The following is a 265000-nucleotide window of genomic DNA, read 5'->3' as shown; positions in this document are numbered from 1 at the left end:
GAACTGAGAAATACACACAATATACAGCCATGGCAGACCCAAGAATCCGGCAAATCAAGATTAAAACTGGCATCGTTAAAAGGTGAGATTTGCTTTTCATCCCAGTTGGAGAAGAATTACTATCTCGTGTAAGCCAACTGCACACAATAGCCACGTTAAGCTAACTGTAGGGAGCTAACTAGCTTAGCCTAGACGGCTGGAAGACGATTTGTCCGTTAGGTTCTCTGGTGCTTTCGGCCTACGACCAGTACGCAGTTATTTTTTGTTTTTATAGTGGTAGATACACTTCCCTATACCTAACTGTCTGTGCCATAACACAAGCACGCTTTAAACGCAAAGATGGTTATGTACTATACATAAAAATGTTGTCTTTTGCAGTGGTAGCTAACGTTGATAAAACTGTTAGCTGTTAGCTTGCACATGGTAAAAACATGTCTTGTATTTCGCTTGTCTATGAGGCGACGCTGCTGCTTTGTTTCTCAAACTTCATGTATGCTTATGGAAGAAGTCTCTCGAAACACAGGACCTAAACGTTTTTATTATGATGTGTTATTTTCTTAAATGGATAGAGATTGAAACATAGCTAGCTACAATTCTCCACACAAACAACTGCGAACACTGGCTAACATAAGATGAAACTGCTGTTTTTAAACCAAGCATTTTTAAAGTGTTTTGTTTTTTATCTACATAAAACAACACTGTTTTCCACCCATTCTCAGCTTTTGTGGGACATATGTGGAGATGTAGGAAATGTCTGCAGTCAGATGACACTGCACCCTTACTGCTACTGTTAGGATGGACTTTTGACATCACATTTATATTAGGCCTACAGGTTTACTGTGACTATGCACATCATAATGTCACTCAGTTAATGAGGTTTTATCGGATTTTATTTCCCAAACTGTTGGTCATAATTTACCTGGGTTGAAAATACAATTTTTCAAATCTTTTTTCAGTTTTTTAACCTCTTTTTCCTCTGAGGCATTAAATATTGAGTATCTGGTTAGTTATTATGTATATATTTGTTGTTTATATTTCATGTTTCTAATTTATATAACTCTTTCTCACTTTTGTATACATCTATAAGACCAGCTTAGGTAAACTTGTTACTAATTGTCCTTAATTAAGCTGTCAGATTCATTAACATGCTGTATCAACATGTGTTGCAAGTTTAATCCGACATTTTTAAAATTGGCATAAATCTAAAGACAGCTTTCAACTTAACTGCGTTTTAACAGTGGTTTAGTTTAGTAGTTTAATAAGTTTTTATTTATTGATACTTGTACACATGCTTTGCGATGCCATTAAGTTACAGTTTGATTTAAAACATTTCCAAGAAGCATGGGAAATTGATTTATTAGAAGAAGCACATGCACAATACAGCAAGCTTAAAATATTGTATGTGTAGTGGCAGGAGGAAAGTGATTTGATTAATTAAACTAATTCATAGAAAAGAAGTGGTTAAAAGTCTGCAAATGTGGCGTTAAACCAGATTCTACCCTGATTGAATAAATGGACTGAAGAAAGCTGTTATCCAAGTGAAAGTTAGCTGTGATAGACATGTAGTTACACTTTTTATTTGACTCTGCCTTTTTCTCAATGCAAATGTGGAGTTTGCAGTAAAAGCATGTTACATTTAAAAATCTCTCATCTCTCTCTTTTCCTATAGGAGCACTGTGTGATGTTCAATTAATCTTTCTACTTGGCTTTAAGCTGCATGTTCAGATTAAGACAGACATTACAAACTCTTTGCAAACACCCTGGCAAATTTTACAACTTGAAAGTTCACTGGGAAAAATAATAAACTGGTTTGTAGACGTAGTTTTTAAGATGTGAACAATATGTTTTCAATGTCAGGATACCAGTAGAGTTCGATCATCTTGGGATAATGATCTTAACAAAATAAAGTAATGGGATCTTACATGTTTCTCTCAATATCCTGATGTTGAATCAAAAGGAAAAGCAAAGAAGGATCAGTATGCTGATCATTTTTTTGCCCAACAATACGGCCACTGTTATACAAGTTTGAATTTGAGGAAAAACAGAGCAATAGTAAAAGATGGCAAAGGTTTTTTAAATGAGGTTTTCTCTAGGACTTTCTTAGCGGAGGTGGAAACGCTGCTAAATACTATAGTCATTGAGTATTTGCTTTAGCTGCTCTAGAAACATCTGATTGACCTGCAGGAATCAAGTCATTTATTAAACTGAATAAGTAAAATAATATTTCTAATTGTAATGCTTTACCTTCCTACATTGTTATTTATAATATATCTATTTAAAAAAATAATTGTTATAACCTTTATTGTCCTGTTTTTCCCTCTCACTCTGTTGCTGCTTTAAACTCCTGAATTTCCCCACAACGGATAAATAAAGTTCCATCTTATCTGATATCAAAAACAGATTAGCCAAAGTCAAACACGAAGACCAAAATACTCCAAATGCGTTGCCTACGCCTTATGTTCAATATTTTAACCTGTTTATGCCCCACTCTGTCTCCATTCACTGTTATTCCCTGTTTGTATAATTTCTAGCTGATGATGGATGTAGCCTTAGGAATTGCTGTTTTAATTTTGTGTCTCCGACATAATGGAGTGTTTCGGTACAAGAGAATAATGAATTGTAATTTCAAATCTGTAGCATAATGCATTTGTTTTGTTTTGTACATGACATCTAGGTCCAAACATAAGCCTTTCGATGTAAGACTTCTAAAACTCATCATCCAGTTTAAGACAGCCTAAGCCTATTAATAGGGTTGGCATCCATTCGGAGCTAAATGTGTGCAATGTGTCCAGATTTACCATGCTGGAATATGAAATACTAGATATAATGAGGTGTGGTGGGATAATGTGCTTGGTAGAGTAGTCTGTGTGATGGACTGAGACTATCTCTCGTCGATCAGATCTCTAAGTCCCTCCTGTCAGTGGTGATAGTGTAATGTGCTATTGATTGTGTTTTGATGAGGGTCAGATTACTAACAGGCTCCCTGAGGTGCTGATGATGATGCTGGCTGGATTTCCCATAGAGGGAAAGTGTTCTTCATCAAAACCACTATACTGATCAAGTTAAGAATATCGTTTGATCCTGGAGACATTACATCTTACACCCTCTCCAAAACCTTGAAATGTTCCCTTAATCAAGCAGGTTGGTTAAAACGCACAGACTCATTGCTTTCTGTGTCTTTCTCCTGTCTCTCCTTCCCTTCTCCTCTCCCCTTGTTCCCTCCCTCATCTCTTTATATATATTGGAGTTTAGAGGAAACCTGCCTGCTCTTTTAGCCAGGCCTATTTCCAGTGGCTCCTGCACATTCCAGTCAGTGCCTTTTCTGCCCTAGCGAGGCGGATACCCTTAATAAAATGACAACAGTAATTTGCCTTTGTCATTCCGGTCCCAGCACAGACTACACCGTGGCTCAAAAATACAGTGCTAGAGGAGGCGGCCGAATGTGTGTGTCGGCTGGCTCTAATTCCCTTTTTTTCTATTTTCCACAGAGCTGCCTTTTCCATTAAGCCTGAGGTGGCAGGTCTATTTAAAACCAGCCACGACCCCACCCCTCATTCACACAGCGCTCCAAGTCTGGGAGAAATAAGAAATTAACATCAGGACTGGAAGGGGAGGAATGGACATTTTGTTATTAGACTGTCCTTCAGTTTTATTCAAATTATTCCAGCCTTCCTTCCTCCATCTTTCCCCTCTCTTTGCCTCCTTCTTTGACTCTAAACAGGGGACATCACTCACTCTGCATCTAGCATGAGAGGGGAAGGCAGGAGGCTGCGATTGCATATGGTGCCTGTTTAAAAGCTTCTTGATGGAACCGTATTAGAATGAGTGGTAATTGATGTAAAATATGACAGAGTGCTGTTGGCTTCCTTGGCTAAGCAAGGAGCGGTGCAACATGGAGGGAAGGGTCTCCAGTAATGTAACTGATTAATGAAGGATCACTCACTTACGCACACGCAGCTGATTCTATGAAAAATTAAATTTGTGTTGTCATTCCCGACAAGCAGACGCAGCCGGAAAAAGACTATTAGCTGGGAATCATTATCAATAGCGAAATTTTCAAACTCCATTATGCCAATCAGTGCCGGAATCTGTTTAATAGATTTAGTTCCATTTGGCCCGTAATTGATAAATAATCAAAATTTATCAATGTACTCAAGCCCATTTTCACTAACAATTAAGGAAAAGAGGCCCATTTACCACCTGAGTTGGTCCAAATTAGGGACTAAATTGATGATCAATTAATCTCTAAAAAGGACTAGTTGTGTGTGGGTGTCTGTAACTGTGTTGTGGAGGCAATAGAAGTAGATAAAAGAAGTCAGAAAAGGACAAAGTGTGAGCTAGAAGACATCATAAAGTTACCAGGAACACCAAAAGTCTGTTGTATTTATGTGGCTGCTGCATCTTTACTAGTATGTGAAATGTTTGGATACAATACTATCAAAGTTGAAGCTTGATGTTTCTTAAGACTTGAAAATGAAGACCTTTACCTGATCATTTATATATTTCAGTATTGAAATTATTTTAACCGTGTCACTGCAGAGTCTCACTTCAAATATTGTGGAAGAGAGAGAATGGAATTAGATTATAAATGGAAATAAATTATGGAATTGAACAGCATACAAGGGACTATGTCAATTTAAGTTTCTGTGAGGCTCTGAATTAATGTGAAATTAGCAAAGCACACAGTTGTCCGTGTTATATAATTCACTGTTATCCTCTTGTACTTCATCATGCTCATTTTTGTTATAGGAATCAATGACGTGCAGATATAATATATTCATTAGATTATAGATCAGATTAGACTGAACCACTGATTGGTTGACCCCCAGAAAATGAACCCTTTAATTCAACATTTCCTCAATCGTCAACTTTAAAGGATCTGCAAGTCAAATTCAGGCACAGACAGTAACTAAATAACCCATGTATATGATATATTGATATTTGGATAGAAGATTTTATCATACTGAATAACTGATTAGTTGAGCTGTAAAAAATTACCCTTTTAATTCAGTTTGAAGATGTTCACAGTGGTCAACTTTAGAGGAGGATAACTGCAAGTCCAATTCACACTTACATAAGAAGAGACACAGTTAAGACTAAATAACCCATTCATATGGTATCAAAATGGCTGAAATGTCCACATTTGAGAGGCTAAAAATATACTTTTCCTCCATGTTTGCTAGTATAACGAATTAACAACCAATCAATTATCAAAATAGTCAGCAATTTTTTTTTTTTCTTCTGTCGATTCTCTGCATCCTATTCCAAGTGTCTTTAGATGAACGTGTTCATTTTCATATCAAAGCATATTGTAAGGCTGCTCTCCTCCTGGCTACCAGCACCCGGTGTATCAGTGAGTGATGTTGTTATTGAGGTGTGTGTCTTCCCGTCCTGCGGGAGATGATCTCACTGTCCCCTCAGTCAGAGAACCGTAGCACAGAATGAGGATAGATGGACCCGCCTGAAACAGATGACCATCACAACACGTCTTTTTCATGCTTCGGCCTTTATTACCTGTCTGGGAGTCTGTGCATTTATGTTTCCTCTCTAAAGAAACAACACTCTGTCACTGGCTTTAACTGTGAACTGTCTTTTCCTCCCTTCCTGTCCTTGGTGTCTGCAGGCTGGCAAAGGAGGAGATTTCCTACAAAAAGGAGATGAAGCAGCAGGAGGAGAAGGTGGAGCGCATGAAAGCAGAGGCAGGATGTGAATATGTCCTCAAGAAACAGGTATGTTTGAACAATATGTGTCTTAATTTAAAAACATTCCATTATCCATCAGTAGTTTATATATAGAGTAAGTAAGTGGAGGGGTTTTGCTCTCCCAGAGTTAGAGTGATTTCTGATTTGAGTTGCCCCTCATTCATGTAATGAGGTCAGTCCGCTGTGATAATGAAGAATTAGGTTTTGAGAGGAGAATCATTAGTGATTTTGTAATTTGGCTGATGCATATGTAATTATATCATGTTACTTTAGAGGAGTTTGATAATTACTGACACATGCTGGTAATTCAGTATCCCTACTCCTCCCTCCATTCTCTCTCACTCTGCCTCCCTTTTTTGCTGTGCATTGGATATGAAAATGTGTATGCAGTTGCTAGCTTTATGTAGAATCATCTTTCTTTTAATACAGTATATAGCCATATAGCATCCTGGCTTCAAGGATTGCTATGGCTGGTGGTTCTCTGTTTATCACTTTGGTGCAGACAGGAACATCTCAACACCTGTTTGATGGATAATTAAGATCCCGTCATGGTGTATTTAGCCTAGATTGGACGAAGATACTTCACACTGTTTATGAAAATGCTCATCGTATAGGGTGTCTCTGAAGCCAAGATCCTTTGTTTTACTTTTACACAACACTTTAGGCATATCTCCAAAGAGAGATAAAGAAAACACAAAAACCACATTATTGTTGAAAGAATGGCTTAATGATACTGGGAAAAAAGACAACTGGGATACTTGGCTTCTGTAATAAAACAAAGACAGTTATTTTCACCAGATGACAAAAACATACCTGTTTTTGGTCAACATCATCCTTTATTTTATATTCAATATTTCCGTACACAGTTTTTTGTTTACTCGCTCATTTTCAGGTTTTGGCCTACAACTTCAGTGGCTTCTTTGGTAAAATAGCCTTAAAAATGAACAACAGAGCGAATTTTCAGTGAAAAAGTAGCTGGAACGACTTGTTTGACTTAATTTGCCTTACCTGCCATTGCACCCTTTGCAATGTGACTTATTTGCATGCACACATCGCAATCACTATGGAATGTTATATCTTGCAGCCTTACTTGTCAATAAATATCCCCAAAACACTGAATAAATGCAATAGCAAAAATATGCAAACATGGTTCACAGATACAGCTCCACAGTGTCCTAGTCAATTCTTGTTCCAGGCAGGGAGGAACCGCAGAGCGGGCAGCGCTTCTGATTATGTTTACTGGTAACATTAAAATTCTGTGTGTGCTTTTGTTTTGTTTGTTCATTCATAGCGCGGTGGCTGGGGCTGAGCAGCGGGCTTGGCCGGTGTTAAACGGGGAGATTGGGAGGCCAGATGGATTATGGTTGGAGATGAGAGGTCTGAGGCAGGATGGATTAGAGGTTTTTATTTTAATGGAATCAATACACTGTAAGTGTCATCTTTATCCAGCACTGATGGGATCATTCCACTGCAGCGGAAGGGCACCGTGACTTTTCTCTGTTTCTGCACTCCTCTGCTTTGTCTGGCTCACCTTGTCACATGTAGACGGCAAACAGCTCGAATAGTTGTCTTGGTCTTTCAGTGTAGTCTGTGTATGAGTTCATCTGCCTGCCTGTTAGTGTGCACAGCCGTGTAATGTACATGTGTGTAACTGCTTCCATGTTTTGACTTTGCAGCTCGACAGAGGGCTAGGTGAGGAAGCATCTGTCATGAGTGAGTGTGTCTGACAGCGTTAGCCAACTCTTCTCTGCTCTTTAGGGTGCCAGACGGGGGAATTCCACATTATCCGCGGCTGTGAAAGTTCCCCAGGCTGTAACACAGTTTCCCTCCAGGCGTAGTAATACCTCTTTACGCCTGATCACAGCTCCTAGGCCCAGGGTTTCTTCATTTATCCAGGTGTGCAGTCAGATCGAGGTGCTCTCCCCTGCTGCCCAACTCCCTGCCCGATCGATAACTCAATAACATATCTCATACCGCCGCCTTGTTTGGAGATGTTCACCGCGGCAGAGTGTGTCCTGCATGGGACTGTCGGGAACAAGGGGATGAATATGCCTGTACATGGCTGTTTGAATAAATGTTATTTATTTGGAAAATACTTGCTCTATGATGTGAGAAATGATAACCGCAGCAGTGGAGGGGGTAAGTCCATTAAACAAGATGGTGAGAAGTGTCTCTGTGTGGTTTCAGGTGGAGGTGTTGCAGGAGGCCAGAATGATGATCCCAGACTGCCACCGTCGCCTGACCATAGCACACTCAGATCTGCAGCAGTTATTAGTAAGTGTAAAAACCTTTTTTCCATCTCACAACGGGACAAAACTGTATTGATGAAACTCTCAATCTATTTATTTTGTTGCTTGTTACTGGAACTAATTTGTAACCTTGTTGAAACTACATCGTTTAATTGTGAGATATTGTAGACACATGACAACAAAAACTATTTATTATTTAAGCTCAGCTTGCGTTTCACACGGAATGAAATTATCCCTCAAGCAGCATTGTGGTTCCTATTTTGTATCTGAGAGTAACTTCACATAGCTGTTCTAAAGTAGGTATTAAACGTTAGAAATAAATGAAAAGCAAATAAACTATTATGTTGGTCAGTAGGTGGTATAATATCTAAAAACAAGCTGACAGATGCTATTCTATAAAACAGTTGTTGTAGATAACTTCGCAATCAATTTCCTTATTAGACACCGAGCCAAAAAATAGAGTAATGTAAAAGTTTCTGATATAGTCATTAACCTCTTCTGTCTGCTGTTTAGTGTCGGATCAGTAATGTATTATTACTTTATCACTTACATTTTTGGTAGGCTACAGGGAGTTTCCTAGAAAAAATATAGTATGAAAGCAACGCTGATGTCACTTCCGGCCCAAAGTCCGGCCCCGCCCACTTTCTTGCAATTATAATGCATTATGTTTTTTCTTTACTTCCTAAGAAATGATCTAATTCAGAAATCACACTTTCGTCCCCCCACAGACCCACCAGAGATCCACCTCCTATTTATTCTCCATAAAAACAAAGCTCATTCTGCCGTCTGACAGTATAGTCGATAATTTTCATACTTTGAGTATTTATTCCGTTTTTGAAAAACAGAAATATTGTTTTCTGGCATCACTTTAAAATGTTACGGTAAAAATCTGCATTTTGGTCTGAGGGCGACAGTAAGAGGGCCAGCACCCCTGTTACCCGGATTAGATAAAACCCTGGGCTATGCTCCTTGTGTGTGAAAATGTTAAATTAGGTTTTAAAAAAACCTTAGTAGTTATTGTGTATGTGCACTGGTGTGTTAACGTACACCTCAACAGGAGATATCACAAAGTTCAAGTAAAATTTTAACTATTTCTGAAAAAAGCCTTTTTTCCTAAGGAATATTTTGAATATGCTCAATTGCTACATGTTACACCAATTAAAAAGCTATTTTGGTTTATCCTTTCAACCACACTGTGTCTAATCCCTGCAGGATTTAGTTGATATGGTGAGAAGCAAACATAAGCATGCATGTGTCAGGGTCATCTCAATTAATGCCGAGCAACAGGCAGCTGCTGACTGTGAGCTTCTCACATGAGACGGATGGTAGGCAGAGGGAGCTAACCCAGAATTAGCAACATGTCCTCTTCACCTACCATTTATTCTGCCTTCTTTCTACCTTTAAGACAGACATGCACATATACACACGCTCATTCATTAGCAGCGCTGTCACTGGGGTGACCAACACAGGAACTCACACACACTTGATTAAAAGACAGGGACACTATAGCTCCGTTAGCAGCTAAATATAGATCATGGTGAAATGAAGAAGGAAATATGACATCTTGCAAGTTACCACAAATTCACTTCTTTTTTCAAATGTTTTTCATAAAAATATTCAAACGTTTAAGAGTTATTATTCATAAGTGACTGTAATTCCTCACTTTTGGGTGTAGGAGATGGCAGTATTGTTCTAAAATGGTTTGTGTGTGTCTTGTGTCTCTTTCTTTCTTTCTTTCTTTCTTTCCAGGAAGCTGAAGAGGATTTGTGTGAATCAGAGGAGTACAAAGAGGCCAGGAACATGTTGGACTCAGTGGAGCTTGAAGGATGATTTCTGATGTGTTTCTGTACTCACTGCGAGATTCACTTGCTTTAAATGTTCATTCCTTTCATCAGGCCCTGTTTGGAAAGCGTGGAGGAGAGCTGAATCCATTCAGGGTCTCTGTTCTTGATGTAATTATTTCTACTGTTTACTGTTAACGTGCCACCACATTTGATCCCACATGAACACGATAAAACATTTATAACACCACACTACTGGAACGTCATACTGATTCACAATCTAGACTTCAAACACATCATTTAATCCTCACATGTGTTTGTTATTTCTGCAGTTCTAACGATATGTTTCAAGGGTGTGGGTTCACTGGAATGATTTGAAGTACTCGACTACTGTAAAAATCAGTAGTCAATTTGCAGATCACGTTTTATGAAGTTAACCTGAATACTTTTCAGATATATTTTGCATTCCTTTTATATGTATGCGAGTTGTTTGAGCTTGCAGGACCTGCAAGATCTAACCTCTGATCATGATGCATCCCTGAATACTAACCAAAGCAGCAAGTAGCTATTAAGTTTCATCCTTTTGATTAATCCTTTGGTTTACTAATGTCAGAAAAAAGTAAAAAATACTCTACACAAGTTTCCTCCTCTTTGCGAAACGCATATATATATGACTTACAATGATAAACAGCTGATGAGCAGCAAACGATCATATTTGCGAACAAAACAGTGAATGTTTGGCCTTTTTTTTATTGATTTTCAAAATGGTTTGGAATGTAATTTTCTTTCAATCTACTAATCGATGAATAAACTGATGGTTTGAGAATTGGTGGATCAAATTGCACAGTATATTATCCTTTTAAGAGCAGTGGAATTGATTGTGTCTTGATGTTTATACAATAAGAAGCACTTCCTCAGTGAAAAGACAAATGTTGGTTATGGCCCTGAATGACAAAGCAGCCTGTCTGCAGTTACATCTATTATCCAAATGGCCTTAAAATAACGACACCTTGTATTAAGGGCTGAGAGAGTCCTTCCTAAATAGTCATAGTAATAAATGAACTCAATTGGCAGACAAATTAAGGTTACATTTGACTTGATCCTTATTTTACAGATTTCGATAATTATCGGGATCACCCCAAAGTCTCATTACCGCCCTAATGAGGCGCTGCTACCGCGTGACATCTACCCCGCTCCATCTCGTTAAGGAAATCGCTCTTCAATGCTGATTATTTTATTTGGAGGTATAATTATATTTCTTTCGGATAAATCACGGCCCTAATCGAGTCCGTGCAGAGGGCAGCGGCGCTAATTGAGGCATGAGATGCGGCGGCGGGGTGCTACATCTGGGTGTGTGTGGTGTGTGTGACCGGAGGACCCGCAGGCTGCTGGCTAAGAACGCGTTCACATCTTACACTGAAATAAATAACAAAGTGTGTTTCAAATCCTGCACTTTGCTGAGTAAACGTCTCTGAGTATTGTCTACGGAATGCACCTTAAATAAAAGCCTTGAATAGGCAGTGGAATAGCCCATTTTTAAGGAGTTATTATAAAATGTACTGTATGTATGCACTTGAAAGCAGCATTTGAATGGTGTATCTCTTTGGGAGGTGGGGAAAAACTAAAGTACTTGTGGATTGTTACATTTGACTCTTTTTTTCATAAAACTGACGACTTTTTTTATGTAGGATAAAAAAAATAAAAATGAAAAGCAGGTACGGACTAATGTTGCCCGGGCAATGGCCCGTTTGCCCTTTTTGGCTGACCTGCCCTTCTGGAGAGAGCAAGAGTTTTTTATTTTTTCTGTTGTGGCTGAATCAACACGAGAAGCCCACAATTAGTATTGTAGCGTCTCGCTGCGGGAAACACCTTGTCAGCGCTGTCATCTGCCCTCAGTCACGTGACTTTGTTTACAATCTGACAGCTGAGAGTAAAGGAAAGCCCTCGGAGTCCGGCCTCATAAGGCTAAGGTGATCATACCAAATGCCTGCCTGGCTTTGGTGGCCAATCCCCGGGTCAATCTGTCCCCGGAAATGTCTCCGTTTTCAAATATGCTTTAAAAACATATAGCAAGGTCAAATAAAATCATAACAACGTTTATGTTTCAATGCCGTGCAGGTAAGGTTTTATTGTTTATCTTCTATATCGCTAAGTGTGTGATTACACATTTGACGTATTATAGCTATATATAATATTTATTACCTCTAGTGGTCGGATTTTGGAAAATTGATTTTGAGTTTTCTCATGGCAGTGAGAGTATAGGGGACAAACCAGGGGACTCATTAAGATACCTTACCGTTACTGCGCTCATCAAAGCTGAAAATAATCAAAACAAGGCTGAGAAATCTATGTGGTCAAGAGCGTCTGTCTGATCGTTTCCTACTGGCTGTAGAAAGAGAGGTCCCTGTTGAAATGGTCCCCAACAGGAGGCTTCTTCTCTAACACTTTGAGCTCAACTGAGTGTCACTACAATGAAAGTGCTGTGTTTTTATTTTTCGAAATTTTCAAAAGATCTTGTGTTTTTTTTCAGGGGGTGGGGGAGGCCCTTTTTCCAGTTTAGAGCAATATCCCCTCCAAATGTCTGTGCACGTCCCTGATGAAAAGCCTTACATTGTCTTTGAGTGGACTACAAGATACAATTGCAGAACAAACCCGAGTTTTATTATTTCAAAACTCAACTAAAATGCAGACTATTAATTCAATTAATACTGCTTAGCTCATTTGTACATTACTTATTTCTCAAACATGTCTGCTTTGTTTTAAGATTACCTGCCTTATCTGTGATCATTATGAAAACGACATGCCCTGTAAAATGAGCACTAAATGAAGGAATAGGCCTGTATATAACCTAAGGGCAAGTTTAGCTGCCTTTTAAAAAAAAACTAATTAACTACAGCATTATACCACCATGCAGAACTATTTTAAATTAAATTCCTATTTCAAATGCTACTCAGGGTTGGTAAAAGTACACGTTTGCATCAAATGTCATACTCAAATGTACAATGGTTGATTTCATACTAACATATGCATGAATGTTTCTGCTATTAAAGGAGATGTCTATAGTTTTTATCACCAAGCAATTTAAAGAAAAAAAAAAGTTTTAATTCATTTTTTGTAAAATAAAAGTATGAAATAGCAAGAAATGGAAATATTCATGTAAAGTAGCATCACAAAGTACTTTTGGTACAGTTTTGAGGTATGACTACATTAGGTAGTCTTTCTTCGTCTTGATGTCACCTTATACTGCTAATCTACTACAGTTAAAAGATAAACATTGGTTACTTTGCAGAGGAACATTAGAACAATTTAGAATAACCATATGAAATGGTCTACTAAGTGGTATATTTAAAATTGCTGCTTGCATGTTTAAATAGGCTATAACAATTTCTGGATAGCTGTTGTAAATGCACTTTTACTTTCAAACTGTATGCTAATTATTTTACGTTTCTTTATTTTTACTTAAGTACTTTTAAAAAATCTTGATCCTCATTACACTATAGAGAAGCCTTTTTTGTTGTTTAAGTTTATTGATATTGATAAAACAGGCTGTAACTGCTGGATATTGACCAAAAACTAGCTACATATTTTGTGGTGACAACGGTAGGAAGTTAGTCTCTCTGAAGTTTGTCCCCATGTGAAAGTTTGTCCGCTGCTGCAGGACGCTGAGCTGCTTCGGCTGCAGCATCAGAGGCAGCTGCTCTCCTCCTCTTCAACACAGAAACGTATTACTCCTAATCCCCCAGACTGTCACCAAATCAGCTGCATGAAACAAGAATCTCATTTGTTAAACTGGGGCTTGTGCAGATGGAAGATCGATTGTTTTTCTCCTCAGAAATCTCTAATTGAGTGAATACAGACTGCAAAGGCGGATCAAAGAGAGGAAAGGCGAAAAGAATCACACGGGCCTTGTGCCTGTACTGTAACCAGGAGGTCACAGGTTCGAGCCCCGCCTGCCGCCAACCCAACTGTGAGTCCATCAGAAGTACAACCCTCATGGATCTGAAGGTATAACCTCAGAGGTATAACACACACAGCAAGGATCACACTTTATGTTGGTTTATGCTGTTTTCATTAAAAGTCACTCCTCATCTCCACAACGCGTGAAAATGTCTACTTTCCGCTCAGATGCACCGCATTAACCTGCAGGGGGGAATTTGTTTGTCTATTTTTATTTATGCCATGGATAAGATTGATGTGAGCATGTTAGAGGAGAGATGTAGCTAACTGTGTGTGCTCATTGTTTACCCTAATTACAGCCTTATCAACTCAGCAAAACCAAGACCTTACACACACTCTCTCTCTCTCTCTCTCACACACACACACACACACACACACACACACACACACACACACACACACACACACACACACACACACACACACACACACACACACACACACACACACACACAAGGGAGAGATAATTCTGCACCATGTTTTATTCTTGCCAACTATGGAAAATACTTTATCAAACTGAAAATTAGGCCACATTAAAAACCAATAATATCATTATTTTTGATACAAAAAAAGTGCATTAAATAAATGATTGTTTTATTATACACGTTTTCTGAACAAAGCATGAAATATCACAATATTCACTCTTAACAAACTAAATAGCATACATTTTATTAAAGGCAACCATCACAAGCTTATTTTTTTCTTATTCACTATGAAAAAAACAATCTTTAATGCTTTTGAGTATCAAACGAAATGTTTAAATTATCATGCAAGATAACATTTATTTTATGAGTGTTTTGGTCCTTACTTAGCAAGTATCTCATATTTTCCTGATATCATGATCCCCCCTCTCACTCTCTCGTTGTTTAAGGTTAAATATGGCCTGATGCCTCGACAGGAGTCATTCACTTGTGTTTGTACAGCTATAAAAGCACTGAGCTATTGAAAAGTCGTAAAATGAAGCGCGCAATCCATCATCCCTCAATGAAATAATTTTTTAATCATCCATAGGCTTTCAGCGCACCAAGGAGAGCTGTAAAAGAGTAACATACCCTGAGAAAAACACCTTTAATTTTGTACATAAATACAAAACAAATAGCGATACTTTTGCGTAAAATAGACAAACGCATAATATATGCTGGTTATATCCTGAAAAATATAAAACACTTTTTTTTGTTTAAACCCAGATTCAAACCAATTAAATTCTACCTTAAAGTCCAGCTTCTAAAATATTAGTCTTGATAAAGGAAAAGAAGAGAAATATCTCCAATTGGCGCATTTTATTCTCTTCATCCATGGAAGAAGACTCAGCCAGAAGAAACGGAGAGACGAAACCTGCTCCACATTTGCGCATTTCATTCTTTTCTTCCTTGGAGAAAGTAAGCAAACAGCAGCGCAGAGAGACGAAACCTGCTCCACACCTCGATGCGTCCGAAACAGACTCCCGCACAGGACTCCTATCCATGTCGCCACCAGATTGCAGAGAAATAAAAGATGCACAGAGGCGAGTGGAGCCTGGATGGATAAAGAAAAGAAGCCCTCGGGTTCACGCTCGGACGCCTCCTTTGTGCCACTTTTTCAGCACACAATAAATAAACGTGCCCCCTCACAAAATGTCCCGACATCTGTCTCAAGCATGTCTGATTTTTTGTCCCTAAATATCTGGCAGAAATGGTGTGTGTGACAAAATAGCTGTTGAGCTAATTGAGTCAAATGTTGGTTTATTCAGGAAATCCTTTTTTGAAGAACTTTTAACGTCTCATGGAGAGTAAATAACCCCTAATTTAGACAGATTGTGAGAGATTAGGAATAAAGGCCTCCTCCACACATGATTATGTGTTTTCACATCTATCTATTCAGGTGTCAGCTTCCTCACAACCTTTGTGCTGTATCAACTGTTTCCCTTTTATCAAAGGCTCATTCACAGCTCATGTTGAACTCCCTCCACTTTCCGCCGAATTAATTCGCTCACACATCATTTATAGCAAGTTCCTCCCTTCTTGACAGTCGGGCCTAAATACTAGTAAATTACCACTAATTCACTGATCTGATATTTGTGATAGATTAGGCACTAATTGCATAAATGCCTAATGGCCTTGAAAATGAGTCCTGGTTAGAATTATATAAAGTTTGTTGTTTGGCTGACTGGGAAATCAAGGATATTTGAAGAGGTTCACTTGGTCTTCTAGAGGCATTTAGTGTCGTAAAAATACCATAAAAAAAGGAGATAAAAATAAATGCAGCTCCATATTATATACTCCATATTCAAGGTGTAACACATTATCCATATTGTGGGATCTGTTAATGCGGCCATGTGCTTCCACCTCATATTATAACTCCTATTCTTGCACTATAAAAACACAACAGCATGCACAATTAAACAAATATTGTGGTGATCCAACATTTCTTGAACGGGTCGAAGCACTCACAGATATTAAATCAAGTTATTTTATTGGATGTAATTTGGATGAGAAATCAAAGCCAATTACAGGAATGAGGAGGAATGAACTTGTGGATGTGAGAGGATGGGGGAGAAAGGAGGAGGAGGGTGAGGGGGTGATGGGGGTCTCTGGCTAAAGCTGACATACCTCAGGCTTCAGCTCTGATTGGTCCTCGTTTGGAGAAGCTCATGGGTTCATTCCGTCGTTAAGCGCCTCCCCATTTCTCTAAACTACATTATAATGCAACGAACCTCCCTTTTAACCACAAACCGAATTTGCTTTCATTTAGACTATATATATTTCTTAAATAGGTTAAAGTCATAGAGATTTTTTTGGAATAGCACTTCGCCCTGGAGCGGTGCGCAATGCTATCTCATGCCGACCTCCTGGATGCTCGCCTCGGTGAGTTATCATCGCCAAACTCCGGTCTTCAACTCTACTGTAAGCTGGAGGAACTTCTAATCTTAAATCAAGCTCTGAAAATTGTCAATTTGCTTCTTATATTATCTTAATGTGACTGGAGTGATCTAAACTCGCTTAATTCATTGGAAAAGTAATTATTATTATTATTATATTACCGCGTAATTTGATTTAACAATTTCCTATATCGCTTTGATCGAATTGAATTAAGAGTATTTAAGGAGCAGATTGTAATGTGCATGCTGTAGTTGTTTCTGTCAAAGAGCAGCACGCATTGCTCTTTTAATTTCTGTGTTTTAAATCTCAGCTAATGATAGCTAATGCATGTGCATCATTTTCTACTGCAGCAAACATTCTTGATTTCTCTTTTGCCTTGTGTGCACTATTTTTCTAACATGTCCTTTTCTCTCCTAGCCCAAATGTTTACTGTGCCAATCTCACCAGCTGTGGTTGTCTATGCAGGGATGAAGGATGCCGCTGCGGAGCTCCTGGGTCACAGGGAGGCTTTGAAGTGCAGGCTCGGCGGAGGAGGGGGACCTGACCCGGGACACTCAGGGGAGCTTGGCCCGGGCCCGGAAGGCGTGGAAGGGTCCACGATGCTCCCCGGTGATGATATCAGCAGTGGCGGGGGATCCAACACGGTGCAGGTTAACAGCAAAGAGCAGGAGAAACAGCAGCAGAACAACAACAACTCCAATCAGTCCGGAGGCGGGCAGAGCCAGAGCCAGAGTCAGAAACAGAAGCGGCACCGGACCCGCTTCACCCCGGCGCAACTCAACGAGCTGGAGAGGAGCTTCGCCAAAACGCACTACCCGGACATCTTCATGCGGGAGGAGCTGGCTCTTAGGATCGGCCTGACGGAGTCCAGAGTGCAGGTACGAAGGCTGGGAGTGAAGAGGAGAGATGAACCAAAGCTAGACACAAGTCCTGAAGAGATTAAAAAACAGGGACTGGTGCTATTTGACATTTAAAATGTAGGATAAAGCTAAAGCAGCATACAAATAATACTCTGCGACTCAAAGATGAAGTCACAATACAGTACATATCCAAATAAAATCCATTCCAACAGAAGCCTTTCAATTACACATTTTGTGACTTCTGAAATTCTAAATAGGATTTCTCAAAAACATTTTGAAAGTCTTTTCACTGAACATTTGTAGAGTTTTTCAAATGACGTTGAATATTCGAAATGCAGCGTCGACAGTTAGTCATTGCATATAAATAATCAGAGTGAAATAGCTTTAACGAAGTTGCAATTTATTTTTTTCATGCTGTATTACATTTTTTGTTGATGGCTTTATATGCTGCATTATTTAGGATAAGTTGAGGACAAACGTAGATTTTTATTTTCAGTAGCTTCCAATGAAATAATAATATACAGAAGGACGAACAAATAAAAATAAAAAGAAATATTGAACATTATTTTAATGTAAATATATCCCAATTGAACGAAATTATATTTTGTCTGGTCATTATATGAAGACATCTTTTTTTCTAATGCAAGCTTTAATACGTGAGCAGTCACTAAGTATTAGAATACACGGTGTGTGTTGCAAGTGCATATACTTTTTAGGGATTTAAAAGGCAAACACTATGTACATGTGTTTGTTCCATACGCACCTTGCACACACTCGAAATGACAGCCACTCGTTACATGTTAGTTTCGTTACAACAAAGCCTGCTATCATCCTCTCACATCAGATCTGAGACTTTAAATAAAAACTAATATTTGACGATGAGATTTAACCAAACGTCCTGTCGCAGCATTTGTTTTGCAGACATGTTATAACCTCTAAATGCTGCTTCATTCAGAATGCTCCCACATGTTTTGTACCCTACAGAGAACCAAATGATAATTGCATCTTTAGCCTATTACACTCCTTTAATCGCCTTCAGATAAAACTGACATTAACCTTTTAACAAACCTGCTGTGAAAGCTTGACTAAACACTGGGTTTTTTATATCTCAATAATGTCCTCAGTCACTTTCAGTCTGCACAAATACTTCATAAAATATCCACCACATTAGGAATTATAGCGCCACCGCCTTATTAACTATCAATGGTAAATGCACTTGGGGCGCTCACATGTGAAATAATGCCCTATAATAATCATTATTATTATTGAAAGGGTCAATTCAGTTTCTATAGCCTATTTCCATAAAATAAGAATTAGTGAAATGAGCTATGATGATAGCGCTGGAATAAAGGAGCAGATGCAGAGTCTGTCACTGCTCTCTGCGTCTTAATGCCGCTGAGGGTGCACTCTGTCTTTTTTTAAACGGAATGAGAAATTGCATTTTCTTTCCTCTGAAGTGTAATGCATTTCAGGTCGGATTTCATGGCTGGCTACACCGGGGGAAGAGAGTGAGATTGTCCCGTTCTTATTACTGCGCCTCCACTTTCTCAAGCAAATCTTCACATTAATCATAGAGGATTGCGCGTACAACCAAACCTAGGAGCTCAAGGAAAAGTGTGTTTGTCATAGCAATAACATTATCTTTATTATCCGAATGTGTGCTTTGCAATGGCTCCTCCCGAAGACGTAAAACATTATTTAAAAATGAGTACAGTTCAAAATATTTTAGGCAATTTGGCACCGAAATAAAATCATAAACATAATATCTCCATCTCTGAAAAGTCGAGATAATTACGCATATAAATATGAAACGAAATACCATTAAGGCACGGTGAGAAAAATAGTTCCTTAATTTCTAAAATCTTGCTAATGCTTTGTAGTAAAATCAAATAATTAAAATATTACTTTTAACTACTATATTCACGAGTTGTGAATACAACAATATAAAGAACTGAGATGACATGAGAAGAAGGAAAAAAACAGTTCCCTAAGTATAAAGTGTCAATATTTGTTATTCAATATAAAGGTCTAATAGGCTATAACATACATTGAGATGAAACCACAGTTTGATATTTTATAGGCGTGTTCGGGATCAAGATTAAAGAATAATAAAAATAAATGTAATCTATTTTTATTTATTATTTGGAGACTTTTTTGCACAAATCTGAACAAATGTAATGCGCATTTTTAAAAGCTGATAAGATCCTGTAAAGATAAATCAGTGTTTTTCTGCTACAGATTTATTGTTGGTGCTTCGCATTATCATCATAATAACACACTGATGTCATAACCTTTTTATGTGCACTTTCAGCTCTGATAACATGACCTGTCGGTGCTCCTGCAGCCATTATACCTCTGCTCTTCCTAACTCATCTCCTGTCTGTCCGCAGGTCTGGTTTCAGAACCGACGCGCCAAGTGGAAGAAGCGCAAGAAGACCACCAATGTGTTCCGGTCTCCGGGGACTCTGCTGCCGCACCACGGCCTGTCCCAGTTCAATTCAGCGGCAGCAGCAGCAGCGGCCATGGGCGACAGTCTCTGCTCCTTCCACGCCAACGACACCCGCTGGGCCACGGCAGGGATGCCGGGAGTATCTCAACTGCAGCTCCCGCCGTCTCTGGGCCGCCAGCAGGCCATGGCGCAGTCCCTGTCTCAGTGTAGCCTCGGTGCAGGGCCGCCACCCAACTCCATGGGTCTGTCCAACATGTCAAACGGCTCCGGGCTTCAGTCACACTTATACCAACCCACTTTCCCCGGGATGGTACCTGCGTCCCTCTCGGGCCCGAACAACATGAGCCACTCGCCTCAACTGTGCACGTCCCCGGACAGTGAGGTCTGGAGAGGGACAAGCATCGCGTCGCTGCGCCGCAAAGCGCTGGAGCACACAGTTTCCATGAGTTTTACCTAGACGAGAGCTTTTTCTTTACTCACAGATTTCTTCTTAAATTCGTATTCATACAATCCGATGCACCGGGAGACATACAAACAGGATTCTTGTTCAAATAAAAAAAATCGCTGAACACAACATGTTTTCCCCTCCCAAATCCACATAACAGGAAGCTATTTATCCGGCCTGTTGGTCTTTATCAAGCATATGACTGGTTCTATTTTAAGATATAATTTATTATTTCGCATGTAGCCTATGACAACTATTTATTTGTCTATTTAAATAACTTATTTGCTCTGTATGTATTTATTTATTTACTTATTTATTTGGCACATGCAGCCCTGGCCTTCAGGGCTTTTATTGACATTTGCTTTGTGACTGACTTTTGAAGACACCTTCTATGGATACTTTTAAATCAAAACCAAGATATGGATCCCTTTTCCACCCGCTGCACAGCATGCACCTCTGAGAGGCCAAAGGGATGCACAGTGGACTGCAGAAACAAGTCACCTGGAGGTTTTTAAGAACATGAGAGATTCACCTGAAGAAGGAAGAGCGATTTGACAGGAATCAGGACATCATGGAGGACTTGACTGCATGTCCAAGGCAAAAAAAATAAGGGACAAATCTATAAACTAAAACTTGGAAACTGACTTAACTATAATCTGTTATATAGGATGTTTTGTGTAGCGGAAGCACTATTGTTCCCATTTGGTCAGTTTGTGATAAATTATGTTTCCAAAATTATGTCTGTGCTTATCAAATTCTGACTTTCTTAAATGTTTAAAACCACTTTGTTTCATGGACATGTTTATATCAATTAAGTGTAAATGATCAAATAAAAATCATTTTCAATTATGTCACACCATGAATCAACCCTCCTTTTTTAATGCAGAATCAGAGGACACTGCCATTACTGTCCAGCAAAAAAAACCTCCAAAACCTCAACTTGTAATATTCTTTGAGACAATGCACCTATGAAGGTATTTATATCATTTATTGATCTCTAGAAGTACAAGAATTTTTTTGAACCTCATAAAGGCGCTCTTATGTCTCATTTAAATCTCTTGGTCCGACATTATGTGTCAGATCAGTGATCTCCTCTACAAACAACAAATGAAGACATGAAAAACACTTCCACAACAAAATTGGGCCAATAGGGCCAAAACGGATTTTACATAAAAAGTTAAATGTGTGCTGAAATAGTGTTTTGTTCTGCAGGACTTTGGTCAGTAGCCTAATGGAAATCTCTGGGAAGTTGAGGACAGTAACTGTCAGGGTTTGGGAAACAGGACCCAAGTGCAGTAAATCAAGGGGAAGCAGGTAAGGGTCCAAACAAAAAGCGAGCTTTATTCAAAAGCTGTTGATGAAAACACGAAGCAAGGGGAACACAGGACATGAAAAACACTTAGCTTCAGACATGAAGGGCGACAGGAACAGGCAGGTATCTTGGACAAGATCAGGGAAGAAATGACGACCGGACAACAGACGAAAGGGAAACAGGGACTAAATACACATGGGTCATCACAAGACAAGAGACAGCTGGAAGGGGGTGGGGGGAAACAGAGGGGCAACAGGTGAGCACAATGACACAATCAGGCACAGGAGGGAAACGCAGACAGGAAGTGAAGCTTAACGTGAAACAAGAGGGAAAACATTTCAAAATAAAACACACAACACAAAGACACGACAGACACGAAACAAGGATCATGACAGTAACCACTAGATTAATAGTTATTAAGTATAGCACATTTATGCTAAATACATTTACATTTCAAAATGAAATACAGTTTTTTTGTTGTATTACACTACATTTATATGTTGACTGCTTTGCTTTAATTAAAATAATAGCAGTTTAATAAAAATAAAAAGTATAGCTACAACACAACTTACTTTATAATGCTGCTTGGCAATATACTAAGTTATTTTACAGTACAAAATCATTCATAATGTTATTTTTGTCTAAGTTTAGAGTTTCTATGATAATACTTTTATATACTTTTGAGTCCTCCACCTCTGCCCCCGGTTTCAGGGTGCTTAATGGCCCTGATTGAACAGCAATTATATGTTCCATGTGTCGGCTCTTGAATACAGTATTGCTGTATGGAATCTCACCAATGATATGAGGACCAGATGTTCTTATCCATACAGAACTAAGAAAGCAAGAAAATGAAGTCATGCATTTCTTTTTTATGTGGACAAAGGTTTTCCAATAGTAGCTGGATGGCCGTACGTCATCAAGGAGCAACTCCACACAAAAGGCTCAATTCCCTTTTAATTATTGAGGCAAGATCAGATGTGTCCAACTCAATCTTAGTAAGGACCAACTTGACAAATTAGCTAAGGACCCAAAGATGTTATTTTTCATTTTATTATCTTTTAACGAGAAAATACAACAAAAATCCAGAAACAAAGCAATTTCAGCAGAGTGTTACTGTTCAATCAGCTGCTTCTCATGCCATATGTCACACATGAAGTAAATAAAGAAAGAATCCCCTTTTTATAACAAAAAGAAGGGGTAAGATTTTGTTTCTCTTGTTTCCTGAATTGTTGATAATTGTGGGACCCCTCAGATTTATAGGGACGATGTTGAATACACTTTTGCTTGTTAATATTAAATCATCCTTTAAAATAACACCATTTTTTTTCATGTGCTCTTGAGTACGCTGTGTAGTTCTTTCATGATGTCTGGATTATAATCACATACGAATCAGGGGACGGGGAAGCACACAGAGATTTTTGCAGTCTAGCGACAGATGTGAAATAATATAACATAAATGTAATAATTTGTTTCACTATCACCCAGGTTAATTAGTTTGTGGAAATGGGTAACCTATTTCTCATTGGGTAATTTGTCACACACTGACGAGGTAGCCAATCAGTGACCCTGCTGTTGGTGGGATCATTTCTCCCAGAATGCTGTGCAGCGAGTGTGTCGTGGAAAATGTGAGAGCAAGCCAATGTTTACCTCATATTTATTCCACACAAATAAATGAAATCAGTCAATAAACCATCCAAGTGTGAATATGGCTCTCTCTGTCCCGGATTATGAATGAGAGCTCATTAATTTTCCTGTGTGTGTGTGTGTGTGTGTGTGTGTGTGTGTGTGTGTGTGTGTGTGTGTGTGTGTGTGTGTGTGTGTGTGTGTGTGTGTGTGTGTGTGTGTGTGTGTGTGTGTGTATGTTTCTATTGTGTGTTGTGTGTTATAATATGTTCATATGGTTGTTGTGTTTATGTCCACATGTTTATAACTGTCTGAAAAGAGGAAGTTTGAATGGAATAATTTAAATGACTATTTATGTAGCATTACCAAAATAAGGATTCAAAAGGTCAACATTTTAGCCAAATGTCAAAAATATTTTGACATTTTGAAAAACACGATATTTGCTTTCTTGGCAAAACAAATATAGAAAGCACAAATAGCTATAACATTACATTTCAGCCTATTTCGTTCTTTTGTTGACAGAGCCAGGCTAGCTAGTATCCACAATTGCAAGTATTTATGCTAAGCTAAGCTAAGCTCACCTGCTTAACGAATAAGCATGAAGGAAGCTTTCATCCAGCTTTCGGTAAGCAAGCAAATAAGCCTATTTCCCAAAAATGTTGAACCTTATCTTTGAAGAAAAGGGTGTTTTAGATAGGGGAGAAAAATCTTTAGCCTTTATTTAGTGCAAACAAATATTAGAAAGTTTAGCTGAGGCTTCAGCAGTCAAAATCAGCCATAGCATTGGGTATCTTAAGACAACTTCTTTGTTGCACAAAAGTATCTTTGTTATCATTCTCACAGTAAAAAGGTGAGCATACTTGGCCATTTTAGGTCATTTTTTGCTTTCAGCAAAAGCTAGTTGTGATGTCTGCACGCTAACTAGGAAGCTAAATCCAGCTGCCAGTTATCTTAGCTTAGCATTCAGGAATCTCATCAGGATCTGTGTTGGGACATAAAGCAACCATAAACTGTTTAAATGTACATATAGACATGTGTGTGTTGCTTCAAGAGAACCTTTAAACAAAATGTGAATATTCAAATACAAAGTTGCAACGCTGAATTGATCTGAACCTGTCTTTTTTCTGTCCTTAAATCAACCAATAATGTAAAAAATATGATCTCTGAGAGCAGTTTGGGCCAAACATCCTATCATTCACTGTCTAAAAAAGTAAATATCTGGGGTTTTTGGGGGTAGAGGTATGTTGGCAGCATCATATCCACGTTATGGATCCAAATTCATGAGAAGTTTAATTTTATTTGACAGGCAGAGTCTAGTAGTGTCTTGGTGATTGTTATGCCAGATGGCAGCGAGAAAATCCCATTTGAATGTTTTATTAATTTTCGTTAAACTGGATAGGTTCGCCGATGCTGTCTTTGTGCTCTCACTGACGAGGCTGACTGACATCTCGCTGCTCCCTCCATTTGTCATTGTTTGAAAAGGTCTTAATTGTATTACATGCAAATGAAGAGATTTGATTTTTGTCCATTATCTATTCATAAGAGAAAATGAACAGAACATAAGTGGGTCACCAAATGAGGGAGGGAGGGTGAGAGAAGGAGGGGAGAGAGGGAGACAGTGATGACAGAGGAAGATGATACACAGGAGAGGAAGATGATACAGAGGGAAACAGGAATGGCAGCTTTACATTACTAAGCTCTATATCTTCTAACTTTTGGTGTTGCACAAAAAAAAATCCTCATGTGCAAAGCATGTCTCTGTATGAGTGTGTGTAATAGGTCAAGGCTGATAATTAACCTTTGATGACTGAAACACAGCAATTACAGTCATACTCATGTGACAAATCAAAGTGACAAGCTTGAATGCACTCAGCCATCCTCCCTGGTCATCTTTAGACCATCACCCTCTGAATTATAAGCCATATATATTTTAATCAGATCCACATGCACTTTGTTTTAATAAGGTCCTATGGCACATGTCTCACCAAACAGGTTAAGTTAAAACAACACGTTTTCATTTAAACTACTTCCTCCTAAAGTTATTTTGAAAACTGTTGGCGATGTAGAAAGTGGGAAAAATGTTTATGAAATAGCTGTGGAGTTTTGAAATGTAATTTTTTTGTTGCAAAAGAAAGACAAATCTATCCAAATCCATTGTATCACAGTGGAGGCAGGTGTTCCAAAACCTGCAAATAAAATATGTAAAAATCTAATTGCATGGCTAATATCAATGAATGTGGGAATAATTTTGGATATTTGACTGCTCCTTTAAAGGATAGGAAAATACTTGTTCTTGTCCCAGTTCATTGGCATAATAGCATCTTTCCTACAATAGGATAAGGGCGAAAAGGCTGGTTTTCCTAACCCAACAATTGTACAAGATTGCCTACCTTTTCCCAGAATGTGTTTTCCTGGTGCAAAGATGGGATTTTATACTAAAAATGCTGAAACTGTGGCAAATACGTTGTCATTTTGTGTAACTTTGTATATTTCTGTAAGCTTTTTCATCTAGGATGGTGTCGCTTCATTGCCAATATGGAAAAGAGGAACAATTGGGGCAACCAATAACTGTCTGGGCATGTGAGTATTACATTATGATATACAGTATCTTACAAAACCTGATGAGGAATTCATATTTCTAAAGAAACAGGAATTATAGAGGAATACTTTTTATTGGACTTTTAAAGGTGCTCCCTTGCCTGTTTAGGTTCTGAGTGCAGATCCCATGCAGGGCAGAGTCCACGCTAAAGCAGAATACAGTGAAAACCTGATGAAGGGGGACAGTGAAGTGTGTTGGTCAAGAATGAGACTCTCTCTTCTACAAGACCCCTCAGAACAGCGAGGGAGCGAACCCAATATTGAATAGTGTTGTTGGCCCATTGTTAAATTACAGCTTAATTCCTTTTCCATCATCATAACCATTTGTTTTCCTTACAAGGCGGAGATAGGGGGATGAGATCCGGCACTGTAAGCAGAGGGAGAGGGAGAGGGAGAGGGCAGACTTTTTCTTTGATTTGACTCTGGTCTTTAGTTTTGGTGGCCATCGCATCATCACTCCCCCTCTCAGCTGATTCCTGCCATTGGTCATATTTGACACCTGGTCCACACCAGGCCAAGGCAGCTTTTCCTCCCATTTCTCCCCAGTGAACTCCTGAATCTCTGCTTTACCTCCATCTCTGTGCCCGCCTATTTTTTTATACACTGTTTTCTCTAATCTTCTCCCTTTTAGTGTGTTTTTGTAAAACAATCCTTGCCCTACCTCATATTTAGGTGCTTTTTCTAGCCTTTTAGTCTGTTTCTATGTCAGTTGGTATACCACATTTGTCCTGAATTACTTCTACAACTGCTGAATGGATTGCCTTTTGATTTGGTGCAAAACGTCACTGTACTCAAAGGACGAATCATAACGATTTTGTCGACTCTGAAATATTTAAACATCTGTCGGTACATATTTTGTACAATGCATGGTTACAAGATGTGCTCCTTCTGCCTTTTGCTCACATCATGAGGTTGACATTTGAGTTTAGAGTGGTTTGATAATGTCAGTTTTATTGTTGATATGTAAATCACATTTCCCAATTAATGTTGTGCATTCCCATTCATCTCAGCTTAATAACAGCAGGTTAACTATCTTTTTATGAGCATATTATCAGGCTGACATTAGCATTACGCTGAAAGTAGCACTGTAGTAGTACAGCCTCATAAAGCGGCTGCCTTGGATCACATTCTCACATCTTTTGCATCCATTATTCAAAACCTTAGAGTCTACATATTTGACCTATTCATCCAGATATCTGACAGATAGTTAAACAAACACAGCATCACCCATCCCCAAATCTAAAACCCATTCACTCCATATCAGCCGATCCCACTCCCTAAGCCTCCTCCTTTCTCTAGCTGCCCTTGAGCTTTTCTATTACCGCATGGAAAGCACCTCGCAGCCCCTGACAAGCGCGGCGGATCGACACTAAATCAGAAATCAGTGCCAGCCGCAGATCTGAGCCACCATGAAGGTCACAGGCCCTACACTGCGTGTCGTCTCAATCGGGGGAGCAGGAGTAGACACAGCTAGGGTGATGTGTGACTGTATGAGTGTGTGTGTCTGGCATGTGTGTGTATCTTTGTGTTAACAGGGGAGACACCGAGAGGATGAGGAGAATGGAGAATAGATGAGGAGGATATGGAGGGAAAGCAGGTCAACATTGATGCAGAAGTCATGGGATGTAGGAGAGAAATAAGGGGCACTAAAAACAAGTTTAGACAGAGAGGTCAAAACCATTAAAATCATAAAAGAAAATCAATCAAATGTTGTCTTATAAAATCTAGATAAATGTTAAAACCTTTGAAACAAATACAGTTTTTTTCTTGGGTATTGGGGGTTTGAAGCTTCCTCTGATCTCATGGGATTGTTACACACTGCCATCTAGTTGTACAATGGAGAATGACATTCCAAAATGTGTGCTTTTAACTTCTCTTGGTTGTTTAAATTTCTGATGGCAGAATAATGTATCAGCAGTTTAACATTAAAAGGCTGTTTTTACATTTATAAAAAATAAAAGTATTCATATAAAGTAATTTTAACTGTGGTTTGGCTAATAATACTGATGGAGCATAAAATCAAAATGTCCAGTTCTACCCTCTGATTGAGCTCTTTTTTCTCACACATAACAGTTTTTATATTTTGCATAACCTATCATTTTAATTGTATAATCTAAAACGGTTATTCTGTACATATTTGCCACACATCTAATTTCCTTCCTCGTGTTTATTGTGTGCACCAAAAACCAACGTACATTTTTGCAGGTAAAATCCTACTTAGACCTGGAAATGTACTCCAATTATTCATTATTCAATTATTGAAATGTATGTGAATATTTTGTATAATACGTTTATATTTTTTTGTTGAAAACCCCAAATATAAATACAAACAGTGTCTACATATTTTCATGTTACTCTGGCCGTGTATGTTTAAGGCAAACACGTATATAGCAATAAATAAAATGTATTGGTAAAGAAGTATCAGTATTTATAGATACTCAGTATTATAGAATGGTGTTTGTCCTACAAAGGCTTCCGTAGGTTTAGTCACATGAATGATTTGTTTTTGTCGTGACAGAATCAGCAAGTTAACACGTAGCTAGCAGAGACTACTACTACTACTACTACTGCAACAACGGTATTTACTGGTTAAAATATCAGGTCATCAAAACATAGATCTTAAAAGCTTCCCACAAGAGCGACAAATCGGACATACATCAGGCGGAAGCCTCTCTGGTTTCTGCTTACCCTAATGAGTGGTGAGATGCAATGCACGCACCTGTAGTGTTTGTTGTGCTTTCAGTTACACGGTTGTCTTATATCGACTCTTCTGTGTCATTCAGGTAACGGTAACCGAACAAAACGATGCTTCGGTGGATTCTTGGTGGTCGAGAAGCTCAGGGTTCATTGGAGGTAAGATGTAACGGTAGCCGTGAAGCTAATGCTATGCTAATTGTTTGGTCTACGTTTCCTTTCGTTTTTTACATCACTGTGAAGTTATTTTGAGGTTGGATATCTGACAGTCATCCACTGCAGTCTGTTTACTGTTTTAAAACAAAGTATAGCCTTTTCAATACAAAACTGCTGAATTTTGAGAACACATTTGACATAATTATTGTCTGCTGAGTTAATAAACTTTTCTTTCGCACTTTATAGGCGGTTTCTTCAAGTGGTCTCTGAAAAGTCACATGATAAATCTGATGAAATAAATATCAATAGTGGAAAGTAGAGAAAACAATGCGCTGCAGCACAAATCACTACCTTTACCTGCTATGCCACTTTGCTGTAAGAAATGTTAAATTCCCCACTGTGGGACTAATAAAGGATTTCTGATTCTGATAACTCAAACGTAAGAATGTTAATGTCTCTTCGGTGGAACAACTGCAAGACATCTGAAACATGACATGGGGCCCCAAGGGAACACACTTTATTGGCACCAAACCAGAAACATGAAACCACAGCTTTAACAATGCATTGTTTTTAATTACGAAACATATTGTGTTAAGGTAAAATCTTAATATGACAAGTAAACAAAGCTGTCATATAAATATAGAGCAGTAACAAGTACAACATTTCCCCATTCTAAATGCAATTGAGTACAAGTATACAAATGGAAATACTTAAAGTCCCTGCATTCACTCTCTCAGAAAGTCCACTGTCTAACTCTGCAGCTCAGCCTGTTTGTCTCACTACTTTCCCTCTTATGTCTGCAGAAAGGCTCCGTGTTGTGCATCGGAGAGGAACAGCCCAAAAACTGGTTCACTGAGCTGCAGGTGCTGAAAGGACATTTTGACATTGTTCGATTTCTGGTGCAGATTGATGACTTCAGGTAAGCAGACCACAACCCCCCCTCCATCCTCTTTTTTTCTCTCTCTCTTTCTAACCTCTCTCCTCTCTACCCTTGGCTGGCCTCTATCCCTCTGTGATTGACAGGAGATCCTCACCTACAGAAAACTTACAGAGCATGACAAGAGCCCAATCATCACCACTATGTGATTGTGTGTGCACAGTACAGTATACAAAAAACCCTTTAATGCTATCCGTACACACATGCACGCACACATCTAAAGGTTTTGCACCTGATCTCGCCTCCACTGCTTTGTGGAAGCATGCTGCACACATTACGGTAGAGTGGGTCTGCATAAGTGGTCAGATTGGGATTTATAACAGAACTAAGTGTGTGTGTGTGTCAGGAGGTGGGGGCTGCTTCACGCCTGGTCTCCTCCAGTAATAACCTCCTCCTATGGGTCTCGTCCTCTCCGCACACAGGTCCTCAGTCGGGGGCAAAGGGCAGAACATTCTCTCCAGATTGCTTTTGAAGTCCGAAAATGTATCCTCGACAGTTCCTCTCTTCTCATTTTATCTCTTTTTTTATCCGGTCATCCTGTCTGTTGATTTTGGGAACAGGTATTGTGGATGCTTGAGGGTCAGAGGGCAAGTGAAGGTGGAAAGCCCCAGGACAGATGTTTTTTTAAGATTCCTTGAGAGGAGATGGAGCTACAGGAAATGATTCCTCACACAGATAGAGATTAACTTGGTGTGTTTGGCTACGTTTAGGATGAGGCCTGCCAGGTGCACTGAATTATTTTCGTCACAACCCACAACTAATTTTTGTCAACTCAAACCGTTCATCTTATGTTTTGCAGATGTGCCTCAGCTGGCGATGATGGCCTTGTTTTGGTGTGGAATGTCGAGGTAATAGGCTGCAAGTTGATTATTTCAGTGCGTTATGGAACTGTACACAACACAGTGGCACTAATTGTTCTTTCTTTCCTCTTCTTCCTGACTGTTAGACTGGAGAAAGACTGCAGGAGCTGAGGGGCCACTCCCAGCAAATAACAGCCATAAACACCTTCACCTGTAATGATGGAGACATGTCGCACATCTCGCTCATCACAGCGTCCTCTGACCGAAGTCTCAGTGTATCCTCAAACTGAAAGACAGAGCAAACAGTACTTTTAAACACATACTAAAATCATTCGTAATTTATTCTCTTGTTTTATAATTAAAACTGTATTTTCCTTAACCTGAGTTTTCAGCTGTGGGACCCGGACACAGGCAACAGGGTTCAGACCATTTCAGATCTTCAGTCTTCTGTAAAGGTAACATGGAGAGCTGGCTTTATTTAACCAACGACTTGACATAATGCTATTAATGTTACATTTAAATAAGAAGTATTTGCTTAGTCAAATGTAACATTAATATTCTTAGCTGAAGTAGTTGGTCCTTTTCTTACTTCTATATTGTACCATTCTGCTTTGTGCACTTCACTGTTCCATGTTACATTTTTTTTTTACCATTACTTCCTAACAAGAACGTGTCTAAAAAGCACTTTTTTCCATGAAAATCTAGAAAGATAAAGATTTATATTAGTTTTGAAGGAAGCTTACATATTTTCTACCAACCAGTAAACTCCATACATACTGTTATAGAATAGCACATTTTGGTCTTGTTGTTTGATATTCTATTAAATTAAGTCTTTGTTAAATTAAGTTTTTTTTGGCCAGAAAAGTAACATACTAATTAAAATGTTGTGACACTTTTTTTCTCTTCTGCCAGTTATGATTCAAGATACAAGTGGTTATTGCATCCCCTGATCACACATTAAGGTTAATTACAGCATCTCAAGGCTAATTATATGAATTATTTTCATTGCTGAGTAATTTTGTTTGTGTGTCCATGTCAAAATAAAAACCACACGTGCTGATCCTTGTGTGTGTCTCTCAGTGTCTGCTGGTACTGGAGCGGCAGTGTGTGTTTGTGTCCGGCGGGGGGGAGCTGTGTGTGTGGAACAAAGACTTCCAGCTGCAGTGTCACCGACCCAACCACAGCGACACCGGTGAGGAGAAACAAAAGGAAAATAACTGTCACAATAAACCTCTCACGTGAGATTGTTGCACCAACTAAGCGCCCCCCCAACACTGCTGTTTGCACACACTGATTTATGTTGTCATTTTGGGGTGTTTTACTTATCATTCTGCAGGAATAACTGCTTTGATAGAGCTGCCCAAGAACTGCATAGCAGCGGCCATGGATAAAGAGATAGGTAAGAGACAGAGTTTTATGAAAATAATGCTAAATATGTGCAAATAGAGAAAAACTACAGCTTTAATTCGGAGCCAATATTGTTGATATCAAACAATCATACAAACTTTATTTGTATAGCACTTTTAATACACTAAAGATAATTCCAAGTGCTACCAAACCAAAAACAATAAACAAAAATAAAACAATATTCATGAACAGACCAAGTTTGTGATTTACCCAAAAAACTTCAGTCAATAAACCCAGCACAGAATACAAAATACATGTACCAATGCATTTTGTTTTTTGCAGTGATCTACAGGCTGACGGTCTCTACAGATTCTTCCATATCGGTGGCTGAGGTCCGCTGTCTCTCCGACCACCAGGACAGAATCCGAGCTCTTATTAACGTCAATGGTTCGTTATTTCACTTAAAATCTGACTTGTTGTTGAAAATCCAATCAGCTTTCAAGAGAATGAGAAACTGCATGTTACACCCTGTAGCTTTATATGACTTTAGCTCTGCTTCTTCCCCAGATGGGCTCTTTGCGAGTGGCTCCCATGCGGGCGAGCTGATCTTATGGGATGCGATTGAATGGAACATCACGGCCTATGAGCACATCCTGTGGGAGGAGTCACAAGCCTGCACTCAGGCCGAAATACGATTGACTGCTCCCAAACCCAGTGAGATGTCAATACAGCATCTGACCACCAATGGAAGGGTGAGGAAGACGGGGTGTATTCATTGTGTATCATTCAACATTTTTGGTATTTTGTTTTGCTATTGTGCTACATGAATAAAGTTGTGTGTGTGTGCTTTGTAGCACATCCTCGCCGCGGTGGGCAGCGGTCTGTATGTGTACAGCATTCTGACCAAGGCTGTGGTGGCCTACAGGAAGGTGGCACACGACTCTAATGTTCTACACACCATGCTGTTATCGGACAGGTCAGATATCTGTTCCTGTCTCTAACCGCTTCAAGATGGGATAAAAAATGAAACATGATTCATTTAAAAAGGACATTTCGTTGTGGAAAATGTTTTATTCTGCAAAACATTTTTCTCCATGCACGTATAATAAAACCTCTTGGCTTTGGAGAGTTTAACCAGAGATGATCTTTTGAGCTTTTTACAACTGTGGCCCGTTAAAAGTATGCTTTTCTTATATTATACTTCTTAAATATATGTGTAAAGATATATTACACAGGTGTATTCATGTATTAATAAGACCACTTTTCAAATATATCCAATCAATTAAAGTTTAAAAAATGTTCGAACAAATCTTAATTGATACAAAATGTATAAAAGCTTGAAATATACTCTTCATATTTCCCCCTGTTTTAAGGAATGAGCTGCCAACAGTTTTTGTAACAAAATAAATGAAACCCTATAGAGAGCTGTGATGTAGGCTGTTCAAGTATCAAGAATACTTACATTTACATTACTACTTACATTTGATTGATTTGATAACTTATAGCTGAAATGATGTGGCAATATACTCCACTGCTGGTGAGGGGCCAAGCCCATCGTATGTTATTCTGTATGTGGCCCTCAGTGAAAAAAGTTTGGACACCCCTGACATACAAGAAGCAAAGATGATAGAAAGAAACATTAAGAGTTTGCGAAAAGCAAAAGACTAAGGAACAATGCATATCTGTGATTACACTCTCTAGGATTGTCATTGATTAGACTAAAAGTTGTTGTTGACACTGTCTCTGTTTCAGCGAGCTGATGTCCTGCTCTGAAGACGGCAGTGTGAGGATGTGGGAGATCCAGGACCTGCCTCTGTCCGCTGAACCCGCCTCTTCAGGTGACACACACAACAGGGCATACACACAAACAGACATTTTGTCTGATGTGACACTGCTGATAGGATGCCAAGTCATTCACATATTCAGACATATCAAGAAGAAGGCCATCGTCCCATTTCCTCTTCTGGATATTCCACTTTAACTGAATTCTGTTCCCAGTGATGGATTACAGAGGTATGAATCCAGAAGTTCAATGAGGGGAAATTGCCTGCACTCAATTCTTGTGTGTGTAACCGAGTCTCTTGATGTTGGGGTGGAGGTGCAGTAATGCACTCCAGATGGGGTATTGTATATATCAAAGGAGAGTTACTGTAGCACTCAGAGGTGTGTTTTCTCCTTAAGTGCTCTGAAGTAGAGTGTGTGTGTGTGTGTAGCTGCTAGCAGTCGGTGAGAGCTTTAGAGATCCTGAATAGATCTTGTTGGAGAGTACTTCATATTCATTTTTATTGTTTGTCTTTATCACTTATTTTATGTCTCCAGGAAACCAGAGATCAACATGTCCAACCAAGTGTATTAGCCATAATCGAGGCAATTTGGAAGGGTCCAAAAACATTTAGTTTATAATGCAGAGCTGCCAACATACACGATTTTGGCGTAGCAGATACGATTTCCAGGCCCTAATTACGCCGCTACGCTTGACTTGAATATCCTACGCATTACCCAACAAATCGAAAAATGAATCGTGTAGCTGGCAGCCTCGTGCCTGTGTTGACATCCAACCAGCCCTAAAGCTCACATATAAGCCGTGTGAAAAAGGCCCTCTCACTTGGACTGTTCCGTTTCCCCCCCTTTAGTTTGGATTAGTCCATGTAATGGTTTGGCCCAATATCTAACGTCTCCGTAGTTGGTGACGAGGGCTGTGAGTTCCTGCTGCTGTATTTCCAGTTTACCTGTGTTAGTGTGCGTCCATTAAGATGTAAGTACTGTTAAGTTGATATGTGTTTTGTATTGACTGTGTTATAAGAATGTATGATGTATGTAGGAGAAGTTGAGAGTTTGCAGCTGCAAGAGCTAACTAACCATGCGCTCATTTCTGCAAGTCATGCTAACCTCATTCTGCCAAATGGGCACTATTTAAATATCCCTGAGTTGGAATTTGACATGAAGAATCTTAATATTTACCCTGTTGGTTATGTGTGATATTAAGTTAAGAAATCTAGCTGTAATAATGAATAGTTCCATGAACATGTGCCTGCTACATTTTCTCATAGAAGCTACTGTGGCTACAGCCATTGCCTTATGTTGGAGTGCCATCTAGTGGCCAAGTTTGTATTGCAGAAGATTGCAAGTTGAGTTGATCTGTTAGCCATGCAATGTTAGTAATACTTATTATTGTATCCTTATTTCAGAAACCACACACACACACACACACACAAGCAAATGCATGTAAAGAAAGTTTAATAAAGAAAGAAAGAAGATAACAACGTGATTTACTGTCACTCAATGGTGGATTGGCATCTGGAACATTAGTTTATAATAGACGACGGACAAAGTCATCCAGTCTATTTTTCAAGCCGTTTTATGATCCGTCCCTTGCGTTGACAAAGAGCCAATAGGATCGGCTGTACTTCTTTTTTGTAATACCCTCACTACTGTTACCAGGATGCTATGCTGTTTTGGCTCCCGCTGTTGATGAAGAATTCTATTCATGTAGACCAGTGCCGTGCGGTGAGCTCGTAGCTGGCTTTCAGAGTCAGATATGTGAAAAATATGTGAAGTCAATAGAGTTTATTAAAACATAATTCAATTGGCAGCTTGCACATTGACTACTGGTTGTTTTTCATATTTTATCTCAGCATTCTTCACACACACCTATGATAGGTACAACGAGTTGGCAGTTGGTAGCTAGAGAACTCGTGTTAATAACTGGTAGGCTAATATATTATTTCATGCGAAGATGCACAGGCACCCTGAGGATTTTTACCTTTACCCATTGAAATACAATGAGTTAAATCGGGGAAACTATAACATCAGCTCGATAACTAGCTATCATTACATGCGAATTGAACGCTTCCATTTAAATCGTTTAGGTTATTTAAGTCTCTTGAGCTAGCTAGCATAGCAACTAGATAACTATAGCAACCAAAAAACACAACTTTAGCTGCACAGTTTAATTTCTCAAACTCAGCTCACCAATACATTAAAAAAAAGATCGTTGGGTTCAAAGTGATCACAACGACGTTGTATGATGTTAAATGGATGACAGACATTAAACAATCCCCTCGGAAACACTCGGATATCAATGTAATCTTGGCTAATAATTAAACGTACTGGTGGCTTTCCATTCGTCTGCATTTGCATTGTTGTATTTTGTGGCAGATTCATCGGGGTAAATCATTATGGTTACATACTGTTACATATATATATCGGGGTAAAATCCATCAAGCATCTTTGTAACACAGCAGGGAGGCATTATACAGGAGGGAATATTTCCTCACTTGCATCTTTGTTACAGAGCAGGGAGGCATTATACAGGAGGTGCTAATTTCTCACTAGCTCCGCTTTGTGAGGGATTGCTCAATCTGACGTGAGGCGCCGCTCTTTGCCTTACCCCGCTTGTCTCCTCTGCTCAGGTCACGAGCAAATTCAGCTATTTTGGTTATAAAATTATTTAAGATCATTGGAATCATACAAAAATTACATTTATAGCACAGATAAGTAGAACATATTAATATCTGGGTTTTTTTCATTATATAATTTAACATATGTGTTGTGTTTTTATTATCTTAATTTCTAATGGACCAATGATAATTCGTGAATACACTATGCCCGCGAAATCGCGGAGCGAGCTGTCAGTTGAAGTCTATCAAAAATGGATGGTGAACGTACTTGTCCTCCGCTGAAAAAGCGGCGAATTTCTGAACAGCGCTTCAAGCTAGAATATAACGCAGAATGGCCGACCATCACCCGGTCGAGGCTGGACGACTTCCACGCTTACTGTATGTTGTGTAAGACAGATTTTAGCGTGAGGCATGGGGGCCGACACGACGTTGAAAAGCACATCAGGACTGCTAAACACACGTCATACAAGGCGGCAGTGGAAGCTACAAGGCCCATCGCGGGCTTCTTTACGGTTGACAGTGACACCAGTGTCATAAATGCCGAAGTGCTCGCTGTGGACTTTCTGGTGGAACACAACATCCCGATCGCGGTGGCCGACCACATCGGGCCACTGGTGAAAAAGATGTTTCCGGACTCGAAAATCGCTGGTAAGGCTCAAATGACAAATAGCCTCAATTCATCTCAAGCATTCATAGGCATAGATTTATATCTGTATACTGTCACAATACACTCTACAATCTGTACAGACTATATAAAACAGTTACAGTACTGCCCTGGTTGATAATCTGATTTAAATCTTGCAAATTAATCATTGCTAATTTATAGCCTACTGATACTGTATCATTCTAATAAACATTTTTCATTTTATGTAAAGGTGAAAAAAAAATAGCCTAGGCCAACTTACTCTACAGAGGATTAATATCATGATTGTAATTCTGCAATTCTGTGTAATCTAGAGTATAATCATGATAATACAATGCAATATTTTTGTGATTGCAATTGCAGGAAAGTATGGGTCTGGTCGCACAAAGAGCAGCGCCATTGTTGGAGCTCTTGCCAAGGAGGATGCGTCTGTGATCACGGAGGCAATGAGGACAGCTCCATACTCCCTAGCCACGGATGGGAGCACTGACTATGGAGACTGTAAGCTGTATCCTCTTGTTGTGAAGTACTTTGATCGAGGACTTGGGCGTGTTCTGACAGTACTCCTATCTTTGCCAGAGTGTCATGAGGCATCTACTGGGCAGAACATATTCAAACTCATTGACAATGAACTTGAGAAACGTAGCATATCCTGGGACAACTGCATGAGTTTTGGGGCAGATAATGCCATGGTGATGCAGGGACTCAAAGCTGGCACGGCAGGCTACATCAACAAAAAAAACAGTGCAGTATATGTGCTGGGATGCCCGTGCCATCTAATTCATCTAGCTGCAGAAAAAGCTGCTGCTCAGCTTCCAGTGTCCATTGAAGAGCTGCTGGTGGACATATACTTCTACCTAGACAAATCCAGCAAGAGGAAACAGGGACTGAAGAAATTTCAGGATCTGTGTGGAGTGGAAATGAGAAAGATTGTTAAACATGTAAGTACGAGGTGGCTCTCTTTAGATAAATGCATCGCCAGGAGTCAGAACAGTCTGGGCACAGCAGCAAGGACAAGACCACGCAGAGCAGCAGCAAGGACAAGACCACGCAGAGCAGCAGCAAGGACAAGACCACGCAGAGCAGCAGCAAGGACAAGTCCACCCACAGTGTTAGCAAGGACACATCAACCCACAGTAGCGGCAGCAAGGACAATTCTCAGTTTGATTTGGCAGGCTATCTCTTTCGCCAACAAAACCTAGCCAAATTCTGTCAGGGAAAGAAAACACCAGCAGCTGCAACCACACAGCCCAAGACTGCAACGGCAAAGCCCAACACATCTAGCGCTGCACCCACTCGGCCCAAGACATCTAGCACTGCACCCACTCAGCCCAAGACATCTAGCACTGCACCCACTCAGCCCAAGACATCTAGCGCTGCACACACTCAGCCCAAGACATCTACCACTACACCCACTCAGCCCAAAACATCTAGCACTGCACCCACTCAGCCCAAGACATCTAGCACTGCACCCACTCAGCCCAATACATCTAGCACTGGAGCCACTCAGCCCAAGACAGGGGCACAACAGAGAGTGCAGAGGGCATGTCAACATCTGCAGGACCCAACATTCCATCTTTACTGCTACTTTCTAAGTGCGGTCCTGCCGATATTTGATGAGGCCAACACTCTGCTGCAGCTAGACAAACCCTGCATACAAATACTACACAGGACTTTGACCACACAGCTGAAGAATCTCTTGAACCGATTTGTGAAGCCTCAGGTGATCAATGCAGCTGCTAAGGTTCACCAGGTACCATTCAGGGAACCAAGCAACCAGAAGAGCAATGAGACCTTGTTCATTGGGCAAAACACCAGAGACTTCATAAGAGATCACCCTGAGCTTGAGGAGCTGCAGCTTGCCCAGGTCTTCAGCGCTGTGCGGGCATTCTACATGAAGGCTGTTGAGTACATGGTGAAGAAGTTTCCCTATGATGACCCAGTGATAAGGAATGCTTCTGTGGCTGACATGTCTGCACGGGACAGCGCAGACTTCAATTCTGTGAGGTACTTCACAGGCAGATTCCCCTGCTTGAAGATGAGTGCTGAGGAGATGGACAAGCTTGAGGGTCAATTCATGACCTACCAAACCGATGCTCTGCCAGAAAGCATCACCAGCTGTGACAGACCAGACACACAGTGGCACCTGATGAGTCAGCTGAAGGATGGAAATGGCCATCTCAAGTACCCTTTACTCTGCAAGGTAATGCTGGCTATCCTCTGCATCTTCCATTCCAATGCAGACTGCGAACGCATCTTCAGTCTTGTCACAAAAAACAGAACGGAGTTCAGACCTAGTATGGGAATGGAGACCCTGAGTAACCTCATTACCCACAAACAATTCATGGTGGCAAAGGGGTCTGTCTGCTACAAGCAGGCGTACTCCAAGACAACTCTTGCCAAGGCCAAGTCAGCAACCTATGACCATCTAAAGTGAGAGGTTGATGAGATGGTCATGTCACAGCCAAAGGTTCCCTTGAGTTGAACTCTGTTCTAAAAAAAGGCTGTGTAAAGGTTTTTCATGTGTTATTGTTCAGTATTGTTTCATGATGAATTCTGTTCGGTTGATAAAAATATTTTTTTGGGTATGTTGGTGTTTAATTCTGTGCAACAGTACAGGGAAAAGGAGAAATTATACACGAAAAACATGTCCTAATATGACCTAGATTGCATCTCAGAGCATGTAAAGTCTCTGGCTTCTGATAAGATAAGATAACTTTTATTAATCCTGTAAGGGAATTGCACATGTTATAGCAGCAGGGTGATAGGAAAAGGAATAGGGAACTATATATACATACAATTTACAATAAAATAATAACAGTTGAATACAAAAGATAAATAGAAATAAGTAAAGTAAAAATGAAATAAGGGGGCATTCAGGGGGCTTCGGCGGACCTCGGACCCCCGGCTTTGAAAAAAAATTTGCCTCGCTCCGCTCGGCTTGCTACTATTTTCGAAAACACAATGTTGGCAGCTCTGATAATGAGAAAGAAAAGCAAGATAACGTCTCATTTTAGAGGCTGTAACTATTATTGGAATTCATTTGTTAATAAAAAATGACTGAAATTATTAATCAGTTATCGAAATAATTGCTTCTCATCTTGATATTCAAATGGTAGTTGCAGGTTGAGAATTTAGAGGGTAAAAAACCCCCAGATATTTATCTCAGGAGACTGAAAGAGAATTCATATTAGACTTTCATTAATCAGGTGGATGCTGGATGTGTAAATAATCAAATGTTTCCTTACGTAAGTTCACCATACTACATTTAAGTTTGTTCAAACACGTGTGAGTCAGACACTAAACGTATTTGATCCAGTGTATGTATAACAATGTTGATTATACAATGTTTGAGCCTGTTTCAGCTGCAGACATCTGATTGATTTTAAAGCCAATCCTACTTAGCTTGTATCTCTGTGAATATACAGAAAAACAGTCTGCACAAGATATATAACACATTTTTTATTGTCTTCTCCTCTGTTCTTTACCCCAGGATTCTTTGGCATGTGGACTTTCGGCCGGTCGAACAAACCGAGCGCTCCTCCGTTAAAGAAGGTCGCGGACGTCCCGAACATCAGGATGCTGGAGCTGACGGGGGATCTCATTGGACACTCAGGAGCAGTCCAGGTACGATATTTCTGATTTCCAAACTTATGAACTACTATAGAACATTGAAACAAAAGTGCTTTACCAATGCTGTGCCTGTGTCAGATGTTTGTGAGCTTTAGGGAGAACGGTCTGGTCACCTGCTCCACCGACCACCTGTTGATTCTGTGGAAGAACGGAGAGAGGCAGTCCCAGCTCCGCAGCCTGGCGCTTTTCCAGAAACTGGAGGAGAATGAAGGACTCTGACCTTTAACCCTTGCACTGCTGCCTTGATATGTAAAGCTTTCCAGTGATGTTGTCATTGTAATGTACTGTTTTTACTGTTGTTTGCTTTGAATGATCATGCCATGTTTGTTGTTTGCACCTTAAATTCAAGTATTTAACTTAAATTAAAAAAAACAATCTCATTATTTGTATTTCCAGTCTGTGTCCAAGCACTATAAGGCTCAGCATTTATATTGTTGGCTTCTGCTTTCTGAAGTTCTCCTTTTGGGAAAAAAAAATGCTTATTTGCTTCCTGAGAGAGTTAGATGGGTGAATCGTGTAAATATCTGTGCCCTCAATATGAAGCTGCAGCCAGTTAGCTTAGCATAAAGATGGAAATAGGGAAACGATTATCTACCATAAACTCTAAAATTCATTAAATAACATTGCATGTACTTCACATACTCCCAGTGAGTCCTGAATTTGTAACGTTCATGCTTCAGTTGAAACAAAACCAACCCATGATGTGGTAGTTAGTTAAATTTAGAGGTGTTTGTAATTATTTTTAAACTGTGGAAAGATCAAGGCTAGCTGTTTCTCCCTGATTCCAGCTAGTTTTTTTGACAACTTTATTCATCTCCTGGCTGTAGCCTTGTTTTTGTCTATTTGGTGGACAGATATGAGAATGCTAATAAGTGTATTTCCCAAAATGTCAAAACTTTTCCTTTAAATTTCTGTCATTCATGTCACAACTTGATATTTAAAGAATGCTTTAATCGCCTCTCACAATACATTTTGGTGTTTGACAGAGAACATCAAAATAAGACATCATAATCCAGAGAGCAAACTTAATTAAACTTTTTAAACAAACAAGGTAGATTTGAAGTTGATCCGATGGAAAGCTTTTTTTTCACAACTATGCGTGAGGCAGTAACATCTTAAACACACATTACAGTTCTCATGGCCAGTAATCTGTCTTTGAAAAATAATTGGTTATGTATATAACGTGGCCACCTAATTGTTGTTCTGTTTATAAATGATAGAAAACTACACAGGATTGGCACGCAGCCGGCCATCGGTGTCAGAGATGGAAGAGAGAGGAAAAAGAAATCACTGTTCGTGATGAAGGCTTATCATTTCATAACGAGCAGTTACACAATCTGTCTGAGCCTCTGCAGACTCAGAGGCGTCATCTCATCTAACCGATACCATCAAACTCCAGTCACTGCTGCTCACAGGAAAGGCATGTAAATCTGAAATATTTAAATCGTCTTTGTGTATAGAAATCTTCATTATCAACTAGCAAAAATATCTTCATGTCATGAAACATTCAGAGCTGGAGCCACATTTCAAGTCTGAGATTTTGGAAATCACCCCTGTGACACATAACCGCCCAAAAAAAAGTGAAAAATGAAACCATATAGTGGGTGAGTATTTACAAGAACAGCAGGTACATTAGGTAATTTTACAGTGTATTGCAACAATAGCAGACCTAAAACACAGAAACATGACAAGATTAAGGCTTTGATTAAGACCTTGGTCATCAATAAAATCACTCTATTCTGAATAGTGGACTCTACAGAGGGAACTGAAACGAGAACTCTAAAAGCAACAGTGGAATTCACATCTGATCCAACTTCCCCTGATTCAACCTCATAGTCGTACAACAAAAGGATAAAATGTGAGGACCATTGTGACAGAACCATTAACACTGACTCACAAAACTGTAGCACAGACCATTAAGCAACATATTGGTCATTTTTTTATTCTTAAGTATCTAAAACATGTATGGCTTCTTTTTTAATTTTTTTTAAGAGAATTGGAAATATTGCAACTAAAAGTACTTCTGTTTGCGCGAAAATTATAAAATAATAAGGCACCAGTATATAACTTTATGTGCCTTTAGTTAATACTTAATGAGCATTTCTTGGAATGAAACTTGGGACTAGAGTGGGTAATAAAATATCACCAAAGCAGCTCAGATGGTTTATGGATATCTGCAGATTAATTACTATGTGATGTCTAACCCAATTGTTATATGTTAATTATGTAAATCACGTTAAAAGAAAAGTGATCTGAAAGTTACACAGAAGCATAAACTCAGAGGTAATTCTAGTTAAATGTTAATATATTAAAGCAAAATCACTGTATTTTCTAGTCAAAGTGGGGTAATAATGTGTCTAACATGACTTTCACAGATCTAATATTACTAGTGCAATTCCCCCATGTAGCCACTAGAGGGCAGACACTTGCTGCACATCACGATCTGAAGGTGTTGTTTCTCTGAAATTAAATTATCTGAAAATCATGTGCAGGAAAGATTTCTCCCCATATGACTGCAAGGTGAGGATTTCTAGAAACAGGAAAAGCGGTTCAACAGAAACCATGTGAGAGCGGGAGAAGATTAGCATGAGGGTCGATCTGCAGCTGCTGTTTACAGGCTGGATCCAAACACGATGTGGAGCCTGTTCATCTGTGAGGTCACAGAGGTCGAACACAGCTACTCACCACTTTGACGTTGCATGGCCTCTACAGGATTTGTATATGTCGTACAGTACAACATTCAGGGTTCACATGTAAAGGTTATTCTTGTTCAGATTTTTCCTTTTTATGTGGGTGTCTACAGTTGGTGTCACAAAGCTATGTATGTAACAAATTATATTTTTATATCACAGCTAAATTAAGCAGCTCTGATACAGTGCAATTATTTTCCTGTATTTGATCTTATCTGACTTCTTCCACAGTGCACAAAGGACAATGATACCGTAATGAAGCTACATGATCTTTAAACCAAGAAAATAATCTCAAACGCAGCAGCCCTTCTTCTATGGCAGCTCGGTATACGGGGCTGGACATTTAGAAAACGTGTACTCCTCCTCTGATTGGACCCTGGTAATTGGCTAACTATAGTTTCTGATACTTTATCATTACAGTTTTTGGTCCCAGACACAAGTCAGAGTGTCTCTCATACTGTAGACAGGATCACAGCTCATAGTAATGGATCATTCCAGATGAGCACCTTCACAAGTTGGCATTTTGAGACAAGGAACAAGCTTTCACTTCAGTGCCTCTAGCTTTGGTCACCATCTTATTCAGCAATAGACAGACGTATAGTGAAAAGATTAGGAAATGAAAAGGTAAAAACTGTGAAAAGCAAGAGGACGCTCCAAATGGAATAGTCTTGATAAGCTAAAGTGCAGGTTTGTGGTGTGTTACACTGTATGGTACAGATTGTCAGGTGAGCTGCGGGGCACACCGTTTCATGGAGGTGTGTTTAAGAGTAGTTAGTCGACAGGGCCCTCAAATGACAACCTGTTCTCCACTGGAAGAACCCCAGCTCAACCAAGAACCACGAGAAGGAAAAGAGGCTGTGATTTGAGATCAAAACAGCGTCTCAGTGTCCGTCATGTCGACTCTCAGGGTCCCGAATGCCCAGCTTCGGGGCCATGAACATTTCCCCGTTGAATCACAGCAGAAGAGACTAATTGTTCCAGCTGCGTTCGCTTTCCTGCCCTGCCCGGAGGGATGGATGAGCTGAGGCGACGAGGACTCCGTCAAGAAGCAGGAGGCGGGCGCAGGCTCTTACACTTCATCTCGTCCAAGCCCTTCCAGTAATTGTAATTCTCCGACAGATGCTCCATGAGACCAGGCAGGCTGGCGAAGGCTGAGGGGAGAAACAGAGAAATTAAGATGGTTAAGTTTGTCTTATTTCCAAGTCCGTCCTTAGCAGTACTTACAGTATATAAGCACATTCACATTAAACTATTTCAGTTTTTAATCATTCTTCCTGTTCATTCTAGCCTTTAAGATATCCCTTCTTTTAAGAGATGGAAACAGTGTTGGTTCTTTGTGTGTGTAAAATTCATCCAGAGTTAACTTGAGGCTTTAGCAGTCTGGGTTTACTCTTGTATTATGAATAATATCCCTCCACTGTGGCTCAGCCAGAAATGTCTGGGGAAAAGAAATGTGTAGGCCTGATTATAGTTTAGTATGCACATTAGAAAATTACTTGTTTAAGCAATAAAGTATATGTTTCTGAAATGTAAAAAAAGAGGAAAAGTGCTCTGAGGTCCATGATGACATCTTAAAATACATTGTTTTGTTTCAAATATCAACATTAGTTTAAAATGTTGTTTAAACTCAGAGTCAGCAAATCCTCAAATTGAAGAAGTTGCAACTACCCCTTGAACCTAGCTTAAATTCATATTTATTTTAAAAGGCTGCTGATTAATTTGGTTTAGAACGGCCTTAATAAATGACCTACTTGTTAAGGCTCAAGATGACTCACTTTAGAAAGATTCCACTTGATTTGACTGACTGACTCATATTAACTCTGCTGAACTGCTTTTTCTTTTCTGTAAATTCTAATCACATGTCTTGCATAAACTGCAGGAAAAAACAAATAACTCTTCCAGTGGCTTTTAGTCTTTAAACATCACTTTAAAAAAGTGTTTCATTTAGGGGTTTGTGAAAAGAAAAATGGTTTCGGTAATCGAGGACAAAAAACTTAGAGACACACCTGCTGTCAGACATGAGCTCAGGAAGATGTGTGTGTTTGGTTCATGTGTATTTGCTAATGTTTTAAACACTGTTCGATGTTGCTCCCACATTAAAGGACCCATGGGAAAAAGGATCACCCTTCCTTTCTCTGTGTGCTGTTTACTTCCTCATTTCGTGACCCCAAAGCGACCCTGGTGAATTGAAAGCGGCTGCTGCATGTGTTTTAGTGTTTATTCATAAGTGAAATTGTTGTCTTCCCTCCCTTAACCAAGTGATCATGAACCCCCATACCCTCTTCTATTTTCCCATCTCCCCCTCCCCTGACAGCCTCGCAGTTTTTCTCCGTCCCACTGGCATTTGGGAACTTTCCGTGACATCAGAGCTGCATTGACAGTAAACAAGTTCCCTCTTGGGGAGACTAAATAAAAGGAAATTCAGTGGGAATGAGAGGCTTAAAGTACCATGATGTCTCTTCCCCCTTCTCTTGACTCTTTCTCATCCCTTTCCTGTGATTTCCTACCCTGCAATCTGCCAAAAAGAGAATTCCTTGGAGGCAGAAATGGAGGGCCGGAGTGAGGATCTAGATTTATGAGGCTCTGTTTTATCGTGATAGTCTGACGTTTTGTTTCATTCATATCATTTCAATAAATGAACAAATCAGAAATGCGGGCAATGATTCAGAGGTCTGCAATAAGGCTGGTTTTGTGAAATAGAAAGATAATTAAAAGAAAACAAAAAACGAAATGATCGACGTTGTATCGACATACTACAACATGACTATTTCTGATATTTTTCGACATACTTTATTATCAGTTTTTTCAAAATACTATACTATGACCTTTTTTCAGATATTTTTCAACTTTCTATTACTTTTTACAAGATACAATACTAGGACTTCACTCCGACATACTTCACTACAGTATGTTGCTTTTTTCTCGACATACTGTACTATGACTTTATTCTGACATACTATCCTATGTTGTTTCCTCGTCATACTGTACTATACTATTACTTTTTTTCTGATACCTTTTAACTTACTTTTTTTTGGGTTTAATACTACTAAATATGCACACACAGGCTAATATTGCTCTTACCGTCCCAGGCGTCAAACATATCAGTGATGAAGTAATCCATGAAGGAGATCTGAGATTTGGGCACACTGCAGGTGTTCCTGTCAAACACCGGCATCACCACCGGCAGCCCCTGTCTCTTCTCCTCATCTGTCTGCACCACACACACACACACACACACACACACAGACACACAGACACAGACACACACACACACACACACACACACACACACACACACACACACACACACACACACACACACACACACACACACACACACACACACACACACACAGACAAGTTAAATCTGCAGTTTGGAATGTGAGTGGCCGCATAACAGATTTTACAATGTAAGACGAAAATAATAAAACACATTACAGATGAACTCTTTACAGATACAGCTCTCAGCTTTTGAATGCATTGTTCTATTAAGTTTTATATTTGACCTTATTTATTTTATATCTAAAGTATATCGAATGTTGCACTGTTGGAGGACCCTTAAAGTTAATATTATGGTTGCCAACTTCTGTGCGTTAGCTGTTCCGCATTTGACAATAAAACCTTTGAATCCTCCAGTCCTTAAATTAGTGTTACCTGTGCAAAATACTCCTCAGAGATGCGTCCGGCCCACTCAATGCAGAGCTCCAGCGGTCTGCATGGGTTTGCCACATCTGCACACTTGATCAACATCCTCTTTATCAGCAGACGGTTCTCCGGAGAGTTCCTGATGTTGGCCTGACCCTCGCAGTCGCTGTTCAGACTCTGCACACACGGACAATACATATATTAATACATGTTTGCTAATACACTATGCATTTTTAATAACATTGGTTTTACATCATACTATAATATGTTTTAATATTTTTTATGCTATACTATGACTTTCTATGTTCTCTCTATATTCATTTCTGATGATTTTTGGGTTCATACTATCCAAATACTTTTTTAAAATGACCTTTATATGATTTTATTATATTTTAATAGCATACAAAACGATGACATTTAAGACAAAACATCTCAAACTATAACATGACTTATTTCATTATTTTTGTACAAACTATTATATTTTGGTTCCCTCCTAACTATTTAAACAAGTCTTTATATGCATTAACACCGTAACCATTAGTAAACTTTACCGTGTAACAATGCAAAGCCATAAAGTGATAAAGCATTCTCTCTATAGTAAGCAAAAATATAAGAGTTCTCTGTACTGGCGTTTCTTGGACATAGTTAAGTTTAAAATGAAACAAACTCAGCACACTTACACTCGTGCTGGTCTCTTCTATGGCAGCCATTGGCTTGTTGATGCTGTTGACAAACTTGCTGACGTGCTCAAAGTGTCGAGTCATCTCTGTGGCCAGCACCATGTCGATGATTGCCTGTCGCAGTGTTCGAAACTGATTCCTGTCGGCAGTGGAGGGATAAAGTCAGGATCTGGATCCGTCTGATACTAACACATGGATTAACCTGGCAGTACCGACCTGTCTATGTTCTTGAAGATGTTGCTCTTGCTGTCTCTGATGGTGAGCTGGAAGGCGAGGGCGGCGTGGTGGCTCTCCAGCACCGCCGTGTCGTTGTAGAGGATGGCCAGCTCGCTGCCTGCGTTACACAGGAAGGAATTGGTCCGGCCCGGGTGGTCCACATCGTGAACCGTGGCCGCTATCAGTGCCGCCACCTCATCCAGCTGGTCCAGACTGTTCTGAAGAAAACAGCAGAGACACAGAGGGGTGTCACATACACTGCTACTGACCAGAGCCTAGTTTCAATGCTGCAGTGTTAATAGATCAATCTGTATGATGGATTATCAGAAAGAAAGAAAATAACTACGTATTGATTTAGAGACTTGCATATATCATACCCTGATTTTATTCAGATCACTTCTACCTCTTTTCAAAACAAGCAACCACAAGTGGAACTTAGCCTAGTTACTTTTGCTCGTTTTAGGGCCACGACGTGGTGTGATTCCCTCTTCGATGTGTTTAATTTGCTTTGTAAGGGAAGTGAAGTTAATTTAATCTGTTTTGCAAAGAAAGCCCTTTTACTGGGTTATAAAAATGGAAAGAAGCCACAAGATGAGCACCATAAGAGGGACCCCTCTTATATATAAGAATCGGAGAGATCTTTATAAATAAACAGTATATCTGTGGTTACAGGTCCTCATCATTATTAATCTCTGTCCCTTGACATAAACATTCGAAGCTATGAAATGCATGACATGTTAAACAGCATTAGCAGAATGAATAAGAGGTGTGTCTTCTATTACATACAATAATTAGTATAGCAGTAGCTCTGCTACCTGACAGCTGTGAACATATAAAACATTTCTTTGTCAGTTAACCCAAAATCAGATGTTCTTCTAACCTTGACCCTCTCTTTACGGAGGAAGTAGGCCGTAGCGTGCAGCACGTCTGCGGCGTGGGTGGAGTTGTGGTAGGAGTTGGAGGAGTGGTAGCTGGCCTCCATCAGCTGCAACCAGGAGCGCAGCGTGGCCTCCGAGCAGCTCAGGAACTCACACACCCCGAAACTGGTGAAGATCTTCAGCCCGAGGTAAGTCAGCGGTCTGCAGAGTCACACAAAACACTTTACACAGTGCTCACGTCATGCGCTTTTTTGCTTCATCATGGTATCTTATCTACTTTTAGTAGATAAGAGTACATGTTTTTATTTATTATGAGCGAAAATTCTATCTATACACGTAATCACTTGGATCATTGAGTGATTGAGATTTGATTTGTGATCAATACCCTTCAAGAGAGTATCAATCTTTGCTTTAAACCCGCAGCAGATAGTAAATAAGGTTATTTTCCCAAATCTTGAACTACTGTTAATGTTTGGACTTGAGATGATGATAACAGTCATTATTGTCGTCTTTAATAAATAAAATAGATCGTTTTTTCTTAAATATTCATAGGAAGTTGATGAGATTTACCCATATTTCTGAAGGCAGATTGATATGAACTGCCATTGTACAGAGGGCATGAGAAGGTTTTGTAACAGAAATGAAGTGACAGTGGTGTGATAACTCAAAAATAAAACCACGCAACAAGCAAGATTTAGCTTTTCTTACGCCTAAATACTTTTTTGAAGGGACAGTCAAACAATGTAGATGAATAAAAAACACTTAAAGGAAGAGGAAATACATGTATTTTTACTTTTGTGGTTGCACTGTGCCTTTTATTTCCCCATCTTATGTACCTCTTGTGTGTAGCCGCCTCCAGCTCCATGATGTTGAACTCCCAGCACTCCTCATCATTCAGCATCTCAGCGATGGGTGGAGGGACATCATTCAGAGTGACGGGGATCGCCAGCTGGCTCTGGCTCATATCTAGCAGATAGACACACAAACACACACACACATTAACAGTTGCTGATTTGACCATAAAAGGGGCAAACCGTGAGGGAGCTCCATGTTGGATTTGACGGGTAAATAATAAATGGCTTCACCAATCTCAGCTCTTTGATATCTGTATACACGTGCAAACAGACTGAGTGTGTCTCTCTGTGAATCTCTCCCTTGAGAGGCTGTTAGAATATGGTGTGTGATAGGATTGTTTAAATAATTGTTTAAGAGCAGAAATAGCCGCAGCTCTGAGATAACAATACTGTTTCCCACTCAAAGACAGAGAAGACCATTTCTTGGAAAATAGACCCTTGATTTAGATTTCCTCTCAGTTAAGTGCTCTTGAGACTTTAATCATTATAATGGGGTTACATAATAAACTCAAATGGAAGAATCACAGCAATAATCTCTGAATGAATATTATTCATTCATAAAGCAGACCTCTTGTTCCATAATGTTTGCGATAACGAAGGTCATCGGCTTAAAAGTCTGTGCTTTAACCCTTTTCTTAACTTATACTGTATCATACATTCTGAGAGCACTTTTCACTTACTTCCTTATGTTACTTTTGATAGAGCAAGGATAACCGTTTCCCCCTCCTTTCAATATTAACTATATTCTAAACTTAACAACCCCTGAACCTAGCTTCATATTTACCAGACAGAAATGAGAGCACTACAAGAGAAACTATTTTAAGTTTACAATTAACTTTATTATAACGGTATATCAGTTGAGAAGTCAGTGTGCAAGGCTTTTAAGAGGTAGTATATTGTATTTCTATTGTGTTGATATTATATCAGATTGATACATGATATCTGATAATACATTTGCTATTTAAAGCTTACTTTTGCAGAAGACATATTCATTCCCAGAGAGTCTCCGCAGCCCATCCTGGAGAGAAACCAAAATATCAAGACAAGAAAAAGTTGAATTATCTTTAGGAATAAATGTGACAAGGACGAGGGGTAATTGTAATAATAAAACATATTTCATCAAACGCTGCAGCTCAATTTAATCATAACTCTTTTTGTCTGCAAAACACATATAGGGAAAACAGACTGGTGTTTTTATTTAATCGCCAACTAACCCCATAAAAGGACACTAACCAACTGTGTAACAGTACACTGATGTTTGAAGACACAACTCTTTAAAAAATACATCATGAATATCAAACTTTTTTTTAAAAGCTCAGTAAACACACTCATTTTTACCAGGTTAATAACACACATTTCGGCGTTTGGGATTACTTAAAGCCTTGAAAGTCACATTTAGTGCTTTCTGTTTTCATTCAGCAGCAGTGTGTGTATGATTACAGTAGAAGGGTATGTAACCCAGTGCAACAGATGTGATTTAAGTAGTTTTAGACAAAAACTGGCTTTGGATATTGTTAGTTTTGGTCTTTATGTGAGATTGGGAGACCAAAACAATAAAAAAGAATATAGCTAGAAAAATGTGTAATTTAGTATTTGCTGGAAGTTGCAGTAAATCTAACATCTGCGTGCAGTGACTCACCTCATAGTTGATATTATTCAACCAATTAGGAAATAAAGTAAATAAACAAAGACTCTGTTGGCACTCTGAAAACACAGATTTGTTTTTGGAAGCCAAAAATGTCTTGGTTCAAAAGGAATGCTTTTTTCATTTCATATGCATGAGGTAACAAAAGTTTTACAATGCATGTAACAAAATAAAAGACTATACCTAACTTCTCCTTATAAAGAGTTTCAAGCACTTCTCCTTATGAATGAAGCATATACTTAGCATCATAGGCCTCCTTTATACTGATGACATGTCCCCACTGCTTTTGGAAATGGCCAATTTTGTCCCCAGCACTTTGCACTTTGCATTAGGAACATTTTATTAAAAAGTGCACACATTTTACACTTTGAGAGGTTTATTAGTACAAAAGAACATGTACAATCTGGAGGACTGTTCATAATTTCTGTGTGTATTTCTGGTGCAATTGGGACAGGCAACACATTTAATGTTACTGATAATTTAATAGTAAAGCAATTGTTGCTCCCGCGTCGCAGCAGCGTAGCATAGTTACTGCACTAGTTTGCAATAGTGGTGTTTTTTTTGTTTTCATCTGAAAAAGTGTCCCCACCACTTTTTCTAACAAAAGTGACGCCCGCTAAGTATCCACACTGTGTCTTACACTCATGAGCCCTCCGACCAGGTCATTGGTGTGGGGGTCGTCTTCTTTGGAGGCGAGTTGAGGTGAGTAGAGCTCGGTGGTCCTCAGGATCTCCAACACCCGATCCAGAGCCTCGGCCACCGTCACCGGACTGCTCTCCTGGGCTGCATTGATGATGTTGATTACCTGGGGAGGAGGAAAGAAAGGAAAGTCCCTATTCCTGCTGCAAAACAGACACTGCATACATACACTTGCACAAAGGGCCCTCTGCAAAGCATGCTATAAAACACAGTGCCCCATTCTTTGTGCATGTGTCAGTGAGATGTGCATGTGATGCTGGAGAAATGTTGTCCGGGTGAAAATGGCTAAAAAAAAGCTGCTTGACAAACACACAAGAGCATCACAGGACCTGCAGTGGGACAATGGGATGTATTGTACACTGTGATGTACAGCCTGACCTGGGTTTATTATGGCATCTGCTCCCCTCGACCTTCACAGCATGACAGCAGGGTCACAGAGAACTCAGAGAAGCCAAACCAAAATTTTGCCCCATGGGAATGAATGGGAAATCAATTTGAAAAACAAGTAAAAATCACCCACCTTTGAGGCAATTCTGATTCATTTTGCTTATACTTAGAAACGATTGATGTTGAAGCAGCTCTTGAGACTCGAATTGACTTCAAAAGGTTATTTGATACAAAGCACGGTTTTCCCCAAATCACAGTTTAGGTTTTGTGGAGTCACAAAGTCATTTGTTCACTCTGCCCTGATTGCACTGCCGCTGTTTAAAAAATGTAGCTGCTCTAACTGTTTTACACAGTGTTGCCAGAATGACTAATACGCATTTTTATTTCGTGTTATGTAAGGACAATAAAGTGTTCTTATCTTACACAAAAATGCTAGAATTTGAACAACGAGATACTTTCACACCTAACAGTCCGCTCCTTTGGTGCGCACAAGACGCAAGTTTGTCACATTGTTTAATTTTTCAGAAGGTTAACACAGGCAAACCTCAAACAGACTATAAACTGTAAACACAAGTCAAATGTTCAACAATTGGTCAGATATCCAGCAGGTAAAAACGCAAATCCGGGCAATTTTCTACCGTAGCCCCCACCATGGAGCATAGGCAGGTTATTTTCATGCTGCTGTTAATCTGCAGAGCATATCAACAGACTCTAGTGGATATGATTATATCATTGGACAATGTGCGTTAAAAAACACTACAACACATATAATGACACACTGCAGTAAGGAGGAGGTTTCACCGACGACAGGGGGCTCTGATCAGATTGTACCACAGCCTTTTTGCTGTACACAGGGGACCAGTGAGGTGAGCAGTCACAAAAGCAAATATAGCCTAGTTTATATTTATAGTTGTTTATATCTCCGTGAATTAATGAATGATTTCAGAATAAATGAAAGCATGACCCTATAGGCTACTGTATGTTACACACAGCCTAGATAAACAAAACAAGGAAATTACGTGTAAATACTACGCTTCCTATGTTTTGGTGCGGACTGCGTTCACACCAATGATGAACCACTCCAGAGTTCACTAGCAAGCAGTCCGGTTGTTTAGTTCACATCAGAGGTCTCAGACCCAAACAAACCGCACCAAGGGTTGAGCGCTCCAGGGTTGAACGCTCCAGGGTTCGATTCATCCGGACAAATAATGCCATGAACTCAGCATCAGCTGATGTGAAACAAGCCGGTTTTGGACCATAAAATAAATTGATTCTCGGTGAAACTGCAACATGTGCAAACTGGTGACCGCTGATGGAGGAATGAGCTCTTCTCAATTATTTCTACACTTGAAGAAACATTTGTGTTGTAAAGCGCTTAAGGCATAAAACTGTTGATTGGAAGATGGCCAGAAAGTTTTATTTCTAAAGTTTGACTGTGTTTTCATTAATTGACAGGTGTAACATGAATTACCTTTGTGATGGGAGCCTCGATAGTCATGGAGTGAATCCTGGCGACGGAGGAATATCTACGATTCTGTAAACTGGGAGCTGCAATCAAACAAACAGGATGTAATGTATCATAATGGTGTGGCTTGTGGATCCTAATCTTCTACCTATTTATAGCAACTACAGCAACTACACACAACATAGAGATCCTGCAATTGTAAGTCTTCAAAGGAAAGGATATACAGAAAATGTACGAAAAAGGAAAGGAGATTTTAAATCAGAGAAAATGTTAATACAAGAAATATGAAGGAGATAAAGAGGTTAAGTGGTTTCATCGAAGAAGTAGACAAAGCAGCTGAAAATAGGCTCAGCTGTATCAAAGGGAGTCGAGGGGGAGGTAGGTAATGTCATCAGCCCACGACATCTCTCTTTAGTACAAGTGCCTTCTTAACACACTCTGGCTCATCTCCAGAACCCTCCTCTTCCCTCCTCTGTGTTCCTCCTATTTCTTTATTTCCTATTTTAAAACTTATTGTTTTCCGCGTTATCTTTTGTCCAAAGCGGAAACAACTAGAGCTCCAGAGGATTAAACAAAAGACAGACAATACATTTAGAACAGTCTTACCGTCACTTCCACGAGAGCTGATAGATCTGGCATCAATTGAGTCTTTCCTCCTGTCCCGGTGACGTAGAGAATGGCACTCTGTACAGAGAAGTTATTAATTTCATTTCATTAAATGAGCATTATGTTAAGACTAATTGAGGGACGGACTCATATAGGTGAGTTTAAGCACTCCTTTTCTTCTGAAGCTATTTTGAAATCTAAGGTCCTATGTATTAGAAGTAAATGCAAGCAACAGAGCAGCAGTAAGAGGGGTTAATCTTGATAAATAAATACAGAGACAGTTAGGGCATTTTACAACAATTAATAATGCTACACAGATCCTTCAAAAAACTGCTATAACCATGTGGATGAAAAGATATTCCACCTGCTGCTTGATAACAATAATATGTCAATCAAATGAAACCAAAGTTGTAACTCTTTCTAAACACAGGTGAGCAGAAATACAATTTTCTCATTTTGAGTTTGTCCTTTCACATCTGGACTTGTATAAAAATACACATCTAATGATAACAGTACCAGATAACTGAAAATTTGACGAGGAATGTCCACTGAAAAAGTATGAAATGAAAAAGGTATATGTATAAAGTATAAAGGATGTGTACATAAAGATGTATACACCTTTATATTTCTTTATCCTAACACACTGATGTATGGAGTTATTTTTTTTTACCTGTCTTTTAAGTTAAATACAGTTAGTTTTTACTACTATATAACTTTAATACTATTTTTATTTCTAAGTTTTAGATAAAACTATACAAGTTAAATAAAGAGAGTCAACATTTAAAAACAGTGTTTTTAGTTACCTGACTGTGAGTTTTCCCCGCTGCATTTCTCCTCCTTGTTGAGCTTGTGCACCTGACAGACAGAGGAACAGTTTATTTTTATTGTACATTGTGCTTTGACAACACTGTGTTTTTGATATAGATAGAAGATAGATAGAATCTGAGGATGAAACCCTCTTTATTGTCACATACATGCACACAGCAGAGCACACACAGTGAAATTGGTCCTCTGCATTTAACCCATCCTAGTACTAGGAGCAGTGGGCAGCTATAGTGCAGCGCCCGGGGATGGTCATGCCAATAACGTTTCTTTGAATTGAGTTCAGAGACGAAGTTGGACAAACACCAAGGGTCTCAGCTGAGAGGAACATAATCAGCCTAATTTCCTGCTCCTTGAAGGCAACATTACTTCTTGATTCTTAGTACATCGTTTCATCTCACCTAAACAACGGTTTGTATTTAAAATAATTATAATCACCAGGCTTGAAAAGAACAACAAAGACGTCACTACATACTTACCAGCTGTTACATTTTTAAAAACTTTATTCCATCACCTTTACTGTGCGTGTAGTTTAAAGTAAAACAAAGCAATTTGTTTAACAGGTAAGGTGCTGATCCAAAACAGGACTTAAGAAGAGAACAACAATCTGTCAGAGAGAGTGTGAGAGAGAAACTCCCTGGAGGGAACACAGGGATTTTAGCCTTCCCCAAAAACCTATATAAACACACTATACCCCCCCCCCCCCCCACCAAAAGCATAAAACGGCCCCTTCAAATGGCAGCTACTGAATGATGCCAAATAAATGTTATAACCTGCACAGTACACATTTGTATTTTTATTTATGTATAGCACTTCCGATGTTTGTAATAACACTTTTCCATGCAGGTGACGATATGTGCAACATCCTGTTCATCACACTGAGGTTATGTAAATATGGATAAGTAGATCCGGTTAAATCCGGTTACAGAAGACTTTCCTCACCCAGTGACTCACTGCACCTTTACATTATGCTGACGGTGCAACACGCACATGTTTGTCATGCTGAATGTGTACATACAAATACAGCCGCGGAGAAAAGTAAGAGAACGCTGCAGCATTACAATGTTCTCTTTTTTTAATTATCTATAGGTACGCCTTTGAGTTAAATTATTATTATTATTATTATTATTGTTTATTGTATTCTATAAACTACTAACAATTTTTGTCTTTGTTGGAATTCAACAGACACTAGAATGGCTGCCATACATGTAGAGAATGAGATTTGAGAAACATTCAGAGTGGCCTTTTATATTTATTCCTCTAACTGTATCAATGTATTATTATTATTTCATATTTAAATATGAAAATTGTTCCTGAAATATTCACTTCCTTAGATTTTTTTACTTCATGTTACTAACACTTGTTTTCTGTTTAACAACACCCCCCCCTTCTTTAAATATCTATGTCCCTTGCATTGACGTCTCCACTGAGTCCCATACTGAGTAAATAGGATTAAGACAGTATAAACACTTCTAATGACATACAAGGTTGCCAGATTTAGCTGGCTACATCTTAATGGGCTTCTTGGTCTGCTAAACACAAACAGCCATCTCAAAAAAGAATCTTCTGAATTAACTTGACTAGAGCTGGGAAATAGTTGAAATGATGATGGCCTTTAATTGAGAGGAAAAAGACAAACAGAACTGACCCTAAACCTGCAGTAAGTCTGCAGTGCTTAGACAAATACTGCTAACTAAACACTATGAAATGGAAACCGTGGTCTACAGCCAAGTGTCTGGGTGGGAATACACGAGGAATAATGTTTGGTTTTAAGTGCTTTGAGGTAAATCTCATAAGAAAGGATACAGTATCAGATCAGTACTCTCCTGAAAGGACCTGTGTAGCCTCCGGTTGTCAGATGAATACAAGTGTCTCAGTGAGGACGCAGAACATGATTTCATTTTAAAGGTCATCAAATAATTAACTTTTGATTCTACTTTAGGTAATAAAATGTGTGGTGAAAATGCATTAAAAAAAAGAGGCCACCCTGATAAAACCATTCAGTTGGACACTGCATGATTCAGATTGTGGGGATGACTTCCGAGAATAGGATCAAGCTGCTGCCATGTCTAAGGATTCCCAATTCCAAGCAGCAGTGAAAACCATGTGGCTTTGGCAGGCAGATGCCAACGGCTGACTCACCTTCTGTCCACGCCATGAAAGAGAGCAATGAGCTACAGCTAGTCTCTGCACAGCTTTGCCTGCATTATAAATAGCCCTGGCGCCTGGCTGCTAGCCCTGCCTGGCCTTAGCAGGGGATCCTGGTGATTAGCTGTAGCTTAGCATAGTATGACGTTATTGGCCTGAAACCCAGCTGAACACACCTGCTGCAGAGAAAGTGAGCATGCTGCAGGACTGTCAGGCTACACAGTGAAGGAAGAAGTAGTGTTTTACCTAGAGAGTCCCTTTTAGGCTTTTTGAGGATTTCCCTTCCCTGTAGTGTGTTGTGTGATGTGTATGATTGTGCATGATAATGGGCTGCATGTAAACAATGTCACAGTTGAGGCACAAAATACAAAAATGACATCTGAAAATTGGCAAACAGGACCCCTTTAAGTAAAAGTAGAAATACTAGAGTTCAATATTACCCTGTTACAAGTCATACATTGAAAATCTAACTTAAGTAAAAGTATATAAGCATTGGCATCCAAATATACCCAAAGTAAGAAAAGTTAAAGTACTTATTTTGCATAAAAGCCCATTTCAGAACCACATATAGTATTGCATTACTGGATTATGACTATTCATGCATTAATGTGTTAATCAAAGCAACTATCAGTAACCAATATTGTAAAACAACTGTAGTAGAGTATTGCTACAATATTGGTTTCCAAAATGTTGTGGAGTAGAAGTATAAAGCACAACAAATGGAAAAACTAGGGAAAGGTTCTCCAAAATCAGTCCCTTCATTACACTACTGAGGCTAAAGTATTTAAATCCAACACTTGCAGCCTGCAGTTTATGTGACATATTTATGCAATAATTACTGCCAGCAGAGTGAGTAATCTGCGTCCGATTCCAGTTTGGAGTCAATCATTCATCTCTGCACGAGACCTGATTGGGCCAAGCTGTGCTGCAGCATTAGGAGTGCTGATGGGTTTTTTTCAAGCTGCACAACTGAACAAACAACTCACTGTGGTCTCTTCAAAAGGGGGCTTATTAGCCAAAGTCTTTTGTAAGTTATAATGTTGTGCATATGTATTTTCTCTAAACAGCTGCTTGTTGGCATTTCAACTAGAGATGAAGGGTTTTGAGCCTGCAAATCAACATTTTGGTAAAAGACTTTGTCCAGGTTTTGATTTGAATCAGTTTTTTACATTTGATAATCAAAGCTCTTGTTTGAGTTCTTTCAGAACCTCTGCTGCTCTCTGTTATGATAACCAAAAGTAGAAATGAAGTTAAAGGATCAGTGTTGTATATTTATATTGTATACTCAATAGAGATACTTTTTAGATATATATCTTTCACTCACAATGTTTTACCGTTTTGTGTCTTTTCTACTGTTGATATGTATGTATTTACTGTTTACTTTATTTATGTTTATTTTATCACTTTTTCATTTCATGTGCAATGCCTTGGGATCAATAGAGTATATCTAATGTTATCAGTGGCTTTGTAACACGTTGGATAATCCCTTGACTCACCTGATTATTGTTGTCAAAATGAGGTCTCTTGATGGCTACAAAATGTCGAATCTTCCTGTTGAAGGCAAAATAAGAGTCAATCAGTAATTCTGATTTCTTGTTTAGTCACAGTGAGGATTTGTGGGATTTCTCTTGGCTTACCCTCCTTGGCCGATGACCGGAGTTATCCTCACATGTTGTTGTATACTGTCGCCGGACTTCTTTCTGGCATAGTAAATGCCCTGCCATTCCTTCAGAGACAGCAGAACAGTGAGCCATGATACAGTTTAATCTCACTTCCCAGATGTGTTGGTGGCTGGATCCGTTGAGACTCACCTTTCCTTTTTTGATGCAGGTGTTGATGGTGTCCAGCAGGTCAGCTCTGTTCTTGTCGCTCTTTGGGAGTTCGGTCAGTTCCTTCCCGATCAACTCCCCTTTGTGGTAGCCCATCATCCGCTCAAACGCTGGGTTCACGTACTTGGTGAAAAAAAGAAAAAAAAGCAGAGTTAGAAAGTGAGGTTTAAGCTCAGTAATAATTTTCTTATACTGGAAAATCCCATAAAACAACCAAACCAAAAAATAAAGTTCAATTGGGTCTCAAAAACTTATAATGAGTCATACTGTTGCACTGGGTGACATGTTTCTTTGTTACCATGAAAGCACCAACTGTCATTTATTTTGAATGCATCCCTCATACCCCATACTGGTGCTTATTCTCTTTTTTTGTACTATTTTTTTGGCAAGTTTTACCTACTGATGAGTAGCACCATTGTTGGTTTTGGTCTTTGCATGTTATTAATTTTGAATAGGAAATGTTTTTAAATGATCATCACTATCCTTTAACAGATATATTTAGTTGAGATGTCACTCCTTCTGACTCTTTCTGTATGAAGGTATGTGTGTGTATAATTTCTACCTGTATGATGTGATCTTCACTGGTGATCTCCACAGCCTCTTGGCAGTGCTCCAAAGCAGTGAAGGCGGAATTACAAGCTCTGTAGATCAGTAAAGTTAGTTAGTAAGTTTTATTTGATATAGCAATCAAAGTAGTATAGAAACATACATGTATGCACAAGGAACAGATGCATGTGTTAAGAGTGTAAAGTAAACCCCTTTTTTACAACACCTGAAATGTTTTAAATAGAAAAAATGAAGAGATAATACAACTGTGTAGACATACGAAAAATACGTCTACGAAAGTACACATGTGAATATATGAGTATTAGGTGTGGGAAAACAATGGATAATCATTGCTAAGATGCTAGAAATATCATTAAATCCAGACTGATTAAAGAGATATTATTCACACTTTGATTTATGCAATTTAAACTGTATTTGATGATCTTTTAGATCTTTAGAAAGGCTCAAAGAAAGTGTGACACTGCATAGATTTAAGTATGCAGATACTTTTTTCAGCCAGGATATCTCCATTAAAAACATTATATTGGTGTTTCATTTCAATTCTGTGCATAAGTGTATTGTTGCATTGGGTATGTGCTAGTTGTTTTTCCTTCCGTACCTGAGTTTAAACTGGCAGCGCACCTCTCCATGTTCAATCTGTATGAGCTCATTATAGCAGGCTGACACACTGCTGTTCTCCACAAACCTCTGGAGGATAAACAGGGTTAAGTAGAGTTTGAAGGAGAAAGAGAGACAGAGAGCGAAAGGGGAATGGAAAATTAAATTAGTCAGGATTTACTCGGTAGCAACCTCCTACGTCACTTTCACACAATCAAACAGTCTGACAATAAGTGTTTCCTTCGAATCCGGTAACACGATGCTATTTTAGTGTCTGAAGTCTCTTAATGGCTCAATAAAAGCATCTATCAGAAACCACATATAAACACAAAGTCAGAAGCGGAGGCAAGGACGTACTCTGCTGAATCCGGCACAGAGGAGAGGAAGAACAGATGGCTCCTCCTGGTCAGCCGGTCTACACAATGAGAGAAAGAAATAATCATCAAGTTTGTTGTGCTCCACACTTGTATGGGAATGTGGATTAAAAGCCCTAAAGTAATATTTTCATGATCAACTCTTTACTATAAGTGATGGGAGCTTAAGTTAAAGTGTAGTATTTTTCTGCCAATTTAGCCACTAATATGCCACTTAAAAGAACATTTAGGTAGGTGAAGCTATCCTTAGCCATATTAATGAGCACACATGGTAGATGCATTATAATGTACATTATCACAGACCTGTTTTCAACTCTTTGCTGTATTCCTGATCCATTTTAAGATCCTCTTATTAAAACAACTCTTAAATGTGTTTTACACAATAATACCATACCTTTAAAAGGGAAGGCAGCTGATTTTATGATTTTAATTAAAATTGTGGAAAAGTGTTTTTATTTGTGATCCAACTTAACATTGATGAGGAGCAGATGAGTTTTTGAGTACTAAATCAATTAAACCTATGTTGGCTTCCTTTTTTGTTGCTCATTTTACAGATATAAACACATAATATTTGAAGGTTTCAGGGACTATGAGGTACAATGGTGCAAAACACTTTTAACACCGAGTTTATTAAAGTCTAAAAAGAAACTTACTGCTGTTCTAACACGGCCAGAATAACTGTGTTTTCAGAGGGCTTTGTGGCGCGGATCAACCTGGAAATAAAACAAATGCAGATTCAAATTCAGTGTCAACAGGAGTCCATTTCATCCAAACTGTAAGCTCATGAGTGTATTTGATTCAGATACAGCATTAACATATGGGCAGATTTTGGGCTGACGTCATTGCCACAAAAGAAAGGAACAGAACATTTCCTGGATTAAAACAATAACACAAACATAAAACATGTGCTTCAGAGAGTCACAAAGCCACACTGCTGGTGGGATATAAGGGAAAGTGGCCAAGGGGTGGAGGACGAAAGAAGACAGTGATGGAGGATGACAGGAGGATCATAATGATGGCAGACATCCTCACGGGATGAGGAAGGGGAATAAAGAATAGTGAAAGGAGTTTAGGACAAAGACAGCAGCCGCCAAACTGTGGTAATCAGGAGACAGGAGACAAATGGATCTGCTTCCTTACTTGCGGAAATAATGAAGAACTTATAATAAATAATTTGATAAAATATAAGGCGGAGGGTTTTTGGCGTATCCAGAAACTTTGGATGGTACTGTATTAAACAATTACTACAGCCCCAAAATCTGTAGGTATCATGACCGAATGTACTGTAGGTCAAGGCACTTTATCACCCGTTGAATAACTAAAACTAAATAAAGGGGCTTTACAGACCTAGCAATGATGCCTGGAGGGTATTCACACAGCATAAAGACAAACATGGGACACACATTACAGACTTCAAGACTCATGGGAATCCCCTACACCAGCTCCTAACACAAGTCTTTTGTTCCAGGAAAGGATCACGGGTCGGGAATCGAACCCTGGTCGCCGGCATACGGTGCAGGGGCCCCAGCCAGTTGCGCCACGGCCGGGGCCATCACCTACAGTTTCAAAATATTCTCCAGTGCCTCAGCAGTAAAGAGGAGGAAACAGTTTAAAAGGTACAACATTGTGAAACAGATCAGATTTGAAATGCTCCTTAAATACCCGTTTAAATGTGTGATATCCCTTACTAAAATGTCTTCAACGCCAATGTACAAAGTCACTTTAAGATTGATGAAATATTTACTGCTTTTATGTTTGTCTTTTATTCATTTAGGGTTAGAGTTGTAATTTATCTGTCATTTTGATTTGCTCCCTAGTCTTGTCACTTTATTTTGTGTGTTATTATTATTACTACGGTACGGGCATTCATCATTTCATTGTAATTTACATATAATGACATGAATAACTGACTGACATGAGCGTGTGTCCTTTAATTATTGTCACTATCTGTATTTGAGAACTAAACTATTTGTGTTTCTGGCAAAATGTCAAAAAACTCGAAAAAAATATTCTTTAAAAATAAGAAAGTCATCTGGGAAAAACTTAGCACAGACCAGTATTACCAAAATTGACCTTAACAACACCTGGCAACATAATAGAAATGGGGCGAAGCCTGCGAGCTAGTTCAGGCAGTGAACTCGAGCACCAATGATACCTTCGTACACAACGCCCCCTGCCGCTCTCACAACCAGCCAAATACAGTCTCCTCAATTTGCCATTCTATTTAAGCTGTCAGATCTGCCTCCATCTGCATGGCTAACACTGCTGCTACTTCACGTTGCTGCTGTTTACCTGCCCCACCACCACCCCAGCTTCCTCCCCAGCTTCCACCTGTAGGCTCGGGGGTTAGTTATCTAATCATCACTTAATGTTCTATGTAAATATGTGTAGTGATGAGGCCCGAGACGCCAAACTCAAACTATATACCGCTCCTATTAAACATATTAATGAAACACGTGAGTTGTCTGACTGAAATAGGTTCTTCTACAATCACAGGAAGATTCTGAAATGTGGCCTCTGGCTTTTTGTGTCGTTGACAAAATGGACAAGAAAGAAGGAAAGAAAGAAAGAAAGGCTTCTGTGTTTGTACAACTCTTGGTTCCCCTGGGCTAACATCCAGCGTTCATGTCAACAAACAAACAAACGCACATTTTGTTCATTCGAGTGCCACTCTGCTAAATATCCACTTGTGAATTTTGCCAATTAGTGTCCACTGCTTCTTCTTTACTGAGCAAAGCATTGAATTGAGCAACATTAAGAGCAACCAAAGTAACTTTAGCATGCAGCTTCAGAGGCCTGTGGTGCCTCTAGTGAACACCAGAGGGCGCCAACAATCCCTCCACTGAAACATCCCAAAGCTCTTAACAGTTCAAAAGCAGCATTGAGATTGAAATGACTGAAATCTGGACATTTTAGTATTTTTATAGGTTTTATGTGGAACCTCCTGCTGTAATTTACATATTGATTGTCTCTGTTTAAGTTCATGATGTATATTATAATATCTTTGTTGTTTTTCTGACCCTTTTGGCAGATTAAGCCTTTCCAAACTCTTTGTTTAATGTCAAACATGCAAGACAGCAAAACAAAAAAAGCGTGATGGCTGTGCCAGTTGAGACACATATTGTGAAATACGCCTATTTCCTATCTTCAGGAAAGTTAGATGAAGGGTTGATGTGCGGGTCACTGTCTGAATGGTAAACATGAAGCGATGCCCAGCAGCTTGTTGGACTAGCTTAGCACAAAGAATAATTTCCCTGATTTATCTAATTGTAATGAAATCCAGAGTCCAGAAACTCATCACATGACACATTACAAGCCAAGTACAGACTATTTATTGGTTGGATATCCATCAATTAGTGAGCTTTAAAGAGTACTGGAACATGGGGCTCAGGAAGGTAAAGGAGAAAATTAAATATAACAACATTGATTTTGAGAATATTGTAGGGTTGACTATTGAAGCCTTCACAAAATATTTACTCAATAAGATTTTTAATAATTCATCATCAGCAATGTGGATGTAATGACAGTGTGAAGTAAAGTGGTGGAACAACCTGGTAAATTCAGCAAATTACATGAATATGCTGTAATGCGACATTTGAAACCAGGAAAAGAAAACACATACCATATTGCAATGTTAGAATATCTGAGTAAATATTTTATCTCATCATGATAACGATAAAAGACCAAGATATCTACCTGGTCTCCTGTAGGCAGATGTATTTACCTTTGGACAGAGCAAGGCTAGCTGTTTCCACTTGTTTCCAGTGTTTGTGCTAAGCTAAGCTAATTGGCTGTAGCTCCATATGAACAGTACAGAAATGAGAGTGCTATCAATTTTCTCAAGTGAAATCAGGACATCTTACTACATTGCAGATTTAAGTTAGAACCTTATACTGTGGTCAAAGAATGTTTTATTTTTGTGGATGTGAAGGATTACACAATCTTTGTTTCAAGAAATAATCTGAACCTTTTGGCAGATGAAGCCCTTTCAAACTCTTTGTTTAATGTAAAGTATGCATGGTTCAAAAACAGCACCAGAAGTCCAATTGCTGTGCCCGTTTGGATCCTTAATGGCATCACAGTGAAAATGAATTATCATTAGTAAGCGTTTGTTGTTTGTTTACAATTGTTTCCAGTGTTTGTGCTAAACTAAACTAACTGGCTGTAGCTTCATATTAACAGTACAGACACAAAAGTGCAAGCTATCTTCTCATGTGACCGTCAGAAGGAAATGCACACATTTCCTTTTTCTGAAGGAGATATTATGCAAATTCCTTTGGATTAAAGCTTAAATAAGAAACAACCACACAGAATTAGATTTTGTAAGGCTCACCTGCATACAGCTTCGGGCTCAAAGTAGCGTGAGTGGCGTCCATCGATGACTATGATCTCATGGTGCTTGTCCAGGAAACAGTCTACGGCGGACTCGGGGGTGCGTGCGATGTTACACCTGAACCCGGCGCGGTCGCAGGCCCACCAAAAGGCATCGCTCTGGCTGTCCTCCTTGGCGAAAACGAGCAGGACCTGAGGGGAGGAATGGACGCCTGGGTGAGACAGTGCTGCTACTCCGGTGATAATTATAGGATATCTATGTTAGTAGGCAGTCACTACTTTTACTACTCAGACAGGACATTCTCCAGTGCTGCAGACATCCAAGAACCAGACTTCAGATGTAATATACAATCCTGACACCAAGGCTTCACCACAACCAGGGTTACTGACATTTATGGGCCTGAATAACACAGTAACTGATTTAACTGTTAACCCTTTAAAACTCTTTAAGACTTTGAAAAAATGTGGGATTAGATTGAAAGCAGCTCTCTGATGTATTTAAGTGGCTCTGAGAGCTGCTGTCAATCTAATTCCAAAAGTACACGTTCAAGGTCTTAAAATGGGATCTGTTTGATCAAGTTAGATCTGTTACTGTGATATTCAGGCCCATAAACGTCAGTAGACCTGGTTGTAATTTGTTTTCTGTCAGTAAGGGACTTTGTTAGATGCCATCCACTTCAATATAACATTTTGAATTGTTTGAATTGATAACTATAGAGGTAAACCTTTCGATACGTCTGATAACCTTAAAGTACATTGGAACCTAAGTCAACAAAATGCTTCTTCATTTTATTTATTCATCCATATAATCCACACTATGAAAAGTTCTGGTATTTCCCATCGCTTTCAGAGGATTCAAATCCCAACAGACCTTAAAAACCTTACAAATGTGGAGTACTGTACAGGTGGGTGCAGGGGTTAACCCTTTCACACCCACCTACCATTTGAGGGTATTAGTTTAGATCATAAGAAGTATCTATATTTTAAAGATGTAAGGTATAGTCTGTGGGAAATTGTGGATATTTTATAACAGGGTGTACACATTGAAAACAACCACAAGGATGGTTAATACTATTATATTCTTTAGTGTGTATTATATGAACGTATGAATAAAAACCACAAGCATTTTCTGTGGCTTATTTTCAATATTATCAGTATAGAAAGGTTAAAGTTGAAACTCAAAAATGTTTATATTCTGTATTCTATAATGTATAATGTTCAGCTTCTTAATGACAGAAAAAGTTACGAAAACATTTTGATTAAATCAAAAACAGAGAAAAATAAGTGCTAGTGGGGTAAAAATATAACATTGACTTAGTGTTTACCTTTCTGTCTCACAGCAGGAAAATCCTCATTATGAATCTTAGCCTATCCTCAATTTTGTATTCTTTAACATGTTACAACATTTATAGAACCAAACATGTTTTTTCCAACCTAGATGGACCATCATGGGACAGATCATATTGCAATTGAGTTATTCCCCAATTCAATATGACTAAACACATTTCAAAAGGACAAACAATAACAAAAATACATTACATGCAGTGAGTTACACTGTCACTGTTCTCATCTTTTCTCTGGGGGAATGTGGATTTTCCTCCCACAGTCACATTACAAGAACAGCTCAGGGGATTTGACTAAGACGTGTCCATAGTAGTGAGTGTGTTCTTTCATCTGTGTTTTTTCCCCATGCCATATCTCCCAATAGGAGTCATTACAATATAACTTTAAGACACCTTGGCTCAACAGACCATATCACGTAAATGTCATGTCTTCTCCAGCTGAATTATTCCATAAATATAAAAACTGTACAGCCAATAACCTATAAGCTATAAACTGTGTTTCACACCAACAGACGTGAAGTCTGCAGAGCGGAGACTTTTTGATCCCACACTGTGTTTTGACCACAAACACACAAGCCACCTTTGGTACAGTGGTGAGGAAATACAACACTGTAGGAGACACATACAGTAGAGAGAGCGACAAGCACACACACACACACACACACACACACACACACACACACACACACACACACACACACACACACACACACACACACACACACACACACACACACACACACACACACACACACACACACACACACACACACCTGGGCTGCAGCCAAAACCAACAGTACTCAGCTCTGCCTCTCAGCAGCATCACCTCTTGACTCCCTCTAAGGACAACAAAGGATAGAGGGAGTGCATGGATGTGCAGCAGAGAGAGAGGAAGAAGAGTATACGCATATTTTGTGTAGTTTTAAAATCAATATGTGAGTATTTCTATCTATAGGAGAGACTTCAATTTAGAAAACAACAGGTGAGAATGGCAGAGGAAGAAGTAAAAAGAGGACTGAGGGAGAAAGTGAGCGAGTATTGGTGAGAGCTTGTGAAAGTCCACAGTCTTTGATCCCGTACTGGCTTGTGTAACCATGGGGCTAACATGTGAAATTCCACACACACAGTACCCAGTCGACCCTGGGACGACACCGGCTGTACGGATCTCTGACCCGCTACCTAAAATATGTCACCAGCAATGGTCTTAATACCCAAACTAAAGTGTTCAAACACATGGCTGCACTCCATCACAGCACTACTTTCATAAATGTAACTCACGGTTCATGAAACACACAAGAAAGTATGTTTACAAAATGTAAGTGACAGCGTCTTTAGAGCCAACATTAACATACAAAACTACAAAGGTTTGGAATTTCCTTGTATAAAAGCTTGATTGTATTCTATTCAAAAGGCTGAGAGGACTATTATATATGTTTGAGTGGCCTTTCATTTGTCCTCATGCTTTAATGGCTCAACCAAACTGACATTCAAAAGGTAAAAATAGACCAAAAAAAACTCTGAGCTACAGTTTAAAAAGAGCAGAAGAAGTCACCGGTCATTGCTAAAAGAAACTAGAAGCTTAGCATCAGAATGTGTGCAGATTTAAATAGTAACAGGTTCCTATTTCAGATTGAAATGCACAGTATTGCCTCAAACAAGCTGGAATGAACATGTGTGGCTTAAGAGCTCTATATCAGGCACTCTTACTCAATAGGCTGGCATTTGACTTTAATCTTTTATTGGACATTTTACATTAATTATTATGTTTCTATAACTTACGTTGCTCTTGGTTTGCGCATTCTTACATTGTAGTTTATTCATCCTGTAATGGAACAAGTGCCCCAACTATTTCAGATTTAGATTCAGGTTATTTCAAAGATAATAGAAATAGAAGTTAAGTGTAGTGTTAGCACTGTTGAAACTTGGTCACAGAATAAGCTGGACATACTATGGACTTACAAATGCCAGTTTAATCATCTTCAATCTACCCACTGCAGAAGGAGACTGTAGAAGACCAAAAGAAAAAATTGTGGCAAAAATATTGATGAAAGTCACTATTTTTCTTCACTGGAAAACAAGTTTAAAATAGAAATTACAGCAGTATCCTTGACTATTGCACAAAACTGTGTGGAGATTGAATAAATGCATTCATTCTTTCTTGTTTTGTGGGTAAGACTACTTCAAATGTAACAGATATAAGAATCAGATGTACACCATGGTAATAAAACAAGTGAACATATAGAAGTATCGAAGTCAACGTTAACAAATTGTAAATAAGTTGTACATATAAAGTGTTAGTTGCACATATATGATACGGTTAACAGTCAAAGTGTTTGATGCACTTGCCAATAAGATTTCCCATTGTACAGAACTTCCTTTCAGAATATTGGACGTGTTTTTTTTACTGTGTAGTTTATTCATGGTGTGTGCTTTGCTACAAATGCGATAAACGTGTACAATTTAGAAAAATGATCCCAACTTGAAGTAAAGCTGAAGTAATTTGTCAATTTATCATTTTGTTAATCGAAATAAAATGAATCACATGTCATTTTGATAAACAGTTAATACCTTTAGGCCAATTTTAACTGCAAACACCATACATTTAATGTGAATATGTTAACCTTGGCTTTAGGAAATTGGGATGAGAATTCTTCACTTTAAAACATACACTTTAGAGATTCAATGTTAAATGTATTTCTAAAATAATTATTGCCACATAGGTTTTGCAACACATACTGTGTCTTACTTTACAGGCTATAAAGCACTTCAACTATAAATCAAGCTGTTAACCCTTCAACACCCACCCCTCCTTTGCATTTTTAAAACCTTTGCAATCATTTTGGGATATAAAGCGTTTCAGGATTTACTACATTGTTGGACTCCCAAAAAGCTTCAAAGATTTCTTTGTTTTCTCTGAATCTCATTTCATCTGGACAACAATTATTTTCACATTTATTCCTTTGCTCTATAAAACGTGACAAATGTATGAAAAAGTTCAAAGAGTTTTTTTTTCTTTTTTCGTGTGAAGCACTTGAAAAGATGCTATACTAAATAAACATATTATATATATATATATATATATATATATATATATATATATATATAAAAGTTTTGTACCATAGAAGACTCTGAAAACGAGCACATATTGGCTACAAATAAACTAAACAACTTGTTGTCAGTTATTTAATTGTTCACTTTGTTAAAGAAGACATATTATGTCTCTCCTGTAACATGTCTCCATGCTTTAATGTTCAAAAAGCTCTTTATTTTTCTCATACTGCCTGTGCTGCAGCACCTCTTTTCCCCCTCTGTCTGAAACCAGAGCCCAGTCTGCTCTGTTCAGGGCCCCTTTAAAATCACCAGTTAGTAGTAGTCACAAGTTTTGTACCATAGAAGACTCTGAAAACCAGCAAATATTAGCTTAAAATATACTTCACTAAAACTCATAAACAGTTACTTGTTTAGTTTCTGTTTAAATAACAAGACTTTACTATGTAGTGTAAGCATCCTGCAGGAAAAGTCCCAGATTGTAGCAGAATGCCAACACTTTTAGATATATAAAAACTGCATCTACATATATGAGAAATATAACAACATACAACATGTGTGTTACTTTATCTGTGTAATACTTGAGTGAAACATGAATCATTAGATAAGCTGCAGGCAGAGGTATCTGGAGAGCTTGAAACTCTCCAGGACTGTGAGGCAGTAACAGTAAATGTCAAGTAAACTCACTATATATAACTCTCTCCTGCAGAGCATTTTATCTCCCCCTTTTCATCTCTGCGCTCCAGAGCAAGGAGTGAACCTGGAGAGGGGCGGGTTGGGTCATGGATCCTGTAGAAAGCTGGAGGTAAAACTTTGGGAGGGCAGTTTAAGGGTTTTATGGGGCCTGAGACGAGGTCTTAGACGGCTTTTTAATAAAGCTTCTGGTCCCTCCACTTGCCTGCACACTGCCACAAATTCCTGCTACATTTGGCAGGATAAAGAGGTGGAGAGGGGCGCAGGGAAAGAACAGTGTACTGTAGCTCAGCATGAACCTGAGTGTCATGCCAGGCCTCTCATGTCACTTCACTGGAGTAAGAACTGAACTCAGAAAGCCTTGGAGGTTGGTCAAACAAGCACAGCTCAAACTAATTAAATCAAAGCACCTTATAAATCAGCTGATTCCTGAAGAAGGGACTGGAAGTAAAGAGGAATGCTGTGTTGTACCTGCAGTTCAACCAGCTGGTAACCTTCAGACACTTTCTTTGTTACATAAGGATACATCTGACGAACACACAGCCTAATCCCCAACCAGAGGATGAGCGCAGACAATCCTCAGCCTAACCTGCAATATGTTAGAAGTTCCTGAAGGGCAAGACCGCAGCAGGACTAACCCCAATACGATTCTCTGAAAGCTATGAATGCAGAGTTAATGAGGTGATGCAACTTAGGATCAGGCCCACTTAGTTGGATTGAATTCAGTCTCTAGGTTTATGTTTATGGGCACATGCCCATTGTTTTAAGACAGAACAGTTGTGCATCTATCCTTTAAGATATCATTATTTAATGTAAACATGCACAGCACAAACAGTTGTATTGGCGATCAGTCCCTAGTTTACAATCGCACAATATTTCAAAAGGAAAAATACAATTTAGAAAAAACTAGGGAAATAACTCAAATCATCATTAATGTTGAGCTAAATCAATTCATATTAATAATACAAAATCAAAACAAATAATAAGCATCAATTTAACTTGTCATTTGAAAATGTCCCCATTGACTTTGCAAACTTGTGATGGGCATTTGCCAATTTCTTTACTTTTCACAGACTTTTTACAACTATTTATTTAAGAAATAACCAGCAGAAGGATCGATAATGAAATCCTCTTTAGTTGCAGCTGCACAATAATGAAACAGTGTTGAGGAAACTATACCTGGTCAAATACAATGATCAAAAACGTAAATAAAAGTTTTTGTAGAGACACAAAATTAGGACAAGGTAATGATGCCATCAGCTTGTGAAGACATCGACAGTAACATGACGTAGATGTTATAAACTCTCTTACCTGAATGGGCTCTTGAGTCAGTTTCATCGGTCCTACACATTCTTCTGTAGCTGAAACCTGCAGGAAACACATGAGAAGAAATGTGAACAAACCAAACACAAAACACACAAAGCAAAACAAACTGAAAACCCTTCTTACCATTTTATCATTCATGTCCAGAAGCATATTGGAATATTGTTTGTTCTTGCAGGAGTTGCACTTCACCACCTTTCATTTTCTCTCTTGCCTCCTTTTCAAGTTTAAAAAGTCCAGCAATAAAGTTATAAATTATAAATTCCCTAAAAAAGAGCAACAGCCTGCTTAAAAAACAAAGATCAACACATCCTGGTTGTTTTCATTTTCTAACACCTCTCCTGCCCTGTAGATGTGGACATTTACTCGCAGCATTAGCCGCCCAGAATGGAGCTGTCTTAAGAAAGTATTAGCAGTCAGCCGCAGATAGAACTCACAGGTTTACTTGCGTAATCCGACTGCAGGAGCATCACACACTGAGCTATATATATGTGTGTGTGTGTGTGTGTGTGTGTGTGTGTGTGTGTGTGTGTGTGTGTGTGTGTGTGTGTGTGTGTGTGTGTGTGTGTGTGTGTGTGTGTGTGTTTTCACAGCCTGTCTGGGAAGCTCCAGCAGGCCTCTTAACCCCATGTGTCACTCTGGTGTGATTAAGCAACTCAGCTACATGTGCAAGTTTTGAGCATATGCGTGTACACACATGTTTACCCCACAAGCAATGCATCAGCGGTGTACCATATCATACTCCGTCACTTTAGCTCTGTGTGTCATGCCCAGAAATTAACCATCAGGCATGTTTTCGAGCACATTCTGTGTTCATGACTCATTTCTCTCATCGAAAGGTCTTCGAGTGGCCTATGTGGTTTTGCTTCTTACATGATCGTAAACATGCACTCATAAGCCACAGTAGTCTCTTCCCAGCTGAAGACAAATATCTGAGGTATTCAAGAGAGAGGAGGGACAACGAAAGAAGGGGAGGGGATTTATGTTAAATCTACTTGAGGCATTAGCTCCATAATAATATATGCAACACACCAACTCTAATCAGTCACCAAGAAGCAGCTGTGTGACTAAAGCACTGAGGTAGACACAAGTTGGTGACTCAACCACCCATTGGTATTATTGGTCCAGTGTTATTAGGCTGAGAAGTGAACATACTTCAATCAACATCTAGTACTAGCCAATAAAGTCATTAAGAGCCCTTTGCAACACTTAAGAAAAAGCGTGATTTTGGTTAACATGCATCTATGTTGCTTTAATAGAGCAATATGGTGTTAAAATATTGCAGCCTTTGTGAGCATTAGTTTAGGGCACATGATGATTTACACATATTAAACTCTCACCCTACCTTGTTACACAATTTGAAACTGCCTTCACACTTGTTTAATGTATTTAGTATCATATTTCTATTGAGGTAATAATAGTTTTGCCTTTTATAGTGAATTGAAACTTTTTATATCGTTTATATATCTGTATTCTGTAGATAATCTACAGATCTTTCTACTGTTGATAATAACTGTTTTTTTTAGTTAATGGCTAGCTCATGCTCTAACAAAATAATTTCCCAATTTGGTATAAAGAGAACATCAATCCAACTATATCTAACAAGGAGCACTACTGTGGTCATTTTCAGGTTCATGTTTTTATTTTCTACCTCTACTGTGTTTACATGCTTTAATGTTCAAAAAGCTGGTTTGGTTAGCTGGCCGGCTCTGTTGTTATTTTTCAACTGCTTAGATTTGTCCCGCACCTTAGCCAATCACGTACAATGTGTTGGAGCACTAGCCAATAGAAGCGCTAGTGTTACATAGTGATGTCACCATGTTACAGAAGTAAATAATGGAGTCCAAATCGAGTTGGAGAGAAATTCCCATTGCTGTGAACTTTGGGATTTTAGCCTTTGCAGACCATTTACATGCACAAAAACCTATGTAACAATATATCAGAAGCCGTTGTGTCGTCACAGTCATGTGGACCTCACATACGTTTCTCTCGGAGTTAGGAGGAACGTGGAAGTCTGAGCTGGATTCACTTTAATGTTGTCAGAGATCATGATGGGGTCCAACAAGGCAAATAAATGAGGTCAATAGAGTAAGAGATGACCCAAGGGAGAGCTAAACTACAGAACCACTGAGTCAGTTATGAAACAAGCAGCATCTGGTGGTACAGTGTCGAAGGCCAAAGACTTGTGAGATAAAAAGATGGAGGGGACTAAATCATTATTAAGTGCTCCAGTGACAACAAGAAGCACAGACTCCAGAGACGTCAGAAAATGAGTAATCGTGTTGTACTTGAGGACGACACAGCCAGATGTGAAACAGAACAGGAAGGAAGGCAGTGGAAAAAGAGAACAATTTGGAGAGCAATCAGTCAGTACATTTACAGTAAGACTATGATTAAAGAAGTGTTGGGTGAATCTGTCACAAGACACCCTCTCTACTTAGAGAAGGTGATCAAATACTCATGGTCAGACGGGAAGGGGAACTAGGTGAAGGAAGATTTAGGAGTACAGAGACAAGAGCCTTAGAGTACAAATGAATGGTACGAGCGAGATGAAGATCATTTGGTTTGTAAAGATTTAGAAAACAAAGAGGCACAGGAAACAAAGAGGACAGTAAGTGGTTAGAAAATAACTTCAGTCTGAAAAAACATTTTTGTTATTTTCAGTACTTCTGAACAATTATATACTGTAGGAATACTTTATATCCAATCCGAATTTGCATTATTAAAGAAACCAGTTACATCAACTTTTTGCAATATTGATTTTTCTATTTGTGAAGAGCACACAAATCTGGATTCATGATGGCTGAACTGTCCCAAGAAAAAGAAGAGAAAATCAGCGCAACAGAGGGGAAGAGCTTAAGAGACAGAGCAAGAGAAGACAGGAAGTAAATGCTAACAGTACCACAGTATGGGCTTTGTATTGTTTAAAGACTGTTTCATGGAACAGAAAACATGGACAGACTTGAACCGTTACAGAAAATCAGTGCTGCCGTCATATAAAGTGACGTTGCTAGCGCCGCTGTTCAAGCCGTTGGTACACAGTGGAACAAAGTATTTCAAATATTTAATCAATAAAATGTGTTTAAAACAATATCTTGGATCAAGTTTTGGGACATTAGTAGGTAGCTGTGTTATAAGCATGATAATGTGAATCAAGGCGGTTATAAATAAAAATAGAAAACCAGACAGTGGGTTTCTTTCATAAATGACCACCTTGCTGCACATTATTCCTTACATCATAACTTCCAAATGTTTCAGAACACCAGCATGCACCAGGCATCTCTTTAACATCAAGCTTTATCTTTGCCTCGTGTTTCTCCTTCTGCAGCCTTAACCCAGCCCTCAAATGTTGTAAACCTCTAATTTGAATGTTTAGCTAATTGCTAAGCTTTTTCTTCCTGTTGAACTGCAGCCTCTTCATTGGAGTAATTTCCACTTATTGTATTGTTTTTGTGAAGCACTCTGTAACATTGGCTCTGAAAGGTGCGGTGTAAATAAACCCTTAATTACCTAATGGGGCCCAGGTACATCATGTCATTGAATATACTGTATAAACATTACACAAGCCAGTTTGAACATTGCTTTTATTGTACCTGCTCTGCCATTTCATTGCAGTTGATTCTTCAAATGCAATAACTTAACACAGTTACGTTATGTTTAATGTATTCTTTTGAGGGTGTTTTCACTGTTTACAATGATGTTAGTTTATAAAGATGACAAAGGAGTTTACTCTTTGGCTGGAGAACAGAGAGTTGTTTACATTTATAGGCCAATGTCAAATCATTGAGAGGAAGTGACAAAGCAGGGTCGTGGAAGTGTTGACCTTGTGAGAGGCTTTTACTATGAAACTATTTAGAGAGCAGATATGATACAGTATGAAGTTAAAATGGCTTTCAGTGCACGGCTTAATCTTCTGATCCTTTGCATTAGGGCAATTTCCTCTGTATCTTAACAACAGTGAAATGTTATTTGATTTATTTTGTGTGGCCTAGGAGTTTATGCGAATCATAGTTCTTGCATCTGCAGTGCAGGCACACTGAAATGGCCAGATGGACTAAAGATCAGCCTCGGCCTGCACACCACCACTGTCATCTTCTTTAGAGAGGACATATTCTCCTCATTTTCAGGTTTATATTTGCATTTGCGCTTCTACTGTGACATTCTTACATGGTTTAATGTTCAAAAAGCTCTTTATTTTTCTCATACTGCCTTTGCTGCAGCACCTTTTTTCACCCTCTGCTCTGATTGGTTAGCTGGTCGGCTATCTGAATCTGAACTATTCTAACGTGATCCAATTCTTAGTTTGCAGCTAGCGCTACCATCCATGGCACTGATCATTCACTATATTTACAAAAATTACCAAAAAAGAGCATGTAATCATGTCACATTCAGTTTATGCTCCAGTGAGATAACATGCCTGTAAACACACACCTACTGGAACTTCGTCACAAGTAAACAGTTGTCCCAGTCTAACATTCAAACTATTTTCCACTTCACAGCCTGGATGACCTTCCTGCTCTGACACATCCCCCTCTTACATCCCAAAGCTCAGACCAGTATCCACAATACAATGGCTGAAAAAAAAAAATGTGGACTTACATTCATTTCCTTAAAGGAATACTCACATTGTGTACCATGCATGATACCGCTGATGTATGTGAACAACACCAATAATCTGAGTTACTGCTTGATAAGAATATTGGCATTGTTTTTCAGACCTAAAGAAGGATACAAATTTAGCATACACTTAGCTTAGCATCACATAACATAACCAGCCATTTTAGGGTGGAAAACCAAAGTGAACACCTGGAAAACAAAGCATGAAGCAACAGATCTCAGATTTTCTTTAAATAAAAATAATAATTGGTTGGAAAATGTTTCGTTAAGTCTTTTGTTTTGCTGTTTGTTGATGGCCTGCAACTTGGTGTACTGTTTTGGATTTTGTCACTTGTCCTGCATGTAGTTATGATAATATTTTTTAAATTTTAATGGTGTCATTTTGTCTTTAAAAAAGTCTGAAAGAGCACTTTCTACAGAGCTATTGTCAGAATAGAACAGCTGTGCCTGTCAGGAGGAGTTCGCCTCATTTCTTTTAAAACACAGAAGCTGTATTGTTCAGGATCACTTAACCTTTGTGCATCTAAAATAGCGGTTGTTGCGATGACGCTGAGAAAAGTGATAAATCATGCTCTCCCTGTATGTTCTCATAAGTCAGTGTCTGTGTACGAGGCCCTGAGGGTTTCTCTGTACAGGCCACCAGCATTCGCTCCTTCACATGGGACTGTTCACACTCCTGCCATACTGACCAGAGGCGTAAACAAATGCACGCATGCAGACATGCACACTCACACATATACACACACGGGAACATGATCAACACCATGGCAGATTATCAAGATCCTGCAGGGAAAGGCAGATGGTTTTTAATAATAAATGGTATCATTGATCCTCTCTCAAGACTCTTAGATCGAAAGGAACTGAGAGAGGACAAAGGAACAGCTGACAAAACAGCAACACATACACACACATACAAAGTATGTGTCTCCAGAAACTAATGACACAAATCAATAACATTTATTAATTAGTTTAACCTAAATATTAAAAAGCTATTAATTGTAGCTAATAATGAGAATTGTCCTGTTACATGTATACTAATATTATTTTATCTAATGAAATATATTGTGCCAAAAGAATGTGCCATCATTTAAAAGAGAGAAATGAAGAGCCTGTAACTTGTAGAGCCCTCAAAGGTCTAAAGGTTGGCCAAAAGTTTTTTTTTTAAAAGTACTTAAAAGAAAAATATCCCCAAAAGAAAGTAAAAGGGCTTAATTCATAGAACATGTGTTTATAATTTCGAGCTTGAGGCCTGAATGGGTTAATGTTCTCTGAGGGTTTGATGATCATCTGCTACACTACTTCTTAACAAAACCCGGCTATATCCTCAGGGGATCATAAATATGAAAAAGTATCTGTTCACATGCTCCCTCATGAGAGAGATACATCAACAAGCACACAAATAATATGACAGGACGTGTACACAACTGCACAAGTTTATGATCTCTGTGCAGGGGTTTCTGTTATGAAACTGCAACAAGACACATTAATACTTCACAGACTTCACACCAATTTATTAATACTTATTAATTTGATTTTATTAGGTGTGGAACGTCCCACATGTTAACTTGACTTTTGTGTGTGAATGCTTTTTCTTAATTTTACCTATGAAAAGGTAAAGCAATGTTATCTCAAGGACTACTTTTTAAGGTTTCCACAATTTTCCTTTTTCATGCACATCGCTCAATTGTGATCAAACTTCGTCCAGAGGAAAACCTTGAGATGTGGTTGAACGTTTAGGTAATACACCTGCATTAACGCTTTTTTGTTGTCAAACACTTGACTTTAACATGCAGCATCTCCCATGATGAATAAAATGAGCTATTCTCTAAATAAAAAAAATAATTAATGCCAAATCGGACAATGTCTCCCTGGTTTTTAAGTCTAACTTTGAAGCAGCGCTGCCGTGAACTGTCCTGTAGGGTAATCTGAATTTAGGTGAAGAACACCAGAGAGGATCCTTAATTCTGTATATTGTTGCTTAAGAAAAAAACGATTTGATTTGCTCATCTGACTCTGTGTTCTGCTTCTAGAAACCTTTGCCTGGGGCTGCAGGGCTGTACATTGAGATAAGAAAACAAGAATCTGTAAAACAGGCTTTTATTAGAGAACACATCCAGACGTATTGAGCCAAATGAGAGCTGATGTACTCGGTGTAGCTTTGTACTACAGCAACAGTTGTTGCATTAAAGTTGTTCATTATACAACCATATTTAACCGAAACATTTTACTATAACGCCTTTTATTCAAGTATGAAAAAAATACATGGTTTACTCAATATTATTTAACTATAATGTATGATGCCGTGTGAAAAACATAACAGTATTTCCTCTCAACAATACGTCATCCACCATATGTACAGTAGAAGCTTAAGTTAAAACATATATTAAATGACAATATACAGCCTAGTAGTTGTAATAATATCAAATGTGTCTTCATACTAGAAGTTATTATTGTTTATACTTACATATTTCCTCATTTCTGCATACATCTACAAAACAGTATGTTATGTACCATTTAATGAATCTTTTTTATTTTAATGAATGCCAAATTTGAAGTAAAGTGCTACCATCATGACCTCTTTGGAAAAAAACAATGGCTAAATCCTGTTGGGGCCAACTGATAGCATTTGTTTTTACTTTATCTGATAGCCCACCTGCCTGCTTCTTTATGAGCAATCTTAAAAACAATGCAAGCACTGAAATATTCCATGCATCAGATCCCTGTCACATCATACCTAGCCTGCTAGCATCATGACTGATGGCTGGCTGCAGGGAGGAATACATAGAGGCAGTGAATGAGAGGAGGCTGAATGAACTAAAGTCATTACAGAACTGTGATTAAAGCACCGGATCAGAAGGCTTATTGGGCCTCCTCCGGTAACAAACAAAAAAACAAAACACACACACACACACACACACACACACACACACACACACACACACACACACACACACACACACACACACACACACACACACACACACACACACACACCGACAGGCCTCCTCACGTTTGATTTCCTCTCACGACCCGGTGCTGATGCTGTGCCAGTGTTTGGACAGATAACCGTACCTTGACGCTGGTGTGGCTGGTCTGCGTCTCGGCCTCGATGCGGATGTGTCCGCCGCTGTTCTCCTTCCGATCCCGGCAGGAGTTGTTCCGCGAGTGGCGGCTCTGGTAGGTGAGGACAGATGGGATGGTCTCGGCCGCATCGGTCTTGATGAAGAGCCCGTGTAACGTGGCTGCGGTGCCCTGAGAGATGGTGGTGGTCTGGTGGGGGGAGTTGGATTCGTCCGAGTCTCGGCAGTAGATCACCCCGCTCTGAGAGACGTGGATACTGGGAGCGCAGCCCATGCCTCAGCGCCGCGCCTCCGGAGTCAGATCCCGGATAATAAACACTCGGGTACCACCGTCCTCTAGTCCACAGCTGCCTGCACACAGGCGGCTGTTTTCTCCGGGCATCGGCAATCGCTCTCTCCTCCACACACCTCCGTTGAGAACATCAAGGGGGGGAGGAAACGTGATTCTTAAAATCATGCGTCCCGTCAATCCTCCTCATGCTCCGCTAGTGCAGGATCTTGAATATCGATGTCATATTCAGGACAAAAAGGTGTTTCATGCAATAGCCTAAACATTTGCTGTTGGCCTGTACCACCACGCTTGCGCATCTATGAAATTACCCGGACTAATGAATAAAATCACTTATGGACTAAACCACCTGGTTGCTCTTCATCGCGTCATCCTCTGAGACATGCTGGCGTTTCTGGCCTGTGAAGAGTTGCTTGCTTTATGATGTCTCCTCTGTGTCTTTACTTTAGTTATTCTGCTTGCAGATCATTGGCCATGGTCCATCCCTCTCTCACTCCCCCATGTGCCTCTCCCTAACATTATATTTCTCCATCATGACCCTCTTATCTCCCCGGAGGCCCTGCTCTGACTCCAGGGGTCATTTCAAACCTCACTGTGGTGAATTACACACTGTCAAAGAAGTAGGCTAATGGAGGCTTGATGAAAAAACACTTTCTATCTTCTCTTTTAGCATTTCTTTTAGATGCTTGAAAAATATACTCAGATATATTAGTTTTTCCAACTGTGTGTATTCCGTTGTAGAGCACTCAGGTGACCTTTGACAACGCAGTCAATAATCTTAACAGTTCGGTCCAATGACAGTTAATAATATAAATGATACCTTTTTTATCGTTTTGTCCACCAGAGGTGTTAAGCATTAGCCATTTCCTGAACCATAAATTGATGTCCTCAAACTGCTGGTTTTGTCTGACCAGCACAAACCCAAATATATTCAGCAAAATAACAACAATAACAAAGAGAAACACACAGTTAAGATAATGAATCTAGACAATGTCTGCCTAAAAAGACTTAATTGATTATCAAATCGGTAAATTATTAAAGTGATAGTTTTCTGATCAATGATTTTAACCATACCACTACTCATTGAAGTAATTTCTATTTTACTTATTACAAAATGTATTTATAGGGGCTGCTGTGAAGCGGGGGGAAATAAGTTTAAACAATCACTGAGTTATTTTTTTCCCCCCAGCCTCTGTAGTCAACATGGCTCCTGTATGTCGGTTAGACAGAGGGCTCTTTCTTCCATGATGACCCCTCAAGGAGTTATAGTGATACAGTGACACTTGCAAATGCAATACAATAAACTATTCAATGATGGCACACCAGTCATGTCAACAAATCAGGCCAGTACATAAAGTAGGGGGGGCCAAAATGGCACTTTCCCACTTCCTGCCCCCTACTCCTGGGACTAACTGGCTTGGCATCATCTGGGCTGGCCATGGTAACTGGTCATCTTTTATCACACTAGTCTGCAGTTCTCCGCAGTTGAACAGAACATTTTAGCATCTTTAAGCTCATTGTATCGTTTTTTTGCGATACACAGGTTTACTGTTTTGGTCTTAATGCTCTCATAAGGAAGACACTTACAGCTACAAGATCTGATAAGCCCTTTGTACACCTGCTATGTAACAACAGCAGTAGTAGCTGGTTGACCATTTAGCAGCTCAAGTAAAGACTTCAATATTTCCCTTGGGTTGGAGACCAAAACAGACCTACAATGAGAGTGAATAAGGTGGCGCAAACAAAACATCAAGAGAATGCCAATGTTAGTTTGTGTAAATAAGTTAACATTTGCCACATAGCAACCTAAAGGAAATGACATGTTTACAGCTATCTTAGGAGGTCAACATTAATGAATCCTACACTAACAGATATTAAATAAAGTAACATTGACAGCGACTATTATTGTGCCTTGAGTACTTTTACCATGATACTTCAAGTGTGTAATGTTTGTAATTATATTAAGGATCATTGTAAAACTCACAGATTCTACCCGTATTGAAATGTGCAATAGTATAGCAATGTTTACATTTAAAGATCTTAATACTTATTTCATTTTAAGTGCAAATTGTTCTCTTTGAGGGTATTTGTACTTGACAGCACTGTATAATATACATATTTTATCATGCTGAGTACTATTAAATGATCTCCTGTTGAGACTGCAGACAGCCCCCTGGTGGCCGGCTGTCACATGTTCATCTGCTGCTCAGATTACAGACCAGCAGCACCTTAAACAAGTTTTGAATGTATTGTACAGGCTGATACTTAAAATATCCCCTTATGTGTCCGAGTTCACCATATAATGTATACTTTAGGCAAAAAAATCCAGATGTAGGTTGGCAATCTGTAAACCACCTTTACAACTTTCAGAAAGGAACTATACATAAAATAAACAACAACGCACACACAATATGCTATATTAATTAACCTTAATAATAAAGGTTGTGCACATACAGTACCTGCCAGCCGTAAGAGCACAGAGACCCATTTATATGAATGAACTCCAAATATGTTTGTTATAAAGAGACAATAGAGAGCGTTAGAGTTTTTGCATTTGTTTAAATATTGTTCAGCCTAAAGGAGTTTTTTAAAAAAAAAGAAACATTTTTTTGCCATTAAGACTATATACACACCAGTAACTGAAAGAAAAATACCAGATATTATAAAGTAAAAGGTGGAAAATGTTTCTTGATTAGATTATTCTTTAAAATAAACATTTTTGCCACAAACTTTTGTCCACTTTCTCCATAATTGTATTTGCTTGGGGTTCATTAATAAGTTGTAACTAGCAGAAAAAATGTACAGTGGTTCAAGTGTGTGTTAAATCCGAACATGAAACCTTTGATATAAACTTCAATGTGAAGCCTATAATGCAGTTTTCCACAAGAAGAATGAACAGCACTTTGCTTACCTTTCTTTGTCCATTGGGTAATAAAGCACTTTCCTCTAAGGACAGTCCACTCATGTCTTAAAGCCACGAAGTTGTGTCGTACTATATCAAAACTAAATAATAAAGAGCGATATAGGCGATAAACTGTCTACAGCTGAACATATGCAAAGCTGTATGTGTGTTAAAAGCTGCAGAGTTCAGCGGTGTCCCTCAGGTACGGAGCGGGCAGAGTTAGTTTGCTCTCGGCCTCTCTGTAGGCTGCAGCAGCAGGCTGGTGTCCGTGCGGCCCTAGTGTCCTCACATTACCAATAAAGGAACGCTAAATATTCAGGTGTTTAAAAAAATAAAACAAGGCTGAAACACTACCTCAAAAACAACTAAATGTACTATAGATCCAACTTAATCAGCAAACTGTAGCGCACATTTAATAAAATGAAACAAATAAATAAACAGCCTTTATTGAAATACAGATTTTTTTTAAAATCAGGGTTAGAAGGTGTAAACTAATTAAATATGACAGTCAGGAAACACTTGTGGTATTTTAAATGGCTTATTCAAATACAAGTTATTGTACTTTGTAAAAAGAAATTATTTCCCTTTGCAATATGTGTACTTTGAACTCCAACTAAAAGAGACAATTATCAGAATAGACCTGCTAAACAAAACAATACAGATAAAGTAAACTATAAGACAGCTGCGACAAGCATTTGCACATACATTAAACAGCCTGCCATTGAATCAAATACTAAAACATTACCAAAACAACAACACAGATGTATAAAAAGCTATAAACCACAGCTGCTGCAGCAACACGCACAAGATGCTTGCACCATGTCTATTCTGCCTGGCAACTTGACGTTCAGAGATAGAGCTTCTTTTGTGAACAGTTTATTTATATCATGCACAATTACAAATGTTTGAAAAAAGTGCAAAAAAAGACAATTTACATTTAGATAAATAAAAAACTAAATGCATTTCCTCAGTAACAACAATGCAACCTGTCTCCAATGAACCATCGCTGTATAAAAGTTTACAAACCTTCAATAAAAACTAATCTCCAGACAGAGAGAGAGAGAAGGGAAGGGCAGTGTTGTTGCTGTACTCACCTGTATGAATGTCCACAACTTCCTCTGCTCGTTTATTCCCAAATGTAAAGTCCATAGCAACCCCCAGCCTCTGTGTCCCAGTATAACCAGTCCAAAAACAGCAGAAAGAACTCACAAGACCTCAAAAAACAAGGTTAAAGTTCCTCAGTGAAGTGGCTGATTCACCTGAAGCATGTTAGCATCGGTTAGATTCAGCATGGTTGACACCCAGCATGCACCTGTTAGTCACGTGGGTAAATATTGTAAGTGTGATTGACTTAATTGTGTCAATTAGCATGCTAGCTGGGTTTAGCATTAAATCAACGATAAATTAAGGTCAATGCATTACAGACTACAACAATGCTAAACCATACCCGAGTATGTTTTACATACATTGTATTGCTGTAAAAAATTAAAAAAATTAAACAAGTAGGTAAGAGTAACCTACTGATTTTAACTTGAAAATGCACATAAATCAATATTCTTAATAAAAGTGAATGTGCCATCCCTGATTTAAAAGCTGTTGCAGGTCATAGGTCACTTCCTCCATTGTATTTTAACACTGTACAATATAAGTAGTGTAATATTGTACTTAGTCCACTTAATTTATTTAAGATGCATTTAAGCCTGTCGGGGGGTAGAACACATACTTTAAATGTAATAATATACACTACTTGCATTGCTTGATAAGACATTATAACTGTGCTGGATGCAGAATGTAAATATTTTTTTAAAAAGCAAGCTTAAAATGAAATATACAATTCTGTAATTCATAAACACTATTTTGTATCAGCAGAAAACATTATGAAATAATGGGGAACTGAGTGCATCGATCAGAACAAATATGTGCATGATTGTATAACTGTCAATGATAAGGGTTGAGTGGTTGCTAAATATATCTGTACTTTTAATGAGCTTCTTTCTACGCTTTCCATGACAAAGACATGAATACATATTGTCAACAAAGAGCTTTTCACCATGCAGATTCTGGAGCGTGAATGGGATGTTTCATGTCCTATTTGCAGAATAATGTTTGACCCAGATTTGACATTTTTCTGGAAAGAGGATTCAAATAAATTTGTTTAGCTCGCTAAGTATTACACAACACAAGGTGCGTTTATATCTAAACACTGTCATGGTTTGTGCACAGTGTCGACACAGCATAACCACAGCAAGCTGACAGCTGCCTGTAACCAACTTTGTATTCCATCAATATGCGCTGAGTTTAACGACTATTAAAATTAGATTTGGTGCATACATTCTTGTTTGCGTCAGGGTGAATCAGAATAACTTTATTGACCTTCTGACTGTTCATCTTTGGCCATCAATAGATTAATGAACTCATATTGTCAGCACTGATTGACAGTAGTGTAATGCAAATAAGTACATTTACAGAAATACTATATAGTAATTAGGTACAATTTTACTTGTGCTTCACTGAAGCGTTTCAATTTTTTTGTTGCTTTGCACTTAAACATACACAAGTATTCTACATCCTGTACCAGATTTACATACAAAATGCTGATGAGCATGTCAATTATAATGTGAGCACTGATATGGCTGCTTTTCCTTCAAGCTCGTCAGTTCAAAGTTGACCTGAAAACATTGAGTTGACAAAACAGTCTGAACTCATGGTCCACTTGTTCTTGTACTTTACCCTTTTATTTGTACTGTAAATTAAACTGTACATACTAATCACAGTTGAGTTGTATGCCAGGAAGAGAAATGTGGAAGAACTGCTTGGTTTTAACAATGGACAATCCTTTCTATATTGTATTTCTATTTGATATGATCATGCATTAAAATGAATTATAATTATATCCATCCTTATCAGCAGAAGTGGCTGATTATTTTGTGTGCTTGTTTTTTATTTGTTTTCAACCAGAAGGTTTGACACTGGAATATTAAGAAATGAGTGTTAAATATGAAAAAGGATGTTTCTTTGGGTTGATCTTCATGTGGCCAGCAGAGGGCAGGAGAAGTACGGTAGATGAGATTTGATCAGCTCCTTTCAGATGCTTTTCTTCTTTTTTTGCTTCCTACAACTTGTCAATTGTTTTCTTCTCTTTAATTATAATCAGAAACTACGAAGCTTGAAAGGAAGTGAAACATAAATACAAAAGTGACAAAAATAAAGACTGTTTGGATCAAAAGCTGCAGATATTTTTATATTTAAAAATGTGCTGTTTATTTTTAGATTTTATTATGTATACTTTTTTTGTATATTTTAATGCCTAAACACATTTGAGTTCAACAAAGTAGCTATTTATCTATCTATCTATCTATCTATCTATCTATCTATCTATCTATCTATCTATCTATCTATCTATCTATCTATCTATCTATCTATCTATCTATCTGTCTGTCTGTCTGTCTGTCTGTCTGTCTGTCTGTCTGTCTGTCTGTCTGTCTGTCTGTCTGTCTGTCTGTCTGTCTGTCTGTCTGTCTGTCTGTCTGTCTGTCTGTCTGTCTGTCTGTCTGTCTGTCTGTCTGTCTGTCTGTCTGTCTGTCTGTCTATCTGTCTGTCTGTCTGTCTGTCTGTCTGTCTGTCTGTCTGTCTGTCTGTCTGTCTGTCTGTCTGTCTGTCTGTCTGTCTGTCTGTCTGTCTGTCTGTCTATCTATCTATCTATCTATCTATCTATCTATCTATCTATCTATCTGTCTGTCTGTCTGTCTGTCTGTCTATCCATCCATCCATCCATCCATCCATCCATCCATCCATCCATCCATAGCCCAATGTCACAAAACACATTTGTCTCAGATGGCTTTACTGATGAATATATATATATAATTCGTCATTATAAGAAACAAACTGAGAATGTTCAGATAGATATGACATAAATAAATATTGAAAATATACTTATCATTGATTATGAAGACAAAGTTTAAAGAATTTCACGGAGACAATAATGCAAACCCTAAATAAGACAGCTTGGTAGTTTATATATGAAAAGATGGGAAACAAAGCCATATTAATTGGTTTTAGCCAATATAATTACAATATAATACAATGAATGCTTAGTACTGCCAGTTGTTAGCCAGATGCATAAATATGTAAAATAGGGAAAATCCTCCTTGGAAGACACATGAAAGCCAAAGATGCTGACCGCGCTCTCATCCTGTTTACCAGGAAGCTGGATTTCAGTCTCTTCTGCTCAACTTGCAGGAATTTGTAGCTTACCCTGTTATGACATAAGCAGGCCTTTGTTTCCCTAAATCTGAATTATGCATGGCTGTACTGAATCCCTCTTATGAAAACACACACAAACGGTGCAGACTGCTTATGTTACACTTTGATGCTTTCACACTTGATGTGTTTGTCCATATTTTCATGAGTGAGCACACATACATGAGGTCTGAGGTCATGCGGCTGTCACAGACCTTTCTCCTCTGCAACAAAATCAGTCATCAGTTTTCTTGTGTTGGTGAATGATTTGTGAAGATGTTAGAGGAATGTGTTTGTTCTGATGAGAGTCTGACAGTTCAATGACAGTATATAATATTCTTATTACCCCTGTTAGTTACAAATCTTTTACATTTTCAAGAGAACACAATGTGCGTCACTGCTCTTACAGATGAAGTTGGTGTAAGAAGTGAAGGGCACAAAGTCAATCATTTCTCAAATAGTTGTCCTTATTTGAGGACATCTGATGTCTGGATATCAGAGTTTTTTGTACTTTCAACAGAATCATTTTATTGACAGAATTAACAAATGTTATTATTTTAGATAACTAAAAAGGTCATATTTTTTCTGCATTATTTGTTATTACTTACACACACAACAACATTTACACTACAACACTTTATTGTGATAGTTTCCAGGTTCATATTAGTATTTTGTGTTTATGTTTTGATGCTTTAATGTTCAAAAAGCTCTTTATTTTTCTCATACTGCCTGTGCTGCAGCCCCTCTTTTCACCCTCTGTCTGAAACCAGAGCCCAGTCTGTTCTGGTGGGTTAGCTGGCCGGCTCTGTTGTGATTGGTCAACCATTTAGAGACGTCCTGCCCCGTTAGCCTATCATGTACAATGTGTTGGAGGGCTAGCCAAAAGAAGTGAGAGTGTTACACAGTGATGTCACTACGTACTGGAAGTTATCAAAAGAGTCCAATGGAGGGATTTCAGGCAGAGGGAGAGAAACTCCCTCTGGAGGGAACTTTGGGATTTTAGCCTTTCCAGACCATTTACATGCACAAAAACCTATATAACACACAACAGGAAAGGGAAGGTGAAGATGTTTCCCCGTCTGCACAATATTTTTTTTAGGTCAATAATAAGTCTACAACAAGGACATTAAAATCGACAGGAGTGGATGCAATTATTTTTTTTAAATCATGTTCAAATGTTTTTAAAAAGGCTGTGGGCAACATGTCAGCAAAATCTGACTTCATTCACCCAATTACAGCTCAATTTATGTGTCCTTGAATGAAGCACTGTCTTTCTTCCTGTTTTAATGTGATGAAGGAAATGAAAACACTTACTTTGATTTTGGTCCTGAAGAAATATCCAGTAATCTTTTCTAATCCACTGGAGCAGCTGGATGTTTTAGGCCTCTGACGTCTTGCACGTCAGCACTGATGTAAGGTGACGGCACAAGAGTTTACCAGTAAACTCAACATGATATGATCAAACCCACATTTATATTAGTCTTAGCATCAAAAAGTATCAACAAGACACAATCACAAGGTGTGACGGTTAATCCTGGGATAAGTAATGCAGTTTTCTTACGAGATATACCACAAGAGAGATGTATATTTTCATCAACATGCTCTGCTGAATGTGAGGGCTGTTTATCAGTGTCAGAGGGAAGCAGATACAAGTCCAGCTCTCAGTGGAGTCACAGCATCTCACTCACAGTGTTTGGCTCACGACCCTGCGAGGAAGGATGAGTGTATATCAGCATGTGTGGGTCTGCTGTCTGCTTTTATCAGTTTCAATTTTTAATAAAAAACTCTTGGCAAATAAAGCTTTATCATCCGAAAAGCTACATTTTGTTTTATAGATACATTTATTAGGTTTTAGTCTCAGTCAGCAGCACAAAGATTGATGTCTGACCTTTAATTAAAGATGTATGGGTTAGATATAATGACAACAGGTGGAGGTATGAGATTTTCATTTGCTTTAACTGATGAGTCAATATAACCCCAGAGTCCAAGTCTTTAAAGGGGCCCCTATTGGGTTTTCCCTTTCCTATAGTGGGTTATATACTCTTAGGTTGTTGTGCTTGCAATTGGTCTGCAAAGGCTAAAATCCCAGTGTTCCCTACAGAGGGTGTGTGATCCTCTCCCAAACACTCCCCCCTGCCTAAAACGCCTCCAATGTACTCTTTTGTTGACATCTGTAACATAGTGACATCACTATGTAACACTCACTATTCTATTTGCTAGTACTCCACATTGTATGTGATAGGCTAAGTGGGATGACCAATCACAACAGAGCAGACTGAGCTCTGGTTTCAGACAGAGGGTGAAAAGAGGTGCTGCAGCACAGGGTGAAAAATAAAGAGTTTTTTCAACATGGAAACATGTCCCAGTAGAGACGTCTCCCTTATTTTCTAATTATTTTGCCCAAATTCAAATCTCAAAGAGGCCACTGTGGTCACAGAAAGTATATCATTGTGAGAGAAAGCAATATGTTTGGACTATAATCTGAAGCCAAATCATTGCAGTTGTGAATCCTTTCTCCCGCATATTTGAGAAAGCTCATTTGCTAAAGTGGATTTATGTCAGAGTCCACTCCACTTAAAGATTATGTATATAACTTCCAGAGAGGACACAATTGGGAGCATCAGATTGGAAGGAGCTTAATCAAACCAGCAGTACTCAGTTCTGCTATTCAACCAGACCTCTCAGGGCTAAATAAAAAGCTTATATTCCTCAAGTGGACAGCGTCTCTGCAAATTCACCCACAAACCAAATAAAACTCCCTGTGCATATTGCTTCTAAGGGTCAGAAGATCGTATCAATGAGCGTGGGAATGGAAAAGTCTGAATGCAAATTTCTATTTTTGCTGTAATGAAAAACACTTTAGCCTTGTGAGTAAAGAGGTTCATGCTAATCTCATGGGGTTGAAATATAGAAGATGCCATGTGTGAGTACCATTAATACAAATAATCAAAACACTATTAAAGCATGCACAGAGCAATAGTGGGGTTTACTTTTGTCTATCTAATGCCTGCTACACCCCTAATTTGATGATACTTTCTACAACCTATAGTGAGAAAACTTAAAATAAATGCATGGATGTAAACAGTATATGTGCATGCATATACAGTACAGGATGTACCAATGATTGAAGGAAATAGACGCTGGGGGATGTAATATGGTTGCATTTTTTAAGAATATTTTTAATTATGATTTACTACAAAACATTTGGACCGCAACTGTGTTTCTCTCTGAGAGGGCTGCTGTAAATAACATGTCAGCACTTCAATTACTGATTTAAGAGCCACTTCTGTAAATAAGTTTCATTTATTCATTACATTTTTAAATTATATAATATTTTTCTTTCATGGTTAAAATTATAGAATAATATTTATTTCGAATGCAGTTTTAGAAAACCCTTTACACAAAGGAAAAGAAAACCTTACTATCATGTTTCAAAGCCAGCATCAATATCAGGAAGAAACTTCAAAAGAAGTATTTTACTTGATACGAGTGGGTTAAAAACTCATGACGGATGATTTCTAAACCTTGTTCTGAATGAATATCCCAAACTCTAGTTATCCATTCCTCATCTCGGGGACACAAACATGTTGTTCAACCACTAAAAGGGTGGATTACAAGAGGCATCATTTCTGAATGGACTGACCTTTCCCAGAGCCGGGGGCACCTGTAGTCCTTGGGGACGGGCAAATGGAGTACCAGTACTCTGTGTCCAGGACAGTCAAGTCTCTGAAGGCAACCATAACTTTTCAACAACAAGAACAACAATTCGTTGATTGTAAATTACTCTTCCCTCACAATGTATGCCTTGTCAGGCTCATAAATTAGTAACATATGCCTTACAGCCGTCCAGTGTTGGAGGCCAGATGTGTAGAAACACAATACTATTTCCATTCTGCATGATGAGAACTATTCTTTTGTATGTTTTCCAGTTCTTAATCAAGGACTGGGATACAAAATCATGGGATTATGTGCAGAAACTGCATGTTTTATCACTTTCCTCAAAATGAGCCAGACAACAGTGCTGAAAGCTCTCGGGGTTGTGAGGACCACGTCACACACAGCAGGCGTGAAAGCAGCTTAGTGAAAGTGAATGTGAAGTGAGTGCTGCAGAAAGCACAGCAGGTGGTCACGTGAATAAGATGTTGCTCTCAAATTTTACAATCAGACAGTAAATGAATCTCACATCATTTCTACCCTCCTTTTCATAATATATGTTCTGTTTATGTTTACATGCAGTCACGTTTCTCTATAAAGACTGAAGATACATTGGAAACTCTACATTACCTGTAGTGGTGAGTGTCTTTGTTTCAGCTCCATGCAGGGCTGTACTCAAGTCCAACTTAATCGAGTCCAAGGCAAGATCCAGTCCTGTCCTAGATAAGACCAAGTCTAAATAAATGTAACTCAATAGAGGTACAAAAAACACTCCACAATAACCTTATTGTTACCTCATGCACTTTATATGCACTTACTGGTTGGAGGAAAACTGCAGTGACTCCAATCTAATAATAAATTATTTCATACTTCATTAGCATCACACCTTTCATACAGGTGAATGCAACTCCAAGTGAGACTTAAAAAAGTGGTCATGAATGTTAACAGTGCATTTGTGACTGAAAGAGACAGGTGCAAATGCAGAGCCGAATACAAGATGGTGAAATGTAGATATTGTGCAGGATAAGAAAGCAATCAACCTACCAGCTTTCAGGGTCTTCACAGCCTGTAACTCAAGCAGTCAAACTTCGGTACTGAAGTTGTGTTGCTCCACAGGATTCAAAACATGTTCAGTTTTACCTGAAAAAGGCAGAAAAATGTCAGGCTATAACCAGGTGTCACCCCCCATTTCATTCTTCAATTTAAATAGCTTTATTAGCATGAATAGAAACAGGTTGCCAAAGAGGTTTACAGAAGAGTTTACATCTTAAATCAGTGTCACTTTTGAATTTTATATATTATATGATTTTCTCGATTGCTACACAATACAATATGATATAGTACCCTACAATTAAATACAGTTAATATTATAAAAATCCCCAATTTCAATTTGCATTAACATAATGATACATAATGATAAACAGTATTTCCAAAGCACTGTGTAATTACAACATACATCTACATATACATTCTGAACATTGTATAAAACTTCAACCAAACAACTAATGTGTGTTTTCCGTGCAAGAAAACCAAGTTACTTTTCTCCAACAATGCTATTCAATACAACACCACCCACCCTGTAATAGGACAATGCGTTAAATAAGTAATTGCATACTCTCCCTCTCTTTGTCTCAACATGCTTGTCCATCCTTGTCACGACAACACATCTGGTTGTGCAGGAGGGGGGGTGCACGGTGTGGGGTGTGTGTGTGTGTGTGTGTGGGGGGGGGGGGATGCACAGTGTCTGTGTGTCAGTGGCAGCAGAACTGGTCCTATAAAAGCATCACTGGTCGCAGAGTAGCTCAGACTTTCTCCGCTCAGGTGCGCCTTGCAGACAGACAGAGATGCGGGTTATGGAGCGCACCTTCCGAGAACAGCTATTCTTCCTGGTCTTGTGCTTGTCTGTCCTCAAGGGAGACACCAGATACATCGAGGTAAGTGCTTCAAACTTTGTGGTTATTTCTCTTCTGCTCAGATACACACTGAGAAGGTCGTTAAACTTTGAATGCACTTCCACTTACCCCCCCTCCCCCTCTGCAGAACAACGAGATTTCCAAAGATGAATTATTTTCATTTTTCAACTCGGAGCTCAAGAGAGAAACACCTGAGGAGTTCCTGTACCGTCGACCCTTACGTAAGTCAATCGAAATCTATGTTTTGTGTGTGCCAGTAGCTTAGGGTTATAGGTTATAGGCTAACGATGTAGTGTGTGTACAGTATGAGAGAGCGATTGCGTTTTTAATATCGTACATATAGTGTCCTTTATATTTTTGTATACTGTCAATTTTGAATAGAACATACAAGACCACTCTCAAGTTTAGTTTTTCTGTTTGTTTTACAGATATAATATGTACATGAATAAATAGTAGCAATTTAAACTCTTGATATATTTCTTTGGTCAGTGACATGCACATGTAATTTAATAGTTCAAACTCATTTCTGTCTGTCAGGGTGTCTGGACATGGTTGCAGTGGAGGGTCAGTTCACCTTCAATGCAGAGCGTCCTCAGCTCAGTTGCGCTGCTTTCTTCATGGCAGAGCCCAACGAAGTGATCAGTGTGGATTATGACAATGTTGACATCGACTGCAGGGCAGGTGACTTCATCACGGTAAACAAACAACTTCCCACAAATAATCTTTTCCAAATCTTCTTATTTGTTAAAGACACAATCCGATCATGTGTAAAAAAAGCATAGTTCTTGGAAATGGAGCTAAAATTAGCTTTTGTCTATGGCACATCAGACAGCAAGATCAGTAAAAGTGCTTTACAAACAAAACAAATGAAATGTAAAATACAACTGATAAAAAGAGAGAAAAGATAGCATGGTTAAAAAATCAACACTTGAAATACAGTACATTGTGCCAGAAATGCAGAGCTATATTATTATTATTATTATTATTATTATTATTATTATTATTATATATTTAATTTACCTTGGGGAAATCAGTGTTAAAGAGGAATGTTTTTAGCCCTAATAAAAAAAATAATGTGACCCTGTTTTTGTTTATGTATATTCTGTGTTAGTTGTCATGCTCCCCGACTGGGGTCAGTGAGCCTGCTTGACTAAGCCTAGAAACACTTCCTGATTAGAGAAAAAGCTTAATAAGGCAATTGTACATAACCTACTTACTCACAAAGCACCACCTGCATTGCACGCTGATACTCTCTGCATGCTAAACTTGTCATGACAGTCCTGAGTGAAAATAATAATTAGAAATTTGAGTAAATAATACAAAACCCTGCAGAAACCACCTGTGACTGTATCTGAAATCATACTGTACTCCTTTTAATGTGTCCCATTAAGGTGTTTGACGGCTGGGTGATGAAAGGAGAGAAGTTCCCCAGCTCCCAGGATCACCCGCTGCCTTTGTACGAGCGCTATGTGGATTACTGTGACTCTGGATCTATGAGGAAAAGCGTGCGCTCCTCTCAGAACGTGGCTATGGTCTTCTTCCGCATTCACAACGCCGGCAGCAGCTTCACCCTGACAGTCAGGAAACACATCAATCCTTTCCGTAAGTAGTCACGTGCATGAGTAAAATGCATAGGAAAGGGTTGAGTTATTAATTGAACAAACAAGGGACAGTTTGCCAGCAATACGTTTCTGGTTTAGGACCATGATGACACGGCAAACACATTCATACGTGCAAGGACAAGACAGAAAAGTGAAATCTAAGCGAAACATTCACCTCAAAATAAGTTGATTTCTCAATTAAACCAAAATCAACTTCACTTATTACTGAATGGAATTCATTGTAGTCCAATATCTTTGAAGTTGCACTTTGATATTTAATTTGACCAAACTTTAAGAATCAGAAATCAGAATTGCACCTTGTAGATATTAAAATGTGTTCCTATTCTATGTCAGAAAAGGTGCTCATTATTAAAACCTTTACCTATTGTCAATGTTGCCATTATTTTGAGCATTTATGTGGTAGTTGTACCTGCTTCACATTGGGAATCCATCAGGAAAGTCCTTGTAACGTCCTTCCCTTTGCCACTTCTTGTTTTTGTCTCCCTGCAGCCTGTAATGTCATCTCCCAGTCACCAGAGGGCAGTTACACTATGGTGATCCCGCAACAGCACAGGAACTGCAGCTTCTCCATCATTTACCCTGTGGCCATCGATGTCTCCGAGTTCAGCCTGGGGCACTACAACAACTTTCCTAAGGTTAAAAAATACACAAAACATTGATTTCTGAACAACATCCACTTTAGGATTTCCTTTGATATTTTTCCTTACCTTATTTTTCCCAAAGTGTTGGCACTTCTCGGGTAACCTTCACAATAGGATTACTTTAAATTTGTTCTGGGTGTTCAAAGCAGCCACAACAGCATGCTGTCTCTCTGGAAACAAAGCCTCTCTTAGTATAACCCAATTTCAGTAAATCGTTTGTAAAGCAATTATTGGCAACGGATCAGAGGACAAAAGCCGTTGTTTCCAGCTTAACATTCAAATGCTTGGTAAACCCAACCATCAATCTGCTCTCTGACACTCCGTACAATGTTCAAAGACATACATCTAGTTTGTATTTCTTTCCTGAATATAAACATATGTTTAAAGGTTTTTCACGGAGATGCTGTTCATGTTGTTGCTGCCTGAGGTCACTTGTTGCGAAAGTACAAATATTGGTTAGTCTAAGCCCTTGCTAAGATTGAATAAAGAGGGATTTAAGAAGTATAAACAACACCATATCTTACAGAATAAAAACAGAAACACTACTCAGTTGCAGGAAAGTTGGAACTGAGACGAGACACCACAACTCAAGTATGCCAATACATAGAACTGCAATTGGCTTAATCAACACTGTGAACTTTTCATTGGAATATGGTTTTAAAACAGTCTTATACATGTTCATTAACTGAATTTGAATGGTATTTGCCACTTCCATTAAAACCATGTATTAATTTCCACAGAGGGCCATGCCTGGGTGTGCAGAATCAGGGGATTTTGTGCAGTTGCTGGGAGGAAGTGGCATTGACACGTCGAAGCTGCTGCCCATCACAGACCTCTGCATCTCCTTCACTGGACCCAGTGAGTACACACCAATCTCCTTTCATGATACCAAACTGGTTGAACTGAGGCTAACTTAATCTGTTCCTGTCCCCTGCAGCCCACATGAAGATCGGCTGTGATAACACCGTGGTGAGGATGGTGTCCAGCGGGAAGTACATCAGCAGAGTGTCCTTCAGCTACAGAGTACTGGACAGCCAGGAACTGCAGACGCTCAAACTCAACAACGTGGAGGATTTCTGTTTCAATAACTGATCCCAGCAGGATCTTAGTGACAAATGTATCATTTGCCCGCAATTATTTTATCAATATAACAAGTCAGTCTCGCTGATTGGATCACATAGCCTAAATCCAGAGATACAAACACAAAAGCGACTAATAATATATACAGACGCAGTAATATAGACAACATTTACTGGACTAAAGTTTTGGTTTTTATTCTTTTATTTTTAGCTTGAACATTTGTCCTTTGGTAGAATTGCTTTTGCTTTTTGTACAATTTTGTGTATTTATCAAGACTTTTATTGTTATGTATTGTTGTTATGTTACACATGAATTCATGGTCAACATTCTTGTAAAGGAGTGATTCTGAAATGAATGTCACATTTGTTAATTTGTCTGTATCATTTTGTCATATCCTGCCACTGATGATGCAGAGGGCATTAGTTTAAATGTTCAAAATAATAAATACAATTGTCCATTGTAAAGTTACATTTGTATAAATCTTTTTGTAATAAAATTATACTGCATGACAAAGCAATCAAAAGTGTTTCCTGTCCTGGATTTACAATGTCTGATGATTACGACAAAGTATTAAGAGCAAGAACTGAATTTATGTTTAAATACATTGTTAAAAAAGTATATTTCTGCACTCTAGAAAAGCTTTTAGTTATGTTATTTCTAAAGACAGCACAACCATCTCCTGGCAAATGAGAATGAACTTCAAAATAATTTTACCATCTCATCCATATATCACATTTTTGGATACACTTTCTATTCACTTATATTTAGATACAGGATAATCAAACTCTTCTGGCAAGTGGTGTTCAAAGATTTGTTTTTGCTAATAGTCCTGTTTGTTCTGAGCCTTGCGCAAATAAATGACTTTCAAAATAATAGTTTTAGTGGAGAAAACCGTTAGTGAGGTGTTACTTTTTCCACCTTTCGAGTTAGGACTACTTCTGTTCTGTTGAGGTTTGCACTAAAATAACAGGACAGAAATTCCATGAACTTTAAAGGCACCTTTTGGGGTATTTTGAAACATCTAAGTGAAAAAACAAAAGTCCCAATAAAGAAGTCAGTTTTTGTTATTAGTCTTTGGTAAAGTAGCATGTTGCCTGGGTACCTTCTAACCATTGCTGTGTATTAGAGCTTTATGCACTTGATCAAATTACAACATTGATAGTAATGGTGCGACTTTAGGAAATACATTGTTGGTTGGTTGGACCATCATTGTGGTCCACATCCAAATATCTTATCCATTGGATGGATTTTCATAAAGTTCCGTACAGATATTCATTGTTTCCAGAGGATGAATCCTAGTGACTTTGGTGATTCTTCGACCTCTTTTCTATCATCACCTGCAGTTTAAATTTGAACAATGTTTATTTGCTCAACCAAATACAAGAAAAACTATTGACATTCCCATCATCCGTGGCTGTGTGCATGTTGACATTAGCATTTAGCTCAAAGCAATGATATGCAAAATGACTGTGAACTGTTTTACTCGTGGTTTAGGGTGAGGATGTTAAGATGTAAAAATAGTCAATGATCAGCTGACTTCCTGCTTAACACTCACTCAGTTATTTGCAATAATATACAAATAAACATCCGTCCACTAAGAATGTAAATTTCATTTAATTTCTGCCATTTCATATTGTTTATAAGAAATATTTCCCAATTTGCTCATGTCTCAAACAACCAAGAGTCCTTTCAAACAACCAAGAGAACCCCCCCACCCCGCCTCCCTTCACATAGGGATGATGCCACCGTCTATTTCTGGTATATAAGCACCCCTCAATGTCCCCACAGAGAGAGCAGCAGGCCATATCTCTGAAAATGATGGCTTGAATAGAACAAAGCAATGGGGCGAGAAATGATTAACGGCCTGCAGGTGCATTATCATTGACACACACCTGCAGCTGGTGATGAACGGGTGTGAGATGACGTTCTACTGCGGGAATCCACAAGTGTTAGTATGTGTGTATACATACTGTCGAGATAAGCACCTCTAGTGAGCTTGCGCTCATTTTTATTTTAATATCATTGGAAATCAATTATACAACAAAGCTGTGCTTTTCATTAAATCCAATAAAAAGTCCAAAACCAACAATGTGTTAGTCCGTCTCTCTGGCATGTCCAAGCCCATTCACTGCAACCGAAAAATGTAACAGCAACATGTTCTACAAATAAAAAGACAACATACTATTTACTGAATGGATTTTCAGCAGGACAACATCATTTGTCTGTTCACATGCTCAGTTTTTGATGTGAAAAAGCTGAAGTAACGGTCTAGTTAGGTTTACACACAAAATAAAAGATATGCCAGGCTTTAAATATACTTCAATACTTGTGAGTAGGATCCTTTCAGTGGTGTTTTTGGTCTTTCACTAAGATTTTTTGACAATTACAAAAATATAATATCACGAGGCTTATGGTAAATGGACTGTACTTATCAGCTCTGACCCCTCAAAGCGCTTTCATACGAGTCATTCACCCATTCATAAAGAGCAGTGCCATTTGCTCTAGGGAAGCTAACATTTAAAGTCATTCACACACTGTTGGCCATCGGGAGCAACTCAGGGTTAAGGATCTTGCCCGAGGATACATTGACAGGTTGACTGCTTCGGCTGGGATCGAACCCACAACATTCTGGCAGAAAGAAGACCACAATCCTTCGCAGCCACAGTCGCAATCCTGTAAAACCTTCTTCAAGCTTGTATCAGATGTTATACCTTATAGTTCTATATTTTGTACATTTCGATGTTTGTATATTTTATTCTATGAATGTACATTACATTAATAGGTCAATTTACTTGAAAAGCACCTTGAAGAACAAGCCTGCTGACACTCCACTACACCAATGAATGAGTTAGGAAAACATGTTTTTTTAGGATATACAGTATTTCATTTTTTATATGTTTTTTCATAGATTATTAAAATGTTTTTCTTTAAATTATCAATAAGATAAGATAAGATAGGACTTATCTTTCTTTATTTAAGGAAATTGTTGTCGACTGACAGGCTGATTGTGATGATGACGGTTTGATTGAACTCCTCTCTTTCTCCACAAAATGAGATAATCAAGCGTGACATTTGAGTCTGACCTTTCAAAAAGGCAAAATGATCAATACTTTGTCAGCCGCTCAGCAGGGGATTGAGGGATTGCAACCACTCAATATTTTGAGAGCTGTGCAGCTGAAAACATCACACTTTCATGCTAATGACTCAATAATTCTTAAGCGGTGCATATTTAAGAAAAGTTATTCTAATCATTTTCTTTTCCATTTGTAAATACATTTCTGGAGCTTCCTGGTTAGTGGCTGGCATTGCTGATTTATTGAACATATCCTTACTTTTTGGTGATGCCTTTCAGGAAAATTTCTGGTCAACTATTTAATGGATTACAATGGATCTTGCTTGTGGTGCCTATAGGATCAACCTTAATGGCTTTTCCTCTTGCGTCACAATGATGTTGACACTTTTTCGGCTGTCCCCAGATGAAATGCAATATCTTTGGAGATCCCTTATTTTTCATCGGGGGTGAAAAAGAATCCATTTGTCATTGGTCCAAGTACATAACTCATGAGTGCACATAGAGGTATACTGCGTGAAAGTATACTCTGTAGTGTAGAAAGCTTGTGTCTCACATTATGCTCAATAAATGTCTGATTCCTGTCAACATGTGCAGCTGTGTGACTCTTGTTCGGAAAAAATGCTTTAATCCACAAGGACCAAACAGCATTCGAAATCATCTCTCTCACACACACACAGGTCAGTCCTAATGAGGGCGATGACGCACAAAGTGACGAACAGTAGGACGGACAGCATGTGGGAGATCATAGCCTGAGGCATATTTTTGAAGACATTTATCGCAGGTAACAGCTACATTTGGATGATTGACACTTGAACTGGGGAGAAAACTGTCCTAAGCCTGAAAGACGTGATACACACTGATTTATATACTTGAATTAATGTAGGTGTCCTTGCTTTCTACCTTTTAATTTTTGGGACATTTCTTTTTATTCACTTCATGATGTTATGAAAATCTATAACGTGTTCTAACAGGCATTATGGTATATGTTTGTGGCATGTTTTACACAAAATGATTATTTATTTTGCCTTTATTTTTCTTTTCCTAGCTTTTTCTGTCCTTTCCAGTTGAGCCTTGGTCTAATTGTATGTATTCCCATCATCCTCCTTCTCTCAATCAATGATACATAAACTTTCCTTATTTGTCTTGTGTCTTGTTGTGTTGTCTTTCATTAAATGTTTGCGTCAAACACAATTTATCCCTATTTATTCAAAATAACTTTAAACTGTAATTATTTGAAATGACTCAACCCTCATGCTGGAAACAGTTGCATGTGGACATCAGGTGTTAGCTCTTTTATCGCAAGCCTTTTTTAATTGCCAGTAATTCCCCCCTCCCTCGCTAAGCAGACGTCATGAGTACAATTACCACCAGAGATGCTCACGACATATAAATCAAAACTAAACAATGGGTGGGAAAGGTCCTCTCTGCTGGAGACCAGTTCCTGATCATGACGTTTGGTAACAGGAAATGAGGAGACAGTTATTTTGAGGACTGTGCGTAAAAGCGGAGGGTGAGATTATAAATCACACTTAAAAATGATCAAATGACACTTGTAATTGATTGCAACCTTTTTAAAAATGGAACAAGAAATACATAATTACTGCATGGCATCTTCCCAAGGGAGATATCCTGATTATCCTGCTCGATTACAGCCAATCAAAGACAAATTGCATTGTAACGGTGAGGGTCTGGGCAGGCACCATCTGCGCACATTAAAGCATCACACTTGCCTCTGCACTTTCTTTCAGTAATCGCCCCCCCCCCCCCACGTCACAGCTAAGAATGTCATCGCAAATTAACTGTCTGCTTGGGTATTCTGGGAAAAGGCACGTAGAGAGGAACTCCTCAGTAACAGCAGCTTGAGCGTACACTTTCGTCCTCCCCAAGGTGACAATATCAGCATTACTTCCGGAGGGTAAGACATGTCCGAGTGATTGGCTGATGCTGCTGGACCCAGGTGGTCTGTGCGTACAGGGATCGCCATGTGTCATTAAAACAGTGTTAAACGTCCAGTGAGTGAAAGCCTAATAACAGCACACGCCCTCGCACTCTCTCATCATACACTTCAGTGGAGTACTTGTATACTTGTTTTTCACTTCCACTCTATCACATTTCAGAGAGAACTGCTGCAAGTTTTCTCTATTCTAGTTCATTTTCATTTTTTGTTGTATAAGATTGAAAAAGAAAACAATTGAGCATAAAAATATAAAACATTTTCTTTTTTATGGCTACAAACCCCTAGCAAAACAAAAGAGACAAAGCCCACCCAAAAAACAGTTGCTTGCATCAGTTTTTTTTTTACCAGAACATCATTCAAAAAATGTCCCAACTTGGGATCAATAGAGTGCCTCTTATGTTATCTTTATCATTATTTCGTCGATGTCCTATCAGTTGATCTTGTGTGTTATGAAAATACATTTACTTCAGTACAGTGCTTGAATTACCATTTCACATACTTGTACTTTACACAAGTATTTTAGTTTCATACTACTTTAAACTTCTATTCTACTATGGAAGACATTTTTTTTACAATACATTTATTTTACAGATGTATTTATTAGTTGCTTTATAAATTCAGATTTTGATACAAAACTTTAAGTAACTTAAAGCATGAGTGGGTTAACTAATAATTCATTGGCGAGACGTTTTATGTTAAAAAATATTTCACTGTTCAATTTTCTTAAAATGTGAAGATATTTTTTCTGCAATAAGTATTTTAACTCATAATACTTTAAGTACATTATCATACTCGTACTTAAATACTTTCCATTCTCAATGCTGGCATTTGAATTGAAATAGAGTATTTCTAGTGTGATGTTAATACTTTATTTTTATTTTTACTTAGAATTTATTATAATACATTATTTTGTCACACTGTAAGTTGTTATTTAGAAAGACTGAATCAGAACTTTAACAAATTTCAAAGAAAACTTCTAAATTGTAAATTTATCTAAGAATAGAACAAACATTTTTTAATGCAAAACACAATTTTGAAGCTATAAACATAACACACTGAACATCTCAAACCTTAAACACGACATGAACAGTTGGTGTATTCACCGAGATGCTGTGCATGTTTTAATGACCTAACATGAGGGAAAACGTGTCCCTCCTCAGGGAACTCAGACTGACAGCAAGACGGACAAGGGACACAAATGTCTCCTCTTAAATGCACCATCTGGCTGTTAAAACGGCTCCAAGGACAAGTGTGAGTATTTAACTTCTGACATTTATATTAAACCAGGGACGAATAAAAAATGATGACAAAGGTTTAAAGACACATTTTTTAGATGACAAAGATAACTTTTAAAGGTTAATGCCATTCAATTAATCGTCAGTAATGACATTCTGGACGTTCTGTGCCTTCTTTTACTGTAAAGGAGAGAAGACACATTTTGATTAAATGCGGCTCCCAACAGAGTATTTAAAAAAGACAATGACACCATAATCATTTTCATTTTTTTATTTTCTAGTAACAAAGATAACACTAATATAAACACTAATATAATTTGGATCAGAAAAAGCCCCATGTAAGATCACAAAGTCGTTGTTTAACAGCTCCAGGCTGAAAATTGGTTAGAACATTTTCCATTGTGGTAAAAGGGTTTACTTCCTAAATACTACATTCACAATGCTACATGTTTGGGGAATCCTAAAATAACTTACTCTGCTGACGGGACATTTACTGTTCTCTTTTTAATGGCATGACATTGACAAGATTTACAGGTAGTGGGTTTTTTCTGGAGAAGTCTACTTGTTTTTCTTCTTCTGCTGCTCTTGGAAGAAGTCGTTGCAGGCAACAGTGAGGGCGGCCACCAACACAACAAACTCATTGAAATCCACCTCGTTGTCTTTATTAGAGTCCAGGTCATTCATGATTTTCTCCACCAGCATCGGATCCTTCTGAGACTGGAGAAGGAAAAGATTTAAGAAAATATTAGCCCAACCAAAGTCATTTTTGTGGCTTGTGGTCTTTTTATTGTTGTCCTGTAAAATTTGGATTGGTGACTAATTAAACTGACACTTCAGATCTCTGTTCTAGTCATTTTGGGTCAGTTTTTTCATGTAGGAAAGTTGGATTGGATAGCTATTGGAGCTTCATGTTGACTGGAGGCAGAAGCGTCCATGCGTGTCCAGCAGAGAGCAGAGTGATGTTGCTGATAAATGAGCCCTGAGCTGCAGCTCATCACACTCCACGACATTTATTGCTTTTGCTCATTTCCTCCAGGATTGAGAAACAAGACATGGCTTTCCACTTACACCCTCAAAACCTCCAAGGCACCACTGATCTTTATGCCGTTTAACTCATTTAAGTAACAATTTTTTGGCAAAGGTTAAAATTAGAATACAGTCTACACTAAGGGAAAACCCACATGGGAGTTATGTATTAGATTTGTAATGGTCAAAAATACTCAAAGCTCATTCGAAGAGCTGTTTCATTAAAAATATGAATTAAAACACAAACTGCTAAACAATTTCCGGCATTTGTTATTAGTCAAAAGATTCATATCAGGAATTCATAATTACATTTATATTCATTTTTTTTCATTGTTTTTTAAAGAGTTGACTTTCACTTAATGAAAAATAGCCTACATAAAAACAAATGTAGGGCAACTGTAACAAAGTTGACTGTTTCGGACTGTTAAATATATATACAGTATAATGTGTATACTTATACAGTTCATTCCCATATATAGTAACCACAATTGATGAGAACATTTACATTTTTTATCTTAATTGCTCTTTTGAAAAGATAACACTTTAATTTATCCTTGCTGTAATTGTTGACATTTTCAACAAAAACATTTTAAAAAGAAGTTTGTAATCAGCTTTAAAAGAAAACAAGTTTATCTTTTTGTCAGAGACTCTTGATAGATACAAAAAGTTGGACAAACATATTTAATATTTGAATTAATAAAACATATGGTTCTACAATAAATACAAAAATGATAATAAAACTACATACAGACTACATACTAATACTACATACTACCCTTACCCTAATCCTGAATCGAGAGCCAACTTGATCTAAAGTAAAATAATGATACAAAATTACTAAAAAGGTTAAATAGCCTGCCATGAGAGCATCTTTTTTAAAATCAACCATTGATTTCTAAATTAAATAATAAATATACAGTAATGCATCAAGCTTTGGTTTGGGAGTGTCAGTGTTTTCTGTCGGAGGAAAATGAGCTCAAATGTTTGGCTGCGTCTGCTATCAGGGGTGACTGTAGCCCAAGGGGATCTGATGACGTCACGGTGGTGTCTATATTTGGAGGTGACACGGGCCACTGATGATGGTGTGTGAGCACCTGAGGCTTCCCATCTGCATTAGGGAGGACAAATAGTGGAAATAAAAAAATATATCTGAAGGCATCAGAGGTTTGACTCTCAGGCCTCGGCCGTTTTGTTACCGTGCTGGTCTCAATCATGTGAAATCTTGTATAGGCGGCTATCACACGGACTCAGGGGCCGGGGCTTATATGACCTCATCTATCTCCCGCTCCACATCCTTTATTTCACACGCTGCTATGATGTGAGAGACACCAGCAGTGTTACTCTGACAGCAGGATAGCAATCAATGAGAAAACAATTTCCTCAGACAAGGTCACAATGCTCCTCTGTAAACCTAACAAAACATGGTTATTTAATTTAACTTTTTAGCAAATCAGCAACAGCAAAGCATAGTCCAAAGATCCTTAATAAGTAAATTACCATAATTACTATTGGTCACTATAGATCCACTGAGGAAATGAGGGAGATGTAAAAGGTCACACTTTGGTGCTCCAACACACTTCCAATAAGAGGGAGTTTCTGGGGATTGGCTTAGAAATATCTGAATCAGGAGTAACGTGTCCTTTAATATTGCTAGAAGAATATGTGCTATATAAATACGTCTCTGGCAGAAGCTTGATGCTTAAACATTTTTGAGTTTGTTTTTAGTTCTAGACTATGGCATTGTGAAAAAGGCATGTTAAAGGAACTTGGAGCAGGTATGTGTCAAGAAAGTGTTCCCACTTTAACAAAGAAAAGGTTTCATCATGATCAACTCTTGCCCTCTTTAACATATCTGACACTTATTAGCCTACTTTCTAAACAAGGCACAAGGAATTCATGTGTTTATTTTGGGAAAATTCAAAATAATTAAGGTCACCAATGTGCTTATTAGAATAAATGTATTAGCAAATGGAGCAAAAATGCTTAACGCAGTATTATTCAAATAATTCAGCCAGTTGAAATAACAGCTAAAATTGAAAATATATTGGAAAGCAAAAATAAAATAATGACATGGGCAGAGCAAATGGCCTACACAGGCTTTTACCATTAATTCAAAGGATCCTCCCAAGCTGTTGTTTAGGACTTATAGGTTACAGGCCTATCGCTACTTTTTTTACAAATTGTATTTAAATAAACAATAAATTAAAACAACTTAATTCTACATGTTGAAATGTCCGCTTTACCGTGAGGAAGTCGGTGAGCTCGCTGTTGAGGAGGTCCTTCAACTCGCCCTTGTTGAGCTTGTATTTGTCTCCATCGTTTCCGGAGTAGTTGTAGAAAACTGTTATCAGCGCATCCATTGCACCCTCCAGCTGGCTCGGCATTGCAGATTCCTGACAATGAAAATGTCCTTTATTATAATAAACTAATACTTCAATACAGTAAGAAACAAAGATGTCTATGGGAGAGGTGTTTTTACCTGGTTAGAGTCCCAAACAGATGTGATGAGAGACGTTGTAGCGGAGCTTGTTTATGAGGAAATGGGCAGAAGCTGAGAGAGCCTTCCCCTAGCCTCTATCTTTGAACCGATAATTAATTCCACAGGTGAGACGCCCATGGAAACCGTCTTTTTTTTCCAGGTCTTAATCTGTTAAGTGAAAAACAAAGCCTGTACCAGTGTAACCCTGAACCCCCCGTGGGAGATCATCGGCAATGCAATGGCTTTCACACCTGTCTGCATCCCTTACATCCCTGAAGTCACTCCAGCAGTACTTCCTCAAAGGAGGATGTGTTAAGACCTGTCAGAAATCGACGTTTATTCATCTTTAAGAAGGAGGATGTAATTGTTTTATGTGTTCGTAACAATGCTAGAAGCACATTTATATACATCTTTTAATGATCCCATGTCTGGCCCGATGTGTGTCATCTTCAGGAAGGGTCTATGGGAAATAACACTAGGGAAACATTCATTGAAATCAAGAATTCAAAACCGTCACCCAATATCCTTATCTACAGAGTTGGAAATAATTCATATTAAAATAGATTTTCTTTGATATTGCAGTGCTAAATCAGTACAACATGTCTCAGATGTGGAGAGTCACATTTTAGTGTACTATAAATGTAAAGAAGATGCATTTTAGCTATTTCTGCTTTAGGGAATAGTCCCAAGACAAATAAGGAAGGGAATTGTGAGCATCCCTTGCCCAACTGTCTAATTACATAGTTTTGGAAAAAAGAAATCTAAAGGAACATTACACTAGAGTTGCTTGGTTCTCGTTAGTGGCAACTATTTTATTTTTAATGGAGGTGGTCTGGCGGATGGCCGTAAAACCGTTATTTATAATAACTGAAATAATGGTATTTCAGGTAAATTTAGAAACACATTGTTTGTCATGCATCAAATCTCTTTTTTGTATTTCAACCAGACTGCAAAGAATTTAAATATACAAATTGACCATAAAGAAAGGACCAGGCATAACAACCATTGAGCTCAAAAAGGAACAAGTTACGACGGATAAGCGATAAGCTATTTATTATCTGAAAATAAAATGTGTTGTCACTCAACATGTTCCTCCAACAGAATTTGTGTTTCTCCTAAAAAAGATTGCACATGATGCAAATTAGTTTAAAAAGGTAAAGACATGGTTACCAATGGCCACATCTATAGTCCATTGATTTTGAGTGTGTGTACTTTACCCAACAAAGAGTTTTATTTGCAAACATGTTTTCTTCTTAGGCTACCTCTGGCTTCACTTCATATCAGTAAAATAAATCTAACATCTAGTGACTTGCATTGCTTGCCAGCAGGCCACCGTTCTCTCAGTCTCACCTTGTGACTCAAACTCCTCATGTTTCCTTTGTACGGATTATTTTTAGCAACGGCATCCTTGGTCGTTCTGTGTCCTACGGTCACTCTCACACACATAGTCCCTCCTCTGTCACTGTCATACCTGACCACGGAGAATAACACTCAGATCAGCCCTCAGCCCCCGAAGACAACTCCTGAGGGACATTAACTATCAGGTGTCACCGCAACTTTTTCTTCCACTTGCAGCCACTGCAATGGAAAAAATAGGTTTCCATTTATTAAGATGATGAAACTGTTTCCCCCTCAGCAGCTAATAGTGCCTGTTGTGCAATATCACCCATTAAAACACCACATCAAACACTGAAATGCTTTCAAATCCTTTTTAAAACAACAGAATTCACCACATTAGTTATTTAAGGGCATACCAAAGACAATAGCAAAAAAGAATAACTCTCCAGCAGTTTAGTGACAGTTCTATACAAATATTATCGCAGGTCAGGCTCAGATTCAAATGAAAGACATGTTGATAATATTAATCTGAGTATATCTACCCTGAAACGGTAGACACGAAACATAACATAAAAACGAGTCCTTCCCACATAAATTTCTATGATATACGTTTCAATATTTTGAGAGAAAACACATTTGTTTTGCATGAGGGTGCCTGTGTCTTTTTAAAGCTCTCCTCAAGACCTTTAGAGTGATGAAACGCTTGCCTCCTACCTTGAGAGATGATCATCGAATTTCACTGCATGTGCCCTCGTCGACCCTCAGGTCCTCTGCAGCATCGTCAATGTCACTGCAAAAACAATAGACAATATTTATTTTGTTAGCACCTGCAAGACAAAGCAATACATTGATAATGAACACATCGGAAATAGAAATAACTACATGTTTGAATTTGTAAGGTAAAGTTAATCAATTACTTTCTGCACTTTCTGTCTTTGCATTTTAGGGCAGACAATTCACATACTTTTTTAGTCCAATAGTGTATTCCCTTTTACTTTTAAGTGACTTTTCTGCATTTTGCTTCTTTAACCGAACAGTGAATCACACAATGAATCCTACACACTTTGGTGATTATCTAACTTTTAATAATCTGTTCAAAGGTTTTACTTTTCCTATACTGGTTTATTAGTTTACCATATCTCAACGTTGTTTTTCCTGCTGATTAGCAAATGCTAGCATGCTAACACACCAGACTTTGGATGGTGAACATTGTAAACATTTCACCTCCTAAACATCAGCCTATTAGCATGCTAATGTTAGCATTAAGCTCAAAGTTAGCTGTAGCCTGCTTGAGTACTGCCTGTTAAAAAATATTTCTGTCAAACGAATGTTAAGGGTAGAATGGGAACAAGAGTGGGTATCAAACCTAAAACTGGAGATGTGGGAACCAGTAGAAAGACAACAGGAAGTGGCAGACAGTTTAAAGCTTGGTGGAGGCCGGCAGGTGCCACCACATTAGGCTCACACCCCCCCTGCAGGAGAGGACAGGGGAGACACTTTTTTTCAATGATGTGTGAGATCAAACCTGCAGAGGTCTCACACTGACTCTGTATTCTCAGGTTTCCATACACTCCTCTGCTGTGCTGACTGCAGGGCAGGCTCTGCATGTTGACCTGCACCTTTCATACCTGAAGAGATGTTCACACATGCTGTCAAACAGCTTCAAGTAGCCTTACACAAAGACAGAAATATACTGAAAGAGGCAGAGCCATTTCCACAACTCTGTTTCTCTGACCATATCTCCAAATCTATCTGTTGCATAACAGTTAATGCAGGTAAGAGATACTTCAGTCAAGTATGATTGTTGTTGTAATGGAGTTGAATCAAACTCTTCTTAACCTACAGTATTTTCACCAGGCATTATGCTTTATTTAAAAAATGTCTGACTTCCTGTTGACATATTTCTGTCTTGCTAATCAAAACGTTGCCTCAAAAAGCTTTCCACGTGTTGCATATTCAGTGAAAGCTTTTAATTTTCCATTGAGAGTTATTTTTGAGACACTGGATTTTATTCAAAAGCTTAAAAACAATGTGGTTTTAATCTCAACTACACCCTTTCTTATTGTTTTGCACAGTTTATGTACAATTAATATGTAACTGTGACTCCCATCCTGTCAGGATCAGTGGAAACAGAGCAGTTTTCTCACTCTGAACCTAAACTTAGTTTGACTTAAATCAATATGAATATTATGTGATAAAGCTTCTTTTTTTTTTGTAATAGTTGGTTTTGTTTTATTAGGACCAGTGTCTTTAAAGCAACTTCTTCTTATTGTTTTTGACAATGTGCAAACAGCCGTACACAAATGTAAAAGAGGTCGATACTTTAGTCAGTGGCCAGTTTTTCTACATGGGTTATTTTGTACTTCTGTGACTTTGTCAGTTTTTCCTCTGGGATTATTTTTACTCTAAGCCTGAGGCAGATCTCACTGTGTTGTCAATGAATCAGTGACCTCTGTAAATCACAAGCATTTTGCATTTTGACTCTTCACATATTTGAATGATTTCTTACTTATTGTAACCAGCATAGTGGCTGTGAAATAGAGGCTGTCCTCAGTGCACCCAATGTTGGGTTCTCTACCTTGTCTTGAGAGTAAGACTGGTACAATTTTCTTTTTTTAATCCAGTCGCTTTTCTTCTCATGAGTGTCATCTGTAGCTGTGTATTTGGTGAAGAATGGATTTTTACTGCCCTCTATTGGCTAATCAGAGGCATCAGAAAGTGTGTTGGTCATAGCTACAGTTTGTGTTTCCCCAGTGTTGTAACTGCACACACTTCCTTCGTATCCTCTCTATAATACAATCTAGTTATAAGTCTGTGACTAATGTCCACACTGACTTGGAACGTTCCTCTCTGTTACAATATATATTGCAATAAACTTGCAGGCCTTCTAAAAATGTAAGGAAATAATACATTTGTATTTATCATTAATAAATGTAGTTCTCAACTTGTGTGTTTGTTTTTTGTATTCGTAGCATTATGGACAAGTGGACATTTCCAACAAAGCCTATCTCAATCTGAGAATGAAATTAGGTTAATATCACTGAAAGCTCCAGAATAGCTTTAAAATGCCATATTGTGGTGAAATAGTTTTCTGAAATGATTGTATTTTATTGTTTTGTATAATGAAAATATTTCTATATTTTGCATCATTGCACAAATTCAGCAGAACAATTAAAATATTGTATCTTTTAGTATGTTGGTTATAAGTTCAATTTCAGTGTTATAATAAATGCTGGAAAAATCTATTTTTAACTGAAAAGAAGTAAAAGTAGCAATACAGTGTATGAGAACTCTGAAGTGAAAAGTATCAGCAGCAAAATGTACTAACCAAAATTCATTCCTCATTATGCAGAAAGGCTCATTTTAGAATAAAAAAGACGAATGTCCATATATGAAGCACACGGCTATCCACTCTCTTAAAATGATTGTGTCACATCATAGAAACAGAAGCTATTCCAGTTTAATTCTTCTCAATGAGATGGTATTATTTCTGTAAACAAACTCAAACTGAGCAGTAAGCCAATCACAATCCATCACCAGAAACAAAGTGCTTTTGAATTCATGTCTCCTTTGACAGCTTTATGATTAATGAGTCTTTTGGGCACATGTTCTGAGTCTGTATGCGTGTACGTGTGTGAGTGTGCATGGGATCTGAAAGGAGACATAAATATTAGGCTGCTTTTCATCATGCAGCTGTGACTGTATAACTTACTGTTTAATGTGTGATGTTTTAATTTTGTTCATTTTAACAGCTAAACAAAACACACAATTCATAGTTATGTGTGGAAAAAGGCATCAAAATCAACATCACAAGTAAACGGAAGCCCTCTCTCCAGGATTTTGGGACAGAAATAAGAGCTGTTGTGGCCCCGCTCCTGAGTCCTGGCTGGGGTCCTTGTGCCCATGAAAAAGGATCTTTACAGAGTGCCTTCTTTTAAGAAGCGGGGGTTTTGGGGGGAGCGGAGGTGGGGCTTGAACATACATAAGAGGCTGAGACAGTCCGCCAGTCCCAGTTGGCACAGCATCACTAGACAATTTTCCGTTGCTTAAACTATACAAGGAAGCTGATTGGATCATTCTGTTGATTTCGACCCTCGGATTTGCTTTTATTTTGGAATTGAAAGCCCCGAATAGTGATGAGCACAGGCAGGTTACTCAGAACTTTATCCTGTATGTCAGATGAGGACAACGGGACAAGCCGGCAGTCCAATGGTGTGTTCCTGCAGCCTGCATGGGACTACCTCCACCAGAACCACTACGACCTCCTGACTAGCCCTCTGTTCCCTGTCGTCCTCTCCGTCATCTCCTACTTTCTCCTGGTTGGCCTTTACACCATGCTTGACCTGCTGGCTCCCACCTGGCCATGCATCAACCGCTACAGGCTCCATCCTGACACCCTGGTCACCTGGCCTGACATCTGGACAACTCTGGGTGTCACCATCTACAACCATCTGCTCTACATCTTCCCCGCTGCTATAGCTCAGTGGCTGTGGAGGCCACCCGTCCCCTTGCCTTGCGAGGCCCCCACTCTCTGCAGCTTTTTTCTGGGCATCTTGGGCTGCATGATTGTATTTGACTTCCAGTATTACTTGTGGCACCTTCTGCACCACCGGGTTCCCTGGTTGTACCACACGTTCCACGCCGTGCACCACCGCTACAACCAGCCCTTCAGCCTCGTCACACAGTACATGTCCGGCTGGGAGCTGTTCAGTGTGGGGTTTTGGGCTACAATTGACCCCATCCTGCTGCAGTGCCACTGCCTCACAACATGGGGCTTCATGGTCTTCAACATCTACATCTCCACCGAGGATCACTGCGGCTACAACTTCCCCTGGTCTATGAATAACCTGGTGCCCTTTGGCCTCTGGGGCGGCGCACCCAAGCATGATGCTCACCACCGGCGGCCCAACACTCACTTTGCCCCATTTTTCTCGCACTGGGACTGGCTGGGAGGCACCGGCTCCACTCCAACTCCCCCCACCCGCTCCAGGGGAGCGAGACAGATAAAAGGGAGAGAAAACTAAAGCGCTTCAATTCCTCTCTCATTGACTTTGGCTTTTTCATTCTGAACTGCCTCTCTTGTACCTTATCTTACTTCACTCTTGTTTTTTCAAACCAGTTTACCTCTTTATCTGTTTTCCTTTCCTGCCTTTTTGATATTATCATATTTTGAATTCTTACACTGAACTAGGATGATTTTTCTCCATTTAGAATCTTTTATCAGTATCAATATTGACTATCTGATAAATGATTGGTCAGGAATATCTTTTTTGTGTACAATGATATTATAGAGTATCTTTAACTGTTGTACATGTATCTCTCATTCATACAGATTTCCCATTTATGTCATGTTATGGCATTCTAATGTTAGGTGTAGACATGACTTGGAAATTTTGAGCCCTTATCTAGGATTCCCTGATGTTAGATAGTGTGATCTGCTAGCTCGTACACTGTCCCTGTCTCCCTCCTATGCACTGACCCTCTCTCTCACATGAATGAATAGCAGCCTTTTAGCTGCACCCCAGAATGATGCGTGGATGCAATACTAATCTATTGCGCTGTCTTTGATACTAAACGAAAAAAATCCCACAAAAAGACAATACCTTTGTGATAGAAAAATGGTAAATAAAGTTGCAATAATGTATTTTTGTCCGGTGCAGTTTTTCTTTGATATACCTTACTGAATTTAATCAATAGACGTTCAAATGGGAATAAAGAGATGTTTCTGTTGATTTCAGATGTTTGAATAGATAGAAATGCAAAAGGATTTTGGATCAGAACATTTTTTGTAAATCAAACAAATATCTAATAAATAACTGACTACTTTACCTTTGTAGAAAAGGGTGGTTTGGTTTCAGTTTATCTTCAAAACCTCCATGTATTGAGTGATTTCTTTTTTCGTTGTACACAAAGTGCTCCATCTGCTTTTTAAAGACATGTTAAACATTTTATTACATGAAAAAAATCACAGAATATTTTATTTGGTAGTCTTTCTAATTAACTGAATAACCTGACTTATTTTTTAAGCTTTGCAGAAGAAATGTGCTAGAAAAAAGGTTCCTTATAGATAGGCTTGCATTGCCACAAAAAAAACCAGCAGAGGTCCCATTTCCTCCCGACATGTATCAGCACAAATGAGGTGAACATAGCAGCTTATACAACACCTGTTTTGACAGATTCAAAAATAAAAGCGAGACATGTTTATATTGGTGCAGTAGCATATCAAATGGTACAGACAGGAAATGTGTTGTGTGGTTAATACGTCTGTTGTCTTTGTTTCCATTCACCCAAGTAACAACACTAGAAGACATAACTGGTTTGACGTGTTTCTGGTTTACAAGTGACGTTGCAATAGGTCCCTGCATATCTAGGGAAAAGCATGCAGACCTGCTTGTGTCTCCATTTTAACATCAGACATTTGAAGTATTAATAACTAAACCTTATTCCCAGGGTTTGACATGCAGGGACAAGGAACTGTAAGGGATTGAATTCTTATTGGTTGAAAATGTTTACTGATTACCAGAGACTTTTTGTCTAAATAAGACATTTTATCAGATTTTCACAGAAGTACTCATAATCTATCCTGTGGTTAGAGTTGTTGAAATGTAAGACAACATTAAATTAAAGCACACCATACATGTTGCATTGTGGAAATATGCAAGACTCATCACCACATAGGGTGTGAAGGTCAAGATCAACTGTGGAAGCATTTAAGTAGAAAAATGTAGATGATACATACAGAAAATGCCTAATTTGAATTTGGAGCTTACATATGCAACATGCTCAACCCTGGTTCAATCCAAATATCATGCATCAGCTGCAGAAGTGCACACGATATCCATAATACAGAAAGAATGATTTCCAATTCTAGAAATCACATCTGTTTATGAGCTTTAGGGACATTGTAACAGCTCTTATAAAAGTATTTGTCTTCTGTTCAAATAACTGTCCGATTGTACCATCTGTTGTTCCCTCTCCTGTTTATATTTAAGCAGTAATCTTCGGCCCTTTTGGCGAAAGTGATTCATTAAGTTTCTGTTTTTCCTGTCAAGGGTCTCTATAATGGAAAGGGCCAGATGGCAAGACAACCATTTGAAAATAGGTATCACTCAGTGCTAAATAGGTAACGACATACTCAATCATCTTTGTAAATTTGAGTGTGCAAAACAGTGTGCATCAAAGAAGCTTACTACTGGAGAGCGTTGGGGGCGTGCGAAAACATCATTCTATTGGGTGTTTTTCTCACAATGCCCTTGTAACGATAGTGTGTCAAGAAGAAAATGGATCCCTATGATCGTAGGATTGTGCAGTGATAATAAAGTTCAATCAGTCAGGGCTGGGATGAAGTGTGGTCTGGGTCTTCACATACATGACACCAAACAATGGGGAGAATGGTTTCGTATCACAAGTGTCATTTCAACGTCCTAAGGCCTCCATTTCCTCAAATTAAACCATAGAAAATCATTTGGATTAAAGGTTAACAATAATTGTGTTATGCCCTTAAACTAAACCCACAAAACATCAATCCCGAATGTTACAAGGAGATTCTGCATGGTTGGATTGGGCCGAAATACCAGCAACAGGAGAAATCTGTGTAACGTTAAGAGATTACGTTGAACCCTTTAGTTGCTTAATAGTTATAAAAAACTTAGAGAACAACTTAGTTATTGACCACACTGTACTGTGTGTGTGGTTGTGTATGAGTAGGCATTTGCAGTTGCTCAACTAGAACTTTGACCATTATTTCCCCCTTTTCTTAAACATAACAGTTGAGTTTTTTCTTTTTGTTAAAAACACTCAACTAGAAAAAATATTTAATTATTATTATTATTATTATTATTATATAATTGTTTGTTTAGTGAATTTGTGCACAACTGCTTTTTTGAGTTAGCCTAGGAGATGATCTCACCTCTGTGTGCTGTATGGCAGCAGCAAGTTAGCCTAGCTTATCTTAAAAGCTGGAAACATGTGACAATGAGACTGGCTCCGCAGGAAACACAACCTACCTACCAACACCTCTAAATTGTACTTAGTATCACGACCAAGTATAATTACAACATGTTGACTTTTACACTTCAGTTTTTGTAAGGATTAAACCAAAAATGGTATAGTTTATGACCCTGATATAATGCTTTGAGCGTTATACAGTGCAACCATTGTAAATTTGCCTGTGCATTTGAAAAGAACATAGCCGTTAAAAAGACTTTTCTTTCTTGTCATACGAGCGCTGCCTGTCATGGCTCTTACAGATAAGCTGTGCAAAGGCTTCCATTTTGCAAGTATGAGAAAAATGTAGCATGTTAGTACATACCAGAAAAATGCCTTTAATTTGGAATGTTTTGTACTTACATTATGTTCAACATTTAGTAATCTGCCTTTCAATCCAACATGATCATGCATTCAGGCTGCAGAAAGTGCCACACCCTGCATACTCCATAATGTATTCATAGAAAGAAATGATTTCCCAACTTCTAAGAAATCACATCTGTTTCCACTGACTTTTAAGACATTTCCTAACAGCTCTTAAATAAGTATTTTGTCTTTCTGTTTCATAAAACTGTCCGATATGTAACCCATTTCTGTATGATTCTTCTCCTGTTTATATTTATTAGCAGTAATCCTTCGCTGCCACATTTAGAGCAGAAAAGCATGATTCATTAACGTTTCTGTTTTTCCTGGTCACATGGTGTACCTCTATAAATGGAACAGGGCCAGGGAGTGGCTAGCTACTCAACATTTGAAAATATGGTATTCCACTCAGAGTGCTGACAAAAGGTAAGCCGACACTCACTCTACAATCATTTACCTATTTAAATTACCCTGAGCTCTGTCGCAACAACCAGTCGTTAAACAGGAAGCTGTACATACCTGGGGGAGGGGGATGACTGTTAGGCTGGGGCTGTAGCTCGAAGCATCAGTTCACCTACTTCATATCTAGTAACCCTGGAGTGTTTACTTTGCTTCACAATGCTCCTTTGTTAACAGCATAGTGTCTTCAAGAAGAAAACCTCCTGTGATCAACCTTTAGGATAGGCATTGTGCGTGTGGCAATAAATAAAGTTAAATACTGTAGGAGCGTGGGCTGAATGTTTTATGTGATTCACATACAGCTGACACTCAAACTAATGGGAGGATAATCTGTTTCGTTCATCCTCACAACGTGTTACATCTCACTCTAAAACATTCCTAACGCCTCCATCTTCACTCAAATGTAAAGTTTTTTCCTTCAGAAAACATTGTGATTATAAAACTTGGTTAAACAACTAAATATGTGTTTAAAAAACTGGCCCCACCCTTTTTAAACTTAAAACCACCACAAAACATTCCATGAATTCCTGAAATGTTTACAAAGCGTAAAGACTGATCTATGACAATGGGTCTCGTCTGCATCCCTCTCCGGCTGCGTGACGAAACCATGACTCACTCCACACAGGAGAGTAATCTGTAACGTAACGTTGAAGGAGTGTCACAGAAACCACATTTGGTTGTTTTATTATTTATTGAAGAAACTCTGTAACAGTAACACCAAACTCAAAAATTAAATCAACACTTAAATACATAAAAAGGTTGGCTGCATGTTGGCTGTTGAATTGGCAAAATAAAATAACATTTTGAAATGAATATTAACTAAGAAACGCTTAACTTGATATTCTCTGTTGCTCTATTCCTCTGAACATAACCAGTCAATTTGGTTCTTTTACTACAGATGTTGCTTTCTTTTAAACATAAAAATGTTCTACTTTCCTTCATTTTATAGGATATTAAACTGACACATTACCTTGGACTTTGAGAAAAATGCAATAGACATCTTTTCCCTATTTGATTAATCAAGATCAATCTTTAATCAATCCTTAATGAATATAATCTTTAAAATGGTCTTCAGTGCAGTGAACTGGTCATTCAAATTCCTGGCAAATATTTTGTGTGGCCAAGATTACTTAATATCAGTCTTTAACAGGCTATCTCTCCATGTATGTATATACAAATAAAAATATGCATCCATGTTTCACATTTGAACACTTAACAACAGTTCATAATGAAGTATTTTACATCTTTAAAAGTCCTCCGTTCTCGTCCCAGTCATTTTCACATTTATATTTCATCTTTGGTTATCTGTTGTGTTGAGGTAACCTGGTTATGACAGACCAGCATTAATTACACACCTTTTTACATCCCATGCGCCACAAGTTCTGTGTGACACCATGTTGTCAGTGTATAAACACAGGCTTGATATCCCTTTAGTCTTTCTTTTGTTGTGTGTAGTGTGTTGTGTGTACCTCTAACAGGAGCTGCTCTGTGTGTTCCCACTCTCTGACATGTACGACTTGCTCTTCCTGGAGTATTTCATGGAACTGAATGAAACCCTCATCCTCTCCACCGTCCGGCTGCTCCTGCACAGAAGAGTGTTCTTCACATGGTTCCTAAAGTCCTCGGACACAAAGTAGTAGATAAACGGGTCCAGGCAGCTGTTCAGGCTGGCCAGGCATAATGTGGAGATGTAGAAACTGTAACCGTTATTAATCACTCCATCCTTCAGGAGAGAGTAGTGCACCACCAGCATGATGTTACTGGGGATGAAGCACACTAGGAAAGTAAACAGCACGGTCACGATCAACACAACGGCTCTGTGACGGTTCTTTGCTGCTGTGCTGGCCTCCATGCTGTTCCCCAGAGCCCGGAGAAGCAGAACATACGCCACGACAATCACTATACAAGGGACGAGGAACACCACCAATCCCATGACGATGAAGTAGTAGTAAGGCAGCTGCACAGAGGGGAATGGGTTGAGAGGGTCCTTGATGATGTTGACATCGTGGCAGGTGGTGATGTTGGGATCTTTGAGTCTGGCGGTGTGGTCGTACAGGTACAGAGGTGTGCTGGTGATCCAGATGAAAGCCCAGATGGCCAAGCAGACACCGATCGCCACTTTGTTGTTCTTCCTCTGCTGGGACAGAGGATGAGCCACCACCCAGTACCTCTGCACACTGAGGCAGGCGATGAAAAGGACGGAGCAGTACATGTTTCCATAAAAGAAGCTCACAAAGACTTTGCACAGCACCTCCCCGTAGATCCAGTTGTTGCCGTTAAAATGGTAGGAGATTTTTAGAGGTGTCCAAATGACAAAGAGCAGGTCAGCCAGAGCTAAGTTGGCCATGTAGATGGAGGACGGGTGCTTCTTCTTCATCCTAAATAGGAACACCCAGATGGCCATGCCATTGGCCGGAAGTCCCACGGCAAACACAATGATGTAGAGGATAGGGATGAAGACTGTGGTGAGATTACTCTTCAGTGTATCAATTGTTTGCTGGTCCACAATAACTTGGTCTGAGTTTACAGGATCCTTAACCCCAAAGAATCCCCGGTTTTCAACTAAAAAAACAAAACAAAAAAAAAGATGATTATATTTGATTAATATTTTTTCAACAAAAAGATACTAAACTTTTTTAGTATTTTAATTTTTTTTTGTTTTATTGGGAAAAGGTTCAAAGATAATTAATGGGTGAATGAATCTTTAATAAAAATGAATAACTCTCTAACTGCCTTTAATTTTCTTTACAATATCTACAAGTACAACTGTAGCTTGAGCAATGCAATATACAATACAGCACAGCTTTATTTGAAAAGCCCTTTGAAACCTCAGGACAAAAGTGCAGTTAATAACAAGAACAACAAGAATAACAATGATAATAATAATAATAATAATAATAATAATAATAATAATAATAATAATAATAATAATAATAATAATATAGCAGTCAAAAAGTTAAACATGTTTCTTTTACATCAAGAGCTATATTTTGGCAATGACAATACATATTAATGCCTCCAATTCCCAAGACTCCTGTCTGTTCGGGAGGTGAACGCCACCCAAGAAAAATAAATAACCATTCCCGTCAAAGATTCACTCTTATCACATCAAGTTTTAAAACATTTAGCTTTAAATAATTACAAATCAATACAGTATGTGTATCTTAATCTAGAGATTAGGTGTATAATGTCCCAGGCGCTCAGTATATAAATGCACTGCTCTACACAATGAAGATAGTTAACTTCCGGTCTTACCTTTGGCATATGAGGCAGAAAAGCAGCAGAAAATCAAAAGCAGGGACAGTAACCGAGTTAAATCCATGTTTGTGGAGTTTGCACGCTCTCAGTGTTACTCTTCTTTAACAGTCGCCCTCCAAACAACTCCTTTAATGTCGCACAACACCTTCACCCTTGAGAGACACACCCCGAGACTACCTTTTCTAGCGCAGCTGTGTACGTCATCTCTGACCCGCCTACGTGCTGTGGTTTCCCCATCAGTTTCTGTGCAGCAGTGGTGTAGCTAGGCCTATATTAGGTGGGCTTCACCTAAAAATGTTGTTAGCCAATGGTTATCCAGCAAAAATAAACAAACACAACATATTGCTGTATTTTTGTATATAAAGACTGCATTAGACATATCAATGTAAGGGATGTAACTTCACATTAAAGGAAGTGTTAACGTTTTTTTAATGTTAAATTATACTGTTGACATCCGTGGTTTTGAAAGCTTACTCTGTGCTCTCTATTTTTAATGGGTATGTAGAGTTTAATGTGTATATAATGTGATGTAAGTGTTTTTGGAGTTTTTAATTGAACATAATATTTTCTTTAACAAGAAAGTTAATTTTGTGTACATTCTACATCATCACAGCAGATATTTATTATTTACAACATACAGTGGGGCAAAAAAGTATTTAGTCAGTCACCAATTGTGCAAGTTCTCCCATTTAAAAAGATGAGAGAGGCCTGTAATTTTTATCATAGGTATACCTCAACTATGAGAGACAGAATGAGAAACAAAAATCCAGGAAATCACATTGTCTGGATTTTTAAAGAATTTATTTTCAAATTATTGTGGAAAATAAGTATTTGGTCAATAACAAAAGTTCATCTCAATACTTTGTTATATACCCTTTGTTGGCAATGACAGAGGTCAAACGTTTTCTGTAAGTCTTCACAAGGTTTTCACACACTGTTGCTGGTATTTTGGCCCATTCCTCCATGCAGATCTCCTCTAAAGCAGTGATGTTTTGGGGCTGTCGCTGGGCAACACGGACTTTCAACTCCCTCCAAAGATTTTCTTGGGTGAGATCTGGAGACTGGCTAGGCCACTCCAGGACCTTGAAATGCTTCTTACGAAGCCACTCCTTCGTTGCCCTGGCGGTGTGTTTGGGATCATTGTCATGCTGAAAGACCCAGCCACGCTTCATCTTCAGTGCCCTTGCTTATGGAAGGAGGTTTTCACTCAAAATCTCACGATACATGGCCCCATTCATTCTTTCCTTTACACGGATCAGTCGTCCTGGTCCCTTTGCAGAAAAACAGCCCCAAAGCATGATGTTTCCACCCCCATGCTTCACAGTAGGTATGGTGTTCTTTGGATGCAACTCTGCATTCTTTCTCCTCCAAACACGACGAGTTGAGTTTTTACCAAAAAGTTCTATTTTGGTTTCATCTGACCATATGACATTCTCCCAATCCTCTTCTGGATCATCCAGCAAACTTCAGACGGGCCTGGACATGTACTGGCTTAAGCAGGGGGACACGTCTGGAACTGCAGGATTTCAGTCCCTGGCGGCGTAGTGTGTTACTGATGGTAGCCTCTGTCACTTTGGTCCCAGCTCTCTGCAGGTCATTCACTAGGTCCCCCCGTGTGGTTCTGGGATTTTTGCTCACCGTTCTTGTGATCATTTTGACCCCACGGGGTGAGATCTTGCGTGGAGCCCAAGATGGAGGGAGATTAGCAGTGGTCTTGTATGTCTTCCATTTTCTAATAATTGCTCCAACAGTTGATTTCCTCACACCAAGCTGCTTACCTATTGCAGATTCAGTTTTCCCAGCCTGGTGCAGGTCTACAATTTAGTCTCTGGTCTCCTTTGACAGCTCTTTGGTCTTGGCCATAGTGGAGTTTGGAGTATGACTGTTTGAGGTTGTGGACAGGTGTCTTTTATACTGATAACGAGTTCAAAAAGGTGCCATTAATACAGGTAACGAGTGGAGGACAGAGGAGCCTCTTAAAGAAGTTACAGGTCTGTGAGAGCCAGAAATCTTGCTTGTTTGTAGGTGACCAAATACTTATTTTACCGAGGAATTTACCAATTAATTCTTTAAAAATCCTAAATCCTAAATGTGATTTCCTGGATTGTTTTTTCTCATTTTGTCTCTCATAGTTGAGGTATACCTATGATAAAAATTACAGGCCTCTCTCATCTTTTTAAATGGGAGAACTTGCAGTAGTGGTGGCTGACTAAATACTTTTTTGCCCCACTGTAGTTACATCTGCATCTTAAGTTACTGTTTTTAAAACAAAAATATTGAAAAAATGTCTGTCACAATGTCTTCAAGCTCAGTATGATCTGAAGCTGTCTTTATTTATCCGACCAAAAGTCACAAATCCAAAAGTATTTTATTCACTTTAAGGGAAAGCAACACATCATTAAGATGCTGTAACCCTCTAAATCATAAAATGAAATAATCATAAGAATGTGTTACTATTTCATGAACATGTTTTAGATATAATGGACACATTTATGACTGTTTTTCCAATAAATGACCTCTGTATGGACCGCTTTTATCATTTCATGTGAATGTTGTCTATAACATTGGTTATACACTGCCTGGCCAAAAAAAAAAAGGTCACAAGCCTGTGGGGGCAGTGCTATGATCTGGGGTTGCTGCAGTTGGTCTGGTCTAGGTTGTGCCCAAAGAATGAGGTCAGCTGACTACCTGAATATACTGAATGACCAGGTTATTCCATCAATGGAGTTTTCCTTCCCTGATGGCACGGCCATGTCCCAAGATGACAATGCCAGCATCCATCGGGCTCAATCTGTGAAAGAGTGGTTCAGGGAGCATTTTCACACATGGATTGGCCACCACAGAATCCAGACCTGAACTTGACTGAGAATCTTTGGGATGTGCTGGAGAAGACTTTGCGCAGTGGTCCAAATCTCCCGTCATCAATACAAGATCTTGGCGAAAAATGTATGCAAGACAGAAATAAATGTTGCAGAAGCTCGTGGAAACAATGCCACAGTTAATGCATGCCATAATCAAAGCTTAAGGCGGTCCAACGAATATTAGAGTATGTGATTTTTTTTTTGGGCCAGGCAGTGTATATTACAATGAATCAAACCACAAACCTATCTGCAATATTTTCTATTCTCCAACATTTGAGGGCCTCATAATATACTTTTTTCCAGTTTAAAAGACCAAAAAAAAGAGGTTTTCAAATTATTTGGTTCACATTTATTTATTTATTTCAATTTAGTAAACCTAACCTGATATTGTGTAGAGTGAGATACTTTGCGAGTGACTGACCAAATCAACTGCTATGAATTACCAATGGTTAAATACTTTGTTTATAATATATTAGGACTTTTAAAAGACTGTGACAATGAACAGGGAATTTACAGCAAAGGTTGAACACGAAATTTGTTTTGAAAATGAGGAACTGTAGCTTAACCTTTACAATTGCCTGTCTGACAACAAAAGCAGAGGTAATGTAACCGAATACAAATAGTACAAAGGATAAAACAGCATCCTGCAAAACAATCCAGTTTCACAACAACCCTATGTTTAATTTAGAGATACACAGCATGCCCTGACAGCCTGGAATTGGATACAAAAACATGCCGTCGCTAACATTTGTATTTTACTCTGGCAGGCAAAAAATTAAAAAAATTAAAACCTGTTGAAGACTAGTCAGGGTCTGCAGAGAGTACGAAAAAAATAAAGGTTCTTTAAACTTTTATTGACAAACGTTAACAATAAGGTTAAACAAGTAGAAATACATACTTTAAAAACATATACAAGATAAATTCATGTGTCAGGCTTTTACCACACAAGATGCAAAATGTAAGGTCTCTATACTTAAGACAATTAATTCCTTTCAATAAACAGCCAAGTCTAAAATATTTCACACATTTACAAAAGAAATACCAAAGTTTAATGTTATTATGTCCCATGAAATCAAATAACACTGCAGAAGACTGCATCAGGAGAGTGCTAAGATATAAAAGCATTTAAATATTTTTACAAAATATATTTTTAAAAAACAGAAGCAGTAACTTAGACAGCTTGTAGCTTGTAGAATTTATTTGCCACAGACGACTCTAAAGTTTTCACCCTGAGATGAAAGAAGTCAAATCAAAAAAAAAATCCATGTTAGCTGATACCAGAGGAAAGTTTAATAATGAGGAATTAAAAAACAAGGTACTAGCACTCGGTGCTCTGAGTGTTCCCTGAACTAGATGTGTAAGTGTTGTTCTTCTTGGAGTATTTGAGGGCACTGAAGGAGACCCTCATTCTCTCCACTGTCCTCTCACTCCTGCAGAGGAACGTGTTCTTCACATGCTGCCTGAAGTCCTCAGAGATGAAATAATAAACAAAAGGGTCGAAGCAGCTGTTGAGACTCGCCAAGCACAGAGTGGTGATGTAAAATCCATACAGATTGTTTCGAGCCTCTCCCAATAGGAGGATGTAGTGCACCAGCAGCATGATGTTACTGGGCGTGAAGCACACTAAAAACATCACCAGCACTGTGATGATCAACACCACAGCCTTTTTGCGCTTCTTTGCGATGGCAGGGTCCGCCATGCTGTTCCTTAAAGACTTGAGCATGAGGACGTAGGATATGATGATCACGATGGAGGGAGCGACAAATCCCAGAGTTCCCATTGTCAGGAAGTAGCCTGCAGCAATTTTCTTCTGACTGGGCCTGGTGACGTCATGGCAGGTGTGGATATTGAGGTTGGTTATATGTACCTCTTGGTCGTACAGGTACAGAGGGATTGTGATGAGCCACACCAACAACCAGATCATACCGGAGATGCCGATGGCTACACGGTTATCCTTCTGGTGCTGGGAGAGCGGGTGGACCACGGCCCAGTAACGCTGAACACTTATACAGGCGATGAAGGCGATGGAGCAATACATGTTGGCGTAGAAAAATGCCACAAGAACTTTGCACAACCCTTCTCCGTAGAGCCAGTCATTGCTGTTGAAGTGGTATGCTATCTTTAGGGGGACCCAGATGACGAAGAGCAGGTCAGACACAGCCAGGTTGGCCATGTAGATGGAGGACGGGTGCTTTTTCTTGGTCCGGAAGAGGAACACCCAGATTGCTAAGATGTTGGTAGGCAGCCCCACAGCAAACACGATGATGTAGATGATGGGGAGGAAGATGGTGGTGAGGTTGCTGCTCAGGACTTTTTGGGCTTGGGGGCTGACCCACACCCCGTCGTTTGTCTCTGTACCAGTGAAGCCTCTGTCCTCTGAGTCACAACATGATAAGAAAAATTGTTAAAAGCAGAAGTGCAACCAGTTAACGAGATCTTCTGGATCATACTACAAATTTAACAACATGTTTAACTCAGTGCTGCATTTAAAATTTTACTCAATTAAAAGTTTGTAGTTAGTTTCTGCAACAACAACAAAAAGAAAGAAAAACAGATCACTTCCTGTTTGAGTAGGTTTTAAAGGATCCATTTTACTGCTGTAGATGTTGAAGGTTGTGTTATTTGAATCTCCTTTATATAATGTTGTGTAGTTTAAGCTAAACAATGTATCAAACTGCGTAAGATATTCATATATTTGTAGCTTCGCAGCCAGGTTTTTAGCTTTGTGATGATAATTCAAGTTCAAGAAGAAGTGAAAAAATTGTTATTAAATAGATAATTTAGATTAGAAAGTTGGAACATGTTTCTAAAACATTAAAAGGAAACACTAAATCCTTTATTGTACAACAAACATTAAACATCCAAAAGTTTTAATGGACAGAAAAAGAACAAACTTAAAACGGTAATAATATGAAGTGAAGTATCAAAATTTAATTTTAATTCTCAAGTAATAGCATCTTGTAGAGCCGATGAATGGGAATCGGAGGCGGTGTTTTCAACGTGTCACCCCAACCTCAAACATATACTTACAGGACCTGAGTATGTATTTATTTGCATTACACAACGAGATTCAGTTCCTTTCAGCTGTTTTGCCTTTTCTCTACATTATACTTTGGGTTTTGAGCCAAGTCTTCTGGTTTAACAACCTTCCACTTCGCATATACTTTTATTATTGAGTATCAGACTGGTTTTGAATGAATAACCAAGCTTAAACGCGATCAGGGCGACAACATCCAACATGGCCTGTAACCGAAATATGTAGGTCAGTAAAACGCTTTTTGGACGCTTATCTGTGTTCATTCTTTGAATACAATGAAAATAACGGAGATGGAAATAAACGGATGGATTTTACCTTTCTCTGACAGGCAGGTCTGCACGCAGCACAAAAGAAGGAACAGTTGAAAACATTGCGTGCGAATAGCCATGACTGCACACAAAAAAGCTAGTAGTGTTCGCAGGTGTGGCGCTGTCTGTCGATGTTTTTACTGCCATGCCTTCTTCATATAGACCTGTTTTGACACCTGCGTGATGTCACTCAGTCACGTGATTTCACGTAGCGTATCGAGACGATCAAGATACCAAACACCGGTAGGGCGGGCCGAAGTAGAGTGATGCCAGTTTATCAGGTCATAGATGTGCAGTCACGTGCAATAATCTATTTCACTATAGGCTAGAGAGTGGTTGAATTTAACTAATTACATTTACTAAACTACTGTACTCAGGTACAATTTTGAGCTTTAGAAGACCTCAGTATTTCCATGTTATGCTATTTTCAACTCCTACTCTAGTATCAGTAAGGAGCATATTATACTTGATCAAGAAAGAAGCCACATTTATTTGACAGCTGTAGTTACCTCGCAGAATTAAATTATAAATACGACATAGAAATGAACTCACAAAATATGGTTTACCACAGGTAAACCAGTAATAAAACGTCACTCATTTAAATTACCTCCTTCTTTCCCATCTGCAATATTAAAGTGATGAGCACATCAAGATATCAAACTATAAACAAATTAAGTAATGTACTACACAAATCTGAAAATGGACATTGTGCAAAACAGGAATTTTGCTAATATAACTTTGAATATATTTTTGTATTTTCTTTTCATCTTTTTCGTGTTTTTACAGTATTTTTACATTTGGCCTTTTTATTTTTACTTAATAATGTTAGCATCGCCTTTGAACACGAGTTGTAACTGTTGCCATTTAGTGGGTGCATAATTTGTTTGCCTTTTCTGAGACCAATTTCTTTATTGAGAATGTATTTAAATTGTATCTGTGCATTACTAGTTGAAGGACTTTTATTTTGAAAGCTCAGTCGGGCTGCTCTCGCGAGATGAGTGAGACTTTGAAAGGAAGCAAGCGGCTAGCACCGTATGCACCGGTGAAAAGTTTAGTGATTAAAAAAAAACAGATTTGAAGGATAGTAAGGAAGACCCAAAGACAATTCCCTTTTGTAACATTCAGCCAACGAGGTTTTTTTTTTGTTTTGTCTGTGTGTATTTTACTTGTTAAAATGTTAAGTCCACATGTGCATGATGTTATTTTATGCTAACATGATTTATATATGTTCTTGTCAATACTGTTAGTTTTCACGGTGAACATGGAGAGAAGTCTTCAATAAACCAGTAGCAAGAAAACCACTTGTGTCTGCCTGTGCATCGAGGGAGTTACACGAGTCATCTCCTAAAGTATAATTAACGTCATTGTCGGACCTTACTGCATTACATGTGAACATGCAGAATGCAGAACAAAAGCTGCAGTACGTGTAAAAATATGAATATAGGTAAGTAAGTGGGCTTTCTGTGATGTCGTATATTAAGCATTGCTTGAACTGCTGGCTGTCCCGTAGTTTATTATTTTATTAGTCAATGAATTCCTTGATTTTTAATAAGCATTCATTTAACCCTATTGAAAGGTCCCACTGAGATTGAAACATCTTCTGGCAAAGATAGACAGCTGCACAGGATACACACTACAGATTGTGAACAGACACTAGATATGAAATTGACATTAGTAAAATATATAACATCCCAACAAACAATTGGTGTTTAAGCTTGTATTGAAAAATTCAAGAAGTATTTATTCGGTCAGTATACACTATCACATGACTGCTAAAACAGATACACAGTGAAAGGGTTCATTTATCCTTCAGGTTACATTTTATTAACAGTGTAGTAGCGCTGCCTACTGGAGAAGAAAGGAGTCTGGACAATGATGTGAAATGACTGCTTTACATGATAAACTACTTCAAATGTTTGACCAGCAGAGAGCAGCATGAAACAAACTATGCCTATTACTTTTGATGTGTTGGTTCTCTTTAAAACACATTCATTCAGAGACCAAAAGTGGTACACAAAAAGTGGTAAATATATTTATAGTTTAAAAGTAAGGCATGATTAAGACAGCGTTTTCAATTGTGAAACACAAGTGCCTGGAAATAAGCTCAGCAAACAAGAACATGTGTAGTTCCCTTCCATTATATATAATACTTACAGTGCATGCAGCTTATATACTCATAAGCACTTACAGTGCAAAAATAAAAGCATTTCATAGTATTAACTGTTCAGCAGAATTATCTCATTCAAACTTCCTTCCTTTTTAAAGGCTACTTCCTAGTATCAATTTTTCAGCAGAATACTTTTTATCTAGTCGGAACTTCTTTCCTTTTCTGAGGCTACTCCGTTCAAAAGGCACACGTCATTGCACATTTGTTGTTATGAAACCAAGACTTTAAGTCATTTCTGTTGGCATGAGGTTAAATTCTCTTCCTTTTTAATAAGACTACATACAGTAAACCCTCCAGATTAACTCTTGCTATTTGTATGCCAATACTTGGACTTCATAATAAAATACTGTTTTAAATAGGAGTCAGTTAAGTCACTTTAAGAAGTCTGCTCGATGTGAGTCCATCAGACGAGCAGCTTCTTGTATTGGCTGTGGAGGTTTGCTTGGAAAGAGTCCATTTTTGTGCTCTGAGTGCTTATTTTGGAGCTGTCTTCATGGCTGGATTTGAGAATTGTCCCGGAGCTGGATCTGCAAGAATTGGATGAAGACTTACTGCTGCTACAGACCTCTGTGAGCTTCTGACACCTCAGCGCGCTGGATAGTTGTCGCTGGCATTGGGACGATCCAAAGTAGTAGACCATAGGATCCAGGAGGCAGTTGAGACTCCCCAGACACATAAACACCAGATAGACTGCGTAGGAGCCATCGGGGGCCTCCTGGCTTTTATCGACACCCTCGTGAAACTGCAGGTAGTGTGCCAACAAAAGACAGTTTGTGGGGGTGAAGCACAGCACAAACATCACCAGCACGGTTAAAGCCATCACCACTGCTCTTGATCTTCTGCGTGAGCGTCCTGGTACCCCACGTGGGACTCTGCTCAGTGACCAGATCACCCGAGCGTAGGACACCACAGTGATGAGAAGAGGCAGGAAGAAGAGGACGCAGCAGAGGGTGATGAAGTAGATCTTGTAGTTCCAGATAAGCTCAGTCACGGGTTGGACATCATGGCAGGTTGTGATGTCCAACTCTCTGACATGAACGGTCTGGTTGGAGAGGACGAGTGGCACAGATCCAGCCAGGGACAGTATCCACATGCATACACAGGCTAAGTTTGCGTTCCTCGGCCTTCTCCAAGACAGGGAGTCAATGGGATAGACTACAGCGAGCAGCCGGTCCACGCTGATGCAAGCTATGAGGAGAACAGAGCAATACATGTTCCAGTAAAAAGCTGCAGTGACCACACGGCACATCAGCGCGCCAAATATCCAGTTGTTGCCACCAAAGTGGTAGGAGATCTTGAAGGGGAGCAGCACAGCGAAGAGCAAGTCAGCACAGGCAAGGTTCAGCATGTAGATGGCGGCTGGTTTCTTAGGCCGGATCCTCCGAGCAAAGGCCAGCACCGCACAGATGTTGATGGGAACGCTGATGAGGCAGACCAGCGTGTAGAAGGACGGGATGAGGATGGTGGACACGTGGCCCGTTAGAAACGCCAGCGCCTCCTCTGAGATTTCCAGCCCTCTGGAGGCGGGGACATAACATATCTGAACTCTTCGAGATCCATTGATTTTGATATCAACACCTGTATCATAGTCATCCATCTCTATCGGTTCATCTGTGGCTGAAGGGAAGGCGGAGAAGGTCCTCACTAATTTACTGACTGGAGAGAGAAAGAAATGTATTCAAGTGATGGTTTATTAAGGGTATTAACTGGTCGTTTTTATGTGTTACATTATAAAAGTAGTTGTTTAAATACTTTTCAGAACAAAATGGCAATGTTTCCAGTATTTTGTCTTTTGGTATATTCAAATGAATATCTTATCTGAATATCACAAAGCAACCAATTTGAGTGTGTCATCTTGGGAAATGATGCTTGATTGTAGGATAAATTATGAATTTGGAATATCATCAGCAGCTCTATGGATAATGAAATCATATTTTGGGTTGTGAGGAGTTGGTTGAAAAACAACAACATTTGAAGACCTCCCCTTAGGGTCTGCGAAGAACTGATGGCGTTTTTTCACAGTTATTTGGACATTTTATAAAAATCGACAAATCAATTGAAACTTAAGATTCAAGCGTTATTTTCATCCCTGAATTTCCAAAGTTTCCAAGGTGACGTCATCGAATGCCTTGTTTTGTTTGCCCAAATGTAAAAAACCCAAAGAGGTTTAATTGAAAATTATTCTGATGTATGTGATTAGTTGAAACCAAAGACAGGTTAATACTTGATACCACTTAAACAATTACTGAAACATGTTACCAGTTAATTTAGTACACTATTTTTTAAACACTCCCGTATTATTTCCAGTAAATCATAGTGAATCATACACTTTATACCAACATGTACTGCTGTACAAAGTGACATCTAGCCTACATCATTTGTAGTCAAATATTAAATCAGTCCTATTAAATACGTTGCTTTTGAATTCATTAAAAAGTGACGTAAATTCTCCTTACCGTTATTGGCTGCAGCCGAGGCAGCACACACTAGAAGCAACAGCAACGTTTTTGGACACATTGAAAACATGTTGCTGCTGAGAAAATGAAGCCACAAAAACAGGAGGGGAAATATGAAATGTCGATAATCCGTTTAAACGTGTTTCTCTTCCCTCCTTCAGGTGGTTTCTGCGGTTCATCAGCACCAGTGAGTGTAACAGCGTTGAGATCCGCCCACAGTCCGCAGGGTCTGCAGGGGAGACATTCCTCTGCTCTGAGGTCAGCTTCCCGGCCCACAGCGGCAGCCACATCCAAAAAGCAATTATCCAAATATACCATCACAAAGCTTTGAATAGGGAACCTTTTTCTTTCTTTCTTTTTTGATTTTGTAATGCCACAGTGTGGCTGCAAAAAAAAAAATACAACGAATTCTTGAATAAACTTCAATAATGAATCTTGTCAATCTTCACTTCAGTCTGACCCGATTTTACCACAACAAACAATTCATTACAGTTATAAATAAAGATGCTTTTACCAATAAATAGTTTTCAAAACGTTAAGTGGATAAGGGCTTCACATTAAGAGCATTAATCGCATTATAAGCAGCATAAAAAATACATCAAGAAACAGCAAAGCAACCGTTTGGAAGAGCAACCAAGTGATTTTTTTATTGGATGATTTAGACATTTCCAAAGGCTCTGTCTTCACCTTAAATCACAATCAGATGTATTGGCGGTACATTACACATACAAGGACTTTGCTTTAGTGTCTGGTGGTGCCATGATCTGAGAACATTCAATGCCAATACAAACAATGCTCGGCAAAACAAAGACTTACAATTGAACTATTTAATTCCAAAATATACTTTAAACTATTTAGTACATTATAGATTTATACCAAACTTTTATAATACAATAAACTCCACTTAAAGTGAATGAAGAGAGGCCCATGCTGGAGTGTGTTTCTGCAATGTTCCTGTAGATTTAGATGTATTATTTTATACATTGCAGAGGTGTTAGTGGTGTTGTTGGGGGCATCAGTGACTCTCCACCTCATGCGAGTAGTTGGGTTCGTCTTGGTTGAATTACACTTTACTGTTATATGTATAAGGTATAGGAATTGTTTTGTATTAAAACTCATGTTTACGCCACATGAAAAGACATCATTTTGAAAATGGAAAGCTAGCTAGAACTGATTTGGACGCACACCAGGAGAGTAGTATGTAGCTTACATGTATGGATGTGATTTTCATGATGTGACTGTCAGTGTTGTTTTGGAGTATCAGAATGCGGAGCTGAAGTCAACTGAAAACGTTTCAGTGAGATCCAAACATCCACCCACACACTTTCAAAGGACGAAGGAGTATAGCATGTCTGAGGAGAATCCCTGGAGATGCTGAAGTGCTTCCTTTTGGCAGCCAAATTCAAATCAGATAAATATTACATTACAGAAAAAGGCTTTTTTAGAACACATACTGTTCGACTGTTTTGAATACAAGAAAACATTTATGTGGAATTTATGCATCATAGTGATCAACATTTTAAACAGAAACCAGCTGTGGCGTCTTTTTCCTTTTTTAAACTATTTGTTTACTTGCTTATACTAGATTGTTCTGTAGATAATGGCCTCTTTTTCCACGAAAACACACATGATAACTATTTACATTTTTGCAAATGGCAAGAGAGTTCCCACTGCTTCTGGTACAGATCAAGATAAACAAAAGCTGAAGTCGTGTTAGCATTTACCTTGAAGTAAGGATAATACATGAGAGAAATTCTGGTACATAGAAAGAGTTTTTCTTAGAAATGAAGAGAAATGTGCTGTGTACTTTCTCTGAGTTAGTGACAGAGGCCAATGACGCGGCAGGATGGGGTGGGATTCCTCTGACTCATTCATCCTGAGCTTTGTATCCACAGGGACTTGATATCTGAGCTCACAGACAGACAGACTAAACCCATTTCCTGACAAAAATATTTGTCACAATGATCTGTTTCTCATCTTTCAAACAGCATAGTTCTGTAACGCAAACTAAACAATAAAAAGAGATATGATTATTATATGCTTGTCCAGATATACGTTTTTTTTTTATACACGCAGTTTAGTATGCCATTTTTACACAGTTCATTCACTTACTAAGAAATCAGGAGATCGATACACTTTTTTGGGTCTGTTAAATGTGAAGCTGGGGGCCAGTGGCTGCTTAACTTAACTTAGCATACAGACTGTAAATATGGAGAAACTGTCAGCCTCGCAAGCCCAAATATAGGAAACAAAACCAACCCTAAGCACACTGATTAGTATGCTATATCCTTCCTGTCGTCCTTTCATCACCAAGAGTTTGCTGTAACTTCATGAGATAAAAGATTACTGAACACATGAGACTTTTATCAATCTTCTAATTTACACACCAAGCACTTATTGAGCAATACCATTTTTTTTAGAGACATATTTGTGTCCATCTAACAAATATAACTGTTTGAGCTCTGTGTTTGGACTCATCCGAGAAGAATATTACGTTATAGCTGCTAAATGTTCCACTATTTCTGTTTAAATGTCAATTCATGATGTGTTTCTTATGTACTAGGTATTGTGTTTTTTGTAAAACACTTTCAATTGCTTGGTTGTTGAAATATGCTGTATAAATAATCTTGCCTTGCCTTGCTTCGCCTTGCCTGTATTTTACCAGCTGGTAAACTGCTTTCAGGTGTTTGAAGCTGGGCAGGAAATGTACTGTGTTTATCAGAGCTTTTTCTTAGCCTTAGATAGCCATACACAACGCTATGGGAGCTAACAAAATAAAGCTATAAAAAACAAAAACAGAAATAGTTACATAGAGCAGAGGGAAACTGCATTGCTGGGTGATAAGATCTGAATTCATCACCTTAAACAACCCCGTTTATATAGAAGTATTCACTATAACCGTTTTAAATTCTGCCCTGAGAGAGAGTGCATCTGGACATAGTGTCCACTTCAGAGGATGTGTTGTTCCTGCAGCCTGCTGTGTCTGGGCGTGTCTAAACTAACATGAGTGCATTCCGGCTCAGAGAAGGAGGCAGGATACAGACTGTGGGAGATTATTTCCAAGTGAAGTCAGTGGCAAAGCTCCAGGCCAGTTAAATTCCTGTTGTTTACTGTCTTCGCTTTGGCACATTTTATTGCTCTCTGGGCATCGTCCAGTCCAAACGGTAATTCAACAATAGGGTACACTGTTGGGTAAAGGGACCGACAAAAAAACAGAGATGAACAATGAGGCTTTAAGTTTAAAGTCTCAACAGTCAAAAGGAATCCGTAAATCCACAAAATATATGGCTCACACTTTATTTTCTTTTAATACATTCCTTAGAATAAATAAAGACACATAGACATTCAGATAGGGAGTCAGAGAAAGAGACTTTCCTCTCCCACAGAATCTAAGAGTTTACCATCTGTTTCAGATCCAAAACTGAAAACCCGAACCAGCTGTCAGGTGTGTGTGTGTGTGTGTGTGTGTGTGTGTGTGTGTGTGTGTGTGTGTGTGTGTGTGTGTGTGTGTGTGTGTGTGTGTGTGTGTGCATGCGGGACAGAATGAAATACTGCTGAGAGAAGAACTTTGTGGATTTCGGTCAGTCACAGACCAAGGTGTCTGGTATTATAGCCTATAAATATATGCAAATATACATAGTAGCAGTTTTATACTTATACTTCTACAACAGCTTGTCTCACCATTTAGGATGCGTGGGTCAAAGTTTAGTACTGATGAACTACATGTTAAACTGGGGGTGAAGTCAGTGAGCTTTCAATATGAAGGGGAGGCCTTTAAGAGAGGTTAACACAGAAGTGTGCAAAGTGCAAAGTGGAGATATGTGTGATGTTATGCCTTGTGTAGACATGTTTAAAAACAGTGCAGTATTAAGCAATACCCGAGTCCAAATTTCTTTGAGTAGGTATTATCAACATGTGCTTGCACACAATCTACAGTAGGTGCAGTGTTTCAAAAATACATTTGGGGGAAAATACTGTGTGATGCAGATTTTTTAACATATAAAGAAAAAGAATGTAAATCCTAAAGCTCATAAATGTTTTCACTTAAAAATACTTAATAATATAACGCAAACTAGCCACAGGTACAGATATATGGGAGCCACAAAACGGCTTTCATGACAAAAATCCAAACTGTGTTTGTCCAAAACAAGGTTCTGAGTGGATTTAAAGGCAAAACTGTTGAGGTAAATGTTTGAATGCATGAGGAGAGTGTCAGTGCTTCCTTGGAATTTCTGAGCCATTGAAATGTCAAATAAAATATTCAAAGTACAAAACAAAAAAATATCAAAGGATTTTTTCGCTCAGTCTTACTTATATTCAGGGGATGTAGCATCCCCAGAAAGACGATGATCGGACTCTTGGACTGATGTTTCACGAATTTATTCAAATCCATCCACACCGTAAGAGCTTGTTCTCTCTCTAACTGAGGCGCTACATCCTTATAGTATGGACTTATAGTATCTTCTTCACTGTAGTCCTGACATTTGCAACTGCATTTTTAAATTGATGTTAAGATGAAGAAAAGAACGTTTTCATTCCCGTAACGCACAGCTCCGGAAGACTGCCTTTAGTTTGATGTCATTTTGTTTTTTGTTCACGCGCAGTAGATGTTTTACGTTTTTAAGTATTAAAACTTAATCGGAGAAGTAAGATAGAATATACATCTACGCGCAAACCGTCTACCCACGTGTAGCCAACACTGCTAATGCAGCCAGGATACTGTTGTCTTTTTCTTCCGCTAAAGTTATTTCAAAATAAAAGCTCTTCTGCGTTTTACATGCCAAATAGGAAACCATATAGTTGTAATAAACTAAAACATGTGCAAATGTGTGCAGTACTTACAAATACAAATTAAACAAATTACAGTGAAATACGCAGTCATTTACAGGGGATGATATACATTTTATGACCATACATTTTCCATACCTCAGGGAACGTAAACAGGAAGTATAGGGTCACATTCCAACGTAAAGTTCAAGTCCTAAACTCTGCTTCAAGTCTTAAACAAGTCATTATTCACCCATAGAAACAGTCAGTGTAAACGTATAAGACATAATAAATACCTCAGGAAAGCAACAGAGGAGGGAGCTCCCTTAAAGGATGGAGGAGTCTGTAATCTGTAAAGAAGTTAATAACCTTAACTCAGTCTGGTTTCTATTTCTTTCATCACCCGTTTTTTTTTCTCTACAAACAACACAACACTAATAATTCAGTCATTCATGCAGCCTTACAATGAAGGTTTGCTCTGATTTTTATGGTAGTTTTTAAGTAGTTTACTTTAATACATTGTTTCATTTGTTCCCTGAAACTTGAATGTATGACAATGTAAATTTGAAATGAATGTAGTGGAATAAAAAGTAAAGTATATTCCTCTAAAATGAAGCAGACATGTAAAAAAAAAAGCATTACACCTAAAAACGTATACAATGGTTAAATAAATAACATGAACTTGGTTCCATTGTAGACAGAATGACATTGACAAAACTTTCCATTGTTTTGTGAAGGGTATGTTGAATATGTTTCACTTCCTTGCACGTCAGAAGCCGTAAAGAAATATTAAACTATGACACAACTGTTTGAAGTCAAAGCTAAAGCAAGAAGTGCTGACTACAACAGAAACTTTTTCCATGAAAGGAAAAACACTTTTGATTTATTATCTTGAATTTTGGGAGCTGATTCTCTACTTTCCTAACCTCAACTCACTGGAAGAAATGTCCATGTCACTTTTTACTCACTTTTTACTTACACACTCCAAGAGTCGTAAAACAGCAGTGACACAACACGGTTATGACAAAGTGCTTTGCAACTTCTCCTTCCCCTTGCACAGCATGACAGTGACCATATGATTACACAATAAATCCTGCTTCTGAGCTGGTAAAGCTTGAGAGTTGGAAACTGTACATGACACCTTTTGTTCACACTTTTCCTTTGTTGTTAATTAGACAGATCTAAATGTTTGAAAAGAGCAAACCAGAAAACATAACAGGTTTAGTGTGAATTGATAGAGACATCAAGCTTTAAACATCAAGTCCATGCATTGGTAGATATTGAGAGTTTCTACAACCCCAAGATAACTTTTTTGCCTGTTGGAGGTACTCAAAACAGGTTGTGAACACACCATTGACATATTATTACCTTTTGAGGAACTTGTTAGCAAACAATTGCTTATTTACTCATTCAGAAGATAGAGAGCAACGTCATCTGTCATGTTTCTTATCACCTGATAAATTCAAGTCCACTTTTCAAAATTTAAGCTCCGTTTTTTGGCTCTTTACTCCCTACTGTAGTTGCTAATTTGCTAGTTGTCCATCACCCTTTTAGTTTAGTTTGTAATGAATCGTTTAAAAATCCCAGATAGTTAACCGGGTAGTCCGTAGTGCGGCAGGTTGTGTTCAAATCTGACCTGCTGTCCTTTGTTGCGGTTCACTCCCCTTTTTCTATTCATTTCCAGTATATCTTCCCAATCTCTATTATAAAAGGCAAAATGCCAAAGAATATATATTTTTCTGAACTTTTTCCTCTGTAAGCTGCCTCCTTTTTAGCTGAAAACAAATTTGACCAGAGCAGTTCTAAAACCAAAACAAGGTGAACTCTAAGGTTGGCTGATAACTCGTGAGTTTATCACTCCGACAGACATTACAAATAGAAATTTGATCCATTGTAAATAACATACCTCCATATAAGCTTGCAAGTGTAAAATTATTTACCCAATACCTAAAAAAAGCAAAGACATTTTGACAGTAAAATGTGGCCTGAATCATAACAGAGTTTAATGATGTATAAGTACAGCAGAATGATCAGTAGAGGAAACCATCCAAATTGCCCACTTATCGAGCCAACAGTAATTACCAGTAATGACAGCAGTGTCTTGAGGGACAGGGATACTTCAATAATCCTTTTTATATGGCAATATAAGAAAAGAACATGTATAACTGTATAGGCCTGAGCGAGTGAGACAAATGATGAGGATATCATAACAATATGATCAAAACACATTGGAATGTAAAAATGCCTTGAAGGGAAATGCTGTCCTCCTGTGGTGGAAAAGAGGCAGAAGCCAAAAAGCATGTTTAGGATCATTTGTTTGAAGTTAAATGAAAAAGTCTCAATAACATTCAATATTTGGCTGATCAAATCAGGCAGTTAGGATACGTCAAAAATATGCTTCTATATATTATATACCAGTTATCTCAGTGTTTGTAGTTCCTTTTACATGCTTGATTATTAGTTCCTTCTCTATGATATTTAGATCCAAATTTGTGGCAACAATAAACTGCACTCGAAACGAATAAAACAATTGCTATTGGAAACATGTAAGCATTTCAATGTGTAAAAAAACAAAGGAAGGAAATGCATCTTGCTCAGACATTTACTACGGTTATCCAGCTCTATGTTAAATGATGACTCCACCCTCTGCACACTGAATAGAAGCATGTTTCTTCGGGCAGAGGAAGATGCAAGGTGTGAAACAGAGGTATAAAAATAGGATGGGGTTCTCTTTTTAAAGATTTGCTTATTGTTTTCTGTGTTGTTCATAAAAAATGTCTCACATTGCATCCCTTTTTTGCAATGAATCCCAATGCAACCAAACCTACCTACGGGTACAAATACAATAATCTGAACTCAAACCTGTGTTACTGTATGTCCATGGTTTACATGAATAATTCATTGTATGAATACTGTTTGAATTCATATTCTAAATCAAGTTTTTAGTAATCACTTTAAAAGGTATCTTTTTATTGTCAACTTTGTTTATTGGCGTCATATGATTTGTGTGACCCAGGGTGGCGGTTTGACTATTTTTGCAACTTACGATAAACATCACCCCTCTGACTTTTCGCTGGCTCTCGTCACATGTTTATGTTTTTGTTGTGTTGATGGAAAGCTGAAGTGCAGCACGGAGTAGTGTTATTTATTGTCTCTCAGTCTGACTCATCTCTGTGAAGTGTTTGGTTCCATAACAGCAATGACATCAGAGGGACATCCTACTACCGTCCGTGGTTGAACTGATGGTCGGGGTCGAACAGTTGCTCGTCATGAAAACATCCCTTCCAATAAATCTGATAAACAGACAAGACAAAAACAAGACAAAAACAAGACAAAGGTCACATCTGTGATCAGCTGGATGTTACTTCTAAGATTGAAGTCAATAATAAAATGGTTACTAGAGTGCAAATAAAAATGCTTAAATAAGACCTGAAACAGTCTATGTTCTGACGGTGAAGACACTATTAAAAAAGGGGCCCTTTTATGCTTTTTGGGCCATTGTCTTTTCTACAGTGTGTTATATTGTTTTTGTGCATGTAAATGGTCCGCAAAGGCTAAAATGTCAAAAACTCCCCATTGCCTGAAACCCCTCAATTGGACATTGTTTTCTTCCATAACATAATGACATCACTGTATAACACTTGTGCTTCTATTGGCTAGCACTCCAAAACATTGTTCCGCTAAGGGCGGGACATCTCTAAGTGGTTGACCAATCACAACAGAGCCGGCCAGTTAACCGATCAGAGCGGACTGAGCTCTGGTTTTAGACAGAGGGTGAAAGAGGTGCTGCAGCACAGGCAGTATGAGAAAAATAAAGAGCTTTTTGAACATTAAAGCATAGAGACATGTCCCAGTAGAGGCACAAAATACAAACATGTGCATACTAGGGCCCCTTAAAGCAAATACAGTTTCCTGTAAATATAAAAGTAAGATTTCACTTATCACTAATTTCCTAAAATGTTCCATATGGTTCCAAAAATAAGGCTGAGATGCAAAAAAAATACAGATTACAATTTAATTAGCAGCAAATTCAGGGGCAAGAAGAGTGGGGGAAACACAAAAAGTACATTTCATTAAAACAATAATACAGGATATAGCAAAGATATATAAACATAAAAAGGTGTTCCCTAATGTAACCTTTGGATCTAAGTGCCAACGAGTGATTAAGATCCTGTGTAGGGGCGTATATCAGCAGTTTACCCTGCGCATGTTAAAACAGAAACTAGAGGCAACCCACATTCCTTTTCAAGCAAAAACAGGTCAGGTGTGTGTTTTTTGTTTGTGTTGGTGTTTGTGAGTCAGAGTGAGGTGACTGCAAACAGAGATGAAACGAGAGAGCAGAGAGAACACAGAGAGAGAAGGGAGATTCTTTGTCTGTCAAGCTGATTGTTGTTAATGACAGAAAGAATGAGGAAACTTTGCCTCTTTTTCCTTGTTTTTGTTCTCTGTTTGAGAGGTACTCTCCAGAAAACAGGTAAGACATGCTCCCTTCTGTGTATTTCTTTAATAATACTTTACTTTACTATTAGCTTTTTCTGAAACAGTATTTTGCCTTTAATACTCTCTTTTCATTTTTGGATAGGCTTAATTAACGTCAGTCATTTACTCAAATACAGTTTTAGGTTAAAATGTAAGGTACTTCCCTTATATAATGATTATATCTTTGATTAAAATATAACCCTCCTGGATTAGATGGAAAAGTCATTGTCAATCACTGCTTTATGGTTACTTTTAATGCTTGAAGTTAATTTAAATTTAGCTGAGAATACTGTCATACTTTTACGTACTGCAAGTGAAGGATCTGAACACTTCTTCCACCAGAATCAGATAAAGAAATAACAAGCTACTATTTTTACAATGGAACAGGCACTAATTTCTTTGCAACACAGGATCATAGATTATCAGTACTACATCTGAAATGATTGTGACGCAATTGGGTGGTGTACTGAAGGCGTTTTCTACTAATGTGTTATTATTTTATGACATTTAATACACAAAGATGTAAATCACAACACTTGCAATCTAATGAGTATGTTTTCAGCTATTGTGAGGCAATAAACAATTGGATTGTAACTTATTTTCTTGTTTTTGTTGCAGGCTCTGTCATTGCAGTGCCAAGAACATTTCTCGGGGAGTCAGTAATTCCAATCTTGTTTGTCCTTAATGGGACACAGGCTCCCAATACATCTCAATCCCCTCCAGCACTGCAGTCCCTAAGCAACAGCACAGTGAGGTTCCTCGACGGGCCCCTGAGCACCCGGGTCATCCCCATCATTTACACGTTGGTCATCATTGTCGGGATCCCGGCCAATGTCGCCATCTTGGGCATGCTGGCCACCAAAATCAGGAAGGTGTCCTCTGCCATACTCTACTTCAGCCTGGCCGTCTCCGACATCTTCCTCCTGTTCTCCCTCCTCTTCAAGGCTCACTACCATTTCCATGGAAACCACTGGGTGCTCGGGGAGGCTGCGTGTCGGGTGGTCACGGCCTGTTTCTATGGCAACCTCTACTGCTCGGCTCAGACGTTGGCCTGCATCAGCATCAAGCGCTACCTGGCCGTGGTGCACCCGTTCATGTACAAAAGCCTCCCTAAAAGGGCGGGCACTGCGTGGGTCACCGTGGCAGTGTGGGGGGTGTTCGGGGCCGCCGAGGATAGTTATTATTTTTCTTCACCTCTTTACGACAGTAAGTCTTGTAGAATTGTTCCTATTTTTGAGTTGAACTCTTCATGTGATGCTCATTAATACTTGAAATGTCTGACAAGTAACAACATGAAACAAACAACCTGATCTAATAGGCCTACGTGGTGGAAACACCGAATCTGCTAAATTACTTGTCGGCACTGTCATGTTCGTGTTCCAAGGATGAGGCCGTGTTGATAGCAAGTAACTTAGTTTAATGTCTCACGTTCTTTATAACATACATGTGGCTTCATGCAGTCTTGCTCCGGTCCCTTAATTGGTGCGGTAAGCTGACTACTAACCAGTACTGCCGACTAGCGGTCAAACATGTAATAACATCTAATCATAACATCCCCCTTTTTCTAAGTTAAAATGCATTAACATGAATTATCACATTAGCTGTATCAGTTATTTTAACCATTTCACATTCAGCATAACTCTGCAACACATAAGCAGTATAAACAGTTTATATCAGATTGCATAACTCATATCTAAGCCAACACTAGACCATTTAGAACACATTCACAACATCAGTCAATATACATTTTGTTCAACATCTTTAACATGCATATTGAATTTTCTTTGTTTATAAGTTCAGTCTATCAGGCTTTCTGATTTCTCTTGCGGACCTTCTTAACTCAGGTTCGCTTGGAGTAGGTGTGTGAGAGTCAGTGTTACAGTCCAGAACAGGTTTGGGAATTACCTGAGATTCACCACAGGTTACACTGAGCTCACCAACAGTCCCTTGAGGAGTCTTTAACAGACTGCGACGATTGCGTCTGAGGATTTGTCCATCATCAGTTTTCACTGTGTACGATCGTGGAGCAACTTCTTGCAGGACAGTTGCTTTTGTACTCCATCCATCAGCATCCTCAATCCTGACTGTGTCGTTGGTAGTCAGTGGAGGGAGATGCTTGGTTGTTCTGTCATAGAATGACTTTTGCATCATTTTCTGTTGTCGTAGCTTATGTTCAATCTTTGAGTGATTCTTTTGCTTTAATTTGTCGTTTTGATGACTCGGCAAAGTTGTTCGTAGCTTCCTCTTCATCAGCAGTTCAGCTGGTGACAGGCCGCACTGAAGAGGTGATGCTCTGTAGCTCAATAAAGCCAGATAGGGATCCGAGTCACTGTCAGCTGCTTTCTTTAGGAGTTGCTTGAGAATGTGAACTCCTTTTTCAGCTTGCCCGTTTGACTGTGCATAGTGTGGGCTTGACGTCACATGCTTGAAATCATATTGCTCTGCAAACTTCTGCCATTCTTTGCTGCTGAAGCAGGGGCCATTGTCGCTCACCACGGTGTGTGGGATGCCATGCCTGGCGAAGATAGATTTAGCATGTGTTATGACACAAGTTGATGTTGAGCTTGTTAGTAGCGCCATCTCAGGGAAGTTTGAGTAGTAATCCATTATCACTAAATAGTCTTTACCTCTGAGATGAAACAAGTCCATTCCTACTTTGTGCCATGGTGCTGTTGGCACCTCAGCTAACACCATAGGCTCTTTGCTCTGCTTGTTCCTGTGTTTCTGGCATGTTTCACATTTACTTATAAGTGTTTCAATGTCTTTGTTCAGTCCGGGCCAGAAAACCGTGTCTCTCGCCCTCCTTTTACACTTTTCGATGCCGAGATGGCCTTCATGTATCCTGTGCAACATGTCCATTCTCAAAGCCTGTGGAATAACAATCCTGCCCTTTTTCAACAGCAGACCATCCACAGTACTAAGCTCACCTCTAACATGGTAAAATTGTGGACATGAACCAGCTGGCCATCCCTCATCCATGTTCTGCATGACATGCTGTAGCTCAGCATCCGTTGCTGTAGCCCCCGCTATTTGTCTTGACTTTGTGTCAGACACAGGCAGTGTAGCCGACACCATGTTCACGTGACACTGTATGTCCTCGTCTGTTGCACTCACACTGTCGCCTGTAGTTGCTCTGGATAGGGCATCAGCAAGGACTAGGTGTTTACCTGGAGTATATATCAGTTCAAAATCATACCTTTGCATCTTCATCATTAACCGCTGAATCCGTGGAGACATTTCATTCAGATTCTTTTTGATGATGGCGACCAGCGGTCGATGATCAGTTTCGACTGTGAAAGACGGCAGGCCGTACACGTAGCTATGAAACCGCTCCAAACCATACGCCAGTCCCAAACATTCTTTTTCGATCTGAGCGTATCGGCATTCAGTTTTTGTCATAGCCCGAGATGCATAGGCTACCGGTTTCCAGTGCTCACCCTCAGCCTGGAGTAGAACGGCACCAATACCATCTTTGGAAGCATCTGTAGACACTTTTATCCTCTTCGTGTGGTCATAAAATGACAACACAGGTGCTGTGCTCAGTGTGTCCTTGAGTTTTTGCCACTCATGCTCATGTTTCACTGTCCATTTAAACTCACAGTCCCTGTGCAGAAGCTCTCGTATGCATGACGTCTTTGCTGTCAGATTGGGAATGAATTTACCTATGAAATTCACCATCCCCATGATGCGTAGCACCCCACTCCTGGTACCATGTCATGTTCGTGTTCCAAGGATGAGGCCGTGTTGATAGCAAGTAACTTAGTTTAATGTCTCACGTTCTTTATAACATACATGTGGCTTCATGCAGTCTTGCTCCGGTCCCTTAATTGGTGCGGTAAGCTGACTACTAACCAGTACTGCCGACTAGCGGTCAAACATGTAATAACATCTAATCATAACAGGCACCACGGAAACAATCCTAATGTTAAGTGAATTAGGATCCTGATTAAAACCCACAACAACAGAGAAGATGGTCATAACAAGACCCAGTGGTCTAGTTTATAAACACAAAATAACAACGATAACAATATAAACTTTATTTTGAAATGAAAAGAAACCACTGTCCGACAACAATAAAAAATAAACAAGTAAAAATAATAATTGTGACGCTAAAGGGCTTCCCAGTGCGTTTGAAAGTAAGGCCAATAAGGGATCTTAACTGACAACTCCGAGACCGGAAATACTGTTTTCAGGCTGTGAGAGTTGACGATAACGTGACATGGACGGTTGTCACTGGAAATGAATGGGAGAGCGTTTGCTTGTCACATCCGGGTATTTCTCCACTTGTGGGCCGTGTTAACAATAGCATGTAACTCTCACGTTTTGAGGGGTCGAAACGTCTCATCTTCACTTGCCGTGATACTGGGTTGTAATAAAGACGATATAGAGAGAGCATAATGTATTAAATGCAACGCAGTCTCGCATCATATGCTTCAGCAGAGAACGGGCCATAGTCGTTGAATTTCAACGCAACGGGAAGCATTCCCTCGCAATCTCAAGTCGTCTACTAATGACGTTTAGGGAGCTCTATAGAAGTCTATGGGACTACCCTGCAAGTTGGAAATAGACAATAAGGGCTTGCCATACCAATTTCGCTTGAATTCCTCTTGCTACAGCCAAACGAAATGTAATTTTTCTGCAACTTAGAACATCTCTGTATATTCAGAGATGTTTTCAAGTATTTATTCATAAATGCTTTGTTTATCTTATCTTTGAATAATTAACCTCCCTCCACCAATTATATATTCCTGCCCAGCCTGTAACAGGATGTAGAATGATGCACACAAACCACCAGCACATACACTTGTCTAATTAACATACAGTTAAAATATATATAACTTGGAAATAACGTGACTTCTCCTAATCGAAATATATATAAAGTCTGTGGCTTGAATCTAAATGAGAAGAAGGAATCCTTAATCGTCCCACGGAGGGGAAATTGACATTCTGTATGTCAATTTCAGTATGTCCAGAACTCAGCTGCCAGGGTGTTAACGCACACCAAGCCCTGGCAGCACATCACCCCCATCCTCAAGAAACTCCATTGGCTGCCAATCAAACAAAGGATCTGCTACAAAATCCTCATCCTCATCTACAAATCACTTCACTCATTGGCACCCCAGTACATCACCGACCTCCTCCAGCCGTACTCCCAGTCACGGTCCCTGCGCTCCACCAGCAAGGACTTACTCTCCACTCCTCGCACCAGACTCAGAACCTATGGCGATAGGGCTTTCTGTGTACTTGCCCCTACCCTCTGGAACACTCTGCCCCCTCATATCCGTTCTGCCACGTCTCTTACACCGTTCCAAAAGCACCTCAAAACACACCTCTTCTCTCTTGCCTATCCTCCCTAACTACCTCCCTCCTCCCACTTTGTGAAGCGACCTTGGGTATTATGAAAGGCGCTATATAAATTCAAGTCATTATTATTATTATTATTATTATTATTATTATTATTATTATTATTATTATTATTATTATTATTATCATTATTATTATTATTATTCTGCATTTCACCCTTTCTGGAGCCAGGAGCTGCCATATGTATATTTTGTAAATTGTACAAATTTGACTAAGGTGGAAGTTGTGGGCTTTTGTACAAAAAAAAAAAGGGGATTCTTATCCAATTTAATGTATTAATTTTAACTGAAAGCATGCAGACAATATATGAAATTATTTTATATGTTAGATGAAATAAGCAGGTGAATGTCACACAAACATTTGAAGTGAACAAATGCATTGAAAATACCCTTCGAGCTAGCGGTCTTGCTAAGCTAGCTAGCTAGTTACCCTGGCCTCTAGGGTGGCCAGACGTCCGGCTTTAGGCCGGACAGTCCGGCTTTTCAATGCCCTGTCCGGCGTCCGGCGCAGCATCAAGCCGGACTCGTATTTGTCCTCCTTCTTGAGGCACTAGGCTTGAAGAGCGGAGTTCTAGAATCTTTGCTGGGACGCAGCACAACGTCCAATGCCGTAACATATCTGTTCTAACAAATGATTGGCTAAGAGCGGTGTCAGATAAATATCTGCTATATCATTGGTTAAAAACGTAAACAAGGCTCCATGTGCTGCCACTTCATACATATGCCGGCTTCTTTGACAGAAAGTTTGCATCATGCCAAAACGTAAGACCTCATTCAATCCAGAATGGACGAAAGAGCACGATTTTATATCTAAAAGCAGTCGAGACTCCTTTCATGGCTTCTGCACACTTTGTTGTTGTGATTTTTACATAAGCAGTAAGGGAAAAGCTGCCATGGAACGACATGCGGATACGGAGAAGCATAAAACTAATAGACGTGCGGCAGGTACCTCTTCAATGAGGACATTTTTTCGTGAAGCCTCGTCGCCCCTGGATAATAAAATAACCGCTGCTGAGCTGTGCAAGGTTTACCATGCTGTAAAGCAACACCAGTCGTACAGAAGTGTAGACTGCAGCGTGAAAGTGGACCGGGAGATTTTCAGTGACTCGCCCACAGCTAAAGGGATGACTGAAGCAGCTGCCCCCTTGCCAGTCAAAAAATGTGAAGCAGATGTTCTGCTTTTTTATGAAAGAGCAAAGAAATACATCAGTGAAAGATATGACTTCTCTGACACAAGCTAGCAAAGTGGCCAAGCTTGGCCTCAAAACTTCTGTGCCATATGAAGACTACAGTGCTGCTGTCCAGGCCTGCAATCTGGACATTGATATGGATGGACTGTATGAGGAATATGCCATGGTGGAAGGTTCCTTCAGCTCACCAGAAATGGAAGGTTGCCACAGTGAGGAACGATATTTGAAACTGTTTTCCAAAGCAGATGTACCACTTGTGAATCTCAGGAAGGTCAGCGCCTATATTTTCTCCATCCCATGCAGCAATGCACATACAGAACGTGTCTTTTCAATGATGACAACTGCATGGAGAAACGAGAGGAATCGCCTGGATGTGGACAGTGTCAAGGCTGAGCTGCAAGTGTGTGTCGATTTCACTTATCCCTGCACAGAGGTGTACAAGAAGTTCATTGAAAACAAAAAACTCTTGGATGTAGCCAGGACAGAACAGAAGTTTTGCAGATAGACAATCAACTACTTTGGTGAGTACACTAGTCTTATGATTTCACTGATGGGCTGCATGAAATATTTATATTTATTGGGTTGAAAACAATACAGATTTGTGAAGGTTGATAACAGTATTCTTGCTATGTTGTTATTTGTACCAGTCCCTGCAGGATATAAACAGGCCCAGGGGCAGTGGGGGCTTGGAAGCCATGATGTCAGAGGTGCTGTTGTCTCCTGAGCTGCTACAGAGGGTGAATGTGGAGTTTGCCTAAATACAGGTGGACTGCTGTACACACACACACACACACACACACACACACACACACACACACACACACACACACACACACACACACACACACACACACACACACACACACACACACACACACACACACACACACACACACACACACACACACAGATGAAGACACTGAAGACAAGTCCCCAAAAGACTGAAGCACTTTAGAAATGCTATACTTTTTGAGCTGTTGAATGTAAATGTTTTTGTTTTTTTTACAATCTCCTTTGTTGTTTACATAAAAGGTTATTTATGCTTTTCAAAAAAGCATTTTTGTATTATTATGTATGTTACCTGTTATTTGTTTTTTCCATTTAAGTCCACACATGTTATGCTTTGTGGCACTCTGCACTTTAAAAGATTCATCTCAGTGGTCAGTTTTTGAACACCACAATGTATTGAATAAATACAAATACTGTGAACAAACCCTTTTTGACTTTTCATTAATATTTTTTCCTATTCAGCTACACAAACATCATCTTTAAACCACACAAAATTGTATTGTAAATGAGAGTATACCAGAGTCCTATGTACACCATAGTAATTTATTGATATGCCGCATAATGTCCTCCTTTTCGGTGTTATGGAAATGGTCACCCTACTGGCCTCACTAAACAATTTACGTGGTCTATGTTGCCCCATCGTGAAGGGATTTTGTATACATTCGCAAGTTGAAATAGAGCTAAATCTGGCATTATGTAGAAGCAGCGTTTTGAATGTTTTAGAGAAGTTAAATCACAAACACTCCAGTTTAACTTACCTCAGCCAGACTGTGCCTTTACCATTTGGACCATCTCCTTAAAACATGTGCATACTAGGCAGTGTTGTCAACTCCTCAGTAAGAAAAGTAGCTATTGGCTGTCCTAAAAGTCGCCTGAAGTCGCTAAATGACGTCATCGCCTAATTTGCATGATTTCCTAATTTGCATAGTTGTAATTGACGCTGTACATAAATCAATTTTTTCCAGCATTGTTAAATGTTAGAATATCAAATTTAATCAAAAGACTTATGTGGAGAGGAATTGCTAGCTCTACGTCCAACCCTCCGCTTTTATCCGGGCTTGGCACCGGCAAAGTGGGGGGGGTTGAGTTTGGTTTAGTTTCTAACCTTATGCTCCACTTAGGAGCCTACAACAAGTCACAGTACTTTTTTTTCCTTTTTATTTATACAGTAAAACATGAACATTTTTTGCCATAACTATAACATTTTTTAAACATTTTTTTTGTGTGGACGGTTTTAACTTGTCAACCTTAACATTTTTTTTTTGTTGTTGTGGGGGGGGGGGGGGGGTTGTTAAGTTTGGTTTAGTTTCTAACCTTATGTCTAACCTTATGTTATCTTTGTTTTTCTTACCCCACTCCACACACACACACACACACACACACACACACACACACACACACACACACACACACACACACACACACACACACAACACACACACACACACACACACACACACGCTGTGCTGGCTCACAGAAAGAGTAGGTTCTCTTCATTTTGGGCTTTCTATGGCAGGTTCAGCAACGGAGGGAGCTGACTTAAATGAGTAAGCAGCTGATGTGCCAAAAAGCTGCAAAACATCATTAGGCAGCTTGTGCTCATAGCAAGTATCACCAGACAGCTTCAGACCATATCGGACATACAGGATGGTGTTAAGGGTCTGAAAGGACATCCAATTGCTTAGCTTGCATTTTACCTAACTCATCTGGCTGAATAATCTCTCGGCTTCAGCATTCGAGTGTGGCAAGGACAACAGAGACACAGCAGCAATGGCAAGTTCCTGGAATGGGTTGATATCCGCTGCATTCCTGAACTTCAAAACCTCACTCCAGAAGCCCACTGTGTTTTTGTTTCATTCCACTTGCTAAAATGGATGGCACGCCATTGCTGGACAATCTTGTCTATCTCTGCAGCAGAGTAGCCAAGGAGCTCGGCTATTTTTTCAATTTCCTCCAGGCTCTTATTGTGCTTTACAGTTTCTTCCACATTGAAAATTGACATGTACTGCAACGCTTCCATGTTGTCCGGCAGTCTCACTCTCAACTCTTTAGATATTTTTGAGCATAAAGTTTAGACATGATGAGCTAGCTAGCTAGATGTTCAGTTTATGTCAGAGGCACCCACACAGTGGACGAGGTGAGTAAGGGACTGTCGCCAAGTTGGCAACACTGATACTAGGGCCCCTTTAAAGCAAATACAGTTTCCTGTAAATATAAAAGTAAGATTTCACTTATCATAAAAGACAGCTGCTCCTACAGCCTCAACAACATTTAGAAATATGTCTGCAGTCGCTGCACGCAACTTCCTTAAAGGGTAATGTGCCAAAAAAGACCTGTCTTGGTGTTAAAATGACCCAAAAAAAAGGGGGAAGACGAAACAAAACTGTTCATGTTCAGACAAGCTTATCATCTTCAGACAGACATTTCCTTTCGCTATCCCAGTGACCACCGGATATTACGTCACTAAACATCCCCATGGGACTCATCGTCATTTCCTAAAATGTTCCATATGGTTCCAAAAATAAGGCTGAGATGCAAAAAAATACAGATTACAATTTAACCAGCAACTTCAGGGGCAAGAAGAATGGGGGAAACACAAAAAGTACATTTCATTAAAACAATAATACAGGATATAGCAAAGATATATAAACATAAAAAGGTGTTCCCTAATGTAACCTTTGGATCTCCTTAACCAGAGGTAAGTGCCACCGAGTGATTAAGATCCTGTGTAGGGGCGGATGTCAGCAGTTCCCCCTGCGCATGTTTAAACAGAAACTAGAGGCAACCCACATTCCTTTTCAAGCAGAGAACCTAAGTGTATGTTTTTTTTATTTTGTTGGAGGGTTGGTTAGCTGTTTGTAGCTTTAGTACACCCACACAGCAGCAGCAGTGAGGTGACTGCAAACAGAGATGAAACGAGAGAGCAGAGAGAACACAGAGAGAGAAGGGAGATTCTTTGTCTGTCAAGCTGATTGTTGTTAATGACAGAAAGAATGAGGAAACTTTGCCTCTTTTTCCTTGTTTTTGTTCTCTGTTTGAGAGGTACTCTCCAGAAAACAGGTAAGACATGCTCCCTTCTGTGTATTTCTTTAATCATACTTTACTTTACTATTAGCTTTTTCTGAAACAGTATTTTGCCTTTAATACTCTCTTTTCATTTTTGGATAGGTTTAATTAACGTCAGTCATTTACTCAAATACAGTTTTAGGTTAAAATGTAAGGTACTTCCCTTATATAATGATTATATCTTTGATTAAAATATAACCCTCCTGGATTAGATGGAAAAGTCATTGTCAATCACTGCTTTATGGTTACTTTTAATGCTTGAAGTTAATTTAAATTTAGCTGAGAATACTGTCATACTTTTACGTACTGCAAGTGAAGGATCTGAACACTTCTTCCACCAGAATCAGATAAAGAAATAACAAGCTACTATTTTTACAATGGAACAGGCACTAATTTCTTTGCAACACAGGATCATAGATTATCAGTACTACATCTGAAATGATTGTGACGCAATTGGGTGGTGTACTGAAGGCGTTTTCTACTAATGTGTTATTATTTTATGACATTTAATACACAAAGATGTAAATCACAACACTTGCAATCTAATGAGTATGTTTTCAGCTATTGTGAGGCAATAAACAATTGGATTGTAACTTATTTTCTTGTTTTTGTTGCAGGCTCTGTCATTGCAGTGCCAAGAACATTTCTCGGGGAGTCAGTAATTCCAATCTTGTTTGTCCTTAATGGGACACAGGCTCCCAATACATCTCAATCCCCTCCAGCACTGCAGTCCCTAAGCAACAGCACAGTGAGGTTCCTCAACGGGCCCCTGAGCACCCGGGTCATCCCCATCATTTACACGTTGGTCATCATTGTCGGGGTCCCGGCTAATGTCGCCATCTTGGGCATGCTGGCCACCAAAATCAGGAAGGTGTCCTCTGCCATACTCTACTTCAGCCTGGCCGTCTCCGACATCTTCCTCCTGTTCTCCCTCCTCTTCAAAGCTCACTACCATTTCCATGGAAACCACTGGGTGCTCGGGGAGGCTGCGTGTCGGGTGGTCACGGCCTGTTTCTATGGCAACCTCTACTGCTCGGCTCAGACGTTGGCCTGCATCAGCATCATGCGCTACCTGGCCGTGGTGCACCCGTTCATGTACAAAAGCCTCCCTAAAAGGGCGGGCACTGCGTGGGTCACCGTGGCAGTGTGGGGGGTGTTCGGGGCCGCCGTGGTCCCCGAGCTCCTGATGCAGCAGAGCTATTGGCTTCCTGAAGTGCAACGCACCACCTGCCATGACGTCCTGCCCCTGTTATCAAACTCCCACGTCTTCCTGCTCTACTACAACCTGTTTCTGACCGTCTTCGGCCTCCTGGTGCCGCTGGTGGTCACAGTTGTGTGCTACGGTCGCATCGTCTGTGAGCTCAATCGATCGCACCACGACTGGGCCATGTACATCCAGGCCAGCTCTCTGGTGTTTGTGATCTTTCTGCTGTGTTTCACTCCCGCTGGAGTTCTGCACCTCCTCCATTATGTGCAACTGTTTGTGTACAAGACGGATAGTTTGTACGTGCATTTTAAAGTGGCGGTGTGTTTGTGCTGCCTCCATGCATGTCTGGACCCTTTCCTCTTTCTCCTGATGTCAAAATCTGCAGGCACCAGCCTTTACTCCAGGGCCTTTAAAGGCAAGACTCTGAGCTTGTCTGTCTAAGAGCATATTATGTGTCACTAAAAACCAGTTTTGATTGTGTTGCAGATAAAGAGAGAGAGGTTTTTTATTTGGGGCTGGAATCCAAAGTCTGTAATTATGTCAAGCAAGTAATTGAATAACCTTTTCGTTGCATTTAATGTGTTTTCTATATTATTTATATAGCAATAGTTCTCATGTGTGAGGATATGTCAAAGTCATGCAATGGAACAACAGATGCTTTATTTGTTAATGGATATGTTTGTAAATATGAAAAGAATGTATGTTTTTAAAATAATAAACAGGATAGTTATTTTATTTATTTCACGTCTTTACAACAGTCAGTCTTGTAGAATTTTTCCTATTTGAGTTTAACTCTTCATGTGATGGGCATTAATACTTGAAATGTATATCTGACAAGTAACAACATGAAACATACCGTCTTTAGCCTCCAAGGCTTTTCTGTATTCCCACCATATATAGTATGGAGCTGTGTAGACTAAAACACAAGCTATGCTGTGTTTAATGTTTATTTGGATGTGTTGTGGCACAGTAGAAGTGGCTTGAATCAATTTCGCTTGAATTCCTCTTGCTACAGCCAAACTAAATGTAATTTCTCTATAACTTAGAACATCTCTGTATATTCAGAGATGTTATTTATTCTTAAATGCTTTGTTTATCTTATCTTTGAATGATTAAGCTCCCTTCACCAATTTAACATTTCCTGCCCAGCCTGTAACAGGATGTAGGATGATGCACACAAACCACCAGCACATACACTTGACTAGACTAATTAACATACAGTTAAAATATATATAACTTGGAAATAACGTGACTTCTCCTAATCGAAATAGATATAAAGTCTGTGGCTTGAATCTAAATGAGAAGAAGGAACAACAAATCATCCCACAGAGGGCAAATTTACATTCTGCATTTGATCCATTCTGGTGTTAGGAGCTGCCATATGTATATTTCGTAAAATGTTATACACTTTATTAAAATTTTACTAAGGTGGAAGTTGTGGGCTTTTAAAAAAAAAAAGGGATTGTTATCCAATTAAATTATTAATTTTAAATGAAAGCATGCAGACAATATATGAAATTATTTTATAAGGTTTGATGTTAGATGAAATACGCAGGTGAATGTCGCACATTTCTCAATGCATTTGAAGTGAACAAATGCATTGAAAATACCCCTCGAGCTAGCTGTCTTGCTAAAACTTACCTGCACCTAAGTATAGTTCAAGTAGGAGAGAAGCTGCTCCACTGTGTAATGGTTGACACCCCATGTTTGGTTTGAACAATTATAACATGCAGATAATTCCTTAAAAATCCACAAAAGGGGGGTCACGTGACGATGGTTGGCTGAAGGCTGTGTTTTCGCAGAGCTCCCGTGCCCATGTAACATTTATTGCAAATTATTTAGCCATTGTGCTGTTTTCTTGCCCAAATTTCGCAGCCCCGGTGTAACTCACGACAATGAAGTCAAGCGGACAATCACAGAAAGAAAAACCATCGAAGCAGAGACAGACTCAGCCGAAAATCTCTGACCATGCTTCGATGCTAGCTGTGGCGCCGCCATTAGCTAATGCTAGCACCATGACTGATGCGAGTGCATTGGACATTTCTGCTATTATAAGAGAAGTCTCCAAGAATATTGGTGAGGTTATGGAACAGAAACTATCCAAGTTCTCTGACACCCTAGACAAAATTACGAGCCGCCTAGATGATCAGTCCAAACGTATCGGCGAGGCAGAACAGCGGGTCTCCAATGTGGAGGACCAATTGGCCACCATGGAACAACGGCTCAAGGAGATGGAGAAGTGTAGTGCGGGTATGGCTCAAAGACTGGACGATGGGGAAAACCGGAGCCGACGGGACAACATAAGAATCCTCAATTTTAAGGAGAATGCCGAAGGCAACAACTCTATTCAGTTCTTTGAGTCCTGGCTACCAACAGCCCTTGGGCTTTCCACTGCGAAGGGTCGCATTAAAATCGACCGAGCCCACCGGAGCTTCGGACCAAAGGGTAATCGTCCTCGTCCAGTGATTATCAAGCTTCACAACTCGCGGGACAAGATGAAAATTCTGTCGGCGGCGAAGAAGGCGCAGAATCTGGAATATGCGGGTTCCCCTATCTACATCGCTCAAGATCTGTCCCTGGCTGTTCGAGAGAAACGTCGCTCCTTCAATGATGTCTGCCAAAAACTTCTGGATAAGAAGATAAGGTTCGTGATGCGGTATCCTGCCAGGCTCGTCGTCAACTACAGAGGGTCCGAGCATACATTTGAAAATGCATATGAGGCACAAACGTTTGTGGACGGTTCTTTGGAGTAATATGTTACCGGTGAGCCTGGCATGCACTGGGGCTTGCTATATCCTTGTACATGTAGGTAGGCATTATTAGTTTTGGACACGTTGCAACTATCTTTTACTGCCTTTTTCATTTTGTTTTCAACTAACTAGCCAATGATAATGTATGTAGAAAACGGGCAGGGTAGCCTTTGTATGGGCGCGGGGGCAGCATGGAGAGTTTTTGTTTAGTCCTTTTTCCCTCTCCGTAGTGATGACCTCTTTCGGTGTCGCGGACTGCTGTGCTACCCTTTGGGTGTTTTATTTTTACTTTCTTAAAAGTTTATTTTTGTTAATAACTCTTTCCATTTGTCTGTTTCTGACCCCAGTTGGGGTATTGTTACATGGGCCGCGGTTCAAGTACGGCCGTTTTTTGTTTGACAGCACCACCTCTTGTCGCTTGCTTAACGTTAATGTTGATCATATCTCTGCAGACGGTCATCCCGCCACTGATGCGTTGTGTGTGATCTTAGCGACATGTATTCAATCTTTACTGCTATGCGTTTTAATAAGTAGGCTATCAGTCACGGTTACAGACGTAGTGTGCATATTGCATAAACTAGCCCAATATCAATGAGTGTAACTAAGATTATCACGTGGAATGTTAAGGGGCTTAACAATGTAATTAAAAGACGCAAGGTTCTCTCCTCGCTCAAAAAGGATGCAGCTCATATAGCATTTTTACAAGAGACTCACCTTTCTGATCTTGAACACTTAAAATTAAGAAGGGATTGGGTTGGCCAAGTTTTCTACTCCTCCTTTAACTCTAAGAGTCGTGGAGTAGCTATATTGCTCCATAAAAAGTTACCCTTTACTTTAGAGAAATGCACAAAAGATTCTGAGGGGAGATGTGTTTTGATTACAGGTTTTTTGTATGGGGAGCGTCTTACATTGGGGTGTGTATACTCTCCCAATACATTTGAAATGTCTTTCTACTCCAAATTGCTGGCGGATCTATCTTCTGATATCTCACATCTTACAATATTAGGGGGAGATTTAAATACCTGCTTAGACCCTGTGTTGGATCACAACCCCTCCAAGACCTCCCGCCTTTCAAAGATGGCAGAGGCTACTAAAGAGCTTTGTTGTGATCTGAATTTATTTGACACCTGGAGGACACTTAATCCTAAAGCTAGAGATTACACTTTTTTCTCCCGCCCACACGGCTCATTTTCCAGAATTGACTATTTTTTTACATCAAGGCAGGCTCTGGATAGGGTTAAACTATGCTCCATCAAGGCAACTGCTCTCTCAGATCACTCACCTGTTTATCTTGAATTTTCTCCTCCTTACTATGATCCAGCATCACGACACTGGCGCCTAAATCCAGCTCTGCTTAGTAATACCAGTTTTCTTAAATACTTAGAGGAGCAGTTAAAACTCTTTTTCTCCATCAACGAAACTCCTGACGTGTCAGCATCTACAGTATGGGAGACTGCTAAGGCATACTTGAGAGGTGCGATCATATCATATATGTCTGCTAAAAAGAAGGAATCACTCAAGCAACAAATAGAGCTAGAACAGCATATACAGTGGGGCAAAAAAGTATTTAGTCAGCCACCAATTGTGCAAGTTCTCCCATTTAAAAAGATGAGAGAGGCCTGTAATTTTTATCATAGGTATACCTCAACTATGAGAGACAGAATGAGAAAAAAAAATCCAGGAAATCACATTGTAGGATTTTTAAAGAATTAATTGGTAAATTCCTCGGTAAAATAAGTATTTGGTCACCTACAAACAAGCAAGATTTCTGGCTCTCACAGGCCTGTAACTTCTTCTTTAAGAGGCTCCTCTGTCCTCCACTCGTTACCTGTATTAATGGCACCTTTTTGAACTCGTTATCAGTATAAAAGACACCTGTCCACAACCTCAAACAGTCATACTCCAAACTCCACTATGGCCAAGACCAAAGAGCTGTCAAAGGAGACCAGAGACAAAATTGTAGACCTGCATCAGGCTGGGAAAACTGAATCTGCAATAGGTAAGCAGCTTGGTGTGAAGAAATCAACTGTGGGAGCAATTATTAGAAAATGGAAGACATACAAGACCACTGCTAATCTCCCTCGATCTGGGGCTCCACGCAAGATCTCACCCCGTGGGGTCAAAATGATCACAAGAACGGTGAGCAAAAATCCCAGAACCACACGGGGGGACCTAGTGAATGACCTGCAGAGAGCTGGGACCAAAGTAACAGAGGCTACCATCAGTAACACACTACGCCGCCAGGGACTTAAATCCTGCAGTTCCAGACGTGTCCCCCTGCTTAAGCCAGTACATGTCCAGGCCCGTCTGAAGTTTGCTAGAGGGCATTTGGATGATCCAGAAGAGGATTGGGAGAATGTCATATGGTCAGAAGAAACCAAAATAGAACTTTTTGGTAAAAACTCAACTCGTCGTGTTTGGAGGAGAAAGAATGCAGAGTTGCATCCAAAGAACACCATACCTACTGTGAAGCATGGGGGTGGAAACATCATGCTTTGGGGCTGTTTTTCTGCAAAGGGACCAGGACGACTGATCCGTGTAAAGGAAAGAATGAATGGGGCCATGTATCGTGAGATTTTGTGTGAAAACCTCCTTCCATCAGCAAGGGCACTGAAGATGAAGCGTGGCTGGGTCTTTCAGCATGACAATGATCCCAAACACACCGCCAGGGCAACGAAGGAGTGGCTTCGTAAGAAGCATTTCAAGGTCCTGGAGTGGCCTAGCCAGTCTCCAGATCTCAACCCCATAGAAAATCTTTGGAGGGAGTTGAAAGTCCGTGTTGCCCAGCGACAGCCCCAAAACATCACTGCTTTAGAGGAGATCTGCATGGAGGAATGGGCCAAAATACCAGCAACAGTGTGTGAAAACCTTGTGAAGACTTACAGAAAACGTTTGACCTCTGTCATTGCCAACAAAGGGTATAAAACAAAGTATTGAGATGAACTTTTGTTATTGACCAAATACTTATTTTCCACAATAATTTGAAATAAATTCTTTAAAAATCAGACAATGTGATTTTCTGGATTTTTTTTTCTCATTCTGTCTCTCATAGTTGAGGTATACCTATGATACAGGCCTCTCTCATCTTTTTAAATGGGAGAACTTGCACAATTGGTGGCTGACTAAATACTTTTTTGCCCCACTGTATCTGATCTGGAACGGGATTTTAAACTGTCCTCTTCTAATTCAGTGTTACTAAAGTTAGATGCAGCTCGCTCGGCCCTTGACCGTCACCTCACTCAGAAAGCGGGAGCGGCTATCTTCTATGCCAAGCATCGTCTGTTTGAGTCTGCCAACAAACCAGGCAGACTATTAGCTCGTCTAGCAAGGGGTAGGACTGACTCCAATTTAATTTCTTCATTAAAGGACAGTAGAGGAGTGCAACACTTTCAAACCAAGCAGATGACTGAAATTATGAAAGACTTCTATCAAAACTTATACTCTTCAGACCTCTCTGATAATACAGAGGATAGGAATAGGTTCCTCGAGCATATTAATTTGCCATCTCTCTCTGATGAGAGCAGGAACACTCTATGTCTTCCCATTACAGAAGAAGAAGTATCTGAGTCAATCATGTCATTGCAAGGGGGTAAGGCCGGTGGTCCTGACGGGTTCTGCCCTCTGTTCTTTAAAAAGATGGCTGCTTTAATTGTTGGTCCGCTTACCAGAATGTATGTGGATTCTTTTGATAAAGGTTCATTGCCACAGACGCTTAATTTGGCCAATATAGCACTCATCTTAAAGACAAATAAACCTGCGGATTGCTGCTCATCTTACAGACCAATAAGTCTGATTGGGGTTGATTGTAAGATACTGTCAAAGCTGCTAGCCAGGAGACTGGAGGCTTTGTTGCCCACATTAATCAACCCCGATCAGACAGGGTTTATCTTGGACAGGTCCTCTCAAACAAATGTTCGGCGCCTTCTTAATGTATTGCAGTATGCCCACTCAACGGGAGACAGAATGCTTTGCGTCTCTCTCGATGCGGCCAAAGCTTTTGATAGAGTTGAATTTGATTTTCTTTTCAATGTACTTGAGAAATTTGGGTTAGGGGTTACATTTATTAAGTGGGTGAAGGTGCTATATTGTTCCCCTATGGCTAGGGTATTAGTCAATGGCTGTGCATCGGAGGTTTTCCATCTGGGAAGGGGCACAAGACAAGGGTGCCCACTGTCCCCTCTGCTGTTCGCATTGGCCCTCGAACCCTTAGCTGAAGCCATACGTTGCCATAGTGGGATTTTTGGAGTCAATCTTGGAGGCGTTGTACATAAGCTGGCACTATATGCTGACGACATAATTCTTTTTCTAAAACAACCTGAGGTCTCTATTCCGGCTCTTATATCAACTATAGACACCTTCGGCAGCTTCTCGGGCTATAAAATCAACTATGATAAATCTGAGGCTTTACCGTTAGGTAACTTCGGGACCAGGAATGCGTTGGTAAACTTCCCCTTTAAATGGTCGGAATCTAGTTTCACCTATCTAGGCGTGAAGATTGCAGCTGATTTGAATAGCCTCTACAAGCTAAATTTTGCTTCAATTGTCACTACAATAAAGACAGACTTAAATAGATGGTTCGATCTCCCATTATCTTGGATGGGTAGAATAAACCTGATTAAAATGAATATCCTCCCAAGGTTGCTCTACCCTATGCGGATGCTCCCTCTAACGATAAGGAAATCTGTCTTTAACGACATTGAAAGATCTGTCTCCAAGTTTATATGGCACGGTAAGAGGCCACGCCTCAGAATGAAAACGTTACAGCTGCCCAAAGAAAGGGGGGGTCTCGCCCTCCCCAACTTCCAGTTCTACAATTGGGCCTGTCACGCACAAATTGTGTCAGGTTGGCTGAGACACTTCTTAGACCCTGGTGGAGAAACCCACATAGATGCTTGGCACTGTCCCTCTATATCTCTACTCAGCCTAGTCACATGTGATGCTTCCCGGCTTCCATCTGAGGTGAAAAATAGCCTAATGATGGTGAGTACAATTAGAACATGGAGAGACATTGTGAAAATGGTTGGTAGAAAGGGATACTCCACAATCTTGCACCCCATAACCCAAAACAGTGCCTTCCCTCCAGGGTTGGGCACGACCATTTTCCAGAGCTGGTATGATAAAGGGGTTAAAACTATTGGTGACCTGTTTGTGTCCAATACGTTGCTATCATTCGAACAACTTAGGGCAAAATTTGATATCCCATCCAATCAATTCTTTGGCTTCCTGCAGGTCAGGCATTTTATTAACAATCTGAGTTTCCCAATAGATAAACCAATAGCTACTCTTATAGAATCTTTTTTATTACATTACCAGGGCATTAAGAATTTCATTTCTCACTTTTATGGAAAGCTACAATCAGTCAACACAGTTAATATTGACAAGATCATAAATGTATGGGAGAGAGATCTGGGACTTGAGCTTGAGGAGGAGAAATGGTCTGATGCCTTGGAGTCAATAGGGAAAACTTTTCTTTGCAATAGACTCACTGAAAGTCAGTATAGAATCCTTCACAGGCTTCAGCGCACACCCCAGTTCCTCAATGTTATTGACCCAAAGATCTCTCCTCTATGTACCAAGTGTAAAACAGGCATAGGCTCATACTTTCACTGTGTCTGGGAGTGCCCCCTCATATCTAAATTCTGGGAAAGGGTAGCAAGGGAACTTGGCAAGATCTTTAACAAAGATGTAAATAAGGAGCCTGGTCTCTTTTTGTTGAATATTGTGAATGATGACTTGTCTATGCCATACATGCAGGAAAAACTTTTGTTCAAGCTTCTACTTTTGGCAAGGAGGTGTATTTTATTTCAGTGGATCAAGCCTAGGCCTCCTACTGTACACCAGTGGCGCGGGGAGATTTTCAAAGTCTTACCAATGGAGTGGCTGAGCGCAGTCTTGAAGGGTAATGAAAGTTCCTTTGATAGGCTGTGGCAACCCTTTTTTGACCATATTCCCCTCAGTGTCTCTGATATCTTAAAAAGGGGGCGCCACGACCTGGTCTGGAGTCCTCCTGGTGGCCCCTAGAGTGGGAGAGACTGCTAAAGGCTGTTTCCCTATGTTGTTACTTTGCTTTCATTCCCTCTTCGGTTTAACCCCTCATTCCAGAATATTTTATCTGTCTGTACTGACCCATATATGACATGTTGTTAGTGTGGTGCTGTCTGCTGTCTGCTGTCTTTTGCTTATCATTTTATTGTTTTGTTATACGTTGTCTGTTTGTATATTTGAAAATCTCAATAAAATATTTGAAAAAAAAAAAAAAAAAAAAAATCCACAAAAGGAAGGATATGATGGTCCCAAATTAAAAGCCAGAAGAAACATACTGATGTTATTAAAAGAAAAAAGCAAATGAGATAACAATTGATACCCTTAAATATAATAATGTAGGTTTATCTATGCATCAAACGATCTGAAACCTGACTAGACCACCACAAGAGTTTGCTCACCCTGAATTGTACTTTTCTGGAAGTTGCGAGGTAAAAACACTCCTCTGCTGTGCTCTCATTTGCTTTGACAAACCTCAGGGGACAGCTTCATAAAGATGTGTCATACTGTAAGATTTCAGTCTGTTTCATTAAGACTTGAAATGACTCATATTGCAGCTGTAATGTATCAGGATTGCAGAGGAGAAACACATAATTCAACTTTAAGAGGTAAAAACTTCTTTAAAAAGAAGACTCAAAATGAAAGGGATTGGATTTGTTTGATTTGAACTAATGTGTATTGGTTTGGTTTGGTTTAGTCAATACCTTAATTAAGTCTTAATAGGGACTTTATTTATTATCTTTTTTGATGAAAATGAAGTAAATGTTGGGACATGGGACATTTCAGTTTAGAGGCATAAGCTATTTTCATGATTTCTTAGGGCTTCGCCAAAAAGTTAAATTAATAAAAATATGAATATGCTACTTCAATCTTTGAATACGAATATTTTAAAGACGTAAAGAAAGCGCCTCATAAGAGCATGAGGTGGTTAATGTTGTGTAAATGTTGCCATCTGCTGGTGTTAGTGAATGCAGCCATATTTATTTTTGAACACAATGAATGCCCGCCAGCTATTCAAATGAAACTCTTTATTCAATACGTAGACACCAGAGGAATCCACCTTTACACTGCATTCACTTGAGCCTTTTCTTAACAAAATAAATCATATCAAGGACAGGTAATTGTTTTTACACACACACCTTCACATATTGTTTGACAGCAGAGGTTTTAAAATCTGAAAGTCACTACTCTGGAAATGCCATTCCTGTTTCAGTGACTTCATAATGAATATACCTGGAAACCTTCACAACAAAGAGCAGATTTGACCCCCCCTGCTGCGTAACATGTTGTAGTACATAAAGTCATCTCAACACTGGCATGCCCTTTCACAATGACATAGAAGTCATCTCAGTCTAATGAACACCTGTCAACAACGATCTGACGACACACAAGAATGATACATTCACCTTTGACCCGGGTTCACATGTCTGTTTCCCCCCCGCAGAGGAACAGTGAAGACACCAAGATGGAAAAAGCACACACAACAGAAGGACTTCAGTAACAAACATGCAGGATTTCTTTTTGCAAACAGTGATGTTTAGTGAGTTTTTTCTGCACAAGTGGAGGGGGATGTTGGATGGGGATAAAGCATCAAACATCAGGAAACCAGATCTCAAAACAACTGCATTTCAGTAAGAAAAAATGTAAACGAAATAGCTGCATGTACAGTAGGAGCTTATGTACCACACACATTTCCAGAGTAAGAAATAGGCTATAAGCAACATACCATTGACACTAAATATCACCTTTTTAAAGCTGATGAAACTGAATGAAACAGTATTTTAATTTTGTGTTGTTTGACATTTTGTATGATTCAGCAAACCAGAAGAGGACATTTTATATTTTACAAATTACCTTTTTCTTATTAACATTGTAGCAGCAAAAGTTCCATTCAATAGAGGTTTCAAATGGTCCATTCACCCAACTTACAAAAATACATGTATTTTTTTTTATTTAGCAGCGATTGAATCAAGGGTTGCAGGTGGCTGTAGTTGTATTTGCCCAGATTTGTGTCTGCCATCACTTCATTAAAATGGAGGTCAGTTGCATATTGTTTTTTGGAAAACTGTTCTGTTGGTTTTCTAGAGTAGGGACACTGTTTCTACAAAGGTACATCTAGTTGTTGTTCTAGGAAGGGAAATCTAGGTCAATATCTCAACAAATATGAAATGAATAACCATGAAATGTTGCAAAAACCTTCATGGTCTCCAGAGGGTGAATCCTACTGACATGGCTTATCCCGTGACTTTTATTCTAGCTCTATCATGAGGTTGACATTTCTGGTTCTGATTGAAATATCTCAACAAATATTGGATGAATTATTATTAAACTGTACAAATGCACATTGGCCCTAGAGGAAGAATCCAAATGACTTTCTCTTTCCTGATGAGATCCACATTTAATATTTGCATGGCATGTTTTTTTGGAACTTGGGTGAATTGATCATTTAAGCATGGCTTTTAATTTCACTTCATCATGTTGTTAAAATCCTCCAAAAAACACTCAGTTCCCTGGTATGGTAAACAAAAAAGGAGAAGCTCACTGATCTTATAAGGGTTTGTCTGGCACACACACTCATACAAACACTCATAAACACTGCAGTATCAAGAGATGAAAAGCCGATAAAAAGCAGGACAGAGCAGCAAAGCTTCCAGCAAAGGTTTGGAAGAAGAGACGGGCTCAATGGAGAAAGAGGCACGACATTTGATAAAGGCCTTTGAGTTTTAGGGGGGAGCAGCAGCAGGGCAGGAGGAGATAAACAGAGCAAGAGGACAAGACTGGGAGAGATACACCATGAGGAAAACCGAAACAGTGAGACAATAAAGAAAAACAGGGAGGAGAGCGGATTTTAACAGCGTATAAATTCATTTTTTTACAGATTGGATTGCAACGGAGAGCAAAGCCCTTCGTGGTGAGCTCGTTACCACGAGACGAAACACGACACAGACAAGAAAGAGGGAGAGAGGAAGCATTCGGAAAAAAGGTTTCCAATCCCAAAAGTCTCTTACTGTAAAAAGCAGAAAATGTAAACTTTTTTTCACTTTAGAAATGTAGCTGCTGAAGTTGCCGGTTTTGACTAAACTACTTTATTGATTTATTTATTTTTCTTATGGCCTTGTCATTCTTTAAAATTGCAGCAAAAGGCTTGAACGTCCCAAATCACAGGTGTAAGAACAGAGGGAAAAAGTACCTTCAATTTCTGGCCTTTAAACACAAAAAAGCACACTGTTGAAGCAATACAAATACTCATAAATCATTAAATATATATATACATATAAACAAGCCTGATCAAATAAATGTTTGTTAAAAATATTATTTTACTTAAAGGAATAGTTTGACATTTAGCTGAACTTTATACACACTTGCATTCTTGCTCAGAGTTGGATGCAAAGAGTGAAAGCACTCCTAATGTTTGTAATGTAACATGATGCTACCGCTAGCATCTAGATAGCTTAGCTTAATACAAACACTAGCATCTAGATAGCTTAGCTTAATACAAACACTTGAAACAGAGGAAAACAACTGGCCTTGCTCTAACAATATATACTTATCAGCACCTCGGAAGCTCACTAATAAAATGATGAATTGTTTGGGTTAATCCCTTGGGAAAAAAAGTGTGAAAAGCACTGCACATTTACTGAAAAAGAAGTAGGCCTACGGCACATAACCACATAAAGTAACCCCTTGCTTAACATGCTTTTTTTTTTGGTAAAGGATGAAATGAAAAAAAAGGTAAACAAGTAAGCTTAAGCGTGATTGGCAGATTGTGTACCATTGGACAGAGCCATGCTAGCCCGGTGTTTCCTGTCATTAAGTTAAGCTAAGCAGCTGCTAATGTGTTCTTTGAATAAGCATGGGTCCCAAAAGCTCAAACTATCCCTTTAATCTGAAGAAATTTAAGAGAGAAGGTTGTGGGAAGTCCAAGCCTTTTGCAGTTTTGAAACACATTTGTGTGCTGCATGTGTGAAAACAGCGAATGAGCTGCTGATATTCAGAGTTTCATCACCACTGAAAATTCTTACTTGTTTCTGAACAGTAGCATTTGAATTCCTGCATGAATGCCCAGGCCTTTGGCAACCAGCCACGTACACTTGGTACATTTCTAACCTTTGACTGTTTTCTCCAAACTCTTTATATCTACAGCTCATTGTTAGTCAAACTGCAACTCAACAATGATCTTTTATTGTTTGCCAGGTTTTTACTCAGAAATAACAGAATAACACCCACTTGTCCTGTTTGAGAATACAGTCAACATTGTTCAGCAAATAATAAATACAACAATGATGGCAGCTTCAAATAAAGCAGCCCATTAAAGAATAGTTATTCACTAAACGGAGTAAATACCTGGCAAACAACACTGTCCTGTGTCGAGGTTTACATGAGGACATTGGCACGTGTGTCTGGCAGTCGGAGCCCCACCAACCCGCCGGCAACCAGCACAGACGAGGCCAGTAGGATGGGGATCGCTTTGGTGATGCCAACCAGAGAGCCAAAGATCAGGTTGCCCATCACCGCAGCCAGCTTACACATAGCATTACAGAAGCCGAAGCCTGTACCCCTGAGAACAAGGCGACACAAAGAAGAGAGTCCGAATTTAAAATAGGCTGCAGTATTTTGTCTTTTTGGAAATCTAAGGTAAAATGTTCATGAAAGAATGTATACTCTATTCTAATTGTCTCTCTGCTGTATTAAAAAAAGTGTGTGTAGGAATGAGGAATTCAATGGCAAATTCAATTGAAATGTCATAATCTCTCTTTATAGCTAAAACATTTTTTGGAAAGCCTTGTCATGTTCAACAATCAAACTTTATCAGTATTTGGATAAATCTGAGTTGACAAAAAAAGGACCATAACAAACAAACAATTGGAATAAAGTTCAAATTGTTTAAGAAAAATATTTATAATATATCACCATGACCAAAAATTGTGCTTAAACTCATTCGAGCTATTAAAGTGTTAAGCACAATACATTAATGTAATTATACATTCATTAAATTGCCACATGCACATTTTGAGAGCTTAGGGAGTATCTTAGCTGAGATACTTTTGTTACTATAAAGGAGATTACATATATGAAGGCAAAAAGGGATGCATGAGAGTTTTACAGGAATATATTCCATTATTAGAAATTAGATTATTAAACACATACTGCTTACATTTTGTGTTTTCAATTTAATAAATAAAGATATTTCCACCATTAAAAATCACTAGACTGCAAGAAATATAACTGCCACTGTTGGCGTTCAAAATAACCTGGGGCAAGACCTCAATGAGCGCCACACACCCATAATGTTGAAATAACAGCTACAAATTCACATTTATAAATATGTATTTCGGATTGTGCATCCTACCTCCTGTCTGTTGGGTACAGCTCAGCGGTGACGACATCCAATGAGTTCCAGGCGGAGATGCTGAGGCCGTTGTAGAGACAGAGCATGAAGATCATCATGGACTCGCTGGTGCCAAACCACAGGAAGAAGCAGCTGATGCCTGACAGCACCATGGAGCCTCCTGCAGGACACAACACAACACAAAATAACTCATACACTTCACCAGATATCACCACAAACACAGGTCAACATCAGAAGAAATGCATATGAAAAGGCTGCTTGAGTTTCATTGTACCTAACATGCTGAGACGTCCTATTTTGTCCATGAGCAAGGCAGAGACGATGTTCCCTGGCAACACAGCCAGCGTTCCCAGGAAGTTGACAAAGTAGACCCAGTAGGCGCTGTAGTCGTCGTCAAATGTCATCTGACAGCCCGTCTTGTTGTGATGGAAGGAGCTGTTGATCACTCTTGAATTTGTAAGTTTTGCATCATCAACATCTGTGGGACACAAGCATTTTTGAGTTTAGGTAAGACATTAGGATTAGTTTTGATCCACCTGCCACCTTCTACATCTCGATTAAAAAATGTATAATCTGCTCTATCTGTCCGAGTTTAAAACCTTAATGCACAAACCAAATGCTCTGTTTTCTGCTGCTGATAGAGCTTACTTCTTGCATATCATTGGTTGATTTTCCTGGTTTTGTAGTAGTTAGTTTAATTTGATCAATTTGTATTGATTCAGGAAATGTCAAATGGTTTTGGTATTTCATTTAAGGCAGCTCCTGCAGTGGCCATACTGGCTTTCAGGCAGGGCTCTGTCTCTATTATTTATCTTGTGTTTTGCTCACATGTTGCATGAAAAGTTGTTTTTTATCAAATAACTATAAACTATTTGACACTATCCTATTAAACTTTCTGTAAAACACAACAGACTTCTTTTCTTCAAAGTATTTCTTTATTCACAACTCGTCGGATTGTTAAATAAGAGGTCAAATAAAACCTTGCATGTGTGAATTTGCATTTTTTTAAATTGACTCATAAACACTTGACAGTATTAAGTATTCTGCATAGTTGACATGTCTGTGTGCTCTCTCCTTAAATAGCAAAGTGTATTAATAAACGTCAGCAGCTGCAGCACAGAGAAAACATTTCCCTCGCTTTCCCTCTCATGACGCACTCCTCCCTCCCTCCCTCCCCTCCTCATTCCGTCTCTCCTCGTTTCTCTTTCTCCTGCGCTCTCGAGAGACACATTGCTGGGGGCAAAGAGACTGCATTTCCCATGGGGCATTACCAGCAACCTGATGTGCCCTAACTCTTTCCATGTTCAGCGCTTTTTCCTGATTGCTAGAGGGAACTTTTTTCCCTCCCAGCGCTCCCATAAGATCTGATTCAGCCTCAGTTCCTCTGAACATTTCAAATGTCTGCACTGCTTTTCCCTTTGTTCCTGTCTGGGTTTTTGCCTGCCTCAAAAATGATTAAATTGCACTTTTATAATAGAGTCTGGATTCATAAAAAGGTGCAATGTATGCATTAAGATCTTTCTGCAGAAGGCTGGGTCTGATGCATCAAAACAAAGCATCATATTATGTTGATATGAAGTGAATAGGAAAATCTCAAATTTGGAAGTTAAAATCAGTTGCTCAGAGAATCATGTGTATGTATTTCAATGCTTAAGTTGGTTTTCAAAGCATCTAAAACATCAGTAACAATAAAAAGCATCAGTCCAGGAGTGTTTGTGTGGTTAGAAAGACTGAGTGAGACTTATGTGAGCCACCGAGGGTATTATAGGATTTTCTGGGGTGGAAGTGTGTGCTTGAGAGAAGTGCTCTGAATGTGAGTGTGTAGACTCGCCTGTGTTATAAAAGAAGGAGTCGACAAATGTGCAGTTATTGAAGATCGACCCTACGGAGGTGACGTCTTCAAAATAGCAGTTGAGGAAGGACGAGTCGATGAATGTGACTGACCTGATCTTCATACCGATGAACCTGGGAGGAGACATAGAGCGAACATAGAATATTTCATATTTTTAAAGTATAAAGACTCAGCTATTCAATCAGGAGTAACAGGGATAGGAAATTGACACTAAATTATTTCTTATTATTAATGGGGCTCTATTATGCTCCTTGGGGTGTTCCCTTTCCTGTAGTGTGTTATAGGTTTTTAGGAGGCTAAAGGCTAAAATCCCTGTGTTCCTTCCAGAGGGAGTTTCTCTCCCACACACTCCTTCCTGCCTGAAACGCCTCCCCTTGTTTCCGTAACACAGTGAAATCACTATGGTACATTTGTACTTCTACTGGCTAGCGCTCAAATACGTTATACCTGATAGGCTTAGGTGTGGGACATCTCTAAGCGGGACAACAGAGCCGACCAGCTCACCAATCAGAGCAGACTGGGCTCTGATTTCAGACAGAGGGTGTAAAGAAGTGCTGCAGCACAGGCAGTATGAGAAAAATAAAGACCTTGGAAAAAAATGTCACAGTAGAGGATATCTTTTATCCTTTAGCATGACTAAAGGATGTAGCATGTTTAGCAGTGTGTTACATATCTATGATCTGTTGCATACTGCTACAATGGTATTGGTCTGGATTTAATCTCTTAATAAACAGTCCCCATTGAGGATTGAAAACAACAAATACAACTTTTATACTTTTTCTCTCAAGGCTCTATGTAACCAGGAGGTGTGTGTGTGTGTGTGTGTGTGTGTGTGTGTGTGTGTGTGTGTGTGTGTGTGTGTGTGTGTGTGTGTGTGTATGAGAGAGAGAGAGAGAGAGAGAGAGAGAGAGAGAGAGAGAGAGAGAGAGAGAGGAGAGAGAAAGAGATAAGGCTTTTAATTTCCTGCTGTTGTGTGAGATAAAGGATGCAGGATTAATATAACCGGCAGTGGTGTGTTGTTGTTTGTGGGAATGACAAATAGTACTGCTATCCCACAACGGGACGAGACACTTTAAACCACAACACTGTGCTGAGGGAGGCTCACAGGCTCCATTCACAACTTGTAAGCAGCTTTTTATAATTTATTTATTAATAATCCCTTTGTCTGAGAGAGCAATGTTAAAATCCAATCAGAACATTTTACCTGTCATTTAGAAACATGCCGTTCCTGTGGATCTGGTTCTCCAGGGTGAAGTTGAAGGTGAAGTCTTCAATGCGCTCGTTGTTGTGGATCTTCACCCTGGAGGCGTAATCGTCGGCCTGAAGGTGCTTAATGACGTCCGGGAACCAGACGGAGAGCCCGTAGTACCTGGACACAGTAACAGAGTCTGTAGTGAAGTCTGGTCACTGCCACTCAGGGCTGTGCTCACTTATTATTCAGAATTGTTGTTTGAGTTAGATTTGTTATTGCTATTTAATAAATTAGTGATGAATTCTCTCAATCGAAAACTAAACAATTATAAAATGTGCATATTTGTTTCATAATGCATCAATTTGACCCGACCACGGGTATTTCAAAGACTTTCTGCTACACCCACACACATGAAACAAGTGACACCTTCTTAATGAAGGTATGATTTCAGGTCAGTACAACAAACAGTTTATGGTGGGAAACGAAATATCTGCAGAAGCCCGTAAGTCTGTGGTCTTTGCTTTGCTGTTTTACCCATCTCTATGCACAGGTTGGAGTTTCTAACATACCAAAGGTGGTTTCAGGCAAACATATTTATAGAATAACACTTTTTGGCCAAGGTTTGATTTGTCTGTCAATGCTAGAACATGTGTGTAAATATGTCGACATAAATAAACATCGTTTTATTTATTGAGTGTTATTAGCTGTGTTATATTTTCTCTACAGGAGTACAGGGAAATATAGTTTGCACATAGTTTGTTAGTATTTCTAGGCTGAGAGGTAAAACTTAAGAAGAAAGAAAATAATCTCTTTCTCCAGGTGGAATTAGCGTGCACTCAACTAGTATTCCTTAACATGTTGTAGTAAAGTTCACATTAATCTTGTGATGATATTCAAGATAAGATCACCTTCTGTTCAAGGTAATACTTTCCCTCAAATAGCCTCTCTCTATCCAATCTGATCTGGTAACATTCATCAAGAGAGTGTAAGTAAGATACTATCTGCGTCAGTGATAAGTACTTCACTAAACTCACTGCTCTTTAGATGGAAAGTAGTGGTGACTCAGCTAAGTATCAATGAGGGCAATTTATAGCATCATTTAGCATGACAGAAGAACAAAGACGATATAGAAATACAAAGTGTGAGAAGATCTCTTACCCAAAAGACAGAGTAAACCAAACTACAGCCAGCTTTATTGTGTTGTCTTTCACTGGGTAGTTGAAGCATTTCATAAAAGTCAACCAGATCTGTAATAAAAGACAAAGCCATTCACTCAATGAGAATCTAAACAACCATAAATATTCAGTTTAAAAGCAAGAATATAACGTACTCCTCTGAGCTCAGCCTTGATCTTCAAGAGGACTTTGAGCACGGGGTTGGCTGACTCGTTCTGCATCTCCACCAGCTCGTCCAGCTGTTTGGGGACTTTTATCCTGTTGACCTGCAGGGGGAGACACTGATCTGTCACCGGCTGGCGGCACTGCAGCAGCAGGAGTGATGAAAGTGTGCAGGCCGGTGTGTACTCACTGTGAAGACTCTCTCAGGCTCTCCACGGGCGCGCATGTTGGTGTCATGGATGTGTTTGAGCACCATCCAGGCCTCGTCATGTTTACCATTCTACGAGACAGATACACGTGATGAATATGCATCAGGATCTCCCATTCATCTTCAATAAGCTGAATCCAGTCAACCATACTGGCTTCTATCAGTCTCTCATATTATGTCTCAGGTTGGCTTTTAAATTTGGAAATTTTTCCAATACATTTTTTGTCCAAGTCATATCTTCTAATGAGCTGTAGATGACACAGATGCAATGATTTTCAAAGTCTGACAATAGAGCCCACATCGGACAAAAAATGATAATTATATCATTAAACCCTATTATTTCTGCTTGTTTTTTTGCCTATTGGGGCATTTGAAATGAAGCCAAATGAGCTATTAGATGTCTACGTTGTAATGTACCCATGGATGCATACACACATATTATCGGGTTTCTTTAATATGAAGGAAACTTGATGGTTTTCAGGCAAGTTTCTAGACCGATATATTGACTAAAGATATCAGAGATAAGGATATACTAGGGAAGTGTAAGTTGCACAGAAATCTAAAATGATGTCATGTCAGTGTATTCATTCCTGACCAAGGTATTGCCTCTATGAGTTGTGTGTGTCGCAGCATCTGATGTACCATGTTTGTGAGTTCAATCAGCAGCCACACTTCAATGACTTGTTTTTAAAAATGTCTGCATGGGTTAGACACACTGTCCTTTTCACCTCAAAGACTATTTCTGTCTCATGTCTCCGTCGGGAGGTGAGCATCACAATTTTAAAAACTCTGCAATAGTGCCAAGATGGATGTGACAACTGATATTCTTTGCTTTGTCGTTAAGGTAATAATGGTGCTGTATACTGCGTCTGTTTCTCTTACCTCCAGCAAGAAGCGGGGGCTCTCAGGCATAAAAGTGAGAGCGACCACTGCAGAGACACACGGCAGCGCACACACCACCACAAACACTCTCCAGCTGTGGAACTGATAGGCTGAACCCATGCTGAAACTCCAGCCTGCACAAAGAAGCAGAAACACACACATATGGTTCAATTGGAATACCATAAAAAGACACATTAACAAAATCAACTCATTTAATGCTTTTTTTCTTCAAGCTTACACGGTGTTCAGTCATGGATCAACATACTGTTTCTCTGCCACAAGCTATAAATGAATTAACCTGCAGGTCAACTAGCTGCGTCCCAAGTGTTACGTCTGTAGAAACAAAGTCTTTAGTCTCCCTCTCCTGCTGTCCTTTTATTAATTGCATTATAGGTAGCGAAAGTAGACAGGTTAAATAAAGTATATTTAGTAAGTGAAAGTAAAGCTTTTGCAGGTTGTTGTTTTATTGTGTCCTTTGTGTTCAGATAGATGTCCTAGGTATGAGTTTGGATGTTTCACCACCGTAAAGAGAGAAGCAATATGTTGGTTATGACCTTTTCAGCAGCATGGCAAGAGACACACAGAGGCAGGGAGCTAAATTCAGGGTTTAGATGTTCAAAGGCCTGCTTTAAAATCAAGGTACAGTCTCTAATGTAACTTTTAAAAAGATGTGTCCAGCAAAGGACTTCAGTTATTTTAGCGAGTATAGAAGTTAACAGGTCCATTTCACTGCTGATGTTTTGACAGGTTGTAAAAATTGTAGGGGTTACTAGTGAAATGTTCTTTTGCTCTGTGGGTTTTATCAGCAACAACACCGCTTAATCTTGAATTTTCTATTGAGTCCTATTACACATTTTAAACATCACACTATTATTGTTATTTCTGTAGTTAATCTGTTTTGCAACATATATATTAGATATAAAATATATAAAATCTTATCCATCTAAACAACTAAGCCCTTCTAACGGTGGAAAGAACTTTGCATACTTCTGCGAATATCATTATTTTATGCATAGATATTTATAATGGATATGATTGCTAGCAAAGAGTCACGAGTATGTGGTGGAGCATTTTGTGTTTGGGGGCTACCCAGTCTTAAAAGCTGTATCAGTGTGTGTGTGTGTGTGTGTGTGTGGGGGGGGGGGGGGGCTATGGTGCTGCTCCAGCCTGTACCAATACAAACCTCATTAGAGGGGATTATAGTTTTAATGGACTGGAGGGGATGGCTGACTGATTCAGATACTCAGCAAGATTTATGTTCCTATTCTACAGAAAGTGAGCATACACACACACACACACACACACACACACACACACACACACACACACACACACACACACACACACACACACACTGTCCTTGGCCATTGTTCAAGTCTGTGAGACACATTTTAAAGCAAAGGTTTGTCAATGAACACACACAGAGGCTAACAGAGCAGTCTGCGTTACATCTCACACTGCAACACACACTCACACGCATGCAAATAAAGCTCCAGTTGCAGGTTTTTCAACCAGTCTTTTCTATTTTATCACACACATTCCTAAAACCTTCAAAAAAGACACACAAATCACATAGACACACACACACACAGACACACAGTTTCTGGCCTTTGTCCACCAATCAATGCAGGGAGCACTGCGGCGGAACCTATTACACACACACCGCTGCATCTTGGAGGAAAAGTGTGTTAAAAAATTGGCCTCGATTATGAGCCTGAGCTGGTGCTCACACACTCACATAAATAAAGTTTGTGATAAGTCAAAGAGATCCTTTACATGGAAACATTGAATTTCAAGGTATTCATAGCCACAAATGAGACACTAGTACTTATCTCAAGCATGTTATTGTAAGTCTGTGCTGATTAAAAACAGCATACAGCGCAGAAATGAAATATTTAACTCAAACTCTTTGGTGTCACACTTAATGTAGAGGGTAGGGAGAGTTCTCACTGGAATTATGTAAAGAGAATTTCAGATATGGATTTATCAAAATGAATGACTTATATGCTACTGTGTACAATGACGTTGATATTTTAGTTTTTATATTTTAATTAATATAAGATGGGACAATGTATTTTAATCAACACGAGCACTTGAGTTCATTGTGTAAGTGTGCCAGATTTAACGATAAAGGCTCATTTTCACCTGCAGTCCCTGGCAGTTTGATGGCCTTTGAGAGGCAACGCAGCATAGCACAGGCACAGACCTATGAGTACAGTTACAACACATAAGCACAGTTGCAGCACATTTAAAGCACATATGCCTAATGAAAATCCCCTTTATACAAACGCAACAGACACAAAAGCACATACAAAAGCAAAGATAGAACCAAATAGGCACAGATAATATGAAAAATAATGAGAAAACCCCTGCTCCAGTTCATGACAGCATGTTTGATTGTCCACTAAGCACTGTTTTACAGATTCTCTTTTGGGGTATTTGGGACTTGCTTTACCAAACTCAAATACTGTGCACTAGTTTTCTATACTTGTGGTAGCTAATTTTATATGGGTTGCATCACTTTATGGTAACACTTGTTTGAGGTAACCGTTTTTATTTTAGAGTCACACTCAGAGAAGTGTTTCTGGCAGAGACAGGGTCCTGATTGCCAGGGTCCAAAAGCAAACTCATCTCTTTCCTTTCACCCTTTATCACTCTTTACCTTTCTCTTTGTTTTCTCTCACCAGCTCCCTTAAGCCCTCTGTCGTATCCCCTCACATTTTGATTATGCCTGACACAAGCTACATAAATCAAGCGCACCCTCCACCTCTCCCTCCATCCAGTTTGTCCTCCTAATCTCTTTATCTGCTCCACTTTTCTTTGTCCATGCCGCACCACATCCGATTGATTTCATTTAGCTCCTTTTGTTCTCATCCTGTCACACACACCCCATTCCCTTTCTGTTGTCGCCCAGCTCTCAATTTTGGGTTTTTTTTGTGTTATCAATCACTGAAATTTTACTTATATAGCCCAATTAAAAAAATTATAAATTTGTCTAATGGTGCTTTACTGTGCACACAGCATTTAAAATCCTCTGTCCTTTGTCCCTCGCAGCAGACAAGGAACAACTCCCAAAGAAAACCCCACAACGGGAGAGCAACAGAGGATGGGTCACTTTCCCAGGATGGACAGATGTTTTATAGATGGCATATGTACAGTTAAATAGCATCAAATGAACACCAATTCTACATTGGGGACCTTAATAATGTAAAGATCACAGTATGGTCCTGTTTTGATTAAAACAACTAAATTGCTATACTGACATACCATAGTTCTCAATATTTTGCAGTTAGAAAAGCCTTTATGTGCATATCCAATGTGTAGGCAGACATATGCTTCATGCTTTTTCCTCTGCTGCAATTTTCAGAGCTCCACCTACACTGCCACCTGCTTTGTGTCTGTGTGCACCCTGGAGGCCATTTCTAAATACAGCCCTGTGATTCTGCAAGTCTTTCAACCTGCATGTTATGTATCGTGTGGCGGTGTATATGCACCACAACAGCAGGGAGCATCATGAACAGAAGACACGTACTGCAGAGTCAAACTTTATTGCCCTCTCTGTTTGCAGTAATGTTTAAACCGGTGATGCGAGTGATTCCTGACAGTGGGAAATCTCTGCAGTATGTAACCTCAGTCACTGCAGCTGAAAGGAAATGTACATTGAATAATTGTTCCCTGTTTCTAAGGCTCCGACCGAAAACAGTCCCAAACTTTCTGCTGCGTCATCCAGCAAGATGCTTCATTGGCCAATCAAAAACATGCAAACACACATTCCTGGAAAATTGCCTTGCAACCTGAACGCTGTATTTTGTCTATTTTATGAGTATGACCCATCGTTACATAGTGTTTTGGCATTTGAATGTTTTTAAAAGGCGTTTAAGGGCACATATTATGTTCATTTTCAGGTTCATATTTGTATTTTATGCCTCTCCTGTACATATTTCCCTGCTGTTATGTTTATAATAGTCCTTATTTTTCTCATACTGCCTGTGCTGCAGAACCTCTATTCAGCCTATGTCTGAAACCAGTGCCCAGTCTACTCTGATTCGTTAGCTCCGACCAGGTCAACCGATTAGATATGTCCCACTGCTTAGCCTATCATATACCATGTGTTGGAGCTCTAGCTGATAGAAACGCGAGTGTGACATTGTGATGTCACTATGTTCCGAAAGTAAACAAAGGAGTCCAATGGAGGCGTTTCAGGCAGGGGGGAGTGTGGGGGAGAGGAACTCCCTCTGGAGGGAACTTCTTGATTTTAGCCTTTGCAGACCATTTACATGCACAAAAACCATAAAACAATACACTACTGGAAATGAAAACCCAAAAACCATAAAAGGGCCTCTTTAACTCAAAGTTTTTTACAACATTATGCGATCCCTGTCCAAACAGAAGCATTTGATGGAATGATACTTCACTTTGCTGTAATAATAATAAGGAAAAAAGTCACTCATGACTCCCGGTGCTGTTTAACACTCTCGTCAGTCTGGCATTTTTATGACTGGTGCATTAGGTCAGCGCCGTCACTCACCGTAGTGTGGGATAATGGCCCAGGCCATGGCTGAGGCATAAATCCCTCCGATCATCCAGAACATGCACAGCCAGCTCAGATGCTCTCCTCTCTTCTCCCGAGCCAACACCTCCGCAAAGTACGAGAACACGATGGGTACCGCACCACCAATCCTGCAAACAGGGTTTGATGTAATTAACCATGATGGCTGCACGTGCCAACTCTCATTGAGATAATATGAATGCGTGTGATGACAAACATTTATAACTGATTCATTGTTACGGTGAATAATTTGAGTTTGCAGCTGCATTTCTCCGTTTCTCCATCTGTGAATGTGGAACAAATCTAGACAACTCATTATCTCAAGTGATGAACAACAGTACATCATATCTTGTGACTATGCAATTAGAATTTCAAGAATATCGATTTTTAACAGTTTTTAATCATCAAGGAGAAGAGTGATTTTGCCAGCCTGTGTTATCAGTTTAAACTTGAATTTTTCATAACTTAAAAATTAAGCTAGGCTCGAGCTGCAGGCAATCATGTGTAAACTATTAAACAAGACAAATTACATCATGTCACCAGAAAGCTCCTAAATGAAACTCATTGTTTTTGTTCATTCTAAAACTTATATGATTATCTAGTAGCAACTCTTTAGCTTAAAGGCACAATGAGTAGGACTTTAAATGTCACCTATTGTGCAGAATCCACTTTCTCATGTCTTTTATACATAAATATGTATCCACTCTGTGCTAAGCGATTTGGAAAGTTTCAGGAAAAGATATATTCTCTTTCTTTTTGTCCTGATCCATCTTTATAAAACCACTTTTTTGATGTTGCAATGTTTTAGGGGTTGAGCAACCATTAGTCAATAACCAACCAAGGTAACACAAGCCCACCTCATTACCTGAATCTCCTCCTAGAGCACCATTGCGTTTTTTTAAAAACCAATCATCTCACAGAGGGGCGTGGCCAACAGCAGCTCATTAGCATTTAAAGCTACAGACACAGAATCAGCAGTTTTGGAACAGGGCTGAACCAGAGGGGTTTATGGCATGCTATAATTCATGATCCGTTTGGTATTTCGAGCCAAAGACTTTAGAGACATGTTCTTTATATATCTGAGACCTATAATATATTGTTGAATAAGAGTATACTGTAACAGGGGGCCTTTAACAAACTGTTGAGTTCAAACTACGGTCAACCACTGTTTAAGTTGTAACAAAGGAATCCTACTCGTTCCTTCAAAAATGTGTGTGTACGAAATTATTTTGGCTGAAGAAAATGAGAGAGCCCCATATTAGCCCACAGGATATTACAAGTGTGTAATTTAATCTCTCATGCATCATCACATTTACTTTTCCTCAAAATTCCTATTTTCCTTATTGCACAGGATGTTGGATAAATGTTGTTATTTAGTCAATCAGCCCGTATTATTACAATTAGATAGTGTCAAGTGATTCATGTGTTAATGTGACTGAACTGCCGAGCAGCGTCAGCAGGAGCCCATCTGTGTCTGCAGTTTGAGTCACAGCTTCAGAGTTTTAAGAATAAATTAGAAGAGAAGAAACTGATGCAAAGACTTTGAGTGAATACAAGAACAAGTCTTAAGTGTGCTATGTTTGGCCAATTCACAAAGTCTGAATGAACTTTTCCTCCTTATCAAATAAGCTTATGTTATTGAGGTAAGGAAAGTCTTAATAAAACAAGCATAATAAAATGCAACAACAATCAATACTGGATTGTGTTTGTCCCAATTGAAGTTGTAAATAAAATAAGAAGAACAAATATTGTTCACCTATAAAACTATTCAGGCAGATAAACCAGGAACAAATGTAACATATTACCCAAATTAAATATATAAATCTCTTTTACCTGCAAACACAGGAGAATTAAGTGATGAAATAAAAGCTACAGATCAGGTACCACTGCCAGAGCAGGGGGAATAAACGTGTGTGCTGGAAACAAGCTGGACTTATCGGTTGTTATGAATGAAATGGAGAAATGTCAACACATCATTTTCCTGTACTGTGCTTTTGCACCGTTAGAACACAGAGCCAATTTCCTGTTTGAGAAAATGTACTTGGAAATAAACTAAATAAAATAATAGTCTGATTCTGATAAATAAAAAGGACTCTAGAGCAGTCTGAAATTCATCTTTTTTTATTATTATATTTTGTTATATTATAGTTGACCCCATTCCCAGTCCAAGCCCCTACTGACTGAGCCACCGTATAATATTCTTTTATCTAATCTTTTACTTACATTTCTTATGTTTATGTATCTTATTTTATCTTTCTTTCTTAATTTTTATGTTTATATATTTGTTTATTTGATCTTTTAGTTTATTCATTTTAAAATGGAACAACTCTCGAAAACCAATTTCCCCCCTGGGATAATTGATACATCAGTCATAACAATTGATCAGAATTTTAAATGTAATGGTACAAATATTCCTATAATCATAATTGTTTCATATAATTTACTGTTTATTGGTTTGCCCAGTAGCTTGATGTGTGATATGGACCTTTAAGAGTTACATATGACCAGTGATGTCAGATCAGTGAGATGGGAGGGTTTGTCATTTATAAATTTACTGTGAGCAGTCAAGCAGACCACACCAATGCTTCAGATGTTAATTTACAGTGCTGGGCTCTTTTTGCTAACGTTTTGGTTTTGGTTCGTTCTGTCACCCCCCTTTCCTCTCAGGGGATAAAGGCCAATAAAAGGAAGTTTGAAATATCCTCTTGTGATGTGCTTTGACTTTAAAGGAGAGAAGACAGCAGTGGAAGTGACGTAAAAGCCCTCAGAGGAGCTTTAGTCATAGAGGAGTACAGGGTGTAAATTAGGAAAATATTATAGTACTTACCCGAAGCCAGACACCATGCGACAGACGAGGAACATGCTGTATCCTTGGACGAAAGAAGAGAGGAAGGCGAAGAAGCCGTTGACGGACATGGAGATCAGCAGGCACTGTTTACGGCCCAACTTGTCTGACAGGCCGCCCCAAAAGAAAGCTCCAAACATCATCCCCAGATACACAACGCTACCTGGAGACACGGAGAACGAGACGCAGAGAAAGATGCTAATTATCACACCCAGCTGGAGTCAAATGTTTGTTAGTGAAACAGCAGAGTGAAAAACACACTACACTTTAGAAAAGGAGAGACTGTTTGCATTGAAACTAATACCTAACTAGCCAATCTGCTATTTGATTCTAAGGAGCATGCACAGTTTTCGTGTACAGTTTCTCTGCGGTGAAAAAAAAAACTGCCTGTCTGAACACAAAGTTCAACAGAGAAAATTAAAACAGAACTTAAAAGCAAAAAACAAAGATTTGAAGGACACTAAACTGGCACAAAGACGAGCGGAAATCAACAGGTTCCCATGACAATAAAGCAGATTTAGCAGCTAGATGGCCCTTTTGTTGAGTGTGTTATTTTGTTTTAGTTTTGGTGTTGACGATCAGTTTCAAAGCGTCAGTTTCTCCGCAAAATCTATATTCCTACAAAAAAATATAGTGAAGCATAGCTGCAGCACATACAGTATGCTCTGAGCCAGTTGCAAAAGTACCTGTCCATATAAATAGTTTTCTATTTCCTAACTCTTGTATTTTTTTTATTTTTTTTTAACAGATTTTTATTGGTTTTCAACAGAAACACAAAATATACATTTAGCCATCATATCAGTAACAGAGATAAATAAAATAAAATAAAATGTTGACATCCATCTATCCTTAGCAGGCAAATCTTCCAGTTAACTGCCCCCCATCTGCCCCCGCAGTGCAAGCAGGCACCCTCCTCATATTGCTCTATATACACACACATCTCCCATTAATGTAGTCCCAGTCACATCAGCATCCCACAATAAACAGTGATACATCAAGCAGTAAGTGCCACACTGTAAGAAAAGACCCTTACGGATTTATATCAGGTGGGCGTGGCCATTGTAAGGAAGACTGGCCCCTCATCACTAGATGAGTCAATTCGTCAGGTAGATAGTTGAGCAGAGGAGCCCACACTTCACCAAAGGACCCCTCATTACCCTTCACAACTGCACTAAGTCGTTCATGGGGGAGGACCCGGAATATTTCCCTATACCATAAGGTGACAGTAGGTGGTTTATCAATGATCCAGTTAATTAAAATACATTTTCTGGCCAATAGTAGTAATTTGTTGCATAGTTTGAACTTCAAACGGGTTAGAGTCACCTCCTTTGAGGGAGGCCGAGAATGAAAAGGCCAGGGTCCCTCTTCACCTTTGCTTGAAAGATGCCACTCAGTTCCTGTGAGATCGTTCCCCAAAATCTTTTTATCAATTTGCATTGCCAGAAGTAATGGTAATATGTTCCTACCCCTCTATGACACTTGTTACACAGAGGTGAAACCTGACGGTCCATCTTATTTAGTATGTAAGGGGTCAGGTGTAGACGGTGTAATATTTCATACTGTGTCTCTCTCAATCTATTACATCTAAAGGTGGATTTAAATACTACAATGGCCTCCTGCCAGTCATCCTCAATATACTCTGTGTCAAGATCTTTCTCCCATTTCTGTGCAATGCTTGTGATATCACCTGGACTAAGAGAGTATAGCAGTGCATAGAAGGAAGAGATAAAACGGGTGAGACCTTTACGGGAAATAAGGAACCTCTCAACATCACTGTACATGACTGGGTCAAGAGAGAGTAAGGTCCTGGATCCAACAAAGTGCCTGACCTGGAGAAAGCCAAAATGAGGTTTTGTGGGAATACTGAATTTGGACTGCAGTTGTTGGAAAGTCATTAACATCCTATTGTCGTATAGGTCTCCAATCACACGCGCCCCATTGCCATGCCACATGTCAAAAATATTGGGAAGGAGACCTGGGGGGAAATCCTGGTTCCTCGTAAGAGGGGTCAGGAATGAGGTATGACCTCCTCTGCCTATACATTTACAGATTTCCTGCCACACTCTAATTGTGTTGTATATAATTGGGTTATTCTTGACATCCCTATGTAGCTTTTTCTTATCACCCATGACCAAGCTCCAAAGTGAGGACGGCAAAGCGGACCACAAATCTAGACAGGGCTTGGATTCGAGATGAGCATGTAACCATTCCCATAGGAAGCGAGCGTGACATGCCCAGTTATAGAGCGTTATGTTCGGCAGGCCCAGGCCTCCCCTGTCTGAGGGTAGCTGTAATGTTTTCATTTTCTGTCTGGGCCTCTTGCCATGCCATATGAACCTAGAGAATGCCCTCTCTATATCAAGAGCAACCTTCTTGGAGATCCACAGGGGTAGCATTTGTAGGGGATATAATAACCTGGGGAATACATTCATTTTGATTAGGCTAATGCGCCCCATAAGGGATAAGGGTAGATCGTGCCATCTATCTAGGTCCTTCTTTATTTTACTTGCTATGGATTTTATCCCAAGGTAGGTGAAGCCTGTGGGAGACAATTTAAAGGGACAGTTGGTGAGTGAGGCCAGATCAAATGAGCTACCCAATGGCATGGCCTCTGATTTGCCATAGTTTATCTTGTAGCCTGTGAAGGAACTGAACTCCTGAATAATAGAGAGAATGGTTGGTATCGATATGTCAGGCTTTGTCAGGAACAACAGAATGTCATCAGCATAAAGTGCAATTTTATGGGTTGTCCCCCCTACCGTCATCCCATGCACATCTTTGTGTTGTCTAATAGCCTCCGCTAGGGGCTCAAGTGCTAGTGCAAAGAGCAACGGAGACAGAGGACAACCTTGTCTCGTCCCCCTACACAGCGGGAAGGGAGACGACTGTGTGCCATTAGTTACAACGCTGGCCTGTGGAGAGTTGTAGAGTATCTTAATCCTATTTCCTAACTCTTAATTATGATGTTCAGTGTGTATCCGGGTCAGTATCTGGTAGCAAGTATTGTGGAAACACAACAATTGATAAATGAATGAAGCGATTAAGTTACAACAGCTGCTCAATGGGCACACCATTAATGTGTTCCTGAGGCTTTAGTTTGCATTGGAGGTGTGTTTGCATTTAATTTGGTCTTTGGATGTCTTACAAAGCTGTGCACACTTTTTTTTATCCACAGCATTACAAGCCCAAAAAACGTCCCGGCTACTTATCAACACTAAAACCAGAGTTTACCCTGGCAGAAATGTAAGAAAGCTGTTTTGAAGAAACGCCAATTTGGTTTGAAAGAAAAGACAAATGAATAGAGAAAGCTATGTTTTGAAACTCTACATGTGGACTAGCCCTGATACAACTACTTGGTAAGTGTTAACTAATACTTCCTATAGTAACTTTGGGGGGAACAGAGCTGTAGTTGACCTCTCAGATTTTTGAAGCTGGGCATTCGTCTCGCTGCTCCTTTTTTACGCAGGAAGTCGTGGTCGTTTCTCTTCCTGTCCCCGGCAGCATAGAAAAGGCTGGTGGAGAAAGCTGGGGTACTCAGGCCAGTAAATAAAGCACTTTATGTGCTAATAAAAATGTTAATGTGTTTTGGGGAGGAGATGCCATTTTTTGTGGAGGCAGCACCAGAAAGAGCGCACACAGAGGAGAGGACGCCTTTTCTGTTTTTTCTTGCTTTTTCTTCCCCCCTCTGTGTTTGGGGTGATGGGACCGATACGGTGAAAGTAGAAGGGCTTATCGAGCAGCGCAGACATGATGTTGAGAGCTAGTGATTCATTACAGGTGACAGCCACTGGATATATCTATGCACCGCTGCTGCAGGGAAGGCTCTCCTACTGGCAGCAGGATATAGCGAGCAAGCAACACTAATGCAAGCTTATAAATATCAAAGTGAATATCAAAACAGCTGCACAAACTGGGGACATCTTTTGATGGTGTAGCTACACACAAACAATGAATCTGACCGCATCTACTCAAAAAGATGCTATCTGGTAACTCCCACTCATTTGTTTTATGGCTCTCCATACACTGGGGTTGTAGCCGTAATAAAGGGGGAGGATAGCGGGGGTGATGGGGCATCTGAGATGCAATATAAATCTTTCTGAGATTGGATTTGTGATTTGTACAGGGTTCAGACTCAGGTCAGACCTTAAAATCGCTACTCGCCTCAAGATATGCAGGGCTGTTATGTAAAGCAGTGGAGCACAGGGACCATAGCTGTGCTGAGCAACTCTATCTGATGTTCAACAGCACAAATAAAACAAGAGGATCAAATCCGTTTTAAACATGCCATCGACATATGCATCTTTAGGATGAAGGGTCCAACAGAGGGACAGTACTTCATGGTATCACATTTTGAAAGTCCTAAGTAAAATGACTGCATTTATGTGTGCAAGACAAAGGAAAGATGCTCTGGGTCTCGGCTAAGCCTGTAGTGCAAACACAGCGGGAAGTGATTGAAAAAAAGAAAAGATAGGATCCAAAAAGTCATCAGGATACATTCTCTGTGAGCCATAGATCTATGCTTAGCTAGTCCAGCTGGTATTTCTATTGATATTAAACGGGATATATGAAAACATACTTTTGTAATATCGTTTTTTTATTATTTGTGCCTTAATCTGATAGTAAGAGCAACAGGAGAGGTAGGGGTGAGAGGGACGGGATGATTTAAAGCAAGCAGCAAAGCGCCAGATTCAAACTGCAGCAAATGCCTCTAAATGATGCACAATCTTCCCTGATAAGCCACTGGGGCGCCTTTAACCTGCTGGTGCCACTGAAAAGGGCTGCAAAGTCACTATTGGGGACCATGAAGGTCTGCATTTAGAGATATTTCCATTTGGATTGGAGGACCAACAGATTAGGACTCTAGACTTGCAGAATGTAAAATGATATTTGGTTAAGACTTTAAGATACAAATGAATCTGTCTCTGCAGACTACCATTTCTTCTGTAGAAAGTCAAAAAAGGAAACTGTAAATTAAGGATGAAGTTATTGGAATGCCCAGAGGGACTAACAAAGTATAGATAATAGCATTTGTTAAATGTATAGGTAAAATTGCCCTGTGCTGTGAAACATAGAATATAGAGGGTTTCATTCTAATCCTCAATTTCCATTGTTTCATTTCCACATTAAATTACCTTCCTGACAAAACCACTATTTTGCAATAGCCAAAGAAATATCTGGCCAAACAACTACCTCCTTTGCTAGATACCACGAGAGGTTAGTATGAATATAAATAGATGTTCCCCAGTGTAAAATTGCCCAGCAGGAACACTGTGGTTTGCACTAACATAATAACTCTTACTAAAGTTTTACTGAGTGCACCTGAACAGTAGTGCTATATTTTTCCTTAAGCAAGAGCTCCCAGCCGACAGTGTCACCAGTCTTTTTAACGGTACATTCACTGCAGTTTATCTTTGCATACAGGGGGATTATTCCAGATAACTCTTAAATTATCTCCACTCATGCTGCTTTTTTTTCCTAAGGTAATTAGTTCTTGTGTATAAAGTGTAATTCTCTCTTGACATCATTCTGCTCTGTTTTCTCTCCACACCACCATGTCCAGGCACGGATGAGAGGAGACAGACGGCATCAAGTGCTAGTTTCCTCAGCGGGAACATCCAGCACATTGTGTGAGAGCGTCAGGATTCAATAGATGAGGGGATTCCCAGAGGATTGTTGTGATTGACAGGTGGGTTACAGCAGGGAATGAGACCAGAGGAGGGGGGAGTAAGAGGGGGGGACACAAGGGAGCACAACACATTCCTTTGGTATTAATTAACTTTGAAACCTGCTGATTTGTTTTCGTAATGCTGCACTTAACTCAAAAATATTCAGACTTCTGTTCCTATTCAAGTTAATTTACTGTATCTGTTTGCAGTATGCAAAAAGCAATTATAACATCCAAACATGATCCACACACACTCATATACAATCCACTATCATAGAGTAAATATTGTTAGTTATAATTATTAATACATTTTGTAGTCAGAAGGAAGACTAGAAACAATTACTTATTTTATTGTTGCCTAAACCTATAACAAATTGTTTTTGTTTGATTCACAAGTTCTGAAGGTGTTATTCTGCTCATTTTCAGGTTCATATTAGTATTTAGTGCCTCTACTGGGACATGTCACTATGCTTTAATGTTCAGAAAGCTCTTTATTTGGCTCATCCTGCCTGTGCTGCAGCACCTCTTTTCACCCTCTGTCTGAAACCAGAGCCCAGTCTGCTCTGATTGGTTAGCTGGCCGGCTCTGTTGTGATTGGTCAACCGGTTTGATATGTCCCACCCCTTAGCCTATCACGTACAAAGTGTTGGAGGGCGAGCCATTACGGGAATGTTACATAGTGATGTCATTATGTTACAGAAGTAAACAAAGGAGTCCATGCTCTAAAACCTATAATAGACAACAGGAAATGGAAAACCCCAAAAGGCACTGCAAATGTGGATTATTCTCAGAACTTCTGATCATTTATCAGGTAAGTTCATCAGTCAATATTTTCCATAAAGATTTCATATATTCCTTAAAATGTTTCCCCCACAGCTAGAGACTTTACAGGATTCATTCTGCTCCTTGTTCTTGTTGCACGCTAAAATCAATACAAAACACTTAACAACTCAATCAGTAGGTCCTATAAATCGGACAATAAATGGGAGAATAGCCCCTGTGGTGGGACTGAAGCGATGGCAGTGCATTTTGTTGTCCCTGGACCTTTTAATTAGCTAACCCAAGGCAGCAGCAGAGCCGTTTTATTACAGCATTAGCTTCTGATAGTGTTTGTGATTGCACGTGAAGAATCTACTGCAACACACAACCCACAAAAGACTGCCATTTATTACACAAATCTCCTTCCTGTAATGCAGATATACTTCTTGATATCCTTACTCTGTGCTACCTGTAGCTCGGCTTCATGCAAACAGGATCCAATTTAAAACAAACACCAGCAGATATATGAAAGCCATATGTTAAAGGGAAAGTGTTGATGTACAAAAGCTGCGCTCCCCCTCTCTTTCTCGGGGGAGGTACGTGAGCCAGTCTACCATAGCTAAACTGCAGCGGAGCACAATGCTGCAGAGATTAAACTCCAGCCCATATCTTCAGATCGCCTTCTACGAGACACGGAGAGAGTGTAAGAGAGGGATTACTGCAGGGTTGCAGAGAGGACAGACGAGAGCACGGAGGAAAAAGAAACCCTGGACCCTCTCATATCTGAATAGCATCTCACCTTTTGTATAATGCCAAAGAGATATCTGTTGTCTGAATATGGCACAGTATTTAGAGTAGATTATCGGAGACACAATGCCTGTGATGCATGCTAATGATGGAATGCCTTTCGGAGGAAATTGAATAAATGAATGTATTATAAAAGTGTTAATGTAAATGGACTAAATTGCAGCTTTTTAGTACCTGTTTGAAAGAAACAATAGGGCACTTCTGTCATTTTTTTGGGGGTCATGGGTATAGGAAACACTTTATATGTAAGGAATTAACTAGGGAAAAGTTAAGTTTGGGTTGGTTTAACTAATAAATGTTCCCATTTAAGAGAGGATAACCAGCAATCTGATCACAGAATGAAAAGTCAATAAGAATATATTTATCATATCTTTTTTATGCTAAAAACAAAGTCTGATATATATGGATACTAGTATTTCACCAAACTAAAGATGTTTAATAATTATTTGGATACATGCACACAATGCACAATTGTGTTATTTAAAAAAAATAACACAACACACAGACACACAGACACACAGACACACACACACACACACACACACACACACACACACACACACACACACACACACACACACACACACACACACACACACACACACACACACACACACACACACACACACACACACATTTCCTGGCAGAAGTCCTGACCTAAAAGCTGCACACAGCTGGAAAACCCCTTCATGCCAAATCAATATCTATTTTTCTGTGAGTTGTGGATTTAATACAGAACATGATCCAGCCCAAAACAAAATCCTACCAGTCTGCAACATTCCGTACCGTGCTACTACGGCTGGTTGTAATTCAAGTGTTGTACACTGTATTTCAATCATTTGCAAAAGGGAATTATTTATTGTGAATGATTTATGCACTCACTATAATAAAAGCCCCATACATAATTTGAGCTAAAGCTTGTTCTGTTACCAGATTTGTCTGTGTTTGAAGATCATTTCTTTTTCCAGATGTCCACTGAGGAGGCTCTTATTGTCCACTTGTAGAGCCATTGACCTTCACGGAGAAAAACACCAATGTGTACTGTGGAATGATTACTCCTCATACAAAGCTGAAACTATATACACATCATTTATCTATGCGCTGTGTGAGCGAGTTGGTAAAATGAGTCATTCCTTTTATTTTTCTCCCTCCTGTCTCCCACTGAGAGATGAGTCAGAATATGGGTGAAATCTAGGTGAATAATAAGCCTTTCTACTCCCAAAAGACAAACACAATAGACATTCTCTTTTAGGTTATAAAACTACACAACCATATGGTAAAACGACCAAAAATAGAAGGGGATTTTTATCTTTCTTTTACCTTTATATGGGAGTAATAGGTGACTTTATTATGGTAATATATTTAGAGAAATGGTCTTTGCTATGCAAATATTTTTGGAATGATGGAGACAAATAATGAAGCCAAATCGCACACAAACATACAAACACGTTAGTGGCATTTACAACTTTTCCTGAGTGTGGGAGAGATCCTTTTCCAGTAGCTTAACACGCCTCCCACTCATGTATCCAAATACCTGGTGCCATGACAACCCACTAGTAAGCTCCTAAAGCAATTACATTAGAGTTGAAAGTGTCACCCATCACTCCTCTCCATGCATTTCATAAACACACTCATCTCGAGCAGGGTGCTAACAGGGAAACTGATTAATCTAGTTTCACCCCAAATATTCTGTATCTTCATGTTTTAGTATCCATCTCCATGCCTGCAAAGTTAGCTTTCACTAGGCGTCTGCTAGGATTGTCAGATGAATTTCAGATGGTTCAGTATACATAAAGGTCACTGTCACTCACCAAAAACATATTCAGGGTCTTGACTGTGTAGCAGAAACACGAGTTTTGGCAATACATCTGGATCTCAGACAGTTTACATTCAAATTCACAGCAATACTGATAAAGTGAAGTGCTTTCAACCAATATATCGATACTGGCTGCAACCTGTTTCCTCTTTATCATCACTGAACACAGGCACTACTTCCAACATGCTGAGTTTGGCTGTCACTGTTACCCAATCAAAGGGGCCCTTTGGGGGTTTCCCTTTTTATGTAGTATGTTCTATAGGTTTTTGTGCATGTAAATGGTCTGCAAAGGCCTAAATCCTAAAGTTCCCAGGAGTTTCTCTCCCACACACTGCTCAATATGACTCCTTTGCCTACTTCTGTAAAATAAGTATATCACTATGAAACACTCGCACCTCTAGAGATCCAACACATTGTACATGATAGGCTAAGGGGTTGTGACATCGGTGGGCGGTGGCAGCAAAGTCCATAGGGACTTGGCCTGGGAACCGGAAGGTCACTGGTTCAAGTCTCCGACTGCTACCGAGGTGTCCATGAGCAAGGCACCGTTCCCTACACTGCTCCCTGGGTGCCGTAGATAATTTTTTGACCCACTTTGATGGGTTAAATGCTCAATGTAAATTTCCCCTGTGGGACGATTAAGGGTATATTCTTCTTGACCAATCACAACAGAGCCAGTCAGCTAACCAAGACTGGGCTGAGGGTGAAAAGAGGTGCTGCACAGGCAGTATGAGAAAGAGAAAGAGCTTTTTTAACATTTGAGCATGAAAACATGTCACAGTAGAGGATGAAATACCAATATGAACCTGAAAATGATCATTATATGTCCTCTTTAAAGCTTACCCAGCCATCCAGCACCAGAGTTTTTGACACACATGTCTGTCTCAGCACTGGGGAGGACGAAGCCGACCACGAACACCTCCACGCCGTCAGACATGAGCGCCAGCCCGAGGACGAAAAACAGCTGCCACTGGAATCTCCCGTGGCCACACTCCTGCATGATCAGCTCGTACTGCTGGGCAAGCTCCTCCTCGTCCGTCTGTCTCTCATTTTCCAGCTCCTTGCGACTCTTTAGGCTATCAGAAACCGGCTGACCCAGAGCCACCTGACCGTCCCGCAGCTTCCCCTCATTGTGGGCCGGGACGCCTTGGTACTCCCCCTCGTAGATCTCATCTTCATCGTCGTGACCCTCTGTGTCATCACTGGAGGCCCCTTCCTCATCGTTGGCTGCGTTGCCAGCATAGTGACCTCCGTGCTGACCGTTAGCATTGTAGTTGTTCTCGTCTTCTTCCTCGTTCTGAAAACGGTTGTAGCTGCGATGAGTCGAGTATTCATCTGAGGCACGATCAACAGCTTTTCCTACATTTTTTGAAGCTTGCCTCTTGGCTTCCTTAGCGATGTCCTTGGCACCTTTTGCCAAGGAAATCCTGTTGTTGTGCGTTTCATCCATCTTGGCACGAGAAAATGTGGCACTTAAAGTTTCTTAAATGAAACTTATTGAGATTTATTCCACAAGGTGCTACAAAAGTTATTTTTCCTTCCTTTCTTGACAGAACAAGGCAGTTTATTAGTGCTGAAAAGCCAGTCAGGACACCAATGATTGAGTAATGAGCCGATATCTCAAATTTGAAAGATCCTCTGTCCTGTCAGAGCTCAGCCAAGGAGATCACCAGCCTGTAGGGACAGAAAAAGAAAAAGAACATTTAGCCTGATTAAAAGATAAAAGCTTCATAACTGCAGATAAAAAACAATCCTGCAAAACAGCATTCAAACACGGCCAAACTGATACAAGGTGCAATATACTGATGCAATAGAAAGGCTTCACAAAGAGGGCTTTAACAAAAGATACATTTACACACTTAAAACACTCTCAAAACATAAAAACAACCTCTTCACTCTGTGAGAACCTGAAATGCTAGCATCACCCAACAACAATTAATTGCCCTATTTATGCTCTCAAAAACAGTATTACAAACCTCTATAAATATAATGAAATGCAATTCTCAAAAACCATAAAAAATATTTGAATGAGAACATTTTTTACATTTGCCGAGGAAAATAGCTTCACAAAGTTTAGACTTTTTGCAGAGATCTTATCTACGGATATAAACAGCTAGATGTACCTAACAGCAGGTTTTGTTGACTTGTTGGAGTAGAGACAAATCTTCTATAAGAAATTAGATAGAGTGCAACTTCTTACAAAACAACAACTTTAATCGCAGTGTTGCTGAACTACAGTATGTCCTTTTTTAGTACAGAGAAAAACATGTACTTCATAGAGGGCCACCAATGATCCCATTTAGTTGAAAATCAGTCCAAACAACTGATTGATTGCAAAAAAAGCTACATTTTGTACCAGTAATAGGTCTGTCTGCAAACTTGGCTAACTAAGGAACACCATTACTACAGCTTGTGTCCTAATAGTATTTCTGGAGTCTCAACTGTGTCTCTCACAATATAATAAACCCACTGAGAACTGTAGTTCTCTATAGTTAATAGTGATTTCTCCTATTGTTAGTTTACTGATGACCTGACTGCAGTTGGTCTTACTATTGAAGAAGTCTAACAGCTTGTGGTCATCACTGCATTCATTAACAAGACCTCAGTCCAGTCACTGTGACCTCTGTGGGTCTGCAACATCTCCGCATTGTGTACAAAAACACAGCAGCCATCTGAAAAGTCACGGTGACCCCCCCCCGCCCCAACTCAACAACACTGCTTTGGACTTGGACCGCAGTGACTTTCAAAGGTGATAACATGCATCAGTGCATTTGTGGTTTTAACTTTCACCCAGACAGAACATGTATTGTAATACATCCTCAGACCTTCAGCATCAGAGAGACCGATCACACTTAATCCAGCTTCTGAATTCAAGAAATCATCTTAAACCCCACTCTGTACAAGACTCCCACACACTCTCTGTTACAAGACACAACAACATGTACAGTATTATCATTTCATTTCAATGGTTTAAACATGTTTCTGATTTCTTATACCCTTCTATAGAAAACATCTTATTGATATTCCTTTATCTTCTAATTATTAATATTGCATTTAATATCGACGTAATTCAAAAGTTAAAGAAAGCTCTAAGGTTGCATGATTTTTATGTTTTAGTACTCAGATTTGGGTACTGATTTCATTTTTAAAGAGGTAAATAGTTATTGTAACATAAAAAAGTGCTGTCAATTTGATATGCGTGCGCGATAAAGCTATAATACTGAAAAAACTGTAGATTAGTAAGGATCATATGAGGTAACAAACACACAGATAGCTATTACCCAGACCTGCAGTTTCCATCGGCTTGTGTTGTATGTATTGTGACACAAATAGCCTTTTTTTTAATTCAGTGCACATTTGTGTCAAGTCAAACAGAACTGGACTAGGTTGAGTTTCATAAATATCCCTTATACCCTGTATCACTTATTCATTTGAACTACACCTTCAGAAATTTGATTTTGGGAAATTTGGCTTTTGAGGACCTGTTTTCTGTCAGAGCTGATTCATGTCTGAATCATGTTCCAGGTCAGGGAATACATGTCATCTTGTATGACTGAACCCCATTAAGGCTCCTTAATACGGTCCTGGCGTGGCCCCTCAGAAGACCTGTCAACACATGGGGCCTAAGCTGTCTGTCTGTCACACTGCAGCCAGCAAGCATCAGACCAACAGACGGCCACAGGAGAAACACCAGCAGGCTGTGGGCCCACACATTACACTCAAAGCCTTTCAGCAATACGGTTACTGACAGAAGAAATACACACTACAGACAGAACAAAAGGAAAACCACAGAACATGCAAAAGACGTGTACAGTAGCATTTCATGGCTATTGGACTGGAATGTACCAAGCATCTTCTCTTGCTAAAATCTGACATTAATATTCTTAAACATAACATTAAATACTCCAAGATGATACAAATTAAAACATACATTAAAAAGATGATTTGAATTGTACAAGTGCAAGGGGTTTTTGAAGTCCTTACAACTGCAACAGAGGGACATGTCTTCTCTTTAGTGGGTCGCTTTGCATCAGTTTCAAGAGTTGCATTCCCCCAATTTTAACTTATCATGCATCACTACATTTCATGTGTTAATATTTTGTAATAAAGGCTCCTCATTTTTGGATCAAGTAGTTTATTAAACATATTGTGTGCAGTTTTGAAGGCTATTAATGTTAATCCCTTTTGTCAGGGGCATGATTAAATGAAAATCCGATACTAAAACATAAGATCAGATTCGGTTTAGATAATATAAATTATTAAAGGACTTGGATCGAAATCAAACAAACTGATCCGGCCATCCCAAGTAATAATAAATTCAACAAATAATGCATTAAGTGTTTGCAGCTCAATCCATCTTGTTAACTTAGCTATTGATCTCAGGAATAACAGTATTTAGTGCCAGATAACCTGAAACAGGACTTATATAATCTGTGAAATGATCCATATACAGATGCAACCATATAGTCTTGTGATAAGTAAGTATAGAGAAATAAATATAACACTTTTTATATGAGGCTTAACATTCTACTGTATTTGTATCTGCATTCCCTGGAGAGGAAAGCCTACTCTCAGGTAGGGACTGGGTTAAGTGCCCAAACAGAGCATGGCAGGTTGATTTATGGTGTTTCTGCTCACCTTTGCTCTGCAGGAATAGATAAAACATCATTCGGGATCTGTCATTTGTACAGGCCCCGGGGCTCCACAGCGGCGTACAGCAGCCCAGGAGATTTTGGTGCAATGCAGTAATAAAATAAAGTATGAAATGTGTTTTAACTAACTTTGTTCACAGTTAGATGATGAGACACTGACTCCCCCCTGGCCAAATATCCCACCATCCTATGGCTTAAGGATATTAAATAAGAAGACCGGCTGCTGTTTGGATTTACACTGCGTCACTTCCCACATCAGTGGAGTTGAAACATAAAACCAACGTGACATTTTTTAAGTCAGTAGTAAAATGAATGCTGCTTGATTGGTCAGGTGTTTATAACTTGGTGGTATCACATTTCAGCTTTTTCTTATTTTCTTTTAATTCAAGTGTCTTTAAAAAGAGAGTGAATGCTCAATATATGGCACCATCCTTACTAAAATAACAGCATTGTGCTTTCTAGCTGAGAGTAAGATGAAAAGATTGGCATTATTTAGTGAGATTGGGGGATGATTAGCTTAGCATGAAGACTGGAAGCCAGGGGAAATGGTTATCCTGGCTTTAGATAAAGTTATGATTAAGTTATGTTTAATTTCTTGTAGTAGACATATACTTAAACTTTGGAGTGGGCCATGCAGCCTATTTCAGCTGCATTACAGTTTTCATGCAAGACTAAGCTAATTAATGTGCTGGTTCTAGCACTTGTTTCCTCACCACCGAGAAATAAATCAGTTATAGCAGCTAAAGGTAGCATTCTTTTCACAAAGATCCAAATTGGAATTGACTGAAAAATTACTTTTGTTTTCAATTGTGCATAAAGCTTTCTCTAACACATGGTTAAAAAAACAGTGTAAGATTAAGAAGCTCATACAGTAACATTGTGTCCTATGACCACACAAGTCTTGTTACCTATTTAAACTCTTAAATGTTGACTTTTAACATTGCTGAAAGTCTCAGTTCCTATTACAGGGATAGACATGTTTTTTCTACCCGAGCACAGTTCTCTTTGCAAACTTCCCTGAACTAATTTCCAGCGCTGCAGCTCCTCCAGCTGAGTGCTTGACGTCTGAGACTTAAAGGTCAAACTGTGATAAACCTCATGCTATGCTCTGAGAGTTCCTGCACCAAATGGCCAAGAAGAAAATAACCAATCAGCTCACTGCAACTCTGAGAGAACTTCTCTATAAAAAAGGGAAATTAATAATGGTGCATAACAGGCAGCCCGGTCAGTGTATAATCGCTGGTCTCAATTTACCTCCTCCATGCTGATCGCTGGTGTTCTCACCATTTCTCTCCATCTCTCTTCACTTCTTTTCTTTCTTCCTGCTCACTCTCTCCATCCTCTCATCTGAGTGCGCCAAGAATTTCAAAGTCAATGCCTTGTTGGCAATATTGAATATGAAAGCTATCTCTCTTCTGTTGACATTTCATTATTCATGATAAGCTCCTCCATATGCAAATTGTCATTAATGCTGACATTTAGAAGTCTTTTCATGCACTTTGAGCTACAGAAATAATTATTTAAAGTCCAAATGTCCTGTCTTAGAAGAAACGTACCTATATAGCCTTTAGCGTTCTGACAACACAGAAAAATACACACACTTTTACAAGAAGCTACCACATTTCAATTGCTACCTTAGCCTTGCCCCCCATAAACAGAGAATAACATTTATGACTGCTTTTATTGCCGTTGGTGGCTCACATGGCTTTCGGCTGTGATGCTGTGATTGGGGTTTTTATAACAAAACCCTTATGATGTGATTTGAGCCATCAGCAAAAATTCATGCGAGCTCTGAATCAGCAGTCCGCAGAGAGGGGAAAAATGATTTGCTCGCAGTCGTGCTGTCATGGCCCGCTGACGCCATCCAGCTATGTTCATTAATCACTCACGCCAACACACATGCAGAACACACACACCGATGCAAGCACGCACACACACACATACACTCTGCAGGTGCATACTCTGGAAAGTTCTGGATGAAATTGAAAGTATATTCTGAAGGAAATGAGTGCATCCAAAAAACGTTGTCTGAACAAGTAGTTTTATGAAGTGAGGAAATGCAATTGAAACGTACAAGTTGCACAGATAATATCATGGTTCTGCATAATCGTCAATATGTAAATGCAAGTGGTGTGTGCAGAGCCCTACAGGCATTCTGCAGTGCCCGCAGATGGCTGCAGTGGGCAGTTGTGACTGCACCTCATGTGAATACAACACCCCAAGCAGAGCAGATGGTACACAAGAGAGGTTTAGGTTTTGACAGAAATAGTGGTAGACCTTCCTTTAATGATACAGCTCAATATGCAAGATGAGTTCTGTCTTATATTTCAGCTTTAGTGCTGTTGGCACAAGCCTTACACCTGACTTTTACCCAAAAAATTAAGACAAGTAAGCTTCACTAAAATGGCAAAGACACCAAGAGTGTCATCCTTTTATAGCTGATTGCAGGTCTGGAGGCTTTAAAAAAAATATTTGTTGTTTATTTAATTAAAATATACCCAAGTACTGTATCTAAAAATGAATTTTCTGAAATCTGAGACATGTTGCACTGACTTCTTAACAACAGGCTCATGAAGGACACCTCCCAAACATGCTGCCTCAGGAGACTGTTGAAGTAGCATGACTGCAGGAAAGAAGTGGAGCAGAGATTTAGATTAAAGTAATGAACACAGACTACAGCAGCATCATGCCTTCGAGCTCAGATATCCACTTAACACACCTGTACTCCATTCACAAATGCACTGCTGCATAGGGAACATTCAAACAACTCAGCACTTAAATTGGATTCTCCTCCTGATAACACACAGACACACACACAGACACACACACACACACACACACACACACACACACACACACACACACACACACACACACACACACACACACACACACACACACACACACACACACACACACACACACACACACACGTTGACATCACCAATTGTTAAAAGGACTACTATTTTGAACTCAAGTTTCGGCCATAACCTACTTGGTTTTATCTGGCCTCATCTTTTTCTTTGGAACCAGAAGAGATGAGAAAAGTGAAGAGCAGGGTAAAACTGAACCTTAAAAACATATTTCAAAAGGCCAAAATGTTATAATTAACTTTCATTAACTGAAAACACCAGTTACAAGGGTTAAAATATTTAACAAAAATTGCATAAGCTGCTTTGTCATATATTTTCCTCTTCATCATTCTCATGCTGTATTGAAGAAGACCATCAACTTTTCAGGAAACGTTTTATGAGGTAAAAGAGGAAGCGAGTCATTTTCTCATAGACTTCTATACAATCTGATCCCCCTTGTTTCCCTAAATGTTGACTATATCCTCACCTTTGTTGACATGTAAAAACTGAAAGCGGAACTAATGAACACCTGAAGAGTCATAGAGTGCAACATATGGTATAAATCCAACCAAAATAAACTACACCAAGGAGACTTTTTGGGAAACCCTCCACTGTGTTTCCAATACGAATCCCCATGTCTTCTTCGGGAACAACCTTCTTTTGGTTGGATATTTAAGGACTAAATGATGTTCCCCTATTCAATTCCAGGCCCTTGATTGAATGACAGATATCATGGCTTGGCTTTCTGCCCAGGCCCTCACCATAATGTGGTGCAGACCCATGCAACAAGCCAAACCTTCTTTTGTGTTTAGATAGAGCAGAGATATTGATAAATGGTCAGGTAGACTGAATAGATGGATGCATTGTCAGCTGCTGGGCTAAAGCAAACACTGATGTAGACAAGCCTTAAGGCAAACATTAATTTACTGGCTAGGATGTTTGAAAAATATCTATTCAAACCCTGATCTAGATGGAAAAACTGCCATGCAGCAAACACCTGTTTATTTGTTCTACCCGTCACTTCCCATTCAGCTCGCTGGGACAGCTTTATGCTAAAACTCATCTCTCACTTTCCTCCTCTTTGTTCCATTTGCAGGGTTCACTATACTGCAGCGGCTCTACCGACTGAGCACAGCCCACAGAGCACGTAGAGGAAAGAGCATCAATCACCGCGGAGTCTTTTGACGTAGTCGCGTCCCATAATTATATTTTGGGCTGTCCTGCTGCATGTGGAAATCAATCCTCCCCACAGTGCGCTGTACAGTGAGGAAACTGTCCACACACACACACACACACACACACACACACACACACACACACACACACACACACACACACACACACACACACACACACACACACACACTGCACCGAACACTGACTTCTGAGTTATGGATGGATCTGTCCTCTCACTGCAGATTAACTCTGCCTGCAGACGGGAAAACACGGGGGATGCCTCCTCCGTGCGTGTGAGCCAACTCATATTTCCGCGACCATTGAGCACGAAAGGATGGTAACACCCTAACATCATTCACCACGACCACGACACACACGTGTGACATCTGTGAAGTCACTAAATCATCGGTTGAATCATTTCGTTATTTTGTAATTCGTGCAATTTCGAATGTTATCTTTAACATTTAATGTATGACTATCGGGTGTGTTTAAGAATATGCTGTCATTTATAATAGCCTACATATTTTTGATTTTATGTGATATACATTTTTAATAATGCTTATGGTGGAAAACTCAAAAAGTTCCCCAACTTTTCCATCAATCATGTGCACGTTGTGACTGTATTCACAATTATATTCCCTTGACAAAATAGTAAGCACTTTCCTAGGTGCATGCGACATTCCTTTTTTCTATCTTACATATTAAATGATCCAAAAAAAGGCGGATTAAGATTCGATCTGTTTTCACTATAGTGCGGAGAGGGGTGAAGTTATAGGCTAGTTTTGCAGATTTTAAAAGCAAAGAAAATACTCACAGCCTGCAGAGGACCAGATGCATCGTACCGAGCTCGATGAGTCACCGCTCCCCGGTTTTCCTCTTTATGAAGCGGCAGAGATAGAAAGCATCGTGCCGAGATTTCTTGTTTCTTGTCTTCTTCGATGCAGCGGCTTCTCTGCTGCAGTCCGAGGAAGACGAGAGAGGCTGAGGGGAGGTGGGAAGCGTGAGTGTGTAAGGGGGGGGGGGGGGGGGGGGGAGGAGGAGGCGAGGGGAGGAGGCAGGGGAATAGGCAGACTGAATCAATAGTAGGCAAGCATCCTACACGGACAATAGTGTGCATTTTTCCGTATATTTCAGTACAACATGGTGAAAGCTCATTGATGCAGGAAGGCTGGCCGCATCACACACTGCTGAGTTTGAAGAGCGGATGAGAACAAAGAGGAAGGATTGAGCTGAAATGTGACTCCTGGGAAGAAGTTTACTGAGGGATGACGGACTGTAGCTGAGTCTGCAACGTCAACTTAAAACCACTGTACAAGTGCTACACTGCCAGAAGTCAAATGTAAATATAAAAGTAATCTGCTTTCAGTTTAAAAGCAGATATTTTCAAGTAAAATCAAGATTGTATTAGCCTACTTCAAATTACCTCAACAACATCATATTGTACATCTGACACCCTCAACAAGTGGATGTTTGAATGTGTATAATTCAGGCCTGTGTGTGATTCTAAATCACAACAGAACTGAATTTACCCAGCAAGATTCATAGTGATCTTAATCGTCATCTTAGTCTTAATACAGCCCATTTGTGTTATCTCTGCTGATTTAGTGTTTGCTAGACAAACTGTCTACTGTTAATCAATCATCATGATTGTCAGTATCTATGAAATGTCAGAATATACAGAAAAATCACAATTTCTCCAAGCCCAAAGGAATGTTATCCAAATTGATTTGCCAGAGAAGCACTCACACACGTTTAAGATATTTGATTCACTATCGGGTTGAATCCTAACATTGATAAACTGGGACAATGGGGAAAAACAGTGTTTTTGCTTGAAAAATAAAGAAAATGTGTAGATGTGTTCGGTCATCAAAATACTTTTAAAATGGTTTTGTTGTTTGAGTACAGTAATTACTTGATTGACACCTTATTAGCGTGCACATTTGCTCTTAGTGAAAAAATAGTGGTCCCATGACAAGTAAAGATGCAGGAAATATACAGGATGTAACCGCCTCACATCTTAATTTAATACATTCGCATTTATTCATTTTGGTTCCTACCTGGCTTTCAGTTGAGGCGGGCTCATTAGTTGTTTTGCGTTTCTACACGGTACCCTTTTAATGTTACACCGCCCGGCAGAGCATGACAAGGGAAAAATAACACTGCCGGTTGTCTCCACACTAGGTAAAGTTTAAGTCAATTTAAAGAATTACAACATTAATGTAAATAAAGAAAGGATACAAGACAAGATTACAACATTAATGTAAACAAAGAAAACGAAGAAAGAAGACAAGACAAGATTAAGCCCTTTGGTAGTGTGCAGCCTACGAGGTGTGTTTATTGGTGTATTCGTTTAATTACATTAAGCTACAAGCTCTGAATTAGCATATTAATTTATATGATTATTTCTTTACTTTCCTTTTTCATCAGTTCTCACGGGTCGGTCGGAGACTGCAATAAACCCTGTTTTTCAACGATCTCAGGTCTCATGCTTACTACTAGAGGAGCTACAGTGAGAACTCGACTGCTTCGCGAGAGTAGCCGAGGAAACGACGCTAGAGCACGGTGATCCACGGTCGGGATGAAGCTTCTCCACGCCGCGGGTGCATCGTTTATCGCCGTCCACGTAGCAACCAAGGAAGCAGCTGCGGGGGGGGCGGGGGAGTGTAAGGGTAGTATAACATTTAAATTTTACTGAAGTAATCAAAGTAAAATGTCAGACATAGAACTTTTCTCTGAGAGTGACATAAATGGTAGTGGTGAAGACATGCCGCAGCATGGGACAGACACGCAACCACAAGCATCTGAAGGCATCGAAGCTGCTTACCACGCTTCTTCGCCAGAGCCACAAAGAAGTCAAAGAGCTCGCAAGTTAACGGAAAAGGGCCAAGAGTTGCACAAAGAGCAAGTCCAAAGGGTTGAACATCGATTCATGAAGAGCTATAAGAATTTGAAAGCAGTCATTAAGGATGCTAAAGGAGGGCTGAGTGGAGCGTGCTCAGACAGCCTGCTGCATGAACACATCACTAATGTAAGTGATGCTACAAGGGAGCTGAATGATATTTATGAAGAGTTGAGGCGCATTGACATTTCAGACCCCGACACACGTCGCAGAATAGACACCTGTAAAGCAGTAACAAAGACAATAATTAAAACTGCTAGAAGTTATCTATACACAGAAACTAATGAAGATCAAGGGATTGAAAAACAAGACAGGAAAGAGGGAGATAAAGAATCTGTGTTTAAGTCTACAGCATCAGATAGAACAAATATCTCTCACCATAGCAAGCCAAAGTCCACCAGGTCTTCAGTTCAATCTCGAAACAACTCAAATGTCACATCCAGACGTTCAAGCCAGTATTCTGCTCACAGAAAGGAGGCTGCTGCTGAAGTCGCCGCCAATGAAGCCGCATTGCAGGTACTGTTGGAGAAAGAACGTCAAATCAAGGAACTCGAACAACTTGAGGCTGAAAATGCAGAGAGACAAAGGGTGATAGAGGCCAAGCGTAGAGAAGTTGAACGATTGGAAACAGTAAAGCAGTTAAACGCTGCCAAAGCACGACAGCAAGTGTATGAACAGAATGTATGCTCAGATGATGAAATAGATGAACTGCTCCATCAACATGTTCCCCTGAAAGAGAAGGAAGAAATTAAAGATGAAGGTAACTTGTCTCAACATTTGCCTCCACCACAAGCTATGACACTGCTAGGGAGAGAAGATAGCACAGCAGCTCTTTTGAGAGTGTTTGCAGAGTCCATCAATGTGAGTCGTCTTCCTATACCTGAACCAACAACATTCGGTGGTGATTCACTCAGATTTAATGACTGGAAGGTTTCATTTCAGACACTCATTGACAGAAAAAACATACCAGGTGAAGAAAAAATATATTACCTGCGAAAGTATGTGAGTGGCACAGCCAAAAGAGCCATAGAGAGCTACTTCCTGCTCGGCACAGACTCAGCCTATCATGCAGCGCGGACAATCCTAGAAGAGATATGGCAATCCATTTCTCATCGCCAAAGCCTTCAGGGACAAGCTTGATTCATGGCCCAAGTTAAGTTCCAAGAGCAGTGTGGAACTTCAAGAACTTGCTGACTTCCTCCGCAGCTGTGAGGCGGCCATGTCCCAAATCAAGGGCCTTGAGGTACTTAATGACTGTAATGAGAATCAGAAGATACTCGCTAAACTTCCAGATTGGCTGACTTCTAGATGGAATAGGAAGGTCATGGAAGTCGAAGAGCAAAGTCATAAGTTCCCAAAATTCAGCAACTTTGTTGAGTTCCTCACACGTGAAGCCAGAATTGCTTGCAACCCAATAACATCTCTATATGCTGTAAAACCAGGTGAAAGTGAGAAAAACAAGGTTCCAAGGAACAGAGCTCCTGGAGCAAAGGTGCTAGCAACAAACTCAGGCGAAAGGACTGTAGTCGCAAGCTGTGCCTTCTGTGAGAAGACAGGTCATGCTTTACTCAAGTGTTACAAGTTCATGGACGAAACAGTCCCCGCACGAGTTAAGTTTGTTCAGGAAAACAAGTTGTGTTTTGGCTGTCTGCAGTCCGGTCATCACTCAAAGGAGTGTGAAAGGAGACAGACCTGCGATATATGTGAGAAAGGACATCCAGCTTGCCTCCATGATAATCGCACTAAAGAAAGAAAGATGCTAACAAAGGTTAATCGAGCAAGTAACTATGACAAGCAGAAAGAAGGAAGCTTTGAACGGCGACAAGACAAAGCTATGAGATCCTCGCTTGAGGCAATGTCAAACAGAGTCATACAGAACATCAAAGACACTCATACAGTGGGGCAAAAAGGTATTTAGTCAGCCACCAATTGTGCAAGTTCTCCCATTTAAAAAGATGAGAGAGGCCTGTAATTTTCATCATAGGTATACTTCAACTATGAGAGACAGAATGGGGGAAACAATCCAGGAAATCACATTGTAGGATTTTTAATGAATTAATTGGTAAATTCCTCGGTAAAATAAGTATTTGGTCACCTACAAACAAGCAAGATTTCTGGCTCTCACAGACCTGTAACTTCTTCTTTAAGAGGCTCCTCTGTCCTCCACTCGTTACCTGTATTAATGGCACCTTTTTGAACTCGTTATCAGTATAAAAGACACCTGTCCACAACCTCAAACAGTCATACTCCAAACTCCACTATGGCCAAGACCAAAGAGCTGTCAAAGGAGACCAGAGACCAAATTGTAGACCTGCACCAGGCTGGGAAAACTGAGTCTGTAATAGGTAAGCAGCTTGGGGTGAAGAAATCAACTGTGGGAGCAATTATTAGAAAATGGAAGACATACAAGACCACTGCTAATCTCCCTCCATCTGGGGCTCCACGCAAGATCTCACCCCGTGGGGTCAAAATGAGCAAAATCCCAGAACCACACGGGGGGACCCAGTGAATGACCTGCAGAGAGCTGGGACCAAAGTAACAGAGGCTACCATCAGTAACACACTACGCCGCCAGCAGTGTTGGGCAAGCTACTTGTCCAGTGTAGTGAGCTAAGCTATCAGTTACTCAACAATAAATTAAGCTTCACTACACAAAAGCTACCACCTATAGAAATATAGCAAGCTAAGTTACACAAATGTGTTAAAAGTAGCTTAACTACATCAGAAGCTACTTAACGTTGTACCAACCTTATGTCAATTCAAAATGAGTCTGATACACTGGTTAAAACATTTATTAAAGATCAGCCAATGACCTAACACAGTGTAGATATTGCTTTGCAGCATACATGGCTATGTAACAAATGAAACTGTTTACAAAAAAACAAAATCTTACACCATGATTAATAAGCATGGCTCAGAGAGTGATCACTGGGACAATAGTAGATGAACTAAACTGAATGACAATCAAAAGCCCCTTTCACACTGAGGAAGTCCAATCAAACCTGTCAAGTCCAATCAAAGTTTTAGTGGTGGGGGAATAGGGCGGGGTGGGGCTGGGGGGTTAACGGTGCATGGATCAGCCCTTATTGTTCTTACAAGAGGTGTTTGTTCACACGGCACAAAAGAAGCATTTCAAAAGTTGCATCAGAAAGGCGGTTCCTCTTTGGTCTGAAAATGTCTTTCCCTACGCTAAAGAGTCTTTCACAGGCTGCACTTGCTGGGACTCCCGTGTTGTACTTAAGAAAGAGTTTTTTCATTAGTGGCAGATTTTGGAATGCATTTACAAGTTTGGTTTCAGATGACTGCAAGTAGGAGTCTACTTCATTCAGCTCTGTGGCTGATCTCAGTGATGGGAAGTACCCCGTTACCTCATCAACATCATCAGCTAGGTTGTCATCTTCAGTTTGCCTGTGACCTGAAGGCTGGGTTTGAAGCAGGTGTACTTCTGCTTTCAGGTCTGACACAACTTGAGCCTTCTTGTCACTCGGGATGTAGGTCAGTCTGAACATCGGGTGAGTTGCAGAGGCTGTGAGCAACCTGGTATCTTGATAAATGTACTCAAACCTTTTCTTAATCCCACTGATGATCGCATCTACCAGGGGGTTGCAGTGATGAAGCTGTCTCTCCCGCTTCATCTCTTCCATCTTTTCCAGTAGAATTGAGATGGTTGGCACCAACACTCCCGAGAAGCCCATTGACACACAGAAACCTAGGTGTGTTAAACGGGTTTTCATAAACCGATAACGGCAGTAAACGGATAAGGAATATAGGTTTATTCCGTTTACATGAGTACTTGAATAACCAGATAACTACAAAAACCCGATAATAATCGGTTTATTAGTGTGCATGTAAACGCGCTCAACTGAGTTGATGCTAGACATTGCACTTGGAGGGAAATTAGTGATTCACCTGAATGTGAGTTCTTAGGTTGGTGTTCGATGTCTTGGACGTCGACAACACCTTGGTTTTTGGATTGCAAAGCAGACATCTGAACACGTACTTTGTATCTGAGGATTCAACAAGCGTCATATATGTCTGAAGATAAGGCCACGGTGTGGTAGGGCCAGTTGGCTGATGGCCCTGAGTTGACAAACAACTTGGTCGGAGTCCTTTGTCGTTTTCGTAGAGGTCCTGTGGCGGTAATGTGTGACGTTGAGCGCATGTTCCACCAATTCTATGTGAAAGCAGAAGACCAAAACTACTTACGTTTCCTTTGGTGGGAGGACGGAAATCTGGAAGCTCAACCATCTACCTACCGGATGAAGGTGCACCTGTTTGGTGCAGCTTCTTCCCCAGGCTGCGCCAACTTTGGACTAAGACACCTTGCTAATCAAGGACGGGGAAGATTCAGTGAAGACACCATCCAGTTCATCAGAAGGAATTTTTACGTTGACGATGGGCTGGCAAGTGTCACATCTCAAAGACAAGCCATCCAATTAGTGAAGGAAGCAAGAGAACTCTGCAGCACAGGCAAACTTCGGCTGCATAAGTTCATCTCAAATAGTGAGGAAGTCATAGCCACAATCCCTAAGGAGGAACGTGCTGAGGCTGCCAAAGATCTGGACATGGCGCTGGGTGAACATCATATGGAAAGAGCACTTGGTGTTCAGTGGTGTGTGACCTCGGATGAATTCCAGTTCCGAGTAGTCGTCAAAGAGAATCCACTCACCCGAAGAGGAGTCTTGTCCACGGTTGCTTCAGTATTTGACCCGCTTGGATTTGTGGCACCGTTCATCCTGGTAGGGAAAAGGATTGTCCAGCAGATGTGTCGCGACAACCTCAGTTGTGATGACACCTTACCCGACGACCTGCGACCTCTGTGGGAATCCTGGCTCCTAGACCTGAAAAATCTGGCTGATGTGAAGATCCAGAGGTGCTACGTTCCACCAAACTTCAAGGTTCTGCACTATGAGTTGCATCATTTCTCCAACGCCAGTGCGTCAGGATATGGAGAATGTTCATATCTCAGAGTGATCAGTACATCAGGTGAAGTGCACTGTACTCTAGTCATGGGGAGGTCAAGAGTTGCTCCTACTAAGGTGACCACCATACCAGAGCTGTCAGCGGCAGTAGTAGCAGTCAAAGTCAGCGACATGCTCAAAGGAGAGCTTGAAGTGGAATGTATGCAAGAAGTCTTCTGGACAGATTCAAGGATTGTTCTGGGCTACATCAGTAACGAAGCCAGAAGATTTCATGTGTTCATAGCTAATCGCGTCGAACGTATCAAACAAAGCACAGAGTCTGCTCAATGGAGGTACGTGACTTCAGAGCAAAACCCAGCAGATCACGCCTCGAGAGGTCTCTCAACTGACCAGCTGTTAACATCTAACTGGTTCACAGGCCCAGACCTGCTTTGGCAGAAAGAGATACCAACTGGAGATGTCAAGGTGGGAGAGATCCCAAGTAGCGACCCAGAGCTCAAGAAGGCCCATGTTTATGACACGTAGGCAAAGGAGGTGAGGTCACTGTTGGATCGCCTACACAAGTTCTCTGATTGGTCAAGATTGGTTAAAGCCATTGCTAGATTAAAGCGCCTTGCTAGAGAAGTCAAAGGCCTGAAGCCACGGTCCTGTGAATATAGCAGACATGAAAATAAAATATGTAACATCTATTAATACATTTCCATAGTATTTATAAATAAAAACACTACAACAAAGCTTTATAAATACATTTAACACATATTCAGCACCCCTACTCAATCTTATTCAGTGGAACCCCCAAAACGATCAAAAAGTAGTTGTTTCTTTGGGGACTCTTAATCCTGCATCCTGGGAGTGGGAGACAGCAGAGCACAGGTAAGTGTTTAGGTTATTAAAGTATTCGCTTTAAAGACTTGTGTGTTGTTTATACTGCTGTTTATTGATTGAGCCATGGAAAGACCGCTCAGCTTCATTATCTGTTACAGGAAGTGTTGTCATTCATCCACCCAGAATAAACAAGAGTTAAGAGAGTAGGCTACACTTACAATAAAGGTGTTTTCAAACGCAACACTTCATTGTCTCATGCGATTAGTAATACGCTATTTTCATGTAAAACATCTTACAATACCTTACCTGATGTGCACATACATACGCAGTGCCAATAATGAAGCACCACACATAAGTATCGAGCACTGAGATCATCTCTGTTATAAATCTCAACAAGAAACTAGTTTACTTAAGCAGCTACAAAAACTAGCAAAACACACCTGAATCTCTGACACAGCTGTTGATAGTCGACCTGCATTGTGGGTAATGTTCTTTCAAAACTGACAATTTCATAACAAACCCCCAAATGTTACAAATCACACTTCTAAGGCAGTCAAGAACGAGTTAATGACTTTTGTATTGTAATAAGGATGTTGCTTAAGTCAAATAAAGATTGAGTGTGAGCTTCCAAAATCCCAAACCTGCCCTGTTGTCTTCTCTATAATGCTTAGTCCATCTTAGCTAATGATTTAAAACTATGTAAAAGCATTTATGTTTGTCTAATCTCTGCTCGTCTGCACCCAGCATTTTTGAATGTGCTCCTCCTGAAGGATGCCAGTCGGTGCCAAAATTTGAGGCTAAAAAGAGTTCAATGAGGGCATCTGGGCAGAGAGAGTAAGCAATCCCCAAAAACTCATCTTATTCTGCATGGCTAGAGAAGGGCCATTATGAACTCCAGTGAATGAGCGCTCCTCTCCTCTGCTCCTCTGAAATAACCATTACAGGAGAAATCTCAAGCAGCGAGGAAGGAAGCCTGGGAGGACGTCCCTCTTACCCACTCAAATACAAATGCAGATACATTTGCATTTCTATCCAGCAGCTGTTGTTTAATTTGGGGGTTGAAATGAATAAAACCAAGCATGCACACATCAGGACATGCCTGCACACACACAAACACACACACACACACACACACAAATGTATGCAAAAACACAAAACTGGCAGAAAATGACTGCTGCGTTAACATAACATGAGTTCTGTTCCTGATGTTAGAAATGATGAACTGGGTATGCAGTTAATCTTCTCTGTTTGTCTTTTATATCCTTGTTCTCTTCATTTAAAGTCTTTGATCAACTAAAATGATGCTGCTGTGATTGAATAGGCAGTAAATCACACCATTTAATGTAGTTGTTGTGTAGACATTCCAATCACTGTAAAAGAAGGTCAATACACAACCTGAATTATATTTAATAGCAATGTTTTTCAGTTATAATAACGAGTTGAGTTTGTTCTATATCTGCACAAGCTTTTACAGCAAAGCAAGGTTGGAGAAAGGATGTGATTGTGGTTAACAAAGAGGGACATGAATGAAAATCAGACGTGCTTCACAATCATCAGTCTACAAAATAATGAACCCTATATTTCCTGCATTCCTATTGGATATAAATCATGAGAGCAGGGGCCCATTCGACAAAAGCAATTTGTGGTAATGCTAACACACATCTTGCAAATTCTGCCAGCCTCATGGGTGACACATTATCTTATTGCAGATATATTTAAGTACTACAGGGCTCTCAAATGCTTATATGGATATTATTTTATTTTATTCCTTTGGGAAGTATGGCAAAAGAAGAAATTGTGTTGCACATCACTGATTGCATGGTGAATTTTTGGTAATATGGGCTCCAACAAAATCTTATACTGATGTAACTGGAATACTAAACTGCTAAAGAAAATACACCATTGCATGCAAACCACTGTTCACTACTTATGAATGAACTTGACTTTTTTTGCAATCTTCTCCTAACCTCTCAATATTACAGCCCCTGGGGAGAACATTTGGATAATACACTGTAAAATAGTTTTGAGCTATTTAGTTGGATGTGTGATATGGAGTTTAATTGATTTCTAATTATACGCCCTGGTGGGCGCATAATTTCATGCATAAAAACAAAAGGGGTTGTTAGCAAGGTCTGCTTTCGAATGCATTAGGATGCACTGCTTTGTTTTCCCTGTAATTACACACTCCACTCATCTTCCTGCTCACACACACACCTTTAAAAATGTATTTTGAGAGCTAGGTAATTACTTGTTTTCCGTATGACTAGCAAACCACTGAGTGAGTATTTTCGAACAAGAATGATTCATTCAAACTTAAAGAACAAACTATCAGTCAATTTAACCCTTCACTTCTTTAAGAATAGGAATACATCTGCTTATTCAGCCTGACTCATCCCTGGCTTCTGTTTCCATCCTCTTGTGAAGCTACGTTAAAGAGCTTGTGAAGGTTGAGATACTGTTGAGTGGTGTTAAGAAGACAAATGGCCCTCTGGAAGAGCCCGGCTATAAAGGTTAATTACATTTCTTAATACAGCGGAGTGAAGGGTTGCAGAAGAGGAGACTGCAGGAGGATGAGAGGAGGGGGATCAGTTCAAAGAGCTGGTATTTAATGACAGAGAAGAGGAGGAAAATTAGAACTATTCTTATGTAGCTGGGTACCACCAGACTTTATATTTCTGTTGCTATAATGGCAGCCTCTATAGGGATCTTTATACCTAAATATGACACTGTTTATTTCAGCACCAGCAAACTAAACACAATGATGGATGTTTTTGAATAGTGTAGCACCTAGGTTGCTCTGACCGTTATGTGGGATCTAATATTTACAGTGAATGAGCCAGTCGAAAAGCTATATTTGATGTCTATTCGGTTTCTGGAAAGTTCTCTGACAACAGTCTGATGTGCCTCTGCCCTGTGATCTTCTACGTTCTCTAAACCCAAGGGAGGAGAAAAAAGACTTTTGTCTGCAAACCTGCAAATGCCAAAGTGTCAACTAATTTGGCTCCTTGGAGAAAAATGACGCAAATGGTTATTTAGAGCAGTGGTTCCCAACCTTTTATCCTTGAAGCCCCCCATATTTGTATCTATGATAAACTGAGGCCCCCCTTTCCTGATTTTTTCCTATTTTGTGACGCCATCACACTTTGTAAATCAATGCATGCTCTTTCAAATGTTTTTTCTGATGTCCACGGAGTCCTTTACATCGTGGCAACTGCTTTTCCTCTCAAATAAGGTTTAACCTTTACCAACAGTTTTATTTCGCTGGTCTTTGCAGTCCATAGCTAGCTTCACCCCACAAATGTCACATTCTATTACTGTTGTGCAATCCCATTTATGTGCAATATCTTACAATTATTATTACTGGCTGCAACTTCTTATCTGTAATGTAATAATATATCTTTCAACAAGTTTAGACTTTTATTTACCACTGTGATCTGGCTGATTCTGCATCACATGTTCCACTCCATATTACGGCTTCTGATCTTTCTCTACCTTCAAATATGTTTCATTTGAATTGTTATTGATTTGTGCATGTTTTTTTATTTAATACTTTTCTGTTTTCCCATATGGTTGGGAACCAAAGATTTGGAGGCTTAGATAAAAATTGTGTTGTTATAGTTTCTATATTACATTTGATTTGAAACTCTTTCACTGGATGTAGTTTTTACTTTGGAGGAAATCCTTTGAAGTGCATCACCATATCTTTGTATCCTGTTGCATTGCTCTTTAACTTCCTGTTCTCATTGCAAAGATGAAATAATAATCTGCAAGCACAGAGACCAACAGAAATTCCTCTTACCGTGCTGCTCACCATCATCACACTATAATATACATTATCATTCCTCTCACAATTCAGGTTTTACTCTCTGCCCAGATGAAGGAACGAGTACTTTCTCAGCATTTAAAGGACCAAACGTAATATGACATGAACCCGATGATGCTGGAAAATGCTTCAGGGCTGTAACCTTTCACTATTTTTTTTTTCCATCACAGGAAGTAAGTGGATTAGCAAAGAGGGAAGCACAGCTTTGAAGCTGTCTTAACAAACTCCTGGGGAACAAATTTGCACTGCAAATGACATATGTGTAAAACATAACCATAAGAACAGGAATCAGCCATGCATTAACATCCTATTTCCCCTTACCCCTTTAATTTAACCATTTTGAAACAACCTGAAAGCTGCACAACTCGGATACATTTGGAAGGGGGCAAGGCAATATGTCAAAGAATTTGATTGGATTTAAATCTTAACAGGTGTTCAAATCGACATTGTGTTATCAAATGTATACATATTATTTGTTATTATTAGTGAACCACTCAGAACTGGTTAGCTTGCAAGCTACTTGTTGGAGACCCCTGCTGTCAAGGGCATGTGTGAGTATTGTCATGTCAGGCTTAATGCATAAAGGCAAGTGTGGGCGGCAGTGTAGCCAAGGCACATCAGTCAGCGCAACATGTAATCACACTCAGGTTATCGAGTTAACCTTTGGACTAGAAGAGTGTGTGTGAATACAAACAGAGCTTAATTGACATACAAATAATTTATAAATGTGGAGGCAAGAACTGTGTTTGCATCATCTTCTTATGTTGTAAATAGTAGGAAAGAGATGGAAAAGTAGAGCAGTCAGATGGGAATTAGGAGGGATGAGGGGGTGGAGGCCTGGAGGTTGATGGTCCTTAAGATGAGAAACAACATTTGTGGTCGGCACCAAGGACCACATTTTGCCTAAGGTAAAGTAGACCTTTCTATTAGAAGAGAAATGAACTCTGACTCAGTTTATCCCTCAGGTGTAAAGCAGTCCAGTCGTATATCAGTGTGAGGAATAACTAACCCGATGGTGGTAACCAGAATGCTACTTGGTGCACAAAAATGCTTGTTTGCATGTGTTTGCAATCAAGTTAGAGCCAGGAGTCGATTAGCTTAGCATAAAGACTGAGAGCAGGGGGGATCAGCTAATGGCTGTAATGTTGTGCTTTTAAAGGGAGGTATACTTGCAGAAACTAGTAGCCTACTGTGTGTAATGTGTTCCTGGTGTAGGGGAGAAAATTGTGACTGAATCACTTAAAGTGACCAATTTTCTCATCGGGGAGGTTTGGAGAGCTGAACATAAAATCAAAATGACCTGAATGTGTCTTTCTAGAGAGTCAGGACTTACAGTCTGGAATGGTTTTAGTACAAATTTCAAATATATACATATGTTTGTATTTGATCTCTTATCTTTATGCAATTATGCAATTGGGTTTCCATGACATTTATTGCAAACATTTGCATCCCATGCAGATAAAATGTGACAACTTTTGTGATTTCACACATTTATCAGTTGTTGTCCAATCTGTTTGCATGCTAACTCCAATGGGAAAGGGGTAACAGAGCCACTAGCTTTGCCTTTGTCCTTCTACATATATCTGCCTCTGAGATGTCTGCTTCCTCTCTCGTACAATGGAGGTTTATGGTGTTTTGCTAGTGGAGCTTAAACCTTCATTTCCAGAAGCAGTATCCCTGTAGCTCTGAATCATTTTGGTAAATCAAACATTTAAAAAGGCCCTATAAGGCTTTTTTCGGGTTTCCCTTTCCTGTTGTGCGCATGCAAATGTTATGCAAAGGCTAATAATCCCAGTTCCCTCCAGAGGGAGTTTTTTACCTACACGGGGGGGACACCTGCCTGAAAACACCTCCATTGGACTCCTTTGTTCACTTTAGCTACATATCTCACATCACTTTGCAACATTAACACTTCTATTGGCTACCGCTCCAAGACATTGTACGTGATACAAGATACAAGACATCTAAGCTGGTTGACCAATCACAACAGAACCGGCCAGCTAACCAATCAGATCAGACTGGGCTGTGGTTTCAGACAGAGGGTGAAAAGAGGTGCTGAGGCACAGGTAGTATGAACCTGAAATTAAGCATAATATCTCCTCTTTAAATATAAGCAGCACCAGTGCTGATGGCTCAAATATTTGAAAACATAACGTCAGCAGCAAAGTATGTAGTGGAACTCTCATGAAGACCTCACAGAAGCATCACTCCAGCTGTCATTTCTGACATTTCTTCCATGTCCAAGCGAATTGTAAGTCACTGCACAGTATCCTGTTGACATTTTATGTCACATGGCTGCTGACGTAAGCTCCTTATCCGTGGTGGTTATATTTCCAATTTCTAAAATACAAAATTATGCAGGACTGTTCCTGAGTTAAAGAATCACTTTCACAGTGAATGAAGGAAACTACTTCAACACATTCTCACTCTGTCATCCACCTACACACGTACTGGGGAGGAGGTGGGCAACACCATCCCATATTGCACTCCATAATTTGTCATCTTCTATTAGGATGGAGGATAATAGATGGAGAGTGACAGAGATATTAATTGCTTTCCTCCTCCTTGTCAGCCAGAGGTTAGGTGAAGAGACAGCAGCACAGTTGAAAGAAAGACAGTACTTTCATATTAAACAGCACTGAAATTGCAAACCACGCCTTTCTTCTTCTTTACTTCCACTTAGTTATTTTCCCTGGCCATCCAGCTTTGTTTGGTCAACCAAATCCATCTACATCAGTGTTTGTGCCTTTTTATTGCTTTGTGATATTACTGACTCTTTGCATGATCCTCATGCATGATGAGAGCATATTTTCAGGAGGAGAAATCCTGACGTCAAATTCTTGCTTGTCTTTGGTCAACTTGCTTTGGTTAATCTACGCAGTATGTCATGCAGCATATTTGAATCCATGTTAAACCTTGAAGTGTCTACAATGCTTTCAAAAGTCTTAAACAATAGAAAAAATTTAAAAACAACTGCAGTATTTTTTTAATTTTAAACATATATTTCACACATTACCTTTCACAAATGACAAAGAAAAAAAAAATCTGACTTTAAAACTGTTCCCTCACCGCTCAATAGTTAAATCTTAATCTTTACACTGTTTATACCTACTTTGCAAACACAGCAGCTCAGGCTTAACAGATTATTGAATATCAATAATGATGAACAGCCTATTCAGAAATTGAAAAGAATCCATTACAATCCCAGATATTATTCAGGAAAGCTTTGTCAAGAAGGCCGCACACCTCAGGGGGACAAATGGGTGGTGGGGTGACAGCAGTACAATGAAGTATTGACCACTCCCTGCAGGGTTTCAAGTCAGATTTATTGTCAAAGAGGGACAAGAAGTGATGCAAAATAACCCGGGGTGAGGGTTAAAGAAGAGGCTACAAATAGTGATCAATGGTAGGGTGGTAAACAAAGTGGGGGCAGGAGGCAGGGCACTATATTACAGGAGGGAAGGCACAGGTCAATTACCTACAGTTCCATGTCAGTTATTGCCCCTTCAAAGAGGTTATAGTGTTTAGTTTAAAGCAGGAGGGTTTCTGTCCTTTGTGTGAGCTTTTATGCATATGTGTAATTGAATCAATGCACAGGAGCCAGTAATTCAGTGCAGAGCCCCTCCAGAAATCTTACGTGACAAAGCTAATCCTATTACGTTGCCATTCAGCCGATCCTCTAACAACCTCACGGTCTGATGGTGTCATACGGCACCAGCTTAGAGGAACAAGAGGCAAAAAGCAATCTGCGGTCACGTTTATCTAGCGTCACAGAACAATTTTCTAGTGAGTGTTGAATACATTTCACTTCATCTGCTGTCACTGATCCAGCGAAAAACAGCAGAGTAATCTTTGAGGAACACAGCGCAGGTACACAGATAATATGATCACTAGAGTCATTATCATGCAGCCATCCTCACTGTCACTGGAGAGATGAAGCACGGTGAAGGTGATCTGAGGGATGATTCATGATGCCTGTCAAGCTTTCCATTTGAACACGGCTTATAATGCTGTTCACAATTATGATAGTGATTATGGAAGTATAACACACTTAACTTGTTAGGATTTGAAAATTCAGAATTTAGTTTTTATTTCCTGGAAGATCTTTCTCTTGTCTTTGCGCTGACTAACTTGAAATATTGACATCAGGTATCAGGAATGTCAAAGTTCCCTCCAGAGGGAGATTCTGTCCCCCCCCTGCCGGAAAACCTCCATTCCTTTATCTACTTGTATAACATAGTGACATCACTATGCAACACTTGCTTTTATTGGCTAGCATGTGATACCTGCCTACGTGATAGGTAGAGGGGAGTGACATCTCTATGTTGTAGACCAATCACAACAGAGCCGGCCAGCTAACCAAACACAGCAGACTGAGCTATGGTTTCAGGCAGAGGGTGAAAATAGAGAGCTTTTTGAACATTAAAACATGGAAACATGTCACAGTAGAGACACAAAATACAAATATGAACCTGAAAATGAGCATTTGAGGGCCCCTTTAAAGGAACCTCGTCCGACATGATGATTTTCTTTTTTCACCTAAATATAATATGTTATGTAAAATGTAATAGTTATTCTACAGCCATTTCGAGCTTGGACATTTTGGTTGTTCTCTATCACACATTCAGTTTTCACTAAATGCAAAAACCTCTTTATTATGCCTTTATTATGATTCATGAACAGAGATGTGTTACTTCAAAGCTTATAATCCTAATATCTGCTGATTTATGATCACTTTAACAATCCTGCAGATTTATCAGGTACACCTTTTATTTATAGAGGACCATATGGCAGAACTAAGGTTGGCAGTGAAGATAGGAAGTAGGCTAAATATCTGCAGGGCTTTTCAAGGCATGTTATGAATTCCTTAGCTGACACAAATATTCTCTTCTTCTTTTACATTTCATCCTGTTCTCAAAATGATGTTATTTCTACTCCAATAAAAAGCTGACAGAGGTCACTGGGGTAGTTAGAAAGTTCCCCAAAGGCAAAGAGCAGGAGGTGTCCTTAAACGCTGAAGGGTGTGTTCTGGCTTAAAATGGAATAGATACGTGATCTATGTGCACAAGTAGCAGCTGGCTGTTCAGACCAGGAGTGTTTTTCTACATGGTCCACTAATCAATGCACATTACCCCAAAAAGGCTGCATTTAAAATGTCCTTCAACAGCCAAGGCAACATCATCCCAAGTCGAAAGAAGGGACTACTTGCTGCTATTGAAGATGTTTGGCAAATGCAATCCCATAAGAACAATTTTCTACTGAGATTTGAAGTGTGGCAGAAAAATGCAGTTACAAGAACAAAGCAAAGGAAGATACAATCCCGAGCATATGGTAAGAACATATTGTGCAAGACTTTGAACTGCACAGATAGATGTGGAGGATAGCAGAATAGTGGAAATATTGCAAGCTGTCTTTCATCTTTCCCTGACATTGATCAGAGCTGATTTGCATTACACAGAGGCGGATGATCAGTGAAGGGAATCAAAGATTTTCCTCCCACTCCCACATGTCTCACACAACAATAAACCATCTGATGAGTCACAGCTGGGAATCCCTCGGCTGGTGAATCCAGAGGATACAGTATATCCATGGCTCAGCATTTTCTTCTCGATTGAGCTGACAGTTTAAAGCTTTTGAATGAATCCCTCTCTTAATTACCTCCATAACAAGTGGCCGTTAGGTTGTTTAACGCAAAGAGAGGACGCTGCTTTCCACTATTAGTTTTTACACTGGTGTGTCATATCCATCAGGGCTCCTTTGGCTGCAGTTAGTGTACAGATAATGTGCTTCCAGACCAACAATCAATCAACCACACCCCCAGTTACCACAGAGTATGGAGGATAAGACAAAAGTAGCATCTCATTCATCTCAATAGAGACTTAGAGTTACGGATATAGGTATCATTAGCCCCTACGCTGGGGATACCCCACCACTTTTTGATGATGATTCTGTCCACTTTTTTAAAGTAAAATGTATTTAAAATGATGACACCTTAAGAAAGGTTTTCATCTGACCACTTAGCAAACTACTTATTTGAGAAAACACATGTTTAAATAAAGGCTTTAAAGAAAACGTGAAAATGCTGGGGAATTTATCTTAAAATATCTTTAGTGTATTTATATCTAGGACTTTAATGTTACCCCCAAAGTTTTCTTCATTTGGCCTTTTATTTTTGAGTCATGTGTTTGAAAATACAATATTAAAACAAAGGTAAAAAAGCAGTTAACAAAGATAACAAGCAATTGTTTCTAAAAATGTATTGTAATACCATAAGCAATGATTATATCAGTTTTAGGGTTAGGTAGCTGTAGGTCAGAAAAGGTCTAGTGGACATGGCAGCACTGTGACTCAAAGAAAAAAATAAATAAACCATGAAAATAACAGAAAAAAGACGGACCATCATATTTGAGGACAGTGCGGCAATGTCAAGCACTACCAAGCAAAAATAAATGTGCCAGAAGTCAAAGTATTTGAAATCAAATACATTTCCCTGTCAGGAAAATTACGAAAAAAATGTTCTTCATTTTCGTTTTATGAGGTTTCATTATTTCAAAACGAGGTGTCCGGCAGGAAATCTCTTTGTCTCCTCTCAAGGAACATTCATTTCACTTTAACATAACATCACTCTATTATTTGTATGTGCTGGAGTCTTCATAGCAAACACTTGTCATCTAAAGAATAACTGAAGCCTTTTCTAATCATTAAAAAATGGTCCAGTGGCTTTGCTACTAACCGTTCAGCATGGTTACAGCAGTACTATGTCAAACTGGACCCTTTAAGCTCTGGATGTTAATACTTTCATCTTAAAATGGTCCTGTTTTGGGGGGTTTAGTGAACAGTCTGAACCTTTACCACCTATATTTTTAGAAAGTATTATTCTCCTCCTACTTTGCTTCAGGTGGTGATTGTAATACAGCTTGTTGTGTATGAGGGGAGCCATTCTCACTCATGCGGATGACGACTGTAATTCGGCTAGAAAGGGAAACCGCTGAGTCGGCAAAGCCTGCCTGTCTTGGGAAGGTCAAAGCATTCCAGTGTCACTGACAAATGAGCTGTTTTTCAGGCTGCTGTTCCCTGGCGTTCTGCTCTGTTGTGTTTAAAACAGGGGATGGAGGGAAGAGAGGATACACACACACACACACACACACACACACACACACACACACACACACACACACACACACACACACACACACACACACACACACACACACACACACACACACATACACATTGACACACATCTCCCTTCCTCCAACTCCCTACTGCTTCACCCACACAGGGTAGTCACCATGCAGAGACTTCAATATGTTCTTAAAAGGTTGTATTATGCAGGTTGTTATTGCTCTGTGTTGTGTTTGCATAAGAAGAGATTGGAATTTCGTTCCCTAGATTTGCAAAATATAATATGGTTTTCAGCATAACAATGATTGCTATGAATTAATGCTGAACTTCAGAGCCAGAAACTCTTTTCAGAACGTACTTTATCAGCATGCAATCTCTGATTTTGAGTGTTGAAACATCAATAATAATATTAAAAATAATAAATGTATTGTTTTGATTATAATTACTATGGTATGCCGTCATTTACTATATTTATATATTAGGAAACATATGTAGAAATGTACAGTATACAGTAGTTATTTAGTATGAAAACATATTATTTTGTATAATTGTAACTTCAGTTTCATCTTCAAAGGTACAAAGTTATGAGACTAATCTACTCAACTCCTTTAACACATTTGTTAGATATCTACAAACACCACATTTGCATCTCAAACATGTATAAGATGTATTGTATTAATGGTATCATTCATATTGTGCTGGCTGTTTTTCTTTATGCGATGACTTAATCACACAGCCTTCCAGTACCTACAGTGAATTGACTGCAACAAGCATACTACTGAGAGTATGAAAAATATAAGTATGACCTTCACTGTCAATATGCAGCTGTTATGGCAAAATAAAGTTTTGGTGTTTTTGTTCCTGCTGCTGCATTTCTTCAACGTCTCACCAAGTGCAAGAGATTAAGAAAGGAGAAGGAAAGGGGTCATTATATACCACAACACAACACTGCCTCCTGTTGGTCATAGTGGAAACAGAGGGGGTTTGTAGTTTGTATACACCTGTAACTTGAGCTGAGTTTAGAAGAGTAGGACGTTTCTCATTAAGTTACTCCCCTTTCTTATTTGCAGTATCAATAGCAGGCAGTATGTCCAACCTTTTCATCAGGCAGCTCTTTCAATACACTGATGTTGCTGGTCCATAAACATTTTCTTATCAAGGATTACTGGAGGTATAGGTTTATATTATGTGAGTCTAGCACAAGTGAATATACAATGGTATTTATAAGATGAAACTATAGCAAAACTGATTCATTTACTGTTCATCTGAGTTAATGAGAGGACTTAAATTCAACAGGGCTCCTATTGTGTTGCTTAGTAGGAAATTGGCTCAAGGCAAACATTTTCCATCTGTTCTGAGACGAAAGCAGCGAAAATAGAGTCAGGGTATGCAACATTCATAATGCATGAGTACACCGGGCCATGTGGCTGAAACATTAAACACTTTGTCCCTCCATTCTCACCTTACATCGCTCAAAGATATACTTCATGAATATACCTTTGGGGCTTATGTTTGGTTTTTTTTAAAAGTGGCTGGAAGTATTATTAAGATTTTAAACTGTTGGGAATTTCGTTTTTTTTTATTGCAGCAGCATAATGATGATGCTGTATCTACTAGCATCAGCCAGCAGGGGGCGCTGCTCACTCTATCTGATGTTTGTTTTGGGATTTATTTGCTCTTTGTCAATTTTCAGAGTTCGATATGAATACATTTATTATTGCTATTATTATTTTTAAGGATATTGTTATACTTTATATTTAAATATGTATAATATATACTTTACTAACTATTATTATGTATTGCAAAGAAATACAAAACGTTGATCTTTTTTATTTTCATGTTTAATTTTTGCAATGTAATTTAAAAAGTATATGCTGAACATTGACGAAATATCAACAAGGAATGTAACCTGTACACCAAAAAAGCAATATGTTAAAAATAAAAGTTTTAAAAGGTATTTTAATCTGTAGATTGACTATTTCAATGAACATGTATAAAATGCATACATTTTTCTCCTTCAATTGGACAGCATTTTCTGCCATCCAATTAAGCCACACTCATGCACATGCTGCCTGTAAACATTTTTAGTACTTCCTCCTGGTTTCCTGGCAACGGTTTCCTAGTTGTCTAGTAAAGGATGTTATGGTTTCAGGATTAGTGTCACAGCTGCCGCAGCTTGATGAGATAAAACCACACACACACACACACACACACACACACACACACACACACACACACACACACACACACACACACACACACACACACACACACACACACACACACACACACACACACACACAACTTTATTATTGTCTACAGTATGTATTTAACAGCAGGGGCCACCAGCAGAGGGCTCAGCAAGTTAAGGAGGCTGTATGGTCCAACATTTCCTGAGGTTTTCTTACGCAAGATTTTTCCTGAGACTGTCCTCCTGCTCGGCAGTCACGTCCACATGCAGCTGGTGTGAAATAGCCTGTTACTCATACATACCTTTTGAAATATTCACCACTCGGAGACTTATAAAAACTGAAATATCCCTTTCCTCAAGGAAGTGTTTGACACTAATGTGGAGCAAAATAATCAATCCAGCTGCGTCCTTCCTTTCTGCCTTCTTTGAGCTGCTGACCCTTGTGGAAAAATGCAGCTGGAAATAGGATGTGATTTAATCACATTACTGCTTGATCAGCCCTGCCTGAGTCATGATCCTCGATTCCTGGCTTCTAAATGAATCAGTTCACTAAGTAACAGACAGTTTCTATGACACCATGATCGAATCACCTGTTTAAATTGGATCCAGTCAAACAACTAGTTATTTCCACTGCTTTACCCAGGCAGTACCACCATGTTGTCAGGTTTTTGGGAGATTAAATGTGCAGTAGAGGGGAGGCTGGGGTTGATTTTACTATGTGAGATAATAAAAGTAAAGTTATGGTAAGTAAGTTCAGCGTTCAAAAACATGTTACATTTACTGAAGCCTCTCACTTCCTGCCACTCAGACTTTTCCTTGGAAGAGAAGAGTTGGATTGTGGAGCTAATGGAAGACTTGTGGTTTCTTCAGTTGCAGGTCTCATGATTTCATAGAAGTGCATCAGACTCACAAAACCCATGACATGTCTAAAAGCTCTCCTCTCCTCTCCTCTCCTCTCCTCTCCTCTCCTCTCCTCTCCTCTCCTCTCCTGGCCGGTTACTCACTATAACACGGGTGTATGAAGATCAGGAGACAGGGTGAGTGTGTGTTATGAGAAGTGTGTATGTGATAAATCGTACAAGGATTATCACATGACTCGTGGCTCAGATAAGTACAGGCCTAGAGGCTTAGGTCAAGGATAGAAAGAAGGTTGAGAGAGGGAAATACTTGATGAATTATAATACATTACAAATGTTTTTAAAGTGTTTGTAATTCCTTCCTCCCCATATAACCTAAGGCACAGAATTAGATTTAGTTATTGAAACCCATTACTATTTTTCATCATTTTAACAAACAGAAAAATGGAAATTTTGTAGGAAACCAGCACACGTTTTTACCGTTTGCAAGCACTCAAACAACATGTTCTGAATTATGAGTGCAAGCTGGTTTAAAGCCCATGATAGCAGCCATCAACAAACCCATGAAAACATGGATACATAAATAGATTATTCAGTGGATAATATCTCTGGCGTTGCCCTTGTTCAACCTCACATTCATTTGCTAATGTTCCTGTGGACAGGCCTCATAGATTTCTACACTAAGTGCTGATCCTGACTGCGGTCCTCGCTGGTTGGTAAAGTGAAACTGGAGACTCTCAGGGGTCCTTCTTGGGCTCAGGAGGCCCTTATTATGAAAAGGAGGTGCTTAATTTCATCATGGTTTAATTGATGGAAAATATTCCCCCCAGTGTAGGAAAAAGGGATGAACGACTGCATAACAGTTTCATTTTCTTTAGTGCAAAGGTTAACTGTTTCTTCCAAGAAAATATTGATTTTGAAGCTGTATATGCTTTCTCAGTCGGCTCATTAGAGATATAGTTGAAGTCAGTTGCAGGACAGAGCTGAATGAGTAGTGGGTGTCATATACTTCCACAAGTTCACTTTAATCAATATGTGTTGCCAAATTAACACTGTCAGTAAAATGTAATCTCACCTCATTGAGACTATCTTGGTGAAACTGATTAGCTGACCTTTTGAGCGTCTAACACTTGATAAAAAGCAAAAGGGTGAAAGGGTTTAAGGCAGAGAAGATTCTTTTTGAAATTAGAAAATGTGTTGTTGTTTTTTTATTAATTTGATTAATTGCACAATATCAACTCAGCCTAAACACAAATAAATTGAAATATAAAATTGTATGTTGTATTTAATCAATCTGGAGTTTTATATTCAAAAAGTAACAAGTAACAATGATGTATTGGATTAAAAAAAAAACAATGTTTGCCTCTATAGTGTAGTTGAGTAGAAGTACAAAGCAACATCAAATGGAAGTACTTGTGTAAAGTACCTAAAAATGATACCTAATTGAGTAATTGTACTGTGTCTATATTATAACTTATTGTTTGTGTTGGTAGGAAAGGTGCACTAAAGGTAACTAGAAACCAGAATCAAAACAGGTTTATTGCCAAGTAGGTTAACACACACAGTACAAGGATTTTGCCTTGGTGTGTATGGTGCATACATGGTGTCATGGTGTATGGTGCATACACACCAAAGCAGTAATAAATATTAGTTGTCAGATAACAACCAAAATAGAAATAAGTGAAAGAAAGGATCTAGTATTTACAAAAAAACATTAAAATATGACAATAACATGTGCTGCAGGGAATTTAAAATGGACAGCTGTTCCCATTTTGAAAGAGCTAGATTCAATAGAAACATTCAAAGTATACAGAGGCATGTGTAGGGTTCACAATATTACAATGAACAAGATTTGCTCACATGATTTGCATTAATGTAATGCATAATGTTTATGGAGAGGGTAAGAGTCAGTGTGGGTCCCAGGCCTTGTTGATGAATATAAATATTCAACAACATCGAGTTCAGGGATTTCCTTGCAGTGAGGTTAATCAGGTTCAGAATCTTAATTTGAGTTTATTGCCAGGTACGTTTTCACTTACAAGGAATTTGTTTTTGTGTTTGATGTTACAAACATAAACACAACATAAGGAAATACGTTGTAAGAGAAGATACAAAATATAGCAACCATACAAATTAAAAATAATTGTTAATGAAAAAATTGAATTTTATTGAAGATAAAAATATAACAACTATAGAAATTAAAAATAACTATTAATGAAAAAATACAATCTAATTTAACATTAAAGAGAATGAAAACAAAATAGGTATAGGCCTACCTAATATAAAGAACTGGTAACAATGAAAATATGACAAACTGCAGTATTTTATATTTTACAGTGGAAAGCTGTGCAGATTTTAAGAGGGATAGAGATATATATATTGAAATGAGCAAAAATAGTTGAATAGCAACTTGAATCTGGAGCATAATTTACTCTTGTCTATTTTCCTGCGCTGCTCAGTCTATTTTCAGTTCTGTAAACTGGAGGAGGAGGCGGAGCCTGCGTCCAGTTAAGGAGGGGATTTGGTGACGTCACGGGGGCCAGCGCCCCTGCGCACCACACAAGTCGGAACACGCGCTTAGGGGCTCACCCACCGAGAAGAAGCTCGAGACGTCAGTTGAAACATGGCGCTGAACGGCAGAGCTGTCAACAGTCAACTGAGGGAAGAAGCAACATCAACAACCGCTGCCGCACCTTCTCTCTGAAAGTCAGATACGGATTACTATCTGCGTTTCATTTTTTTCAGACACTTAACGTCGAAGCTACCGTTAAAGCCACTGCTTAGCTACCTGTTTAACCACAACATGAGGCGATCTGTTTAGCTTACTGTCGTTTATTTACTCGGTGGCTGCTACCTAGCTTCTTCTATTTGGGCTAACGTCAGAGCTACTAGTCGGTGTATAATACCAAAACATGATTCGTTGAACTGTTGCCGTTCACTCAGGTCCTGTCAGCTTAAAATCACCTGAACGTCATATATGCCAAGTTTGTATCGGTTTATACTAGGTGAATAGCATTGAGACATGTCAGACAACCAGAGCTGGAACTCCTCCGGTTCCGAGGAAGACGTGGAGCCCAGAGATGAGTCTGGACACCTGATTGGGATTGTCGATTTAAGCGGAGTCCTTAGCAAGGTCGGTCATGTTTTTTTGGTTTAGTAAGCTTGATCAGTGTCACTGCCAAGTCCTGAGGGCAAGAGGTGGAAGAAGTACTCGGATCTTGTAATTAAGTAGAAGTACCAGAGTGTAGGTACACTCTGTTACAAGTAAAAGTCCTGCTGTAAAAATGTTAATCAAATAAAATATACAAGTATTAGCATCACAATCTAGTTAAAGTACTTATCATGCATCGGTCCATTTCAGAATAATATATATTATATGTTTGGATTATAAATGTTGATGCATTAATGTGTGATCAAAACTGGTAAAGGTGCAGCTAGTTTTACTTTGCATACTACAGGGTAGTTTGTGAATCTTAATCCAGATTTAACAAAATGTAAACGTAAAAAAAAAGTACATGTAGTGGGATGAAACTACAAATGAGCAAAAACATGTATATTGTCATTAAGTACAAGTCCTAAAAATTGCAAAATTGTACTGAAGTACGGCTCTTGAGTAAATCTACTTAGTTACTTCACACAACTAACGGTAAGTCATTTTTGGGCTAAACCATTAAGCTAACAAAAAAAAATAGCTGTTAGCTTGATCAATTTCACTGCTAAGTCCTTAGTGCTTAACTGTCATGGAGGTGTCATTCTGCATATCAGGGTTATAAAGGAGGTGATATGGGAACGCTTTAGACAAATCACAGAATGTCTATTTTGAGGGGTAAGGGTTATCCTGAATCCTTTCCTCTCTGTCAACATTTCCACACTGCTGCTCAGCAATATTACACCGGTAATCCCAACTGAAGCAAAAGGAAAGCCCCCTTTTGTAATTGAACAGGGGGGTATTTAATGCAGCAGCTAGCTACATTAGCTCATAGATCCCTCTAAGATAGACTGATTTGCTGTAGCAATGAGTGGATGTAAAAGTCTGTAGCTCATTCCAGGTTTATACATGTGACATTGTATACCTGTATTTTAATTTTACAACGGCTGTACCCTAGTTTTATTCAAGGGAATGATGATGGCAGTAAGCTGGAGCAATGTTTGCTTAATGATGTCACCACTATAAATAATTAGGACAGCTTGTATTTTCCCTAATGTACTTTGTGATCACTTAAAGCCTGCTGAATATTTCAAAGCTTTTTCTATTACTATCAACATGTGTAAGTGTTATGTGCACATGTCCAGAGATACTGTAAATATTGCTTTGACAGCTATGTGCAAGGTACAGAAACACCTTTCCTGGGTTGCTGTCGCTTGTAACAATGGCTGTTAACTCTGTAAAAAATAAACACTACTAGCTGTTGTTCACCTGTTCTGTTTTTCTCGGGTAAACAGACGGTTAAGTCTCCTGCTAGACAAATCTTGTAACCTATTTGGCCATATGCTTCTTCTCAATGTGCAAGACCTTGTTTTGGCCAAAAATGAACACAGTCTTAATTAGTTAAGCTGCTCGCAAGCTAATATGGTATTAATGTCACTGTACACTGGTTGGCTCTAAACAGATTGCATGCTGACCCGCTAACCAAGCATATTGGGAGATTAAGCAGATCTGCATCCAGTAAAGCTCACCTTTTTAATTATACCAAGCCCGGCACACATCATAAATCCTCAAATCCTGTGTGTCATATCTCATAAATAGGTCTTCTGAGAAGTGCAAAACATACACCAAGTAATTTTTTTGCTTTGTCCTCTGATTTACCAGTGAAATGGATACTACTATCCTAGTTAACTTACTATTACATACAACAGTCCTTTAAATACTGTTGACTTTATGTAACTGACACTTGAAAATGTTATCTGAAGTATATTTTTTCCGTCTGCCTAAGTAAGATATTGATTAAAGTGCTTTCTCTTTCAGTGGACAAATTACATCCATGGATGGCAGGACCGTTGGGTGGTCCTGAAAAACAACACACTGAGCTACTACAAGTCCCAGGATGAGACTGAGTACGGCTGTCGGGGTTCCCTCTGCCTTAGCAAAGCTGTAATTACTGTAAGTACCCTTAAGTTTCTTTTTCACCAAACAGCACATTACTTCTTAAAAAAACCTTTTGACATATGTTCTGTGTTCCTCAAAGCAGCCTTCGTTTGTGCAACACTGGCCTTTTCGATATGTCTTACAAGAATTTACGTACGTGTAGAAGACTTTGGTAAGAGAGAGAGGAATCATTACTCTCACTATTAGGCCACCAAACCAATTATCTTAGACATGCATCCTACTGTGGCTCCCTCCCTCTGCTATTCAAAACCTGAGTGGATGCTCTGTGGATGTTTATTTAAATTGCAAATTTGGTGACAAACTACCCTTGTGTGTTACTTCACTTACAGCCTCAGCTGATGTTCTGTGTGCTACGAGTTGCTCCAGTTTGAGCTCCCATTCAGAATAAGCCTTACAGCCAGGCGGTGTGGTGGCAGTCGGTAGGGTGGTTGTGATAACCACAGTGGAAATATTTCCATCACAACAAATGGTCTGCATTGTTGCTTTCGATTTGATAGAAGTAACTGACAGCTGAGTCGTACGAAAAGGGTCAGCTTTCTCTGGAGTCTCCTGACCTTATCCTTATAGTAGTCGTCGAGCTGTGATATCCTCCATATTACTACTACTATAAGGCTTATCATTTTCATTGACTACATTATTTTTTGATTCAGGTTCACAATGCATTGTGAAGCTTTAAATAATCAGGTCAGCCAGTTGAAGAAATATAATTGAATTATAAAAAATCCACTCAAGAATAGTTTGCTGTGCCATTAGCTGATGAACTCACTCTATCTTGACTGTGTTCTTACACAAGCTTTTTTATCTGCATGAAAGTTGGCAGAAGAATCCTTTGTCTGTTTGTCTGCTCAGCAACTTCCCCGCTGTATAACGTTCACAGAATTCCACCTTTGGCCACACTTTTTCACTCATTGCATGCTTTGATCAAAATACTTTTTTTTCTTCTTCTCGTAGATAAAAGGTTTTAGTTGGATGTTGCACAATACATTTTGTAATAATTGTTTAACAACTAAGAAGGAGCAGGAACAAAACAGCGTTTCAATACTTCTTTTTGGAAATGTCAAAAATCGAAAGGCCAAACACTTTTTTGTTTTGTCTTCCATGGGTGTAGAACCTGCCTCCCTGTTTTCTTTCTGAGCCTCTACAGGGTTTTTGGGAAATTTGATATATGATGCATTAGATGTGATACAGATGTTAGGAATCCACCATATGTTTCTAATTAATTCATGACGGAAAGACTCTGGCTCTTTCCAGGATCAATGTGCAGGCCAAAGGCTTGACTCACTAAAGACGATTCTAATCAGATGGCCTTTACACTTGAGTTTCTCAAATGGCTTCTTCAACTGAAGGTGATGCATAGAACTCCTGATTTGTTCTGCTTTGCCTATCAGGTGACTGTTGGCATTTTGAAAATCATGCTACAGTATGTGGAAACGGTTTATTGAGAACTTCATTATGAGACTGAGTAATGTTGTGTCACTGCATAGGATAAACCAAGCGAGTGGAGCTGTGGTAGATGTAGCGTCCAATGTGTTGAAGCAGAGACTCTCATGCTCAAAGGGAAAATAAATCTAAATGTATCAACAGTTTTTAATGCTGGATGTTCACCGTGTTTCAGTGGGATCCCAGGTCAGCCATTGAAACCCTGTCTGTGTCTCTATAAGAGTAACAAGGGAAATGAATAAGTGATATGTTCCCAGGCAGCATAAAGCAGGCTTTGCTATTAACTTTATTTGTTCAGCTTCATCCATTCCCAGCCTGTGTAAATATTAACCTCCATGTGACGCTACTGTTGTAATTTCTCATTCCGATGGAAATACGCCTCAGAAGTCTGGGGCGTAAATATTAAAAAGCTATAGCTGGTGGTGGCCATGCACAGACAGTTATTGACTTTTTGAATAGAAAGTGTATTACTCTCTTTGAGTGTTCTTTTTTTGTCATTTCCCCTGATGGCACTCGCAATAACACGGGCACAATATGTTCTACAAAAGCTCCCCAAAAAGATTAGCTTCTCATTTTGATGTATTCATTACGGCTTGTAATTTTAAATGCCTTTCAATATTTGAGGCGGTTCACATACTTTACCTTTTTCGTCTGATCTGAACTGTCCATAGTAATGCATTTAATAATGATATATTTATTTCAAAAAAGGAAGAAATTCTCAAGTTTGGGAAGCTGTACTGAGTCAAAGACAATTAAAATATTAGCTGATACATCGACTAATAGATTGTGGTGTGCAAAAGTATTTAGTTGAGAGGGAAGTCTGTGGTTCAAGTTGCACTATGAGTCATTTATGGATTTCAGTGAGGACACTAAAGTTGAGAAATCTGGGTGGACCTGTAAGAGAAGGTGGGACATTTCATTGGAAAACAACCAGAGCAAGTGCTCTGAAGCATTTCTAAGAAGGGCAAATTGACACAGAACAAAAACCCAAGATCCTTTGTGTTTTGTTGTTTATGGCTGATCTAGTGGTGGAAATGTAATGTCAGGTTTCCATCATTCCCAGCTTAACCAACAAGAACATTGTTAGTAGGTTGGACGCCCAATAGCTAAGCTACAGAACAGCTCATAATAAAAATACATGTAATCATCCCATACTTCAAACTTCTGCCTCCAATTTCAACAGACTGGAAATATCAGTTTGATACAGTATCGAGGGAAGGTTACTCAGAACTGTTAGGTAGGGTTGCGTTGTGCATTGTTTATCATTGTTCCTGCACGATAGTATAGGCAGGTCACAAGCATCCTCTTTATCTGTTGAAGCCACCTCTGTTACTAGGGAACTTGATAGCACTGAATTGAATGCCATTCAGTGTTGCAACGATCATATCTGGTGTGCAACCAGTAAATCAACTATAGAAACGTACACTATGTCACTTTAAAAACAGTGGACGCATTGTCTAATGTTAACCGTTCTCTCATTTCTTGGCAAACAAGTAAAACCATCAAACTCAGTGTTGACAGTTGACTCCAACATGTACTATTCTGTCATGTTATTTCAGGTTGGTGCGTATGATTGGAAGGTCTATGTGATCAAATGTGCCTCTACAACACTGTGCTTACCACAATCAGCCTTTTTAGATCCATGGTTAATAAGAACACACTGGCCAGGCTGTAATTCCACATTTAGCTTACATTTGGTGCTGGATTGTTTTGAGTTCTTCAAGGCTGTGGCACTGGATGCAATGATTTGTACTTTTTCCACTCCGTATCTGTCACGTAGAGATAGGGAAAAAGAGACCTAAGGTCAAGTTGGTTGAATTGAGCGTTGGGACTGATGTCAGGCTTGTGGTGTCTCTAGCCAGGAAATAAGACTCTTCCTCTTCATCGGTGGACATGACTAGGGTAAAAAATGTACAGTGGAGGAAATAAGTATTTGATCCAATGCCAATTTAGATAGTTTAACCACTTACAAAGAAATGAACAGTCTGTAATGTTTATGGTAGGTTTATTTTAACAGTGAGAGAAAGAATATCAAAAAGAAAATCCAGAAATGTAGATTTTAAAAAAGATATAAATTGATTTGCGTTTAATTGGAGGAAATAAGTATTTCCCCCTTGCAACCAGCAAGAATTCTGGCTCCCACAGAGTGGTTAAATAAGTCCTCTCTTAAGAAAGTACTCCTGATGTCAACTCTTAGACACCTGTCCCCAGTCAATAAATCAGATTACAACCTCTCCACTGAGGGTAGGCGACCATAGACAGATCTTGTGATTATGGTGGAACTAATGTCTAGGACATCAGGGACAAGATTTTAGACCAGCACAAGGCTGGCATAGTAGACAAGACCACCAGCAAGCAGCTTGGTGAGAAAGAGACAACTGGTTTGATTATTAGAAGATGGAAGCAGCCAAAATTGCCATCAATCGCCCTCGGTCTGGGGCTAGATGATCTAAGATCTCGCCTCTTCGGGCATCAATGATCATGAGAAAGGTGAGGGGTCAGCCAATAACTACACAGTAGGTTCTTGTTAATGATCTGAAGGCAGCTGGGACCCCAGTCACCAAGAAAAGTATTGGTAACACACTGCGCCGTAATGGATTAGAATCCTGCCGCGCCCGCAAGGTCCCCTGCTCAAGCCACATGTACAGGCCGTCTGAAGTCTGCCAGTGGTCCTCTGAAGGATTCAGAGAAGGCTTATGAGAAGGTGATGTGGTCAGATGAGACCAGAATCAAGATCTTTAGCATCAACTCAACATGTTGTGTTTGGAGGAAAAGAAATGCTGACTATTACCCCAAGAACACGTCCCCAGCATCAAGCATGGAGGTGGAACATCATGCTTTGGGGGGGTTTCTCTGCTAAGGGGACAGGGCGATTCACTGCATCGAGGGGATGATGGAGGGGGCCATGTATCATAGAATATTGGCTGATAACCTCCTTCCTCTAAAGCATGTTTTGCAAGGGGATCAAATACTTATTTCCCCCAATTAAATGCATATTAGTGTATATCTTTTTTTTAATGTACATTTCTAGGTTTTTCTTTTGATATTCTGTCTCTCACTAATAAACCTACCATAAAAATGACGGATTGTTCATGTCTTTGTAATTGGGTAAACTAACTAAATTGGCAGGGGATCAAATACTTATTTCCTCCACTGTATGTGCACACACAGACTTGGGCATGACATTTCTCTCATCCTTGTTTATTTAGCCTTTCCTTTCCTCCTGCCCTCTGAGCTCTTGGTGAGTCAGTGTTTCCTGTGCTATGGGCCAACGGGATCCCGTGTTAATGTCCGGCGTTTACATAAAGATGTTCCTGGCACCAGGCCTGACCGATCAAGATACTATATTTGTCTTAATCTCCTCTGCAGACAATATAATTATGAGGTTTACAATTGCACAAATATAAATGAAATCCTTTTGGGTCTTTTTAAAGCTTTGTAAGGGTTCTCTTTGCTTGCATTGTGTTCAATCCATCAGTTTTTTCATGTATTAATTATCCAAATGTTTTCTAAGGGAAGCACCCATCCACTCACTTCTGGAGAGTGTGACTACAAACACGTACACCAGCTAGAGTTGAAAGGGAGAGGACAGACGGGCTTAGTTTTTTTTGCCAGAGTAATCGTTTGTATTTAAGGAGTGGAGATAAACAATGTCACACACTGTCATGTTTCATCATGATTTGGGCATATGATTTGCTACCCTTCGATACAGAGTAAAAATACTGAATATTTTTCTGGCTGGATCATATCATATGGTCTGTTTGTTCTCCTTCCAGTCTTGTTACCCCCTACCATGCTCCTTTTATGAGATCATGTTGATGTTGAAAGTGATTCAAAACAAACGAGTCACAATAATATGAGTATGAGAATCAAAGTCTTGTGGGCAAGGTCTTTGTGTGATCAACTCTGCTGGGTTATGCAGCTCCTGAACATCACATGGATAATGCGCGTACAGTGGAGTGAAAATGAAATGTGTTTTTTTACATAGTCTACTGTTGGTACCAGATAGTTGAATACAAATTGTTGTCAGGTAACATTGTGTCACTTCATGGGACAATAAATAATGACTGCATCTTTATTCGCTTTTCCCTTTTTCTAATTCAACTAAATAATCAAAATATTGATTTGTCCTAGGATCCAAAGTGCTTTGCTGAAATCACATCTAAAATATCCTTCCATCCGTTTCTTCAGTACCAAGCCTGTTGGAAAATAAATTCAGCAGAAATTATCCATCATTCTTATTGACACAGATTTACATCATGTGTTTATCTGGTTAGGGTTAGGACACAAGGATTCACAACGACGGACACAAGGATTCACAAGAAGTCACACAAACTCCACACAGTTAATTTATTCTGTTCTGCTCCTTCAAGCCGGGCCCAGGCTGGGATCAGCATGTCAGCTTGTGATGTGCAAGGCTGTGAAAACGACCTTACTATGATGGATTATTGTTTACCGTAGCCTTGGATCCAAGTAACCTTCTTCGACCCAGTGCAGGCTTTCATTTTTCAAACAGGCCTTCCAGTCAGTATACCTGTGACCCTGCAGTCTGGAGGTGATCATGAGGAACACATTTTCCCACTTTCCTAGCAACCAATTGACTCTAAAAACCTATTGACCAGTTCAACATTTACAAATTGTGTGCAGTCACACTGTGTAGTACAGCCATCGCAGCAAGGGACATTTCATTGTATTATTTCTTTAGAATATTCTGGGTAGCTTTTGTTTTTTCATTTCATATATATATAGATATTAAAACCCTTTTGTTTTTAAACTGTTTGTACAATTGTAATAACACAATCAGCCCCTTAACGCTGTGGTCTTCTTCATAACAAATGCAGGGTAAAGGATGCACCACTATTCCTGCTTCCTCTTCTTCTCTGCCTCTGCTGCTGGTGTTAACCTTATGCAAATATTGCTGGTCACTTTCAAATGAGAATCTGGTTTGGCAAGTTTTCAGCAATCGGCCTCGTATCGGGCGTTATTGACACAGAGCATCTAGTCTTGTCCTCTGTGCCGTCCAGGTGTCGTGCAACAGACTCAAGTCCCACTCCTCCAGTGAAAGCTCTTTTAAAGACACTAGTGGGCCATTTATTACTCTGCCAACTCACAGGAGGAATAGAATCTTCCGTAATGTTTCGGGCTCAGGGTGTCTCTGGGTAATATTAGAGTGCAAGGTTGCTTTGGTTAATGATCAAATGTGCCTCAGTAGATTTTTGCTTGTCTCAGGGAAAATAACAACTAGGCTGTTTTTATCTTATACATCTTAAAAAGGCCTGGTACACAGGATGAATCAATAAAGTATTATTAGAACATAATATCTCAAGATTGAACCAAAAAAATCTATAAATTCATTAATTAAACAAACAGCCCAGAGTCAATTATTGGACGTATGGAGCCTATATACACTATGAAAGGAATCCCAGATGTGTTTACTGCACTGTGGCCTCCGTAGGAATGCAGAGGGCTCTTCTCTGAAGTGATTTCTCTTTTTGCTTACAGTTCAGCCGCAGTATCTGGCCTTCCTGCTCATTCAGTGTTTCCCAGCTCTTTGTGTGTCCTCAGCCACACTGCGAACGAGCCAGACTCTCAGCCGTATATCAGAGAGCTGTTGTTTGCCTGTGCTTAGACCATCAGAGTGATTTAGTATTGGGGCTCTGTAGTCCTTAATGCATTAGGTAAATACTGCACAGGTAAACACCATCGCTGTCCCCACAGCTTCCTCCACCCCTGCACTCGCAAGCACACAAACGCACACATAAAGTGGTTAATGGCCATGCCAGCGCTGCAGTTTCACAGCGCTGATGGTACACTGGAGGGATATTAGGAGTCTGCTCCATCTTGCTTGTTCCCTTAAAAGGCCAGTTATCAGCCACCTCTCCTCCTGTGGGACAGTGTCTGAAAATAAAGGCCTGTGCTCCCCTCTTATTGGAACGCTCCTTTCTGTCCTTACATCGGAGATATATAGATCAGCCTACATTGAATACATTTCACTCCCATCACTGTGACAATGGACTGCCGTGTTTCCTGTTTTTGCCGAACAGGAGCGAGATAAGCAGTTTGCTATTTCAGTGTGATTTTAAATAACTATTTACATGGACAGGCACCTCTCACGAGTTCCCCTCTGCTCTTCCTGCAAAGGAAAGAGATTTGCAGTTTCCGCCTGCTATGAAAGAACATGAACGAAAGCAAAACATTTATTCTAGTGCCATCACGAAAATCCGGCCTTATTTCTTAGAATTCTCCAGTATCTCTGAAATGTCAGATGTCGAGAATACTGATATTAAAAGGATTTACAGCAGTATATTTTCAATGCAAACCGACTAATCTTCTTGTCCCCTGTCCTTTTTTCTTTTTTAGCCTCATGAGTTTGACGAGTGCCGGCTGGACATTAGTGTAAACGACAGTGTGTGGTACCTCAGAGCACAAGACCCCGAGCACAGACACCAGTGGATCGACTCCATTGAGCTGCACAGGGTAAGTCACACACCAGAAAACAAACTACTGCTACCAAAATAATCAAAATCTTTGTCACATTTCAACACATAAGTATCAAAATACAAGGTTTGTGTTTGTGGATGTGTGTGTTCATTGTGTGTGTGTGTGTGTGTATTCCTATTAGAGTATCAGAGAGGGGAGGAGAGAGAAGGGAGGAATCCAGGGAACAATATTCATCTCTCCACCGCTGGTGCGTTTGTTGGCAAGTCTGCAGGACTTACTGAGTGCTTCACTCCTCTTTAACACAGTTTAGTTACAACTGTGTTTCTCCTTTCTCTTCCATCAAACATTGTTCCAAAAGCATATACGCTGTGTGAATATGGTGGATGGTTCACAGTTAGTGCATGACTCTTGCTAAGGCTGTAACAGAGGCTGGAATGTGTCTTAACCTTGGACTAACAGTAAGCTCAGGGTCCCTTTTCAAACACACCGCGTTACTTTAAAAAGGGTTTTGCTGAGGAAGCTGTGTGAATTCTGTCATCCTGTTTTAATGATTTTCTAGGGCCAGTCCTGCGAAAGTTGTGTAAACACTAATGCTTTCGTAACTGTTGTTTGCCTGAAATGTCAGAACAATGTGAATTTACTCAACCTTTAAGAGCAGTGTGAAAACCCTTGAAGTGCAGGGTGTAGCAGCGATTGTATTCAGTTAGTGTGAAGGACAAAGGAAGCAGGTTGCAACCCTCCTGTTGACTGAGTAAAAACAATGGAGGCAAAAAGAAAAGCCAACAAAGTGTTTGTACAAACCGCAGCCAACCATCAAATATGTAAATGCTGTGATGCGTTGCTCTTGAAAACAAACCCATGTGTCGTCTGGTAATTGAGTGTTTATGTTGTTATTCATTCTAGCCTGAGAGGGAAATGGTTTCACAACATGAACTAAACTGATTTGAGTTTAAAAATCTAAGGCAGATATAATCCAGAGTGAAGCAAGAGTCTGTCTGGCTGGGATGGGGAGTCGGCAGTGACCACACCTTCTAGGCGTCTGCCAAAACACACCATGCTCACTCCTGGTCTCCGTTTGGGAAATCCCCCTCTTCCCCCCTTCACTCACACATACCAGCACAGGGGGAGCCGCTGTGACTCATACCCTACCACCCACAATGAGTCAGCACCAAAACCTCTTCTTAGAGGGCCCTGCTTCTCCTTTCGAACCCACACTACTCGAGCGTCTCCAAGGAGACACAACACACCACAGATAATACTCTCACAGTTGGAGACGGTGAAACATCGTACAACAACACTTGTCTCTAGGACACTATCTCCAAGTAAAGACAACGCTGCTTGTTTTATTTGACAGCCGTGTGACAGAATAAAGTCATGTTTTATGCTCATTATACGGGGGTTTTATCACTTAAAAGGAGCTTTGTGCCTTGGATAAGTGAGTTTCTACTCGGGGCAGCTCTTTTATCAGCTCCAGGCTTTATATCTTCTTTTATCCAAAGTCAGTAGGGTGAGTGCACTTGGGATTTAATCACCTGACGCATAAACACACACAAACACTCATTCAAATATTGTCTTTGCCTTATTGCATGCAACTTTAAGGCATGTGTGTGGGTGTTTCTACAGTCATATTGCAAAGTTATTTATTATTCCCGCCGGCCAAATGGCTTGTAAATAAATGTTTCCAGCTGCTAAATAGATTCCCCTTGTTTTGTGTCTAGTGAGTAATGCAAATCAACTATCCCTTGCATATCTTAACAGCATTTGGCTGGTAAATGTTGTTGCTTACATACTGTTGAAAATCCCGACAGCAGCAGTGCATGGTTGTTACTTGAATCCAGTTTAATTTTGTATTTTTCAAATAGTATAGCTGCAATAAAACCTCAGTCTTCTTTTTCTCTGCCAGATGAAGCAGCCCTCATGCTAACAGTTAGATGCAATCTGTGCTGCTGCAGTCAGCGGGCAGCAGAATGCTGGTTAAAGGGCAAGCAGTGCTGTCTGAAATCTCTGAACACCGGCAGAGTTCATTCCTGCCGTTGACCGACAGTAACCCCCGGCTCTCACAAATGCCAGTCACGTGCATTGACATGTCGCTCCCCCTGGTGGTTGAAATTGAAATGATGTCATAAAGGGAAACGCATCCCTGTTCCTCCTCTCCCCCACTCTCTCTCCCTGCTGCTGCTGTCACCAGCCATCTATTTTGAGGCCAGGCTGTTATGTAAGCAGGTTTACAGGAAGTCAGTTGGATATTTCAGTTGCGTTGCCATGGTCACTGTATCCGTGTCATGGTGTGCTGCTGCTGAGCTCACTGAATACTGTCAAAACGTTTCATTATGACATTCAGGGATTTCTGCAAAGCGGTGTGTGCAGTTACTAATAGGATTTTCAAACTTGTGTTCATTAATGACGTAATGCCAGTCATAAAAAAAAGAAGTAATTCATGATTTGAAAGTGTATGTTGTAGGAGAAGATACTCTTTAATGTTTGGATTAATCATTGTTTAAATGACTAATAGATGGAACATGACAATGGCACTTTGGATCAGAGCAGCAGCTAGAGCAGAGATTAGGGGGAGGATTAGTTGTAGCTGACCTTTTGTTGTGTCACATGGTTTGCTTAATAAGGCACAGCTGAGTTGGAGCAGTTTAAATGAATCATCATAAGGGATTTTGTAAATAAGGCTACTCGGTGACAACATTTCTAACGTGTCGCCATGTCCGTCTTTTGCTTTCTTCATAGGCGGATTCTGGATATGGCTCTGAGTCCAGTCTGCGGAGACATGGCTCCATGCTGTCTCTCACATCGGCCACCAGCGGCTTCTCCGCCACCTCCACATCCTCCTTCAAGGTGAGATTTTGTTATGTACACATGAGGAATTTTGCTGGGGTTGGAATGGTTGAATTGTGGTCCATGGAAATGCAAACCAAAGCCTAACCGCTGTTTCTTTATCAAGAAGGGTCACAGCCTGAAGGAGAAGCTGGCGGAGATGGAGACATTCAGAGACATCTTGTGCAGACAGGTGGACACGCTTCAGAAATACTTTGATGGCTGCTCTGACGCCGTGTCTAAGGACGAGCTGCAGAGGGATAAAAGTAAGACCAACAGATGCCTACACTTCTTTTAACACATTATTAATAAATAGGGTATCTGAATGTTGTCATTGTATATGAGTAGAGAAGATCATGCTATTGTTTTCTTTAAGAGCTGAAATGATTTTCAATGAATTAATTAGTTGAGCATTTGAAAACTAGTTCTTTATTATTTTGGACATTGCAAGCAAAAATTGTAAATATTTATTTATTATTATAGCTTCTCAAATGTGAGGATTTTATGCCTTTCTTTATCTTATATAATAGTCAAAATTTTGATGACCTTATTTGATAGGCAGCACATGCAAGAATATATATTATACAGGTATGTTTTAAACAGTAAATTGAGAAAAGTAATCATTAGATATCATGTAATGAAAATGCTTGTAGGTTAAATCATTTTGCGTCTGGTTAATCAGCTCTGTGTGGAAATCATGGAATATTTCCGGGAAAAAAAGGTAACATTATTGGGAATTCAGGGTACCAAAAAACTGGGCACAAAATGTGTTTCTTACGAGACAAACGTGTTTTTAAGTGACTATTTGGCTGAAATATTCCATGTATAGGTTATGTAAATATACGCAGTTAGGAAGAAACTTGGACTGCCTCTTGTTTGGAGTGTGTCAGAGTTTTGTGAGTCTGTCAGCAGTTATTCCACAAACCCCCTCACCCCGTGTTGGCAAGTTGAACATTTTCTCCCAGCAGCCTGCACTGGGTGCCTGTGGATGAGCACAGAGAATGAAGCACTGCTTTTGTTTTCCATCACCTCCCTCTCTCTCTCCCCCTCTCCGTTCTGAAGATGAAACCAGACCATTGTCATGCTGTCGGGCGAGGCAGAGCTCTGTCAGTCTGCCGGAGCGCTGTGTGGTAGCTCAAGTTGTGAATGAGCCTCAAGGCGCTGTAACGCTGGTTTACTTTCAGAGGCGTCCCACAAGGATAGGCTTGGGTGCCACTACCTATTTGGTGTTCCTACCTGAATCTTTATTGCTCTGTTTTTCAGTCGTGGAGGATGATGAAGATGACTTCCCCAACACCAGGACAGATGGAGAGTTTCTGCACAACAACAACGGTAGCAAAGAAAAATGTGAGTATTGCAGAATTGTACAAGTCATTTTCTAAACCGTTAAATATTCATGACTCTCAGGCTTAACGTTTGGAAGAGAGTATTATCTATTATTTATTGAGACAGCAAAGACAACAAAAACACAACAGAGAATTTTCAGTGAAACCACCGTAACTGTTTTAAAAGATATGTTGGCGTACGAAGATGTCTTTTTGAAAACTGCTGTGTTCCTCAAAGTTATAATATATATTCCGATGTTTGCAAGAAATCATTATAAATATGATGCCAACTAATGTAACATTTATGTAGAGTATTATGTTAGGCACTGTACAGATGTGGTGTTTGTCTGAAGAAGCATTTGCTTTATTCCCATGATCTTCATCTGTGCAGTGTTCCAGTCCTTGAGTCCTAAGGGAATCAATGGCATAGACTTTAAGGGTGAGGCCATCACATTCAAAGCCACCACCGCTGGGATCCTGGCCACTCTGTCCCACTGCATCGACCTCATGGTGAAGAGAGAGGACAGCTGGCAGAAGAGACTGGATAAGGTGTGTAGCGTTTGGAGCTTGGCCTTGTATCACCTATTTGTTAAAAAATAAATGTAAAAAGCCTGTACTACATGCATATTTCTTTGTCAGATCATAATAATCGTGAATGCCAATTACTTCATATCTGGCATCATGGGTTGTCACGTTGATCAAAACGGACATTAAACATCAAGATGAATGTTTTTAAAGAAGACTTTAAACACTGGCAGTATTTGATGTTCATGTTTCTTATTAATCTCAAATTGATCCATAAATGATTCTGTATTTTTGTAGGAGATGGAGAAGCGCCGAAGAATAGAGGAGGGCTACAAATCAGCTCTTAAGGAGTTGAAGATAAAGTCTCACTTTGGAGGTCCAGATTACGAGGTAGACATTCCTTCATCGTGCAGTGGCAAGAGTTTGGGTTGTGGGAGAACTTTTGAGGTAACATTTCTTCCCCCCTTCTTATTGCAGGAGGGTCCTAACAGCCTCATCAATGAGGATGAGTTCTTTGATGCAGTTGAAGCTGCTCTCGACAGACAGGACAAAATAGAGGAACAGGTACGCTGAGGATCAGATGCAGTTTATAAGAAAGAAGGACCACTGCTATATTTCAATTATTGATTTAAATGTGCTTGTTTGTGTCCAGTCTCACACTGAGAAGACGAGGATACAGAGATCCAGCCCAGTCCCCCCCGGAGATGTTTACTCCACCACCGGCACACACAGATTCTCCGACAAGGTAATCAGATACCTAAAACTGTACACCCCCAATCACTTCACTTCCATTTCTTCACTTTCCTTTTGTTGTCATCACACGCCTCTTTCATTTCTAAATCACGTCTTTTTTCTCTCTTCCTCTTCCTCATTTATTTGACCTATCATCTTCCTGTAGCTTCATAGTCAGTCCACCCCCGCTCTCATAGTCAGCGTCCCTCACGAGGTCCACAGATTCAGCGCAGAGGTAACTGTCCAGGCTCAGCCAGCCCCCCCCTTCTGTGTTTCACTTGTCTAGACTAAACATCATGTTTGCATGACTGCTTCACACCAGCAGCACTGAGTGGACTGCCTCCAGTAGCATGAACATGAACTCCCGTTATAGATGTCCTCAATAATAACTCAGAATGTTCTAAACCAGGGGTGTCAAACTCATTTTAGTTCAGGGGCCACATAGAGCTCAAGTGGGCCGGACTAGTAAAATCCCAGCATAATAAGCTATAAATAACGACAAATGGTTCCCTTTGTTTCAGGGCAAAAAGTACTGTGTGAAAATGTTCACCTTTTTTTAATTAACTTTTTTTTTTACAAAACATTATGAACAACCAGAATTATTTAAAGAAAATCAAGTGAAATTTCAACAATTGTATGCCTCAGTTTATCGTGTACACATGTGCATGACACATTACAGATCACAGTGTGTCTACAAAGACATTTAGCCACCGTGAACTGGAACTGAACAATGTAGTATTTTACTTTTTCATCAAAACAACTTGTCAATATGAGTAGTAATCCTGACACACCACAATGCAAACTAAATTCAGGCTATTAAGGAAGAAGTTATCCCCCTGCCTTGTAAATAAAATGTATACATTAAAATACATAAATGTTGTGGCACTGCTTCAACAATAGCTTTCTGCCAAGCTCTTTTGTACTCAAGCTGCCGACTGACACTTTTTTTGCACGTTTACATTTTTACACATCGCGAAGTCAATCCGCAGACCAGATTGGATCCTCTGGCGGGCTGGTTTTGGCCCCTGGGCCGTATGTTTGACACCCCTGTTCTAAACAATGTGCCCCCAGGTCTGTTGAGTATCATGAAGGTGAAATATAGGCCTGCCTGGTACACTGACGCTCTGTGTCCCCCAGTGTTAGCTCTGGCATGTTGTTTCAGTCTCCAGGAACTAGGGCTGTCCCCGACCAAGGATTTTGTTGGTCGACCAGTGGTCGTCATTTACTCCGACTAATCGCCCCCCCCCCCCCCCCCCCAATTTTTTTTTTTTTTTTTTTATTTTTTTTTTACAATTTTGACCGGGATACACATCTGTGAAGTTTTACCTTTAATGCCCGGCTACCGCATCTATTCACATTTACCACTAACGCCGGGAGTAACCTTGTGTGACTACTAACAAAATGTTTCCTGGTTCATCTAAACACTAGGCCTATAGCCTACACAAGTTCTTCTCTCAGTCGGAGAGTGAGAAAAAAACCCGACGTTCGCAGAAAGACAGACGGAGTTTGAACATTCTGATTATTTATTTTAAACAGGCGCCACACACGTACTGAATGATGATGCAACAATTCAACAAAACCAAAAATAATAATACAGCCTTAAACTAATTAAAAAAAAAAACATATTATTATTTTCGTTTCTTTTGGAAATGTACATAACGAAAAAAAATATGATTGCTGTAAAATAGGCAAACATGAATAGCCCTAAACTAATAAATAGGCCTAATTTGAAACAGACAGTGCAGATTAACAGACCAACGAGGTAGACTTGCATAAAAAACCTGAAGCTCACAGTGATTTGTCCTCGGCTCTGAGTTTTCTCAAATTGTGAGAAAGGAAGACCAATTTGTCCACATTGTCAGGGAGAAGTGAACTCCGCGTCTTGCTAACAATGAAGCCGGCCTTAGAGAAGATGCGCTCCGATGGTGTGGACGTGGATGGGATGGAGTGAATACGCATGGCTGCTCTGGCCAGCTTCGGGTAACGCTCCTCGTTTTTTTGCCACCATGCTAGCGGTCCCGACTCAACTTTTGTTTTATCCTCCAAGTACCATTTCATTTCATTGTTCTGTTCTTCTGTCTGCAGCTCCTCATCTGTACCCATCAGCATGGATATTTCGTCCTGCTTTTCATTCTTTTTTGTTTTCTTCTGTGGTACAGGCCCGGGTTCGTTGTCGTCCCCACTGGCGTGCTGTGTCTGGGCAGGCTCTTCTGCTGGAGATAGACTCTCAGCTAAATCCAACACCGTAGTGTATGCCTGGTTGCGTTTCTCTTCCTCCATAAACGATAAGCTTTTAAAGCGTGGGTCCAAGACAGCAGCTTTGATGTAAATGCTGGACTGCAGCTCCTTGTTTAGCTCCCACCTCTTGTCAATTTCCTCACCAAGTGTTTTCTTCAGTGCTGTCACGGCCGCGCTGTCATCCTCGCGCAGCAACAGGTGACGTCTTTTCATGTTTATGAGCATGGGCAGCGTGGCAGAGAGAGATGCATTAAGATCTTGTGAAAGCAACTCTGTAAGTGTGACCATCGGCTTCAACACCGACACTATGTCTTCTGTTATCCTCCATTGGACCGTGGTGAGATCCAAATCGCGGTCAGATCTGTGTGTGGTAACGCTAACGGGGTCGGAAAGTACAGCGGTGACCGGCCACCTCTGTTCCAGAAGGCGCTCCAACATGCAGTGAGTGGAGTTCCATCTCGTGGAGACATCCTGGATGAGTTTGTGTTCAACCACGTTCTGTTGTGTTTGTTTTTCAGTGAGAGCCGCTGTAGCCTTGGCACTTTTCTTAAAATGTCCAACAAGACGTCTGGCAGCTGCTATGACACGGCAAATGGGATCTTTTTTAAGAGCCGCATTGATGCACAGCTGCAAAGTGTGCCCTGCGCAACGAACTCCTTGGACGTTACCCCAGGACGGGTTACGCGCTAACTGATGGGCGCACAGCACCATGTTCGCGGCATTGTCATGTACAAGAGCGACCCTTTTTTCCGCGGGGATTTTAAAGTCTGCCATGACTTCGCTGAGTCGCTCTGCTATGTTGACAGCTGTGTGGCTCACTCCCAACTCTTTCGTTTCCAGCACGAATGAATGCAGTTGCCAGTTATCCGAAATAAAATGCGCTGTGACCGTCATGTAACTTTCCATCTGGTTAGATGTCCATGCATCTGTTGTGAAGCTGAGTGCTTTGCAGTTATCGATCTTGCCCTGGAGTGTTTGTTTTATTGTGCTGTATTTGTTTGTAATCGCGTGCATCACTGTTTCACGTTTTGGCAGGCTGTATCCGGGCTCGAGGCAATTAATTAGATCTTTAAATCCCTCACCACTGACGATATTCACAGGTCGCATGTCCAGCGCTATGAAGTCAGCTATTTTGTCAGTTATGTCTCTCTTCCTTTTTTCAGACAGAGGGGCTTTCATTGTGAGCTTCTGCTGCGTTAATGATGAGGAGGATGAGGAGGATGATGAGGATGACGTGGAGGTGGAGGGGGCTAGATTGCAATAAAGTGGATGCGCCTGTAGAGATTTAAATAATAAGTTAACCAGTGAGCTGGATAATTTAGCCTTACCAATACTAGCGACAAAACTAAATGTACTTAATTCATTATTTATTAATTCAATGTATTATTTATAATTTATATATATTTATAATAGGCCTAATTGCATTAACTTCATCGCATAGGATAGCTAGGCTAGTAGGCTAAGCTACTTACATTCTTGAGGTGGTAAATCATGTTCGTCGTGGACGAATGATAGGCAAATGTTTTTCTGCAAATTTGGCATATAACCCTCTTTGGGTCATCTCTATCCTTTTCGAAATGCTCCCATATCTTAGAGCTCCTTCCAGACATGATAGCCAAATAAGTCGATGCTGTCCTTGTCAAACAAATCAAAACCGTTTAACGTCTTTCTTGTCACGCCCTTCAAATTAAAAGTCCCGGAAGCCCTTTGACGAGACGCGGCTTTTTTCCCCTGCGACCAATCGACCAATGGAATTTGGTCGACAAGTATTTTTTTTGGTCGACCAACGATTAATCGATTATTTGAGGTCAGCCCTACCAGGAACTAGATCGTCAGTTGCAGCTTCATGTTGTGCAGCCGTGTTTATGCAAACTCTGAAGGCCTCCTCAAGTTTTCACTCACATCTTCCTTCTGTCCTTGTCCCTGTGTTATAGGTGGAGGAGATGGTGCAGAATCACATGACCTACTCCCTGCAGGATGTTGGTGGGGACGCCAACTGGCAGCTGGTTGTGGAAGAGGGAGAAATGAAGGTATGATGAGTGACGCTTTGCACGCTCTGGTTGGATGCAGACTGCTCTTTGTTCTAATCTGTGCAGTAACAATAAAGTTGAATGTAATCTCATTTAGATCCCATTATATTTATACCATTCTTTGCTTACTCATATTCTAAATTAAGACAATATAGTTGAATTACTATTGGGCAGCACACAAATCAAAGCCTACCTGTGTTTACACATGTTGAAATGTGTCTTTATTAAATGTTGTCATGTGTATTCAGGTGTACAGGAGAGAAGTGGAAGAGAACGGGATTGTTTTGGACCCGCTGAAGGCCACACACTCCGTGAAGGGGGTGACTGGACACGAGGTCTGCCACTACTTCTGGGACACGGCCTACCGCAACGACTGGGAGAGTAAGTCCTCTTACTCTAAACTCTGCAAGTTTAAAACTATTTCTTATCATTTAAAACTGCTTAATTGAAACATCCCCACTTTCTCTGCCTCTGCAGCCACCATTGAGAACTTCAATGTCGTAGAGAATTTGTCAGAAAACGCAGCAATTGTTTATCAGACGCACAAGGTAAGGGCTTTGATATCGCAAACTTAATCTCAAAACTTGAAAGGAAGATTTTTGATAAGTTTTATACGATCTGTTGCATATGAATAATAACAACGTGTTTTGCAGCGTGTGTGGCCGGCCTCTCAGAGGGACGTGCTGTACCTGTCCGCCATGAGGAAAATCTTGGCCAACAATGAGAACGACCCCGACACCTGGCTGGTGTGCAACTTCTCTGTGGATCATGACGATGCTCAGGTGAGCCATAAACACTCAGACTCTGTTTAGGATCCTGACACACTGCCAGGATATTTATCCAAATCATAAATGGTAATCATGCTGCTGTATTTAGTTCTAATTCTCTACCTTGCTGTCCCACAGCCATCCAACAGATGTGTCCGTGCCAAAATCAACATCGGCATGATCTGTCAGACCCTGGTCAGCCCACCAGAGGGAGACAAAGAGATCAGCAGAGACAACATCCTGTGCAAAATCACCTACGTCGCCAATGGTGTGTTTTCTTTTCTCCAGCCAATATTTTGAGGTTAATGATCCGATTTTAGCTCTTGAAAAGATCCTTAAAGTGTCTTCCTAAAGTCTGAAATGTACCGGTTTTAAACGTTTTCTCCTGGCTCTGTTTTAATTTTGTAACCATCCAGTGAGTGACTGTATTTTGTTAAAACATTGTATATGTGATGTTGGCATCATTTAAGGGAAAACTACAAGAAGCCATGTTGACGTATCATCGTGATATTCTGATTATAAACCTTGTAGTTAAACCTCTCTCCTGTGTCCGTGAGCAGTGAATCCCGGAGGCTGGGCCCCTGCCTCTGTTCTCAGGGCCGTGGCTAAGAGGGAGTACCCCAAATTCCTCAAGCGCTTCACCTCCTACGTCCAGGAGAAAACTGCTGGCAAACCCATCTTATTCTGAGGCGCACAGGTAACAGGAGCTTTCTCATCCACTTTATTCACTGTCACATCTGAATCTTCCTCTTAACGCATACCTTGCAAAATGATAATAAGACACTTCTCTGTCTTTCCAGTGTTGAGACAAAAGGACAGAAACGCATATGAGGCTTTGAGGATCCCGTGTCTTCAGACTGACTGCTGCTCTGCTGCTACCCAACGTTTTGTAAAGTGGTTTCTCCCTCTCAGTTTTTAGCTACAAGTTACTTCCAGTAGGGGGAGGCTGGGTCAAAATGCTGCCCTCTGGTGGCTGCATTCAAACATCTGCGAGACAACTCTTCTCTTAATATTCTTGAGGCAACTGAAACCTTGCCGTCAAGAGCCATTACTACTTGTGTCTCCCCGTCAAGCACTTAATGGCTGTTATTCCAAACAGATCTTTTCAAGTTTGATGAAAGAACAGTCTCCTGTGATGAATGCAGCCAGCAGGGGGCCCAGCCTCCCCATTAAAGTTTTTTATGCAGCGGCTGATGCCATCGTTCATGCTCCTGTAGAAGAGGACTCGTCATGTTTCTTACAGATATATTAATATATAAATGTATGTATGTTCTATAAGAAGTTTGTAAAAAGAAACAGACAGATCTTTGCTAATAGAATGAAATATTTTATTGCCATTTCTAGCTCCTATTTTGTGTTGATTTATTTCATAAGTAATTCCCCAGCTTCCTTTTTAAGCTGCTAACTTTTGCTAGTAAAACATCACTGATTGATAAAGTCCAGAGGGCTGTCATCTTCCCATGAGCCCTATGATATAAGACTTGACCTCTTTGACCCCGTCCCTCTCATGAAAACACCTCCTGGCGGTGCTGACGGAGGGACGAGGGGAGAGGAGTGTGTCATATATTTAATGTAAAGAAAAAACAGTTGTTTGCTCTGCTTTATATTTGTGTTATTGGTCAATGATGTACTGTCATATAGCACCCATTTTGAATGTTTAATAAGTTGTAAATAGAGTTGGTAACATTTCTCTGAAGGTCACATCGTTTTCGAGCCCAGATGCCTTAGTGTAAGAGGAGAATAATCGAGATTCTGATGGGGAAAATCACTAGTGAAGTGCCTCGTGGCTGAGTTCCCCTTATAATCATCATCTCTAGGAGTCAATCAAATATATTTACTGAGTGAACCATGTGACAATTAATTTGGGTTTCCTAGCCGGATATTTCACAAGTTGTAGTATTTCTTGAGATACATTTCAAATTAAGTTCAGTATCAGCATCGTCTCCTCAACATTTCTGGTGTGTGTGCTTCTGGTAAAATACTGACATCATCAGGTGTTGGTATAACTTGTAAAAATGTTGCTAAGGCAAAGGTGGAGCTGCAAAGTCCAGAGTTTAGTAAAAGGATCTTTGCTTTTTAAGAACTGGTGAAACGTTCCTCGTAAATCAAATTAAAACTTAATTTTATAGGAATGGTACTTCTCACTCCTTATTGGGGTTTAATTTGTTAATGCTGCTACATTCAAGTGTTGAAATGACATCAAAGCTGTAGCTGGACTTTGCATTTTCACATTTGACTGAAACTGATATGGAAATATCCTTTCACACTCAAGAGTATTTTGGTTTTCATTTCTTTAGTTATTTGCCATGTAAATCATTTCAAGTTAAAGCATACTTAGCTCTCCCTGAATTTATTTTGAGTACTATTTTCCACCAATGGACAGCACAAAATGTTTCTGTCCTTGGGTTAGTTCTATGATATTTGTTGCTATCTTTTTCAGTCTCTCGTTGAGCCTTTGATTTTAGAGCTCATAGCAGAGTGATGTGGGTGAGAGTGAAGCCATATGATGCTCAGCCTCTCGGCTAAGTGGAAAGAAGAAAGTCTAAAGCACTTTCACCTTAAGCAGACATTTCAAATTCTAAAATGAATGTGATTAGGAATACGTTTTTGTAAATAATTTGTTCATAATTATGGTGTGGGATCAACTTGCACATGTACTGTGACAGCGTTGCACTTCTGCCCTGTTGAAAAAGTGAAATAAATAAGTTTATCCTCCAATTCCCACCCGAGTCGTTTGTTCATGTGACAGTAAGAGCATTAAGACGTTTTTATTATATAGAAAGGAATATCTTAATCTATAGTTTTTGATGAGATTTTTGACATGTTTTCTTTTTTCACTATACTGTTTTTTACTGATACTTTCACATGCTATACTATTTTTTGGGGATATTTTTTAAATGCTATTCTACCCCACGTAAATGTTTAAATACATTTCAACAATAAACAGCTTTTTTTCTGATATTTTCATCATGACATACTATGATTTATTTTTTCCGGCATGTTTACATTAAAGAATAAGCTGATTTTTTTTTCCTGAAATGTTCTGAATACTTTAATTGGACTTTTTTTCAACATAGTATATTATGTCGTTTTGTGCAATATTTAAGACATGCTAAAATGTATTCTGTGTGTTTTTTTCTGATATTTTTTACACTGACTTTGTGGCAGTGGGGTATGGTAAGGGCGCAGGCTGCTGCTGGGGAGACGGGAGTGGCTCAGTTGGGGATCAGAATCAGGAAAATCAAACAGTTCCCGGCTTATCTGGTTCTGATCTCTTGCAGTAGGCTTGATCCAGACAGGAGGACCAGTCTACAAGGAACCCTCCAGAAATTGAGGACGATTATAATATGTAGTATTTTTGTTGTGAGTAGTATAGTAACTAACCTTTTGAACTTTTTTATTTGAATGTTTTTACATTTAATATTGAAATAAAAGGGTTATTCTCCAGTTTCCCTTTTTTTCTGCAGCCACGAGTTCAGAAAAGCAACTGAGACATTAAGAGGAAAGTTGATGTAAATCATTTTTTATTAAATAAAAAAATGAATAGCCTAAAATTGAATATTCTATCTAGAACATGCTATGGCTCAACTCAGAGACTAACTGTGTAAGGCCACGTTTGTGCTTGCTTTCCAAAAAGGTAATAAGGACCTGCAGTAACTGTCAGGGATGCTTTTAACTTCCACAATGTCAGCATAACCTCCAATCGTTCTGTAGGTAATAGAGTACCATTACAGTTTGTTAAATTAGTTTATATGGCTTTCATTTTCCAGTCATCCTTTTTTCGTCTTAACACAAAGTAACAATGTGCCTGTATAATTTTTTCAATTAACAAAAACCAAAGTAGCATTTGCTTTTTCCTCTCTGGTACTAGCAGCCATCTTCATTCAAAACAATACACAGCGGCTCCCTTGTGCAAGTATTTCCGACAACACTGTTTTAGTAAAACATACATTCAGGAAACAAGTTGGCATTGAAAAACAGATGTCACCTACAGCGGTAATAGCATCATCTCACGCAAACTTTTGGCTAGTGATCACTTTGTCAGACCAAAACATCACATTCTGCATTTTAGATGAAAAATAAAAGAATCAAGGTGCAGGTTCAGTCATTTTATGAATGGTTTTGGCCTTAAGACTCTAAAGAGGCACAGAAAGCGTTCAATAAATTGTGCAATGATTCAAAGCCATTCAAGAATTCACAATTGTCTGAAAGATCAGTGACCACAACACACACACACACACACACACACAGTTGCAGACACATGGCAAAAATAAATAACCTCAACATAATACCTGACCCGAAAAAGTCTTCATGCACACAGTGGTGCGACAAGCAGAGCAAGCATACGTTGGCTGCGGGGTTTGGCATGTGTTCCTGGTTCTAGTTATCAGTCTTTTAGTCTTTAGGTCTCCTCCTTTCAGAGTCACGTCATTAAGAGACAATGTTTCCTCTCACTTTTCACCGTGAAGTTTCCTTCTGTTGGCTGGAGCGCTCCTTCAATCTGACTCTAGAGGGAGGAATTCTTTGTCACGCAGCTTTCTCTGACTCTGATGGAGGCGTTTCTGACAGGTTTGTTTTAGATCTGGGAGCAGAAAAACAGGAAGGGCTTCAGAAATCATAAAGAAAATAAAGACTTTTACAAACTTTAAAGTAGATTAATGAAATGTCTGACCTGTTGTGGGTCATGTGGCTCTTAACAAGGTGTCCAGCAGCGAGAGCGGCCATCAGAGACAGCTCCCCGGCCAGAACCGTGGCACACACCACGCGGGCCAGCTGACGGGCGTTATCCCCGGGCCGGCTGGAACTGGTACCTTGGACACCGAGCATCTACAGATAGAGATGGATACAGATATTTAGGGAAGGTCACAGATCAGCCAAACAGTCTGTTTTCTGATTCATCACGTTTAATAAACTGTTACTACACTGTATAATAATACAACTACAACCCCCATACTAAAATATGATGTTTTGTTTCATATATTTAAAACATACAGTACCAGTCAGAAGTTTGGACACATCCGAAGGTTTTTATTTTTTGAATTATTTTATAGATTGTAGATTAATACTGAAAACATCAAAACTATGAAAGAACACATATGGAATTAATTGGAATTGGAAGAATTGGGTTGGTCGTCATGAGAGCCAGTTTCACCACAGCGTTTGATGGTTTTTGCGTCTGCACATTCAAAGTTCTTGACATTTTCCTGGCGGACGGACCTTCATTTCTTAAAGTTAGGATGGACTGTCGTTTCTCTTTACTGAGTTCAGTGGTTCTTGCTATAATATGGATTACAACAATTGTCAATGGGGCCCTGTGCACTAACCCCACCTCAACTGATCAAACACACTAAGAAGGCAAGTATCCCACACATCGACTCCTGACAATGCACAGCTGTTAATGAACCAGAGAGAGGCCAAGGGGGGGAAAGCTGTCATCAGGGCAAAAGGGGGCTACTTTGAAGAATCTAAAACATATTCTGGATTGTTTAACAAGTTTTTGTTTTTACATAATTCCATAGTTTTGATGTCTTGAGTTTTAATTTACAATGTAGAATATCATTTAAATAAATTAGAACCATTGAATGAGAAGGCGTGTCCAAACCTTTGACTGGTGTTGTACTTTACAGCTTGTTTTACATACTATGTTGTTATTTTAAAATGTCTGGTTTTTTATTTTTGTTTTTTTTACAAACTTTACTATGTCATTTTTTCCCCGATATTCTTTAGTATGACGATTTCTTCAACATACTAATCTATGTAATTCTTTTCAACATATTATACTATGACGTTTTTTTAAACATTTCCATCATGCTATACTATTTCTTATTTTTTGTGTTTGGATTTTTCTAACATATTATACCGTCATTTTTTAGTATGTCCTTTATTCAAATATTTTGAACATACTATACTATACTATTGCTCTTTCTTGGGGAAAATTTCCTGTTAAAGGGGACATTACCTGAAGGCAGGCCTGCTGGGGCGCCAGGTTGGTGCCTCCCCCCACGGTGCCCAGCTCTATGGAGGGCATGGTGCAGCTGATGTACAGGTCCTCCCTCTCCGGGCCAGCCGCCTCCATCTGAGTGATGCAGTTGGAGCTCCCCACAGTCTGAGCCGGGTCCTGGAACAAGCAATCATTTCTGTCAGTAAATGTGGCGAGGCGATGTGTTTGATGTTGTGGGCTGCGCTGACGCCCAACACTTATTATATATTCTTTCGTTTGCAGCCAAAATACATTGCAATTAAATCATTGCTGGGTTCATCTGACTTAAAAACCTTATCAGCACTTTTAATTCATCACATAAATGTATTTATTTTATATACAAGTACCCCTCAATGATTCCTAGTTTAATGTTATAATTCATCCATTTTAATATATACTCAAAACAAAATAATGTTGATTCTAAACCATCAGTACTGTTCTACCACATGTGATGAATCCATTACCTGTCCACAGGCGATGTAGATGGCAGCTACGATGTTGGCAGCATGAGCATTAAAGCCCCCGATACTGCCCGCCATGGCCGAGCCCACCAAGTTCTTGTTGATGTTCAGCTCCACCAGAGAAGCTGTGCTGGTTTTCAACACCTAAACACACACACACACACACACACACACACACACACACACACACACACACACACACACACACACACACACACACACACACACACACACACACACACACACACACACACACACACACACACACACACACACACACACACACACACACACACACACACACACACACACACACACACACACACACACACACACACACACACACACACACACACACACATTAATGGCTGCTTTAGAGCCAAATGTTTGATTTACCAACAGAAGAAAGCGGCACAAATAAACATTTTTAATAATGAATGAATAAATAAATGTGGTTTGAGATTATAGGGGAAATCCCACGGTTCCAGTTTCTTTACCTCCCTGACCACTTTGGCTGGTATGGTGGCCTCACACACAGCAGACTTCCCCCGACCCAGGATCCAGTTAATGGCAGCAGACTTCTTGTCAGTGCAATAGTTGCCACTAACTGAAAGCACATCCACATCTGGATACTGCTGCCGGAGTATTTGCAGAGCCTGCTCTGTCCCCTGGGGAAACACACAAACACACACACTTTTTTTTGTGTTTACATCACTTGAGACAGAAGAGAAGCACAGTGATCTGTAGAGTTGCTTCTAAATTACATTGACTGCTATACTACTATACAAGTGTCGATCTTACCTTTGAGAGCATGTTCATGCCCATGGCGTCTCCGGTCTGAGACTGGAAGCGAATGTATAAGTTCCTCCCTGCTAAGCTCACCAGCAGCTTCTCCAGACGAGCGAACCTATCAAGAGCAAATGTTAATATGATCTGTATGTCCTCAAACACAACAACATTTCATAGGTGGGACTAAATGAAATGGAAAAAGTGTTTGTGCACCGACCTGCTGGTCAGGTCGAAAGCCTCTTTGATCATGGAGAACCCGTCCGAGGTCTCCAGCCACACTTTGACCTCTGCAGCGCGGCATGCTGAGGGCAGCCTCACCACAGGAGCCCTGGTCATACTGTCAGCCAGGATGCTGCTGTGGCAACCCCCGCTCAGCTGGACAGGAAAATACGAGTCAACACACACACACACACACACACACACACACACACACACACACACACACACACACACACACACACACACACACACACACACACACACACACACACACACACACACACACACACACACACACACACACACACACACACACACACACACACACACACACACACACACACACACACACACACACACACACACACACACACACACACACACACACACACACACACACACACACACACACACACACACACACACACACACACACACACGACTTACAGAAAGCGCCCTGCATCCTCTGTTAGTGCTGGCCACCAGGCATCCCTCTGTGGTCGCCATAGGAACGTAAAAGTGCTTCTGGTCCAAAAGAAGAGGACCAGCCACTCCGACTGGCACCGGCATGTAGCCAATAACATTCTCACAGCAAGTGCCCATCACCTGTAGGGCGACAACACAAGGTATACACACTTTATAGGAGAGGCAATATGTACAGAAACATATCCTCAATGAAAACCATCAGAAAGTTAATAAGCTTCAAGCAGGGTAACACATACAAGGACAATGCTATGGTGTACGATGGTGCATTTATAAACACACATGAGGTTTTTAAAAATCTACAGATATAGAGGTATTATAAAAATACTTCGAAAAAATGTAACTGAAGTTTACATGACATTTAAATATATAAAAATGAAGTGCAATAACAATATTACAATTTACTTATAGGTGCAAATTACACTGCCTGGCCAAAAAAAGGTCACACACTAATATTTGTTGGACCGCCTTTACCTTTGATTACGGCACGCATTCGCTGTGGCATCGTTTCCACAAGCTTCTGCAATGTCACAACATTTATTTCTGTTTTGGTTTAATTTTTCGCCAAGATCTTGTATTGATGACGGGAGATTTGGACCATTGTGCAAAGTCTTCTCCAGCACATCCCAAAGATTCTCAATCGGGTTCAGGTCTGGACTCTGTGGTAGCCAATCCATGTGTGAAAATGATGTCTCATGCTCCCTGAACCACTCTTTCACAATATGAGCCCGATGGATCCTGGTATTGTCATCTTGGAACATGCCCGTGCCATCAGTAGGGTTTGGCACCGAAACCCGGTGCCAATAGGGAACCGGTTCCAACATAAACGGTAGTAACGAGACCGAATAAGAACGAACATTTCGGTGCCAGACTTTTTTTTAATACTGCCCCCTGGTGTTCCGGCATCAACTTGAGGTTGTTGAACCTGACGTCAGTGCCGCTACTCTGCACACTTGTTGATCAGAACTGAGTGAGAGGATCAATAAAGATGCCGGAAGTAAAACGCTCCTAGGTTTGGCTTCATTTCACATCTAAGGATGCAGATTCTGCGACATGCAACATATGTCTTAAGCAATAGCATGCAAGGGAGGTATCACTTCTAATTTAATGAAACATCTGACGGTGCATGGAGTTTATTTAAAAGCCGATCGATGCACCGTGTTTGATAAATTACGTGACGAAAGGTCAAGCACTTCAACGGCAGCAGCCAGTGTCGGACAAATAGAAGACAGTCCCAGGCTGGGCCTCTCTGTATTGGTTTATTTATTACTATATGTTACTTGTATTTATATTGCTTAAAGATTTAAGTTAATACTGTGTTCAATTTGGCCCTGGAAATAAAAGGGTATTGTTTTTTGACAACGTGTGTGCGTTTTCGTTTTTTTAAGTACCGGTTCGAGAACCGTTTCGGCACCGGAACCGTTTCAAAAATACCGAGTAGGCACCGGTATCGGATAAAACCCAACCGATACCCAACCCTAGCCATCAGGGAAGAACAAATCCATTGAGGGAAGAACAAATCCATTGATGGAATAACCTGGTCATTCAGTATGTTCAGGTAGTCAGCTGACCTCATTCTTTGGGCACATTGCTGAACCTAGACCAGACCAACTACAGCAACCCCAGATCATAGCACTGCCCCCACAGGCTTGTGACCTTTTTTTGGTCCGGGCCGTGTATCATCATTTAAAGTGAATGAATATATATGTGCTTGTAGATTATACAAAACAGGTCCCAATAAGAGTGAAAGATATGCATGTGGCCAATACCTTAGAATAGTCGTAGTCCTTATAAGGCAGAGAAGCCAAAGCAGAGAGAACAGGCAGTTTGGATGAAAGCATTTCCCTCCTGATGGCCACGCCCCTCTCCGGAGTCTCCAGGACAGACTCCAGTTTATAGTTCAGGATGTTTCGAGAGGTGACCAGGTTCATCACCTCTTCATCGCTCAGAGAACGGGCACCCTTCTGGAAAGGAACATGGGAAATTTAGGGACTTCTTATACTTTCCGACAAACACAGAACTGAAGATATGATTTCTATTTCTTACCTGTGGATCTGACAGAATTCTCAAACATTCCTCCAGCGTCCGAGCCTCTGAATTACAGCTGCTCTGAGGACTGAAAGGTGTTGGAGTAGGAGACTCCTCAAAACATGAAACACATGGGCCGTTCTCCACTGGGACAGCAGCAGGCTGAGTAGCCTCTGATGTAGAGGAAACACGAGACATTAAGCCATGCTAAGCAACAATACCGTTCCATCAGAGATTTTGTGTTCTCATCTGCAGGTAAACATGATAGTGCCAGGAGGGCTCATAAGTCTCACCTTTCTCCCTGAACGCTGTGTCAGCGTCTGACACAGCTGGCGAGGCAGCGTGGGTTGCTAAGGTACCGTTCATGGTCGTAGCTTTTGTGCCTGGGTAATCCCTCCTGCAGCAGTCCCCTGCCACCCCGGATTTCTGGGTCAGAGGACAGCTGATACTGGTACTCATGAGGGACAGGGAAGACTCTGTCTCTGCTTGCTCAAAGAAAACGTACTTCACAGCCAGGAGCAGGGCAAGACCGAGAGTTATCACCTGCTCCAGGTCCATGCTGGTCAGAGCGGAAAAGAGACCAAGTCATGCATCAGTGGGTTAGAGCACAGCAATAAATGCCAGGCAAATTTGTTCATGGAACTGGTAATTTGTTTTTACCTGTTGAGCTTAGGAGGCCATATGGTGTCACCTGAGTCCAGTCTGGTAGCTATGGGTCCCTCCAGAGAGCTGTTCTGACCTGGAAGCTCAGCTGCTAGTCGAGTATGAGCATGAACCAAAGCCAGGCTCAGAGACTGGGAAGGAAATTGTTAAAAAGTTAAGACTTTTTACATGATCTTATTTCTTAATTAGGAAAAGCCTGATTTTTAAACAACTGTTCAGAGTTTACTTTTAAACTACAGAGTCTCACCATGATGATTTTGACCCTTTGTGTCACAGGATTGGGCTTGTTGTCCTCTTCTTCAGCCAGCACACGGGCAAAGTGGCTCAGTTGCCAGATTGGACGTCCCTCACGACTTTCCCTGGACAGCTACACAGACAAACATACAGCATGAGCTCACATCGAAATGAACTGTGACATGCAAGGAACTGATTTCAGACAAAAATGATCCCACATTTTACAAATAATCCTTACCTCCAGGACCAGGGAGACACACGCAGGGAAGAAGGTCATGAAGACAAAGTAATTGGCCAGGACGGACATACAGCCAAAACAACACATTATCTCTAACTGAGGCACACCTGGAAAACAATAGAAATTAAACAACACACCATCATCAGAGGATAAAAAAAACCATAGATGTTTTGGAGGAACACAAATATGTTTCCATACCTGACATGGTGCCAATCCCAATGACCAGACACTCCACCAGAGCATCCAGGGTGAAGGTGGGGCCCAGGATGGCCATGCCCTGAGAGATGTTCTCCCTAACCTCCTCCTATACACAAAACACAGTATATTCTGGCTATGAATCAACATATTTCAGTTACAGTTCACACATTCACAGAAACAAGGTGTGTGACAATACCTGAGAGTTTGAGCTGAGGGCAAATTTGGCCAATGTGCTGGCTTTGGACAGGTCAATGAGCAGGAGAAAGAACGGCAGGGCTTCACTGCAGGGGAAAGTGATAAATGTCAATCAGGGAATTACACTGTTTCACAGCAGCACCTGTCTTCATTGTTAAAAACGAGGTTCTGCAAGTGACACTGTGACATTGTCATGGGTCAAAGTGTCCTCTGTTACATGATTTAAAATCTTTCTAGTGATGTCTTTTAAAGCAGAGCTCTGGTTTTGGTATACTGTGCCATGTTGCTTTGGATGTGAATGAACTTTAGGCACTTATTCTAAGTCACACCTGTCAAGATATGTAAATAAATAAATACAAAATCCAACCTTTAGCCAACGATGGACTTAAATGCAAGTCATTTTAAAATATGGGTCCCAGAGGCAAAATAATATTATGCTTTTCATCTATTGCACATGTGGTAAAAAATTGCTGTCAGTTGTAAGGACTAGCAAACTTAAGCTAATTCTGTCTGCTGAATAATAAGTATGTTGCCGCATTTAAAACTTACTTAAGACCTGTAAGCTCCTTCCCAAAGAAGTGGATGACCACCGTACTGAAAACAAAGCTGGAGAACACCGTGAACAACCCTGCAATGCCTGTAGGAAGAAATATGATAACAGTTCAAATAAATGGCGTATGGCGTTGTTATTGTAAATATGGATATTATATGAAGCATACAGTTTAATGCTGAACAAGCTACAGCATCCCATCATACTGACCCAGTATATATTTGGAGCCTAGTTGTCGCAGATTCTTGAACTGGAAATAGATATAAACAATTGCCATGCATCGTGTGATAGTTAGGATGATTATGTCACTGCTGTGGATTTTCTGTAAGAAAACAAGAACAGACATAACCACTTGTTAGCATATCATTACATCTTTTTTAATTTAAGATGAGCTGCCAAACCTACTCCAGCCTCCTCTCAGAGCAGACTCACCTCCTCCACTTTGGGGCAGTCGTTCCATCTGCATATCTGGCTGCTGGATGCCAAGTTGTTCATAGACACAAGGCAGACGGTTAGAGCGATGGTGCCCACAATAACCTCCCATGGGTGGGAGGCCACTAGGAGGCCGTGGAGCCTGAACAGCCGAGCCAACATGGTCTCAGGATGCCTTTCTGCTAGCTAAGATCACAGACTTGCCTGTATTAAAAATCATACAGAGGTGGGAAGTAACGCAGTACAATTACTCAAGTAAAGCATCCGAGTACTTCTTCCACCACTAAAAGCATAGGACCATTAACCAATTATTCTCAATAACAAGACAAGACGCTAACCTGTTACGATCATGTTTAGCGGCTGTAGATCAAAATAGGTAAGAACGACAGAGGCTAACTACTGTCTGTTTAGCTAACAGCTGTGAGACCAAAATGTAGCTTTCCTTTGGCTAGCTATCTCAAGTGAAAGAGCGTTTAGTTAAAAATATGCAGACTAACTTAAGTGTACTGTTTTACAGTTTATAAAGACAGAAAATACCGAGAGAGAGCAAGATAGTAAAATGTGCCCGTTTGACGTTTTCGTTGGTAAGCATTAGCTTTAGCAGTTAGCTCTCAGTCAGTAGCGTGAGCATTAGCTACATTAGGTGTCACACCCGGTCTAACAACATACACATTCTGCCACCAAGGTGACATTGTCACTCGGTACGTTATTGACTCGTTAAAGTTAGAGCCGTATAATACATGTTGAATTATCGTACTTTGAAATGTAAGCTTCACCAGGGTCAGCGAGTCCTTTCCATGATGATAATGTCCCTTACACAAATCGCTTCGGGGTAACAACGACGTCAACATGGCGATGCGGAAATCCTGACGTCTTCAACGCCCCCTACGTCACACGGCGTGATGACAGACTGTCAGACTTGGGAAAAGTACTCCGATTTTGTGAATTGTAACCGCCAGTGAGTGTAGGAATACTCTGTTACAAGTAAGAGTTAAATCAAAATGTTACTCAAGTAAAGTACAAAAGTATTAGCTTCAAAATATAATTACCAAAAGTAAAATAACTCATTATGCAGTTTCCAAATAATATATACGTGTTGATCATAATAATTGATGCATTAATATGTTTATCAAAGCTGGTAAAGGTGCAGCTTATTTTAATTACTTGTATAATGCAGGGTACTTGTGTACGGAGCCCCTCTGGTGACATCGGTGAGATTTTTTTTAATTTGTGGCCTGGAATTACTAAACCACAAATTTAAAAAAATCTCACCGATGTCACCAGAGGGGCTCCGTAGTTCTCGGCCTCCGTACTTGTGAATGTACTTGCGTAACTAAAGTCTTATTTAAGTGTTGATTACACTTCACACTATGCACAGTAAATACAGATATTAAGTAAATGTAGTGGAGTAAAAGTATAGCCTTCTATTTACCTCAGAATTTTGGTGGGGTAGAAGTTACTTAACCCCACTGCGGACTTAGCGCTACAGGTTGTTAGGTATGTAAAAAGTGACTGAAGACTAAAATGGTCAGGACGGCCAGTGTTTTCAACATTGCAGTTTGATACAGTGTCCATAATTGTATTTCTCCCAGCCGGAAGCATGTGCTTAGTCTGTTTGGAGTGTATATTATCAAGCTACCTAGATAAGTGCTGATCTGGGATGCTCGGTTACGAATAATTTGGGCTTCAGTGACAACTGGATCTTAGTAAAATGGAAAGACATCAATAGCAAGAGTACATTTGAGCAGCATGCAAACTCAAACACCATCAATAACCAGAGTGCTGGAGACGGAGGGCTGCATGTCTCAGAAGAACAGCACCCCCATCACCCTTTCATCTGCTGCATTACACTTGTTCTAACTAAGACTTGTAATTTGACAGCTCCCATATAGCTTTAACATGCAAATGTACCTACAACAAAAAACAGAAGGCGCTGCTGTGAAACTCTGCACTGTTTTGTGTGGATCATATGGGCTTTGGTGCAAGTTTGAGAGGTTTAAGAGAAATACCTTTGATTATTGGCTAACTTTTACACTTTCTATCAGTGAGGTCCACAGACTTGATAGGGTGTTTCATTTTTGCTTGATTTTCTGCCTTAATCTCATTTTCCCTGTGTGGAACAAGCATGACTTTAATATTCATTGTGTTCAATGCTTGAGTACAATACTTGAGTAAATATATATAGTTACTTTCCACCACACTGTTAATTGTAATAAGTTCACTTAACTTAAAAAAAGTTAGGAAACCGATTGCCTCAAAATCTCTAAGTAAAGTAGCTAATTATTTTCAAGGTGTTATAGCTGAACATAACTGTGTTTAGACAACTCAGCTAATGGCAGTAAACCTGAGTTAAGTTAACTCAAAATCATTAATTGGGTCAGCTATAAAAATATAAGTTCAGACAACTCATACAATGGCTGTCAAGTTATCCAGATGTTAAGATTCAGATTCAGCTCTGCCCAAACTTGAAAACGGCTTGTTCAACACAAATAATGCAAGGGGACAACTCTGTTCCGTTCTGGTGATTTATTTTCTTTCAGATTGATGGCACAAAGTGAAATTCCAGAGGAAGAATAGGTTGATAACCTTTAAGAAACAAAAAGGCAAATTACATTCCACATCAGTATGCATCAATCATGATCATTAAACTAAACATCTCATTTAAATTCAAAACAGATCAAAATCAAACAGAAAACAGCAAACATATGATTCTTTCAAACTAAATATTTGAAGTCCATACCAGTTGCGTCTGTGGTTGAACATGAGCTGTCAGTAGGCTGAGGAGACCGAGCAAAGAGGGCTCACCAAGCTACCTCCAAACATTTTATACTGATTAGATTTAGATTAGATTGATTAGAGGTGCGCAGGTGAAATCGGTCCCTCCAAAAACATGGGTTGCATCCTGTCTGTTGGGTGTCTGGGTGAGCTCTCTCTGCCCCCTTCAGGCCTGGAGTTCCTCCACAGATGCTGGTCCTATGCTCACACTTGTTTGACGCCACAATGGCAGTAAACTTAAGTATAGTTAACTCAAAATCATTAGTTAGGTTGACTATAAAATGTCAAATTGGACTACTTAAACTTGTGAGTTATGTTAATTAAGCAGCACTCATAAAAATAAGTTATCCTTACAAGTTTTACAAGTTCACATCACTAGCAAAATATCAGGAAACCGATTGCCTTGATATGTTCAAGTAAGCTGAACCAAAAGTGATAAGTTATTGAAACGAAGAGACAACAGACAACAGTTTGAATGGAAAACAAAGTTTAATAATTAAAAAAATGTGTTCTGAACACAAATACATGTAGAAATAGGGTCCAGGCTGAAGACTATTTAAGTTTACCTTAAATACAGGGGTTCTCAAGTGTGGTTACATACACACTAACCTGGAAACAAACTTTTCCATAGACGTTTTCTGAAGAAAATGACACGTGACTTTTTTCTAGGGCGGCCTTCAATCTAATTTTGAATCCTTAAAACGGCCCTCAGTCTTTAAAACTTTGAGAATCCCTGCTTAAATGTCTCTGTTGACTATGGTGTTAAACAAACCATAGAAGAACTAAATTCTCAATTACAGGGCCTAACATTTATCATAACATCAATAAAGTGAACAGCAAATATATCTCAACTGTTTCTAATCCACCTATTGCATGACTGCAAAATAAGAGCACTATTTCAACTAAATGTGCAACTGTAATCCTGCTGTTTAGGACAGCTCCTGCTAGACCTGCTCAGAGTGTTCTGATTTAAATTCTGAGTGGATGAATTTAGAAGTGCACTAGAGATTGACTTTCAACAGATATTAAGTCTGACATAACTGGCTAAAGAGCCTGATGCTGGTAATCAATATCACAATCATGTCAGCATTAACACAAAAGGAAAAATGAACATAAAACCATTTAGTAGTATGATGAGGCTCCCTCCCGAAAAAAAGGATCAAACAAGAAATAAATATCACTTTTCCAATAAGGGTAAAGGTATCCGCTTGACCCATAATGTCACGTCACATCCACATTGTGAACACATTCACTCATTGCATCATAAGATTTTTGAGTGATTGTATTTTTGGTTTTAGGGATTTATGTCCAAGTGAGAGAAGCACCCTTTGGATGAAGTCAAAGGTGTGCTTCAGTTGTTGAGGGTACTCCAAATTCAGAGCGTAAGTAAGTCCAAAGAGCAAGCACATGGCATGTGGTAGATTTTCAAGGTCATCAATGACCATTCTTCCTTCCAAAATGATTGCAGTACCTGAAGCCTGAAGGTGCAGTGAGTCAGGGGAGGATTGTCTGTCCTCAGGAATGACGGTCAGGTTCCTGATGGGGGTGTGAGACATGTCTGGGTCTTCGCAGTCCTAACAACAATAGAAGCAATAACACCAAAATTACATATCAGATGTCACCTTGAATTTCTATGGCAGAAACACAAGACAGCCACTAAAAGTTTAATGTAACACTTAGGTATCACTGCGGCTTCTGGGCAATGTACTCGCTACTACCACAGGAGGCTGATGAGTAAACTTCCAGTGTAGTACAGGTGGTAGTACAGTTTAGGAGGCGTTCCGTGTAGCGCTAGGCAGCACCACGGCAGATCCTCAGAAGCTACTTCACTTCCTGCCCTCCATCTGAATTTCGCGCTCTCACGATGCAGCAGTGTGACGTCACGTGAAACCAACCTATAAGCATGCTGTGTTTGCCGAAACGTTAGAGTTTTACACCGAGCAACTTCACGTGAAAGGCTGGTTAGCTTTAGGTTTCACATGACTGCAAAGGACCGACTCGCAGCAACAACAAAAATACGCCACTAAATAAACATTATAATTTCGACCAGCATGGCTAAATCATTCAACATAAAGTTAACCTCCAAACCTGGACTTACAGATAAATTATATGGCAAAGATAACGACTATAAGTTTGCTAAAACCAGTGAAACTTACCGTGACACAACTTCGCTGCAGCAGCCGCCGTGTTGTTAAGGGTTTACCGCCTCGTTCAAAGCATGTCCTGACTCGTCAGTGGGCAACTGCGCATGTGCGTTCAACGACAGCTGCCGAATGATGCCGAGTTTCTGCTGGTTGTGCAGATGCGTTTTACGCACTCATACCTCTAAGCAGTGGCGGCTGGTGAACATTTTTTTGGGGGGGGGGCGCAGTTGGGCGGCACGGTTTAAATAGCACTCCGCAATGAGAAAATAACCCACAAAAGAGATTCAGTAGAATATATTGAAAAACAAAGATTTATTAAACAAAAACACACTGCTCATTACAAACATTGGAACTAGGTTTAGATTAGTATTCAGACACATATTCATCACATTTGACATTTATGTGCCAGAGTAGGCCCCACTACTTGTAAAGAAATTTAGCCCTCCTCTCTTTCAAGCTGGCAAATTCCTCAATAACTCTCTGGTTAAAGTCAATCATGTCTGTGACCAGCCTTTTTTCCATTGAGAGCATGGCTAAGGCATTCAGTCTCTCCTGACTCATGGTGTTCCTGAGGAAGGTTTTAATCCTTTTCAGAGTTGAAAAACACCTCTCAGCCTCAGCAGTGGTCATGGGAGTTGTGATCATGATTTTCAGCAGTGTAACTGTCTCTGAAAATACCTCAGATAGATAGGTCTCTAAGTACTGGTTACTGTGGAGAGAGTCAGCAGCTTCAGGTTCCTCGGGGTTAACATCAGTGAGGACCTGACATGGACACATCACACCAGGGCGACAGCGGCTCTTCTTCCTCCGCAGGCTGCGGAAGTTCAACATGGACTCCAGGATACTCTGCAACTTCTACAGGTGCACCATCGAGAGTATCCTGACTGGCTGCATCACCGCCTGGTATGGCAGTTGCACCGCCCTCAACCGTAAGACTCTACAGAGGGTGGTGAAAACTGCTCAGCACATCACCAGGACGGAGTTGCCATCCATGGAGGACCTCTACACCCAGCGGTGTAGGAAGAAGGCCGGTAGGATATTAAAGGACCCCCATCACCCCAGCAACAATCTGTTCTGTCTGCTGCCGTCTGGCAGACGGTACCGCAGCATCCGGACCAAGACCACCAGCCTCAGAGACAGTTTTATACCACAGGCTATAAGACTACTGAACTCCTGAGCTGTGTGAATGTCTACTCACATCTGTTTATAGTACACACATACATATATATATATATATATTATACACATCTGCCATACATATCTGTTTATAGTACACATATCTATATATTATACATATACATCTGTTATACATAATATATGCATCTGTCCATACCTCCTCATTCAACAGTGTAAAGTATTTAAATACTTTCAATGTATTCCACATATGTATATATTTCACATCCTCAAATCTGTATTGTTGATATTGTAAATATTCTTCTCTCTTTTTCACTATTTTATTTATCTTTTCCACCATGTATGTTGAGTTGTTGGAGGAGCACGCGACATAAGATTTTCATTGCCAACATATACGCTGTATCTGCTGTGCATATGACAAATAAAACCTTGAAACCTTGAAACCTTGAAACCTACTTGCAGCTGATGAGTTTGATTACTTGTCTTTACTAAGTTTAAGTGAGGATAGTCAACAGAGTAAGCTGTGAGTTAAAGTCACTTTTCTTTTTAAGTAAGATATACAATTACATTGTACAGTGCACTCCTAATCACAAGTAGATTCTCTATCCAGAGATGTAATCAAAATAAAATAGCAGGAAGTTTATTACTGATAATTGACATCAGTTTTCCCTTTACGGGAGGATAATATCAGCCCGATTGTCTGTTCATCTTAATGAACATGATAGCCTATCTGCAGAGTGAATTGTCATAGTTCATGTCCTATGCAAAACGCAGCTTCTTGTTTTCACAAAAAATTATTGCCACATCACATGATATCTATTGCGTAACATTGAATACCAGTCCAACCAGTATTTGGAAAGAGCTAAACAGGTGACAATGAAAAAATGCATTCACATTTAAATCTTTGTTTCTGTTACAACCTGAGGAAAAATCTGATCCATATTTTGTTTAATCTACTGCCAACAACATGACATATATACAGTTAGACAATGCAATTTCTTTCCCTTCTCACAAATAACTGCTTCTACTTAATTTGACACATTAAAGATTTGGTTGATTTTAGGCACTAACCGTTGAGGGGTTACATTGTTGTACCGTCTTTCTAATACTGTAGTATAGCGTTGGTTGTCAATGTAGTCAAACTCTTTCCTGAAAGAAAGCAAAGAAACCAGGTTCTTGGGTTTCTTTTGAATGATTTTCAAGTGAGTTCAGATGACAGACACCACGGGGTTTTCATTCACTCTCTCTAATCAACTGCATGGCTTTCCGATTAGGAATAATCTGTGATTTACGCACAGCTCTATTTACTTTAATTTAATATGCTACACGTAATAATAGTATTTTCTGTACATCTCTGGTGACCTGAAACGCCAGCCTAACATTTGTGCATCTCTAATTAGTAGTTATCTGCTTCCCTTAGCCCCTCCCTCTTTCTTTTCGGTTTATTTGTGAGGGCGCACACAGACTGAAAGCAGACAGGCATTCAGAACGTGTTGAGCTTCTCTGCTTTATCAAGGTTATGTTAGAAAATATATCTCGGATTGCGATAAATGAAGAGAGGATTAAAAAAAAGTAAAAAGTGAAAATTAGCACGGGATTTAAATTATTCCACCTGACGGCGGTAAATTGCTTTAAAGTTTTTTTTTGGTTCGTTGAAATATATTCATTATAAAAAAGTGTCGCTGTACGGGATGAAATAAAACTTAAAGTGACTTGAGAGTTTGCAAATCAGGAGGCCTGCATGCGTTTAAAGCAAGGTGAGTGTGTATAAAATCATTACAATGTTTTATGTCAAAACTAAATTTCTAGCTTTCAGTTTCTATTCGAACGTTAGGGGGGTTAAAACAAATTACTCCTGGTTTCTGCTTCCTGTTACCCTGTTTCCTCTCACAACAGAATGAACAGAAGATGCTCACCGAGACTCAGAAGAAAGCTGTTCTTTCGTTCACTCTGGTCACTGCTGACACTATGTGTACTGCTGCTGGTCGGAGTGGAGTACCGCAACATCACCGATCCTCTACCTCCCCAAGCAGCTTTAGATGGCATCCAGGCATATCAAAAGTACAATATTAACTGTCTGGCTATTTATGACATGGACCCAGTGGAAGTGGGTAAATCACTTGTCATCAGACGGGAACAAGTTGTGGAGGACAACGATGAAAGTCTGGTTAACCTCACATCGAACTGCCCATTATTCATCAAGGCCAGAGGTTATGATCAGGTGCATGTCTCAAAGCAGGAGAGAGACTTTCCTCTTGCTTACTCAATTGTTGTGCATAAATCTGCATTGATGATAGAGAGACTCCTCAGAGCGGTGTACTCGCCCTCTAACATCTACTGTATCCACTACGATCAGAAGTCCTCAGAAAAGTTCATCTCAGCCGTGGAGGGTTTAGCCCGTTGTCTACCTAATGTCTTCATAGCCTCCAAGCGAGAATCTGTTTATTACGCCAGCATCAGTCGATTGAAAGCAGATCTCCACTGTCTCTCTGACCTTTTGAAGTCAGAAGTCCAATGGAAATATGTCATCAACCTCTGTGGCCAAGATTTCCCCCTAAGGTCCAACTTCGAGATAGTGTCAGAACTGAAGAAGTTAAATGGAGCCAATATGCTGGAGACAAGCAGGCCTAGTGAATTAAAGAAGCAAAGGTTCACCTTTTCCTACAAGCTGATGGATGTCGGAAAAGAGTTTCAAAAGCTGCCACACAAAACAGAGCAGGAGAAGACGCCACCTCCACATGGCATCGAGATGTTCATCGGCAGTGCCTACTTTGTCTTGTCAGAGGAGTTTGTTGTGCACATAGATTCCTCAGCTGTGATGAAGGATTTTTTAGCCTGGTCAGAGGACACCTACTCTCCAGACGAACACTTCTGGGCAACACTTGTGCGCCTGCCAGGAGTTCCTGGAGAGGTGCACAGATCCCAGCCCGACATCACCGACCTCATGAGTAAGGCCAGGCTGGTGAAGTGGCAGTACCTGGAGGATAGACTGTACCCTCAATGCTCGGGGAAACACGTCCGCAGCGTTTGCATTTTTGGTGCCGGCGAGTTGCGTTGGTTACTCAACTATGGTCACTGGTTCGCCAATAAGTTTGACCCAAAGGTGGATCCCATTGTTATTCACTGCCTTGAGGAGAAGCTGGAGGAAAATCAAAAAGTAATTTCAATCTGCAGCACCTAATTCCCGACATAAGGGTTAAACAAAGCTAAACTTTTTTGAGTTTTCAGATATTTGCTGATCTATCTTCTATCTGGGCTGCCTGTTCTGCTTTTAACACAAGAGTAATGATAATTATGGCGTACAAACAGACAAACATACTTAGCGAAGCTGTTGTGTATAGCATCTGCAAAACTCATGTGCAATGTCCTCTGATTGTCTTTGCAGAATTATCTCAGACAGTTTTTTGTTTTGGACATTAATATGCCAATGATTTGCCATTTTCATGCGCAAGGTTTTGGATTTTGGACCCATTTGGTGCAGCCAAAGAAAAGCCTCCTCTGAACCTCCCTAAATGTCCCCATTGCCTGTAAAAGCAGTCCCTGAACAGGATGAAGTCCCTGTCTGAAAGGGAGCTTTTAGGCCCATGCGACACATTTTAGCATGCATTAACGGCTTGATTTTATCTGCAGTTTCAAAATACAAGTTTAACCATTACCTGTAGTAAAAAGAAACACCACAAAAAAAAGATTTACCTTGCTCTAACATCTTGTGTAGAACATGGACGTAGGTAGTTTAAAATAAGGTGAGAAATAGTCACAGTCTATTTCACAGTCAAAGTCACAATTTCCGCGTCACATAATGTGGGAGACCCACAGAGATTCAACTTTAGTCTGAACTACTGAGATTTGCTCCATATTAGCCCAATTCCACAGATTTATGACAAAGAGGGTGTTATAAAAGTGTCAAAATGTCTAATGTTGAAGAAAGACTACAATATCTTATAGTGTGTCATGTGTGCATACTGTTTTTATAGCGTGCATGTGTCATTATAATACTGTTATTATTATTTTATGTGGGAAAAAACGGCAACATCTGACAATGACAGTAGGAGGACTGACACAATGCAAGCAAGTAGAATGATGGGAAATGTACTTGTGATGATGGTGAAGAACAGGCTTATAGGTTGGGAACACAAACACAAATCCAAGGAGGACAACAACAAAAAACAGGAACAGGCTCATGCTCAGCTGTGTGCAAAGCAAAGGCATAACTATTGGTAGCACTCTGGCTTTGAATGAGTGGAAATGGGTCAGGTTTTACCACAGGGCTGATGAGGGAAAGAGGATACAGGTGAGCAGGTGAGAGAGTACTGAGGACCTCTGGTGGATGGTTGGCACAATGTGGATGGACAATATGTGCCAGGTTTTACTTAAAGAGAACTGTCAAGAGGTTCACTGTGACAATTGAGAAGAAGAGGACTCTTTATTTATCCCCTGGAAATTGAGTTTGTTCACTCTGGTGCTAAATGTACACAGACACACATGGAAAGGGCCTATAAGGTCTGGCTGTATTGGTTGTATGACTTCAGTGGATTTTTCTACATGAATAAAGAAGCCGTAGTGAGAATAAAAGAAGTTTAGAAGTAAAGGGACAGTAAAATAAACATTAAACACGTTCTGTTCTAGTGTACACCACATGCCTTACCTCATCCTTTTTCCTTATTTAAGATTACTCTTAATCTGAACACAGTGTCTAGTTTCTTGTTTCTTCCCATTTCTATCTTTGTAGCAATGTTTCTGTCCTAAGTTGTCCTATGTCGATACTTAAACAATTTAAGTAATTTGTCCTGAATCAACTATACGTCTGCTGTAAACAAATTAAAAAAGGTAAATAACATTTACAAGGTTCCGCCTATTCATTCTTACGTATTTAACTATAGTCTGCCTGCATGCGGACATGAGTGGATATCTCTCCCACAGAATTTAGAAATACATGAACCTCTCTGCTTTAAAACATGGTTAAATGTTGGATATTGAAAAGAGAAAAATGTGTGTTCCCTGAGAGAGAAAATACTTTGTGTACATTTGACAATAAAGAGAAGATCACAAACATTTTTTTGAGACGATTTTTCAAACGAGCCATTCATAGTGTTTGCATGTCGTGGCTCTGGAGTAAAAAAAAGATAGTTTTTAGATTATTTATTTTATTAATTTTTTTTCATCCCCTGGCCTTGATAGAAAAATGTTTGTGTTCCTTACAAAGGCTTTGAATGTGCTGGTTTTGAAAAAAAAAAAGGCACTTCAAACATACTTGAAATTCTGCTTGAATCTCTTCATTCCTGCCAACTAAAGGTCGTGGCTCTCACTGTTGTTTGTTCAAATGTGGAGCTCATTCTTGTTGCCATTCTGTACAAACACAGAAAGCATGAGGTCAGCCGTGCTTTCTGTGTTTGTACGACCTGGATCCACTTGATGGCGCTGTGGCTGTGCGTCACAGGCACTCTGCTTTCTCTTTTGTGTTATTTCAGCCAAAAACGAATCTAAATCT

The 265000-nt window shown here is 39.6% G+C and overlaps 17 protein-coding genes and 2 long non-coding RNA genes across 34 annotated transcripts in view; 10 read left to right on the top strand and 9 right to left on the bottom strand.

Annotated features, from left to right (window-relative positions):
* The window catches only part of tbca (tubulin cofactor a), a 10642-nt gene extending 84 nt beyond the window's left edge, over positions 1–10558 (top strand). The window contains exons 1-4 of the mRNA XM_063889824.1: positions 1–82; positions 5624–5729; positions 7890–7976; positions 9701–10558. The exon at positions 1–82 is cut by the window's left edge and continues 84 nt beyond it. Of these exons, the coding sequence (XP_063745894.1) occupies positions 30–82; positions 5624–5729; positions 7890–7976; positions 9701–9781 (327 nt within the window). The 5' untranslated portion in view covers positions 1–29 and the 3' untranslated portion in view covers positions 9782–10558. The remainder of the gene's footprint in view (positions 83–5623; positions 5730–7889; positions 7977–9700) is intronic.
* Positions 10559–16414: 5856 nt separating this feature from the next.
* On the top strand, positions 16415–21079 carry otpa (orthopedia homeobox a). 2 transcript variants are annotated; one of them, XM_063890034.1, is made up of 3 exons: positions 16415–16571; positions 17013–17425; positions 19798–21079. In XM_063890034.1, the coding sequence occupies exons 1-3, from the start codon at positions 16496–16498 to the stop codon at positions 20311–20313; spliced, it is 1005 nt and encodes a 334-aa protein (XP_063746104.1). In that variant the 5' UTR covers positions 16415–16495; the 3' UTR covers positions 20314–21079. The 2 variants fall into 2 exon arrangements, with proteins under 2 accessions (XP_063746104.1, XP_063746105.1); XM_063890035.1 differs by having other exon boundaries at positions 16457–16532.
* A 7231-nt stretch (positions 21080–28310) lies between these two features.
* On the top strand, positions 28311–40824 carry wdr41 (WD repeat domain 41). The gene is made up of 14 exons (XM_063889081.1): positions 28311–28533; positions 28618–28687; positions 29488–29603; positions 30421–30469; positions 30568–30696; positions 30814–30876; positions 31502–31613; positions 31758–31820; positions 32111–32215; positions 32336–32520; positions 32623–32744; positions 33521–33606; positions 40305–40438; positions 40523–40824. Exons 2-14 carry the CDS (start codon positions 28640–28642, stop codon positions 40661–40663), a joined length of 1353 nt encoding a protein of 450 aa, XP_063745151.1. The 5' UTR covers positions 28311–28533; positions 28618–28639; the 3' UTR covers positions 40664–40824.
* On the top strand, positions 34533–40298 carry LOC134868159 (uncharacterized). The gene is made up of 2 exons (XM_063889080.1): positions 34533–36816; positions 37175–40298. The coding sequence occupies exon 2, from the start codon at positions 37782–37784 to the stop codon at positions 39246–39248; it is 1467 nt and encodes a 488-aa protein (XP_063745150.1). The 5' UTR covers positions 34533–36816; positions 37175–37781; the 3' UTR covers positions 39249–40298.
* Positions 40825–41374: 550 nt separating the features above from the next.
* pde8b (phosphodiesterase 8B) lies at positions 41375–82382 on the bottom strand. Of its 3 annotated transcripts, XM_063889077.1 has the most exons (23): positions 82183–82371; positions 78975–79390; positions 71274–71330; positions 64880–65070; positions 61200–61259; positions 60530–60587; positions 60174–60262; positions 59571–59649; positions 58991–59131; positions 58817–58905; positions 58676–58730; positions 55013–55064; positions 54210–54287; positions 53610–53686; positions 51693–51857; positions 50380–50425; positions 49390–49519; positions 48556–48754; positions 47676–47893; positions 47460–47598; positions 46789–46956; positions 46216–46345; positions 41375–44285 (listed from the first exon to the last, which is right to left on the bottom strand). In XM_063889077.1, exons 2-23 carry the CDS (start codon positions 79254–79256, stop codon positions 44176–44178), a joined length of 2613 nt encoding a protein of 870 aa, XP_063745147.1. In that variant the 5' UTR covers positions 79257–79390; positions 82183–82371; the 3' UTR covers positions 41375–44175. The 3 variants fall into 3 exon arrangements, with proteins under 3 accessions (XP_063745147.1, XP_063745148.1, XP_063745149.1); XM_063889078.1 differs by lacking the exon at positions 78975–79390 and having other exon boundaries at positions 82183–82382; XM_063889079.1 differs by lacking the exons at positions 78975–79390; positions 82183–82371 and adding an exon at positions 71412–71693.
* A 9465-nt stretch (positions 82383–91847) lies between these two features.
* crhbp (corticotropin releasing hormone binding protein) lies at positions 91848–95839 on the top strand. The gene is made up of 7 exons (XM_063889764.1): positions 91848–92000; positions 92107–92200; positions 92517–92674; positions 93371–93581; positions 94091–94236; positions 94983–95100; positions 95180–95839. Exons 1-7 carry the CDS (start codon positions 91911–91913, stop codon positions 95332–95334), a joined length of 972 nt encoding a protein of 323 aa, XP_063745834.1. The 5' UTR covers positions 91848–91910; the 3' UTR covers positions 95335–95839.
* A 6004-nt stretch (positions 95840–101843) lies between these two features.
* Positions 101844–106582, bottom strand: s100z (S100 calcium binding protein Z). 2 transcript variants are annotated; one of them, XM_063888971.1, is made up of 4 exons: positions 106564–106582; positions 105093–105260; positions 104857–105006; positions 101844–102304 (listed from the first exon to the last, which is right to left on the bottom strand). In XM_063888971.1, the coding sequence occupies exons 3-4, from the start codon at positions 104995–104997 to the stop codon at positions 102146–102148; spliced, it is 300 nt and encodes a 99-aa protein (XP_063745041.1). In that variant the 5' UTR covers positions 104998–105006; positions 105093–105260; positions 106564–106582; the 3' UTR covers positions 101844–102145. The 2 variants fall into 2 exon arrangements, with proteins under 2 accessions (XP_063745041.1, XP_063745042.1); XM_063888972.1 differs by lacking the exon at positions 106564–106582 and adding an exon at positions 105344–105529.
* Positions 106583–110455: 3873 nt separating this feature from the next.
* On the top strand, positions 110456–112074 carry ch25hl2 (cholesterol 25-hydroxylase like 2). The gene has a single exon (XM_063890099.1). The coding sequence runs from the start codon at positions 110567–110569 to the stop codon at positions 111452–111454; it is 888 nt and encodes a 295-aa protein (XP_063746169.1). The 5' UTR covers positions 110456–110566; the 3' UTR covers positions 111455–112074.
* Positions 112075–115910: 3836 nt separating this feature from the next.
* Positions 115911–118711, bottom strand: LOC134868808 (proteinase-activated receptor 2-like). Its single transcript, XM_063890114.1, has 2 exons — positions 118494–118711; positions 115911–117800 (listed from the first exon to the last, which is right to left on the bottom strand). Exons 1-2 carry the CDS (start codon positions 118558–118560, stop codon positions 116710–116712), a joined length of 1158 nt encoding a protein of 385 aa, XP_063746184.1. The 5' UTR covers positions 118561–118711; the 3' UTR covers positions 115911–116709.
* Positions 118712–122190: 3479 nt separating this feature from the next.
* f2rl1.1 (coagulation factor II (thrombin) receptor-like 1, tandem duplicate 1) lies at positions 122191–124901 on the bottom strand. Its single transcript, XM_063889205.1, has 2 exons — positions 124710–124901; positions 122191–123733 (listed from the first exon to the last, which is right to left on the bottom strand). The coding sequence occupies exons 1-2, from the start codon at positions 124780–124782 to the stop codon at positions 122676–122678; spliced, it is 1131 nt and encodes a 376-aa protein (XP_063745275.1). The 5' UTR covers positions 124783–124901; the 3' UTR covers positions 122191–122675.
* Positions 124902–126404: 1503 nt separating this feature from the next.
* LOC134868231 (proteinase-activated receptor 1-like) lies at positions 126405–129630 on the bottom strand. The gene is given in 3 exon segments (XM_063889204.1): positions 126405–128525; positions 129326–129410; positions 129412–129630. Coding segments are annotated over 3 exon segments (1542 nt in total). The 5' UTR covers positions 129616–129630; the 3' UTR covers positions 126405–127272.
* A 315-nt stretch (positions 129631–129945) lies between these two features.
* LOC134868233 (uncharacterized) lies at positions 129946–134013 on the bottom strand. The gene is made up of 2 exons (XR_010166261.1): positions 133637–134013; positions 129946–132510 (listed from the first exon to the last, which is right to left on the bottom strand). It is a non-coding gene; the product is annotated as an uncharacterized LOC134868233 (long non-coding RNA).
* Positions 134014–136901: 2888 nt separating this feature from the next.
* On the bottom strand, positions 136902–195933 carry LOC134868038 (synaptic vesicle glycoprotein 2C-like). 2 transcript variants are annotated; one of them, XM_063888906.1, is made up of 13 exons: positions 195735–195933; positions 187084–187914; positions 177176–177356; positions 174328–174479; positions 169800–169933; positions 168900–168989; positions 168703–168813; positions 168531–168619; positions 167385–167549; positions 166160–166293; positions 164603–164806; positions 164329–164488; positions 136902–137385 (listed from the first exon to the last, which is right to left on the bottom strand). In XM_063888906.1, the coding sequence occupies exons 2-13, from the start codon at positions 187688–187690 to the stop codon at positions 137298–137300; spliced, it is 2115 nt and encodes a 704-aa protein (XP_063744976.1). In that variant the 5' UTR covers positions 187691–187914; positions 195735–195933; the 3' UTR covers positions 136902–137297. The 2 variants fall into 2 exon arrangements, with proteins under 2 accessions (XP_063744976.1, XP_063744975.1); XM_063888905.1 differs by lacking the exon at positions 136902–137385 and adding an exon at positions 160039–163536.
* LOC134868129 (proteinase-activated receptor 3-like) lies at positions 138349–144023 on the top strand. Its single transcript, XM_063889031.1, has 3 exons — positions 138349–138566; positions 139190–139931; positions 142474–144023. Exons 1-2 carry the CDS (start codon positions 138488–138490, stop codon positions 139834–139836), a joined length of 726 nt encoding a protein of 241 aa, XP_063745101.1. The 5' UTR covers positions 138349–138487; the 3' UTR covers positions 139837–139931; positions 142474–144023.
* On the top strand, positions 148071–150947 carry LOC134868094 (proteinase-activated receptor 3-like). The gene is made up of 2 exons (XM_063888982.1): positions 148071–148973; positions 149597–150947. The coding sequence occupies exons 1-2, from the start codon at positions 148895–148897 to the stop codon at positions 150625–150627; spliced, it is 1110 nt and encodes a 369-aa protein (XP_063745052.1). The 5' UTR covers positions 148071–148894; the 3' UTR covers positions 150628–150947.
* A 24201-nt stretch (positions 195934–220134) lies between the features above and the next one.
* Positions 220135–243707, top strand: LOC134868510 (ceramide transfer protein-like). Of its 10 annotated transcripts, none has more exons than XM_063889705.1 (19): positions 220135–220694; positions 222528–222662; positions 230469–230585; positions 230731–230796; positions 233286–233393; positions 233503–233638; positions 234636–234719; positions 235089–235246; positions 235520–235612; positions 235700–235786; positions 235875–235967; positions 236121–236189; positions 240127–240222; positions 240471–240603; positions 240700–240770; positions 240876–241004; positions 241128–241257; positions 241550–241686; positions 241790–243707. In XM_063889705.1, the coding sequence occupies exons 1-18, from the start codon at positions 220584–220586 to the stop codon at positions 241675–241677; spliced, it is 1944 nt and encodes a 647-aa protein (XP_063745775.1). In that variant the 5' UTR covers positions 220135–220583; the 3' UTR covers positions 241678–241686; positions 241790–243707. The 10 variants fall into 10 exon arrangements, with proteins under 10 accessions (XP_063745775.1, XP_063745774.1, XP_063745773.1 ...); XM_063889704.1 differs by having other exon boundaries at positions 233500–233638; XM_063889703.1 differs by having other exon boundaries at positions 230731–230808.
* A 789-nt stretch (positions 243708–244496) lies between these two features.
* On the bottom strand, positions 244497–254324 carry LOC134868509 (3-hydroxy-3-methylglutaryl-coenzyme A reductase-like). 2 transcript variants are annotated; one of them, XM_063889700.1, is made up of 20 exons: positions 254217–254324; positions 253460–253663; positions 253238–253349; positions 253027–253114; positions 252479–252563; positions 252283–252388; positions 252085–252191; positions 251860–251979; positions 251610–251743; positions 251243–251508; positions 250968–251122; positions 250691–250885; positions 248886–249044; positions 248437–248594; positions 248232–248337; positions 247928–248098; positions 247434–247574; positions 246949–247107; positions 245662–245816; positions 244497–245571 (listed from the first exon to the last, which is right to left on the bottom strand). In XM_063889700.1, exons 2-20 carry the CDS (start codon positions 253619–253621, stop codon positions 245517–245519), a joined length of 2634 nt encoding a protein of 877 aa, XP_063745770.1. In that variant the 5' UTR covers positions 253622–253663; positions 254217–254324; the 3' UTR covers positions 244497–245516. The 2 variants fall into 2 exon arrangements, with proteins under 2 accessions (XP_063745770.1, XP_063745771.1); XM_063889701.1 differs by having other exon boundaries at positions 253460–253645; positions 254217–254308.
* A 1646-nt stretch (positions 254325–255970) lies between these two features.
* LOC134868136 (uncharacterized) lies at positions 255971–258531 on the bottom strand. Its single transcript, XR_010166248.1, has 2 exons — positions 258391–258531; positions 255971–257808 (listed from the first exon to the last, which is right to left on the bottom strand). It is a non-coding gene; the product is annotated as an uncharacterized LOC134868136 (long non-coding RNA).
* A 2442-nt stretch (positions 258532–260973) lies between these two features.
* On the top strand, positions 260974–264349 carry LOC134868040 (beta-1,3-galactosyl-O-glycosyl-glycoprotein beta-1,6-N-acetylglucosaminyltransferase 4-like). The gene is made up of 2 exons (XM_063888908.1): positions 260974–261269; positions 261409–264349. Exon 2 carries the CDS (start codon positions 261410–261412, stop codon positions 262691–262693), a length of 1284 nt encoding a protein of 427 aa, XP_063744978.1. The 5' UTR covers positions 260974–261269; position 261409; the 3' UTR covers positions 262694–264349.
* The last annotated feature ends 651 nt before the right edge of the window (positions 264350–265000 follow it).

The sequence above is a fragment of the Eleginops maclovinus genome, chromosome 8 (assembly GCF_036324505.1).
Source record: "Eleginops maclovinus isolate JMC-PN-2008 ecotype Puerto Natales chromosome 8, JC_Emac_rtc_rv5, whole genome shotgun sequence".
NCBI lineage: Eukaryota > Metazoa > Chordata > Actinopteri > Perciformes > Eleginopidae > Eleginops > Eleginops maclovinus.
Note: the sequence above shows the minus strand (reverse complement) of the source record. Positions and strands in the feature narration are given on the sequence as shown.

Coding starts and splice junctions, on each gene's coding strand:
- wdr41 (XM_063889081.1), top strand. CDS start 28,640: ATGCTTCGGTGGATTCTTGGTGGTCGAGAAGCTCAGGGTTCATTGGAG. Junction 31,614..31,757: donor ACCCAACCACAGCGACACCG/GTGAGGAGAAAC, acceptor ATCATTCTGCAG/GAATAACTGCTTTGATAGAG. Junction 33,607..40,304: donor CGCTGAACCCGCCTCTTCAG/GTGACACACACA, acceptor TCTTTACCCCAG/GATTCTTTGGCATGTGGACT.
- crhbp (XM_063889764.1), top strand. CDS start 91,911: ATGCGGGTTATGGAGCGCACCTTCCGAGAACAGCTATTCTTCCTGGTC. Junction 92,675..93,370: donor GGGCAGGTGACTTCATCACG/GTAAACAAACAA, acceptor TGTCCCATTAAG/GTGTTTGACGGCTGGGTGAT. Junction 95,101..95,179: donor CATCTCCTTCACTGGACCCA/GTGAGTACACAC, acceptor TGTCCCCTGCAG/CCCACATGAAGATCGGCTGT.
- LOC134868159 (XM_063889080.1), top strand. CDS start 37,782: ATGCATCGCCAGGAGTCAGAACAGTCTGGGCACAGCAGCAAGGACAAG.
- LOC134868040 (XM_063888908.1), top strand. CDS start 261,410: ATGAACAGAAGATGCTCACCGAGACTCAGAAGAAAGCTGTTCTTTCGT.
- f2rl1.1 (XM_063889205.1), bottom strand. CDS start 124,782: ATGGCTATTCGCACGCAATGTTTTCAACTGTTCCTTCTTTTGTGCTGC. Junction 123,734..124,709: donor GACCTGCCTGTCAGAGAAAG/GTAAAATCCATC, acceptor GTTGTGACTCAG/AGGACAGAGGCTTCACTGGT.
- LOC134868808 (XM_063890114.1), bottom strand. CDS start 118,560: ATGGATTTAACTCGGTTACTGTCCCTGCTTTTGATTTTCTGCTGCTTT. Junction 117,801..118,493: donor TTCTGCCTCATATGCCAAAG/GTAAGACCGGAA, acceptor TTGTTTTTTTAG/TTGAAAACCGGGGATTCTTT.
- LOC134868509 (XM_063889700.1), bottom strand. CDS start 253,621: ATGTTGGCTCGGCTGTTCAGGCTCCACGGCCTCCTAGTGGCCTCCCAC. Junction 248,338..248,436: donor GCTTTCGACCTGACCAGCAG/GTCGGTGCACAA, acceptor TGCTCTTGATAG/GTTCGCTCGTCTGGAGAAGC. Junction 247,575..247,927: donor CAGCCAAAGTGGTCAGGGAG/GTAAAGAAACTG, acceptor GTGTGTGTTTAG/GTGTTGAAAACCAGCACAGC.
- ch25hl2 (XM_063890099.1), top strand. CDS start 110,567: ATGAGCACAGGCAGGTTACTCAGAACTTTATCCTGTATGTCAGATGAG.
- s100z (XM_063888971.1), bottom strand. CDS start 104,997: ATGCCGAGCCAGCTGGAGGGTGCAATGGATGCGCTGATAACAGTTTTC. Junction 102,305..104,856: donor AGCTCACCGACTTCCTCACG/GTAAAGCGGACA, acceptor TTCCTTCTCCAG/TCTCAGAAGGATCCGATGCT.
- LOC134868038 (XM_063888905.1), bottom strand. CDS start 187,690: ATGGATGAAACGCACAACAACAGGATTTCCTTGGCAAAAGGTGCCAAG. Junction 174,480..177,175: donor CGCATGGTGTCTGGCTTCGG/GTAAGTACTATA, acceptor CCCTGTTTGCAG/GATTGGTGGTGCGGTACCCA. Junction 168,990..169,799: donor GCCCCCGCTTCTTGCTGGAG/GTAAGAGAAACA, acceptor TCTGTCTCGTAG/AATGGTAAACATGACGAGGC.
- otpa (XM_063890034.1), top strand. CDS start 16,496: ATGCTATCTCATGCCGACCTCCTGGATGCTCGCCTCGGTGAGTTATCA. Junction 16,572..17,012: donor CTCCGGTCTTCAACTCTACT/GTAAGCTGGAGG, acceptor TTGTCTATGCAG/GGATGAAGGATGCCGCTGCG. Junction 17,426..19,797: donor TGACGGAGTCCAGAGTGCAG/GTACGAAGGCTG, acceptor GTCTGTCCGCAG/GTCTGGTTTCAGAACCGACG.
- pde8b (XM_063889077.1), bottom strand. CDS start 79,256: ATGGGCTGCGCTCCCAGTATCCACGTCTCTCAGAGCGGGGTGATCTAC. Junction 54,288..55,012: donor CGGGGAAAACTCACAGTCAG/GTAACTAAAAAC, acceptor TTCTCTGTACAG/AGTGCCATTCTCTACGTCAC. Junction 47,894..48,555: donor TCCGTAAAGAGAGGGTCAAG/GTTAGAAGAACA, acceptor TGTTTTCTTCAG/AACAGTCTGGACCAGCTGGA.
- LOC134868094 (XM_063888982.1), top strand. CDS start 148,895: ATGACAGAAAGAATGAGGAAACTTTGCCTCTTTTTCCTTGTTTTTGTT. Junction 148,974..149,596: donor AGGTACTCTCCAGAAAACAG/GTAAGACATGCT, acceptor TTTTTGTTGCAG/GCTCTGTCATTGCAGTGCCA.
- LOC134868129 (XM_063889031.1), top strand. CDS start 138,488: ATGACAGAAAGAATGAGGAAACTTTGCCTCTTTTTCCTTGTTTTTGTT. Junction 138,567..139,189: donor AGGTACTCTCCAGAAAACAG/GTAAGACATGCT, acceptor TTTTTGTTGCAG/GCTCTGTCATTGCAGTGCCA.
- LOC134868510 (XM_063889702.1), top strand. CDS start 220,584: ATGTCAGACAACCAGAGCTGGAACTCCTCCGGTTCCGAGGAAGACGTG. Junction 234,720..235,088: donor CAACGGTAGCAAAGAAAAAT/GTGAGTATTGCA, acceptor TCATCTGTGCAG/TGTTCCAGTCCTTGAGTCCT. Junction 235,613..235,699: donor TTGGAGGTCCAGATTACGAG/GTAGACATTCCT, acceptor TTCTTATTGCAG/GAGGGTCCTAACAGCCTCAT.